This window comes from Eptesicus fuscus, chromosome 10 (assembly GCF_027574615.1).
Source record: "Eptesicus fuscus isolate TK198812 chromosome 10, DD_ASM_mEF_20220401, whole genome shotgun sequence".
Taxonomy (NCBI): Eukaryota; Metazoa; Chordata; class Mammalia; order Chiroptera; family Vespertilionidae; genus Eptesicus; species Eptesicus fuscus.
Window position 1 is genome coordinate 48,353,047 of NC_072482.1, and position 288,358 is coordinate 48,641,404.

At 37.4% G+C, this 288,358-nt stretch overlaps 1 pseudogene; it reads left to right on the forward strand.

The window, feature by feature from the left end:
- The first annotated feature begins 72,612 nt into the window (after positions 1 to 72,612).
- LOC103284531 (phospholipid scramblase 3-like) lies at positions 72,613 to 73,519 on the forward strand (annotated as a pseudogene).
- Positions 73,520 to 288,358: the final 214,839 nt, after the last annotated feature.

The window sequence follows — 288,358 nt, forward strand, 5'->3', positions numbered from 1 at the left end:
GCATTATCCCACTCTAAAATCATTAATGAATGTAATTTACTAGCAGTACCTCTGTTCTAATGATCTAATTGATTATTTGTAATTGAGGCTTAACTTAAAACCACTGCTTCTGCTTTAGCCTGAAAAGCACACACACTCGTTCACACTTGCACATGGAGATGGCACATAACAAGTTGTTCTACTCCAGTGACCTCAGGTCCTTATCTTTGCTCTTGCACCAGGCTACATCATCTTGTCATTACATACAAAGCACATGACTGCTAACAGAGGCAGACTATAACTCAGAATTCTGCCAAAATCAAAACAAAACAAAACAAAACACTACCTTGAGACTGTGTGCATGTGATGCTTCCTTGTTGCATACTAGTACAAAATTAAAACTCATTAATAAGCTGAACATATTTTACAAATTCCCAAATCTGGAAATATTGAAGGCCAGTTGACCTTGTTAGACACCTTATTGCAATAGAAAATTACCTAGAATAGAATATAAAAGTGGTAAAAAAAATTTGCAAGTCTCAATTACTTTATATAGCCCTTTCAGTCTATCAAGTTTTTACTTATATAGCATGATGACAATAAAATAACCTACATCATAGCCATATTAAAGTGCTTGGTGTTATAGTTACTGTTAGTAACAAACCCAAATTCCTTATTTACTAATGTCTAAACTAGGATGTTTTCATAGTGCCCATATTAATAGTAGCAGATAGAATATAAAATACTCTGGAACTACTAAGATTATAAACAGCTAACTAAGCAAAAATAAATCAATGTATTGCATGTGAATACATAACTATATACATATATATATATATACACACACACACACACAGACACACACACGTATACTTACTTTTATGGCTATATGCATATGTAGAAACTACATTCTTTTCTTATTAAGTGTGGCCATGCTGCCGTATCTCCACTGTGTATTTCAGAAAGATTTCCCCCAGGCTTATGAAAGCAGATGCTATTTACCTATTCCGCCTGTGTTTACAACTTAGTCTCAGAGGGCACATCAGAGACGAAATTTACCATGGTCATGATATTTTCTTTCTATTTAAATGTCCACTTTCTTCACAGTTGATTAGATTGGTTGTGGAAGCAATCTAAAGACTTCCTTAAGGTGTCAGCAACACCTTTATTTTTTTAAGTTGGTATTTAGATTTGATGTTTTTTGAACATATAAAACCAAAGGCTACATATTTGGTTCACTTTTCTTTAAAGGAGTTGCATTTTTATGAATATTAATAGGGTGAATTTTGGCTCTTTATTTCAGATTGCCAAAATTTACAACATATTTAAAATTTTGCATTTGTGTGATTTAAACATATTCACATTTCTTAGATTAGATTATGGATATTCCTAGAATTTAATATTTTCTTGGTCTTCCCCCATGCCTCTCTTTTTTTGCCTGCTTTGACACATGGATACAATAATTCCCCCTCCCCCCGCCATTTTATTTTATATTTTTTTAAACAGTGGTAAACAAAACTACTATAGCACTGGGATCTTAACATATTGGTTTGGCATAATATGTCTTCAGTAAATATTTGTTGATTAAATAGTGATATTATCAATCTATAATCTTAAATATCTTACCTACTCATTATCAACGTCCTAGGTAAATTTCATGATTGATTTCAAGATATTTAATTGGGCTTATTTTCTGTTCATACTTCTCCACACTCCCATTCCTAGATTGTACTTCTTCTTTCAAAAATCTCAACTTTGCTTCTGAACATGTGAAAAGTATGAAGCTGAAAGGGAGAATATTTCATACACATTTTATGAACTCAGGATTTATAAACCCAGAGATAAGAAATTCTTATCTAACCAGAAATCTAACCAGTTCCCTTTACATAACAATGATTTCATGTGATATGGGATTGGAATTAGTCCATGTAAATTGAAAGGGAAAAATCAAACTAAAAACTTAAGAGATAGAAAGGTAGAAATATATATTCTGCTTGTCACATAAAAAACATTTCTAAGAATTAGATCTTTTAAAAATTTAATCGGTAGATAATGTTTCCTTCATATTCTAAGTTGGTAAGAATATTTTATACAAAATAAAATATTAACTATTGATTGAACTTAAAGAAAATTTATGAAAGTCCCTTACAAAACTATTTGTAAATTCTCATAAACTTAATCATGTTTCTCCCCCCCAAACAATAATTAATGTATCTGCCCTTTAAAACGTTACTATTCCTTTTCTTTAATGGCATTACTTCAGTTCACCTTTAAGTGTATGCTCTTATTCTATCATTTTCAAAGGTAAATTAATATAATTTATTCCACCAACTAGATCAGCTTTTACAGTTTCTCTTGCCATTCAAGAATTTCTCAAAGTTAATTTGCAAGCTATGTCAGCAAGAATTTACTAACTTGTACCCTAAAACTCCAAGACAAGCACAGTCCTCTCTTAGTTTTCTGCTGCCTGCCTAGGCTAGCCTTTACCAGCAGTCCACAGTAATATATTACCAACTCTCTGGCTAACATTATAGGTATCTGAATAACAATTATGAGGGAATCAGTTCATACCATGACAGGAATTAGCAAAATAGTAGTGTTTCCCTTATTTTTTCCATTTTTACCTTTTAGTTTATGAGTTAAAGTTATTTTTAAGTTGTTGTAGTTATGGAGATATTATTGATATTTTATTAAAGAGTTCATTTGTATAAAATAGTGGAAAGAAATAAACTCAGGACTTAGTATACCTTATTTTTAGTCCCACATTTTGCTATGTGAAATCCTATCTAATAAAACAGTAATATGCAAATTAACCATCACTCTGCTATGCCCACAAGCCACGCCCACAAGCCAATCAGGAGCGAGTATGCAAATGAACCCAACCAAGATGGCTGCAGCCACAGAGAGAGCAGGAAGGAGGCTTTGGTTTCCCTGGTGATGGAGGAAGCCAAGCTTTCCGCACACCCTGGCCGGCCCAGGCCTCTGCTTAAGGCTACAAAGTTTCAATTATAGAAGATAAATAAATCCCAACAAAAATGGGGGCAGCCACAGAGCTGGAGAGAGCAGGAAGCTAGGGTTGCCCCCGGCGATGGAGGAAGCCAAGCTTCTGCAGCCCTGGCCTGCTTTGGCCTCTGCTTGAGGCTAAAAAGTTTCAATTGTAGATGATAAATAAATCCCAGATACCAGGGCCTCTGCTTGGGTCACCAGGGGGCATGGCTGGCCTGCAAACTACCACAGGCCCCTTGCCCAGGCTGCCCCATGCCCCAAGGGAAACCCCCACCCTGATCCAGGACACACTTCAGGGCAAACCACCTGGCCCCCACCCATGCACCAGGCCTCTATATATCTAATAAAAGAGTAATATGCAGATTGACCATTACTCCAACACACAAGATGGCTGCCCCCATGTGGACACAAGATGGCCACCACAAGATGGCCAGTAGGGGAGGGCAGTTGGGAGGGACCAGGCCTGCAAGGGAGGGCAGTTGGGGGCAATCAAGCCTGCAGGGGAGGGCAGTTAGGAGTGACCAGGCTGGCAGAGGAGGGAAGTTGGGTGCAAACAGGCTGTCAGGGGAGCAGTTAGGCATCAATCAGGCTGGCAGGAGAGTGGTTAGGGGGTGATCAAGCTGGCAGGCAGAAGCGGTTAGGGGCAATCAGGAAGGCAGGCAGGTGAGCAATTGGGAGCAGCAGTCCTGGATTGTGAGAGGGATGTCTGACTGACCATTTAGGCCCAATCCCACCAGGATCAGGTCTAAATGGGCAGTCGGACATCCCTCGAGGGGTCCCAGATGGGAGAGGGTGCAGGCTGGGCTGAGGGACACCCCCTCATGCACAAATTTCGTGCACCGGGCCTCTGGTTGAATAAATAAAATTTCATGGAAGGTCAATTTTCATAATGAAGAAAATAGGATACAATTGTACGTTGTGTATTTTTCTCCTAAGTTAATATTGCATTTATACTAGAGAATGCTAAAAAAGTGCTGTTTCATTATTAGTTGCTATTATTATTGATGTTAGCTATGCCAACAGATCATAAATGCTGTTTTCTTATGGTAGTCTCTGATCCTGGGCATTTATATTATTATTTATTTTATGTGGATCTAATCAAACCTTTTTTATTAACCTCTTCACATTAGAAGCTAACAACAGTTCCAGGTATCAGAACCTATACCTATAACTATTTTAAGGGCAGAGAGAAAAGATGATAGCCCCTTTACATACCTGAGGAATTCACTGTGGGAAGAGGAGGTTTGCATCAACATTTGTAAAAATGTGTCGGCATATTTAAAATAACATTGAGGAGATAGCCAAATATTGGTAACATAGAGAATTGAACTAGGAAATGAGATATTAATTTTAAATTATTTCAAGTAAAGTCTACTGATTTTTTTTAGAAAACTTACAAAAATAAAATATTGACAATATTTTACTACTAAAATAGAAATATATTCCCCTATATACTTCTTTGCAAAGCTATAAAGTTTTTAATATATATTCAATTTCATTTCTAAAATGAGTGTATTATAATAAGTCTTAAAGAGGGATTTTTATGGTTTTTGCTACCATCTAAACTAGAGTGAGTTAGTAACAGGACTATTGTGTACCAGATGGTTCTTAGAAATATTTCTCTGCCAATAGTTAATTTATACCAATCCCATGACAGAGTTTTGTTGTTCTTCATGAAATAGACAAACTTTCAAAGGTGAGGAAGTTTACCACTGATTTTAATAAATAGCCAATATATTCATAAATATGAAATTTTGCCTTTATATGTATTCCTAATTCATATAATATTGGAGGCAGGCTTTATGCAGAAATCACTTGAAAGAAGATAGAGTAGAAATTCTTAGCAATAAATAATGCCTTGTTAACACAAAAATAGGGTGATTAAATCATATTTCAAGTTTTTTTTGTATAGAAATAGTAAGTTAGAATCGCAAAACACCAATTTGAAAGAATATATGCACCCCTTTGTTCACAGCATCATTATTTACAATAGCCAAGTTCTGGAAACAGCCCAAGTGCCCATGAATAGATGAGTGGATAAAAGGCTGTGGTACATTTACACAATGGAATACTATGTTGCTGTAAAAAGGAAGGCAATTTACCTTTTGCAGTAGCATGGACAGACCTGGAGATAATTATGATAAGTGAAATAGGCCAATCTGAGAAAGATAAATACCACATGATTTCTCTTATATGAGGAATCTAATGAACAAAATAAACTAATGGACAAAATAGAAACAGAGGTGAGGATACACAGGACAGGCTGATAGCTGTCAGAGGAGGGTGGGAATATTGGGGACTGGATGAAATTAGGAGAAGGGATTAGCCAAAGAACACATATGCATAACCCTTGGACACAGACAATAGTGTAGTGGTGGTCAGAGGGAAATTGGGGGGCTGATTGGAGCAGGACAAAAATGGGACATCTGTAATAACATCAACAATAAAAAAAGAGAAAAGAATAGTAAGTTAAACAGTGAGAGGCAGGCCTATATGACAAAGAGTAAGAAGTGTGCCCTGAAACTATGATCATATATGAAAACACCAACTTCAACTTGCATGTTTATTTTGAAGGGATGTTGAATATTAGTGATATCTCAGCATTTCTAACTAAGCCTGGTTATTTTTGTAACAGTCTCTGTTACCAATATTAATCTTTATTTTTAAAGGATGATTTTATAGCTATAGAAAGAGTTATATACTTTCGAGTTGGAGAAGTCACATAAATCTTTGAATGTTTAAGGACTAGACCTATTACTGATTTTCTAGAATTATTGGAAGTTTAAGAATGTTTATCTATATATATATATAAAAAGCCTAAGTGACCATTATGACTGAACAACCAGAACGACTGGTCGACCAGTCACTATGATGCGCACTGACCACCAGGGGCAGATGCTCAATGCAGGAGCTGCCCCCAGTGGTCAGTGCGCTCCCACAGTCAACCTTCTGCAGCCCCTCCCCGCCAGCCGGCCAACTTCCCACAGCCCCTCCTGGCCCCCGCCCAACTGGCCCCCCAATTGGCCCTGATTGGGGGGCCAGCTGGCCAACCTTCTGTGGTCCGCCCCCTGTCGACCAGCCCCCCTAATAGGCCCCAATTGGGGGGCCCACCAGCCAACCTCCTGGGGTTCCTGCCCCTGGTGGGGCAACCCCCCCACTAGGCCAAGCCAAGTCATCCCACCCGTGCATGAATTCTTTCACTGAGCCTCTAGTTTCATTATAATAGAAAAGTTTATGTGATAACAAACCTCCCATCAAAAAATCCAGATAAAACCCTCCAATCTAAACAATCTAGATAACATACAAAATACAAAAACAATAACAAAAATTTTTTTGAAGTCATTAGCATTAGAAAGCTTTTGAGGCAGCCAGGACTTTTGGAAGCAAGATCCTCCCACAGAAGAAAACTCATTGAGAAGAACCCAGATTTCTATATGTTGTGTTTTCCTTTTCACTGTTTACCAGTATTGATTCTGGAAAATGACAGAGAGATCAGGCAAAGGACAAGTGTTAGCAGGCAGAAAAGCCAGCCAGCAGACTTTGTGGACATCTGTGGGAAGAGTGAGATAAAAATGGAGTTCAGGACTCTCTAGAGAGCATGGAAATAAGAGCCAAATAATATTTGAAATTCCTCATGAAAAAAATTCTGCTTTTTAAGATACAGATGCTAGTAGTAGTTTAAAAGTAGAGTTTTCTATAGGCTTGCCATGTTGAGGATACAAAAATTGGAGTTCAAGACCTGCAGAAGAAGGAAACCAGATCCTAGTAATCTGATATCCTCATTTGGGAACCTTAGCTACATTTTAGGAATAGGGCTAATTTGATGGTAACTCAAATTTACATAGACTGTAATCCAGCCTTCAGTCATTTAAATCCCAAATTGAATTGAAGTTAACTGCCTCCTGGGAACTGCCAGTTTAGATTGTGTATGCCTTTTCTGTAGGGAGATAACACCATCCACAAATGCTACATTTTTTTCTAGCAATATATTGGGTGTCCAATGAAAAATATACCAGATGCAGCAAGAAAAGAATGAAGAAAAGTGCATAAAACTGAAACATACCCATAAGTGACTGAGCTATTGGAATCATCACAAGAAAACTAACATAACTGTAATTTATAAAATTAGGAAAAAAGTAATAACAAAAAGAATTTCATCAGAAAACTTGCATTTCTTTTTTTTATTTTTTATTTTTTTATTGTTTAAAGTATTACATATAGTAGTACATATATCTCCTTTTTTTCCCCCCATAGACCTTCCCCCAGCCTCCCCTACCCGCTGTCACTTGCCCTAAAAATAATTAAAATGGAAAATCTGGGAATAAGAATACAATAATGAAAAAAATAGAAGTATGTGAATTTAAAAGCAAATTGAACACAGAAGAGAGAAGATTCTTATAGTGAATGAAAATATCCTGAAAAAAAAAAAAAGCATAGAAAGAGGATACAAACTGAAACAGAGAGGGAGAATATTTAAAGGCCTAACTTGTGTAATTGTAGACTCTCAGTGTAAGGAGAGGAAGAAGGGAACAGAATAAAATGTGAAGATAATGGCTGAAAAATTTTAGTACTACTGAAATATATCATTCAACAGATTCTATATGCCCAAATGAAAACTAACATAAAAACACAACTAGATATACTGAAAATTAGAGAGAGAGAGAGAGAGAGAGAGAGAGAGAGAGAGAGAGAGAGAGAGAAAGATCTTAGATATTTGAAGAAGAAGAAGAAGAAAAAACACACATTATTCCCAAAGAACAATATAATACCTCAGGTTGATGTTTCCATAAAAAACAATGGAAGCTAGAAAAGAATGGAATGGCATCTTTAAAATATTAAAGAGAAAAATATCTAAATGCTGAATTCAAACTCAGTGAAAATATTTTTCAGTATTGATGGTGAAATGGAAACATTTCCAAATCACCAAACTAATAGAATTTGTCATCAGCAAACCTAAATTAAAGTAAATATTAAAGAGAGCTTGGCATGTAGAAAGAACATGATATAGGAAATGAAAAACAAAACAAAACAAACAGGCAAATGGAAGAAGACAATAAGAGCAACAGAATTTGGAATTATGTGGGTAAATACATATTAATATTGATTACACAAAATAATGCGATAATTTCTTATGCAGGATTAAAATACCTGAAAATAATAATACAAAAGGCAAGAGGTAGTAAATAATGCTGGCTTTTTTGCAAAGGTCCTAGCACTGCCTAATAGTAGGCAGTAATTTATAATACAAATTCCTTATTTAGTTTATATTCTATTTAATCAAAGATTCATGTTTTAAAATCTAAGGTGAGTGCTAAAACATAATAAAAACATTTATAACTAACTTTAAATGGAGGAGATAAAAGTATAATAATAAAATTAAAGTGACAATGAGGTATCACCTCACACCTGTCAGAATGGCTGTCGTCAACAAATGACATGTACTGGCCATGATGTGGAGAAAGGGAACCCTCGTGCACTGCTGGTGGGAATGCAGACTGCTGCAGCCATTATGGAAAACAGTATGGAGTTTTCCTCAAAAAATTAAATATGGAACTGCCATTTGACCCAGTGATCCCACTTCTAGGAAAATATCCTAAGAAACCAGAAACGCCAGTCAGAATGTATGCACTCCTATGTTCATAGCAGCGCAGTTCACAATATCTAAGATCTGTAAACAGCCCAAGTGCTCCCCGTCAGTAGATGAGTGGGAAAAAAGCTGTGGTGCATTTACACCATGGGATACTATGCAGCAGTAAAATAGAAGTATCTCTTACCCTTTGAGGCAGCATGGAGGGACCTGGAGAGTATTATGCTAAACAAAACAAGCCTGTCAGAGAAAGATAAATATCACACGACTTTGCTCATATATGGAAGCTAATGAACAAAATAAATCCAGAGACATAGAATCATGGAACAGACTATCAAATCTCAGAGGGAAGGCAGGAGTGGGTGGGTGGGTGGGAAGAGATCAACCAAAAAACTCATATGCATATATGCATAACCCATGGACACAGACAATAGGGTGGTGAAGGCCTGGGGTGAGGGCGGCCTAGAAAGCGTCAATGGCGGGGAGAAACATATGTAATACTTTCAACAATAAAGACTTTTTTAAAAAGGGAAAAAGTATAATAAAAAGATTGATTAATACAGAGGAATCCAAGGAAAGGGAATTAAAGAAACAGAAAAGGTAGGATAAATGGAAGCAAATACTTAAATAGCAGATAAAAATCCATATATATTGCTTATTCTATTAAATAAAAAGGAACCAAGTGTTCAAAGAAAAATCTCAGATTGTCATACAGGAGAAACAAAGAAACCAAAAGTCTATATGTTGCTTAAAGGAGACACACTTTTAATATAAAGCCACAGGAATATTGAAAGTAAATGAAGGAAATCACTTTCCATGTAAATAATTGCCACACAAAAAAACTAGCATACATGTCCTTAATCTGAAAATATGCACTTAATAAGTATTGCTAGAGACAACTATAAAAAGATTAACCCATTATAAAGATACAATTATCATAGGAATACAATACAGAAATGAGATGAGTGAACTCACACACACACCTACAAAATTATAAATGTATTTAAAATCAAAATATATAATTTTCTGACTTAAACAAGAAAACTTCTTTGTATTTATAAAGCCTATATATGAAAGATATATTTTATCCAGAATTAGTCATGGTTTATTAATACAAGGTATATACAAAATGACTAACAAAAATAAAGATTCTAAAAATTTAATTTTTAGGAGTCCAATAAAAATATTAGACGTCTCAATGAATGTGAAGGACACAATAATTAATGGCAACATATTGGATAAATAATTTTCTTATCAAGTTTTTTACATTTAAGTTTCTGAATATTTATATAAGGAAAGTAGATATACATATATCCAGCAAAATAATAAAAAGATTGTTACTATTACATTTTCTTCTAGTGTCACATTATAATTTTATTATTAACAGTACAGATGCATTTTCTTTTAAATATAAAATCCACAGGTTTCTTGCCACAAATTGAAAATACACATTGTCAATTATTTACTTTTCTTTATTAAGTAAACCATTTCTTTGCAAATGCAGCCCTAAATAGCTAATTAGGTTTCCTAATAGCACTGCAAACCATCATGGGGATAATGTTCAAGAATTGTTTCATCAGCAAAATTAAAAGGGAAAACCACCTAATACTTTCTTTGTTTGTTTTGCCTTGCGATTTAAGCTTCAATAGCTTTTTTTCCCCATATTTTTTAATATGGCCAAACATTGCTCTCTCCTGAGCTTACATTAATGGGCCAAGGACCAAATTACAAGAGTAGGCTAATTTGCACCCTTAGCATTTCATATTAATGAAATAGATTTTTCAGATATCAAGGAATGAATACCCTTCCCAAGTTATTCTTTCTCAGTTCCTAACATAACGGGAAGTTCTGTTGACTGAACTGTTTCCTCGAAACTTCTCACTAGGTATAAGGAAATCATGAACATTCTCATGGGAGAAATGGTGTCAGTGGCTGCTATGAATATTTGTGGAGAGGTTCTGGACAATAGAGAGTAAAAAAAAAAAAGAAGGTACTGTAAATACGAGATAGGAAGAGAAATTACAAGGCTTACCTAAAGAATGTCTTTGCAACATTTTCATATGAAAGTGAAGAAAACTTTGTCATGTGCAAATTGTTTAATTTTATTTAAAAGCAGAAATATGTTTTCATGTAATGCTTGACAAATCATATAAACCATGTTGTACATCTCTGTTTTCTTCATTATCAGCCACCAGAATGGCTTTGTTCATATATACAAGCTGCTTAATGAGAAGCAGGCAAAGGTGGGGGGAGGGGTGTTGGAAAAAATAGAAAAGATGGATGAGCCTGCTAGGAAATTCCCTGACACTGTACACAGAATATCCTCCCTATAGCATATTAAGACAAAAATGTTTCCCTTATAGTGTGGATACTCACTAATTTTCCTAAATAATTTTAAAGTGTGTAGATCAGAAAGATCCTAACAATGTTTGGCCCCATACTTAATTGAACTACGAAATGAGCATATTTCTCCCTACTATTGATGAATGTTGTCGTTCAAGGGCAGTATAACATTACATATTATAATTTTGCTTATAAATACTTTGTAGCTCCTCATAATTTGTAAGCTTATTGAATGAAGCAATGGACTGAACATCAGGAAACATGGTTTTGAGTGTCTCTTATGGCACTCTTCTTTCCATAGAAAGAGATGATGATTAATGCAAAAGTAATAAGATAATTATAAAATTGTGCAAAATGTGCAATATTAATATAAATTGCAAATTTATACACAGACTCAGAGATTTAGTGTAAGGTACCTATAACATAAATTGCAATTTATTTTTTTATAACTGAAACCAGCTGACTTTGAAAATTCTTTTAACTTAACTTCTGAGCTATTTAAAATTATAAATCTCATCAATTGCCATACACACACACACACACACACACACACACACGTACATCTTTTAAGTTTAAGTTCAAGAATGGTATTGCATATAGTTGGTATACCTGCTTCTTGTCTTTCATGATAGATTTTTGCACCCTCTTTTTTTTTTTTTTTTTTGCAGGGACCAAATGGAATTTCTTCCTTGTAAATTTCTCTTTCCCTGTCTTCTTTATCTCTTTCTGTCTCTCTATCCCTCCCTTCTCCCTTCCACTTTATTAATCACTTAGCTATCAATGATATTTATTCATATGAGCAATTATGCTAAAAGAGGACATATATTAAGTGGTATTCCCCAAATCCATACTAACCCTAAATAAGATTTTATTGCTTCAATAAGATTTTTGCCACCATCAACCAGGAAATGGAGTGTGGGGAGAAGGTTGAAACAATGATCCTAAGAATATAACCTCTGAATTCTTCCTTGTCCTATTCATTAACCATCTCACTTTTGACCAAGAAATATTAATTCCATACACGATGCAGGTGGGCCACTCACTGTGATTCCAGAAAAAAATGAGTGCTGAGGAGTGCAAACTATGTAAGGATGAAGTACTTGACCACATGGCTTAGATTTGAAACATGTAGTGAACCTGTTTTTATGTACTTTTCTAGCACACAAATCCTACTCTTATGACCTAATTTTGCTTGTTTTTATGTCATATAAACCAATTCAGACAAAGTTTTATGGCCTTTACATTGTGTCTTTGACTGAGTCCATATCTTATTCTGACATTCTGAAGTCTATTTCCCTCTGAACCCTATTTTTATGCATTTATTCTTTCTTGCTCTTATTTCTATTTTTTTAAAAATATATTTTATTGATTTTTTATAAAGAGGAAGAGAGAGGGATAGTTAGAAACATCGATGAGAGAGAAACATTGATCAGCTGCCTCTTGCACACCCCCTACTGGGGATGTGCCCGCAACCAAGGTTGCCCTTGACCGGAATCGAACCTGGGACCCTTGAGTCCGCAGGCCGACGCTTATCCACTGAGCCAAACCGGTTTCGGCCTTGCTCTTATTTCTTAAAATGTTTACTACTAGGGTGATACTGTTCCAAGCTGAATGATGTCACCCTACAATCTCTTCAACTGCGCTTTTAGTTGGACTAATCCAAAAAAACCTTCACATGTTTTCCGGCTGGTATGGCTCAGTGGTGAGCATCAACCTATCAACCAGAAGGTCATGGTTGAATTCCCCGTCAAGGTACATGCCCAGATTGTGGGCTCAGTCCCCAGGAGGGGGCATGCAGGAGGCAGCTGGTTAATGATTTGCTCTCATCATTGATGTTTCTATCTCTTCCCCTCCCTTCTTCTGAAATAATTAAAAACATAAAAATGTGATCTTCACATGTTGGGCTGTGTGACATAGTCATCATAATCTCCAGAAAGTAGTATTATCTGTATCTGCAAACAAAAGCCTATCATATTACTTATTTGAAGCAGAAATACAGCTGACAAGTAAAGAAAGACAGCTTCAAATTCCTGGAAAGAATAGGAAAGGATTTGATCCCCTTTCCCAAATGGATTGATATTCATGTCATAACTTTTATTTAACTGTAGGAAGAACAAATTGCATCCCAGTAAGGAAATAAAGATAGGGCAGGTCCAAAGTTACTGTGCTATGTAAAAAAGTATAATGCAAAGTCTGTATATGTCATTAAATATAGTTCCATGGGCCTATCAATACATAGGATACCAAGAAGCTCAATGATGTCATGTTCTAAGAAAGAAAGCTAAGTGGAAAAAAAATTGATAAGCAGCAATAATTACTGACTAACTCCACTCTTCTGGTTACAAAATATCCCATTATCTTCATTATCACATAAATTACTCAGCCATCCCTAAGGGAGATATCCAAAGTTCCCAGGGTCATGATAAAAATTCAGAATCTTTGGGCGATGCATGAGGGTTTCTGTATCAAACTCAAATGTGATTCATTTTAATATGGAACTTTATAAACTAAAAGGGTTAGTTTTGGTTTGAAAATCTATGAAATAAAAATGCAATGTATAATGAAACAGGGTCAGGATAACCATATTTTTTGTTGTTGAAAAGGAAGAGTCATTGTACCGTAACAATTCTGAAATTCAGCTCTGCAGATGAATGAGGGTACACTATCTTGCAGGTAGGGAGTTAGGCTTCTTTATGTTCTCTGGGAAGGCCTTCCATCCATGGTTCTCCTTTGCCTTCAGTTCTTCCCTCTGAAAGACACTTTCATTTTCATGAACTTCTATGGCTCCTGTGAAGTGGGCATTGGAGAACGTGTTCCCTGGAAGGACTGAGCAGCTTTCTCAGCATGCTTCCAGTAAATCAATCTCTTTTCTCTGAGCTATTTTTCCAACTGAAAAGATTTACTGGGTGCTACATTAATTCATTCAGAGGTTTAATAGTGGGTGTGACAGCCATACTCTTTATTTGATCTTTGCCATGCGGTGAGTTCTAATAGGTTTTTGTTACTCAATGACCATTTCCATTGCATTTTTACTGGGTTGGTATGAGAAGTAATTGCTTTAAAAAAAAAACTATAAAATTGGAATTTCTGAACGCTGTTTTCTTTCTTGCTTGCTTGCTGACCAGGTGATTTTTTTTTATGACCTCTCATCATTCTTACAACACTTTGTCAGTGCCACCAACATTAACCAACACATACCACTTGCCTTCTGTTTTCCCATCTCTTCTCCTATAATGTATCATTATATTTGTGTGTGTGTACAGTGTGTGATCATATTTATCATGAGATGAATTACCTGCCTTGCAAGTTAATATAGGCAACAGTTTTACCAAATGTTTTACCACTGCATAATACAATAACATGATTATTCATTATTCAGCCATTCAATAGTAGTTTCTCTACCACCTATAGCCTGGCTGTAAGCCAATGACATATATCTTAGGTTTTTGTATAGTCACACCTAATTTCCAGGTACCAATTTATGTATAGATCAAAATAGGATAGCTAATGTTGTAATAGTAAACAGCCTCTAACTGTTAGTGTTTTAAGATAATACTCTGCATGTTTATGCTGCATGTCTTTCCCAGGCTATTAAGACTAACTCTTCTACATAGCCCTATAGGTATTCAGACTAACCACCTCCTATGTAACCATTTCCTTTGTTCCCAGCCTCTGTGTCATAGTAAAAATACAGTTTGGAGATCTTCTACAAGGAATTGAATGCTCTAGTCTGGAGGTGATAGTAGAAACTCATTGCCCAGAACTGGTTACATGGCCTCACCCAACTACAAGAGGTCTAGAAAGTGCCAACCTATCTAATATCCATAAGTGGGGGAAACTTGGAATACTTACCAAAGATCTCAGCTTCCTAGAGTTTAAACAACATTAAATTCTGTTTATTTAGCTACACGTTAATTTTTTCCATATCCATGTTTACAAATAAACTCCTTCATTAGCCTAAGAATTATGTCCTCCCTAATAAATATTCAACCTTATAATTTCATGTTTTTAGTTGCAAGTTGGGTATTACAATCTCCTCTCTTATTTCAATCCAAATCCAATTCAACAGAACCTCAAATTTAAAGATATTTAACATCAAATATGCCATTATTTGAAGATTAAGAGGGTAGGATGACTATACAATTAAATTTGTAGAGTGTTGGGACACTCAGACCTTTAAAACACAACTGCATAATATGGTTTTTAATTGGATTTATCTCATATCTAGAGCACAAAATAAATGTTTCATTACTGATAGCTCAAGGAACTACTTAATGACTAGAAATAAAAGGTACATTCTTTTTAACTAAGACCGTGGTCGGCAAACTGCAGCTCATGAGCCACATGCGGCTCTTTGGCCCCTTGAGTGTGGCTCTTCCACAAAATACCATGACCTGGGCGAGTCTATTTTGAAGAAGTGGCGTTAGAAGTAGTTTAAGTTTAAAAAATTTGGCTCTCAAAAGAAATTTCAATCATTGTACTGTTGATATTTGGCTCTGTTGACTAATGAGTTTGCCGACCACTGAACTAAGAGAATCATCATATTTTATAGACTAATATTATTCCTGATATACCAGCCAATCTTGTTTTAGATATAGTCCTGGCTCTACATGATCTAAGGTTATAATGTAATGTAGTTCAACATCCTCCCATACTGAAGCCTAACATTAACTCTCCAGTTGCTAATGCATACAGCATGGCAAAATCAAATATAGTTTCTAAAATCATCATAATAGTAAATCATCAATTAAATTAAAATTTAAGTAATCAGAGTAAAAAGAGATGAGAGATAGTGTGTGAGTCATTGGATTTAAAAACTATTTCAAATTGAACTCAAAGATTACACTGAGATTTTATATTGAGTCTCTGGAAAATTGCTTTGATCAAATAAGTTAGTTAAAATATCATTGATAAATAGACACAAAGAGATGACTTCTATAAGTTGGAAGAAGAAAATAGGGGATATTTAACATGTTGAAAATTAATTACTAGAACTTTTATGCATAACCAAACAATGGTACAATTTAAACTACATAATTTTTTTTCTTTGTTAGTCACTGGTGCTGCCTTTAGGGAGCTACCTTTTGATTGAGAATGAAAGGGAAGAATAGCATCAGTTTTTATTCTAAAATGTGTTGCCTTAATAAGAGCAGTTTACAGTAATGCTTTCTTTGTTTCAGTTAAACATACTGGAACAATCACAGAAGGCATTTGAGTCATTCTTATTAAATACAATATTTTCCCAAAGAATAAATTTGTACCAGTTATAATGCTGAGAGGAAGGGGGAACACACATGTGGTGTTTAAAATATCAGACACTCTTTCCTTCAGAGTTGAAAAAGGCAACATTTTTTTTAGTGGAAAACAATTTCTTTTCAGTGAGGCACTTTGGAAAATTCTGGATCTCATCTCAACTTTCAATCAGATGGTGAGAATTGTAAGGCTTGAACTGAAAAACACGAAAGTTGAAACTGAACATGAAATTTAGGGCCAGCAAGTTCTTGTCTATTTACAGGTTGTGTGACCAGACAAAGGAATCTGTTTGAATCTCAGTTTCTTTCATTTTAAAGTAAAGATGATAATAATTCAAGTAGTTTTATAAGGAGTGTTACTTGAGACTACATGCAAAAATATTGGGTATACTGCATATGAGATTTTATGAACATCAATGTTATTTTACCCTCTTCTCTTTCATGCTTTCACTATAGTGAAATGTTCTATAAAATTCTTTCATGCCGAAACTGGTTTGGCTCAGTGGATAGAGCGTCAGTGTGTGGACTGAAAGGTCCCAGGTTCGATTCTGGTCAAGGGCATGTACATTGGTTGCAGGCACATCCCTGGTGGGGGGTGTGCAGGAGGCAGCTGGTCGATGTTTCTCTCTCATCATTGATGTTTCTAGCTCTCTATCCCTCTCCCTTCCAATCTATAAAAAATCAATAAAATATATTTTAAAAAATTCTTTCAGTATAAAAGATAATATCACATGTTGGAAAGGGCAATAGAATCTGTTTGCATTATAAGTTATTTTATTAAGTAACCCACTTTCTATAACCTTTTAATTTTTATTTAATAGATTCTAATAGTATTCAGGAACACAAAGTTTAGAAATGTAGCTTAATTTAGATTAAAATAAATTGCCAAAAAAGTTACAACATACTTACAAATGGTTATAAGTATGTATGTGCATATATTAAATGTGTGTTTAAACAAGCACATAAAGAAGTTACATGTATGGATATGCATGTACACATATATGCACAGATGAATACACAGCAACATAACATAGAAGCATATTAAAATTAGCCACTCTGGAGTAAACTGGCTGGGTTTGCATGTCTGCTCTTTAGTAGTTGTCTCACCTCAGGAAATCATTTAACTTGTCCATTCTTTAGTGTGTTTATTGATACAATAGGAAAGACAATAGTACCTACTACACATGTGTATTAGGAAGATTTAAGATTGAATGAGTTATTACTTCTAAAGTGTTTAGCATATGGTAGGAGTATATTAAATGAAAAAAAAAAATCCTCTAGCCCTAGCCAGTTTGTCTCAGTGGATAGAGGGTCGACCTGTGGACTGAAGAGTCCTGGGTTTGATTTCCATCAAGGCCACATGCCTGGGTTGTGGGCTTGATCCCTGGTAGGGGGCATGTGAGAGGCAGTCAATCTAACTGGTGATTCTCTCTCATCATTGATGTTTCTATCTCTCCCTCTCCCTTCCTCTCTGAAATCAATAAAAATGTATTTTAAAAATTAAAACATCTAAAAAGAAAGTCATGTATTAAGTGTTTTACATAATATATCATAACATGAAAATCTCCTTACTTTGTTCCACATTATTCTGATAGTCCAATATTTGATTGGACTAGGGAGTACCTGGCAATACTTTCTAGACAGATATACATGCTTTAAAAATTGTTATTTAGATAATGGGATCCATGTAACTTATTTTGTCATTGTTTTATTAAGATAAATTTCCAGAATTTCTGAATCAAAAAGTATACACATTTACATTTTTGTACATGTATTGCCAAATTTCCCTTTCTAAAGTTAGTACCAATTTGCTCTCCAGCAACTATATGAGAATATTTTTTTCATAGAGATATTGCACTCTAAATTTAGAGTTTAAGTACTGTGTTAAATAAAACAACAACAAAAAAGGGCTTGGAGGTTATGTTCCTTGTAAATATATATATAGAAAACTACTAAAAGAATAGATGCTGAAATTTTAGCAGTTGTTATCCTTGGATAATGTGATGAAAATAAATATCTAGTATTTGTTTTTCCTCTGTTATCTACTTTTTAAAGTGGCACCATTTTGTTACAAAAGCGCAGGGTCATATTTTGTTTAGTTTCTGTAATGCAGCAATTCAGTGATGCATGCAAGTAGTAGTTGATGGTATTATCTATGCTATCATTTTGATGAGTTCCTAAATACCTAAGGCTGCATCATAAAAAAAAAAGAGCAACATTCAGATGTTTTAATTATCCCAATTTATGCATTTTAAAATTACACTGCTTATGTTGTTCATTTTTTAAAAAAAAATTTTGGCTGTACATTTGTTCCTCTGTTTCTTTATACATTTGTTTAAAATGCCTAATTCTTGAATATCTTTTCAAATTAATTAGACAGGCATCTTTCTGTTACTAGAGTAGATGACATGAATTCCATTAGCTAATAAAAACGTGTTTAGTTGTTAATAAATACAGCCCAGCATGTCATGTACTGCGTTTTGACTTCCTGTGTTGACTTCATCCTTCTTTAGGCAGTTCTGAAATCTCCAGTTACTGAGTCCCTCATGCCTTGTAAAATCTGAGCACTTTCCTGGTAAAAAGGAACTCCAGAAAACCCTTCTGATCTCAGCACATTTTCCTGGCCCATGGTAGGCACAGGGTAGCCTAGAATTGCTCACGTTGCAGCAGGAGAGTGACAACAGAAGCTGCAGGGCTCTCAGAGACCTAAGCTCAGAACTCACACAGCATCCTTTCTGCCACACTTCATCAGACAAGCAAGCCACAAGGACAGCCCAGGTTCAAGGGGCAGGGAAACAGGTTCTCCCTGTTGCTGGGAGACACATAAAGAATTGGGGCCATTTTTGCAATCGACACTCTGCCATGTTTTTCATTCAGGGGTCTACACTTATCTATTTTTTAATATAATAAAACAATTTTTGAGGTCTTATAATGCCAGGAATTTTGTTTTTTTAATCTACCTCCCTCTGTCTTTAGTCTTCCTTCATTAAAATAATCTTTAAGTCTGAAGTCTTTTTAAATTACCTGATTTCCTTTTTATAATGAAAATTTATGTGTCTTTTTTATATCAATAATTATGTCTTTCAGTTAAGCTGATAAGTAGCAATTCATTTCTCATTAATAGCCGGTGATCTTATTTACTTATCTAAGTATCTGAAAGACCTCATAATAATCAGCGAAAACAAATACTAGATTGTATAGTTCTTCTTCAACAGAGCACTTCTCGGGTATCTGAAGCCTGCACATAAAATCGTGAGCTATAAATTAACTTTCTGAGACCACAAATTCTGAGAAATCCTCTTGAGTTTGTATAGTTAATAATTGTATGCTGGCTTGATCTATTGTTTTTTGGGGAATAATTACTATAAAAGAGAATTTAATTGCTGGTTTGACTTGTTATTCTGAATGTAATACTGTAATGATGGTAAAAAAGATTACTATATAGCTATATCTCTATATCTATATCTATTTCTTATTATTGCTCCTGTTGTTATAGTTGTAAATTGTAGAATTATCTATTATGAGATGAGGGATACTATACAATGTCATAGTGTTTATTTCTGCTAATTCTCATGTAGTATATTAATGTTTATGTATTTAATTGGTTTTAGGAGTAACATATATTAAAAACATAATTCTGTGTTGCAACCTTTAATGCTCTAGATTCTAGAGTCTAGAATTTTGAGCCTCTGTAGCTTAGAGATGACATAGTAGACCTGGTGGTTCTGTAACAATTCCTATTAATATGCATTGCTACAAGAAGTTTTTCTCTCTATATGTTGGTTCTTGTAGGCATTATAATTGTTTTTGTTTCATTGTTGCCGCTCATGCTGCTTTTGTCCTGTACATAATGCACCTCATTGGAATTTCATGGAGTTGTTTGCATCTCTCTCTCTCTTTCTGTGTGTATGTGTGTGTGTGTGTGTGTGTGTGTGTGTGTGTGCGCGCGTCTGTGTGTTTGTGTATCTGTATTTACACAAGATCCTGACTCAACTCCAGTACCTGACCACCATGTATTCATTTAATTAAAGTAAAACTTCTTCCCATCTAGATCATACAGGCCAAATATGAGGTAGTTTGACAATTCATCAACATATAACATATACCTACATATGTGTTAGGCATTTGGATGTGTTCTCTAAACTATGGTTTCATCAGAAATGCTTTCTTGGACCAGAAATTAAAAAGCCCACCAATTTACAATTTTCCTTTGCATTAAAATGTCATTTGACAACTCTGTTACTCTCCTTGGGGTTAACTTTGGTGGAATTAAGTGTCAGCAGAAAAATATTTTGTTGTGTGTTTTTTTTTTATTTCCCAAAGTACATATTAAGTTTATTTTTAAGAGACTACATCATGATATTATTCTAATTCATCGGTAAAACAAATGACTCTCAAACATTCCATCAGCTCAAGTAAAAAGCAGTATCTGTTTCTGTTTTCCCCTAGCATCATTGGGCATCTACCACATAGACAGAAGAGTGATGGTTTTTACTTACAAAATGCTAAAAGCTCTTCTGAAGTAATTGTCATTTATGGATTTAATTTTTTAGGAGGTATGGCTTGTGCATCTAAATCAATGTACACGTGTCTAGCTGTGGTTAAGAAAGAAAAATGACCAGCCAGTATGGCTCAATGGCTGAGTGTCGACCTATGAACCAGGAAGTCATGGTTTGATTCTAGGTCAGGTACATGCCCAGGTTGCAGGCTCAATCTCCAGTGTGGGGCATGCAGGAGGCAGCCAATCAGTGATTCTCTCTCATCAGTAATGTATCTATCTCTCTCTCCCTCTCCCTTCCTCTCTAAAAGCAATATAAATATACTATTTTTTAAAATAAAACTTAGAGGTAAAACCCAGTAAGGTAACAAGTGCTTGTTGTGAATGAGCACCGTAACATCGTATAGGATCATTTGGGCTCCAACCTTATCACTTGATATGAATTATCAACATACAGGAGAGCTTAGATATCAAAATTAATATATTTGACACTTCTATTTATTTGTCTCTACTGCCCAAAACTTTGTGTCAGTTATCCTGACTGTCACATTTGTGGACCATTCCCTTAGATATCTCAGGTAAGTAATTTAATTTTAGTACATTGGCAAGGTACACATATGATATTAACATTAGGTAAAATTTTATGAGACAGCATGGCTAGTTAAAAACTAATATATCATTTTGAGTCAGTCAAACACCCACTATTTTTACTTTTCATATGTTAAGCTGTCTAAGCTTGAGTTAGTCTAAGCTGTCTAAGAAATTGAGTTATTAATACCTAAAATATAGGAATATTAGGAAATGTAATGGGATCCATGTATGTAAAATGTTTTATGCTTAGAAACCACTAAATTCTATTAGTTTCCATTTTATCTTTTCTTACCTCAGCTATCAAAATAATGTATATGCTAATAGTTATTAGAGCATATTGGTACAGAGATTTGGTTTTCATAATGTGTAAAAGTGAGGTATGTAGAAATTGTCATGACTTTTTCTTCTATAATACACAGTTCTCTAAAATAATATTAAAAGAATTTAAGCCAAAAATCTTGTCAAAGAGAAATCAATAAATCATATGTTGAATTTTCACATAGATAGCTAGATTTCATGTACAAAATATTTATTTTTTAACAGAAAAATGAACTTGGAACTAAATGGTATTTGAAAATGTCTTTAATCATATATTTTTTTGCTCCAATTTTATTATTAAATAGTGACATTGTGCTGCTAGGCACTAATCTGCATATTGATGTGTAAACTGAAAAGTATGCCACTTATGCCCAAAGACACATTTGAGTGTATTTTCTTCACCTGCCAATACATATATGATAGCTGTATATAATATTACTACCAAAAAAATGTGGTTCTTTTTTAAAAGTATATAGAATATGCAAATAGAAGCCTAACCACATGGACATTTTTATTATAACAGGTAACATAGCTGGAAACCAATTTGTCTCTCTAGACCTTTTTCTCTGTGGTGACTTATTCAATAAAGCTGGCTTAAAATAGTCACTAGTTCTGATTTGCTAACTTAATACATTCATATACAATACTGGCATTTAAAAATTTTCTACATGTGCTTCAGCTTTCTATTTCAGACTTTTCTTTCAGGACTTTCCTATTATATGATTCTTTCCAATAATTTGAGCTTTGTGCTATTGGATCTGCCCAGCACTTTCCTTCATCTATTATTTTATTCATGCATACCTTTTTCTAGGTTATCCTACTTCATATTATTTTTAACATGATCAACTGCACCTCCTTTTTAGGCATAGCTCCAAATTTTATATGAAATCTCTAAACCCCCTAGTTAATATGAAAGTAACTAATATAATGTTGTATCTACTAAATATTTGAATCTATAAATTAATTCAGTTAACCCTTAAAATAGTTCTATGAAATACAGGTATTCTCACTTTATTGACACACTAATCTCAGAAATTTAAGAAAAATGACTTAAATAACAGAGGTATAGAGTGGTAAAAGTTGATTGTGATCAAATTTCATGTGACCCAATTCTTTATTTTCTCTTATTTTTCATTTTTTATAGGAAATACAAACTATCTTAATGTCTCTATTAGCGCTTTGTACTATTTTAGTGTACCACTTATAATGCCCATTTATCACCCCACTAAGCTGTATATTTTTAAAAGGCACAAATTGTATATTCCCCATCCAATAGGAGCTAAATAAAATACATCGAAAGAACAAAGAAACCTAAAAATTATCAGATTTTGAGACAACACCAGGCCAAAAAAGAAGATACTAGGCCATGTTTTTGTCCAATTTCTGCAAGCACTGGAAAACAACTAATAATCAAGAATTACTGACAAATAAAAAAAAAAGAAGAAATATTCTAAAAATAGAATAATGGAATAAAGTTTAAAAATGTCATCATCATTTCAACAAATAAGTCTGTAAATATGTATCTACATGCTAAATATATCAAAGAAAAACAACTGAAAAAAGATCAGCTAACTACAATGCTGAAAGTATAAGGCAGAGCAAAGAAAGAAAGCAATTTTATTCCACAGACTTTCTTTCTTTCTTTCTTTCTCTTTCCCTCCCTCCCTCCCTCCCTCCCTCCCTCACTCCCTCCCTCCCTTCCTTCTTTCCTTCTTTCCTTTCTTCTTCTTTCTTTCTTCTTCTCCTCCTCCTCCTCCTCCTCCTTTTTATTGCTTAATTTGTTGTTGGTCCTAATTTTTTTTAAATATATCTGTGCTTCTTTGGTGCTATATGGGAAGTGCTCTGTGAGCAGATCTTATGCGTGACTTTTTTCTCTATTTTTTTGCCAAAATGTTTGTCCTGTTTCTCTGATGGTTCTGATTTTATTCTTTATATATGCTCATTTTAATTATTTTGATGAATTCCATTAAAGGCTGGAAAATCTTTTTAATGACTCATTTGAAGAAAGGATATTTAAGTTGAATAAATGCATATTTTGAAGAAAAAAATATCAAGGCATTAGGGGTGAGTTAATTAATTGTTTGACCAAATACAGCAGGCTAATTTTTAAGTTGATAATTTTGCATGGCCCTCAAATGATTCTAAACCATTGGATATAAGGCAACAATGGGCAGTAATGCATGAGAGATAAGAAATAAAAGAGGTGAGTCTGATGATTAGGGCAGCTTATTTTCTTAAGAAAGTTTTTAAGCTTTAGCATAGAGGAGAAGCTAACCAGAGCCCCACAGACTTTCTGAATTAAGGAGGTTAAGATGAGAGTCTGGTGAGACTGAAGTGTGTGGAATACCCAGGACGGAAGTGGAGGGAGAACTTTACAGAAAGAGAACACTGTTTATGTAACACTTAGGCATTCGGTCAAGTGCTGATTGCATCATGAATGTGAAGCAACTATCACGAATGTGAAGCTGTAAAAAGAACCACCCAAGAGTACCTTGTGCGTATGCAGGGTCAGGAATAGTGCTTGGTCTTACCAGCCAGACTGATAAATTCTCATAATTCACACAGAGTGGAGTACTCAGAGGGATCTTGCCTCAGAAGAGGGAAAACACTAGATTAACACTGCTGTGGTTCACCTAACAAATCTTAAAAATGGGATCTGAAAGAATCAAGTGGTTAATTTAACCGTGACCCAGAATATAGCTTATGAATGTTTATAGGAAAATAAAAATATCACCCAACAATGCAAAATTCACAATGTCTGGCATCCAGTAAAAAAAAAAAAGGCAAAGAAATGGCAAACACAAAAAGACACAGGAAAACATTATCCATAATGAAGTAATAAATCAATCATTTGATGCAAACTCAGAACTGACATAAATGTAAAATTATCAGACAAAAACATTGAAAAAGTTATCATAAAGGTTTTAACATATATTAAATGTATGCATATATTCCTTATTTTCAAAGAGATGTTAACTATATAAAGAAAGACCCAAATTAAACTCTTAGAAATATAATGTCTGAATTGAAGAAAATACACTGAATTATATCATAACATGCATTTTAGAAGAAAAGATCAGCGAACTTGAAATAAAGATAAGAGAACTGTCAATCTAGAATTCTATATTCTGCAAAAATATCTTCAAAAAACAAGGGTAAAATTAACTTTTTCAAATATACCAAAGTTGAAAGAATTCTTCACAAGCACTAAAAAAAATGTAAAAAGTAGCCTTTCAGGCAGAAGAAAAACCATACTAGATGTAAAATACAGGTCTACACAAAAGAATGAAGATCAATAGGAACTGAGGCTACATGGAAATATATTTTTCATATTATATAGTCATCAAGGTAGACTGTGATAAAATAAAGATACATAACAAATCCTAAAGGAAAAAGTTTTTTAAAAGATACAATAAAAACCAACATAGATTCATAAAAATATTTCATTTAAATTAATATTGAAACACCCAGTAGCAAATTTACATACTGGTAAATTTATAATTTGATAATAATTACATAGGCACATAACCATGAAGTACAGTAACTTCCCTGAGGTCACACAGCTAATAAATTAGAGCCTAGGAATCTGACTTCAGAACTAAAGCTGTCAGCCATTATGTTGACAGAAAATGTACTTTAGTACAAGATGGTATACATCTTCCTACTAGAGAAATAAAATCATTCCAAGCATCTCTGTCTCATACTGCCTCTGAATTTGGGATTAATACTTAAAAGAGACATATTCCTTTGTTATGAAAATTGTTCTCAAATCTTTAAAAATGTCAGGTGCCCTCTCTGGGGCACCCATTGGGTTTGCTGCAACATTCATTGTCTTTGAGCTATTCTAGAATTTTGTATTTTGTAGAAGTCAGATGATAATGCAAGTGACTTGTCCATAGATATGCAAGATGAGTTGTGGCTGGTAGAATGCAATTGACTTTTGGCCTGTGGATACTGAGGAGTACTTTATCTATTTGTAAATTCATTTCTGTATTTCTGATGACCTATGTGTGTCTGAAACTTTGAACCTGTTGTAACATCTCGCTAATTCTCTTTTTAATTAATTAAATAAAATCAGTGACACATGTTAACTATATTTTTATGAAAATTATGAGATTCTACCTTTTAAAAAACATGCTATTATACTTTAGCACTGTATACCTACTAGATAGTAAAATTGAAATAAACAAGAAAGTTGACTATTGGATGGGATTTAAAGCAGGACAGATAAGGAATAGTATATTCCCCAGAGGATACTGGCTTTTATTTATTTTTACTCTTTAAAATATATTTTTAATGATTTCAGAGAGGAAGGGAGAGGAAGAGAGAGAGAGAGAAACATCAATGATGAGAGAGAATCACTGATCAGCTGCCTCCTGCATGTGCCCCACTGGGGATCTAGCCCACAACCTGGGCATGTGCCTTGACTGGGAACCTAACCATGACCTCCTCATTCATAGGTCGATGCTCAACCACTGAGCCAAGCAGGCTGGGCAGGATACTGGCTTTTAAATAAAACTGACATTTGACTCATTTGGTGATTATGGTAATTAAAAGTTTGTTTTATGTAGGGTTTTTAAATCAATGTGGTATCTGGTGATTAAGACTTTCAGGTTTTGTCATTTACAAAATTCAGCTTCATTCATAATGGGACACCTGTTTGCCAAGCTCTTATTGGCTGCTGTCTCAACACCAGCTCCTGTCCCACTCACTAGATATCTACATGTAGTTAAGGCCTGCACAAGCTTTACAAATATTCTAGTTCAGCCAGAATGACCTTCTTCAGGAACTAACTCCCCATAGCATAGCCACTGGCAGAGGATGCAAGGTTACCACCAACTTTGTATAAAAATGGCAGTGAGATCTGCGGGAAGCCACCCACTGCCAATACTAACATGAGAGTGCACCAAGGAACGCAACGCGGAAGGCCGATGAACCTTGGGTGTTGGCAGGGCTAACGCTAAGCACCATTGTTCGTGTTGAGATAGCAGTGGCTCAAAGCAATTTCCTGACTTAAAAGCCTCAAAGTAAATGTTTACTGGACCTTACTGATCTTTACTGATCTTTATTGACCTTAGAGACGGTCTGTCTGCTACCTGTTTGCCGTGCTTTACTGAGGGCAAGATGTGTATCTAAAACTGAATTAAAAGCGGATAAGGCCAGGTTTCGGTGTGCCTTTCCAAGAGAGAGGTCTCCACCTGGCCCCCATGCCTTCTAAATTCATGTTTCTTGTATAGTATTTTCATTTGTGCGTCAGCCCCTCCTTCAGATCCTGAACCCTAGCCATGAAGGTCACAGCAGAGATCCAAGCACTCAACAAATACATATCCAATGTTTCTGTGTGATTGGCATCACACTGGGCATTGTTTATATATGTACTTCTCAAAATATACCAGAGGCTTATGTTTAAATTTCCACAGCTTTGGAGAATAGAATTAGATGCACCAATGGCTTATCTTTGCATTTTATAAGGCTTCTTTCTCTTGTAAAGTGAGTCACTGAAATTTCATCCAATGGTAAGTTCTCCAGTGTATTAATAGTTTTTGAAATAAATTATTTGATGATGGGTTAAGAAAAGATTTTTAATCTCATGTGTGTGGAGGTAGTATTTAACTGAGGGTCAATGCAAATGAAATGAAATCACTTGGGAAATTATAATGTAAATCTGTAAAGCAATGGAAAATTATTCAATTTGAAATGTTATTCCCCCCCTCCAAAAAAAAAAAAAAAAAAGAAAAAGGAAGGAGGTGGAAGTTTGATATGAACTGTGAGCTTTATAAGAGTTTTATAACAGTAAGAAATTGCAAGATCCTAAACTTAGAAAAGTCCTGTTTATTAAGCTTTTGTCATGTCCCCAGGTGTGTTATAGATTTCAGATACTTTCCTTGTCTCCCTTGTAAATTTAAACTCATGTTAAACCCAATGTTCCTATGAAATCACATTCTAAGTTCCAAACAAGTAGTTCACTAAATGAATGTTTAAATTTATTTAAACCGATTTCATACCTAAATTGATAAATGCCTTTGTTACTTTTATTGAAGGGGAAAGTTTACTAGTTGTTCATCTTCCTTCATCTTAATTATCACAAACAGGCTTCTTACTTTTCATAACATCAATCAAAATTTAACATATTTGAGTATGATTTATTTATAAGATATTCTGTTACTTTTTATAAATATAAATATTCCCAGGTTTTAGCTGTCTGATTTTTTATAACATGGCAATATGGTAGTAAAAGCTCCTGTGGTCTTAAACTACAGTCATTTATTGTGACAAATATGTCCTTATTTGATGATAAATTTTAACAAGGTAAGTCTTTATAGCCAAGTTCAGGTATAAGTAGACCTTGCCTGTGAAGGTGCAGGACCCATACTGTTAAGCGATCTGTCCGTTTGGAGATTTTGTTATGCTGAATATTGTAACCAATAGTTAGTAAACACAAACATCAAGAAGAGCAGTTGGTTGGCAGGCAGATTATTGGGGGGAAAGGGTATTACAGAGGACCAAAGACGGCTGAGGCAGGCCAAGGCGCAGGTTGCATCTGATGCTAATTGTATTATACATATTGACACTATTGTGTTTTAGTCACCAGTTGCTAGCTGCCCTTTTTCCCTCCCCTCATAGATCCTGAGCGTCTGTGGGCAATTGCATCAATTTGCCTTTCCAAGAGGACAACTGGCACACATTTATAGTCCCACATAACCAAGAGAATGGACAGTTTCTAACTGATAAATGAATATATATCCTATGTAAAATCTATAAACTGAACCAACCATTGACATTATTAACTGAAACTGTGTAAAGAACTGACTAAAAGACAGACTTTAAAGTTTTTTTCCTCCTAATACTAGTTGAAAAGTGGCTGATTCAGTCAGTGGTTGTCGGGCTGTTTCATTAGGTGCAATTAAAAATCAGGACTGATATAACTGGCTGTTTTCACATTATGTAAACATTAGGGGAGGGGACATAATTCCAGTCACTCCCCTCTGTAATGTTCTATTTTAAATGCTTCTTCTTATGATAATGTATATTCCCACTAGGAAACATTACCTGAACCTCCTAACAGTAGTTGTTCTCTCTTAAGCTTTATTTTCCTCACTTTATACTCCTAAAAACTGTCCTATAAATGCTTTGTTGGACAATGAATTCTGAATAATGGCTCCTGAGTAACTGTAAAATAGCCATTTTCTATTTTAAATTAATTACTTTGTTAGCAAAATAACTTTTAAAGATGCTTTATAATTTTCTGCATAGAGTAAAATTATTAGGGTTTGAGTTCTTTCCCTTTTTGCTTCATTCTCTTGTCAGCAGCTTTACTGCAGTTCAGAGTACAACACAATTGAGAAGAAATGATACAACGCTCTGGTTGTTATGTGCTGAAATGTCATTAGAATTAGTCTAGTGACAGTGCCGCTACTTAATAGGCATCTTTAGTGCTTCTTTCCTCCTAAATCTCCTCATTCTGCAACATGTATTTCATTTATTATTTACTCCCTAGCACTTACAACATGGCCAGGTCCATCACAGGTGCTCAATAAATGAGCATTGAATAAATGAATGACACTCCAGATGGACACTTTTGAAGACTTATATGAGCTATGGTCTTGGGAAAATCTCAGGATATGAGGATAGCTCATGTTACAGAAAGTGGGTTCTTGACTGTCTTCATGTGCCTAGTTCGGGGAGATATTGGTGATACTGGCTCAGCAGCTCCATACAAAGACTCCATTTCCCTATGTTTACTTTCTAGCAAATGGGAAACATAAAAAGATTTATTAATTCCCTCAGATATTTCCTCTTGATTTAGACTTCTTAACTTATCTAAACACTTAACTTTCCCAGGCACAAATAAATCTTGGGGGGAAATATGGAAGCAGGCCTTGATTCATGGTCATTTTAGACATACCGTAAGAACAGGTAGGACCAGAACTTATGGAAAAACAGAATCAGTGTTCCCAGTTATCTGGATCGTCATTTCAGTAGTGGTCTCTATGAGAAGCATACTGAGTAAAGTATAACCTCACTTGATATCTATATCCAAGCATTCCCAATTACATGTAATAAATACAACGGCAATCTGACATAGCACATGGAGAGGTCTCACTGATGGTCATGAAGAAGTTATCAACATCTAAGAGAAGGTCAATAGTGCAAAATACCTTTTGCTCTCAAATTTTCCTTCCACTATTGCCCCATGAGAGACTCACACTGTTAAGGGTATCACTTTATTAGAAGTACCACACCTCCATCTACCTTTTCTAAAGTCCAAACATATTACCAAGATGCTTATCTGATTAAGTCAACAGTTGCAAAAGTAACACAAAGTTTACTATTTTAGTAACTATAGGTTGCAACTTATTAATGGGTTATAAAATCAATTTATTGAGACCCACCCAGCATTTTTAATGGAGTTAAGTTCTAGTTAACAGAAAATATTATCTTTCATTATACATAAGAAGAAAAGGTATTAGTTCAAGAAAATGTTCTCCCAGTTATGTGGAAGGGTGAGGGTGCACTGAATTGCAGGTAAATATACATCTCTTACTGTGGGTCATAGTTAATGTTTGAAGCACAGGATGCCACAGCTAGTCTCACTGCACTTGACAGGACAGTGTTAAGGTACTGGAATCTGAAGTAGGAAGGGAGGTATTAAAGAAAAAAGCAAGGAACTCACCAAACAGAATGTTGCTCAGTAGATTTTGCCTAGACCGGTTTTATTAAGAAAATGCAGTAGAAGTAAAAACCTGTAAGAAAAGAGATTGAGAGGGAATTATAATATATTTGGAAGTTAAATGATAAAATAATTTAGCAAAAGCACCCTATATAATAGATGACAAAAGTAAGTCTAAAATACTGTAACTTAAAAATTCAGTTTATATCTCTTCAACGAAAACAGAAAGGTTTCCGCAGAAAAGAGAAGCAGTTTTTTTGGAGGGGCAGGGAGTACAGCAAAACAGAAGAGCCTGGGGAATGGCAGAGGAAGAGATCACTGTAGGAGTAGAGAGGAAAGATGAAGCCTTCCAGCATCCAGGCTCTATTTATACACCTGGTGAGATGTTAGGACTAGTAGAATTCTAAAGTACTTGTGAAAGGAATTTAGAGACCGGACAGGCAGTTTTAGGGAAAAGGGGAGTTCATGGGAGAGGAATGCATTTGTGATGGGAAGGAGATAGCTCCAAGACACCAGAAGGCTTATCTTACTTTCAAGGTGGGTAGAGAAATGTTACAAGAGGAAGGCGTACGTTCACAGAGAATAGAAGAATATTGCAAAATGAGGGAAGAGAAAGAGGGGGGCACTACGTGGGCTTTGACCTTTGAAACTGATACTCTGCAGAAGAATGGCCAATTAGGAAAGCACAGAGGTCATAAATTAGGGAAGGGACCAATTAGAAAGGGTCATGAAAGGACAAAGAGTTGCAGCCTTTGTTAACACAGAAACAAAGAGACTCAAAAGATTTTTGGATTTTAGATTTTTTTTTTCCATTTTAGAGAGAGAGAGAGCAAGCTTTTCCCATTTGGGGACCTCCTTCCCAGGGGTTCCCCTTTGGGGACCCCTCTTCAGGGGGAGTTCGTATATGCTTCCAATCAACTTTCACATTTTTACTAAGGAAGCTTTTAGTCTGTGAGTTTATTCTTCAAACTTTATAGGGCAAGAACCCACAAGGCAAGTCCGCGCCCCGAACCCCACGTTTTACTTGCATCTTAGATTACCTTGAATTTCTCTGATTGGAAAATCTTCCTTACATTTGACTCAATGATCTTTTGGCATTTGATTTATATTTACTCTATTTCTCTTGTTGTGCCTCATAATTGATAAATTTAGGGAAAAGAGGAAGTTGATGGGCTCTTTGTGAATAATTATTAAGAGTATTTGACATCAAAATAGAATTAAAAAGTCTAGGAGAATTGGTATTATACTTCGCTACTCAAATATACAGACTTCCAAGTAAGTGGAGGAGAATCAATCAAAATTATTTTTTTCATAGTAGACCAGGCCACTTTTGTCAATTAGAGCTCACAGACAGGCAACCACCTTCAGATTTCTTTCTGTAATCATCTAAGACTTTGTCTCTGGTTCTTGAAACCCTGAACCAGTGCTTCATTTAAGCTTTCTTTTTACCCTTCAGGCATAAGGCAGCTGGGTCTCGGACAGGTAAAGTTCTCACTGAAGTCAATTGGAGTTTTGACTGCCTGAGGGCTGCAGCATCAGGCCCCAAGTCATCTATTATAAATATTTTTGACACATCAGATCCAAACACATTCAACTCTAGCTGAAAAGGTAAAAAGGTACAGACTCTTTCCAGTTATTTCATGCCTTGAAGGAAAACAACTCCACTTAAATGATATTCTTTTTTCACCTCAGATCCACTTGGGGGTTATGATGGTCACCAAAGACCTTGTCTACAAAGTGGAAAGAGAGGAAGTATTTCTCGGTAAAAGAAACTAGTTTTCTGCTTAGGCAGGCTGTAGTGTAGCAAACAAATTCTCCTTTACCATTTATTGTTCACAGTATAAGAATATTTTAGGTAATGAATAAAGACATATATTGTGTATTCTTTGGTATAATTTTGATAATACAACTATGAAAGCTTTTTGTGTTTCTTGATGGTTTACAGAAAAAGAAAAGAAAAGAAAAGAACAAAAGAAAAAAACAAAACCTGAAACTACACAAGAATTACTCTTGTGTGTTTTTTAATTGGGATTTTTAATGTCTGGAACTTTCCTTTCTCTTTTAAATTTATTTTGAAATGAGTTAATGCACAACTGATTTTTCAAACTATGTAATTTTTTTTATTTAAGCCCTTGACAGAAGAGAATCCCTTTGTGGTTTTGTCTATTTTGTATTACAATTTGTATTACAAAACATTAGGATTAGTTTGGGGACAAAAGAAATGACTACATATTGATTCTAGTGGTAAGGCTAACAGTAACTCCTAAATAAATATGAATTCATGGATTGTACCTGTTTGAATTCCCTTTAGTGACAACTTTTATTTTAGGTAATTGAGTTCTCTATAAATTGTTTTTCATGTATTTCTATTTATTCACTGATTGTTATTACCTATTTGTGTAATTCTGAATGACAAGAATATCACAGTGCCATGTTATGTAAATAAGTAAATGTATTTGCCTTTTAAAGATTTAAAAATATTTTTACTCGATAGATAGAAAGATATATAGTTAACTTTAGTGCAGTGAGCAAATTTCACTCTTTCCCATTTATAAAAATATAATAAAATTTTCGTTAATGAGTATAATTGTGTATGTGTTGCATATATATTTTCACACATATTATGTACATATATGTACCATGTGAAGACTATGCATCTATATACATATATATGTACTATGTATATTTATATCTGTAGTCTCACAAATGTAAATAGTAGTAAATTTTTGAAAATTCATATTTTCATGGATGGAGAATAATTAGATACAACAAAAAATGTTCTTGATGTCAAATTTTTCTGAAACCTAACTACATGGTCTTGTGAATGGCAGGAAACCAGAAATAATTTTGTTGCTACTTATAGTTAATGAGCCATGACAAATCTAAACAACCAAATCATTCAGTAGCATCAAATTTGACCATTCTAGGCTCTATCTACCTAAAGTCCAATTATTTGAGCAATTAAGTAAAAATGTGGCCAAACTAAATGCCTTGTGCTGTGTAAACAGACCATTGGAATGAATAATTACATTTTTAATTGAATTGGTCTATTTGTGGCAAGTTGACACAACTAACATCGTCAAACATCTGGTTATTTCCTTCACATGGTTTTAAGGAACAAGTCAAATTAAATACATTAATTAAAAATTTATTTAGTTTAATGAGTTTTCAAACTAAATATCTTAAGTAAATTTGTAGTATATATACATAACTTGATACTAAATTTGTGTGTGTGTATACTGTATGTAGACACAAATGTAAGTATGATGATAAAACAATAGTCAATATTTCAGGATCTCTTTAAGCCCATCGTATGTACTTTCTAATTCTCATAGTCACCCTAAGAAACTTGTTCCATTATTATATCCATTTTACATAGGAGAAAACTGACACAAGAGAAGAGAACACATTTATTTATGGAGGAGGCAGGATATAAGCTGAGGTTGTCTAACTCCAAGGTCCACGTTAACTAACTAGGCTGCCGCTTTCTGCATACAAGCAAATGTAGGAAAACAACCAGTGTATTTAATCAATAAACTGAAGGATATTTGTTGTACCAAATTGATCAGTCAATTCAATGAGAATAATCAATCTTGTAGTTGTGTTTCTACACAGCCAGAAATCTATTCTTTTTAACTCAACAGAATGACTCAACTTTGAATTTTTTTTTTTTATTCATCCTATAAGACATTACCAAAACCGCAGAACATGGCAAATCTCAAACAGTTCATCGTAATACAAAGGGGAGCAAGAAAAGTCTACCAATTTTTTAAAAATTCTTTATTGTTTAAAGCATCACATGTAGTATGACATATGTCTCCTTCTTCCCCCCATTGACCTCTCCCCGGCTACCCACACCCCCAGCACATGCCCTCACCCCCTTAGTGTCTGTGACCATTGGCTATGCTTATGTGCATGCATACAAGTCCTTTGGTTGATCTCTTACCTCCCCCTCCCTCCCCTGCCTTCTCTCTGAAGTTTCATGGTCTGTTCCATGCTTCTCTGTCTCTGGATCTATTTTTGTTAATCAGTTTATGTTGTTCATTATATTCCACAAATGAGTGAGATCATGTGATATTTCTTTTTCTCCACCTGGCTTATTTCACTTAGCATAATGCTCTCCAGGTTCATCCATGCTGTTGTGAATGGTCAGAGTTCTTTCTTCTTTTACAGCAGCATAGTATTCCATTGTAGTCTACCAATTTTTTTTAACTCCATAGAACTTTATCAAATAATATGAACTTTTATATATTTAAAAGGCAAATATATTTACTTATTTACATAACATGGCACTGTGATATTCTTGTCATTCAGAATTACACAAATAGGGTAATAACAATCAGTGACATATGACTGTGGCAGATATGTGAAATACAGCAATAAATCAATTACTTCACCTTTAACCATAAAACCCACACAAATTCCAAAAAGTATCCCCACCTTGCCAGTATTCAGCTCATATTTTTCTTACAAGAATATTAAGTATTTTATATCACATAGTAGTTTACAGCAATGTAAGTCAACTAAATATTCTCATGCTATCCTGCACTGTCCTCATGGTGTACTAGAACTTTAGATAATACATGAAAAAAAAAATGTCTTTACTAAGGAACTTCATCTGGCACCAAATTAAATTTCTAATTATTTATTCCTGGAAACGGACTCAGTATGTGAAAGGATATGAATATTTTGATGGTATATAAATCTATATTTCTTCTCAGAAAGGTTCAACTAATATATATTCTCCCCATCAATACAAGAGGTTCTTCTTAAAATATATAGATATGGCTGCCAGCTTAAATTTTTTTTTATAAATATGATACACTATTGAGCTATCTTTCTGTTATTAACAAGATAGCCCTTTGCTATTTCTGCTCCTTTCATTCTTATTGATCTTTTTTAATCAAGGGGCTATTATCACTGATTGTCTCAACTGAGTCCTATTCATGTTTTATTGTATCTCCAGAAGTTATCTCATCTTCACCTATTGCTTTAATCACCACCCTCATTTGGCATACCTGGTTAACTTACTCTGAAAGCCAGACTTAAGTACAACCAGGTCTTGCCCAACAACACCGTCTGAACAATTTCTCTACCACTATTAGGCTGCTTTGTCCAGTCACAATCACACCCTATCCAAAGTGGCCTAAGTCTTAGCCTTGTGGGGGGCTCTTCTAAGTTCTTAGTTCCTTCTCTTTTCATTCTCCCTCAGCCTGTAGGTAATAACTACTTCCTGCCCTTGCAATTTTTTAATCTTACATAATTTTGATGTACTTCTTAATTTTGATCTAATAATTTTAGGAGACTATTTATTCATTTATTTATTTTTAAAATATATTTTATTGATTTTTTTACAGAGAGGAAGGGAAAGGGATAGAGAGTTAGAAACATCGATGAGAGAGAAACATTGATGAGAGATAAACATCGATCAGCTGCCTTCTGCACACCTCCTACTGGGGATGTACCTGCAACCAAGGTACATGCCCTTGACCAGAATCAAACTTGGGACCTTTCAGTCCACAGGCCGATGCTCTATTCACTGAGCCAAACCGGTTAGGGCTAGGAGACTATTTAAATACTTCAGATAACAGGTAGCTTCCAAAATTGAACAATTTGTTATAGATTTGGAAAAGGCTATATTGTTTTCCATCTAAATAATTGTACTTGTTTTTTATTGAAATGTAACTCAAAAACATTAACTGAGTACAACAGTTGAGGTTGCAGATAAGGTCACATTAAGTGATGCTATCAAACCAAAGGCATCTTCTCTTTACCAGCTGCGTGCCCCTGAAAAATCTCCCAATACGGAATCCTCAATAGTCTGCAACGATAGAAAAACTTCCAGTTTCAAAAGGAAATTTTAGCAAACTAAAGTTTTTTTTTCAGTAATTAAATTGCTTCCTTGTGCCAGAAACTAGGGGTATTTTACAAATTGTTCCATCATTATGACTGTGTAAAATCTCGCATATAGGTATTGGGGTAATTATATTGGTTGTCAGGGATATAAATGTGTTTGAGATAAAGCCAATCTATGGATAGATTTCAGGGTCTGTCACATTTCAGTTGCCTTGTGTGATTCTTTGAAAACCTCAGCTTATTAGAAAAGAATGGCCCTTGCCATATGTGCAGCATTAAGGACATCTGGAAACACCATCAAAGCAAGAACTTTTTTTTTTACTTTCCATTGGCATGAAGAAGCCATTGGAAATTTCACAGATGTTTGAATCTCAGGATCCCTGGATAGTAGGAAATTGAAGCAGACTGCTGGCATTGACCAAGTGATTTCTCCTAGGAACTGTACTAATACTCCATGGGCAAAATGAGAAGTTGTTCCAAAGGGGAATCAGTTTCTTCCTAAATAAAATTATGAGTGAATAATGCAATTTATCCCTTGAATGTCATTGCAATGTATATGAGGCTAAAATTGTTAATGGACACACAGTGGCTATAATTGGAACCACATGAATGATGGGATATTAAGGAAACTCATGCATTTCTTGGGCTTAATGCAATTTGTCATTTATCTTGGTGATTTGGGGCTTTTCTATATTTTCCAGGGAGATAATCTCCAATTTGTCTCTCTTTCAAAATCAAAATTACCCACTCTATATTCATCCCAAATTTAGTAAATCCATTTTAAACTTGATTATATAATTATAGGTTTTCGTCTAGAATTTGAGGATTTGTGTATGACTCTTATGATTACCAAGTAATGGTTTTACCCTGGTGAAAATGCATCATATTAGAGTCATTTGGTCAGTTTTTATGGCTATTGTTCAAAACATACATCACGAGGTCCCCATCTCTGAGATAATTGATAAGTCCTCAGCTCTCTTTGGAGAGGTGAGGAATAAAGGTGAGATAGAATGATCTATGTGCTTTTATAAATAGTTCTTCAGATGATTCTGTCAATATCATTTCATTAGAACCACCTGCTATAAAGCCCTAGTACCCAAAGTGTGGTCCACAGAATAGGAGGGCCAGCCTCAACGGTAAATTTTTACAAATGCACGTTCTCAGGCCCTGACGTATAATCTGCATTTTAAAGAGGAGCTCCTGTGAGTTGTTTGCACATTAAAGTATGACTGTAAAAACAAGTGTCTTTCTGTGAAGCTAATTGTTTCTCATCTTATTTCTTTTCCCCCCACTGAAGACCTAAAGCCCTAGACTTATAAAAATAAGAGGAATATCTATCAGATCATTATAATTTGTCATATAAAGTTTATACTTACAGTTGCACAGAGTTTAGTTTAGTTGAAATGTTTTAGTTTAGCATTTGTGGGTTATTATTACTAAACATAGTCTTAGTGGGTGGGGCTGCAAATTTTACCTCACTCTACCAGTCAGAGAAATGTAGCTCCTTTATTTTGTGTATTTCTGATGTACTCTATAGTACAACTGCCATCTGCTGGGTTGAGGGAAAGAAAAAATGACTAAACGTGCAGTATGAGTTAAAGCAGTATTTGGTAAGTTAAACTGATTAAGAGGCTTTTTTATTTTTATTTCCCTTGGCTAAAAAATGTAACCTTTAATTAGGCCTCTCCCCTCCTCATGCTTTCCCCCTCAGGATGTTGCCATCCTTATTATGCACCCTTCTGGATCTTGGGAGGTGGTGAGGTCCTTGACTGCAAATCTTCTGCCTCCACAGGTCTCCAAAGTGATATACTTTACCTCCTGAAGTTGAGTGCCCACCTGGCTCTCATGGTTGAAGTTAAAAAAGTGAGTGTAACTCAGTTTCTTCTCAATTTTCTGAATCCAGTAGCTTTCTTGACTGCCCCAGATTCACCACAACTCTCCCTAGTTACAGTTTCCTGACTATGCAAACTATGTGCAAAAAATATTCTGTGTAAAAATTGTTTTAACACAGAGTTTAATCAAGCAAAACTTTAATATTGCTTTGAAAAAAATTGGAATCTATCAAATTCATTTTACAATGCTAGCAAAACCATGATGTTAAAATTTGACATTTATAGCTTAAAAATGTCTCAGCAGTGTATATTTACATATTTTTTAATTTTGTGAAGAATATTAGTAAAAATAGTTAAATATTACATTGGAAGTATTACCCACCATGACCAAGTAGGGTATAGCCCAAGATGGCAAAGACAATTGATATTAGCCCAATTACTAATATGAGAAATCAATTCCAAGACAATTGCTCAATTAAAAACATAGGCAAGGATTTGAATAGATATTTCTGCAGAGAAGATATATAAATGGCCAGTAAGTATATGAAAATAAATACAAATCCAAACCACAATCAGGTAAACCTCACATCTACTAATATAGTTATAAATATATAGTCAGATAATAACATATGTTGGCCAGTATGTAACAAAATCAGTAAACTCATACACTTTAATGAGAATGCAAAATGGTGCATCCACTTTGGAAAACAGCCTAAGAGTTTCTCAAAATGTTAAACATAAAGTTACCATATAACACAGAAATTCTATTCTTAGCTATTTATTCAAGAGAAATAAAAATGAGTCCACACAAAAATTCATACTCGAATGTTCACAGCAGCATGATTCATATTGGCCAAAAAGTGGAAATAACCCTAATGACCAACAACTGCTGAACAGAAGAATAAAATTATATATACATAAGATGCAAATTATTCATTAATAAAAATGAAGTATTATCCATTGCACAATATGGGTTAACCTTGAAAACATGCAGAGCTAAAGAAGCCAATCACAAAACACCGCGTATTGTATGATTCCATTTACATATGAAATGACCAGAATAGATTAATCTATAGAGACAGAAAGTAGATGAATAGTTACCTATAGCTGCCAGGGGGAAGGTTAATGGAGAGTGACTTTTAAAGGCTACAGTTTTATTTGGGGGTATATAAAAATATGCGATTTGCAAATATAGTTTCCCATTCCATAGGCTGCCTATTCATTTTTTGATTGTTTCCTTTCCTAAACAGAAGCTTTTTAGTTTGGTGTAATCCCACTGATTTCTTTATTTTTGTTGACTTTGCTTTTGGCGTCAAATAAAAAAAAAATGTCATTGACAAGATCAATGTCAAGGAACTCATCCTCTATATTTTCTTCTAGAGGTTTGATAGTCTTAGGTCTTATATTCAAGTCTTTAATACATTTTGAGTTGATTTCCATGTAGAGTGTAAAGTAGAGGTCTAATTTCATTCTTTCACCTGTGGATATCCCATTTTCCCAGCACCATTTATTGAAGAAACTGTCCTTTCCCCATTGTGTAGTCTTGGTGCCTTTGTTAAAAGTTAATTGACCCTATCTGTGTAGTTTTATTTCTGAGTTCTCTATCCTGTCACTAATCATGAACATTAATTGTGCTTGAGACACCAATAAATTACTATAATTGTGTTTGTGTCTGCAATAATCTATACCAGTTTATTTTTAACAGTAATTAAATAAGAGGAGAGAATCTTAGAGCATCAATTAACATAATTTGTTTCAATAGAGGCAAAATTTTTAAAAACTTTTACTGGATCAATATTCAGACAATCCTACCTAATAAAATGGTAATATGTAAATTACCATCACTCTGCTACACCCACTATTGGGCCAGCGGGAGGCACAGGGGGCGGGACTCGGGGTGGCCAGGGTAGCTGATTGGGCCAGCAGGACGCTGAGCTCGTGTCGGCAGTGGCGGCGCGAGCTCAGCGTCTGCACCATGGCTGTGCTGCGGCACAGAAGGGGCCTCTGGGGCAGCGAGCTCACGTCCCGCCGCGGACCATCAAAAGCGGGGGAGCTGGGTGCCTGTCTGCTCCAGCACCAGGCCTTTCAGAAGCCTCTGCCAAGCCAGAGGCTTCCTTCCGAAAGGCCTGGTGCACCAGCGGACAGGCACCCAGCTCCCCCACGATCGAAAGCGAAAGCATGTAGGGGACCCTACACGTGCATGATTCAATCATGCACTGGGCCTCTAGTTTATTTATAATACTTTTTTTTTTTCAGTTAAAGATATATTGTTTTGTAGCTAAAATCCACCATTGGATCATAAGCCAGTTTCTTTGGGAAAGTGGCAATCATATAATTATTCAATAAACATTTTTTATGTCTTTAAAAGTGTATCTTAAGTGAATGACTGTTAGTTATGGAATTGTTTGGCTCACTACTAATGACATAATATTTGGTGATTCTAGTTATCACAATTCAGAGCAGATATTCTTCATTAAGGCTAATTACTAAGTTGTCTGATTTCAAAATCTATAGAATTGATGCATGATTTTCTATATTTTTCTTTTAATGTCTTTTTATTTAGCATCTAAATTATCATATAATGTGATATTATGGATGAAGATATTATGCATGTATGAAATAATTTAATTTCCTCTAGCTAACAGCAAGAATTGAAACTAACCTGTTTTCTGTATGTGAGAAATGACACACTGAGAAGTGTTGTTAGATCTTGTACCTGTGTGTTCTCTTGCCACAGTTGGTTTTGTGACCCCTCTTACTCCCTTAGTGTACTTTGTTTCAAGAATATTCTAGTCTCCCATTTTATACCAGAGACAAAATGAACTTTATAACTGAGTATATTACATAGGAAATCTTAAATCATATCTTTAAAGTTTATAAATGCATTTTAGCAGTATATTAAAATGCTGTATGCTACAAAGAAATAAATGACACATTTTTTATACAACTACAAAATTAAAGATCACATTCAAGTTGAATTTTACATAAATAATATTAAGCATTATGTAGTATTTTGCCATCGCCTATTTCTCTCCATATTTAGATTTCAACCTAGAAATAATTCTCATTTATTACCCCTAAATCCTAGTTCAACCTATTAATCATCAGCGTGCATTATTTTGTAAATGTATGAGATGTATAAATTTAAATTTCAAAAATTATTCTTCATTTTGTTGTTGTTTTCCAATCTTTGATGGGGATATTGAGGAACACAATTTTCTATTGACTAAAATTATTAATGGATAAGGAAATCACTATTAAAGTTAACTTTATCAATGAAATTTCTAAGTCCATATGACAAACATCCCAAGAAAGGTAAAGAGAATAGTATGTATGTAGGTTAGGTGAGGTTACAAAAGATGAAGTTTTCTTCATACTACCATTCTCATTGTCGGATATGATGATAAATATGAAATAGAATCATAATGACACCTTTCAACTTGCTTGTGTTCAAGTTTTGTCAGGTATACACTTACATCCTACTTACTTGCATATTACACATAATATTAATCTCTACTAGTATTCATTATGTTAGTATGCTAAATAATTGTGATAAGTCTTTTATTAGATGATTGGTAGTTGATTTACACCCATAGATATAGTTGATGATAGGTCATGAATAACTGAAATAGCCAGTAATATTCATTTAAAATTAAATCACATTTTAAACTTTTGAATACTTTCCTGTACTAGAAACTGTGCTAAGAACTTAAGAGTTAATGTACACATAATAGCCATTAATGCCAGTGGTCTTGATCCGGCATCTAGAATGGTTTAGGAACCTGGAGAAGGCGCTATGCATAAATTAAATAAGAGTCCAGAGATGAAACATAATTTTGAAAGGCATTTGGGGAATCAAAGGAGTTTAGCTAAAGAAACTAAGTTCTCCTCGTCTCAGGACCCCTTGCTATTTATTAACACAATTTGTCCTAAGGCAAAGTGGAGATATACACATCAAAGGGGAGGGTCTATACACACAAGCATTGTCAGATTGGAAGAGTTCCGGCTGTTCAGGTGTTTGGCCAGGAAGAGGCAATAACATGTAGATTAAGATGCCCTGAGCTGTCTGGCAGCAAGCAATCATTTTATGTATCCTTTTCAGGTATGGGGAAATGCCTTTAGCCATTCCCAGATGATTCAGCCCTGCTGACCTGCTGGAATTGGCTTCCGGCAAGCCATGAGAAGATAAAAACAAATTGATAAATATATCAAGAAATTAGAGACTTGTGTAACCTTTTATACAATTAGTAAACTTGCTGCTAGCCAACTTGAAATTATTTAGGAAAACAGGTAGAAGCACTTAGAAAATAAAATTCAAGGATAATCCCACAACTAATTTGTTATGATTCATTTAGATCTCTTTAAAATTTTTCCAATAAATAAAAAATAGCATTTTATTGATGGTTTTGTGGTTGTTATTTTTTTAATCATCTCAGCCCTTCTTTTATGAACTTGGAGTCAGAAGACTTTTGTTCCAGTTTTGACATTAGACTTCTTAGCTGGGAGACTTTGGCCTTTATTATTAGGGTACTCAGTGTCTTAATCTATAAAGCAGAGTTAATATCTCTCTACCTGCTTTGCAGAACTTTCATAGAGATTAAATGTAGCAACAAAAAAAACACGCATTTCTTTAATTATAAAATATCATGCAATTGTAATTTGTGTTATCAAGTGGAAATGTAATAAAATATAACATGATAGAAGATGAAAAGGCAAGATCCAAATATTCTTTGAATAATTAGTAACTAGTTATCCAAAACTTATCTGCAAACTTCCTTGTAAATTGACTTACTAAAAGTGGAGCCTAAAATTTTTAGGTTTTAGAAATTAGGCTTTCATTTTAGTACCAGAGTAAATTCAACTATTAAATTAATAGAACTTTGTTCTCTTTGTAGATTCCTATTATGCTGGTTCCTAGAGATACATTCAATCATCTAATACTTTTTTTAGTTTTATCTATAATAATCTATTCCTGCATATTAATTTTAAAGTGACTGACTAAAAGAAGCAAATATTTACCATTGCAGAACTTTAGTTAATTCTTCAAAATAATGATTGGAATAATGAAAGAAGTATTTCCTTTTATGTTACAAACAAATAGAATGCTTTTACATTTTTCTTACATTTACATTTTAGGAAGAAAACGCACATTGCATACTTATCACTGTCATCTTCCCATTGAGCTCTCATTAATATTAAAGGGAGTTCAGTTCAATACATTAACATCTCAGTGAGAATCTGTCCCATTATAATTATCATTGACCTTGTCAATTTTAAATTTTAGCTTGGGTCGAAATTAAATCTAAGCTATTAAGAACAAAGTAAAAGCAAAGTGAAAGGCAGAGCATTCCTAACTAAGAAACTGATAAATAAATATATAGAACTTGAATATAAACATTGAATGCATGAGTATGTGGATGCATATATACATACACTTTTAATGTTTAAATGTATGCCCTTCAAGGATCTCATACTTAAATTGCTCTTAACCTTATGAATCATAAAACCTGCAAAAGCTTTAAAAATTTGAGATATAAAGGTAATTCCTAGAGAGTTAGTTTCAGTGGGTACAGACGAATCTCATGTCTGTGTGCTTTTGAAAAGTTTCACAGGTAATTTTGATACACGCCACCCCCCACACACACAGGGTTGAGAACCTCTGTTCTATGTCATAGACAATTTCAGTACATCCAGTTTCATATATGAATTTGAACCCTAAATTCAATTGCAGTTCCAATAAGCCTCTCTAATTGAGCTCAGAATTGTCATTTTGGCAAGACTTTAGGGACACATATTTTCTATAACACACAAATCTTGCATTGACCTCAATGACATTTAATAAAGCTACAATCTTCAACCATTGTTCCCAGACCAGATAAATAAATAACTTCTCACAGATAAGTTACTGCCAAGCTACTGTTGTGTGGACAGTTTAAAGGAATTCCAGGTATTAGAGATAAGTACTTGTAGAAGTCAGTAATAAATATTTTCTGCATTTCCCCTACATGATAAATGTTTACTGAATTAATATTTATACTTCTGTGTAATTATTTGTTTTGACTTTAGGGAGCTTTATGATGGAGTGAAATAATGTGGAAAGGAGGAGCAGGGAAGGGAAAAATTGGGGTGATTAAAGGGGGAAGGAAGAAGGAGAGAGGTAGGAGAGCAGAAAGGCACAATTTGGTTGAGTGCGTTGCTTTTTTTCTATTTTCTCGATTGTTTTCAATCTGAACCTTGCCAAGTACTTCGAATAGAAGTCAGATAAAAAGGGAGCTACTGAAGTCTGTGTGTGTGTGTGTGTGTGTGTGTGTGTGTGTGTGTGTGTGTGTGAGGAAGGTGGGGGAGATTTTGGGTGGATTGGAAATGGGGTGCAGAGAGCCATCCCATAAGTTCACATTATGTAACTCTAAGGACCTACAGAAAATAATTTGTAAAAAGACCCTTGTCTTCATAATAAAGGGACTTGTTTGAAAACCTTGGATTCACAATTTAATACTTGTATAATTTAGGTCAATTTTCTTAACCTTTTGCACTCAGATGTCGAATGTGACTCGACACGGTTAGCATTAGAATAAAGGAATTGAGAAAAAAGCAAGCAAGTGCAAAGGGTTAAAACTTGCTTTGACTCAGTTTCCTTTTTTATAAAAGAATTTTATTAAAATGCTTTTAGCATTTTTGTGAATAAACCTAGTGTATACAAAGTTTCTAGCACATGATAGATTTTTAATAAATAGTATGTATTATTATCACTAATAGGATAAGACATATACTATTATTTAGAAAAAGACTTCTATGAATAGTTTTAGCTATCAGTGTTTGAGAATTAAGTCATCTATTTTGTCCAGTCAAACATTAGTTGTGTATTTACTTTATCTTAGTATTATGCTTACAGGAGGGTATTTTTATAAACAACACTTGAAAAGTACAGTTTCTCCTCATCAATCAGAAACTCAGCTAAATTTCACCTATATAGAAGAGTTGACTCACTTCCCAAAGTTTCTGTACACGCAAGGTTTCACAATGGATATGTGTCTGTAGTTACTTGCATTTGTATGTCTATATATATTTTGTAAAACATATAATGTATAAACAATAAAAAATAAGAATAAATAAATAAATAAGTTTATTTTTTAGATCAATTACTTGATATTCCTGAGGGGTATCAATTCAAGTAGAGGCTGATATTTGCTATGAGGTTTCAATATAATATATTATTTTAAAATTTTATTTATTGATTCCTGAGAGAGAAAGAGGAAAGAGAGAGAGAAGAGAGAGAGAGAGAGAGAGAGAGAGAGAGAGAGAGAGAGAGAGAGAGACATCTCCTGTTGTTCCACTTATTTATGCATTCATTAGTTGCTTCCTGTATGCCCTGACTGGAGATCTACCCCATAACCTTGGCATATTGGGACAATGCTCTAACCAATTAAGCTACCTGGCCAGGGCTTCAAAATAATATTTATTGTTCCCTTCTGGTTATAACACATAGCATTTAGAAAAAAAATTAAATATATATCTCATCCTGGCAGGGTGGCTCAGTTGGTTGGAGTGTTGTCCTGTACACCAAAAGGTTGCAGGTTTGATTCTCAGTCAGGGCACATATATAGTTTGCAGGCTTAATCCCCAGTCAGGGTGCATATGGGAAGCAACTAATCAATGTTTCTATCTATCATCTATCTATCTATCTATCTATCTATCTATCTATCTATCTATCTATCTATCTAAAATCAATAAAAAGTATATCCTTAGATAATAGGTGATAGAAAGACCTTCAAATTGAATATTTAAAGATGTTTAAAAACTATAATGTTTCAGATAAAAAATATACTATATAGGTGAAACAGCCAACTAGATAGTGCAGAAGAAAAGAATAATGAACTGGAAGTTATCTATAACAATAAAGGGGTAATATGCTAATTAGACTGGACATCCTTCCAGACAAAGTGGGGGCTGGAGGGAAGCCCGGGTCCCGGATGCCAGAGGGAAGCCAATGCCGGAAGCCGGGGTAAGGAAGGCCTACTCTTGCACAAATTTTGTGCATCAGGCCTCTAGTAATAATATAAGCATCTAAAAATGTAACCCAAAGAGAAAAATATTAATTTCTTAAAAGAGAATAGGTTGTCAATAAATTATGGCATTTAATGTCCTAGTATGTGTGTTACTGTAATAACTGAAAGGAGAACAGAGAGAACAGAAAAATAATTGAAGAAACATGGTATGAAAATATTTAAATTTAATGAAAACTACAAGAAAGAGATAAAACACCAAAAAGTCATGTCAAAATTAAATTGCTTAAAAAATTATAAGGAAAAAATACTATTAGAAACAGCCAGAAGGAAAAAAAGACATGGTATATATAGGAGCACAGAGAAAGAGTTAACAAAATATTTCTTATAGAAAAATCATGTAATTAAGAAAAAATGTAGAGTCATATTTAAAGTCCCCCAAAAAACAACAACAAAAAACACACACACAAAAACTCTCTCCCTAGAATTCCATACCCATTGAAAATATCTTTCAAAAATGAAGGTGAAATAAGGACCTTTCCTGACATAAAACATGCTGATCTTTCATCACCAGTAGACTTACACTATAAAAAATGTTTGAGGTAGTTCTTCAGGCAGAAACATAATATAACTTCAGAAACACGGTTCTATACAAACAAATCTCAAGAACTAGAAATTATAGTTACACGGCTAAATACCTAAGATAATTTTCTTCCTTATGATTTGTATATCTTTAAAAGTAAATTGGTAATTTAATAAAGGTAATAACAATGTAGTACAGGCAGTCCTTGGGTCACGTCAGAGATCCGTTTCTAAGGCGCAAGGTAACGTGATTTTCGCTGTAAGTCGGAACCCACCTCCATAAGCACCTACGTCACTCACATGTAGCACATACACAGCAGTAATGAAGTGAAACAGTAACAAAAATTTAAAAGAAAGATAACAACTCCTGACCTTTACTTATGGTGAATAAATAATAAAAAACATAAAGCACATATGTACATACGTCGAAATGACGGAACTTTTTTTTTTTTTTTTTTATAAATAAGTTGGGAGATGGAGATGTAACCACAAAATGATGCACATTGAGCCTGACATAACCCGAGGACTGCCTGTATAAAGTTTATACCATGTAAAAGTAAAAGGTTTAATAACACTTTTTGGCCCTGACCGGTTTGGCTCAGTAGATAGAGCGTCGGCCTGCTGACTGAAGGGTCCCAGGTTCGATTCCAATCAAGGGCATGTACCTTGGTTGCGGGCACATCCCCAGTAGGAGGTGTGCAGGAGGCAGCTGATCGATGTTTCTCTCTCATCGATGTTTCTAACTCTCTACTGCTCTCCCTTCCTCTCTGTAAAAATATCAATAAAATATATATATTTTTAAAAAATAACACTTTTTGGTGGAGAAATGGAAGTATAGTATTAGAAGTTTATTTTAGTGTAGGTAAAGTAAAATATAATAGCTTTTGAAGGTATATTACATTAAATATGTATACTTACCTATTCATCGCTTAAAAGTTTTTCCATCATTTGAAAACAAGAGGACCCCAACTGATTCAGACAGTAAGAAATAGGGTGCTAAATAGACCATTCTAGCATGGTGATGTGGATTACCTGGAATCAGGTAAAAGACAAAAAGGAATTCTCTAGCCTGGACTGAATATTGCTAGTTGATTTTATAGTGTAGAAAAACAATTACTAGTAAACAAATGCCTCTAGTTTTTGAGGAATCAGATTTTGGGCATTTCACTGCTCCAGCATTAGGTGATTATGTAGGATACATTCAAGATGTTGAAATGTGTTGAGTACCTATAAAGATCTTCAGGAGCATTACATGAGAGAAAAAAAAAAAAATGGCCAAGACAGAAACTATCTCACTTCAAGTTAGAGAGGAAAGATAATTCGACTTTAGTAAGATAACTCCCTTCTGTCTCTTTTGTAATCCAAATCCATTAATTTGTACTGGGAGAGAATTCTCTATCTTAAGCTAAAATTATTGTTAGCAGAGGTTGGGGGTGGGGAGTGAGATCCATAACAGGAAGGAAGATCAGGTCCTGCTAGAAGCTTCATTCACTACCCAGGATATGGCCAACCACAATCTACATATTAGATTTTGTCCTAGGCCTCTTTGTGTACCACCCACAGCTAATGGTGGCTTTTGCATCTTTAAAGTGTAAAATAAAACTAAGAAGAAGAAGGAATGTAGAACTATGAGGCCAGAAAAACGTAACATATTTACTATCTGGGTGTTTATTTGGAAATTGTGATGATACTGGCAGATCTTTCTCAGAAACTTCTTGTTTGGTTCTCTCTGCCAGATAAAAGGACAGTTGCCCTTGTTGATGAGATTAAGTTGGAATGCACCCAATAAGGAAAGGAACCATATATATATATTTTTTTTTTCCTCCAGACTGTCCTAAGGCCAAGGCTAAGATTGACAGCATGTAAATGAGGGCTTCGGGATGAACAGAGCACTGAGGCCAAGGCTGCCTTCTGGGAACTACTGGGAACTAAGCATTTCTAGGAAGTTTCCATATTTAAAGCCTCAACAAAGCCTTTGATTTTCCTTGATGACCTCTGACGTTCAAAATATGAGAATTAATTGAAACCATACTAGTTTTTAAAGAAAATGTTGTATAAGAAAAACTTCATGTTTTGACAATAATGATGTAGTGAAATATCTGACTTCGCAAATCCATGATGAGATGAAAGGGGGTTCTAAGTCTAAGGTAATACAGGTGCCAGAGAAGACATTCTGCTGACTGCCCATCTCCAATGGGGCTGCGGAACTTGACAGACAGGGTAGATTCTCTCAGAAATTATAACCAGGACTTGTGAGACTGGCTGGTCAAGAAACTAAGTCCACTGCCAGGAGAGTATTCCTTTTCACTGTCTCCTTTTATCATGTTTAAAATATTTTCTTTCTACAATGTATACTATGTGTGTTGGGTGCCTCCATTGATGACAGGACATGTTGAAAGTTTTGGCATTTGGAGTTGTACACAAGAATGGAATGAGACTCCCAGTTGTCTAGATTAGGGAGCTAGCAAATGCTTTTTGGAGATGTGAGCATTTTCAGGTGTATTCATGGAACATGTAGGTATATTCTGTAGATACTAGAGGCCCGGTGCACAAAATTCATGCACGGGGGGGGGGGGGGGGGAGGTGTCCCTCAGCCTGACCTGAACCCTCTCCAATCCAGGAGCCCTCAGGGGATGACAGCTTAGGCCCGCTCTCCATGGCTCTCTGCTTCTGTGGGGCCGCAGACTGCCAAGCAGGCCATGATGGGTACTGCCTTTTCTCAGACTGCCAAGCAGGCCGTTCTGGGTGCTGCCTGCAGGCCGCACTTGCCTGCTCCCAGGTCTCCACAGCAACAGCCAAGCAGGCGATGCTGGGTGCTGCCTGTGGGCTGCACTTCACTGCTTCCGGGTCTCTGAGGCCATGCTGGGTGCTGCCTGCAGTCACGCTTGCCTACTCCCTGGTCGCTTTGGCGACGGCCAACCAGGCCTCTTTGCACCCTGCTGTCAGTCTCCATGGAAGCGATGAGGTTTATTTGCATACTCACTTTTGATTGGCCGGTGGGCATCACGAAGGTACGGTCAATTTTCAGCTTTCTCTTTTATTAGTGTAGATGTACATATGAATGTGTGTGTGTGTGTGTGTGTGTGTGTGTGTGTGTGTGTGTATAGTAAAAATAATGGACTCTATGGACAATTTCTGTTTGTGTTGCACACTATCCAGTTTTATCTTTCTGGTTACTTTAGTAAGTTTCTTTAAGGGTCAATTACATCCCCATTCTTTTTTTAAAATATATTTTATTGATATTTTACAGAGAGGAAGGGAGAAGGATAGAGAGTTAGAAACCTTGATGAGAGAGAAACATCAATCAGCTGCCTCCTGCACACCTCTTACTGGGGATGTGCCCGCAACCAAGGTACATGCCCTTGATTGGAATCGAACCTGGGACCTTTCAGTCCACAGGCCGACGCTCTATCCACTGAGCCAAACTGGTTAGGGCACATCCCCATTCTTATCCCATATGTTCCTGATTGAGTTGAACTTAACCCTGGTTACTTAGGCCTAAACAATCAGAATATTTCATATATTGATTTGATGGGATAGGCATATTTCTTTTTTCTCTCTCTCTTTATTGATTAAGGTATTACATATGTATCCTTATCCTCCCATTTCCCCCTCACCCCCCCCCCATTCATGTCCTCACACCCCTGGTGTCTGTGTATAATTGGTTAGGCTTATATGCATGCATACAAGTCCTTTAGTTGATCTCTACCCCTTACCTCCCCCCCTCCCCCCCACACCTTCCCTCTGAGGTTTGATGGTCTGACCGATGCTTCTCTGTCTCTGGATCTGTTTTTGTTCATCAGCTTATGTTGTTCATTATATTCCACAAATGAGTGAGATCATGAGACATATATTTCTCTGTCTGGCTTATTTCACTTAGCATAATGCTCTCCAGCTCCATCCATGCTGTTACAAATGGTAGGAGATGCTTACTTTTTACAGCAGTATAGTATTCCATTGTGTAGATGTAACACAGTTTTTTAATCCACTCATCTGCTGATAGGCACTTAGGCTGTTTCCAAATCTTAGCTATGGTAAATTATGCTGCTATGAACATAGCGGTGCATATATCCTTTCTGATTGGTGTTTCTAGTTTCTTTGGATATATTCCTAGAAGTGGGATCACTGGGTCAAATGGGAGTTCCATTTTTAGTTTTTTGAGGAAACTCCATACTGTTTGGTACAGTGGCTGCACCAGTCTGCATTCCCACCAGCAGTGCACGAGGGTTCCTTTTTCTCCGCATCCTCTCCAGCACTTGTCATTTGTTGATTTGTTGATGACAACCATTCTGACAGGTGTGAGATGGTACCGCATTGTCGTGTGCTTCTTTACTAATGAAATTAAAGGGGGGTCTGGAAAAGAGAGCCTCACTACTTCGTCACTAAATTTCAACCTAATAGAACATAGCAACAGGAGCTACAGAATTCATCTTGTAATTGCCTGACACCTAAGAAGAGTACTCAAACTGAGTAAGTGGAAGAGAGGGACAGAGAATGAGAGACAGACAGATAGATAGATGCACTAGTTCCCAGTGACATTAATTAAGCCCTGGCTCAAGTCAGCTGAAGCCAATATATTGGGTTCTTCAGTCATTTGAGCCAGTAAATCCATTTCAATCTTAATCTAGTTTCACTTGCAGTTTTGTCATATGCAGCATATTCACTCCCTGATGAATACAAAAATGATTTTTCTGATCAGAGCATATAAAAGCAAATACATACAAAATAAGTACATACATAAATAAATATAAGCAATCAATCAGCACGCCCCTCTCCCACAAACTCTAATATAATTTGTACTTCACATAATTAAGACACTCAAAATCTTATTTTTCCACTGTTCTAAACTCTGTGAGTTACTTCCAATTTTCCAATTGACCTGCTTACATCAGTTACATTCATTATTAGAATGTGTCACCCACAGTAAGTACTGAGGAGCTCTTAACATCTAAAAAGATGTTAAAGTCTGGTCTCAAGACAAGAGAGCTAGTACAAAGAAGTTTTCTTAATTTTTGCCAACTTGTCTTTAAAAGAGATGTTCAGAGCAGTCAATAATAATGCAAAATTTTCCCACTGAGTGATTGTTTAAAACTATCATGCAATTAAAGGCTTGTGAAAGCAAATGAAACCTTGTGATTATCTGGCCTTTCCAAAACACCCAGAAATTGGATATGAGCTTGATTTACCATGACAATGGATGGCATACTTTTCATATTAAAATGGTTCCTCTAACCCAGCCAGTGTGGCTAAGTGCTTGAGCATCTACCTATAAACCAGGAGTTCATGCTTCAATTCCCGGTACGGGCACATACCTAGGTTGTGGGCTCAATCCTCAGTGTGGGGTGTGCAGGAGATAGTTGATCAATGATTTTCTCTCATCATTGCTGTTTTATCCCTCCGTCCCTCTTCCTTCCTCACTGAAATCAATAAAAAAATATCTTAAAAAAGCAATCTCTACCTTATATGAAACATTGAGAAAAACAAAAATAAAAGACTTAAAGTATATGCAAATGTATTCTACCTTATATAAAGTACATGTAAAGTATCCTCTTGCTTTTAAGGGACAAAGTGTAAAAGTATATTCTGAATTCTTTTTTCAGCTCTAAAAGAATGGGAACATTTTAATTTTTCTTTAAGTATCTAGTGATTATTTTCCCAATTGAGGGAAAAATAAAAATTGTCTATTATTTTAAACTAGAGGCTTGGTGCATGAATTCATGCATGGGTGGGGTCCCTCTGGGTGGCCTTCAGGGATCAGGCTGAAACACGCAGTCCAACACTGCCTGCAGCTCCTACCTACCATTCCTGCTCATCCCGGCCCCACTGTGCCTGCCATGGGCTCGTGCCAAGTCAGTTCTGATTGGGAGAGGCTTACACTGCCGCAGCAGTGCTCATCAGCCATGAGCTGTGTCTGTGGCCATCCCAAGGGAAGTGGCCTGTTGGATCAGGCTGAAACCAGCTCTGCAACATCCCCCGAGGGGTCCCGGATTGCAAGAGGGCACAGGCCAAGCTGAGGGACCCCACCAGTACACGATCGAGCCAGGAAGGGACCGCGGGAGGGCTCCAGGGAGTGTCTGGCCCATCTTGCTCAGTTCTGATCAGCTGGACCCCACCAGCAAGCTAACCTACCAGTCGGAGCATCTGCCCCCTGGTGCTCAGTGCACATCAGAGTGACTGGTAGACTGGTCGACTGTCTGCACCCTGGTGGTCAGTGCACGTCATAGCAGCAGTTGAGCAGCCTTAGCATATCATTAGCATATTATGCTTTGATTGGTTGTTCGATTGTTCTGCCATTCGGTCTATTTGTGTATTACCCTTTTATTATATAGGTTATGGTATCCTAATATATAAAAAACCAGGGTCTTTAACGTCCAAAATGCCTGAAAGCTTGACCGAACACTGGAAGTCAGTCCTGCACTGACTGCCGAGGGGGCTGCGGATCAGGCCTGGAGAGAGGCCCAGAGAGAGAGGCAGGGTCTGATCCATAGCCTCCATGGCAGCTGTTGATCAGCCGTTGCCTCTCTCTTTCTCTCCAGGCTTTGCCAGCAGCTGTGCCTCTGTTTCTCTCCAGGCCTCCGCTGGGGCTGCTGATCAGCCCCACCTCTCTGATCAGGCCCAGACACAGGCCTGCAAATGCTGACTGGCATGGAAACAGACCAATCAGAACCAAATCTGGATGAACTGTGAGGAGCCAATGGCCGCCTAGGAGGTGGAGCTTTTGATGCTGATTGGCATAGAAAATGACCAATCAGAACCAAATGGACCAGCAGGGGAGGACAGTTGGGGGCAAGATTAAGAAGGCAGGGGAGGGCAGTTGGGGCAACCAGGCTGGCAGGGGAGGGCAGTTGGGGGTGATCAGGCCAGCAGGGGAGGGCAGTTAGGGGTGATCAGGCAGGCAGGCAGAGGCAGTTAGGGGCAATCAGGCAGGCAGGCAGGCAGGTGAGCTGTTAGGAGCCAGCGGTCCCAAATTGCGAGAGGGATGTCTGACTGCCCAAGGGGTCCCCAATTGGAGAGGGTGCAGGCTAGGCTGAGGGAACCCCCCCGCTCTGTGCACAAATGTCATGTACCGGGCCACTAGTATATAAAATTAGCACCTGTGTTCAATATCATTCTCATTTAATTTTTGCAAATGAACTCAAAGATTGCCCCATCAGTTCATATTTGCAACTATTAAAAAGAAATATAAAGTAAATAATAAACATCACTTTTTATTGCTTTCCACCTCTGTTTCATTTGTTTCTCAGATCCATGCCCTATAGGCTCTCAAGAAATCTTTCTGAAAGGTACAAATTACATAAGCACAATAAAGAAGGCATATTGGGAAAATATTTTGTAGTTTTTTAGATGAGTGCATCTGATTTAAAAATGTATTTATTCATATAAATGTTAAAATATTACAATGCAAGCTTTGATAATGTTCAAATGAAATTGAATTAGTGAAAATGAAAACTAGAAGTAGTCATTCATAAAAATGATAAATACAAAGAGAACAGAAATTTATTTGAACTTTAAAAAATAAGTGAATCCATACCAACTATGATGTTTGAAAATCCTAACTATGACTTAAAAAGTAATAAGCCAATATTTTATGGCTATTCACTCTATGCCTGTTGGCCACCTTTCTTAATTACTGGGCAAGTACCATTTCCAAATAATTTCTATATTTAAGTGTTTAAATTCATATTGCAAACAAGTAGGAAGAAATTGTGTGGAAAAAAATTTTTGTATAGATTGCACAATCTAGAGTTCAAAGTAATTGTTTAAATTCCACAGACTTTTTTAGGTTAATATACTTGATCTAATTTGAGGGGCATTTAAAACAGTTGTCAGTCAAAACATATGAGCATGATTACTAATTATTCGTGGGGGGGGGGGGCTTAGAAATAAATCAACTCCACAAAAAAAAATGTTAAGCCTATTTAAATAAAATTTAATCTAAAAATACATACAATTTTAAAGGACAGTATTAATACTTAATTGATTTCTTCATATTTGTTAAGTATATTGTTAAGTATATTCAGACTTTCTATGTATTTATATCACTCTATTTCTATACCCCAGTTATTATTTTTTAAAGACACCCTTTGAAACTGAAATTATTAGGAAAGTCCAATAGAAAAGGCAGGATTGATCAGATGAGTCCAGAAATATTCCCTTCAACATCTACCACCAAAAAAAAACCACAAGCGAATCTCACCTCCTCACACCCAGGGATTTTGCAGAACCTTAAGGATTGCTTACAGCATATTTATTTTGATTTATTCTATCTTCTTTAACAAGTCATTGATATCAACATTGACATGTCTCTGGTCCATTTATATAATTTTATAATATGAGGAATCAGTTACAAAAAATCTGGAGGGTAGGTACATCATACCAAATTTTATATACATTTCTTTTTTTGTAAGCATTTTATAAACATTTTGCTACTACACAATATAAAATTATTGGTATAATAGAACATAATTAAATGTAGTCTTCGTAATTGCTAAAATATGAGAATTGCAGAAAAATTAATTACATTTTCTTTAGTAAAGTTTAAGGTAAATATTTTGCATCTCCCTCTCTCTCTCTCTCTCTCATATATGGTGATACTATGGTGTCCCCCCAAAAATGTATATGCACACTTTGAATAATTATAAAGGCAGTGTTTATTAAAATGAATGGTGGAGCCTTTGAGCATCAAAGTTTTGAAAAAAATAGGAACTAGACAATGAGACAGCTGAGTAGCCAAAGGTATAGTACTAAACCAAAAGAAACAATGATATCCTGAAGTCAATAGAATAACATTTATCAGGGAGTAGGGAATGATAAACATATCAATGCTGCTGAGAGTTAAGTAATTTGTGTAATGACAAATTACCATTGGGTTTAGCTTCATGGAGGTATCAGTTGACCTTAACAAGAGCAGTTTTGATAGAGTAGTGGAAATATTTTAAGAAAAAATTAAGGGGGAATGAGTAAGGTGCAACAAATATAAATGCCATTTTCTATCAGTTTTGTTATAATGTGAGGCCAAAAAACCCTGTATTTCCTGAAAACAAAAAATAATTTTTAGAGCCTGTGCAGTCTATAGAGCTATTTAGAAATTAAACACATTATTAAAGGAGAGATGCTTTTCAGAGTTGCAAGGCTGTCCTTGATTTAAAAAAAAAATGTTTACATTATTATATAGAGCAGTTTATCTCCTCGAAGCCATAGCCACAAAATTCATTCCATTTGAAGATAATATTATTGCATCACATTTTTATAAATAAAGGCCTATTTGGTTGGTAGTGGTTATGGTATAAGAAGGTTAGTTTATCTTAAAGGCAAACTCAAATTTCTGCTTTTAGAATACTAAAAACTGCTTGAAACTTTTAAATTATGGATTTTTAAAGCCAGTTTGTTCTCATAAAAAATGCAAGATTTTTGCCAGAATCTTGTCATTACATGGAAAATTTTATTGGATATTGTGTCATTTCCTGGTCACCCAGTCTACCTTTTCTTATCCTCTTGTGCCTAATTTCTAGAAATAGTGCCTGTATGCAGACAGCTGATTCCCACAGGTTCAAAGCTTAAGTTGCTTGGGTTTGATGGGAAATACCTAAGGAAGCAAAGCCAGATGGGTAAACAGGTTGAGCTACAGGCCAAATGCAAACAGAATGAGGGTGATTTAGAAATTCTACAACTGAGGAGACTAGAAGCTAATATCAAAGCTACCATGTACATTAGGACCCCAAGATAAAGAGTTGAAAGGACATCATGTGATTGACTGAAGTCAGAAGAGAAAGGGAAGGAGGCTGATGCAAAAAATTCTCCCCAGCTTACATTCATGTGCCAGCAAGGACGTTCATGTGGGTGGATTGTGCTAGAATTCATTTTAGATCTTTATTTCAAACAACATTTTTAAACCATATTGTAAGCTTTGTGCTAAGCACTGGATACAGTTATGAAAAAGGTACACCAAGTTATTCAATAAATGTTTACTGAGTACCTATTATGTGCCAGAGATAAATGATGAATAAAGCCTAGCCTAGGACTTTGAGAAGTTTATACCTCATTTGAGAAGACAGAGTAGTAAGCATCTTATTTCAATACAAAAACAAGCAAGCACACAAATGGAAACAACACAGAACAAAAACAAATGTTTACCAACAGCAACACTTTTTAGGCACTTAAACCACTGGCCTGAGTAATCATTTTATTTCAACACGACCATGAGATAAAACAGTACAACAGCCCAATACAAGTATGTTCCTTGGTAGGAACATGTTACACAAAAGGAAATGGGTAACTAGTCATTGTTAGAGTGAATATGAAAACTGAAAGTAAAGATTTTTAGAACCCTTCATGCTAGTTCTCTATGTAATTGGTTAGTGGGGACCTAACTTCTAAACATAAGGCTGCCCAAGGTAGCCCACTGACTATCAAAATAAAGGACTCCAAATCACTGCTCACAGTGACAAGCAGACATACAGAAGACTGCTGAAGCAATTATACAATTAGCTAGAGATAATTGCAAAAACAGACACAAATACATACACAAGCAAAACTCTGTAGGCAAAACACAAAATAACTGTCTGCAGCCAAAACATCTCTAAATATAATTACACAACCATCCAGACTTTCTAAGGACTAGGTTATTTCTCTGTAACAATATAACCCCAGCCATGGGACTCTTCAAAATAATCATGCAATTTCTCAAATATAAAACATTGGCCAACTCTAATTAGTCATGTGATTCCTCAAAGATCCAGGAATCCTTCAGACATAAAACACTGACAAGAAACCTATTATACAGCACCTGGCTCCCCTGCTGGAGACTCACCCAATATGAAATCCCTTCTGTAGACTTTCACTCTGAGGAGTGGTTATATACGAACCAAAACCATATATCCATATTCTTAATGTGGGTTGGTCTCAAATTCAATAGGACAAACATCCCTAAAAACAGTCACAAAACTTTTGATTAACAAGAGGCTCTGAAAATGAATCAAGTTTACTGCGTGTCAGCAAAACCTCATTGGTTGATCTCAGCATCAGAAAAATTGGAGACACAAAGAATCTCTGTCAATTTTGTTATGACTTTTTTTTCCTCCAGGCATGGCCCTGGCTTTACTTGAGTGGGTCCTCAAGAAGCAAGCAGAATTTATGGGATTGCCACAATTCTTTAAAAAATGTTTTTGACAAATTAATTATTTTTCATGTCAAAGTTTATTTCCTGCTTGCTGCAAGGGGAGACCCCTATGCTGTTTCAAAATTCTGTCTTAGAAAATATATTTTATATGAAAAGAGGATATTTGATAATGATAGTTAGGTTGGAGATAAGAAAAAATAATGTAAAAGATCACTGTCATTTGAGAGTCAGCCGGATGGGTGAGTCATTAACTTAGTAGGTCATAATATTGTGTAGCTCCATCACACTATCAAATATTATATCAGAAATGTTAATCTTACAAGGAAAAACAAGGTTTGGAAAGTAGATACTGTTAAAAAAGTTATATGAAAAACAAAGCTTCAGATCATTTTTCCTTCACAGTGGTAAGTGTGCAAGACTTTCATTTATTTCCTATTTATTGAATCTATACTTTGTGCTAGGAAATGGGGATGCGAGAGAAAGCCAGACAGAAAAATTAATGGGGGTGCAAGTTGGGGAGGGAGGTATCACGTAAAACATCTGAGTGAAAGGAATTCTAGGGACAAAACAGGCAGGCTTAGGGAATAAAGAGGGTCCATGGGGGAGGAATGCATATGTGAAGGACAGAGGTATCTCTGGCCTGAGAATTAAAACAATTATAAGGTAGATCAAAAATAGCCCTGACCTGAGCAGCTTGGATAGCCATAAGGGGTAATAAAACATCTCTGGCCAGGACAACTGAGAGAGAGCCATAAAGGAGATAAAAAGAAATCCCAACCTGAACAGATAAGATGGACATGTGAAGGATAGGAAAATGCCACAGGATAAGGGGAAAGGAAGGCATACATTCACAGAGGATAAAGAAAAGTCACAGAGTACAGGGAAGAAGGAAACATACTTTCACAGGGGATACAGAAATGTCGACAGATGCCAGAAAGAGGGAAACGTATTTTCACAGGAGATAGAGGAATGTTGCAAGTAAGGGGGAGAAAAGGAAGGGGCTTTGGACTTTGAAACAAAAGAGTGACCAATTAGGAGAGCACAGGGTCATAAAATGGGGAAGGGGTCCAATTAGAAAGGGTCACTTTCAAAGAACTACAACGTATATAAACTGGAGACAAAGGGACATGAGACAGATTACAGATTCTTATATTTTTAGATTTTAGATTTCTTGGATTTAGATTTTTTTTCCCACTAGAGAGAGAGAGAGAGTGCAGCCTTTTTCCATTTGGGGGCCCTAACCCAAGGGGTCCCCTTTGGGGACATTCATACCCAGATGGAGTTTATATATGCTTCCAATACACTTCTACGTTTTTCTTAAATAAATCTGTTAGTCCATGAATTTATTCTTCATCTTCGTCTGACAAAAACCCATGAGAAGAAATCTGCACCCCAAACCCCACATTTCATAAGAAGGTCACATTTAAGCTAAATCCAGGAGAAGCAAGGAGTCAGGGAAGGACAATCCAGTCAGTGAAATAGTGACAAAAACCCCTGAGATGGAGAAGAATGTGGTGGGATCTGGGAATCAGAAGGGGATTCTGGCCCAAGGACAGAGAGCATAGGCTGGAGATACACTCTGCCTGGATCCAGATGACCCAGTGCTGCTGGGCTGGCCAGGACAATGACTTTTTCTAAAGATAATAGAAAGATATGGAGAGCAGTAGAGTTTTGAGCCAGATCATGGAATAATCTGATTTTAGTTTTTAATTGACCTATTGATCATAAAACTTTATTTTTTCTTTGATCTCTTACTCTGGTAACTTCTTTTTTTTTTTTTTTTCCTGTTCTTTGAAAAACCAAGCCAAACCAAATAAAAAAAATCTTATGTAAAGTACTCACTTTCAAATAGTCAAAGCCTAGGTCACTTTAAATCTTTGTTCTCAAACTTTTTTTTTTTAACTTGCCTCTCCTCCCTTGGCTTAAGAGTGAGCTGGAGTTGGCTCCTTGAATGCAAAGTGCATTGGGGATGCGGGGAGGTGGTTCTGTGGTTCTGAGACAACTCCAGCCTTTACTTGTCATAGTCCATCTCACTTCACTCATCAGCAGTTTTTACTGATTCATTGGCCAACACCAGCTGGCCACCGATGCCTTCTCCAAGGCAGGACTTCAAATACTAGCTTTTTCAGAGGTGGTGTAAATTCTTCAAAGGCCCTGCAGAGCCTCTACACTGCAATAGCCAGACCCATGAGGAAGCCACTTCCTGCTCGAATCTTTCATCCTACTTCTCAGACACCCAAACTCTCATTCTCACTTGTATTCCCTAAAGCACCTTAAAGGGGCCAAGCATCTTGGGTGGGACACTAGCCAGCTTGGCTCTGTGAGGCTGGGAACATATTCCTCCTTTTTTTTTTAATGCCAGAGAAAAGTCATTGCAACCCCTGTTAGGTCAACAACTTTGACTTGAAAGACTTGGCAAAGGAAGGCTGGTGAAGAATTTGATTTTCGTAAGACCAGTTCTGACAGTACTTCCTAAGCCCCTGGCTAAACAGACTCAATTGTTGGGTCTTCTTTTTGGATTTTAACCCCTGTGTTTTGTTTGGTTGTTGTTAGTTTGTAGGGTGTGGCTCTGGGCCATTATGCTTTCCCTAAGGCAACAGTAAATGTCCCTGTTAAATATTCTGTTAACTTTTAAAAATGTAGTTTGTTTGCTGCCTGGAGAATGGCTTTGAAGAACATAAGAAAATGAATACATAGTTGTCGTTGCAAAAATATAGGCGAGGATTCTGGCAACTTTGACCTGAATAGATAGTCAGTCAATAGTTGTTAATGAACATATATTGTATGTCAGGTTTTTTTGTTTGCTTTATTTTTTTTAAGCATTTACAATTTGAAAATAAACAGAAACCTTGAATAGAAGCCTTGCTCTTTCAGAATTTGGCCTCTAGTTGGGAGAAACGGACAGTATAGTAAAATAATAATAACAACATTTCTCATAAAGAAAACTGCTATGAAGAATACAAAATATGGTTGAGGATTAGAAAAAAAAAAGTGGATAGATTTGAGCTCTGGCATGAAGACCAAATTTTTGGATTTTGATGTTGCATTAGCGTGGATGGTGATGATCAAAGATTTAACCTAGATTTGGGACCGGATCATTCCTATGGTGTGGATGGTCATGCCATTTACTGAGAATGGAAAGACAGTAGTAAAAATAAGCTATAAGAGAAACTAAGAGTTCAGTTTGGGATATATTAAGTGTGAGATCTGTGAGACATTGAAATGAAGATCTCAACGAGGAATTTAGAATAAAAATTGCATAACTCAGAGGAGTGTCCTCATCCTACAGATGTTGCTTAATGCTCTGTAAGTAGATGTGCCCATACAGAGACTGGAGAGAAAAAAGAGAATTGCAATGTTAAGGGGACAGCAGAGGGTGTCCTGGAAGTCTGTCCATAGACAACATGGACGGAGATATCAATCATTCCCTTTTCCTTAGAGATAATGTTTGACTTCTGTTCTTTCTTCAAGTTTATTTTGGACACATTTCCTTCAGAAAGCTTATTCCCAATACTTACCTTGGGAAAGCAAGATGAAGAAAACAGCTCTGGTTGGGATTCTAGAAACTGAGCTGGGGAAGAGAAAGAGGTGGGGGTAGCCTGTGGCAATGGAATTTCGATCAGAGTGGGAACTTAAATGAGTCAGTGGTGAGACCAGCTTAGAAACCACTGAGATGAGCTAAACTTTAAATCTGCTGGAATAGGAAAAATGTAAATATATTAAGTTAATACTGACTGGATTTACACACAAGGACAAAAACAAATAAAACAAACAAAAAACACACACAGAAAAGGAAAGTAGTACTAAGAAGGCCAATAAAAGGTGGAGCTGAAAAAAATGTCCTGAGACACAGATATAAAGGTAACCCCACCCCTATTATGAGGTGCCATAGTGAAAGGTCTATGTGTGGGGAGCTCCATGTTGAGAGGATTGAATCAATTAGGCAAACAGAAGTAAGAGCATGATCAAAGGCATGGGTTTGAAATTAGATGTTGTTTTCAGTCCCTTTTATCTCATACACATTCTTCTAGTTGGGTTGTTTCTGAATATATCTCCACCATAGTTACACCTATTTATAGCTATAATCCAAATTTACATTTGGTTCTTTTGCATGGAGAACCAAGGGCCTAACAAGAAGTGGGATAAAAAGAAACGATAAGATGTGGGGGACATCAAATGAAGGACCTAAACCCACAAAATGCCACTATGCAAAAGGATGAGGGGAGGATTCCAAGAACCCCTAGGTTTGAAGCATTTGTTATTAGGATGCCTTTGACAGCAAGAAGGAAATCCAAATGGGTCACTATTTGAGAGTGAGGAGTATAAAACTGTTAGCTGCTTTGAGACCAAAAAGAAAATACTCCAAAATCTGACCAAAACTTTAAATCTCTTTTATTTAAAGATGTGCCTTGAGGAGAGTAATATTATGCAGAACACTCATTTTTCATGGCTACAGAAATGCATTGCTTCGTACAGTTGAGCTGTGCCTAACCAGACATTGTCTAAGGCTGGAAAGAGAGAAAATGTGCCCTGATATGATTGACTGCTTGTTGCGTGTCTGTTCCATTGTATTGGATGGATGAATTGAATCAATTATTTTCATTTCATTACAATATACACTGTGCATGTCTTAACCTGTGCAATTGGGACAACTGGTCTATCGGTTAGGCACACAAGTTGGTTAAAGTAAGAGATTTTAAAAAAGAAAGATGATGCAGTCTTAAACATTTTTTTAGTTTTCTCATCCACATTTAATTTAATATCTTTTTTTTAATGACTTGGTTTTAAGCGTTTTCCAAATTATTCAAATTAATTGAAATGGCCTCTCTTTTCATACTTATAATTTGTTAATATATTTATATATAGTTTACTTATTTATTTGCCTAATTACAATAGTAAGTACATATGGAATAAGCAGTGTCTTTTTCGACTGCAACTTAATGGCCAGGATAAATGTGTAGCTACACTAATGAGCTGCCTGCTAACTGCATTGTTGGCATTAGGTAGTATGCTTTAAATTAGGAAATGAGAATGAGAACATTGATTAATTTGGCAGGTTGTTTAAATGGAATTTAGATAAGGGACAGTCTACTGTGGTATTTACATATTCTAGGACGTGTTCAAATACATAGTAATACTTTTAAATAACATAATTGTAGCTCCTAAGTATCCTTTTCCATTATTCCAAACCCACATCAACACCAGCACTAGTCACCCAGGGACCACAAGGGCTAGGCAATACCATGAGGGAATTAGAAAAAGGAAGGTTATTGAAAAGGCAAAAAATCTCATAGAACAAAAATATTGGTTTGGGGAAATTCAAAGGATAAAGTGCATTCAAGATGAGGGGGGGTCTAGCCTGTTGTTTGGCTGAGTGGATAGAGAGTCAACCTGCAGACTGAAAGGTCCCAGGTTCTATTCCGGTCAAGGGCATGTACCTGGGTGGCAGGCTCGCTCTCCAGTGGGGGGCGTGCAGGAGGCAAACGATCAATGAATCTCTCTCATCATTGATGTTTCTCTCTCTCTCTCTCTCTCTCTCTCTCTCGCTCTCTCTCTCTCTCTCTCCCCCTCTCTGAAATCAATAAAAATGTATTTTTAAAAAAAACGAATGGGAAGAAATAGAGTAGCCAGTTTCTGGATCTACCTACTTCCAGAATTCTCAAATTTGATCTGCCTTTATCCTGTACCTCTTCCTAGTACTGAACTTCAAGGTTCTCAGTGTTACAACATTGACTAATAAATGAAATATTCTTATTTATTTTTCTGGTGCTCAGATTCTTAGAACTATAGCTATACTCGTGATAGGAATATTCTCATCAGTACAACTTTTCAAATCCTATAAACATTTATTCTCTACCTCATATCTATTAGACAATATAATAATCACAATAAAATGAGGACAAAAAGAAAAATATTAGAAAAATGAAGTCTTAAAGAAAGATGGCTGCTTCTCCTTTACTGCTACAACTGAAGTAGAATTGTCACCTATGGTATCTCAGATATTTGTTTCTCTATGAACCTGCTCTCAGTGAAATGCTGATCGATTATATATACACTTGAACTATTTGGATTTTCAAGCTGGTAAGTTACTCTGTAAAAATGTGACAGCATGGGAATTTTTATAAAGCCACATTTAATGTAGAGTTAAATAATGGTTTGGTAAAACATGCTTGGAAGAGGTCCATATTAGCTTTAAATATAAACATAGTCTTACTCTCTTTTTCTCAGATATTCTTCTCTTCCTCTATCATAGCCTGAACTCTCGAGGTTTGTTTTAGCCTCCTCTGCTCAATATAGGTCCAGGCTCAGAACTGATTATGTATATATGTGTGCATTTATTCCTATATTTTTACCCTGAGTGAACCAAAAGACCTTACAAAACATGTCTGATTCAAAACAATAATTGTTAAAAGAATCAAAGTGAAGGAGAAATAAAGGCTAGAAAAAATAATAAGTCAGCACATAGAAATAGATATTATGTGTTTCTTAAACTTGTTAAAAGTTATTTTGAAATTTATCTTTAAGCATCCCTCTACTAAAATCAGTGAACACACAGCTTTAAGATTGGTAGTTCCTCTAATGCATAACAAAAATGAATAAGTAATTTTGACAAAACCTACCTTCCCTCCTCCACAAGGAAATGTTCCTCAAAGCCAAGTATATTGGAAAGAACTCAAGTTAAAAATGTAAGGTCAGACTCAGATCCATCCCAGGTACAAAGGGAAAGATAAGTGGGGGGAAGGCATGCACTCTTATTGAGCACATTGAGAGATTAGTGATATTATCCCCGTTTTTAAAGCGATGAAACAAAGGTTGAAACTCTTCTGAATTCATGGGTGTGTTAAGTTTGAGTAGCACAAAATGGCAGATTTCAAAGTCCGTGCTTTCCTCAATATAACATGTTTCCTCTTCATGGAAGGAGATAATTAAAAAAAGGCAAGGACACCAATTTTCAAAGTTATCTTATTTAATGAATTATTTATTACTCTTCTTTTTCTAATGTGATAGAGCTCTCTTTCCTCTAATGCTTTCACTGTGACATCTTTTGCTTAAGAAATTGGTTTTGTAATTAAAAATTAAAATAAGCAGAAAGACATGAAAAATCATTATGTTGAAGGCTATTTTCTCAGTAAATTGAAATTTACTGCCCTTTGGATGCTGTTCTATGTTTTAATGCTCTGAATTTGAAACCAAAGTTCAGTCTGGTAGTTGGGATTTATAAACTGCCAAATACTTCTAAGGGGAAAAATGCATTTCAAAGCCTAGGGGGAAAAAGGGACTCACTTTGCTTTCTTTACATCAAACAGGCCTTGTAAAACAACACATTGATCAGTTAAATACAAATGAACTTGAATCATATGGATATAATTCTCTTAAATTAAATTTCCTTTAAAATTGGGATGGAATTAAACATTAAAAAGGAGAGGTTCACAGAGTCAAGCTTTTCTTTTTTTCCTTTGACATCTGTCTGCATAGCCTTAAACCCTAAAAAAATAAATCTAAGCAATATTAAATATGTGACATGCTGTCTTAGTTAATAGAGAGCTGATATATTATTGTTCATTATATTGACCATGAGGGGATTTTATTTGAAAAACATCTTAAAGTAGCTATAATTTTCCTCCTCATTTTGTTAGGCAATTCAATTTTTGGTTTTCTTATTTTTCAAGGATTGAGAGGAAATAGTGGTAAGTCTAGTAGGAGGGAATACGAATCCCTTTCTCAAGTTTTTAGTTCGAAAAAAGTCAATGAAACAAGGACTACAGGCTTGGTGGTTATCACCAGAGCCTGGAGGGCAGCTCTTTGGGTATCAGGAGAAGGAGGATGGATGCTGTCAGCTGGGAGGCAGCTAAGCCACAGAAATCTTAGTGGAGACCACAGATGCCAAAAGGAGCTCCTTGGAATTGACCCCACTAAGTGTGGTACTTACTCATCTAGATAGTGATTTTAAAAAGGGGGTGGGCAGCAACTTCATAGTCATTCATGTGGGATCTTTTAAATAAGGCAGTTAAAAGGTAGAATAGTAGTCAAGTTTTCAGAGTAATTTAAATTGGCTAATTGAAATAAGCAAATATTCTAGAAAAATTGATTGTACTGTACAAAAAGCTGTTCCTAAAGTGTTAACATAATTTTTTTATTGGCAGTTCATCTCATGGTAAAATTGCATAACATGTAATGAACCTAAAGCAGTCATATTTTAGCGCAAAAAAATTAAAATGTAAAAGCTATCAAGACTACATTATAAAATTTCCAAAAGCTTCCTAATATTTAAATAAAAAAGGGGGTGATAGTAGAAGAATATCATGTAAGGAAAAATATCCTGTAAGTAAATTACATCTAGAAAATTTGTACTTTAGAAAATTAACTTTCATTTGTAATGCTAACAGCAAGACACCCATGAAAAACACACATGGTGTCAAAACAAGCCAGAGGAAAATCATTTGGGCAAAAAATGAAAAAGGATCCCAAGTCAAATTTATAGAAAATATCCCTTTATTAACTTTTGGACGAGAATATGTTTGAATATTTTCAGAAAACAACTCCAAGATCATGTGGATTCTTGCAACAGAGAGGAGTTGACAGGACTGCTCCAGCCGTGAAGACAGAAGAGAAACAGTCCAGAGATGGAAGATGCTGACAACTCCTTGCCATACTAGCAGACAGCAGCTGTGTGTCACTGAAGGATGCCCAGGACCAAACCAGAGACAGTTGGACCTGCATCACCACCATTTGTCCACCAACCAGAACTGAAATATCATTGCTGACATGTACACATAAGGAACTGTTTGACATTGAAATTGGGACTCAAAAGAATTGTTGGCCCAGAAAGAAACTCACTACAGACTGATTCATTTGCCTCTCAGCATAACCATTATGGCTTGTCTCATTTTCGGTTCTTATAAGTGTATTTCTTGTATCACATGATCTCACGCATCTAGGGGAAATAATGAACAACATAAACTGATGAACAAAAACAGACCCGGAGACAGGGAAGCATAGATCAGACTGTCAAACCTCAGAGGGAAGGTAGGGGAGGGTGGTGGAAAGGGGGAGAGATCAACCAAAGGACTTGTATGCATGCATATAAGCCTAACCAGTGGTCATGGACAACAGGGGGGTGGGGGCATACGTGGGGAGGGGTTTGGGATGGGAATGGGGGGATGAGGACAATTATGTGATACCACAATCAATAAAGAAATTAAAAAAATAAATAAAAGGTATGACTAATTAAAAAACAGCTTACTTGCCAAAGACAATAACACAAGAAAACATCTTTGGACAGACACAGGCTAAAAACAAGAGACAGTGTTTGGAGAAGAACAAAAGCCTTCTCTCTACTTCTCTTTATAAGTCTAGCATACTCTGGAGGTATAAATTAAGTTTTAAAATGGACTTACTGTGACTCACAATTATGGGATTTTATCATTAATGTAGTAGTCCACTGTTTAGCAAGATAAGAGGTTTTAACCCAGCAAAGATGTTGAAAAGAAAATGCCTCCTTGCTTATCAACAGCACAATATACATATACCTTTATTCTACTTTAACAAAAGATATACCTTAGTCTTATAATGTTGTTCTGTAATATAGTTAACTAGAAACATTAGACCTAGAAAATGCATTTCTTTTTGTTTACCTGATTGTTTTCACTACCTACCCTGTGTTTGATTTTTGCATTTGAGATAGAAACAACACACACACACACACACACACACACACACACACACACACACACAACCCCACAAACAATCAAACAAAAAAAAACCCACCCCTTCTGGAACATAAAACTGAAATGCAGGTGATTGGCATGTAAACAAATGTATCAGAGGTCAAAAATGTATTATCTCAACAATTGTTACCAGAATTTCTCTTAGAAGGAAAGAATGTTTGCTACAGAATTTAGATAAAGAGCTTAGGATAGGATATGAGACAGCGATGAATTAGGGGTATGCAGAAATACTTTATTTATGGGGGAATACTTCCATGCAGGCAAATTTGGGAGTCTTGTTAGCAGTAAACAGGCTTAGAGCAGCAATAAGCCAAGTGAAGGAAGCGTTAGGAATATCCAAAGATGAGTTATATTTGGAGATAAGATTTTATGAGGCCAGCATTATCCTGATACCAAATCCAGATAAGGACTCTAAAAGAAAAAAAAAAGTTACAGTCCAAGATACCTGTTGAATATAGATTCAGAAGTTGTCAATAAAATATTAGCTAACCGAATTCAATAGTACATTAAATGCATCATGCAGTATGATTAAGTGGAATTTGTCATCTGGATGCCAGATGGTCAACGTATGCACATCAATAAATGTGACAAACCATATTATAAAATGAAAAATAAAAAAATCATATGATTATCTCAATAGATACAGAAAAGGCATTTGACAAAATACAACATCTTTTCATGATAAAAATGCTCAACAAATTGAGTATAGAAGGAATATTCTCAACACAATACAAGCTATGTATGAGGTTGAAAGCTTTTCCTCTAAGATCAAGAACAAAACAAGGGTGACCACTCTCCCTACTCCTATTTAGCATAATACTGGAAGTTCTAGTCAGAACAATCAGTTAAGTCAAACAAATAAAAGGCATCCAAATCGAAAAAGAAGACAGAAAACTGTCTTCTCTTCCAGATGACATGATCTTATATACAGAACATCCTAGAGACTTGTGGATGAAAAAAAAAAAAGGGTGTGTCTCTGAAAAGTAACCTCACAGGGTGATCTGATCATCAATTTCTGACTGGGCAGGTGATGGTGGTAGTCGTGACCAGGCATATGTTTTTCGTGAAAGACTTATCTTTGCCTTAAGCAAACCCTGTCCCTTGTTTCCATGTGTGTAGGTTAACCCACCCTTGAAATAAAGCATACCCACCCTCATGAAAGCACAGAATCCTAACTATCCTGTATTGTCCACCTTGCTTTTTCCCCACCTCCTTGTGATCTTTCTTACACCCCTCTTTAATTTCAAGTGCATAAATGAAGCTGAAAAACTGTTATTCTCTGGAGAATTTGAAATCTTGCTCTCAGCATATGCCATCAGTTTGGCTCAAATAAACCCATAAAAATTCTCTACAGGTTTGGACATTTTTTACATCAACAGACTTTACCATAAAACTGTTAGAACTAATCAAAAAGTTTCAGGATACAAAATCAACATACAGAAACCACTTGCATTTCTAAATATTAATAATAAAACATCTTAAAAATAAAGACAATTTTATTCACAATAACATCAAAAGCAGTAAAATACTGAGGAATAAATTTAACAAAGGGTGTGAAAGATCTGTACAATGAGAACTACAAGAATGTAATGAAACAAATTTAAAAAGTCACAAATAAATGGAAAAATAAGCCATGATCTTGGATCTGCAGAAAGAATATTGTTAAAATGTACATTCTCCCCTAAGCCATGTACAGATTTAAAGCAATCCTTATCAAAATTCCTATGGCTTTTTCACAAAAGTTGAAATATTACGTTTAAAATTTGTATGGAGCCACAAAGATATCCTGAATATCTGAAGAAATCCTGAGAAAGAAGAACAAAGCTGGAGACATCACACTTCTTGATTTCAAGCTATATTGCAAATCTATAGTCATCAAAAAAATTAACACATAGAACAATGGGCCAGAAGAGATACTGAGAAATAAATCTATTAACTTATATCAAAGAATATAAAATGGGGAAAGGATCACCTCTTCAATAAATGGTGTTGGGAAAACTGGATAACCACATGCATTACACACATACAATTTAAAGGCTTTCTTACACAGTTAGTAGAAGTCAAAGAAGAATGGAAGTAGAGCAATCAGAATATGTGTATACTTAAAGGCTGAATAGCACAAGACATGACCAAGTGAAAGGAAGTTGGTTTAAATGCTAGCAAGGAGGACAATAATGCACGATTCATATAAAATTAGGTTCATGGTATGGAAGGCTTTGGATGCCACATTGATGCATTGATTTATTTTATTTGCAGTGGAAAGTCACTATAGATAGAATTTTTTATGTTTATATTTGAAGCCCAAATTAAAGTTCAGTAATTGTCATTTTATTAATGCCAGTTTTAGGACTAATTTATACTTAGCTCTAGTTGATTCTTTCATTCAGTCTACCAGTGTTTATTGAACATAGGTATTTTGTCACAGTCCATCCTGGGGAAGGGGGGTATACAGAAAAAATAAATTTACAGCTATCCTATCTAATAAAAGAGTAATATGCAAATTGACTGTCACTCCAACACACAAGGTGGCTGCCCCCATGTGGTCAAAGATGGCTGCCCCCATGTGGACACAAGATGGCTGCCACAAGATGGCCAGCAGGGGAGGGCAATTGGGAGGGACCAGGCCTGCAAGGGAGGGCAGTTGGGGGCAATCAAGCCTGCAGGGGAGGGCAGTTAGGGGTGACCAGGCCGGTAAGGAGGGAAGTTGGGGGCGACTGGGCCTGCAGGGAAGGGCAGTTGGGGGGGACCCAGGCCTGCAGGGGAGAGCAGTTGGGGGTGACCAAGCATGCAGGGGAGGGCAGTTTGGGGGGACCCAGGCCTGCAGGGGAAGGCAGTTGGGGGGGAGACCAGACCAGCAGGGGAGAGCAGTTAGGGGCGATGAGGATGGCAGGGGAGGGCAGTTAGGGGTGACCAGGTCGGCAGGGGAGGGCAGTTGGGGGTGAACCAGGCCTGCAAGGGAGGGCAGTTGGGGGCAATCAAGCCTGCAGGGGAGGGCAGTTAGGGGTGACCAGGCTGGTAAGGAGGGAAGTTGGGGGCGACTGGGCCTGCAGGGAAGGGCAATTGGGGGGGACCCAGGCCTGCAGGGGAGAGCAGTTGGGGGTGACCAGGCATGCAGGGAAGGGCAGTTTGGGGGGACCCAGGCCTGCAGGGGAAGGCAGTTGTGGGGGAGACCAGACCAGCAGGGGAGAGCAGTTAGGGGCGACCAGGCTCGCAGGGGAGGGCAGTTGAGGGGGGACCAGGCCTGCAGGGGAGGACAGTTGGGGGTGACCAGGCAGGCAGGGGAGGGCAGTTAGGGGTGACCAGGCTGTCAGGGGAGGGCAGTTAGGGGTGACCAGGCTGGCAGTGGAGGGCAGTTAGGGGCAATTGGCTGGCAGGGGAGCAGTTAGGCATCAATCAGGCTGGCAGGGGAGTGTTTAGGGGATGATCAGGCTGGCAGGCAGAGTGGTTAGGGGCAATCAGGAAGGCAGGCAGGCAAGCAGTTGGGAGCCAGCAGTCCTGGATTGTGAGAGGGATGTCGGACTGCCCGGGATCGGGCCTAAATGGGCAGTCAGACATCCCTCGAGAGGTCCCATATTGGAGAGGGTGCAGGATGGGCTGAGGGACACACATCCCTGTGCACGAATTTCATGTACTGGGCCTCTAGTACATTAATATTTTCCCAAGGAATTACTTCTTTACTACTTAGGCTGTCTATGATTTTCCTCTATGCATATTTAAAAATTATTTTTCTTAATATTAACTTTCATTCCTAGTGTTAGTTCCTTCATTTAATTTAAAATCCATTTTAAAATGTCAAGTAATTTATTCATTTTAGTGCATGTTACAGCGAATATAGACTTAGGTTGAAATAAAGATTAATGAATTAAGATATAACATGACAAATTTCCTTTCTCGTCACTCTTTGTATTTCCTTACATACACTATGTCCATCAATTTTTTTTTTTTTTTTGTCAAATCTTGGTAATATTTGGGCCAATCACCAAAGATTTGTGATGAGAGCTTTGAGCCATGTTTTGGCAGGAAAAGAACAAAGGATATTGCCTGTGGAAGAAATAGCATGTGCAAGTGACAAGAAAGAACACAAATACTTTAATCCACCCTGTTAAAGAGTTTAGTTGGTATTAAAGTTTTTAATAGATATGGGAAAAAAGTATTTGGGTCAGTTTGATGATAGAAACACTAGAGAAAAAACACAAATAATTTATGAATATCTGCCAGTGAGAGGACAGTTTATTAAGCATTAAACCAGAAACAGCACAGTATGTCACCACACAATCCTAATATATATAAAAACCCAGGTGCCGTCACGACCGGAGGGATGACCGAACACCAGGCTAGGGAGCTGAGGGAGCAGAAGCTGATCAGTTGGTGGCAGTGGTGACTGGTGAGCGGTGACTGGTGAGCTGCTGGAAGGCAGACCTCTTGGTCCCTCCTACTGGCCCTCAGACGCCAATCAATCGGTGGTGGAGGTGGGGCAGAACTGGGGACTGGCTCCCTTAGGAGTCCTGCTGGTTCAATCTCAAGAGGACAGGCCAGGCACCAACAGACCAGTACTGCCAGCATGATCCGACAGTGCTGCTGGCCTCCTGAAACTCGGCCTTGGGCACTGAGGCCACTTCCCCTCCCTAGACGCTCCACAGGGAAGAAAGGATATCACCAACGGCACCAGCGGCGAACAGTGGCGACTGCTCTCCCCATGCTTCCTCCAGGTCACTCGAGCACGCCCCACTCCTGATGAAGTATGATCACTGCACACGGAAGGAATGTAGTAACAAAACAAAAATGAATGACCAACGTCCCGCCTCCACGAGCTCTTGGGAGCCTCCCAGCGCTGGGCACCCCGACTATTTTAGGGGCTTCAGTGAGTGGGGGACACAGAGGGTCAGGAAACCTCCCTGGAGGTCAGGCCATCAGTCTGATTGCGGATTCATCTGTCCTGCCATCTGCTAGCAGCCGCCTCCACGGAGAATAGGAGAATAAAGGGAGGGGGTGGTTCTGGAAAACCCAGAAGGACTCCAGGGTCCCAAGTACTCTGCCCAGCCCGCTGACACTTTTGGTTTCTCCCCGAGTCAGAGGCGCCGCCCGAGAGACCCTTATGGGTGGGTGCCTGGTGCAGCCGCCTCTCCATGTTTGCCTGTTCGTCTTTGTGTCTCTTTCTGTGTTTGTCCGGCTGTCCCCAAGCTTGCCTCCACTTCTAGAACTAAGCTTCTGGTATAGCGACAACCCGAGAACCCTCATCCCTTTCCTATGGCAGGATACTTGCCCCCACAGGCTACACCCCTTCGCCCCCTCCTCCCTACCCTGTGACCTTTGGGTAACCGGAGCAGGTGTAGCATCCTGGGCCCGGACCAGCACCAGTGCCCACCCACATGCCTGCCCCTGCTCCCGACTTCACTCTCTTCCCCTCGCCTGCCCCCAGTGCCCTGGGGCCTGCTGCTGGGCCTGCTGCCTCCCTCTTGCCACTGCCCAGGGTGCCTTCTGGCCTCGAATTCTTGGTGCCAACTGATCAGCAGATCCTGATTCACCAGAGGGCTGCGTGAGTGGAAACGCTCCTAGGCTGGGAGACAAGTAACCGGTATGAACTGTGCTCAGGAGCTGGACAGCCCCTGGGTCAGGCAGCTGAAGAGAGCAACTGCTGTGCACGTCTGTGCTGTGGGCCCGCAGGCCCCTTCGCGTCCATCTGATGGACCCCGGGGACCGAGAGATGGAAGTACAGTCCCCACCAGGCACCACCATTGGCCATGTGCTGCAGACCTGGCATCCCTTCCTCCCCAAGTTCTCCATTCAAGATGCCGATTGCCATAGGATCCTGCGAGTGGTGGGGCCCTGCTGGACCTGTGGTTGTGGCACAGGCACCAACTTTGAGGTGAAGACTCTGGATGAGTCCCACAGTGTGGGCCGCATCAGCAAGCAGTGGTGTGGGGGAGGGCTGCTCAAAGAAGCCCTCATGGATGCAGATGACTTTGGCTTGCAGTTTCTGCTGGATCTGGACATGAGAGTGAAGGCTGTACTTGCTGGGAGCCATAGTCCTCATTGACTACATGTTCTTCGAGAAGCGAGGAGGCACTGGGCCCTCTGCCATCACCAGTTAGACGGCATCTCAGGGTGAGGACCATCCCCTCAGCCAGAACTCAAGATGGTCACCTGGCCTGGCCTGGCCCCTCCTTAGTGGTAGCCCTTTCCTCCATGTACATTGCAGAGGACAGAGAGGGATGCCTAAGAGGCTAGGGCCATGGTGCCCCATCCCTACTCTGCTCCACTGGCCTCCTTCACCTGTGGCCCCTACAGAAAAGTATGTATGAGATGCCTTCCCCTGCTACCTCTCACCTCTGTCTCTGCCATCCCTCAGCACACAGGCATATCGACTTTCAAACTTGCCCTACCCATTTCCTCTCACCCCCTTCCAGGGCCTCTGCTCTGGATGGGGCCTTTGGAATCCAGGGCTCTGGGGTTTTACAACAGAGCTGGGGTGGGAAAGGGTAAACAGCACCAAAGATGGCTGATATGGCCACCCACCTCTGCCTCAGCTTGACCAATTAGTTCAGCCTCAGAACATGACACTCAGAGGGGATCCCTACTTCCCCAGCAATGGCTCTAGGGCCTCAGCCCCAGTACCAACCTCCTCTCCCCCGTGGCCCTCCACACAGCTGGTGCTTGCTGCAGCTCTGTGTGCCTTACTTAACCACCCCTTCCTTCCCAGTTCCTACAAAGGAGGCTGCATCTTTGTATGTTATATTCATATAAACTTTGTAACATTTTGGGGAAAAGAAAATGATGACCAAGAGAATGCCGCAGTCAACGTCCGGAGTCCGGCTCAGGAGAATGGAGAGAAGGGAGAATTCCATAAGTTGGTCGACACCAAGATATTTCTGAGTGACTGCCTGGCATGTGACAGTTGTGTGACCACAGAGGAAGGAGTTTAAGTTTCTCAGCAGTGGTAAGGAGCAGCAAGCAGGCAGGCAGTAAGGAGCGAGGGGTTCCAGACTGCGAGAGGGATTTCCAACTGTTGTCTTAGGCCCATTCCTTGGCAGGCAGACATTCCCTGAGGGGTCCCGGACTGGGAGAGGGTGCAGGCCGGGCTGAGGGACCCCCCTCCCCCGCCCCCAGTGCATGAATTTTGTGCACTGGGCCTCTAGTCCTATATAATAAAAGTGTAATATGCAAATAGACCCAATGGCAGAACAACCGGACAACCAATCAAAGCATAATATGCTAATGATATGTTAAGGATGCTCAACCACTAGCTATGACATGCACTGACCACCAGGGGGCATAAAGTCAACTGGTCAACCAGTTGCTATGACGTGCTCTGACAACCAGGGACAGATGCTCCTGCCAGGTAGGTTAGCGTGCTCCTGGGTTCCAGGCCCATCGGGACTGAGTGGATGGACTGGACACACCCTAGAGCCCTCCTGCAGTCCCTCTCCAGCCTAATCATGCACCAGTGGGGTCCCTCAGCCTGGCCTGCATCCTCTCACAATCCGGGACCCCTCGGAGGATGTCTGAGAGCTGATTTTAGCCCGATCCCGCAGACCACTCCCCTTGGGAGGGCGCCAGACACAGGCCTCATGGCAGGCCACTGCTGTGGCAGCACAAGCCTCTCCCGATTGGGACTGATTGGGCGCGAACCCGCAGCAGGCACAGTGGGGCCGGGATGAGCGGGAGCAGCAGATAGGAGCTGCAGGCAGCGTTGGACTGTGGATTTTGGCCCGATCCCTGCAGGCCACCAAGAGGGACCCCACCCGTGCATGGATTCATGAACCGGGCCTCTAGTGTAGACATGAAACAAAGAGATACACAAAGATCTTGGTGATATCTTAAGAAAATAAAACAGCATTTATTCCTGGACCCCAAACAAGAAGTTAGTGTCCCCACTAATATGTTAGTATTCCTCTTTCTTTTGCTGTAACAAGGTAGAAAAAAAAAAGATGAATAATTTAACCAATAATAATCACTTCCCACTTTCTCATGGTTGATTGTTCCAACATGACTGTCCCTACATTGTGTCTTTAAGCCCATATATGACCTATAATCCTCCAGGAATGTCTAATGAGACTCTGTGTATCTATTCCTAATACTCAGGAATAAAAACAAAGTAATCAATTAAGAAGTTGCCACAGTTATTCAGATGAAAAGATGATCAGACTCAAACTAAGGTGATGGTTCATGGAAATGACTGGCAAGAGATAGACTCAAAAATTACATAGAAGAGTGATTTTGAAATCCAGATTGTTTACACTTGTTACTAATATTTTTAAGTAAATCTATCAGTTAGAATTCAATCAAATAAGCAAAATTACCATGAGTGATACAAGGGATTTATTATAGAGATTAATTTTTATGAGATCCTGAAATCTGATTGGGCGATCTATGGAAGTCTTGCTGCCCCTGTCTCTGGATGTGAAATGAGGAGAGTACAGGTAAAAAGGAACCTGCAAGGATGAGCTGGAACTAAAGAGGATGAATTGAAGCCCATATTCATCTTTCACAGCTTCTAAGCCTTCATCTTGGATAAAGCATATGCCTGGTGCATTCATGACAGAGCTCCACCTGCCACTGGCCCAGGATCCAGTGAGGCTGGAGGAGATAATTTGGTGGAATTGCTGGAGACATTTGCTGCTAGTCAAGCATCTGGACCCAGCTTAGCTAAACTAACACAACACAAAGACAGCAGCTACTATGTATGTTCTGTGCGTTTGTGTTTTCATTGCATTAAAATAAATGTGAAAAATAAAAGCCAATATAAATAGGAGTCTATTTCCGAATCCCTAGGTCATATTAAAATGACTTAGAAATCATTTATTTAGGTTTAGTCATTTAGAGAAGTAGTGCAATCACAAAGTGTCTATCAATTTGTTTTAAGAGGAATTTGATTAGATGAGTCATGAACTGTTGACTTTGAGGTGAATGCAAGATGTTCAGTTGGAGTAGTTCAATGCTATATTAAATATATGAATGTGGTGCATAAGAGTGCAGTGTCAATCGGAAGATAGTTTGAAATAAGATAGAGGTGGTGGTCATTATAGCCATGTATGTTTGTGAGAATATGTAAAGTGAAAAGTTATTACAAAATGTTACAATAATGAAGATTGGGCCTCAGTTTAAAATAAACATATTCAGTATTTGTTTTAAATTATTTTTTAAAAGTAAGTTTATGTGTACATGTCAGCACTGACATTACAGTTCTGGATGGTGGACAAATGGTGGTCAGTGCTGACATGTACACATAAGGAACTGTTGGACATTGTAATTGGGTCTCAAAAGAACTGTTGGCCCAGAAAGAAACTCACTACAGACTGATTCATTTCCTGTCACCATAACCATTATTGCTTGTCTCATTTTCGGTTCTTATAAGTGTATTTCTAATAGCACATGATCTCACTCATCTAGTGGAAATAATGAACAACATAAACTGATGAATAAGAACAGACCCAGAAACAAGGAGGCACGGATCAGATTGTCGGGCCTCAAAGGGACGGTAGGGGAGCGTGGGGGTAAAGGGGAGAGATCAACCAAAGGACTTGTGTGCAAGCATATGCGCCTAACCAGCGGTGGGGACAACAGGGGGGTGGGGACATGTGTGGGGAGGGGTGTGGGATGGGAATGGGGGAATGAGGACAAATATGTGATACCTTAATCAATAAAGAAATTAAAAAATCCTACCTAATAATAGACAAATATGCAAATTGACCGTACCTTCGCTATGCCCACAATTGGCCAGGAGGCACGGGGGGGCGGGACTTGGGGTGGCCGGGGTGGCTGATTGGGCCGGTGGGACAAGCTCAGTGTCTGTACCATGGCTGTGCTGCGGCACAGAAGAGGCCTCTGGGGCAGCGAGCTCACGTCCCACCACGGACCATCAAAAGCGGGGGAGCTGGGTGCCTATCTGCTCCGGCACCAGGCCTTTCGGAAGCCTCTGCCCCGCCGGAGGCTTCTGAAAGGCCTGGTGCACCAGCGGACAGGCACCCAGCTCCTTCGCAATCGAAAGCGGGGAGCTGTGTGTCCGCTCCAGCACCAGCAGACCCCCTGCCATCAAAAGCGGGGAGCAGGCTGCTAGCAGTGTCTGCAGAGCGTGCTAGGCTTTGCGGGGCAGTGGATATGGCCTGGATGGCAGGTTAGGCCTAGGGGACCCTACACATGCATGATTTAATCATGCACTGGGCCTCTAGTATATATATAAAAAAACAAAAAAAAACTATTGTATATATTGAAAGAATAAAACATGGTGATTTGGTATATTATGAAAAAAAAGTAAGTTTAAGAAAATTGAGAGTTATTATTAAAATATACCATATTTTATTTAAAATTTTAACACTTAAAAACTCAAGAGATTTCACAGACTTAAGATTTCATAATGAATTTGACATGCGTGTACTTTTGAAACAAAAATTTAAAAAATATGTAAAGTTCGAACAGCAGCACTATATTTGCTTCAGAAATATTTTTATAGAAAATGTTGAGTTTTTAAAATGTGACAATTTCTTAGAAGAGTATTTTTAAATGCAATTATATATTTCTTTCTGCTCTCATCAACTTTTGTGTTAAAGTTTTATTGTGACTTTTGATGCTATCTTTCTATTTAAAGTTAGTCTTTGTGTTGGTTTTATTTTTCTGCTTATGCAAAGTTGTATTTTTTGGAAAGATCATTTTCATTATCAAGAAAGGTTTTAGGAAGATCAATATTTGTTTTGGCTTGCCCTGTTTATATAAATATATAACTTAATCAAAACAAATATATTATCTTCATTTTTCACTTGGAAAATTTGCAGAACTTTGAAGACCTGCTATAGGAAAAACATTTAGCTCTCAGTACATGCTGAGAATAACAATCAATAGGAATTTCAACATGTACAATGTATATACAGCTGTCTGGATTATAACTGTAGTAAATCCCTATGAAGGCCAGATTTATTGACTTTGATAATTTATATATATTTGTAAATATATATAAACAGATATAGGTAGATGCAAATATAAATACACATTAATATGTACACTATAATTTTTACATAATTTTTCTTAATGTCAATTTAAAAAGTATGAAACTGGATTTTATTGTGAATATAAACCATGATATCTTGCTGACGGACACATACAATCAATCTTAATACAACCAGGAACATATGGGGATTTTCAAGGTTATAGAACAATCGGGTCACATGAAAATATGTCATGCTGATAATATTTTCAGTGGAATAAGATGATAAAAATTACTATTTCTCTCTATATAAATTTTGTACTGACCTTCACTTTAACAACAGCTTTAATAAAGAAATACAGAATAAGTTCCAAGAGAAGCTATTCAAGAGTAAAAAGGTTTAATGCTGACCCAAAATAATATTTTTACTTCCAAGTTTAAAAACAGAGATGGAAGGCCCTCAGTGATTGCCTTTCTCAGGAAAGGTCATGGTGGTGACAACTGTTACCATTATTCAGCACTTTGGGACTGTAATTATTAGAGGATTGCATTTATACCAGTGCATTCATTTGTTATGTGTGTGTGTATTAAAGAATAACCATATTCTTAGGCGAGGTTATTTTGAGGCTGAATAAGCTCCTCAAGCATAAAGGTGACTGCAGAACATATTTTACTTTATCCATATTTACATTTGAATTAGTTGAAACCCTGAAATTATATAATAATGTTGGAATTTTATGGAGAATATTAGTGGCTGAATATGTAATTTCTTAGAAATATTGGAAGTTTTTGAGGAACAGAAAAATGCTGCTTTTCTATAATTCATTGTTTTCTAAGTTTTGATTTGTGTAGCAGATTTCAAAAATAAAGAAAAACATTTTACAGGAATGATGCTGCATTGTTATATTTAGGATGTAAAATCTCAACTGTGTTCTTTCTAATTAATAATATAATTTCTAAATAATAGCTTAAACAGATAAAATATTTCTCTAATATTCTTGTATTGGATAAGTTAGAAATATGCTATTTTTCAGAAATGATTCAATAATAACTACACTATAATTATAATTACATTCTGAATCATTTAAATAAATTTTTAAATAAATTCTTACTGATGAAATTATGTATTAAAGAGTGCTTTTTGAAAGTATGACAGTAGTTAACCTATTGAGAAAATTGACTGATTCTTAGATTTTAAAGTATCTTAATAAATTCACAAGCTATTTTGAATATTTGTGAATATTTCCAATTTGCAGGATCATTGATGACTTATTATTTCATTAACTGGATTTTGACATCAATCATTGCACTCTTCTCCCCACCATAAAAATTGTATGTATTGGTAATTGAATTTAAAGATCTATATTTTTTCAATTATTATTATGGCAGAACTAAAGGAAAATTCTTTTAAAATATGTGTTTTCTATGAATAAGAACATGATAAGGCTGTACATTTTTATGCTCATAAAGATCACTTTCAAAGGAGAATACCATGCCTCATGAGGCAGTTAAAGGCCAATTGATTGTTGTTGTAATAGAGGAATTGGGAAGAAATTATTTAAAGTACATTGAGTTTTTCTAATGTTTTCCTTTTTGCCAAGCCTGCTCAGTACCATGCTATATATCAAATGATTCTATATGTATATGTATGTGTATGTGTGTGTGTGTGTGTGTGTGTGTATATATATATATATGTGTATATATATATATATATATATATATATATACACATATATATATGTGTGTGTGTGTGTGTTATATATATATATATATATATACATACACAGATATATATACGCTGCCACCCTCCTGTAGCTTCCCCCGCTCCCCCTCATAGCTTGCTGTCCTGTCCCCTCCTTGTAGCCAGTAGCTCGCTGTCCCGCTGCCCGCTTGTAGCCAGTAGCTCGCTGCCAACCTCCGGTAGCTCTCTGCCCACTGCCCCGCCCTCCTGTAGCTCGCCCCCACCCCCCTCCCATAGCTTGCTGTCCTGCCCCCTCCTGTAGCTCTCTACCACCAGCTTGTAGCTCGCTGCCCCACCCTCCTGCAGATCCGTGATTCGGTCATTACTGGGTCGTCAGTTACACTTCATGGCATAACAGATAATTAGCATAATCTTCTCTTATTATATAGGATTGAGGTAACATTGGTTTATAAGATTATATGAGTTTCAGGTGTGCAACATTATAGATCAACACCTGTATGCATTTTATCACACTCGCCATCAAAAGTCACTATAGTGTTCATCCATCACCATACAATTGACCCCTTTATTTGTTTTGTCCTTCCTACACCCTTGCTCCCCTCTAGTAACCACCAATTTGTTGGTGGTAAGCGAAACAAAAGCAAAAGCACAAAAAATAGGACTACATCGACTAAAAGGCTTATGCACCATAAAGAAAATTATCAACAAAATGTAAAGACAACCTGCTGAATGAGAAAAGATATTTATAAATCATGCATTCAATAAGAGTTTAATATCCAAAATATAAAACAAATTCATATAGTTCAACAACAACAAAAAACAAAACAACAAAAAAAACACAACAACATCTGAGTTAAAAATGGGCAGAGGATCTGAATCAATATTTTCCCAAAGAAGACATATAGATGGCCAAAAGGCACATGAAAAGATGTTCAACATCACTAATTATTGGAAAAATGCAAATCAAAACAACAATCAGATATCAAGTCATACCTGTCAGAATGGCTGTTATAAAAAAGACAAGAAACAAGTGTTGGAAAAGATGCAGAAAAAGAAAACCCTCACACACTGCTTGCATAAATGTAAATTAGTACAGCCACTATGGAAAACAGTATGAAAACAATATTAAGAGTAGAAACATCATATCACTTAGCTATTCCACTTCTGGGTATTTATCCAAAGAATGTGAAAACACTAATTCCAAACAATATAAGCACTCCTGTGTGCATTGCAGCTTTATTCACAATAGCCAAGGAATGGAAACAATCTAAGTGTCCCTCGATGGATGAATGGATAAAGATGTGGAATATAGCCTGACCTGCGTGACTCAGTGGTTGAGCATCAACCTATCAACCAGGAGGTCATGGTTCGATTCCTGGTCAGGGCACATGCCTGGGCTGCAGGCTTGATCCCCAGTGTAGGGCATGCAGGAGGCAGCCGATTAATGATTCTCTCTCATCATTGATGTTTCTCTCTCTCTCTCCCTCTCACTTCCTCTCTGAAATCAATAAAAATACATTAAAAAAGAGATATGGAATATATGTGCAATAGCCATATATGTATGTAGTAGTCATACCAAAAAAAAGCAAAATCTTGCCATTTGGGTAAACATGGATGGGCCTAGAGGGTATTGTGCTAAGTGAAATAAGCCAGGCAGAGAAAAACAAATGCCGTTTGATTTCACTCAGATGTAGAATATAAAAATAAAAACTAAACAACTGAATAAACAAAACAAATAATAATAAGCTTACAGATCCAGAATTTTTCAATTATTTTAAGGTAAATTTTCATTTGAAAGTGTATTAAATTCATGTATTTAGAGTAATTATATTAATAATGATGACCTTCATTAAACAGTGCACACAGTTTCTTAGATTTAATTCTCATAGAATTGTTACATATGTGACAAGTGGAGAAGTGAGTCTTATATACTCTCTTGGTAAAGATCACTCAATTACCCCAGGACTGGGGCAGGATATGAACCAAGGTTGACTCAGGAACTCACTATTTTGAACCCTCAGCTTTGTAGCCATAATAAAAGTTATTTACATGTTTCTTGCTTATGCAGTCCTCAGTAGCTCAACTTAATGCCAAACAATCTCCTGTAACTCTATCTGTTTTTTCAAGTTTTCAGACTTTGAAGGTTGGGAAATGTTCTTCCTATGATGATATTATTAGTTTCTTCTTAGTTATCTCTTTGATCCTTTCAAGGTATATTTTTAGTGGTTTGTGTCAAAAAGCAAAGTATTTCTTTTTTTAAAAAGTCAAAATGTGGCATAACAACCCCTCCTCATCGTCAAAGACCTGTTGCTAAGGAAACATTTAATACCATGTTCTGATTTAATGCCATGATCAATGAATGGCAGCCTTATTTATAAGAAAAGGCTGTAGATTCAAAGAAAACTTTTCATCTTAAATTAAGATTTAGGATAAATTACAAAGAAACACTCTAATTAAGTCTAGATAAAACCAAAATCAATTTGGGCTTTGGCTAATAACAGTTAAAATGGAAAAAAAAAAAAAAGCTGTATACCCAGGGATATAATCTTTCCATATTGTTTTGTGGTTTTACATGTGAAAAGTTATGTTGAGTTGTTGAAGCAAATAAATATCGGGGTAGAAATGCAGACTGACCTTCCTGTCAATGAAAAATGCTGCTTTAAGACGCAGGCATGAGAGGAACAGGGTTTTTCCTCTTCTGTTAAGGCCCTTACAGGGTAAAAGGAAGCCAAAAACCTGCAGGGAACAAGTTGCCCTTTGTACATGGAGCTGATCATGGAAGTCACATTTGCAAATATAGGAATTATATCATTCCCCCTTTTTCATCTATCATTTCAAATTGCATAATGTAGTGCACAAAACAATCTCATTGTAAAAAAAGAAACTAAAAGTAAGACCCAACAAACAATAAAGTGAGGATTCCCCTTTATTATTTTCCTCTTATTTTATATTCATTTCTCTCCTCACCATAGAAAACCACTAACAATTTTGCTAATATATAAACATACCTATTTTTTAAAACTTCTATACACTAGAGAGATAAACTGTAATTTATTTGACTGCTACCTAAAAGACATTTTTAGTTGTTTCTGTTTTTTTATTGTTGTTTTTGCTACTAAGATAACTCTACAATAAACATCATTTGATAAGATTCTCTCTGCAAGCCTGGCTGGAAGGGTACAATGGTACAAGGGTACAAGCCTGGCTGGAAGGGTACAATGGTACAAGGGTACAAGCCTGGCTGGAAGGGTACAATGGTACAAGGGTACAAGCCTGGCTGGAAGGGCACAATGTCCTGTGCACCAAAGGGCTTCCATTTCAATTCCAGGTTGTGGGTCCATTCCCTGGTCCTGCCACATATGGAAGCAACTGATCAATGTTTCTCTCTCACATTGATGTTTCTCCCTTTTTCCCTCCCACTCTCTAACCATGTCCTCAGGTGAGGGTTAAAAAAAAAAAAAGAATCACTCTGCAAATTGGTAAGGAATTCTTTAACATATACTACTAGAACTACATTATCTATGTCAAGTATTATATATATTTCACAAAGCCTGATATATTGCCAAGTTCTTCTGTTTTACTAATTTATATCCCTACAGTATTACAACACTATATTTTAAATAATGTTGGCCTACTGGATAAAAATGATTATTACTTAATTGTAATTTGCAAGTTACTGGTTACTAGCAAAATAGAAATAATTTTTGTGTTTTTATTGGTCATGTGTATCTATTTTACTAAATAATGACTGCTCATATTATACACCAATTTTTCTCTTTCCTGTTTATATTTAAGAATAAATATGTTGATTAAATATATTGATATTGACCCCTTTTTGCCTTAAGTCATTATTCTCTCTTTACTCATTTTTTATTGCTATCTGTTAGTCATCCTATATAATAAAAGCCTAATATGCTAAGTGTCTGGTCGTCTGGTCATCCAGCCGGCCATTAAACCAATCAAAGCGTAATATGCTAATGATATGCTAAGGCCGTTCAACTGCTTGCTATAACATGCACTGACTACCAGGGGCAGACGCTCCAACTGTTAGGTTAGCTTGCTGCTGGGGTCCGACTGATCGGGACTGAGCAAGATGGGCTGGACATGCCCTGGAGCCCTCCTGCAGTCCCTCCCCAAATGGACAACCTTCTGTGTCCCTTTCTGGCCCCAACTGTGCACCAGTGGGGTCCCTCAGCCTGGCCTGTGCCCTCTCACAATACAGGACCCCTTGCGGGATGTTGGAGAGCCAGTGTCAGCCTGATCCTGCAGGCCAGGCCGAGGGAACCCCACTGGAGCATGAATTTGTGCACCGAGCCTCTAGTATCCTTAATAATAGCATTATAGCATTACTGCTTAATAGACTGGGAATTTTAAGAGGTCAGAAACAGTGTCTTTTTAAACTGCTTAACACAAATAGACAAGAGTGTGTGTGTGTGTGTGTGTGTGTGTGTGTGTGTGTGAGAGAGAGAGAGAGAGAGAGAGAGAGAGAGAAAGAGAAGAGAGAGAAAAAATGATGATGAATCCCTAAATTATGCATTAATAAGATAAATATAATTCACAGGAAGTAAGACATATAGCTAGATTATGTGACTAATGTAGAATTAAATGTGACTGACAGTGTGTGGGGTCTACAGTGTGCATTTTCGACTACATCATTCCAGCTGGGTCACTTGGTTGTTGGAAGCCACCCATTGACTTCACTAGCAGATAGGTGTGGACAAGGAACCTGGAAGGCTGGTCAACCTTGAAGCTCTGAAAGGTCAGAGCCAACCACCCACTGTTTAGTTGAGACAATGGTAGCTAAAGCAACTTCCACCTTTTAGTTTTATGTAAATTCTTGCTGATTGGCTATTATTGGAATTGCCTGCCTAAAGACTATGGGTGTATCCCATAGTCTTAATAAAAGGGATAGCAAGGCCAGAGCGGGGTGGAGTCTTTCCCCTTGAGTTGGGCTCCTGCCTGGTCCCCAATATTTCCAAATTAATATTTTCTAGTCTCTTTCATTTGCGTGTGGCCTCCTCCAGAGCCAGAACCCTGAACCCGAACCCTGAACCACACGGGGCATGCAGAGGAGGGGGGGGAGCACTCACAACTGGCACCCAATATGGGGCAGTCACACTAGCCACTGGTGCCCAACCCGGGGTACTCACACTTGGTCATGTTCCTTTCTGCCGTACACAATGTGGATTCATGTGTTAATCAGCACAGTGTGATTTATATTTATACCTATGATTAAGCTCATAATAGACTGGTCAGAATGGAGCACAAAGTTGAGAAGAGAGTTGGAAATACTAAATAAAAGTGGAGAAAGTGGGGTTATGGCTCTCAAACTTGAACAATTCTGTTCATCAAAATTAGTCTCCTCAATTAGTGGTTCAGTAGTTCATTTCTCATTAACTTATTTAAATATTTGCAATTACATAAATTCAGCCATGTTTTTAAGCTTGTTCCCAGAAGAAAAAAAAAATGTTTCTTTAGTTTCCATTGCCCTAGGAGCTGTATCGGTAAAGATATTGCTTCGGCATATATCTGAGATTTTGCTGCCTGTGGATTCCTCAAATATTTTTATGGTTTCTGTCTTACTAGTATGTTTAAGTCCTTTATCCATTTTGAGTTTATTTTTGTGTATGGTGTAAGTTGGTGGTCTAGTTTCATTTTTTTTTTTTTTTGCATGCATCTGTCCAATTTTCCCAACACCATTTATTGAAGAGACTATGTTGACTCCATTGTATGTTCTTGCCTTCTTTGTCAAATATTAATTGAGCATAGTAGTTTGGGTTGATTTCTGGGTTCTCTGTTCTATTCCATTGATCTATATGTCTGTTCTTGTGCTAGTACCAGACAGTTTTATGAAGAGTGGCTTTGTAATACAGCTTGATATCTGTAGATCCCGCCTACTTTGTTCTTCTTTCTCAGGATTGCTGCAGCTATTTGGGTCTTGTTTAAAATTCCACATGATTTACTGGAGAGTTCGTTCTAGGTCTGTGAAATATGCCGTTGGTATTTTAATGGGGGGGTGCATTGAATCTATAGATTGCTTTGGGTAGTATGGACATTTTAATGATGTTGATTCTACCAATTCATGAACACGATATGTTCTTCCATCTCTTTATGTCTTCCTCTATCTCTTTTTTCAGTGTCCTGTAGTTTTCCACATATAGGTCTTTTACCTCCTCAGTTAAATTTATTCCTAGGTATCTTGATTTTTTTGGTGTGATGGTAAATGGGATTGTTTTTTAATCTCTCTTTCTGTAAGTTCACTATTGGTGTATAAAAATGCCATAGATTTCTTAGCATTAATTTTGTATCCTTCTACATTGCTGAATTTATTTATTAAGTCTAATAATATTTTTGATGGAGTATTTAGGGTTTTCTAAAGACTCCTTCATGTCATCTGCGAATAATGACAGTTTTACGTATCATGGCATCTGCGAATAATGACAGTTTTATGTCTTCTTTTCCAATTTGAATACTATTTATTTATTTATTTATTTATTTATTTATTTATTTATTGTCTAATTGCTATGGCTAGCGCTTCCAGTACTATGTCAAACAGGAGTGGTGAAAGTGTGCATCCCTGTCTCATTCCTGTTCTTAGGTGAAATGGTTTTAGTTTTTGCCCATTGATGTTAGCCATAGGTTTGTCATATAAAGCTTTTACACAAATGGGACTACATCAAAATAAAAAGCTTCTGTACAGCAAAAAAAAAAAACAAAAACAAAAACAAAAAAAACCCTCAATAAAACAATAAGAAAGCCCACTGCATGGGAGAACATATTTGCCAATGTTATCACCAATAAGGGTTTAATCTCCAACATTTACAGGGTACTCATATAACTTAACAAAAGGAAGATAAACAACCCAATCAAAAAATGGGCAATGGACCTAAATGCAAGTAGATACTTTTCGTAAAAGGACATAGGAAGTCCAAGATACATATGAAAATATGCTCAAAGTCACTAATCATCCGAGAGATGCAAATCAAAACGACAATGCGGTACCCTCTTACACCTGTCAGAATGGCTATCATCAACAAATCAACAAATGACAAGTGCTGGTGAGAGTGTAGAGAAAAAGGAACCCTCATCCACTGCTGGTGGGAATGCAGACTGGTACAGCCACTGTGGAGAACAGTATGGAGATTCCTCAAAAAGTTAAAAATGGAACTCCTATTTGACCCAGTAATCCCACTTCTAGGAATATATCCCAAGAAACTAGAAACACCAATCAGAAAGGATATATACACCCCTATGTTCATAGCACAATTTACAATAGCTAAGATTTGGAAACAGCCTAAGTGCCCATCAGCAGATGAGTGGATTAAAAAACTGTAGTTCATCTACACCAGTGGTTCTCAACCTTTTTAATGCCACAACCCTTTAATACAGTTCCTCATGTTGTGGTGACCCCAACCATAAAATTATTTTGTTGCTACTTCATAACTGAAATTTTGCTACTGTTAATGAATCGTAATGTAAATATCTGTGTTTTCCGATGGTCTTAGGCTCTACAGCAGCGGTTCTCAACCTATGGTTCTCAACCTGTTGCGACCCACAGGTTGAGAATCACTGCTGTAGAGCCTAAGACCATCGCAAAACACAGATATTTACATTACGATTCATTAACAGTAGCAAAATTACAGTTATGAAGTAGCAACAAAATAATTTTATGATTGGAGGTCACCACAACATGAGGAACTGTATTAAAGGGTTGTGGCATTGAAAAGGTTGAGAACCACTGATCTACACAATGGAATACTACGTTGTGGTAAAAAAGAAGAAATTCTTACCATTTGCAACATCATGGATAGAACTGGAGAGGATTATGCTAAGCGAAATAAGCCAGTCAGAGAAAGATAAATATCACATGATCTCACTCATTTGTGGAATATAACGAACAACATAAACTGATGAACAGGGACAGATCCAGAGACAGAGAAGCATCAATCAGACATCAAACCTCAGGGGGAAGGTAGGGCAGGGTGGGGGTAAGGGGGAGAGATCAACCAAAGGACTTGTATGCATGCATATAAGCCTAACCAATGGACACAGAAGCCAGGGGGGTGAGGGCATGAGTGAGGAGGTGGGGGAGGATAAGGACACATATGTAATACCTTAATCAATAAAGAAAAAAAAATATTTCATATATGAATTGGGAGAGATATTTCTCAAATTTAGCATGATTTAAGTCATAAAACTATATGAGTCATGCTAGCTTTTTAAATGGATTTTAAGATAATTATATCTAGTTGCCTTTAACACTGTAACATACTTTGAAGCATAGTGGAGGAGACTATAGATATAAACATCATATGAAATAAAGCTGTTGATCATTCTGAAGGGTAAAGAACAACTGACAAAATATTTTTTTCACTTAGGAAAAAAATAAGTGTTATAAACATCAAGCATATAGAAGAAAGACAATGTTGGCTAACTGTGATCATGGCTTTATGACTATTACGGAAATATATAAATGAAAATTTATTTTGAAAAATGCTGAAGTTATAAGACTGCATCTGTGGCCACATCCAGGACTGAGTGTTACTCCACCCCATCGCTCTAGAGCAGCTTGAAGACTCACATCAAATTAGAAGGACTGCTTCTCTCAGATGTGTTCGATTCAACTCAGCTTGTAAAAGAAAGCATTCCATTAGGAAGCAGTTAAAGGACCATGACTCAAATTAGAATCTGTAGTATGTATGAACTTACTACAGGTAAAATGGACCATTAAATAGATGGAAATTTTATTAATAAGTAATATTAATCATTTAATGTTTACAGAGGGCAAATATCTAAGAAATGTCAATCATGAAAAAATAATTTTTACATCTCAAGTGTGAGGGAAACAAATTGAAACCAAGTTTTGGGCCAGATAATTCTTTGTTGTCTCTACCCACTAGATGCCAATATGACACATCCTCCCCACCCCTGCTATGACAACCAAAAAATGTTTCCAGATATTTGCCAATTTGCCTGGGGGAGAGGGGAAAATATTATTTGGTTGTGAATTACTTATATATTCCATAGTGTTACTATTGTAGAGAAAACTTCTTTATGGAAAGGGTTTATCTATAAGTATGGCCGTTTTGCTCTACTAGTAAGTTTGCTTAAAAATGATCTACTTGATTGCATGTGTAGATATAATTTGAGAGTGTTTCCTGCTTGGACTGAACTTTTATATTAGTACTAGATGCCCTGTGCACGAAATTCATGCAAGGGGGGGGGGGGGGTGTTCCTCAGCCCAGCCTGCACCCTCTTGCAATCTGAGACCCCTCAGGAGATGTCCGACTGCTGGTTTAGGCCCGATCCCACAGGGATCTAAACCGACTGTCAGATATCTCTCTCACAATCTGGGACCGCTGGCTCCTAACCACTCACCTGCCTGCCTGCCTGATTGCCCCTAACCACTTTGCCTGTATGCCTCATTGCCCCTAACCACTTGCCTGCCTGCCTGATCGCCCCTAACCACCTCTTCCTCAGCCCCTGCCACTGTGGCTTCGTCCTGAAGGACGTCTGGAATGATGTCTGGAAGGTAATTCGGCTGTTTGGTCCAATTAGCATAGTATGCTTTTATTATTATAGATATTGAATTGACTGAGTAATACTACTGAGTAATTAACCACTTACAATTATATCATATGAAATTGTCTTAATTTCAGGCTTTTGAAACATCACATGTGGAGGAAGTCAACTTGAGTTTGAAACTTGTACTTCTAAAAAGTTTACTTGTCCCCTAGAAGAAATAGATATTTTTGACAACTGCAATAACTGGACATTACTAGAACAATGTTAACACAGGGGGTTAACAGCTTGCACTTGTACAAAATACTTGAAGTCAGTCAGAAAGCCATTATTATGACCTTGTGCTGACCACATTCTATGAAGTGTTACATGATCAGGGACAGGGAAGTTGGTTAATGGAAGTTATATAGTAGCTAGATGTATCCTTGTCACACTTCATCTAAACTGATACATTGCAATGGTCCACACTGCTCAGACCTGGCAATTACTGCCCAATTCCAATCTATTCCACAGTGCCACTATAATGAAAAATAATTAGGAGCCTGAAAATGAGTTTTCACATGAAATGGTTTCAGTGCTTGGACACAATCGCCTTTGGCAGATGGCTTTGGGTTTGCTTTAATATAATAAAGACAGTTAATCATCTCTAAAGAGTGCACTGAATGAATAAACTTTTAACACTACTTTCTACAATGAAACTCTTATATTGATCAAATGTTTAATGTTCAGGGGCGGAGGTTTCTTTGGTGGAATTGTTTAGAATGAGCACATAAGTCACTGAAAAATAAATGTGTTAGAAAAGAATAAAATTGGTTAAAATTGATTATTATTGGTGGAGGAAAATAAAAAAAGCTGTACACTGAAATCAACTCCTCTTGCTGAAAACTGTTGCTATGATATATAAAGATATTTTTAGATGTCTATATGAACATCCTTAATTTGGTAAGACAGAAACAAAACACTTTATAGCAATATATATATATATGCTGGTTCACCAACTCCTCTTTATACTCAGATTTCTGATGGTATGTGTAATTTGCTCTTTTTATATAGCTGTGATCTTCACCGCACAGTTGCAGCAATTGCTCACTTGAATGGATAACTTACCAGAATCAAAGAATGACATGTACAAGTAATAGGAAAAGAAGATAAGCTTTGAAATCAGGTGGGCATGCATGCAAATCTAGGATGCACTATTTAGTACCTGTGTTCCCATGAAAAATATATTAAAAAAAGACAGAAAAATATATAAGAAAAGACAGTACTCAATGGGTTTCCTAAAGGGTGTAATGCAAATATTAAGTTAGGTTCAACCCACTTTGTATACATACAAATGATAAAGTGAAAAATTGGAATATGAGAGGGCTATGCTGAGAAAACATTCTAGAGGAAAAAGAATTACTAAATTTGCGTTTTTAAGAATAAACTGAACTAACAAAACTAATATGCTCTATTATACAAATTCAGTTGTTGATTACAATTAATTTAAAACAAAAATTGAAATATATTATGAATAAAATATAAAAAATACAAAGAAGGTAATTATTTAAATTTCAGTGTTTACTTTTTGATAAACTTTATTTTTTAGTCTTTTTCCAGGTTGAGAAAACTTGTGGAATTTAGGCTTAGAATTTTGTCAACTCGGAAATAATGAATTTCTGTTAGATAAGGATAAATTCTAGATAAGAACAAAATAAATTAATCTGTTTTATATTAGTTTTTTCTGTCTTATTCAACACACATGAAATCCACAGAAAAATAATTTAATTCAACTATAAAAAAATATGAAAGAATACTCTATTAGTAAAATGATTGTTATTAAGTAATTTAATTATTAAATCAACTACACTCTAATTTAATGAAAATATGTATTAAATACTGACAATTTTTACATAATGCATAAAATATATACATTTTGTACATGTATAAAATAAAATGTAATGTATTTTAACAATTAGTAACTTAAACTATAATTTATCTAAATTATGTCAGCAAAATTAAGAATGAAGAAATGTGGGGAATTTATCTACCTATATGTTACCTATACATTTTTTAATTTGCTTTTAATTTGAGTGCTTTTGTGGTCTGAAGTATGAGGATAAAGTTTTTTGTTTGTTTGTTTGTTTTCAGTTTTTCTGGAGCTGACATCTAATATATTTAATTTCTACTAATGCTTTAAATAGGTTGCATAGAGAACTTACTGACAAGGAGAGTCATAACATTAAACTCTTATACAAGCTCCATTCCTTTAACATTTTTGTCATAATTGTTATTTTATTTTTTTAATATATTATATTGATTGTTTACAGAGAGGAAGGGAGAGGGATAGAGAGTTAGAAACATTGATGAGAGAGAAGCATCGATCAGCTGTGTCCTGCACACCCCCTACTGGGGATGTGCCTGCAACCAAGGTACATGCCCTTGACCGGAATCGAACCCGGGACCTTTCAGTCTGCAGGCCGATGCTCTATCCACTGAGCCAAACTGGTTTCGGCCATAATTGTTATTTTTTAAACAAATATATGTTTTTTCTAAGAATACATTTTAAAGACATCTTTATTCTAATTTGTAGCAACCAAACTGTGAAATTTGATATTTGCTTATCAATACATCTATCCACTTTGAACATCATTAAGCTGCCCTAAATTTGTTTAAGAACTCTGTAAATCTGATGACATGAAGTTCATTGTCTGTGTCCATTGGTTATGGTTATATGCATGGATACAAGTCCTTTGGTTGATCTCTTACCACCACCCCCGTCCTGCCTCCTCTCTGAATTTTGATAGTTTGTTTGATGCGTCTGTGTATCAGGATCTATTTTTGTTCATCAGTTTATGTTATTCACTAGAGGCCCAGTGCACGAAATTCGTGCACGGAGGTGTGTGTCCCTCAGCCCAGCCTGTACCCTCTCCAATCTGGGACTCCTTGAGGGATGTCCGACTGCCCGTTTAGGCCTGATAAACAGGCAGTCAGACATCACTCTCACAATCCAGGACTGCTGGCTCCCAACTGCTCGCCTGCCTGCCTTCCTGATTGCCCCTAACCTCTTCTGCCTGCCAGCCTGATCACACCCTAACCACTCCCCTGCCAGCCTGATTGATGCCTAACTGCTCCCCTGCCAGCCTGTTTGCCCCTAACTGCCCTCCCCTGCAGGCCTGGTCCCCCCTAACTGCTCTCCCCTGCAGGCCTGGTCGTCCCCAACTTCCCTCCTCTGCCAGCCTTGTCACCCCTAACTGCCCTCCCCTGCAGGCTTGATCACTCCCAACTGCCCTCCCTTGCAGGCCTGGTCCCTCCCAACTGCCCTCCCCTGCTGGCCATCTTGTGGCAGCCATCTCGTGTCCACTTGGGGGCAGCCATCTTGTGTGTCATAGTGACAGTCAATTTGCATATTACTCTTTTATTAGATAGGATAGAGGCCTGGTGCATGGGTGGGGGCTGGCTGGTTTGCCCTGAAGGGTGTCCTGGATCAGGTTGGGGGTTCCCTTGGGACATTGGGGTGACCTGAGCGAGGGGCCTGTGGTGGTTTGCAGGCTGGCCACACCCCCCAGTGACCCAAGCAGAGGCCCTGGTATCTGGGATTTATTTATCTTCTATAATTAAAACTTTGTAGCCTTGAGTGGAGGCCAGGGCAGGCCACAGCCTTTTTTGTAGGGATTTATTTATCTTCTAAAATTGAAACTTTGTAGCCTTGAGCAGAGGCCAAGGCAGGCCAGGAAACTTGGCTTCCTCCATCGCCGGGGGCAACCCAAGGCTCCTGCTCTCTCTAGCTCTCTGGCTGCCGCCGTTTTTGTTGGGATTTATTGATCTTCTATAATTGAAACTTTGTAGCCTTGAGTGGAGTCCAGGGCTGGCCAGGGTGTGCAGGAAACTTGGCTTCCTCCATCTTGGTTTGGTTAATTTGCATACTTGCTCCTGATTGGCTGGTGGGCATGGCTTGTGGGTGTAGGGGAAGTATGGTTAATTTGCATATTACTCTTTTATTAAATAGGATTATATTCCACAATTGAGTGAGATCATGTGATACTTATCTTTCTCTGACTGACTTATTTCACTTAGCATAATGCTCTCCAGGTCCATCCATGCTGTTGCAAATGGTAAGAATTCTTTTTTTTTACAGCAGCATAGTATTCCATTGTGTCGATACACCACCAGTTTTTAATCCACTCATCTGCTGATGGGCACTTAGGCTGTTTCCAAATCTTAGCTATGGTAAACAGATCTTAGCTATTGTGCTGCTATGAACATAGGGGTGCAAATATTCTTTCTCATTAGTGTTTCTGATTTCTTGGGGTATATTCCTAGAAGTAGGATTACTGGGTCAAATGGGAGTTCCATTTTTAATTTTTTGAGGAAAACTCCATACTGTTCTCCACAGTGGCTGCACCAGTCTGCATTCCCACCAGCAGTGCAAGAGGGTTCCTTTTTCTCTACATCCTTGCCAGCACTTGTTGTTTATTGATTTGTTGGTGATAGCCATTCAGATAGGTGTGAGGTGATATCTCATTGTTGTCTTGATTTGTATCTCTTTGAAGATTAGTGACTTTATGCATGTTTTTATATGCCTCTTGACCTTCTGTATGTCCACTTTCTTTTTTTTTAAATTTCTTTACTGATTAAGGTGTCACATATTTGTCCTCATCCCCCCATTCCCATCCCACACCCCTCCCCATGGATGCCCCCACCCCCCTGTTGTCCTTAACCATTGGTTAGGCTCATATGCATGCACACAAGTCCTTTGGTTGATCTCTCCCCCCTACCCCCACCTTCCCCTACCCTCTCTCTGAGGCCCAACAGTCCGATCGATGCCTCCTTGTTTCTGGGTCTGTTCTTGTTCATCAGTCTATGTTGTTCATCATTTCTCCTAGATGAGTGAGATCATGTGTTACTAGAAATACACTTATAAGAACCGAATGTGAGACGAGCAATAATAGTTATGCTGACAGGCAAATGAATCAGTCTGTAGTGAGTTTCTTTCTGGACCAACAGTTCTTATGAGACCCAATTTCAATGTCCACCAGTTCCTTGTGTGTACATGTCGGCATTGACTTTTCAGTTCTGGATGGTGGACAAATGGTGGTAATGCAGGTCTGACTCCCTCTGGTTTGGTCTCGCCCGGACCCAGGGGCACAGCCTCTCCCGGACTCAGGGGCGTGCGGCTTCACCCGGATCCGGGACCCAGCCTCACCCGGACCCAGGGGCGCGCAGCCTCACCCGGACCCAGGATCCAGCCTCACCCGAACCCAGGGGCGCATGGCCTCACCCAGACCCAGGGGCGCGCGGCCTCACCCGGGCCCGGGACCCAGCCTCACCCGGGCCCGGGACCCAGCCTGACCCGGACCCAGGGGAGCGGCCTCACCCAGACCTCGGACCCAGCCTCACCCGGACCCAGGCGCGCGGCCTCACCCGGGCCCGGGACCCAGCCGCACCTGGACCCAGGAGCTCAGCCTCACCCAGACCCGGGGGTGTGCGGCATCACCCGGACCCGGGATCCAGCCTCACCTGGACCCAGGGGCGCGGCCTCACCCGGACCCGGGACCCAGTCTCACCCAGACCCAGGGGCGTGAGGCCTCACCCAGACCCAGGGGCGTGTGGCCTTGCTCGGACCCAGGGGCGCGCAGCCTCACCCGGACCCGGGACTCAGCCTCACCCTGACCCGGGTCCCAGCCTCGCCCAGACCCAGGGGTGCGCAGCCTTACCTGGACCCGGGACCCAGCGGGGCTTCATCTTCTTGATCCCAATTCCTGTTGGTCAATTCCCTCTCAGCAATTCCTTCGGCCATTTTCTCAAAGCTCCAGGGTGGCTGCCACGGAATTCGTTGGGCGGCGGGCTCAGTGAAGCTCCGGTGCGAGGCGGTGGCCTGGTCCGGGGTCGCTGCGATGGCGCTTGGGTCTGCAACAGTGGCCGGTCACCGGGCATACGCACCTGGCCACTTCTGGGGCGCTGAGATTCTCAAAGGACTCGGAGGTCAGCAAACGCAGAGTCTCCCACCCCATGTCTCCCAAGGGTTCGTCTGTCCGTGCTCGGCAGCGAGCAGAGCCGTCCCCTCAGCCAGAGACCGCCGGGGGAACTGCGCCGAGCACGTTCCAGGCCGCCATTGTGTCGCCAGAGCCATAGTTCTTAAAGTGTGATCTTTGGCTCACCGGCATCAGCATCATCCTGCGTACCCCTCTCTTTTATTCTAGTTGTAGAGCATCTGCTCAGCCAGCCCTCCAGTGGTTCTGGATGGTGTCTGCTCTGTTTTCCCATTGTAGTTTCAAAATTGTTGTGGTAGGCAACAATCAGGCGTCCGCACTATGCCTCCATCTTGGTCCTCCTTTGTGTAGTTAAGTCTTGATTGTTGTTGGTGTCACTGGGAGGAATTGTCCTCCAGGCCAATAGGCTGTGAGGACCCGCTGTATCCATAAAGGAAGAATTGCTGTGCAAGAGACACGTTTATGGGCCGGGACTTGTTCCAGTAGGGCTTTGGCGCTCACTGAGTCTGCCTCTTGAATGTGTCCCTTATGCAAGTGGTTGAAATCTGGTGTCGTCTCACATCGACCACTAGATGCCCTCGTTTCTGGGTCTCCAATGGGGTGCAGGTCAGCTACTGTCTGAGGCCACTCAGCAGGAGTTACAGCAAAAACTGCAGTTTTCTCCTCTTGCTTGAGTGGTTTTGGAGCAGTCTGACTGGAGCTGCAGTTTATTTGGTTAAGCTGCCACAGGGCAGGCCATTTATATGCCAAAGCTGCTGTTTGGAGCCTGGGCGGGTTTGTAGAATGTGCGGGGCGGATCTCAGGGCAGGGCGGGTCTCAGGGCATCACTAGGCTGGGGCGTGGCAAACAGCAATGGCTGCAAGTCTGCCTTTTCTGCCTTTCCACGTTTCCAAGTCCCCGTGTCCCGTGTTCCAGTGCAGTAAACACTGATTGCTGGGCGCACCTCTGCAAGAAAGTCACTCTCACTTTCTGACACGATGGCCGAGAGTCCAGCTTCTTCCCGTAGGTGTCTGGGTCTCCCGTGCATCCCCAGAAACTGGATTTCAGAGTGATGGGGAGCTTATCTCCCTTCGGATTGGAAAAAAAGCCCTTCACCCGCCACCAGCCCAATTCACGCACCTCCGTACCTCAGCCCCTCCGCGCCTGCTCTTTCTTTTTTCTTCTTAGTCGCAAATCTGCCATTCAGCCAGCTCTCCTGTGGTTCTGGGTGGCAGATGCCCTGTCTTTTAGTTGTATTTTTGAAATTGTTGTGCGTGGCACAGTTTATTTGTTCAACTTTGCCGCCATCTTGGTTCTCTCCTCCACTTTCAAAAAGTAACTATTTAGGTTTTTTGCCCATTTTTTATTAGATTGTTATCTTCCTTTGTTGTATGAGTTCCCTATAAATTTTGGAGATTAAACCCTTATTGGGAGTAACATTGGCAAATGTGTTCTCTCATATAGTGGGCTTTCTTGTTGTTTTGTTGCTGGAACAAAACTTTTTTTTTTAAATATATTTTTATTGATTTTAGAGAGGAAGGGAGAGGGAGTGAGAGGTAGAAACATTAATGATGAGAGAGAATCATTGATTGGCTTCCTCCTGCACACCCTCCACTGGGGAGGAATTGAGCCCGCAACCCCAGCATGTCCCCCTGGCCAGAATCGAACCTGGGACCCTTTAGTCCACAGGCTGACGCTCTATCCACTGAGCCAAACCAGCTATGGCACAAAACTCTTTTTATCCCTCTGGAATTTCTTCTGAATTTCAGCTGCCAGATAATAATTTAAGTACATAAACAAACAAACAAACAAACAGACCATTAACACATTGGATTTGTTGCACTATGAGGAAACAAGAAAGTTTGAAATTACATGTTTAATAATAACCTTCAAAGTTGTTGAAAGATAGTTATGTGAAGGGAGCTGCTAAAAATGTTTGGACAGTTAGGAGAGTCCATCTTGAGAATGGCCTTGTCTTATATCCTAAGGCACTTAAACTTGAACCTTTAGGAAATACAATATGAAATGGAATAAAAGATCAGTCCTGTAATCTAGAAAGTTTACATTGTCAGCAGAGCAAGGGATAGATTTAAGAGGAGCAGAAGTGAAGCAGATATATTAAATAAGTTGCTATTTTAATAATCCAGGTAAGAGATAATGAATATATATAGTACATTGATTTTGTCTTTTTCCCCCCAAATATTTGTTGAATGCCTATTATATTCTAAGGACCACCTTATGCATTGAGGATATAATAGGAAACAGGATCATCATGACCTGTTTTGCTTTTAGGAAATATACAATCCTGCCTGGATGAGTCATTTAATGGGGAAAATTGTGTTTCTAGATAACAAAAATCATATTATTTCAATTTACTTAGAAGTCTGAGCCTGTTGCTTCTTGAGAAATCCTTACATATTTGTCTGGGTCAATATTTTATTTGAGGAGCAAGCAAAATTAAGCCATAATACCTCTTATCTGACAATCCCCATGCTTTCTAAGACCGTTTGTAGATAGCCTTAAGGGCATCATGAAATATTTGGAAAGCTTGGTAAGCTTTCTGAGAACTTCAACACTGGGGTATGGAATTGGTTATGAGCATTAGCTCAATTCTAACCTGTGTCTCTTGATGGTTATAAAAGAACTGGGGCTTTAAATACCAGTATAAAGGTCAAGACTAGTAGGAATCATCACATAACACTGTCACAGGAATACTTTCAAATTTTCTAGTTTTTTTTTTTTCAACTCTTGCCATGTTAAAATTTTACTTAAAAATGACAACAATAGCCAAAACTGGTTTGGCTCAGTGGATAGAGCGTCGGCCTGTGGACTCAGGGGTCCCGGATTCGGTCCTGGTCAGGGGCATGTACCTTGTTTGTGGGCACATCCCCAGTGGGGGGTGTGCAGGAGGCAGCTGATCGATGTTTCTCTCTCATTGATGTTTCTGACTCTCTAATTCTCTCAACTTCCTCTCTGTAAAAAATCAATAAAATATATTTAATAATAATAATAATAATGACAACAATAAAAACTACGTTTCTGGGACCAGTCAGGGCATGGGAGACCAGGTTTCATACTGCTCTTGAACTTGGAGCTTTCCATCCTGACTTTAAACACAAAAGGATAAAACTCTTCTTTGTGCTGAGGATATGGCTTTATTATCGGATACAAACAGAATCCCCAAACACATTCTAACTACAGTCAGACCTAAAACATTAAAGAGCTAAAGATTGTTTTATTAAGGGAAAGGAAGGTTCCTCATTTAATTGCTTTCATGGAATTGAATTTTTTCATATTGAATTCAGCCAACTAATCTTAATCTAAAATTATGTTTAGTGGAAGCTATTCACCTGATCCAATCATGCAGTATCCTAGGAGAACAATCTTATAGGGTTTAACAAAAGCCACATTGATTACATGAAAAATACTATGGGAGCTAAATTGATAATTTTCTATGGCTATAGTTAACATAATTTCATGATTTTCAGGCTATAATTATTATAGATTTTCTAATGATTTATAAACTTAAAACTTTTCTCGACTCTAGTTGGTGTGTTATTGTGGATGTAGGACAGATTTCCTAGAAGTTTTCTTCTTATATGTATGTACTAACTTGTTCTGCCTCTTTGTACAAGTGGAGTGGCCACACTATTAGGTGCAGTGTTTGGTTAAGTATAGTGCTTTTTAAAAAGAGTTTTAACCTTGCTCTGTACTTAGCTATTTTAACAGCAAACTTATAGGACTAGCACAGGAGATACATTAAGAGAATGTAGTTGTATGTAGGACAAGTAAAAAAAAAAAAAAACATAGTGAAAGGATGGAACCTACTTACTGTATTATAAAAATGCTACAAACAATATTGAAATTTACTTTTTCTTTAAAAAAAATTCAAATGCTGACATTTCCCAGAAATTTTAACATTTTTATTTATAATTTTTATAAAGTTGAAGTGCTAAAACTTGTTCACTGACATATTGACATTTTAATTCTTTACATCCCTCCATTATATTAAAAATTCACACATAAACTAAATGGAGAAATACTAACAAAATTTTATTTTCCCCCTATTTTTTTTTATTTGCATTAATATACTTAGGTACCTTTTGATCCCTATGGAAAAAATATCTAACATTCAGAACAACCAATGAAAGGAAGAAGGGGATTATTTTTTTGAGAATGAAATATGTCCCATCATAATAGATCCTTTTGTTAATTAAATTTACTGTATTGATATTGGTTAACATTATATACATTTCAGGTGTGCAATTCCATATGGTTTCACTGACTTATTTCACTTAGCATGATACTCTCATGATACATCCATGTTGTTGCAAATGGCAGTATTTCATCTTTTCTTATGGCTGAGTAATAATCCTATCTAATACAGAGGCAATATGCAAATTAACCATCACTCCAACACACAAGATAGCCACCCCCATGTGGACACAAGATGGCCACCACAAGATGGCTGGCAGGGGCGGGCAGCTGTGGGCAATCAGACCAGCAGGGGAGGGCAGTTGGGAGGGACCAGGCCTGCAAGGGAGGGCAGTTAGGAGGGACCAGGCCAGCAAAGGAGGGCAATTGGGGGCAATCAGGCCTGCAGGGGAGGGCACTTGGGGAGACCAGGTCTGCAGGGGAGGACAGTTAGGGGTGACAGGGCCGGCAGGAGAGGGCAGTTGGGAGGGACCAGGCCAGTAGGGGAGGGCAGTTGGGGGATGACCTGGCTGGCAAGGGAGGGCAGTTAGGGGCAATTGGAGCGGCAGGGGAGTGGATAGGGGGTGATCAGGCTGTCAGGCAGAAGCAGTTAGAAGCAACCAGGCAGGCAGGTGATCGGTTGGGAGCCAGCAGTCCTGGATTGTGAGAGGGATGTCCAACTGCCCATTTAGGCCTGATCCCAGTGGGGTCCCAGATTGGAGAGGGTGTAGGCTGGGCTGAGGGACACACACACACACACACACACACACACACGTGCACGAATTTTGTGCACCGGGCCTCTAGTTCATATATATGTACCACAACTTTATCTGCTGATTGAGTCTTCAACCCAGGAATGTGCCCTGACTGGGTATCAAACCAGCAACCTCTTGGTTCTAGGGTAGATGCTCTACTGCTGAGCCACACCAAACAGGTGGTAGCTCTATTTTTAATTCTTAAGGAACCTCCATAGTGTTTTATATAGAGGCTGCAGCAATTTACATTCCCATCAGCAGTGTATTAGGTTTCCCTTTTCTCCATATTCTCTCCAACATTATTTTTTTTTAAGAAGTAGAACATCCTTAAACAGTACTTTATTATTTAAATTTATCTTTATTGTTGAAGGTATTATAGATGTCCCCTTTTCTCCTTCCATTGACCCTCTCCTTCCCACTCCTGCCTCCTTCCCAGGCCTTCCTGACACTTGGGTTGTTCATATATGCATGTAAAATATTTGGTTAATCTCTTCCCATTCCCCCCTTCCCTCTGAGAATCATTAGTCCATTGTCAGCATATAATAGCCATTTTAACAGGTGTGGGTAGTATCTCAGTATCTCATTGTGGTTTTAATTTGTTGTTCCATTATAGCTAGTGAAGTTGAGCATCTTTTCATATATCTGTTGGTCATCTGTATGTCTTCTTGGTAAAAGCGTCTGTTCAAGTCCTAGTTTTTAATAGTATTGTTTTTATGTTGTTGAATTGTATGAATTTTTAATGTGTTTTGGATAGTAGCCCCTTATCAATGGTATCATTTGCAAATATCTCTCCCATTTGGTGGACTTCCTTTTTGTTTTGTTGATGATTTGTTTTTCTTTGAAGATGCTTTTTAGTTTGATGAAGTCCCATTCATTTGTTTTTCCTTTTACTTCCCTTTCCTTTAGAGTCAAGTTTACAAAATCCTCTTTGAGGCTAAAGTCCATAAGTTTGGTACCTATGTTTTCTTCTATGTATTTTATTGTTTCAGGTCTTATATTGAAGTCTTTAATTCATTTTGCATTAATTGTTGTGTGTGATGTCAAACAGCGGTCTAGTTTTATCTTTTGCATATGGTATTCCAATTTTCCCAACACCATTTATTGAACAGGTTTTCTTTTCTCCATTATATGTTTCTGGGTCCTTGTTGAAATGTAATTGACCATATACATGTGGGTTTATTTCTGTGCTCTCAATTTTATTAGATGGTCTGTGTGTCTAATTTTTTTTTGCCAGTACCATACTGTTCAAATTATTGTAGTTTTGCAGTATGGTTTTATGTCAGGAAGTATAATACCTTTGACTTTGTTCTTTTTTTCTCAGGATTGCTTTTAATATTTGAGGTCATTATGTACTAATTTTGTTATAAATTTTAAAAGTACAATTCATTTTCTTCACAAAAAAAGTGGAAGGGAGTGCTTAAGATATATAATAAATGAAATCAGAGAAGTATATAAAACTTAATGCTTTCTATGAAGAAAAATAGATTGGAAATGGCTGATAGGCTATGGTGTGGGGGCAGGAGGGTTGGGTGGAAAAACAGGGAAATATAGAAGATTAAGAATTCTAATGATACGTCTGTAAATTAGGATAAAAATAGATAGATGAAAGAATAAAAATTAAATTTTGGACTTGGCAGTTGAAGGTGACATTAATACAACCATGTACAGTGATCCTCTGGGCAGTTATCCTATATAATAAAAGCCCAGTGACCCTTATGGCGGAATGACCAAAACAACCCATCACTATGATGTGCACTGACCACCAGGGGGTCAACCAGAAGCTGGTCTGGTGAGCACAGCGGTGGTGGCAGGAGCCTCTCCCGCCTGGGGGAGTGCTAAGGAGCTGCAAGCCAAGTGGTAAGGAGCAAGCAGGCAGGCAGTTAGGAGCTAGCAGGTGAGTGGTCCTGGAGTGAGGGATCCCGGATTGCGAGAGGGATGTCTGACTGCAGGTGTAGGCCCAATCTAAACTGGCAGTTGGACATCCCCTGAGGGGTCCCAGATTATGAGAGGGTGCAGGCCGGGCTGAGGAACGCGCTTCTCCCCCCTCATGAATTTTGTCTATCAGGACTCTAGTATATTAATAAGATCTAAAATGTGGGAGCTTTTTCAAATATTTGGTGGATATTTGGGCAAAATTTAAAGGTTCCAGTCCTTTGTATTAGAAATAAACCTTTGAGTTGCAAAATTGGATGTAATATTGTTATGAAAAACATGTGCTATATTTTATGGCACTGTATCAGGAAACAGATCATAGCATAAGATTTTTAAATTAGGAATATAATTAAAATATTTGTATTATAATCATGTACACTCATGTGCTTTAACCTGAAGATAGTTCAGGGTTCACATGGTTTCCCTAAGAATATTCATTGGAAGTTAATGCCATCCCCATAACTAGTTTTGCTCAATTTTCCAGGGTCTCTAGCAAAAAGAATAATGTTTTCTTTTCTCGGTTGAGTTGTACTTTCTCTTTAGAAACCTACCTATTCAATTTACATCAAACCCTTACTTCTTCATTATTCATGAATGCCTATTACCAAACATAAGAAAAATTTAAAGGAATTAAAAAGCATTTCATTCTCAAGAAAATAAGTCAGTGGCTCCTGAATTAGAAAATAATAAAGTGGTTTACCTGGGAAGTTTTTTCTTTGCTTTCTTTATCCTGACAATAATTATGTATATACTAGAGGCCCGGTGCATGAAATTCATGAACTCATGTGGGGCGGGGGTGGAGCTCAGACCAGCCTGTGCCCTCTTGCAGCCTGGGAGCTCTTGAGTGATGTCCAACTGACAGCTTAGGCCTGCTCCCGGCTTCTGGTTGAGCGGCACTCCCCCTGTGGGAGCACACTGACCACCAGAGGGCAGCTCCTGCATTGAGCATCTGTCCCCTGGTGGTCAGTGCGCATCATAGCGATTGGTTGATTTGCATATTAGCCTTTTATTATATAGGATTTATATATGTTTATATATCTGTGTGTGTATATATATAGACATATATATATCATTTATAACTCATATAAAGTTTAAAAACACCATAATTGTGGATACGTTAAAAAATTTCAAGCTCATTTAGGAAGAATAGAAGTTGGGTATTAACTTTTTTCAGTGGTTACTTGAATGCAGATTGAAAATACTGTTTTCCTTTCAATCAGTGTGTCGCATTTTATAGGACATAATAACATGCAGTGGAGTCATGTTTCTTTGCTTGTCACTTCACATATAGAATCCCAACATAACACCACCCAGCAAGTAATGCTATGTTTGTATAGGGGGCAATCTGATATTTTTCCTTAAGTTTAAAGGCCACATAATTTTACATTTCATACATTCAATTTCAATTCAAAAATATGTTTTGAGTGGGAAAAGGTTGAATATCAGATCTTGATTATTTTTTGTCACTGGGCCAAAGCTCAGAAACCATCTCAAGTGGACCTTTCTTTTCACCTGCAGCCCCGAAGCATAATTGAATTGCTTGCTCAGGATGTCGTGCAGCACTCAATAAGGGAGCAGAAGAAACAATTGACTTCAGAATTTGCCAGGTGTGCACAACTTCCCTGTGCATATAGTTAATTAATGTATAAATAACTGCTAAAAGTCAGACATTAGGTCAGGGTTCTATGTAGATGATTGCTATATACAAGGAAAAGCAATGTCCTTTTATAAATTGTTTAATTCCAATGAATGAGGCATATTGAATAATTGTTATTGTGGTTCTAGAGAAAAAAAAGCTTTAAATTAACATTTGCATTAGATCATCTTTATTTATGAGTGCCTCTTTTATATTCTTTGTTTAATTAAAAATAGCTATGAAAAGACACTTGTTATATCGTTAATTTTTAAATGCACACAAATATTTTTTGTATAAAGTTAACATGCCTAGAACATTTTGTTTTAATATGCAACAAGAGAAGAAGTACCCTAAATAAACATACTTTAATAATACTATATCTAATGCATAGTAATCAGTAATTATTTTATGATAATAAATTAGGAGAATGTTTTTCAAGGGAGAGATAAATTAAATTTAAAAACCACATATATTTTGTCACATTGTTGTGGAAAAGCATTGCCTGATTTCCATTGTGTAGTAAAAAGTACACTTTCTATCCTGCCTATTTACCACCTTTTATAAGCTAGGTAGCTCACAAATATTTCAAGACAAAATTGGTTGATTATTCACTTAGTTTAACAGGTCTAAATCCAAACTGGTGGAATAAGAAAAGAACCTTGTGCATGGTTAAGGACCCTCAGTGGCAGCATTGCATAATTATGAATCTTTAGACAAATGAAATGCATTCTTGGAGAGTTTTTTTTGTGGTGAACCCGACTAGTGTGAAGCAGGATGTGGTTTTATTGTTGATTCCTTTGCCTTGGATCTTTATCTGCCATCAAACAAGTATAACAGGCTGTAGTAAGCCAGTTATTTGGTTTATTATAATTTTTACAGTGGACCTATCATCCCCATTCTTAGAAGGTATACACGTTCTCTATTTGAAAATAAACTTTCAAAGTTTTCAGTTAAAAATAAAACTGTTACAAACTTAAAGGGCTCATGGAACAATGAAGCAGGGATGCACAGCTTTGACATAAGGACAGAAATGGTTATAGTACATAAATGCTGCCCCTCCTGTTTCAGTTCTTATGGCAACAGACTCTGTGTTCTGAATTGTATAGGTAACTTATAAGTGCTTGTGTCAGTAGCACTCTGGTGTCTGGAAACTATTCCTAAGATATTTGAAGTTCTTAGCAAACATGCTAAAAAAAACCTAGTAACTTTGGGGGAACACACAGGAACTGAGGAAAAAGTAGATCTGCTTTTCGAATTACTTATGAGAGCTGCTTCAGCTTAAAGAGGTATTAACAGTGTAATTATATGAATTGCTCCAGGACACTTGGTATAAGAAATGTTTTGTTTTGTTGTTTATAAAATTCAAATTAAATCTGGTTCTGAGGTTCCACTTGGGAGAGTTAGTACAACCTCTTATGTCAGTCCTGATATTTCCCTTTTCCCACTCATCCTGTCCCAAATGCCCCCTCCCCCACCTTGGTTGCCCCCAATGGCCCATGTGGCTCCCATTTCTCCTTCTAAACAGAAAAGCATCCCCTGTTGGTCCTTCACTGTGCCCCCTACAGTGCTGCTCCATCTCCCATCCTGGGCAACCATCTCTTCTGCTGCCCTGCCCTCTCTCCAGTTCACCTGGAAGTGGTTCCTGGCCTCCACCACCTGTCGATCCCTCAACTCCACGCACAAGTCCTCTCCACAGAGGGCCAGGGGTTTGACAGCTCAACAATAAGCCCTAACTGTTTTTCCTGTGGGTTTCAGGGAAAAAGGTCTTTTCATCACTATTTGTTGATTCTGTAGCAGCAAAAAAAGATGAGACACCAATTAATTCATCATCAACACCTTTCAGAATAAAAGGCAAATGACTCTGCTACTTGCACCTTCCCTTTGTTCCTCTTGTGTCCTCTGCGGAGCTGGGGCTGCTTATGTGAGGAAGACGGCTCCTCTTTCCCACTCCGCTTCTTGGACAGTTTTCACATTTCTTCTGCATGTTGTGATGGTTCCTTAATTCGCTATGAATTAAATAAACTGCTTCCCAATTCAAGTAAAAAGGCTTAGATTAAAATGTATGCTTCTTTGTCCTAGTATTACTTTAAGAAGGAAAAGTAACTACATTGAGTTTCAAACTGGCTTCTTCCTCCTCTTCACCTTCAGGCTCTTAAAGCCAGTGTCATATCAAAGTTTAGTTCTGAATTCTTACTACTTTTTCTACCACTACTTTTCCAAACTTTAGGTTACAATATAGGGAAGAAAGACCAATGAAAATTGAATAGACAAGTAAAGGTAAAGATTTTTTTTTACACAATTACATATTGCTAATGTTCTTGGTAAAGGCAGCAGACTTATAATGGAGACTCAGTTGGAAATGATTTGTTCATTTACAACAAGATGTAATATTTTTTAAAAACTTCTCAGTATTTCCATTTAACATGAATATAGTGGAAGATATTCAGTTGTTGATTATTTATTGCTAAGAGTTACCGTAAAGACAAGCTTCTGTTAGGAGGCACATGCAGTTCATTTCAAAATGGTTTACCAACTATTGAGAATCAAAGGTAATAATTATGTGATGTTAGCTTGCTTATCAAGAACACACATTAAAGTTTAGCTTTGAACGTGGAAATGGAAATGAATGGATATAACCTAGTGGGCTAAGTTATTAGATTCCATATACATTCTAAACACATATACAACAGTAAAACAAAAATTGCATTTCTTGGTCTAAACATAATGCTGAACAACCTTCACTTTAAGAAAAAGACACCCATTTTAGTATTAAATCCAACAAAACTTGGGTGGGAACTTGAAATGCTATCTGATAGCTCTCAAATGGTGCCTTACTGTACGTAACATTCTGTTCACCTAAGATTAATTCCATTTTTTTCACTAAATCTTAAATCAAAAAAACTTTGTCAAGACTTGACTATGATAACAGATAAAATAGAAAAATATTCATATCTTTAATTCAATGATTTGGATACAGTTCTGTTGGAAAAGTAAATGATGCAATTTTCTCTTAGAACTCCTCCGTCTCTGATGCAATTAGAAAAGTAGCATTCCAGCTGGTCTGCAACTATAGCCAAATGTGGCAAAGAAGCCTGGAGTAGCATGGCATTCCTGCATTTAGGGCGATTATTAATGGTGTGTATATGGATTGAGTCACAGAGACTTCAAGTGTTGGTAATAAATGATAGCTTCCTAAGAAGGACTGAGTATGAATTGATGATGTTTTAATGAATAAAGAAAATACTGCCGCTTTTCCTCCAGACTAAGGTTTGTTTAGTTTTGTCTCTGCATAATACCCAAGTGAAAAAAAAATTTTTCTTTTGACTAAGTCTCAGGTATGAAGTCAATTGATTTATAGCCAGATCAGAAGCCAAGAGATTAGTGCCAAAATAGTGAGATAATAAAATGCTGAACTTGGACAGAACCCAGATTGCTCAAATATGAGTTGAAAGGAAACTGCTGATCAGCTAAGATAGACCACAAAGGCTGGTCTCTGGTTCCACTATTAGCAAGAATGATGAGGATTCAGACCCATTTTTTGGTTGGTTTTATTCAACTTTTCTATTTGCTTGTTCAAATGGTGTGCCCCAAATTGAAGATACACACATAATCTCCATGCTCGGTGTCCCCTTATTTCTTACAAAATATGTTTTAGGTTCAGTCGCCAATCCACATCTCTGAGGAGCAGAGAACTATTAGACTTACTGCCACTTGGCTAGAGATGGCAGCTCCAACACAAAGGACAGGCCTTGTTTCCACCTGGGAAACTCTGGCTCACCTCAAACTGTGTATTTCCAGGTTCTACTTCTACAGCCTTATTGAGTACACAGAAAGTCTGACTATGGGTTCCTACAGCTGTTTCTCATTAAAAACACACAATTCAAGTAATTTCATTTAAAAGATACATTCACCTCCCAGAAGGAGTGTCTGAACTGTGGAATGCCAACTCTCATCCCATGGGTTTCCACTTCTTTTGACACCTTTGGATGATCAATTCCATCTCACCATTGTTGGTTTCACTTCAACATTTCCTGACCTAAGCATAGGATTGTGGCTTTCCCCCTTATTTCCTATTACATTGTTTAAATAAAGCTGGGATACTTAAACCATATATATTCCTAATATAAAAAAACCCTGGGTTATAACGAGCAGTAACCACCGGAGGCTGACCAACCGAAGTCAGTGCTGGCCCTGCCCCCCAAGCAAGCAGATAGGGGCAATCAGGCAGGCAGGCAGAGGGGTTAGGGGTGATCAGGTAGGCAGACCAGTGGTTAGGGGTTATCAGGTAGGCAGGCAGAGTGATTAGGGGAGATCAGGTAGGCAGTCAGCCCCTTGCTGGGCTGGCCCCACCCCCAAGCAATAGTTAGGGGCAATCAGGTAGGCAGGCTGAGTGATAAGGGGTGATAAGGTAGGCAGACCAGCGGTTAGGGGTGATCAGGTAGGCAGACCAGCAGTTAGGGGTGATCAGGTAGGCAGACGGCCCCTCACAGGGGTGGCCCCGCCCCCCAGCAAAGAAAGAGGGGGGCCCAGGCCAGCCAAGCCATTGCACCGCAGCCTGTTGCCTGCGGAGGGAGGCCACCTGTGGCAGGGGAGGGGGGGCAGCACTGCACAGATGGCAAGCAGTGGCAGTGGCAGAGGTGGGGCCAGCTGCCTGCAGCCCGGGGAATGAAAGCCCCGATAGGCCCTGATCTCAGGCCAGGCCTAAGGACCCTACCCAAGGGGTCCCAGATTGTGAGAGGGTGTAGGCCGGGCTGAGGGACCCCCCTGAGTGCACGAATTTTCATGCACTGGGCCTCTAGTGAAATAAATAAAAATGGAACATGCAGCTTGGTAATGTGCTTTACAGAATACTGGTTACTGTCTCCTTCTGGGGCACTCGTCAACCCCAGTCTTCTCCATGTGGCAATGGCCATCTTTGCCCACTGCTGAGATTTCCTTCAAGCACATATCAACTGTTCAAAATCCAGACTTCAAAGGGAAGCTTAGATAAATTACAGTTTTGTTTGAAAAATCCTTTAATCCCTCTGTGTTTCTATTCTGCTGCCTCCCTTATAAAAGGCATGGAATTAAATAAACACATTCCTTAGAAAAAATGAACATTTAATGGCTAAATAAAGGTTTTGCGTGGTATGAACAGAATGTCTAAAATTAGGGTCTTGCCAGATTTCTGCCTTAAAATAATGTTAATAATTATTTTAATGTGCATTTGCATTCAAACTATATATGCTCATTGTGAAAATTCTAGGTTTAATTTGGAAAGAGTAAATAAATGTAATCTCATAAATGCATAAAAGTCTTTCAAATCAACACGACTTGCTCATCAGCTGGTATGTTCACAGGCAGAGATGCTGAGTGACAACTGGCAGCTTCAGCATCCAATAGCTGGTGTGTTCAGGTGACGACGATCTTGCCCAACTGAACTTTGGGGAAAATACTGAAAACATTTGATACGTAGAAGATAGAAGGTAAGGTGGTTGGTCAGTCAGTCTAAGATTGTCACAGTGTACAAACTCTGGTGTTGGGTGGTGGGAATGGTCAACATATCTTTGAATCTCTGGTGATAGATGAAGCTCTGCTTCTCTGACTGGGAGACTCTATTTGGGATAGACCTGGGAGGGAGGGCCATAGGCTTTCTGCCTTCTGCTGGGTCATAGGCTTCCATCATCTTAGCCATGTTTCTCTGGCCCCCTTACTCGAGCACTAACGTGGTATGTTCGTAACCCCTAGGGGTATAAATTGATTCCGTCTACTCCCTTCCCTCCATCTCAAATATTCTTCAAAATTCAGAATGTGGCTCTTGTCTGGGCAGCACTGTGTTCCCACATCTACCTGCTTGCTCCTCAGATGCTACTCAAGAAGCCTTGGCCGAGTAGACCAGTTAGTTCTGAGCAAATAAATCTAGTATGTGGGTTGTGCTCCCATTTGCCACTTTACTAACTATGATACCTAGAGCATCATTTGATCTCTCTGACCCCATAATCTGTAAAACAGAAATAATAGTAGTAACACCTAATAGTGTTGTGGAGATGAAATGATGACATAGATATAAAATGTTTAATATTGTGTCTAGCAGAAAGTTCTTAATAATTATAGCTAGCACCTTACAAAATTAAAAGCTCTACCTCAGTGGTTCTCCTCTTATTATATTCCACCTTTGATTTTCTCCTTCTGTGCAATGATTCAGGTACATAATGATTTTCTGTTCTGAGCTATAATGAGTTGGGTGACAATGACGACACATTGTTTAGCCTCAGAATAGATACAGTGGGGGTTGTTTTGAAAAATATTGTTAGTTGTTATACATTTTTTCCCAATGTACATTTTATTTTCTATTTCCTTTTCTTTTTTTCACAAAAGGAAAACATAAGCTAGAACCAGAGCTTGCCTGGCATTTTTTTGAAATGCATAACCCATGTGTTTACTATTGTGTAGAACAGCTGTAATTTGACTGTAGTTGACTAATTCTGATTATGTTTGGTTTATTTCTTTCAAGAGCAGTCACAAATAATTTACTTATTTGCTTTTTACATAATTTTAGAAATTGTCCTCAGAAAGCCATTATGTGTGGAAACTTTTTCTTCCTTTTTTCTTCATTATTGTTTAAAAAGCAATTGCATCATTCAAAGTGGTTATTGAGTCTATAATATAATACATTCATTATAATGTCTCAGAATATGTTGAAATTCAGAAGTAAATGAACTGCTTTGAATCATCTTTTCATAGAGATTTTAGTGTATGCACGTATAAAGATCTACTAATGTGTCTGATACTGTAAATACGTAATGTGACAAATAATATTATTTCAACATTAAGAGAAAGGAAAAGGAAAGGACTTATTAAATCAGAGTGAGTCACTGAAGACTGCTGAGAAAAGAATATATGCAGGCATCATTTTAGGATATTTTTTTTTGTCTCTAACATCTTCATTCTTTTCCTTGATTGCATTTAAAAAAATAATTATTATTGATTTAAGAGAGGAAAGGAGAGGGAGAGAGAGTTAGAAACATCAATGATGAGAGAGAATCGTTGATCAGCTGCCTCCTTCACACCTCCTATGGGGATCAAGCCCTCAACCTGGGTGTGTGCCCTGGCCAGGAATGGAATCGTAACCTCCTGGCTCATAGGCTGATGCTCAACCACTGAGCCACACTGACTGGGCAGTTTGTATTCTTTTACTCCTGCATCTTATTTCATTCTTTTTTAAATCCTCATAGCTCAGAAATTTAAAAAAAGTTAAGCCGAAACCGGTTTGGCTCAGTGGATAGAGCGTCGGCCTGCGGACTGAAAGGTCCCGGGTTCGATTCCGGTCAAGGGCATGTACCTTGGTTGCAGGCACATCCCCGGTGGGGAGCGTGCAGGAGGCAGCTGATCGATGTTTCTAACTCTCTATCTCTCTCCCTTCCTCTCTGTAAAAAATCAATAAAATATAAAAAAAAAAAAAAAAAAAAAGTTAAATTGCCATTTTAAAAGGAAATTTAGAACAATTAAAAATAAATATAACACTATTATTTTAATGACTTAGGTATATTTAATTTGTGATATAGAGAAATCAAATTTCTTATAAAGAATGCTTTGTGTTGATCTGGCTACTGATTCTGGTGGGATCCTTGTGAAGAAAGCAGCAATGAAAAAAAGAAGATGGAATATGGGGTATTTACCACATTTTAGGGTAATTATGAAGAGTCAATTATGAAGGAACAAAAGATGCTGCCGCAGTGCTGATCATAAAAGTAAGACTCTTGGGCAGCTTTCAAATTAATATCCCAGTTCAGATTTTTTTAAATATATATTTAATAGATTTCAGAGAGGAAGGGAGAGGGAGAGTTAAAAACATCAATGATGAGAGAGAATCATTGATTGGCTGCCTCCTGCATGGCCTCTACTGGGGATTGAGCCCACAACCAGGGCATGTGCCCTTGACCAAAACTTTTTTGGCATAATAGAAACATCTTTCATTTGTCAGAAAAAGGGTTTGATATAAGTAAATAAGTGAAAGCACAGACTTGTTGATAAGGTGACCTCTATCATAATGTTGTAGATTAATTGTCTAAAGTACTTTCAGAGCAGGCAAAAGTTGAATTGGAATACAGTATGTGAGTCATAGGGCTACCTGACTGTATACTTCAGATGTTTATGTTTTAATGAAATAGCTATTTCCAATTACAAATAAAACAAAGCCCACTTAAATGAGATGCTTATGTCATCACTTAATGCCTTTTTCCCCTACCAAGATTATTCTTTGGCTAAATCAATCCTTATGCTCACAAATACTTTTTCCCCCTAAGAATTTAAAGCATTTGGAAAAACAGTTATTAAAACGGCTTCTTTCCTCACAGAAAGCATTCTTTCTGTATCCTTGTAACCTTACTTTTTAAAATGAAAACTCCCTTCTAAACAGTATGCTGTTTTATTTTGCAAATGACACATAAACATGAAATTGGAATGCATTAACTTGTATGTTTTGGTTGGATTTCGAGTATTACATTGAGCATTTGGTGCCATTTTCAGAGTGGGATATTTTCAAAATAGACTATGTCCTGGGGACATTGTATTCACTGTCCTTTCAAAAGGCAGGAAATGGTCCTAGAAAACAGCTCCAAAAGTTATATGTTGAAAATTCCCTACTGGCCTCTTCTAGATTTGATCCTGTGAATGATAGAGTGAAATATTTGGCATTGACCTCATCCTATAACTCTTTTTGGAGAACTGCTTCTACAATTCTTTTTTTTCACACTAAGCCTTCTACCTAGTATATTTTTCTCCCCCAACTCTTCCCTCATTATTTCTCTCCCCTTCTAAATGCTTTCATTCCTTAAAGCCAATTTCCAGTGCCATCTCTCATAAAAACTTCCCTGAACCTGCTACAGTCATACATGTTTGTGTCTTCTAATTATTCATAGGAATTTACCCATATCCCCTCTTAGAGCACCTATTACTCCCTAGGAAGCTTTTGGTGCTTTACAAGATTAAACCCTCTCACTGGAGTGTGAAGTTCAGGAGTGGGTAATGCTCTGGTACCTTGCATATGGTAGGTATGCTATAAATACATGTTCTAAAAATGTTGTTTGAATACAGCATTATCATAATATGCAATAATAAATTGATAACAAAAGTAATTGCACGGATGCACATACATAAACAGTGTTACAAAACACGTTTACATTGATGACAGAATCAGCTGGGGAGTATTTAACTTGGTCATTGAAACTGATCAGTTTACTAATTGTCATTACTTGGTCACTATAAGAAATTCAAGTTTGCTTAAGAAGGGCAAACAAATGGTTGCTCATCAAGCACATCTTATTTTTGGTCTTATGTTTAGTATGCTATTTGGCCTGACCCCAAACCCCCAAAGTTTTCACATAAGTAGAAATGAAACAAACAAACAAACAGAAAACATGCCTGTGAAGTACCAGAATTATTTTTTTTAATTAATACTACTATGCCCCATACTTACTGGAAGTTATGGATCTCTAGTAAAACATAATCCTCATTAAAGTTACATAAAAGTGTGGAAATTTTAATTCTTCAGGAATTACATAGAAAATGGAATACTGAGATTCCTGTTTTGGATATGCCTTTTGTTGATTCAGCAATAGTTCAATCATATATATTCACAGGATAGAATTTTTTTGAATAAATCTTTATTGTTCAGATTATTACAGTTGTTCCTCTTTTTCCCCCCATAGCTCCCCTCCACCCGGTTCCCACCCCACCCCATTCCTTTACCCCGCCATCCCCATTGTCCTCGTCCATAGGTGTAAGATTTTTGTCCACACAGGATAGAATTTTATTTCTATGAACACATGCCTATTTTCTTAATCCATTTTCCAGTCCTTTCAAGTATGCAAAGACAGGACCAGAACCATAATGAGAAAATGTTAATGACAGAACATCATTCAAGAACACAGGCTGTTCATGACTACAGGATTCTCATAGTTATCTGAAGGCACAGGGTGGTGGAAATTCTGTAACCCACAGAAGCTGCAATATCACTGAGAATGTTTCGTGTTACCAATAGAAAATAAGAAAATGGAAACCAGCATCCATATTTCCTCTATATCATCTGCACTCAATAAATACTGAGTCAAATTCTTGTTTTATTTGTTCCTTATGACAAATAAACTTAAGTAATTGGATGTTTCCATTTTATGGAACTGGGAATTTTACTCATATTGAAATTCACAATCGTGGCTTTTCATATGGAAATTTCTAATCCTTGAGTAAACCAGGATAAAAGTCTAGTTTTATTACTGAAAACTGTGTAAAGAGAGGCCAAATCTTGCTGTTACATAATGTATAATGCATCGTTTACAAGCATTCTGGATTATAAAGAAAATTTATTTACCGCAAATATTATGCTAGTTCCTTTGAAAACAGCACATTATTTTACAATTGAATCATAATGGATCTAAATATTTGTAAAGGATATCTTAAGTAATATTTTAGCTGCCTATAGAATATACTGCATATTTTTATACTCTATGGATTTGGTGACTTCTTACTAATATTTTTAATTTACATCCTGATGCATAAGCAAACATTAGGCTAAAACTCCTTTATCTTGAATAGTACATTTGCCACACTGTCTCAAAACTATTATTTTTATTATGTTATGCTATTTAAATAAGAAGTTATTAAAAATAAATGGAGGGGAATGATAGGCCAAACTTTTTAATTGTTTCTTAACTTTATATTTTTATATTTTATATTGAATCATAGACATTTAAAATCATATCACAGAATTATTGAGATGAAAGTGCATTTAAATGTCATCTAGGCTAGCCAGTTACGACTTTATTATACCACCATAACTTTTCCCCAAATAATATGAAATATGCAACCCCAAATACAAAACAGATGAAAAGTGTAGCAACTTTGGCTTAGGAGGAAGAAGTAAGCTTGTTCTCATCTCCTGCCACAGAACTCTGAACTTCCCCAAAGCACAGTTTGATGACCATCGATGTGGCTGCTTTGTCCAATTGGCTAAAACACTTCTAAAACACTTTATAACAGATAATCACACTGTTTCTCCTGTAATACTTCCAGGGACAGGGCCTTGGTACCTTACTAGAGAGCCATTTCTTTTTTTAGCAATGTATCATACTTAATATAAGAAAGTATTCCCTATATTAAACCTTCAAGTAACATTTTCCCATCATATTATTCTTGTTCTTTTGGGTGATTATCTATATACTAGCGGCCCGGTGCACAAGATTCGTGCACTCATGGGGTGGGGAGTCCCTCAGCCCAGCAGTTGGACATCCTTAGCACTGCCACGGAGGTGGAAGAGGCTCCCACCACTGCCGCTGCACTAGCCAGCCGTGAGCCCAGCTTCTGGCTGAGCAGTGCTCCCCCTGTGGGAGCAATTTCCTTTCAATGTGCACAAATCTGTGCACCAGGTCACTAGTTTTATATAATAGCCTTTCAGATATTTGAAGATAGCATGGCCTTATAGCCTGTATTACTCTGGGCAGAAATAAACTTGGCTAAAAGTGTTTATGTTTCCCGTCTAGAGGGGTGAAGTACATTCTGGATTCTGCCTTGATCTCCCTGGGTGAGGCTATGTTCAGGAGATGGAGTGACTCTGTCCTTTGGTTGTAGCCATGAGCAAAAAGAATCAGAGCAAAATCTAGATGAAGCTAGAGTTCTGATTAAAGCAGTCCCAGGAAGATATAGAGTCTAATATTTCTAAGCCCTTGGGATGAGACAGATATAAAAAAGCAAACACAAAGCAAGGGAAGCTAAAATGATAAATAGACAAGAAAAATGAAAATAATTTGGGAGGTAGAAAATAGATTCACAGTTAAAACCTTATATAAAATGGGAAGAATATTTTATGGAGAACTTTATCCCATATACAGAGAATTCACTAATCCTATATAATAAAGAGGTAATATGCAAATTGACTGTCACACCCTCACAAGATGGCTACCGACAAACAGGCTGGCAGGGGGGTTAGTAAGGGATGAACAAACAACTGAACAAGCAGGCTGCCTGGGGCAACCAGGCCAGCATGGGGTTAGTGAGGGACAACCAAACAACTGAACAGCAGGCTGCGTGGGGTGGCCAGGCTGGTGGAGGGGGGCAGTTGAGGGTGACCAGGCCAGTAGGGGGGTGCAGTTGGGGGTGACCAGGCCAGCAGGGGGTTAGTTGGGGGTGATTAGGCTGGCGGGGGGGGCAGTGAGGGGCGACTAGGCTGGTGGGGGGGGCAGTTGGGGGCAACCAGGCCAGCAGTGGGGGCAATCAGGCAGGCAGGCAGGTGAGTGATTATGAGCCAGCGGTCCAGGATTGTGAGAGGGCCTAAACCGGCAGTCAGACATCCCCCAAGGGGTCCTGGATTGGAGAGGGTGCAGGCTGAGCTAAGGGGACTGCTCCCCCACACCCATACACAAATTTTGTGCACCAGGCCTCTAGTTAAATATAATAGTAGGTGTAGCTTGGCCAGCGTGGCTCAGTGGTTGAGCATTGACCTATGAACCAGGAGGTCACAGTTTGATTCCTGGTCAGGGCACATGCCCAAGTTGCAGGCTCTATCCCTAATAGGGCATGTGCAGGAAGCAGCCAATCAATGATTCTCTCTCATCATTGACATGTCTAGCTTTCTCTCCTTCATCCTTCCTCTCTGAAATCAATAAAAATATATTTCAAATAAAAATTATTAAAAAAATAATAATATGTATATATGTTCCAGCTACTCTGAATATAAGTCTAAAGGAATCTTCCAGGTCAATAGAGCTATCAGTAGCCACATCTGTCACCCATTTGTTTGGGGTAGGAAATCTAACATTGGAGTTCTCTACCCAGGATTGTTTTGTTCAATCTGCAGTAGTAACATTGCTGCAAGTAGAATACTTTTCATCTATCCCCTCCTAGCCCTCACATCTTACAAGGTTTCAGTCAGTTTTGTGGGATCAAGTTCTGTTCTGTTTACTTTCCATTATGCCATTATTGCTTTCTCAGGAAACCAGGTCACCCCAGTTTGGGAAATATATAAAAAATGGTTAGATTTTCGATGTTTAAAATAGGTAGACAGATACAAATAATAAAACTAAAAATAAATAAAATAAATAGACCAAAAATTAACAACGGAAAATCAAGGAGCAGTGTAGGGCTTCTGAGAGACATTGGGGCGCAGGAATACAAAGCACAGAGGAGGGTGTGCAAGGACATTGCTAATATTATGGAGCACAGCACCACCTGTTTGATTATGACACTTACTTTAATTATTAGTACTGTCTTTACTTTACATATGAGTAAGTCCAGAGTAATTAAGTGAGGATTCCAGTATTACACCACCAGTCATTGATAAAGTCTAGATTAAAAACAAACAGTATGATTTCCAGAACTCAAACTTTTAAAAAGAGTTTTATTGAGGTATTAGGGATTTATAGAAAATTTCACAGATTTCTTATGTACAGTTTGATGAGTTTGGATCCATAAAAACACCAGTGATACCATCACCAAAATCAAGGAAATATAAATTTCCAACACCACCAAGAGTTTCCTGTTGCTTATTTTTTATGTGTGGTAAGAACACTTGATATGAGATTTACCCTATAAACAAATTTTGAAGTGCACAATACCATATTGTTAACTGTTAAGATGGCTACTATTAAAAAAACTCAAAAGTAAGCTGCTGGTAAGGCTGTGGAAAATTTTTACACTTGTACACTATTAGTGGACATGTACAATGAAGCAACAGGTATGGAAAAGCACATAGAACTTACTCAAAAAATTAAAAATAGAACCACCATATGATCTCACTTCTTGGACATATACCCAAAATAATTGAAATCAAGATCTTGAAGAGATATCTATCTTCCTATGTTCATTGCAGCACTCCTCACAGTAGCCAAGCTCTGGAAACAACCCAAGTGTCTATGGACAAATTAATGGATAAAAAAGTGGTGTATGCATACAATGGAATATTATTCAGTGTTTAAAAGGAAGGAAATCCTGCCATTTGTGACAACATTAGTGAACCCGAAGGACATCATGCCAAGTGAAATAAGCCAGGCACAGAAAGACAAATACTGTATGATTCCACTCATATGAGGTATCTAAAGTAGTCAAATTCATAGAAGCAGAAAACACAGTAGTGGTTGCCAGGGACTACAAGGGGCTAAGGAAAATGGGATGTTGTTATTCAATGGCTGTAAAGTTTCTGGAGTCAAACTTTTAATTATAATATTTTAATTGGAAAACTGAATTAATATATAGAACAGAAGAAATTGAATACAACTTATTTTCTTGTCTGAAAAGAAGCAAAAAAAGAAATATAAATAAGGAATCAAAGATTTGAGAAGAAAACAAACAAAAAATAAGAGCTAGAGAAGGAGTAGGCCAAAAAATGGAGTAAATATAAGTATAGAACATAAAAACAAAACAAAATAAAAAAGCTTAATTGCTGAATTAGTAAATGTTAGGGATTGTTAAATCAGACATGGCATGAATAAGCTTAAGTACATGATGAGGAGAGCTGGGAAGGTGTTCTAGGATTTAAGAGATGGGGGGAAAATATTAGAAAAAAATTAGAGATGGAGAAGAGAGAAAACAGAGATCAGTCCACATTAGCATAATTGCTGTACCTGACAAGAACAAACAGAAGTGATAATCAAGAATATTATATAAGGAATCCCTTCTGAAATGAAAGGAATTGAGTGGTCATATACAAATTCTTCACTATATATCATTGAAGGAAATTACATGAGATAGGAATTTAGTCACGCCAGACTGGAATATTGTAATCAACTCACCAAAAGTGTAAAATAATCAGATTGACTTTTTTTTTCCAATTGAATTAAAAAGTTTTTAGATCCAAGAGTTATAAAGCAAACATTAATTTTCATGCATGTAGGAAAGCCAAGAAAGATAATGATAGCTGTATGGGAGCTGAGAAAGTAAACTTGAAACATATAGGTTTCCTGAAACAAAAATGTTGTTTAGTCAGAGACAATTGAAGTCAGGGTAGGTGAGTCATGATATAGGATCAGCAATGACTATTTAAAATATTAATGTTGGATTGAAACTAGTTTATTTTTATAAATATAGTTTAAAAACTAGATGTCATTTGTCAAATACAATTGTATTTATTGGATAAATCTATAATAATAAAAGCGTAATATGTTAATTAGACCAGACAGCTGAACAACCTTCCAGATATCCTTCCGGACGAAGCCGGGACTGTGAGAGCCGAGCCCCTTGCATGAATTTCATGCATTGGGCCTCTAGTATATTGATATAATGAGAATTAGGATACTCTTCTAGATTTTGGCTACAAACATATGGAATTCAGAAAATCTGGTAAATCCAAAGGAGAGCTATATTCTTATATGTGCTGGAAGGAAAAAATAAGTATTTGTCTTTTGAGATTGATATTAAGAAAATTATGTATGTATGATTTGTTTTTAAAATTTAAGGAAGTCATTAGTTGAATTAAATAAGTAAGGATGTGTTCCTCTCCAAATTATAAAAAAAAGAAAATGTAAGAAGGAAAGAAGATTGAGAACTAATGCCATTAAGAAATTATTAATAGATAAAGAAAAATCAAAATATATAAATGAAAATGGAATCCCATAAACTCTATCCAAGTTATAAAAGCAGAGTCTCAAATTTGGTTGAAAAGGTAAACTGAAAAAAATAAAGGATTGGCAGTAAGAAGATGAGTGATAACAAGCAAAACAAATACTTTGTTTTAAATGTTAATGTCCAGGATTAACCAGGTGTTACAAAATGAACATTGTCATGTGAATCAGTTAGCATTTTCTTGTATATGCTGTGGTAACAACACCAAATTTTCAGTGGCTTGCACAATTTATATAAACTGTGAACTCAATTTCTGCTCTTCTCCATGTGGCTTCTTCATTCTGGGATACAGGGTGAAATAACAGACATTTTTCTGGGACATGCTCATGTCCTAGAGGGAAAGAATGGCAGAGGAACCATTCAATGTCTCTTAAAAACTTTTGCTAAGTACTTAATATTCACAGTTAATTGGCTAAAGCAAGTTGCATGTCTAAGTCTGAAGTCAGTGTGTTGGAAAGTATACACTTCCTACTGGAAGAAGAATAAAAATCTAAGGATCAATTTAAAAAACTATCTATTCATTGATAAACACCAAAATCATGGTAACACCAAACACACACATAATAAATGGAGGTTATGGCACATTTCACTGAATAAATCATGGCAATGAGAGGGGGTATAGAATCATCTTACCTGAGAGACTGCATAATTTTCTACAGTAATGAAATCTCCCACACTAGGAAGAATGTAAAGAAAGACAAACTTCATGGAAGGTCGTTTGTCAATAGGAACCAAAGTCCTTCTCTTTATAGTAATTCATTTCCTAGAAATTTATTCTAAAAAATATATATTTGCACAAATATTTTATGTATGAAATTTTAGCATAATTTAGGGGTATATTCATAATAATAGGGCCTTGGTTAAATAAGTTACATCTTCATGTTACTATATAGCCTTTAAATATCCTATATAATAAAGAGGTAATATACAAATTGACCATCATGCCCTCACACAAGATGGCCACCCCCATGTGGTCACAAGATGGCTGCCCTCATGTGGTCACAAGATGGCCACCACAAGATTGCCTGCAGGGAGGGCAGTCAGGGGGCTACCAGGCCTGCAGGGGAGGGCAGTTGGGGGGACCAGGTCTACAGGGGAGGGCAGTCAGGGTGAACCAGGCCTGCAGGGGAGGGCAGTTGGGAGTGACCAGGCCTGCAGGAGAGGGCAGTTGGGGGGGACCAGGCCCGCAGGGGAGGACAGTTGGGGGTGACCAGGCCAGCAGGGGAGGGCAGTTGGGGGTGACTGGGCCAGCAGGGGAGCAGTTAGGCATCGATCAGGCTGGCAGGGGAGTGGTTAGGTAGTGATCAGGCTGGCAGGCAGAAGCAGTTAGGGGCAATCAGGCAGGCAAGCAGGCGAGTGGTTGAGAGCCAGCAGTCCTGGATTGTGAGAGGGATGCCCGACTGCCAGTTTAGGGATCAGGCCAAAATAGGCAGTCGGACATCCCCAAGGGGTCCCAGATTGGAGAGGGTGCAGGTTGGACTGAAGGACACCCCCACCCCAGTGCACAAATTTCATGCATCAGGCCTCTTGTCTGTATATATTAAAGCTGAAGCGACTGTTACAACCGGACGACTGGTCGGTAGCTATGATGTGCACTGACAACCAGGGGGCAGATGCTCAATGCAGGAGCTGCCCCCTCGTGTTCAGTATGTTCCCACAGTCAACCTCCTGGGGCCGGCCAACCTCCTGTTGTCCCTCCCCGCCGCTGCTGGTCCTAATCAGGACTGGGAGAGATGGCACCGATCAGCCCCAATTGTCAGCAAAGCCAAGGGACCCCACCCGTGCATGAATTCATGCACCGGGCCTCTAGTATTTAATGATGTAAAATACTTATATTATCATATGTGAGAAAACCCTAAAATATGCTATGGTTGTCATTATTAAAATTGTGTGTGTGTGTGTGTGTGTGTGTGTGTGTGTGTGTGTGTGTGTGTCTGTGTGTGTTTGGATATCACCATCATTTCAGTGTTTACTTACCAATGGATGGTTGAATTTTCAGGGATTCTTATTCTCTCATATGTGAACTTCCTAAAGAAAAATTATTTGCTTTGCAACTTAGAATTAGCAAATAAGGGGCTCATTGAAGTTATTCAGTAAATACTTGAATGAATAAAGGTGTGAATAAATGGGTAATGAATACTATATAATAAAAGCATAATATGCTAAGTGTCCAACCAATTGGTAGACCCTTTGGTCGACCACTTGACCAGTCGCTATGATGCACACTGACCACTAGGGGGCAGATGCTTGACCAGTAGGTTAGCTTGCTGCTGGGGTCTGGCTTATTGGGAGTGAGCAAGATGGGCAGGACACACCCTGGAGCCCTCCCACCAGGCTGACCAAACTCCTGTAGTCCCTCCCTGGCTGGCTTCCATCTGCCCCGATTGGGACTGGGCTAGAAGGCCACAATTGGCCCTGATTACTGGCCAGGCCGAGGGACCCCACCTGTGCACAAATTTGTGCACTGGGCCTCTAGTTGTGTTATATTTAAGAATCATCTGAGTTGCATATTTAAGATGCAAAAAAGTTCTTTTCACCACAGAATATCATGAAGCAGAATGTGATTCATATGTCAATGTCAAGGGGCTACATTGGGATATACTGGACTATAGCTTCAGACAGGGTAACATAATAATGGTCACGGATATTTACTAAGTGCTTTCCATTTGCCAGGCATTGTGTTAGGATTATTACAGTAGCTCATTTAAGTGAACTCCTAACTAATCTTATATGTTAGGAGTTCATTTATAACTCTCATTCTAATGGATGAGCAAACTGAGGAAGCAGAGAGAGACAATAATAATTTCCCAATAACAGTTTCACATATGGTGAGTGAAAAAGCAAGGATTTGAGGCCGGGCAGTCTGATTCCAAAGAGTCATTGTTAACCCTACCTTACAATTACTCATATTCTCTTAAGGGAAGAGTCCCAGATCCCTGTATTTTGGTATTACTTAACATTCTACAAATACATGTTCTTTGGTAGCTTCTTATAAGTGAATAATCACATTAAATACTTTCAATGTTATACTTCAAAACTATTTTAAAAATTTAAAAGTACTTTGATGTCCAACATGTGCATATGGCCCACAGATTAATTCATCCATTTTCTCCTTTCACACTCTTTTGTGACACTGCTTTAAATTAAAGAACCTCTTCAACCATGTTTATAAATCAAAATATTAGTGGAAAGATTAAAGAGAAGAAAAGTATCCTTAAATTGTACTTCCAGGTTTCTGTTGCATTTTTCTCCATAAGCTTCTGTGTCTAAGTCTCTGTTGGTCAATACACAACAGAAGAATTAGGAATGAGTTCACTAAGTCTCTATCTCAGGAAAACTTATGCATGGTTTAACAAAAATCATTATTTCTGGGGAGCTTCGCTGGCTGTAGGAACAAACCACAATGCCTTCTTTTTTAATTTAGTTATGCCAGGGGGTGTTGAAATATTTTCATTATGGCATCCATCGATTTTCTTTTAAGCTTTTCTTATACAGTGGAAATGAAAGCAACGAGTTGAGTCAACCAATTAGACAGGTAGTTGGGGTTCATACAGATAAAACAACTAGTTAATTGACTATATCATTCATTTTTATTCAATTGTTTTGGCGTTAAAAAGTCACAGCCTCTGCTTTTCCAAAGCAGCATAAATATGCCTTTGTATGTTATGAGAAAACTTTTATCTTTCAAATTAGAAACTACAACAACAAAGACAAAACACATTTCTTTGTGGTGTACTCCATGTGGGTGAGTGATACTATCTCAGCAAGAGCTGAGCAACCTATAATAGGTAATTTCTTTTTGTAAAAATTATTTTCATCTTGGGGAAAAGCAGTATTTGGCAATGCATCAATTCTTCTGCTTTTGTTCGTCATTTGTTTGAACAAAAGTAATTATGTTTACAACAAATTAAGCATCAGAATTTTTTTTTTGTTTCTTGTAAGGTATTTTATATTCAACTACCAGTTAGAGTATTAAACCTGTCTGGTTTTCATTACTGTCATCATAAAATCAACATTCATTAAAAATGTTAGCTATAATATGTCCATAGTTTTGGTTTATTAATGAAAAATAATAATCATTGTATTTTAAAAGTCTATAAAAATGTCTTAAAACCAAATACTCCTGAATATTGATTTTGAGGTTAATTTTAAATGAGTAAACTTTTAATAAATATTGAGTACATCTTATTTATTATATTAAATGTGTTCAAAATATTGCATTGTCACCATACTTTACCATCAATTGAACCTAACATGTTGCATATAATAGATCCCATCTATGAAAATCTTATAATCCTTGAAATATTTGTGTTTCTCAGTCACACACTGTGAACAAAACATGTGATTCAACATGCTTAGTTTTTAATATTCATACTTTGTTAATAAATGTTTACTTATTTTTTATTGTCACTTTAATATAAATTTTATTTTAAAGTAACAAATGCAACTAAAAGTTAAGGGTTAAGTTAATATGATTTTCTAAACTTTTACTAAGATGAAAAAAGTTTTATTTGTCACAATATTATAGGCCTTTCAGAGAAAAAGACTGCCTGGCTGGTGTGGCTCAGTGGTTGAATGTCAACCCATGAACCGGGAAGTCATGGTTTAATTCCCTGCCAGGGTACATTTCCAGGTTGTGGGGCTTGATCCCCAGTAGGGAGTGTGCAGGAGGAGTTGACTGATGATTCTCATCATTGATGTTTCTATCTCTCTCCCTCTCCCTTCCTCTCTCCAAATTAATAAAAACATATTTTAAAAAGAGAGAGAAAAAAGTGATTTTTCCATGTTCAATTGTTCTATTGGGCATCTAAAGGATGATACATCATGTATCCATTGTTAAAGTTCATCACATGATTTAGTTACTATGTCTGAGTTTTTTTAAAAGACAGTATAAAAGGTAGCACCTCCCTTTAAGATATGAAAAGATAGAAAATAATTTTAATGGCAAATTAAGTCTATAAAGTCAAATAGATATTCTAGCACTGAAAAAATGATATATCTGAAATTAATAATTAATTGGTTGCCCTTAACAACAACCTAACATGGTAAAGGAGAGGATTAGTGAACAGGAAATAAATTTAAATGGGAATATCAAAACTAAGGACAGAGAGAAAAGAGAATGCCAATAACAAAAGAAACATGTAGAACACAGTTAATAGTTCTGATATAATAAAACTCAAGTCCCATGGAAAGAATGGGAAGAAGTAATATGTGAAGGGGTAATAATAACTGAGAATGTCCCTACATTTATGAGATACATTAACCCACTGGTTTAAGAAACTGTGAACTCTAAGCAAGAAATATACTAAGATAACTATATCTTACCATCTCAGGTTAAACTTCTGGAAAACAATAAGACAGTGAAGATAATTCAGATGCTTTAAAAATTTACATTACCTTCAAGAGAATAAAAATAAATTGATCAATGACCTTTCCATGAAATGAATAAAAGTAAAAGGCAAGGAATGGCATCTTTATTTTTTGTTTGCTTGTTTTGTTTTCAATTTTTTTTTTATTGTTTAAAGTATCCTATATAATAAAAGGCTAATATGCAAATCGACCGAATGGCTGAACGACCGGTTGCTATGATGCTCACTGACCACCAGTGGCCAGACACTCAATGCAGAAGCTGCCTTCTGGTGGTCAGTGTGCTCCCACAGGGGGTGTGCTGCTCAGCCAGAAGCTGGGCTCATGGCTGGCGAGTGCAGCAGTGGTGGCGGGAACCTCTCCCGTCTCCATGGCAGTGCTGACATCCCCTGAGGGCTCCCAAACTGCAAGAGGGTGCAGGCCGGGCTGAGGGACCCCCTTCCCCGAGTGCATGAATTTTGTGCACCAGGCCTCTAGTTACATATAGTATTACATATGTCTCCTTTCCCTCCCATTGACCTCCCCACATCCACTTCCACCCCCCTTAGTGTCTGTATCAATTGGTTATACTTATATGCATGCATACAAGTCCTTTGGTTGATCTCTTACCCTGCCCCACCCCATGCCTTCCCACTGAAGTAGGAATGGCATCTTTAAAATGTTTAAGTAAAAGAGAGCTCTTCTTTTCATCTACTATCCCATACCTAGAAAAAATCCTTCCAAAGCCTATTTGGATATACACAATCTGCAATAATTCATTGCCAATAGATAACACAATAAAAATAACGTCAAAGCTAGTTCTTAAAGATGACGGAAACTAAGAGTCACTGGAAAGAATTAAGAGCACTAAAAGAGTAATGATTCAGCTAAGTCAAATAAAATTAATGTTTAAAACAACAATAATAATATCTGAGAAGTTTATAATATATGTGAAATAAAATACACGATAAGAAAAAGATGGAAAAGGTAAAATGTACTTAAATTTTTCTAAGATGCTTGCATTTTGTGGAAGTAGTTAATGAACTAATTTAAGGTACACTGTAATAAGTCAAGGATGCATATTATAATCTCCAGGGTAACTATTAAAAGAATAATAAAAATTATACTGAAAAGGCTGATAGAGTAGAAAAATGGAATAATTATTCATACTTGATAGTTTTTCAATTTAAATAGATGAACAATGGAAATACTTCATTGATTTATTTAGTAATGTATAAAATTTAGTATGATCTTTTCTCTAAATACAGGAATATTAAAATTTAGTAAGATTTTATAGAAAATTTTAACTGAAGCTATTTAAACCTTTTAAACAAATTATTTAAAAATACTTTATTTTGTGTTAAAGGAGCTTACCCTAATATTTGCACTGCTCTTATAATTAAATTGTACATTAAATTTACATATTATAAGTATCTTTATTCCTAAAAGATACCAAATACAACTGAAAGATCTGACATCCTCATTGTTTATAACCAAACAATGGGTTACAAAAGTGAACTACAACATCACATTTCTGTGTGTGTGTGAGTGTGGACTAAAGATGTACCTGGATGTACCTGGATAAATAGAAGGCAGATGGTGGAAGAAAGAATGAATCTATTAAATATAAATGAAAAATTTAATCCCAATACTTAGTACTGATATGAAATCATTATCAATCAAGTTTGGAATAACTAAGAAAAACAAAATATTAAGATAAATCTAAATTTAAAATAAATAAATAAATGAGAAATAGCATAATTTTGTGAAAAGTAAAAGCAAACTTAACAACAAGATTTATTTTAATGAATTGTGCTCATTAATTTAATACTTCACAGCTTATTGTTTCAATACCAAAGTTTACCAATCACTACAGTTTAAAAATTAACCAGAATGCATTTTTCTGAAGTAAGTGTTTCCACCCAAAGCTAACAGTAGGGGAAAAAAAAATCTTATTTTCCCTGTCTAAACATGAGTTAGGACTGAGATTTTGACTCTAAACAACTCTTCTAACTTAAATATATATTTGTAAAGGTTCTACAAATAGTCTGTCCAATATTAAAAGCAGTATAAATTTTAAGTTCTGAACACAATAGAGAATTACAGCTAATTAATCAAGCAGCATACAGTCCATTTAAAAGTAGTCAAGTGAATCCCTTTTTGGGATTGGGATGAATAGAGAAATAAGCAGGGAATTAAATTCATATCATTAAAATGAATATTAATAAGTTATAAATGATAAAAGCAGGTCAGAGGATGTTCAAATGCCTGCTTATCATTTTAAAAAGTCAGGCATGCAATGTATAGTTGAGATAAACTACAGGGAGAGGTTTAAGGCACATCCCAGGAATGGCACTTAGCCCATTTCATAATCCTCACATTATCTGCTGTAATTATTTATACTACCCTATTTTCTAAATGGGGAAGTTGAGCCTTAAAAAACAATTATTTGTTCCAGTTTCCACAGCAAATAAAAGCACATCTGGGAACCTCCCCGCCTCCTGAAGTCTTTCCACTCTGCAAGCATACCTGATATGGGCAAGCTTCATATGTCAGAAGCCATCTAATATTTTTTCAAAAAGTTTTAAGCCCCATGCAGTAAGTGAAGTGAGAAGAAAATTACTAAATAGCTGTATTCTTGCAATTGTGAAAATATCACCTACATCCCTGGCTGGTGTGGTTCAGTTGGTTGAGCGTGCCCCATGCACTGAAAGGTCCCTGGTTTGATAAGGTCCCTGGTTTGATTCCCGGTAAGGGCACATACCAGGTTGTGGGTTTGATCCCAGTTGTGGAACCTACGGGATGCAACTGATCCGGTCTATGTTTTGTTTCTCTCTCACATCAATGTTTCTCTCTCTCTCTCTCTCTCTCTCTCTCTCTCTCTCTCTCTCTCTCTCCTCCCTTCCTCCCTCCCTCTTCCTCTTCCTCTCCCTCACCATCTCCTTTCCTCTCTCTTTAAAGCAATCAATAAAAAAATATATATATGAACATATATATATGAAATACGTATCACCTACATTCCTGGCTCCCCCAATTCTGCTTCATGCCTGTGAGCAATGTATTCAGTCTTTATATTCAACACCAAGTGATTTGTTTCCTTGCCTGTTTACTGAGCAAGTGGTGACTGCCTTGGCTTCTGTACCCGGGCTTTCAGCAGTGGCCATTGAGGGCAGTAATTGAGAGAGAATGAAGGCAGGCCTACTTCACATTTCTTATTGTATTGCCTGCCTTCTTTTCCCACAGTTAATTGGGCAGAATCATTTACTTTTTCCTAGTAATAAAGACTTTGGGGTACTTGCTTTGATGTTCATTGGACAGTGTTTTGAATTTTTCAGAAGCAATGCCTTTCACACACCAGGAAGTAGTAGAGTATCGGAATTAAAAGCATTCATTTTCTGTTTGATTGTTTTCCCATCCTCTGAAGATTTCTGATAAACCTGTGGGCTGACATTCTTGTAGCGCCACACTATTTCTGAGACCCTCTTTCCCACTATGTCAGTGTAATTTATAAGCCCAGCCTAGTTCCAGTATCTTTTCAGGATAATGAATGTTTTAAGAAAAGCATGGTAATTCTAGGATAGTGTATAATTCTGTATAAATATTCTCTCATGAACTACTGTGTCATTTACAATGGTCATATTTGGCAACCTTTATCTCATAGGCAAGCAAATGAGATTGCTACTAATGTAAATAAAAATATAACTATGATTCACAATTACATCATATATAAAGAGGTATACTTTCTATGTAATTTATTTGTTTTTAACTTATTTTCTGATGCTGTCACCTTGCTAGTTTCTATTTATTCACATTGGCAATGTAGCAAATGCTAGAATGGAAGATGCCAATTTCCCTGGCCTCTGACTCAGAGTGTCATTATATATATTGGGAGGTACTATAAGCCAAAGTGTGAACCAACTTTGGGTTTAGTCAATTGCAAGAGCAAAAGTTATCAAGACACTTATTTTTAATGCAGTATAATAGAAAATATTTGATTAGTAATTTGATAGTAACAAATTTATTATTAAGTTATTTCTAAAGATTATAATAAAGAGTTACAAATATGAACAAACATTTGGGTTTAGTAAATTGTAAGAGCAACATTATCAAGGCACTTACTTTTAGTGCATTATAATAGAAAATATTTGATTATATAGTAATTAGTGATAGATTTGTTACTAATTTATAAAGTTATAGTAAAAGAATAAATAATATTTAACAATATATTTGTTATTTTTTATTTTATTGAAAACAATCGACTCAAAAGTTCATGTCATTTAAAATTTCAAGATGATGACTAAACATATAATAAAATGTCTGCCTTCCCATAGGAGCTAGAGAGCTATTAGAAAATATATATTAGAGTTAATAAATACATAGCCATGTCAAAAACTTCAGATGAGATTTAAGTAGCATGCCTAAGATTACAGGTAGAAGCCAGAAGGCAAAAATTAACTAAGGAAAGTTCAGGGGAATCATTTCATAGAAGATAAATACACCATCCAAAATATTTAAGAAAAAAAATATTTAAAATAGTGGTTTCAAAATCTACAAAAGGAAAGTTTGACCTACCATTAAAAAAAAAAAAAACACTAGAAAATTAGTCATTATAAATATCATTAGAGAGATAAAGGATGACACATGTTAATGAATCAAAAAATAGTCATGAAAATAAATCTATTAGAGATTTTGAGAAAGACACTATTGAATAAACACTCAAATAGATGTCACAAAGGGCTAAACAGAAACTCTTAAAGAACTAATTACCAGGTTTTGACACTGAACTGAGGAATTTTTTATGAGAAGGCTGCACCAATAAACAAAGAATAAGAGAAATGTAGGAGAGACACAAGATTGATGAATCCATCTAAGAAGAGATATAAAAGGTGAAGATATAAAAAACAAACAAAGAAGAAATAAGATTTGAAAAAAATAATCAACTAGAGTTTCCTAGAATTTACCACTCAAATCATACATTTAAAGATTTTAGGTGTAGAATTATAACAAGAGTGAAACTTAAATATAAAGGGACAAAAAATACCCATCAAATAATAACCAAAATAAAGTTGATGTAATAAAACTAATATTAGAAAAAATAGAATTTAAAGTGAAAAATCATTAAAAGCAATAACAAGGATTTCACATGTTGATCAAAGAAACATTTCAGAAGATTATACAGCAATTAATTAGATGGTGAATTATCAATATGACTTTAAAACTTATAAGAAAATAGTCGATAGTATTACAAGAAGAAATTAGTAAATCCACCCTTATAATGGAAAGTTTTACACACTTCTCTTGGAAACCAAGACAAGTAATACAAGTCCTCCTTACATTAGGACATAGAAGACTTTAATAACCAAACAATTCTGCACTGAACAAAATAGAGTACATACTATTTTTAAACTTATATAGAGCATACACGAAACTAACCATATGTTTATCTTAATAGCAATCTCAAAAGATACAAAAAAACAAAACCAACAATTAAAGGGTAAATTCTCTGGCCATAATGAAAGACACTTGGAAATTGACAACAAATTACCTAAGAAACTAAACAAATGATGCTTTTGTAATTTGGTAATTTCAAAGAAGAAATCACAATAAATATTATTTAAAATGTATAACAGAAAAATAAAGACAAAAATATGAAAATCCTGTCTATTCTAACTCAAACAGCTCCAAGGGGGAAATGCATAGTCTTCCTTTACTTTCTCAACATATCCATTTGCTATAGGCCATTATCTATCCAAGCCTCAAAGAGTTTATCACAAAGTTGTGTAAGGGCTGCCTCCAAGTGCACTTGCCCAGATGTTAAAACCTTGGTCGGGGGAAAGTGTGGTTTGGGTAGACTGTGTACCAGTATCTAAACAATGCTGCCTTCCCAGGAGACTGTCAGTTGTGCTAGTATGTATGTGTCATGAGGCCTCCTTCATCAGCCCTTCTGGAGCTTCAGAGAAGAGAGACTGTGGTGACCACATCACCTTGTATTCGTTTCCTTGGGCTGCTTGTAGCAAATGACCACAAACTGGGGGCCTTAAACAGAAATGTGTTCTCCCGTCATTGTGGATGCCAGAAGTCTGAAATCAAGGTATCAGCAGGGCTGGTTTCACTGTGGAGACTCTAGGGGGAAAATCCTTCTTTACCCTTCCTGCTTCTGGCCTCTCCAGAGGTCCCATGGCTTGAGGCTGCATCACTCCAATCTGCCTTCGTCTTCACAAGGCCTTCTCTTCTCTGTTTCTCACCTCTGTGTGTCTTTTATAAGGAATTTGTCATTGGATTTAGGGACCACCGGGATAGTCCAGGATGATCTCAAGATACTTAGTTACATCTGCAAGACCTTTTTCCAAGTAGGATGTTTGTAGGTTCCAGGGGTTAGGACATGGATATATTATTTTAAAGGTCACCATTCAACCCACTACACACCCCTATATGACTCTCATTATCAACATTGCCTCTCATTCTTTCATTATTGAGGTCTATCCATAATCATTTGATGATTGAAAAAAAAAACACAAACAACACTAAAAAAAACTCCAACATACAAAATTAAATTGAGAAAATAGTCCCTTCTCACATCCAGCCAACTGCCCTAATAGAGTACCAGTCTGGTTCCCAGTCACACAAGGCACAGGCCCCTAGTTATTGTAATCTCTGGCCTATCTGATTCAAAACTAATATCAATCTTTCTCTCTCTCTTTCTAATTTTCTGCAAAAGAACTAAAGTGGTAAGTTTAGCCCGTGAACTGTGAGCCAAAGCAGAGCTGCTATTTAGTCGAGTCATTAGAAGGTGCTGCATCATCTCTTTTTACCAGATTAGCTAAGTAGAATTTTCAGGGAACACTTGAAAATTAGCTTCAACCTAATTCTCATTTTCAAAAGAAAAATTTTTCTAGTCATTTCTCCCAGCACTGCCTGTCATTCATGCAGAAATCAGAGTTGATTAGCTAAGAATGTTATTTGGTTCCTGTAAGATGCCATTGAAAAAACAATATTTGTATTAAATATTACTTGTCTTTAGCCCTCGCCAGTTTGGCTCAGTGGGTAGATTGTCAGCCTGCAGACTGAAGGGTCCCAGGTTTGATTCCAGTCAAGGACATGTACCTTGGTTGCAGGCTTGTGCGGGAAGCAGCCAATCAATGTGTTTCTCTCACATTGATGTTTCTCTCTCTTTGTCTCTACCACTCCCTTCCACTCTCTCAAAAAATCAGTAGGAAAAAAATATCCTCAGATGATAATTAAAAATAAAATAAAATATTAATATATATACATATGTGTGTACGTGTGTGTGTTTGTGTGTGTGTGTGTGTGTGTGTGTGTGTGAAAAACTTGTCTTTATAGCAGGAGTTTGGGAGACTTTTTTCTTCTAAATATCCATTTACCTTCAATAACAAATTTGCTCTCCCTCAATAGTATCCGATTATTTGCATAAAATAAATTAATAACTTCTCTTTTATAACTATTTAGTGTAAGTTAACAGAAATTCAAACATATTATCACATTTCAAGATTCTCCTTTATTATTAACTGCAAAGCATAAACATAACAGAATAATGCATTATCAGGGTACAGAAATTAGCTCCATCATCTAATACCATTCTTCAGTCAAGCTCAACAGACCTTATTACCCAGATTTGGCTGTTTACCCTCAGGCTTATTATAAACCACATGAGCAGATGATTGAATGGGAAAAAATATATCTCCATTATGAGAAAAAATGAGATTTTGAATATGACTCCCTGTCCATTAGTGACATAAAGTGCTGACAAGTAGAACAAACAGTGAGCAATGCAATGTCAAGGCCTCTGGTAATATGAAGTTTCATAACTTCACTATGGTTGATGGATGGGTGATAATGACATCTTCAAGTGCAGGAATATACTCTATTAGGAACATCATAGAATTGTTCTACACAAGGTAGTTTTACAGCTTGGTTACTCATAAAAGATGACTATATTTCAGGGAAAAGAGGGGGTGAGGTGAGCAGAATTATATTAACCAAAGAACTTATATGCATATATACATAACCCATGGACAGACAGTAGTGCAGTGAAGGCCTGGGGAAGGGGCAGGAGCTGGGTGGAAGGGGACAATGGGGGAAAAAAGGGGACAACTGTAATAATTTCAACAATAAAGATTAATTTTAAAAAAAGAAAGAGAAAATATGGCTATTGCATAGATTTTCAACCTTTTTCATCTCCTAGCACACATAAACTAATTACTAAAATTCTGCTGCACTGCCCAGCAGGTGAGGGTCATGGTTCAATTCCTGGTCAGGACACATGACCAAGTTGAGGGCTCCATCCCCAGTATTGTCCATGCAGGAGGCAGGTAATCGATGATTCTCTCTCATCATAGATGTTTCTGTCTGTCTCTCGCTCTCCCTTCCTCCTCAAAATCAATTTAAAAATGATAATAATAATAAAAATCCTACATAATAGAAGGGTAATATGCAAATTGACCGCACCTTCGCTACACCTAAGCCATGCCCACCAGCCAATCAGGGAGAGTATGCAAATAAACCCAACCAAGATGGCTACAGCCACAGAGAGCAAGGTTTCCCAGGCAACAGAGGAAGCCAAGTTTTCTGCCTGCCCTTGCTAGGCCTAAGCCTCCACTCAAGCTACAAAGTTTCAATTATAGAAGGTAAACAAATCTTAACAGAAATGGTGGCAGCCACAGAACTGGAGAGAGCAGGCCAGGGTTGCCCCCGGCAACAGGGAAAACAAAGCTTTCCACACACCCTGGCCAGGCCCAGGCCTCCGCTTAAGGCTAGAAAGTTTCAATTATAGAAGGTGAATTAACCCCAACAGAAATGGCTGCCGGCCACGGAGCGAGCAGGAGGCTTGGCTCCGCTCCAGGCTACAAAGTTTCAATTGTAGAAGGTAAATAAATTCCAGATACCAGGGCCTCCTCTTGGGTCGCCAGGGGGCGTGGCTGGCCTGCAAACCACCACAGGCCCCTTGCTCAGGCCGCCCCACGCCCCAAGGGAACCCCCATCCTGATCCGGGACACCCTTCAGGGCTAACCAGCTGGCCCCCACCCCTGCACCAGGCCTCTATCCTATCTAATAAAAGAGTAGTATGCAGATTGACCATCACTCCAACACACAATATGGATGCCCCATGGGGTCAAAGATTCTGCCCCCATGTGGACACCAAGATGACCACCACAAGATGGCCAGCAGGGGAGGGCAGTTGGGAGGCACCAGGCCTGCAAGGGAGGGCAGTTGAGAGGGACCCAGGCCTGCAAGGGAGGGCAGTTGGAGGTGATCAACCCTGCAGGAGAGAGCAGTTAGGGGTGACCAGGCCGCCAGAGGAGGGAAGTTGGGGGCAAACAGGCTGGCAGGGGAGCAGTTAGGCATCAATCAGGCTGGCAGCAGAGTGGTTAGGGGGTGATCAGGCTGGCAGGCAGAAGCAGTTAGGGGCAATCAGGAAGGCAGGCAGGCGAGCAGTTGGGAGCTAGCAGTCCTGGATTGTGAGAGGGATGTCCGACTGATCCCAGTGGGATCGGGCCTAAACGGGCAGTCGGACATCCCTCGAGGGGTCCCAGATTGGAGAGGGTGCAGTCTGGGCTGAGGGACACCCCCCATCTCTGTGCACGAATTTCGTGCAACGGGCCTCTAGTAAGAAATAAGAAAAGAAAATAAAAGTCAGCTGCACACCAAGTAATATGTTTTTGCTGATCTGAAAAAAAAAGGTATAAATTTTATTTATTCACACTGGATGGCTATTGTTGTGCTGGCTGTTGTCATATATCTATTTTTTTTTAATTTTAGAATCAAAAGGAAAGGAGATCAGTGGTCCTTACTGAAGAGTGAGGTATTGCACGTTTTAAAAATTATTGCAGCACACCAGTTTGCCATGGAACACCAGTTGAAAATCATTGCTGTATGTAGTAAGAAAGCAGTGATGTGCTTATAAATGTTTAATCAGGTTAATATTCTGTTGCTCTTTCCCATGCCAGAAAACGTCACTGAGTTTTAGTGTAACAGCTCAGAGTAGAATTCTCTTAGCCAGTGAAACGATGGTGGAGAATTCTACATCAAATACTGAAATATTTGGCATTAACAATGTTGTAAATCTGACATGAACAATTTATCAATTTACAGGGAAACTTTGCAAAAATGCATTACAGAGGGTATTATCTGAAGAGTAAATAATCTTTTAAGTCTTTGCAAAATGCAACTTACATATTCTTTATAGATTGAATCATAAATGCAGCTATCATTTTTCAACCAGTCAATTGCAAAGGAACTATATGTCACTAAATTATGTCTTATCCTAAAAAAAAAAAAAAAATGGGTTCTGTAACCTGAGGAATAAAACTGGGTTATTTCTGTAGCTACATGTTCACATTTATATCATTTAATCTTCAAAAATAAACCAGGAAATATTTTTTTTCTAAAAAAGAAGTCTTGCTAGCATCAAAACTTACATAAGGGTATGAAGATCATAATTTTAAAAACTTATTTCTGAAAAGTATAGAATGCCTATGTTTGAATATTATTTAGCTTTTCAGAACCTCCTAGAATTTCAACCACATATGAGTGATTAACAAAAATCATTTAAAATGAAATTGTCATTACAGTTCTAAATTTTAAAAGTTAAGTGATTATTTTACTGTAAAATTTTCAGCAGATAATTTAATTCAAATTATCATATATTATAGAACATAATTAATCTGGAATAATTTTATTGCCACAATGTAACATTTTCTAGTATATGAGCTTTATTTTTTAAATTATTTAACTTTGAAATAAAATAATATTGTTTTAGGTGTTTTCCTCAAGTGAGATTGATCAACCAATTTACTTAGTTCTTTTTTTTTTTTTCTAAATATATTTTATTGATTTTTTACAGAGAGGAAGGGAGAGGGATAGAGAGTTAGAAATATTGATGAGAGAGAAACATCGATCAGCTGCCTCCTGCACACCCCCCTAATGGGGATGTGCCCACAACCAAGGTACATGCCCCTGACCGGAATCAAACCTGGGACCTTTCAGTCGCAGGCCGACGCTCTATCCACTGAGCCAAACCGGTTTCGGCTACTTAGTTCTTAAGCTAAAGGATAAGTAAAGATCATTCAAAAACTTTATTTTTTCATCTCTTTTCCTTCCTTTGTGACTGCCTGCCTTTCTTCATCTATCCATTCCTTCCTCCTGCCTGTCCTTCCTCCCAGCCTCATACCCTCTATTTTTTTCCTTCCATCATTACTTTTATCTTTCATTCTCCCTTTTTACTATGGGTAAAAAGTTCATTGGGTAATGCCCCTAATGACCTCACTACATTTGTAATGAAGGGAGGAAATCTGTCAATGGTACCTTTGGGTTTTACTTACCTTTTTCTGTTTTGTGTTTATGAAAGACAGCTTTATATTGGAGCCTCACATTAAAGTTTCAGATTGCCCGCAATTTAAATGTATATTACATATTGATCAAATGAGTCTATATGACTCTGGTATCTATTTTTCTATATTACCAAACATGCCGAAAATGCAGCGTTTCTCAGCATGAACTGTATTCTCAAGAGAAATTCAAGGCTGGAATTGCCTGGAGTATTGCAGGCAAAGCATTTGAGAGGGAAATGGAGCAAAAACAGTTCTATTGCCTAAATAAATTAATTGATTTAGTATATGAGAAGAAGAAAAGGAAATTTTGTTTACTTCCCACTATTTAACTCTATCTTGAAAAGTAGGTTTAGGGGGCAAGTGTCTGAGTTCCCATAATAGGTGTCCTTGTTATTACCTCTACTCAGAACAATTAGTGTTAACTTCTCTGAGGTACATAGCTGCTTTCTCCCTGCTCAGGCAACCATATATTTTACAACATCTATTGCTGAAACTTCAAACTCTATTTCCTGAGCAGGATCCCTGGACTAACTTCTCAGAGATAGTTATGGAAGTACATATAATAGAAAGCAATTTGGATCCAGAGTTACTTTTTGATGTGACATGAAAATCACAAGGTATACTTTGGGGAAATCTACCTTCTAAAAATCTACTGGTATTGACCACATCTGTTGATGTCTTTTACACCAGCAGATGCTTTTATATGTCAACAATGAAATACTTTCATGTGTGGAAGCACAGGAAAACAGGTTGGAAAGTTTGTAAGGAGGAGATTCCAACCTAGGGGAGTTGGCTGAAGGCGACCACCCCTAATTGTTTCTTGACCTTTCCAAACAAGACTGTGCACATGCAGATTCTTGGGTGTTTTCTGGAATCTTTATGCTTAATCTTTAGATGCCCTTGCTTAAAGGACACTGCAGACGCATGTGTCCTCCCAAGACTGCTTACCCTACTGATTGTATCTAAAAGTTAAACTTTATCTCAAACTGCTGTTACAATAAAAGCTTAAAGAGGCAGGTGAATAAGGCTGTCTGGTTCCTATAGCCAGGCAGTCCCTTAGCCCTCTCTTTCACAGCAATCTTGTGTCAGCGTAATCATTCATCTGTCACTCAGGGGCTGCTTGCTGGTCAGACCCAGCACCTTCACACAGGTCAGGCTAGTGAGAGCAAGTATTGCATGGTACTTGGGAAATTGCAGGGAATTGCATGGTTCTTGGGAAAATTTCTCCCTTTTGAAAACTGGGTGCCAAATACAATGTTCTACAATTATTTTATAGATGTCTGTATACATGTGTGCATAATAATTCAACACTTTCCATTCAAACACTTAACTCACTAGGAGACTAAATTGTAATCTTGGTAATCACTTTTTCTACATGTAAACAGGATACATGAAAATGAGAGATACAGATACAATTCAAACTTTATCAAAATAAACCCGCATAGACTAAGCTCTAAGATGCATTCAAAGTTACTCAGTATTACAAATAAAAATAACAGCTCAGATCATTTTCAAAAGCCCAGGGGTGGATAGATATCTGGCTTCAAGCTTTGCTGGCTCAAGGTGTTCATTTGTTATCTTTCTCCCATTCCCTCTCCTTTTAGAATTTTCCTCAAGATTCACAGTTTTATTTACTCAATGTTTTAGAGTCCATTGTAATTTTTTATTATCACAGCTGCTAAGACTTCCATGTTTTCTCATGTGAAACATTCCTCTATTTCAAAAATAGATAGTATATAAAATTTGCTCAGATAACTCCCACTTGTATCACTGTATTCTTTATCCAATTTCAATGGGCCCTCCCTTTTTATCACCATGTTAGTGTTACCCACTTCCTGTAGGTTTTAAAATTTGTTTGCATAGAACTGTATAAAGTTCACTTTTGTGATTTTTAGTTGCTCTATTGTAAACATCATCTCCTTTAATTTCTTACTTTTTCTGTATTCGGTCATCTATTTTAATGATCAGTTTAACTAGTAGATTGTCTTATCTTGCAATTTTTCAAAGAATCAGCTTTGGAATTTATGTATCAGTTGTGTTGTTTCTGTTTTCAAACTCATTGATTTCAGATTTTTAAAACCTAACATCTTACTTTTTTTTCTAAATTTTTGAATTGTATTTAATTTCTTTATTTTTAGTCTCTCATCTTGTTAATATAATTATTACCTAAACCTATACATTTTCCTATGACCATTATTTTAGCCGTCCAATGAATTTTTATATATAAAGAGTTCATGATAATTATTTTCTAGAAATAATTGTAAGTTTCATTTGTATTTGCCCTTGACTAAAGAAATATTTAGTAGACATTCATTTTTTTCATTGTCAGGTAAAAGTATCTTTTTATTTTGTTTTGTTCTTAATTTCTAGTTTTAATTTCATTACCATCAGGATGTTGTTTGTATGATTTTTGTATCACAGTCCTTATTGAAGCTGTGTTTTTTAAAATATATTTTTATTGATTTCAGAGAGGAAGGGAATGGTAGAGAGAGATAGAAACATCAATGATGAGAGAGAATCACTGATTGGCTGTCTCCTGCATGCCCCACATGGGATCCAGTCCACAATCCAGTCATGTGCCCTGACCAGGAATCAAACCGTGACTGCCTGGTTCATAGGTTGACACTCAACCACTGAGCCAAGCCTGTAGGGTTATTGAAGTTCTTTTGTGTGCCATGATATAGACATAGGTACATAAGAAGTTAAATAAATTGATTTTCACAAGTATTCTGTAGGAAGCAGTTCTAGGGTTAAGCCTCGGACTGACCTGCTGGCAAAGTCACAAACAAGTCCCAAGCTTGGAAGGGCATAGTCCTCTAAGCATAATTAAGCTTGATCTTGTAACTGCTCCCTAGATCTTTCCTGGGTAGCTAGTGGGCTGTGGGAGGGGCAGCAAGTGCTGCCAAAACAAGTGAAACTTACAAGAACATTGTCAATTGCCTTGTTTGTCCCTGATTATAAATAAAGCCTCAGCTTTGCAGTCTGGATCTGTTCTGTGGCCTCAGCCACGCACAGAAAGATCCACCCAGGCTCCCAGCTTCATGAATCTATTTCTGCATCTTGTTTTCTTTATTTCTATTATTTTCTCAAACCCTGGCTGCCTCCATTTAGAACTGGTTCGTTCATCTCTCTTTCCGCACGGGACGCGGAAATGGGAGATCCCCGCCATGTCTGGCACCCGCCGCATCAGGCCCCCGCAGTATTCCATACACACTTCAGAGAAGGTATATTCATTCATAAATGTGTATATATATACAAATATATCTTCATATATATATGAATTCTTGAAATAATATATACATATATACATATACACACACATATATATATACACACACATATATGAGCACTTGAAAGAAGTATATTCATAGATAATTTTTCCTCATGAATAGTAGTATATGTGTGTTCATTAAAAAATCTTTCTTTTTGATTATGCTATTTATTTCTTCTATATTCTCAATTTCTTTAATAAACTTGTTACTCTTAGATTAAGAGAGGTAAATCAAGGCTCTATACTATTTAGTTTCTTTCTGCTTTTCCTTGCATCCCCTTTGGTTTCAATATTATTAAGGTAGCTATGAGGTTATTTGGTGCACAGATTTATAAATTTTTATATCTTAATTATGAAATGTAGTCCTTTTTACATTATAATAAATTCTTTATCTTTTTTTTAATACTTTTTGTGCTTAATTCTGCCACATCAGACATCAAGATCACAAGCACTGGGGGCGAAACCAAGATGGCAGCATAGGTAAACACCTGTATGTGCTGCCTCTCACAATCACACAAAAACTACAACTAAAAGACAAAACGACTATCACCCAGAACCACGGGAAAGCTGGCTGAGTAGAAGTTCTACAACTAGAAGGAAACAAAAAAGTGCATTGAGACTGGGTAGGATGTGCAGAGGCACGGAAAAGCAGAAGTACAGAGGCGCGCGAATCGGGCTGGCGAATGGGTGTGCTGTTTTTTTCAATCAGGAGGGAGTTACAAGCTCCCAACTACTCTGAACTCCAGTTTCCAGTGAGACTCTGGGGACCCAGAATCCTATGGGGAAAAACTGGACTGTCTGGCATCAGGTTGGAAAGTGAGGGTGGCTTTCTCATAGAGGTGCTTGCAGGAATCATTGTTTACTGCATTGGGGTGTGGGACATAGGGACGCGGAGAAGCAGAGATACAGATTGGCAGCCATTGCTGTTTGCTACACCCTGGTGACTCCCTGAGACTCTGCCCCACCCAATTTACAAACCCACCAAGACTGTGAGCAGTGGCTTTTGCATATGAATGGCCTGCCCTTTCACAGCTTAACCTAACAAACTGCAGCTGGGTCAAACAGCTCCAAAACTTCCAAACCCCAAACAAAGAGGAGAAATCTGCAGATGTCTCTATAGCTCCTGCTGGGTGGCCTCAGGCAGTAGCTGACTTGCACCTCCTTGGAGATCCAGGAGCCAGTGTGCCTAGTGGTCAGTGTGAGATGATACCACATTTCAACTCCTCACATCCATCAGTGACACACTCAAGAGGCAGACTCAGTGAGCACCAAAGCCCCACTGAAGCAAGTCCTGCCTCATAAGGGTGTCTCCAGCACAGCAGTTCTTCCATTATAGACACAGCGGGTCCTCACAGTCAATTGGCCTGGAGGTCAATTCCTCCCAGTGTACCAACAGCAATCAAGGCTTAACTACAACAAGACTGTGCACACAGCCCACAAAGGGGTACACCAAGAGTGTCCACCTCAGGTGATTGGGGAGGCTGAGCAACTGGGCCCTATAGGTCACCTACCACACAAAGCCACTCTATCAACACAGGGAAGCAGCCAAAATGTGGAGACAAAGAAACATGTCACGAATGAAAGAAATGGAGGAAAGCAAACTACTGGATATAGAGTTCAAAATCACAGTTATAAGGTTACTCAAGAATCTTCTAGAAACCTCTGAGAAACTTAGTGAGACCTCCGAGGAACTTACTGAGACCTTCAAGGATCTTAATGAGAATGCCAAAAAAATGGAAAAGGACCAGTCAGAAATTAAGAAAACACTGTCTGAAATAAAGAATAATATACAGAAATTCAACAGTAGACTAGAGAACCCCAAAAATCAAACCAAAGATTTGAAATATGAAGAAGCAAAAAACACCCAACCAGAAAAACAAAAAGAATCCAAAAATATGAAGATAGTGTAAGGAGCCTCTGGGGCAACTTCAAGCGTACCAACATCCGAATTATGGGGGTGCCAGAAGAAGAGAGAGAGCAAAATATTGAAAACCTATTAGAAAAAATAATGACAGAAAACTTTCCCTACCTGGTGAAGAAAATAGACTTGCAAGTCCAGGAAGTGCAGAGAACCCCAAACAAGAGGAATCCAAAGAGGACCACACCAAGACACAGCATAATTAAAATGCCAAGGGCAAAAGACAAAGAGAGAATCTTGAAAGCAGCAAGAGAAAAACAGTTAGTTACCTACAAGGGAGTACCCATACAACTGTCAGCTGATTTCTCAACAGAAACTATGCAGGACAGAAGGGAGTGGCAAGAAATATTCAAAGTGATGAATAGCAAGAACCTACCACCAAGATTACTCTACCCAGCAAAGCTATCATTTAGAATTGAATGTCAGATAAAGAGCTTCACAGACAAGAAAAAGCTAAAGGGAGTTCATCACCACCAAACCAGGATTATATAAAACTAGAGGCCTGGTGCCATGAAAATTCATGCACTCAGGGGGTCCTCAGCCCGGCCTGCACCCTCTTTCAGTCTGGGAGCCCTCGGGGGATGTCCACCTGCTGGCTTAGATGTTAGTCAGACATCCTTAGCTGTGCCGTGGAGGTGGGAGAGGCTCCCGCCATCGCTGTTGCACTGGCCAGCCATGAGCCGGTTTCTGGCTGAGCGGTGCTCCCCCTGTGGAAGTGCACTGACCATCAGGGGGCAGCTCCTGTGTTGAGCATCTGCCCCCTGGTGAACAGTACATATCATAGCGACCAGTCATTCCAGGTAGTTTGCATATTACCCTTTTATTATATAGGATGCTGAAGGTATTCTTTAAGAAGAGGAAGAAGAAGAAAGAGGTAAAGATAAAAATTATGAATAACCAAGTGACAACAAATACATATCTATCAACAAGTGAATCTAAAAATCATGTAAATAAAAACATCTGATGGACAGAATAAACTGGTGAATATAATAGAATCAGGGGCATAGAAAGGGAGTGGACTGACAATTCTCTGGGGGAAGGGAGTGTGAGGGGTGTGGGAAGAGATTGGTTAAAAATCTTATACCTATGGATGAGGACAGTGGCGGAGGGTAAGGGCATGTGGTGGTGGTGGGGGGAATAGGATGGAGGGGAGCTATGGGGGGGGGGGAAAAGAGGGACATCTGTAATAATCTGAACAATAAAGATTTATTTTAAAAAAAGAAGATCACAAGCACTGGTTATATTTTGTTTGTCAGGTGACCCTGGCATTTTTTTGTTGTTGTTGTTAGGCTTTTGAAATCACTTTTAGATATATTTATTGAATAGTGCATACAGCTGGGTTTTGCTTTTTGTGTCAATCTGAAATCCTTCTTCTATTAGGTGTGACTCCAATTATAGTTATTTATATAATGCATTTATGCTTGACCTCAGTTTTTCTGGCTTTTTTAAATGGCATGTGTACACTGGGTCTGTCACAAAATGGGTCATTTCTGTTTTTTTTGTGTGTTTTTTTTTCCCCTTTATAAATGTGTTTGGTTTGGTTTGAACTTCTTCTGGTATTTAAGAAGCTTAACATTTTTTTCTAGTGGTTACCTTATGTTAATGTCTTTACACAGTGTTTATACACATATTTTCCTTACTTTGGTGTCATCTGGTTTTCTGTTTTGTTTTATTTCCAATGTATTTCCATTACTTCCATCTTTTATCTCAGAGACAATCAAATAGATATGATTCTGCTTTCCCTTCTTTCTCTTCTCCCATTTTCTTTTGCTACAATATTTCTACAATACTTGTTGAACTATACAACAAGGACACATTACTCTCCTTACTACCCATTTATTTAGTCTTAGATCCTCAATTGTACATTAGTTCGTGCTTACCACCTGCTCTTTTGCTGAAGTTCCTCCACCCTCTCTTGGACAGATGAAGCTCATCCTCTATTGTCCTGCTAGCTCTGCGTACTTTGACATGTTGTTTAGAATCTGCATGTGTGTGGATGGCGGGGTGGGGGGGTAGGGGGTGGCTGTTTTGTTATATTTTATTTTATTTGTTTTTACTTTCCCCTACCCACTGCTCTGTTCCACTGGTTCTCAAATCTATTCCTATTTGCCACTCAGAATCCAGTATTTCCTTCCAGGGTAAACCCAAATGTATATTTTGTGTGTATGTTCTACCATCACTCAGATTCTGCTGCAGGCTCCCGTACTCTGGGCAATCCCTATGGAGGAAGTTTATTTTATTTTAAAGATTATTTTTTATTCTCTTAAGTTTCAGGCTGCTCTAACCAATAAAACTCCCAACTTCAATATGAAAGCAATCTATTACAAAGACCTTCTTTTAAAATAAAAATTTTGACAATAATTTTAATTAAATACAAGAAGAAAATGGAAAGCACTAAAACTGTGATCATTTAAATTCAAATGGTATAAATATGCTTATTTGACAATATAAAATTTCATACTTTCAACAATAATTCATATCCAAAGTATTCTCGGTGTTTCTGCCACCATCTGTTTACCTCAGGGAAGAAAAGTCCACATTTTCTTGTGTTTAGATGAATAATAAATTGATTTAAAATGTGTGTCCCAAAGACTACACTGTAACATCCCAATTTATATTTACAGATGCTTTACCCCCAAGGGTTTCTCAAATAAATGTGAAAGAAGAAAATCTGAAACTTAACAAAAATAATCTCAGTGCTTCTTAACATAGATATGAGTCAAAAGTATTTAAGCTCCTTAGGTTTTAGTTTAAATTTCTATGACACTCATTATTGCCATTAGATACTTAAAAATTCTCATATCAACTAGGGAATCTCCATATGAAAAAGGAAACAGCAGAAATATCCCTGAATATAATGACAAATGATGAAATGAACTGTGATTCCTTTGACATAAAGAAAACTCTTTTTTTTTTTTTAATCAATGAAGGCAGCTAGAAACCACTTTTTCCCCTTTACAATGTACATTTCATCTTCTCACACATATATTAAGGAGAGATTAACTGCAAAGTGTGTTTCCCTTTTGTTGGAAGCATCAGATTAGGTGAAAACAATCTTCTATGACCTGGTGATGGACATCAAATTGCCTAAGATTAGTGTGGAGTTGGAAAAGGAAAATGAATAAAAGTATGTACTTTGTAGTTAAGTGCAAAAATATTTGTATATAGCCCTAGCTGGTTTGGCTCAGTGGATAGAGCATTGGCCTTGGGACGGTAAGGTCCTGTGTTCGATTCTGGTCAAGGCATGGTAAAGGGCATACCTGGGTTGAAGGCTTGATCCTTGGCCCTTGTCAGGGTGCGTGTGGGAGGCAACCAATTGCTGTGTCTCTCTCAGATAGATGTTTCTCTCTCTCTCTCTGTCTCTCCCCCTCCTTCCACTCTCTCTAAAAATATCCTTTGGTGAAGATTAACAGCAACAACAAATATATATATATATATATATATATATATATATATATATATCACTAGAAGAAAAATGTTTTCAGGAGAAAATCTTTATATTCTTTTTAAAAACTAGTATTATGATAAATTAATTACATTGAACTTTTCTTCAGTATACTTTTTCCTAAAATTGTAGCTATTTTTGGAAAATAGAAGTTTTTTAAGAACTAGCACAGATATTAGGATAAATTATACCAAGGGACCATAAAATAAGATTGCTTTAGCTGTATCAAATGAAAATGGCTATTACTTTAAATATGTCCCTTTCATTTTATATGGCAGGAATGATTTTACAGGATCAGAAAACAACATAAGCAAAATATTTGCAAAGATATTTTTAATGTCATTTTCTTTCTTGATATTCTGCTCTAAACCTAATAAATAACACAAAATATAAAAACTGTTAAAATGGTATATTAACTTTGTAAAGGTAACTGTCAAGAGATTGAATGCTGATAATCAAATTAGTGACCCAGGATAGAACAGGTAATGTTATTTAACAGCAACAAACAATTTAGGCTGAAATAAAGAATAAAAAGTTTTTATCTGAACAAAGGAGAGATTGCAATCTAGGCCAGAGATTCAGGTAACAATCTAAATTGTTCTCCACAGGGAACAAAAACAACAAAAAACCCACAAGGATTATAAAGGGCACAACCAGAAGAGTTATTCCCATTAAGGTCTTCCATTTAAACAAAGAATATCAGGTAAATAAGCTGGGATTGGTTAGGCCATTACGTAAATGGAGAATTCTGGCTGTCGAAATGGATTGGTTCCTTTCAAGGTGAAGGATGCACATGGTCTGGTCACTATAATGAGGAGGAAATAAAGTCCATGCATGTCCATGTAGTAATCATTGTTCCTGGGAGAGGCATGTTGGCCTCTTAGGGGAGAATAAATGATTTTTTAGGAAAGGTGAATGGGCTCTAAGCAGAATAGATAGGGAGTATGACAGTTTGTGATAACGTTTCTGGGTGTGGTGTTGCCTTCTAGTCTCCACTCCTGTAATGAGCCAGTCTTCCTGGTTGATGAAACTCCTGGGAAGGAATTTATGACAACTGAATTTCTTTTGGAGGATGTGTCTTAATGAAGATAAGGAGAGCTCAGAAAAAACCTCTCTCTGCCTTTACTTTTTTCCAAGTGACTAAAGCCCAAAATAGTCAATGTGCCAAAGTGACATATTTTAGGTTGCCATATTTTGCTGCCCCTCACACTCTAAGAACACATTCCACGTTGAAGCATGACTCATAAGCCCAGATCAGCCCTTGCCAGGATATCAACACCTCTTATGTCCGTTTCATCATCTCTGTTTTTATGATAATAAGTCCCTTGCATGCTCTGCATGTCATGGTACAATTCAAATGGAATGGCAGTTCTGAAAGCAATTTGACAATTCAAAAGCCCCACACAGATGCTCAATCACATTTGTGAAATCCTGGGTTTTCTTCTGCAGTAGGAACTAATGGATAACACTATCCAGCCCCAGGACGTCTGTCTGTATTTTGTTCCCTCAGTTTGTGTACACAGAAAGATGCTTGGAATAATGTTCACGTGCAGTGAAAGGTGCTTGTCTCTGCATGGTGGGATTGTGGATGTTTTTGTTTTTTCCCCTTACATTTTCTTGTATAGTTGAGTAGTTTTGCTAGTCTATGACACATAAATTCTTTTTACAAATAAATGTTTTTTAAGCCAAACGTAAGCACAATAAAACACAAATAGAAAATTTCCAACATATTATTATACCTATGACAACTTTCAATCACCATAATATATTCCACAAAATTAAATGTCCCAATAGACAATTTATACAAAGAATAAAAGTTATACAACGCAAATCTAAATAAAATTATGTTTGTCATTGTAAACTGTTGAAAAACAGTCAAAATGAAGATCTCCAGACTGTGGAGGGTTAGGGGGAGGGCACACTGACTGCAAATTAGTAACAATAGGAGTAACAGCTGGCTTCTCATGATAAAAAATGAAAACCATAAATTATAAGCTGATTCTAAAATTCATATGAAAATGCAAAGAAGAAACAATTACCAAGGCAATCTTAAAAAAGAAAAAGAAGAAAAAAACCTTAAAGATCTATGCTCTCAGGTATTAAGAGTAATTTCAAAGGTATATTAATGAAGACAATGCAGCACCAGAGCAAAGAGGAAAATAGGCGAGGAAACAGAACAGAAATAATGTCATGTATATAATCACCTGAGTTTCTTTGTTGTGTTTTTGTTTTGTTTTGTTTTGTTTTTTACTACGTGCATCTGTAATGCAGTAGGGAAAGGATGGAACTTTCTATAAATGATGCTGGAACAAATTTAAAATTTTAATCACCATAATATCCTCCTATACATCAAAAAAAGAATCTTAATCTACCCCACACAGCACACAAAAATAAATCCCATATGGGCTAAATCTAATGTGAATAGTATAACAATAAAGATTTTAGGGGAAAAAACATAAATAAAATCTTCATGTATCAGAAGTATCTGTAGTTAGCAAGGGAAAAGGAACTTTTTTATGTCACTTAATGTAATAGAACTTTATGTATATTTTCTGGAAGCAATTGGATGATATCCAGCAAAAGCTTAAAAAAATAGATACCTTTCTATCAAATACCAAAATTTCCAAGAGTCGCTCCTACAGAAATGATCAGAAATATAAAAATAGGCTTATGTCAAATAATATTTAATCCAAGTTATTTCTATATGTAGAAACTTAAAACTAATTATTTAGATAAATAAATAAATATTTAAATAACTATATCATAGTATGGATATTGATAGAATGTTCAAAGCCATTTAAATTCATGCACTTAAATGGCATTTTTCTGTCTACTACTATGTTACTTTAAAATATTAAATGAAAAGATGGTTATAAAGAAGTATGTAATTTAGTTATACTTCATATAAAATTGTATTATATAGGAGGGTGAACTGATGTTGTTTTTTTCTGAATAAGGAACTTATTTCCTGTATTATTTTTTGTATATTCTTCTTTGTTCTAAAACATATAGTGCTTTTTATAATAGAGTAATGAGCATATTTCAAAAGAACCATTATAATAACATAAAAATATTAAGCAGGCAATTAAAAACATACCATTTAAACACATCAGTTTTTGCATTGCTTCTTATTTCCACTTTAATTGAATATATTCCTTTCACTTTTTAATCCACTTCCATATTGCTATATAATAAATTGCTATATTTTTCTTTATGTTGTTTGCTATGGAAATTATTTCTAATTTATTCTGTAATTTCATATAATACTACAATAAACATCTTCCAAATATAGCTTTTGCTACTGATAAATCAGTCCCTTACTATAAATTCCCATAAGTGAGAATCTCAGGTCAAAAAATATAAATGAAATATCCAGCAAAATTTTACTTATTGAACAATATTTATTTACTACTTAGTAAGTATGCTCTTAAGCACACAGGGGATATGAATATCTGGGTGCTGTAATAGATAAGAGTGAAATTAAAAATAAAGCAAACATTAAGTATATAGCATCAGATTAAACCACAACCACTTCACTCATTTAGATCAAGCCCTAAATAACTATTCCTCTGCCTCTATGGATTCCACACACTTATCAAATATTTGTCTCTGGCTATTGGCTGAGACTTAATTCAGGCCAACACTCTTGATGGTGTGTAAAGAAAGCTATTATCTTTAAACTAGAGGCCCGATGCATGAAAATTCGTGCAAGAGTAGGCCTTCCTTCCCCCAGCTGCCGGCATCAGCTTCCCTCCAACAACTGGGACCTGGACTGGCTTCCCTTTGGCCGCCCATAGGCATCCAAGACTGGGCTGGCTTCCCTCCAGCTCCGCCTTCCTCAGGAAGGACATCCGGAAGACATCCAGTCTAATTAGCATATTACCCTTTTATTATTATAGATCTTGGTATGATATGCTGCCTTTGTAGCACAAAATTCCACTTCCTTTATTGTCACCATGTATCAAGTTTATATCAAATTGGATATCTACTATTTTCACTGCCCCATCGAGATCATCATGTATCTCTCAACTCCAAAATACCAGTTTAACTCTTTGCTTTAGATTAGTGTTCTCCAAGTGTATTACCTTGTGTTTTCTAGGCTGTGTCTAATTTGGTTATGTTCTTTTATATCTCACACTAGCTGATCACTCAATTAAGTGTAACATAACTGTTTGAAATCTGCTGCTACAGTTTGTTTTGGAATAGTTCCCTGGACTCTAAATACCTGAGCATGAAAATAATTAAGATGAAGTATTGAGTACAATTGATTTTCCTGTACAAAATATTCAATATGCTCTTTAGATTTAGGGCATATTGGCTTCCTCTGGATGGCATTAAAACCCATTTTGTTGCTTATGTACATTCTGTAAATCCTCTTGCTTACACATTTATTTTCATTGATAATAGCATAAATTTATTCTATTCACATTATCCAGAATTCTTTTAAGTTAGAATTAAGTTGGAATTGTCTTTAAAAGTGAGTTTTGTTAAACACAGTCATAAGGAGCAATATTTAACCAGTTTATATCACTGTAGATGAAATCAGAGTTTTCAGGGTCCGGCCAGGTAGCTTTGTCCAGGAGACAAATGTAATTCCACCAACTCAATGGACTTATGATTCTGAACCAATTGAGCTGTATTACAAAGAAATGAGCAAGTTAATTGTTTATATTAACGAGACAGGTAACTTATGTCTATCCATTCCAAAACAATAACAAAACATTTTACATCAACTTATGATATGTACAAATATCATATTTCTTATAACATAAAATTATATCCAGTACTAATACAGTATCCATTCCTTAGATCTATATTCTTGGTTTAAGACTAATGAGGATAAATTGGGACATTGCAATAATGGTAATGAACATTGATGAGATGCCCTGTCAACCCTCTCCTTACAGAAATGTTCATGTCATCTATACCCAGGATATATAGGACCAACAGCTGCCTCACATTTCCCCCACCAAGGAAACCTCTGATAACAGAAAAATGAAAAGGCAATTGTTAGGCAGGGAGATCCTTGACCATAAAGAGAATTCTGGTGGAGAACTTGACCCTCTGCTCAAATTAGGTTTCTATATCTGTATATTCAACTTCAAGGGACAAATGAGAATGGGAACTGAGCAAGTCCAATTCTTTCCTTTCCCTTTGTTCTTATATACAGACTAGAGGCCTGGTGCACGAAAATCCGTGCACTCTGAGGGTGGGGAGAGGGGGGCTCCCTCAGCCCAGCCTGCACCCTCTCGCAGTCCAGGAGCCCTTGCCTCTTATTGCCCACCTGCTTGCTGCTCCTTACTGTTCAGCTTGCTGCTCCTTAGCGCTGCCTCAGAGGTGGGAGAGGCTCCTGCCACCACTGCTGCACTCCGTGGCTTCTGGTTGAGCGGCGCTCACCCTGTGGGAGTGCACTGACCACCAGGGAGCAGCTGCTGCATTGAGCATCTGCCCCCCTGGTGGTCAGTGCACATCATAGCAACCAGTCCTTCTGCTGTTCAGTCAATTTGCATATTACCCTTTTATATTAGAGGTAAAAAAAATTCTTAAATGAAAATGTTTCTGTGGTCTTTATTTCCATAACATTATGAAACTTGCTACAAAATCAATGCTTGCATACAAAGGGATTTAATTACTGAAATGGAAAGAAAAATATATGAAATGGTTTCACTCAGAGTGCTGTTCCATAGCAAAGAAAATAAAAAAAAATCATCATTCACTTTCAACAGAATGAATTTTAAAAAGCATTGCTATAATCTTTTGAGTTAAAAAATCAAATCATCATCAAATTCAAAGTAACTGGTTTTTCTTTTTGAGTATTTGATGCCACAATAAATAACTGGCATATTTAACCAAGAAGTCCTTCTGCTGAGGGAGACAGTATATTCACAGTTACTGCCTCATTTTTCACACATGCATAAAAAACTTGAAATTGAAAATGGACAAAATTAATTTGGAAGACATTATTTGATCTAAATAAAAAGTCATGCTTCACGGAGTAAAATATATCACACTTTCTGCAATCACATTTTTTATTGTTATTTGGGGGCACAGCTTTGAAATGACTACTAACTTTTAGCTTTTAAGGTACTGTTATTGCTACTTTATCAGATTTTTGTTTTCTTAGTATTATTTGTGCAGTGATATCAATATGCCTCTGCTGGAAGTCTTGCTCAGCCTCTACTTCACACGTAGAAGGATCGCTCAGCCTCTACTTCACCTCCAACCAATGATTTACTACTGGCCCTGCTTGCAAGCTTCTTATATCTCCCAGCATGGCATGGGTCATGGCACTATTGGTTGGTATACTAAGTGGCTGTCAGGGACAGCAATGTCTAATACTTCTCCCATTATCACCTGAGATCAAAATTGACTCTTCTTAGCCACTTGTGTTCAAAGGCCTTTCATTTTATTAGTGAACACCTCACAATGTTGTCCTTGAAGGGACAAGTTAGATAAATCGCATCTGGAAAGAATTGGAGAGAGACAGGTTAATGCCGGTTGTTTTTCAGATTTAATCATGTGTTAAAGTAAGTACTTTGTTCTTTGCTCATGTGTCGCACATACAAATAGAAGAGACCATAGCAAAAACTGGAAATATAAAATATCAGGGCAAGTGTGATATCCCTCTATAAAACTATTAATAAACTTTTTTAAATTAAAAAAAAAAAACTAGACAGATGCTAAAAAGGATGGGAAACATTGACAATAAGTATAAATTAGAACTGCCCTTGCAAAACGAGACCTATATAGACCTCATCTAATGCCCATGGTGCTTCTAGTTTCAGGAATTACTGATCTTCCTCTAAGACATGTTACAGCTCATCCCATTTTGCGTTTCATCCTGCTTTCCCAGTCATCATTATCACTGGTCCCTGAACCCTTTTTTCCATATTGTATTTGCATGTATATCCTTGACCATCATTCAATCTCCCATAATTCTCTGTTCTTCAACACGATTACCCTGTGCCCTTTAAAATTTAGTCAGTCCTTAAGCTATTTATTTCAAGTTTCTCCCATGACACAAACCTATCTGTCTCCCACTAAGACTGTCATTACCTTTGAAGGCTCCTGGAGTAATGACATTTCACCCTTCAGTTCCCATGTAGAGAATCTCAGGTCCTGCACTGGGACCTAGGTGTCCTTTGTTTCTTTCAAACCATTTTCCCCCCCAGCTGCTTTCTTCCAAAACTCCAGATTTTCAAAGTTCCTTACATCAGACTATATCACTTATTTTTATTTCTTGTGGTCCTGGATGTGCCTCTCACTGATGACTTGGTATTGTGTCAACACAACTCTAATAGCCCTGAAGGGAGCATGTGCATTCTTGTAAAGAATAACTTGATCCAAGCATCCTGAACCACTTGGATTAAAAATAAAAAACTTGGATAAAGATCTTGAGGCTTTAATATCATTGAACTTTAATTCATAAGCACAAGAGTATTATGATTTCAGACTTTAATGCTTCTGACTTTAATGTTTTTGCATTTTAACTCAAAAGAGAATTTAATTTTCAATTTTATTTTCTTCCTGGAACTCATTCGAGAACATTATATTTGAATTTGAGGCAAAATACATTGTTGGCATTTTATTATTGGAAAATATGCATTTGAAGTATGTTAATGTTGTCATTTAATTTCATTTTAGTATCACTGAGAGACTCTATTGGATAACATGACTGGCTACAATTTGTGATGAAACATGTAATAGAGAATGGATTTTCAGCTTTGGGTAGTTTAATTAACAGTATATTTTTGACCCACATTGGAGCTTCCTAAGGCCAAAATTTATTTAAATTAAATATTATTGAACAAGAAATAGTTGGTATTAGGGAGGTCCTTCATGAAGGTAGGAGGACTCTTTCCACACTTTATTGATTTTCTGATTCAGAAGAAAGAGATGTACCTGTCATTTCCTCAGACTTGATGAAGTCCAAGTTGATGTAGAATACAAAGCTGGGACTGACAAAGTACCCTTATTCCTTTCTCCTCATGCTTTCTTCAATGGACAAGGATATCTATGGTCACAGCACCACTAGCTTCTCTCTACTCTTTCACTTCCCTATATTCAGTGAGTACTATGTTCCAGGGACTGTCCTAAATGCTTTCTGTGAATTTACCCATATTTATCTTATGAAGTACATTGGATGGTGACAATGTATTGTGTCAATAGCATGGAATGTTATTACTTTTCATACTATACTAATAAGATACAGAGAGGAAAACTAATTTGTCCAAGACTGCCAGTGACAGTTATGTTGCCAAATCAAATATCCAGTTCTCAGTCTCTATTATATACAACTAGAGGCACAGTGCACAAAATTCATGCATGGAGCAGGGGGTAACCCTCAGCCAGGCCTGCACCCTCTCCAATCTGGGATCCCTTGAGGGATGTCCGACTGCCCTTTCAGTCATGCAGTCGGACATCCCTCTCACAATCCAGAACTGCTGGCTCCCAACTGCTCGCCTGCCTGCCTTCCTGATTTCCCCTAACTGCTTCTGCCTGCCAGCCTGATCACCCCCTAACCACTCCGCTGCCAGCCTGATTGATGCCTAACTGCTCCCCTGCCAGCCTGTTTACCCCCAACCTCCCTCCTCTGCCAGCCTGGTAACCCCTAACTGCCCTGGTAACCCCTAACTGCCCCTAACTGCCCTGAAAGGTTGATCGCCTCCAACTGACCTCCCTTGCAGGCCTGGTCCCTGCCAACTGCCTTCCCCTGCTGGCCATCTTGTGGTGGCCATCTTGTGTCCAAATGGGGGCAGGATCTTTGACCACATGGGGGCATCCATATTGTGCGTTGGAGTGATGGTCAATCTGCATATTACTCTTTATTACATAGGATAGAGGCCTGGTGCATGGGTGGGGGCCAGCTGGTTTTCCCTGAAGGGTGTCCCTGATCAGGGTGGGGTTCCCTTGGGGCGTGGGGCAGCCTGAGCGAGGAATCTGTGGTGGTTTGCAGGCTGGCCATGCCCCATGGCGACCCATGTGGAGGCCTTGGTATCTGGGATATATTTACCTTCTACAATTGAAACTTTGTAGCCTTAAGCGGAGGCCTGGACTGGCCAGGGCTGAGAAGCTTAGCTTCCTCCATTGCTGGGGGCAACCCTTGCCTCCAGCTCTTTCCAGCTCAGTGGCTGCCACCATTTCTGTTTGGATTTATTTATCTTCTATAATTGAAAGTTTGTAGCCTTGAGTGGAGGCCTAGGCTGGCAAGGGCAGGCGGAAAGCTTGTCTTCCTCTGTTGCCAGGGAAACCCAAGCCTCCCTCCTGCTCTCTGTGGCTACAGCCATCTTAGTTGGGGTTAATTTGAATATTTGCTCCTGATTGGCTGGTGGGTGTGGCTGGTGGATGTGACTTATGGGTGTACCGAAGGTACAGTCAATTTCCATATTACTCTTTTATTAAGTAGGATAAGAGCTTCCACAAATAGTTGAACACTTTCTTGAAACATGTTTGTTGTTGTTTTTTTGTTTCTTTGTTTGTTTTTGGTTTCGGTTATCCCACCAACTTATTTATTTATTTATTTACTTACTTACTTACTTATTTTTAGAGAGAGAGAGGAAGGGGGAGAGAGGGGGCTTTATTTGTTGTTCCTCTTCTTTATTCATTCATTGGTTGATTCTTGTATGTGCCCTGACTGGGAATTGAACCTGCAATTTTGACATATGAAGACAATGTTCTAAGCAACTGATCTACCAGCCAGGGTTTCACACCAACTTCTGATTGCCCCATTTTATCAGTGACCAGTTCCTCTTAATCCTCTTTGGTGGGTTCTATCACACTGCTTGATCTGTTAATATTGGAATTCAATTGGTCCTTGTGTATTTCTGCATTCAGTTTCTGAGTAATCTCATCTGAGAACATGTCCTTATATGTTATCCAAATGCTAATGACATACATATTTATGTCACTGGCCCTCATTTTTACCTTGAAAGCCAGAAGTATATATCCAAATACTTCATTGCAATTTCAATATTGATTTCTAAATAGCTTTCAAACATATGTTCAAATAGAGCTATTGAATACCTACCACACAATTCCATCCTGCTCTTATCAAAACAATCTGAGTCATCTGTGATTCCACCCTTTCCATCATGTAAATGCATGTAAAAGCACAGAAATGGTACATACTAAAGTAACAAATGTTATTGACTCTAAGATGTGTGCTCATGGGAGAAGAAGGGTAGGTTACATGTGTATATGTATATTTGTTTGTGTTTTGCATCTATAAGAAAGTGGTAAAATAGGGCTTTTACATTTTTCTCAATATGCTTCTTTAGTACTTGAATTTTTTAAAAATGAAGATGTATTCATCCATTTATTTATAATTAAAAAATATTTAAAAATCCAAGAACCGATTTCTGTGTCCACTATGAGATTGCTAGCTTCCATTTTTCTATAACCCTTCTGTTTCACCCAAATGAGACCAGACAGTCTCAGTACTGTATGACTTCATTAAAACATTATAGACTTAATGTTTATATGGTTTAGTCAGTAGCTTTAGCTTTTTGGTTTTATCTACCAAAAAGCTAAATGATATTTTAAATAATGGATTGAAATCATTTTATTTTTTCATCAACTTTTAATTTAGACATCAAAACTGACCTCAAAATTTAAATAGGCTAACAGAATGAATTACTCATCTCAAGTAAAATAATTTAAAAAAGAGAATTTATTATTTAACTACTAGGGGCCCAGTGCACAAATTCATGCACCTTGAAAGGAATTGTGGGCCACAAGGCTGTGGTAGGCACAGGGGCATGTCTCTGCCCATCCTCTGCGACCCCGTCCGGCCCCTCCCATTGTGGCCCCTTGGCCCCTGGTCCCCTGTTTGCCAGTAGGCTCACTCCCACCACTGCCGCTCTCATGTGCTGACAGTGCCAGCCCCGCTCACTCCTACTGATGGTGCAGAGCGATTGGGGCCAGCACCAGCAGCGGTTGCAAGCAGGGCCAGTACCATCGGTGGGTGCAAGTGGCGGCTGCTGCCCTGATCACCCCTCAGGAGCAGGGGGAGGTGGAGAAGCCCTCAGGGGCGATCAGGGCCAGCAGCCACTGCTCGCACCTGCTGGTGGTACTAAGTGATCGGACCAGCACCAGGCACTGGCAGTGCGTGCAAGCGGCGGCTCTGACACCAGCTGCAGGTGTCAGCAGGGCCAGCGCTGACAATGGATGCGAGTGGTGGATTCAGCGCCGGCAGTGGGTGTGAGCGCTAGGCGGGACCACGGTGCACAAGAGCAAAGAATTTTCAGTAACCACCAGAGGCTCGCCCCGATGACAGCAACCTGTACCCTGCCTTGGTCTGGCACCCGTACTCACCTGCTCCACCATCCTGCCGCAGCCAACACCCGCCATGTCCCGCACACACACCCTGGTGGTCAGCGCACATCATAGTGACCGGTTGTTCGGTTATTTGGTTGTACCAGTTGTTCTGCCTTTTGATCTATTTGCAAATTAGCCTTTTATTCTATAGGATCTTTGAAAATAACCTCTAATAGTAAAAAAAAAAATAATAATTCATTTATTGTGCTTATTTTAGGGACTATCATCACATTGTAAGGAATGTAATTTAAAAGAGGCAATAAATTAACAAAACTTATTCTGGAAAAGAAAATTGTATATTAGCCATTAAATTCAATGAGACTTCTATTTTACATCAAATTATTAGATTAAGCTTTGAACTGAATTTTACAGTAATAAAAAATTCCATCTGCTAATTTTGTGTAAAAGAGGTGATAAAAAGAAAATTAAGTGTACCTAAACATGATTTAATGTTTTTTTCTGGTAAGGTCTATCTTATATTATAGTGTTTATATGATCTTAATTTTCTGCTTTGTGGAAGGTTTGAAAAAGATAGTTGGATTTGAATAATTACAGATAAGTTGACTATCCTAATAAGAAACTGGGTAAACTTTTATAATTTGGTGCTCTCATTTAGGCCTTGTGTTACAACAGAAAGAAAAAGCAAATGTTAACTGTTTAAAGAAACACTGAGGCAAATATTACTTCACACTTTTTTTTTTAACTTCAGAGTAATTTGGAAACAGTTTGCTAAAACAATTATAGTATCAAGAAAACCCTAAGCAATATATTGCTATCCTATATAATAAAAGGGTAATATGCAAATAGACTGAATGGCAGAACAACCAAACAACCAATCAAAGCATAATATGCTAATGATATGCTAAGGCTGCTCAACCGCTTGCTATAATGTGCACTGACCACTGGGGGCAGATGCTCTGACCAGTAGGTTAGCTTGCTGCTGGGGTCCGGCTGATCAGGACTGAGTGAGATGGGCCAGACATGCCCTGGAGCCCTCCCACGGTCCCTCCCTGGCTTGATTGTGCACCGGTGGGGTCCCTCAGCCTGGTCTGCACCCTCTAGCAATATGGGACCCCTCAGGGGATGTCGGAGAGCTGTTTTCAGCCTGATCCTGCAAGCCACTCCCCTTGGGAGGGCGCCAGACGCAGGGCTCATGGCTGGCGAGGGCTGCTGTGGCAGCGCGAGCCTCTCCTGATTGAGACTGATTGGGCGCGAGCCCACGGCAGGCACAGTGGGGCTGGGATGAGCAGGAGCAGCATGTAGGAGCTGCAGGCAACGTTGGACTGCGGGTTTTGGCAGATCCCTGCAGGCCACCCAGAGGGACCCCACCCATTTTCGAATTCATGCACCTGGCCTCTGGTCTATAATAATCTATAATAATAAAAGTATAATATGCTAATTAGATCGGACTTTCTTTCGGATGTGAAGCCAGGGCTGCAGCCGCGGGATGGAAGCAGCCACTGCGGCTATGAGGGACGGATCCAGGCAGCTGCCATGGCTGTGAAGGCCTACTCTTGCACAAATTCCCTGCATCGGTCCTCTAGTTTAAGATAATTGTTAAGCAAAGCATCAGTATTTTTAATTACACATATAATATGCCTTATTATAATTTAAAATGCTGCTAAATATATATTCTACCTCTCCTATTTTGCAAAGTTCCAAGAAATTAAATCTCAGAAATACCTTTTTTTTTTTTTAATTTTTTACAACTTATATATAGTTACTCCTTTTCTTTCATTGCAAAAGTTTTCTATTGAATGATCTATACCTATTAAACCTAAATTCTCTTCTGGTTTGAATTTCAGAAATCACTGTTCTGATCAAATAGTTATAGTGCATGTTATCAGTCATCTTGCTCTTAAATCTGGGTATGAATTATGACCTCACCATCCCTGCCTTATGAACACTCTTGTTCCATTGATTTGTGATTCTGTCATCCTTAGCCCCTTCTCATACTTTTCTTTCCATTCCTTCTTTACCTGTTTTATATACCACCTCTCTTGGAGTTATTCTCCAAAGTTACTTCCTTGGTTTTTATGTTAGCCACTCTATACTATAGAATATGAAAAGCATGCAATATATTTAGAAAGTGTTTAAGGAAATGTCAGTGCAAGATGTCAGATTGAGCACCTGTGTTTATTCCTTCTCCCCACAGCACATTATCAAAATATGATAAAGAAGAAACCTCTCACAGGAAAGGTCACAGGCAATGACAATGAAAGAATCCAATAGATATTTTGAAGATGCAGTGTAGATGAAAGGGTGATGACAGATGACAGAGAACAGAGGAAATGGAAATTGAAGATATGCACTCTAGTGGAGGCAGGATATCTTTCTGGAAATAATCCTGGAATGACCCAGACTCAGAAGCAGCAAGTGAGAATGGTAGCAGAGAAGATCGTGGAACACAGGCAGCCAGGCCCCATTGTCCTGCCTTACCCAGACATGAAGTGAGATCAATCTCCAAGCATTTCAACCCTGGAAAAAACCCTAAGGGATCTTCTCTAAAATACTATTCAAACTGGCGAGAGAAAAATAGAGCTTTCAGGAGACTGTTATTCATTCAACAAATATTTACAGCTTACGTACTCTGTGCCAGTCCCTGATCTGGTTGCTAAATACACTGTTTAACAACACAAATTTCAAAGTTTCTTTCTTTATGAAGCTCATGTTCTAGTAGGAATGACCAAAACAAAAGAAAAATAAAAAACTACAAGCTAATACCAGCTAATTAGAAATACTATGAAGAAAAATTAAGCAGATAAAGATTGTATGTGTGTGTGTGTGAGTGAGAGGGAGAGAGAGAGAGAGAGAGAGAGAGAGAGAGAGAGAGAGAGAGAGAGAGAGAGAGAGAGAGAGAGATTTAGGTTGTATAATCAGGGTAAGCATAAAAGAGAAAGGTGAACTTAAACAGAAATTTCCCACAGAGATAAAATAGATAATTAAGGGCACAAAAGTTGTAAAATAAGAGTGGGACACTAGTTAAAAAGAAACACAGAACAGAAATCCTCTTAAAATTAAATTAAAAGATTTAAAAGATAAGGCAGAACAATGTACAAGAATATAGAGCCAATATGTAAGGACTCAGACAATATGAGATATGGAGGCTCGGATCAAGGTAGAATTGCAGCTCCAGGTAATTCCAGAGCCCAAGGTCTTTGCATCTGTTATATACTAATCCAAAATAAACATTTGCTTGTCCTTAAAATGGGTATGCTGATAAAACATCCACTGTTCTCTGAAGTTGAGAGATAATGCACATAGAGGACAATACAGATAAAAGATAGTAATTGGCTGGCCTGAGTGGCTCAGTGGTTGAGCATCGACCTAAGAACCAGGAAGTCAAGGTTTGATTTCTGGTCAGGCCATATGCCCTGGTTGCTGGCTCAATCCTCAGTGTGTGGCATGCAGGAGGCAACCAATCAATGATTCTGTTTCATCATTGATGTTTCTATCTCTCTCTCCCTCTCCCTTCCTCTCTGAAATCAATAAAAATATATTTTTAAAAAGATAGTAACTGACACAGAACAGTTGTTTAATCAGTGCTAGTTTTTATTTTTTGTTTAGACATTTTATTTTTAAATATCACATTATGATAATAAAAGTGAAATACAAAATAATATAGATCTTTTGAATTTGCCTAAAAAATAGAATTTTTTTCCAAATCTCTTTTTAAAATTTATCTTCATTGTTGAAAGTATTACAGATATCCCTTTTTTCACCCCCATTGACACACTCTACCTCACACTCACCACTCCTGGGCTTTCACCACACTATTGTCTGTGTCCATGGACTATGCATATATGCATAGAAGTTCCCTCCCTGCCACCCACCCCTGTCTTCCCTCTGAGATTTGTCAGTCTGTCCCATGCTTCCATGTCTCTGGATCTATTTTGTTTATCAGTTTATTTTTTCATTTAGTTCCACAGATGAATGAGATCATGTGATACTTGTCTTTATTAATATATAGCTATGCTCATTCTTTTCGAGTTACCATTAATTTAATGTCTAGTTTTACCTACTATGTGTCATCACAAAATCTTTATTTTCATCCCTAATGTCTCCTAAGTTCTGGTTTAATATTTCCATCTATCACCTTCATTGTTCCTATTTATTTATTTATTTATTTATTTATTTATTTATTGCTTTTAACCTACTCTCATCATTAAGAAATGTTGTAGGGTAATAAAATTTACCTTAAAATCAAAATTTTAAAAAAGACTGTTAAAATCTACTTTAGCCTAAGTTGTGTGCCCCTGGCATGCTATTCTGTTTCTTCCCTTTTTGTTATCTAAAAGAAAGTTAAAGATTTTAACTCAATGAAGTAAAAAGTGATTTCTAATCTAATTCTGCAACCAGATTACAGATGTATGAGTCACCTATGCCCCTTCCCAGTCCCTTTATCTTCAGGCCCCCAAAAATGGCAATTTAGCTTTGATTCTTTTCTTATTAATTTCCTTCTGCTTTTACCTAATAGAATCTAACCTTTGTCTGTTTTTGCTTAGTATCTGAGCTATTGCTGTATCGTCCCAACTGGCCTCTCTTTTTAAATCCTCCATCCCTTCTATTTAACAGTGCATGATGCTACCATTTTGGTTGTCCTAAAACTTCACTTTGATTATTTTATTCCCCCTCCTGAAAAACTTTTGTGTCACTATGACTTTCATGAATAGAGCTCTTGTATTTGTCATTCAAGGACAAAAAATGCCAGGTCTAATTTTTAGCCTTTTCTTCTCACGGTTCACCACTCCAAACAAGTTTTATGTCAACCTCAAACAGGGCTTGTGTTTGTTTTATTTTTATTTTTTCCTTTTCCTCCATGATTTCCTCACACTTGTTTTTTTCAATTTGTTTTAAATTTCACTCCCTACACAATACTCTGAATGCCACTCATCTTTCAAAATCCAGCCAAAGTGCCTCTCCCTGTCTGCAGCCTTCACAGATTGTTTTCTTTGAGCTGCTTCAGAATGTTTTTCAGTACAACTAATGTATCATTGTTAACATATTATTCTGCTTTATAATTATGCGCATGTGTATCTTAAGACCTCTATTTGATTTCAAGGTTTTGGATGGAAAAATCATCCCCACAGCACTTAGCACCAATGCCTGGCATTCTGAATGTCCTATAAATATACACACCATGAATTAATGCATTTTCCTTGGATAAAGCAAATAGGGTTTCCTTTCTTTCACTTTAAATGTTATCAAAAAGTGTATGATGATACTATTGACATTTTGCAGCATTGACTTACCATTAAAATATATTTTGGTGAAAAGCAGCAATAATGTTAGGATGTGTTCACATTTATAAATCTCAATGTTCATAATAGAAAAATGCTGTTCAAAGATGTTTCATCAAAGAAATAAAAACTAAACAAGAAAGTATTAGGCAACTATTTCTGATGATAAATATTTTGAAAACTCCCAGCAATTAAATAATTATGTAAACCTTGCATTTGTCTGCAATTTTGAATTGCATAAGGTAACACAACTGCATGTCCCTCAGTATTACGTCAGATAATAAAATTTCTACAGCACAATGTAGCAAATCCTCTGGAATAATCACATTTGGATAAGCCTTTTGCCTGGAATTCTAGCACTGCATAGAAGCTACTATGATTTATAAAATGATATATAAATATGGTAGCCTTCATCTATAAACATAAAATTACTCATCTACTACTAGTAAAATATATGGCTGGTGTTTATACATATTCTGCTAGTGAATATTGATAGTCAATGATGAAATGTTTGTTTGGCTTCAGATGACACACATTAGTCAAACAAAAAATTTTATAGAGAGATCTGGGCACTGAGAAGTACTATTGCCATTTAAATATGCATACCTTTTATTCACCAAGGTTGAAATAAAAGAAAAATATTTAATTACACTTATTTGTTAAGTGACTCACCTTGAGCTTGATAATTGCTGTCTTTTTTGTGGTGCTATCTTTTCTTAGTCAAAATTTCTCCACACATTCATGAAAATTGCTGGTTAATATATTCTTATGTCTTGAAATTCCCAGGCTATTATAGCACAATTGTTACTTACTAATGGAACTGGTTCCCTTAAGGATGACCATCCCAGAAATATTTAAAAGGGCGATTGAGAAATAAATGATATGAAATAAAAAATATTAGGGCTAAAAGCATTTTAAAACATTGTTAAGATGTATTGGAAGATTATATGTGTGATATGTACACCAAGATAATATAAAATTGAGAACACTTCATATACATATAAACAGTCAAGAAAGGAGATGACATCGGCTCCTACTTAAATTTAAAAAATGTGATATTTCAAATTCTTAGACATTGCTGTAATGTTCTTGGCAGGCAGGGCCACAAACAATGAACATTTTCTTGACAAAGAGTTTACTGAAGATACAAAAGTGATTTATCCTATTGAACAAGATGATCTTGTTTTATGTCTCCCAATCCAGTAAACATGATGATCTACATATATAATTCTCAAAATTATACATTTTATATTCTCGTAAATTTCAGAAACCAACAAAAGCATACTTTAAAATGTAGATAATGATATAGTTCTAATGGAAAATACACTTAGAAGATATTTATTACTTTCATATTAATGTCAATTTTTCACACACTGGCTGGCTATATAGAGCTTTAAACTCAGAACCAAAACCTTCAGAAAATTGCATATATATAGCCTGATGTCATGGTTACTTAAGAGAATGTTTCTTATATTTATTTTATTCAGAATTTATTCTTACCTAACCCCACAGGCTAAAATAGCATCATTTTAGACATGATTGTGTTCTAAAGATTAAATCACACTACAAAAGAGCAAGAGAATACTTGAGATTAATTTGTCATTTTTGTCTAGAAAATTGTAAGTATTGTATCCCTGAGATTTTGCAGGCTTCCTCCCACCCTCCACAGTGACATGCTCTAAGGTGACAATTCCTATGTGATGGAGAAGAGAGTAAATCTTCTCCAGACATAGGCCCATCAGCTGAAATAAGGATGCATAAGAAAGCAGACCTGCTCCCTCTCTCACATAGTACCACCCAGTGGTGTGCCCGGCCAGAGGTAAGGGACAGATATGCTCATACATTAGGCAGAGGAGAGGACCCCACTACAACATGCCTACTAACAACAGAAGTGTATGCATTTCTCATGTGCAAATTCCAATAAATCCTAAAACTGCACACTGTTGAATAAGTGAGCCACAGGTAAATGTGAATTTCTTCAAAGTGCCATAGTATTTGACTAAAATAACAATCAGATTAAAGTTATTTTGATCACTGACAGTTTAAAATTATTATTATATGTGGAATAGGTTAAAGAAAAATTTGTGACCCAATTAACTTTTTAAAAGCTAAAGAATGTATAAAAATATGCTCGAATTATAAGAGCCATGACTTTCAGTTTATCTAGCCATAATTAACATCCATCTACTAGTATGTATTTATCTAACCTCTATTCATCCATCCATCTATCCATCCATTCATCTATCCATTAAAGAGATTACACAAAGCCAGCATTATTGAGGTACATGTGACATTCAGAATTCCATCACTGACTGCGCCTGTAGTCCTGAAGAAACCATGTTCTTGCAGTGAGTAAAAATGGTGATTAGAATTATGCTCAGTTAGATTTTCTTTGACATTCAGCTCCAAGCTTTCTATCTACATCTCCCATCTGTATTGATATTAATATAATAACCTTACCTGACCCAGAGCTGCAGGCATTCTATCTGAATCTGCATTTTCTTTGCACAATACTACTAATGTTAGAGATGTGACATTAACAGCAGTTGCAGGGAAAGGGAGATCTGTCATTCCTCATACCACTCTCTGAGCTCTTCTCACTGGAACAAGGAAAGAGGTCAGGAGAATGGGGTAATCTTGGGTCCTTTTTAAGAACTAAGTCTGGGTATAAAAGGAAAAGAAAGCTCTGACCAGGTGGCTCAGTTGGTTGGATCATGTTCCATAGGACAAAAGGTTGTGGGTTCGATTCCTAGTCAGGGCACATACTTAGGTTGCGGTTTCAATCTCTGGTCAGGGCAAGCAAGCATGCAATGCAACCAATCGATATTTCTCTCTCACCTCTCTCTCTCTCTCTCTCTCTCTCTCTCTCTCTCTCTCTCTCTCAAAAATCAATAAAACATATCCTCAAGTGAGAATTTTTTTAAAAAAGGAAAGAACTAAGGCAATTCACAACAGGTAAGCTATGATACCACGAGATAGATGTAATGTTAAGCAAGGAGTTACATATACTAAACATTGCACATTGATGTTCAATTTTTAAATATTTAATTTGGAGAGAATATGGTTATCTACAAAGAACCAAAAATATTGGCTGGGAAATTATTAGTCATATATACATATGACACGATCAGGGCCTGGGAAAGACGCGAGAGATTGGCTAGCTGGGGAGGGACTGTGGGAGTGCTCCAGGGTGTCTGCCTGTCTCGCTCAGTCCCGATCGATCGGCTGGACCCCAGGAGCAAGGTAACCTACCAGTCGGAGCGTCTGCCCCCTAGTGGTCAGTGCACATCATAGTGACTGGTCGACTGCCCCCTGGTGGTCAGTGTACGTGATAGCAAACAGTTGAGCTGCCTTAGCATATCATTAGCATATTATGCTTTGATTGGTTGAACAGCCGACTGGTCGACCAGACACTTAGCATATTAGGCTTTTATTATATAGGATAATGTCTCTGTGTCTCTGGGTCCACTGCATTTCTTTTCCAAATTTTTTCCTCATTCTTCTAGGTTTCTAAACACCAAGAAAAGATATGTGCAAAACACTAACATATATTCATTTATTCTGTAGAAACTTTCAAGAACAAGCACTTTTCTGTTGGTGAGTACAGATGTCATAAACCCCATGGGAGTCACTCTTCCTTACATTGTAGAAATAACTTCTCTGCTAGCTACACTCAAATAAGGTTGTATGAAGAGTAAACATATTAAAATCTATCTTACTCCCGGGAGACTCATAACAATTTTAAATCCAAGAAAATCAGAGGAAAGGTATAAGCAATCACATAAACATACAAAACTTTAAAAAGAAAAAGAAATACTTTTCATAAACATAGCCTGGAGCTATAAAGCTAACCTAAATAACTGAACAAAAAATTGTAAGAAGTATACAAGTATTCATATTTTTGAGATTGTTAAAATGTGGATATTTTGGAAATACATTTCCAGTCCTAGTTTCCTCTATGTATACAGGATAAAACCCTCAACACTGTAAGAATTTTTTAAATGGAAGAGAAGAAAGAATCTCTGTCCTCATAGTCAACATATTTTCCCCATTATGTCACATAATGTGATCCTGACTTTTCTGCCAACCCTTCAGTAGTCAACCACAGACAAAATTTTCTCTCATTGGGTTCCACTCAGTGGAGCATTGGGATTGCCAACTTTTTGGCTGAAGATCTGTAGTTTGTCCTTTTTGTTTTGAACCATATATAACCTACCTTGTGTGTTTCATTTCTAAAAGCTTCCAGAGATTTCTTTACAATAGACTCAAATATGCAGGCATAATTTCTAATTGTTTGTCAAGTAAGGGAGGAAATAGACATACTAGATAGAATTTTTTCTAAAGGAGGAAGCAAAGACTCCTGAGGAAAATAAATAGCTACTAGAGGCCCGGTGCACAAATTCGTGCATAGGTGGGGTCCGGCTGGCCTGCCCTGATGGGGGCCAATCAGCTGGGCTGGTGGGGGAGAAGGGCCACAGGCGGTTTGCTGGCCGGCCCTGCCCCCGATCAGGGTGTTGGGGGCCGATTGGGGCTGGATCAGGCTGGTTGGCTGCACAGTGTGCATCATAGCCACCGGTCATTCTGGTCGTTCTGCCATTCTGGTTGCTGGGCTTTTATGTATATAGATAGCTTACATTTAATAATTAAAAAACAAAACTAATATGATTTTCTTCAATCCAGGATTTTATGCTTCAACTGTGATTTTTTTTTCACCTGATCTTCCCAAAATATCAAAACATCTTATTGCATTCCATGAAATCCAGAAGAAATTCTCCATTTTCATATGTCAGATATAGAGGATACATAGCCTTTAGCAGAATTTCAACTATATTTTATATATTTGGGGAAAATACCATATTTAATTTGTACACTTATGCTATTATTTGCCCTTTGATACAATTGTTAGGCTGAATAAGTAGAGGATAATCACCACGTAATTTACTATATAGTTCTTCTATTGAGAATATAAACTCCACCCCTCAAAATTCTATTTTAACTTGACTGAGATTTTATTAGTACCTAGGATTGATCTGATGTAGTTTTATCATAAACCAATAAACTAGAAAGTACATTCATAATAGGACTAAAAATAAAACAAACACACCAACAAAAACTATGAAACTAAATATCCCTTGGGGGAGGAGAAAAAATAAATATCCATAAATTTAATCTCTCATGAGTTGCTACGTATATGCTGCTCCCTGACTCACCAATACTCCACACATGAGGGTTTTCTATTTAGTTATTGCCATAGGCAAAATAATGGCTCCCTAATATGGCCATGTTTTAATCCTCTGGACCTGTATATAGGTTACATGGCAATGGGGAATTAGGGCTACAGGTGGTATTAAGGTTGCTAATCAGCTGATGTAAAAAATAGACAAATTACCCAAGGATATTCATATGGGCCCAATATAATCAAAAGGGTCCTGAGAAGTGGAGGACTGAAGCAGAAGAGGGTCACAGAAAGAGATGTGATGATAGAAACTAGTCAGAGACAGTCATGGTTCTTGGTTTTGAAGACGGAGGAAGGACTCTATGAGTCAAGGAACATGGACAGTCTCTGAAAGGTGGGAAAGGTGGAAAAGAAAACTGGTTTATTCCCAGAGTTTCCAGAAAGGAAGGCACACCTACAGACACATGATTTTAGCCTACTAAGATTTTACCCTAGTAAGTGTTGGATTTATAACCTTCAAAACTATAAAATAGCACAGTTGTGTTCCATTAAACCACAAAATTGTGGTAGTTTGTTAAAGCAACATTAGAAACTAATATAACTATTTATCAAATATTTTTAAAATGTGCTTGCTGACATTGAACTAACAGTATAGCCCTAGCCAGTTTTGCTCAGTGGATAGAGCATTGGCCTGTGGACTGAAGGGTCCCAGGTTCAATTCTGGTCAAGGGCGCATGCCTGGGTTGCAGGCTTGATTCCCAGTGTGGGGTGTGCAGGGGGCAGCTGATCAATGATTCTCTCTCATCACTGATGTTTCTCTCTCTCTCTCTCCTCTCTGAAATCAATAAAAATATATTAAATAAAATAACAGTGTAATATAATTGTGGTAAACAATTTAGGACTACTAGTCATAAATCAGAGATTAATATATTTGTGCCAGTTGGTAATCTAATCAGTAGGTCAATTTCACATAAAAGATCGTCGGCATCTTCATATATGTGGAATACTTAATAAACACAATATTTTTGAATTATAAATGAATCACGTGATATTCATTACTTTAGTATTTACTTTTTAAAAAATAGAGACATAAAAACTGAAGCAAATGGCATGTGAATCACAATGTAGAATGCCACATGATACAGATTAATGTACTAAGCTTGCCAGTTAAGTGAAAAAAGATCTACATACTAGTTTTGCTAAAACTAAGAAGAGATATCATTTTCTACCTATATTGGAAACATTAAGAACTCAGCAGGGAGCAGAATGATTTATGATAGTAGAGGTAGCATAATGTTCTGGAAAAGAAATTAAGATAAAATTAGACTGGATATCAGAAACTGTCTCCACACAATGCAGTAATCTCCAAAATAAATTGGTGGGATTTTTACCACCTGAGAACTTTACTAATGACTTTTAAAATAAAATACCCTTTAAAATACTCTTTAAAAGAACATTGCTTAGGTTCATGAAACCATATGTATTTTATGTTTAGAATAAAGGTCCCCCTAGTATTTATACCAGAATATACAAGCACTTAAAATATAGATATAATACATTTTAAAAACAATTTATCTTTAAAATACTAAAATTGCAGCTTCTAAAAATCACAAATTTAGACATTCCACTGTGCATATATCCCTGTATATCTAGTCTGCTCTACTACTATAAATTCACTTCAAAGAAAGAAAATGTACCCTTATATTGATTTTGTAAATCAATATTTTTCACTACAGAATAATATCCAAGTTATTATAGAAAATGAATGTCCAACTATCACCACAAAAGTTTCCAAAATTGCACAGTTCAATAAGTACAGGAAATCGTGCCTGCTCCTAGCACTGATCATTGGGTAGAGTGCTGTAAAGGGTCTTGCTTCAGTAATGGGGAATATTTAGATTAGATATGGCTTTGGTTCTATTATTAAGAACAAGGCCCAAAATGATCAAATTATTTCCAAATAACTACATTCAAGAAAATGCTCAAGAATATTTATAGAAACTCAAAAATACTTATCACCCAATAAAGTAAAATCCACAGTGTCTAGCATCTAATGAAAATTACCAGTCATTCAAAGGAACAGGAATATATAACCCATAATGAATAGAAAAAAAAAAAAAAAAAAAACCTGATCAATTAAAGCTTAACTAAACTGATACATATATTGAAAATAACAAAGGCAATGAACTATTATTATAAGTATATGTCATGTTCAATGCTTAATAAAGACCTGAAAGACATTTTACAAAGACCCAAATCAACCTTCGAGTGATGAATGCCACAATGTGTGAGTTGAAAAATGTATTGGTTGGGAACATAGCAGATTTGTCATTGCAGAAGAAAATATTAGTGAACTTGAAGACATAGCTATATAAATTACCAAAAATAAAATTCAGAAAAAATAATTAAACAATAAAGATGAATTCCACTTCTGGAAATATGGAATCTATATATATAAAAGCCTAAGCAACCATTAAGCCTGGACAACTGGCCAGTCCTAGAACATGCACTGACCATTAGGGGGCAGACATACAACACAGGAGCTGCCCCCTGGTGGTCAGTGTGCTCCCACAGCCAACCTCCCACAGTCCCTTCCCTGGGCCAGCCAGCCCCCATCAGCTCTGATTGGGACTGGGCGAGATGGCCCCGAGAGCCAGCCAGGCCCAGGGACCCCACCCATGCACAATTTCATGCACCAGGCCTCTAGTAGATATAGATTTCCCTATTTTTATGTCTCTATTTATCTGAAAAACCTAGACTTTACATATATAACAAACAAGAAGTATCTGAAAGGGAGAGAAGAAGGAAGATTGGCTAGGTTACTTCGGACCAAAGGCAAAACATAGTGATGCATTTTCTTTTTGCCTCATGTATGCCATGTTGGGTACTGGAAACGCTAGAAATATTGCAATGCCAATAGTAACCCATAAACAAGCTCCAAGAAAATTCTCCTCCCTCCAGCTAATTGAAGTTTTTTGGGAAAAGCAGCCTAACAAGACTTTTAGCTAAAAACATTCTACATCAGTCAAACACCACAGAGGAAACAGTGACCCTTCCCCCACAAAAGGGTGACATCTAACTTACCAAGCTATAACCAGGTATCAAAACCCTTCTTCCAAGGTCGTATCAGAAAATATTGAATAGGGGATGAGTGCATTTATCTCCACTTAATTATCCTATCTAATAAAGAGGGAACATGCTAATTAACTCTCACACCATCGCAAAGATGGCGGCACCCACATCCAATAAGGAGGGAATATGCTAATTGACTGTCCCGCTCTCAAAGATGGCGACACCCACATCCAATAAGGAGGGAATATGCTAATTGACTGTCCCGCTCTCAAAGATGGTGGCACCCACAGCCAATAAGAAGGGAATATGCTAATTGACTGCCATGCCCTCAAAGATGGCTGTGCCCACAGCCAATAAGGAAGGAATATGCTAATTGACTGTCACACCCTCAAAAATGGTGGCACCCACAGCCACAAGATGGCGGTGCCCAGTCCCCTCAGCCCTGCCAGGGCGGCAGGCATGCGGCAAGGCCTGGGGGTGGGCCCGGCTGCTCCATGCACCTGCCTCTGGAGTCACCCAATCCCTTTAGCCCCCAGCTGCCCAGGGCCAGCCCGAGGCGCAAGCAATCCTCAGATGCCAGCTGTCCAGCCGCACAGGGCTGCTCAAGGCTCAGGTAACCAGGGCCGACCAAGGCTTGCACTGCTGGCAGTGGCAGCAGCAGAGGCAGCAACTTCCCCTAATCACCAGGTTGCCTCCTGCCCCTGAGGGCTCCCAGACTGTGAGAGGGGGCAGGCCGGACTGAGGGACACCCCCCTCCAGTGCATAAATTTTCATGCACTGGGCCTCTAGTTTATAGTAAGGCTCCTTCCTCATTTTATGATGCCATTGGAGACCATGTAAGAAAACTGGATTTTAAGTCCCAACTGGTGATAAATAGGCACCTTTCCTCCTCCCTGCTGGAGTGGTGTCAGAGGAAACCCAGTAGAAATCAGGACATGCATCATGGTTGAGAAGTAACAAAGACACTCCCAATCTGTCAGTGGAGGTCATTTGAGAACAGTAGCATGGCAAGCCTTCCAGACAGGATTGTATCCACATAGTTCTAGTGGGGGAAAGGGACTTTAGACCCCACCCTATAGTGATGAGGAAGACATCAATAACAAGTATCAGGAATAAAATAGAAGACATCTCTATGAACTCTGTAGATATCAAAAATGATAATAAGAGAATACAATGAATAAGTCTACACACACAGATTTGACAACATAGTTGAAAAGATGGAATCTTTTCAAAGTACTAGTAAATACTACACACCTCACCAACACGAAATAGATGATATGAATAGACATAGGGACTAAAGGTTATTTTTGTAGAGTTTTTTGAAAGTGAATTCAATTTTTCATAGCCAGATTGTTTCACTGATGAATTCTACCAAATATTTAAATAATGAACATGTTTTACACTTTTACAATATTTTCAGAAAATACATATATAATACTTATTATGAAGCCAGTGTTACCTTGATATCAAAACCAGATAGAGCTAAAATAAAACATAGTAGTAATACTAAAGACTGGCAAGGATGTGGAGAAATTGGACCTCTTATACATTGTTAATGGGAATGTGAAATGGTACAGTGACTCTGAAATGTATTTTGACAATTTCTTAGAAAAAGAAAACATACACTTTTCATAGGATCCAGCAATTGCACTTCTGGACATTCATCCCAGGGAAATAAGAACTTACATCCACACAAAAATATGTGCATGATGGTTCATAGTACCAATAATTGTAATAGAAATTTAAATGGCTCTTAATTGAATTGAGAAAAAAGAAACCATGATATATCTATACCATAGAACACTACTCAACAATAAACTTAAACTATCATTATACTCAACAACTTAGATGATTCACAAAGGCACTGTGCTAAGTCAAAGAGCAAGGCTTAAAATGTCACACACTACATAATTCTCTTGCTATATAATTTTATTTTAATGGATTATTTAATTTATTTTTTTATAAAATACATTCTTGTTTACTACAGGACCAATGTTGCACAGCATATTTCTAGAGTTTATTCATCTTGCTTAACTGAAACTGTATGCCATTGATTAGTAATGCCTCATCTATTTCTTCTTCAGTTCCTGGAAACCACTATCCCACATTTTTGTTCTATGAATTTGACCCTTCTAGATAAATTACATGAATGGGCTCATGCAGTATTTTTCTTTCTGTGACTGGTTTATTTATTAGTAAAATGTCCTCAAGTTTCAATCATGATGCTGCATATTGCGAAATGTTCCTATTTTTTAAAGCTGAGTAAGTATTCAATTGTATGCATATAGCACATTTTCTTTATCCATTTATCTGTCAATGGAAAGGGGTTTTGTGGGTGTGTTGTTGTTTTTTTTTAATTTACATCTTGGCTACTGTAAATCGTGCTTCAATGAACATAGGAGTGCTAATATCTCTTTGAGATCTTTATTTCAATTCCTTTGGATAAATATCCCTAAATGAGATTACTGGATCATATGGTAGTTCAGTTTTTAATCTTTTGAGGACCTACATACTATTTTCCATAGGGGATACACCATTTTGTATCCCCACCAAAGACTGTGAAATGTTTCCAAGTTTACACATCCTTACCAACACTGGTTGCCTATAAATATAGGTGTTAGGTAATATCTCATTATGACCTTGTTTTCCATTTCCCTGATGAATAGTGACATTGAGAATTTTTCATATACCTGTTGGCCATTTGTATGTCTTCTTTGGAAAAATGTTTATCCAGGCCCTTTGCCCAATTTTAAATTAGGTTATTAGGTTTTATGCTATTAAGATGTATGAGTTACTTCTACATTTTGGGAATCAATACATTATCAAATGGCTTGCAAATATTTTCTCCCATTATGTAAGGTGACTTTTCACTTTATTGATTGTTTCCTTTGCTATGCAGTGGCTTTTTTAGTTTGATATAGTCCACTTGTTTATTTTTGTTTTTGTTGCCTGTGCTTATGATGTCATATCCTTAAAATTATTGCCAAGACCAATGTCAAGATGCTTTTTCTTATATATTTGTTTTAGAAGTTTTATAGTTTCTGATCATCTAAGTCTATAAACCATTTTCAATAGATTTGTATGGTGTAAGATGAGGGTTCAATTTCATTCTTTTTGCATATGGATATCCAGTTTTCCCAACAACACATGTTGAAGCGATCATCCTGTCCCCAATGTTCTCGGCATCTTTGTCAAAGATTATTTGACTGGATATGTATGAATTTGTTTCTGTACTTCTATTCTCTCCTATTAGTCAGTATGTCTGTCTTTATACCAGTACTGTAATGTTTTTATTACTGTGGCTTTGTAATATATTTTGCCATCAGGAAGTGTTATACCTTCAGCTTTGTTTTTATTTCTCAATATTGATTTGGCTATTTGTGGCCTTTTGTGCTTCCATATAAATTTTCAGGTTTTTTTTCCCTATCCTTGTAAAATATGCCATTGAGATTTCTATGCAGATGTCATTGAATCTACTTATAGATTACTTTGTTAGTATGGACATGTTAGCAATATTATCTTTTAATACATACACATGGGGTGTCCTTTTATTATTTTTGTTTTCTTTGTTTAATTTCTTTAATCAATATTTTATGGTTTTCAGTATATAAGTCTTTCATTTTCTCATTTAAGTTTACTCCTAAGTATTTTATTATTTTTGGTGCTATTGTAAATGAAATTGTATTCTTAATTTACTTCTCAGAGAGTTTGTTGTTCATGTACAAAACATGTAATTTTTGTACATTGATTGTGTAGCCTAAAACTTTACTGAATTTGTTTAGTAGTTGTTATAGTTTTTTTATTTAAACTACTAAGTTACATCATCCTATATAATAAAAGAGAAACATGTAAATTGACCATACCTCTGCGACGCCCCACCAGCCAATCAGGAGTGAGTATGCAAATTAACCCAACAAAGATGGTGGGTTAATTTGCATACACAGGCACTGGGCGGAGAGCAGAGTGGGAGAGCCGGTGGCTTGGTGGGACGTGGCTCCCTCGGTCGCTCCCCCCAAGCCACCAGGCAGAGACAGGGTGGGAGAGCTGGCAGAGAGTGGGGCGGCTTGGGGAACTTGGCTCCCCAAGCCACCAGACAAAGAGCAGAGAGGGAGAACTGGTGGCTTGGAGGACTTGGCAGAGCGGGAGGCTATGGGATAGAGACAGAGCAGGAAGGGAAAACCAAGAGCATGGGAAGCACCAGGAATGCTGGGAATCATAGTTCTGGTGGCAGACAGATCTCCTAGACACTAGAACAAAGTGAGCCTGGAGCAAGTTACGGTTGCGGTGGGGGATGGAGGTGAGAGACATAAGTAAAATCAAAGTGTCTAGGAAAAATTAAAGGGAAGATATCCTAAAACTTCCAGGAAATCTCCACCAATGAAGCAAAGAAAAAAAAAAAGAGCCTCCATTATTCTGTGAGCAACAAACCAAACTGGGTTGGGGTCTCAAACAATTTGCTCATATGATTGCAAAGACACAGAAATTCCCAGATTGGAGAGGGCTCCCCTGAGGGCTCCCAGATTGGAGAGGGTACAGGTTGGGCTGAGGGACCCATCCCCCATGCACGAATCTTCGTGCACCGGGCCCCTAGTTAATACAATAAAACACAATATAATACAATACTTTTTTAATGATTGAAAATGTTCTATAAATTTTTAAAAAATTAAGATTCTGAATGAAAAAGGTGATGTAACCAAGTTTAGAAAGTAATTATAGGAAAAATTAGTATATCTGACTAATGTTTCTAGCTGTTTCTTTTCATTAAAAATTTTCCCCAAAGATTAAGAAATTATAAACCAAGCTCAATATAAAAATGGACAAAAAAGTGAACAGAAGTAAATACTAATCTTTCCTAATAATAGAGAAACATGTTAATTGACCGTACCTCTACTACACCCACAGCCAATCAGAGTGAGTATGCAAATTAACCCAATAAAGATGGTGGTTAATTTGCATACATACCTGGGTCCTGGGAACCTCCTCAGCACCCAGGTCACTCCCAGCCGGCCATCTGGTGGAGGCTTTAGGCTTGGGGGATGGGGGTGCCCACTTCCCAAGCCTACAGCCTGGAGTGGAGGCTGTAGGCTTGGGAAGGGGCCAAGCCTGCCATCGGAGTGGCGGGGGGTGCCCGATTCCCAAGCCTACAGCCTGGGGCAGAGGCTTTAGTCTTGGGCAGGGGCTGAGCCTGGGATTGGAGGGAAGGGGAAAAAAATCAATGGAAACATATCCTCAGGTGAGGATAAAAGGAAAAATAAAAAATGTCATATCCTATGAAAGGCGCATCTTGAAAATGCCTAAAAGTTGTCATTTTTTCATGGTGAAGGGACTGGAGTCCGTGTTGATGAAAATAAATTGATGGCTGTGATGACTGCAAGTGGCTGCAGCAGTGGGGTGATGGGGCGGGTGCCTTCCCCTGATCAGCCTGGTTGCTTCCCACAAAGGGAGGCCAGACTGCAGCTTAGGTCTGCTCCCAACAGGGAGCAGGCCTAAGCCATCAGTAGGACATCCCCTGAGGGCTCCCAGTATGTGTGAGGGGGCAGGCTGGGCTGAGGGACCCCTCCCCCAGTGCACAAATTTTGTGCACCGAGCCCCTAGTGTATAATAAATGTGTAAAGATTCTTATTCTTACCTAAAACTAAGAGATCTATAACTGAATTGAGTTATCACTTCCTTTTTGTCTTTTTATTTTTCAACTACAGTTGACATTCAATATTATTTTATATTTGTTTCAAGCATATAGCATAGTGGTTAGACATTTATATAATTTATGAAGTGATCCCCTTGATAAGTTTAATACCCACCTGGCATCATGCATAGTTATAATATTATGCTGTATTTTACATTCCTGTGACTATTTATAACTACTAATTTGTAGTTCTTAATGCCCTCACCTTTTTCACCCAGCCCCTCAATGCACCTCCTAACTGAAACCATTGAACAAAATAAACAAACAAAAAAGAAAAGGAAAGAAAAGAAGAGAAAAGGAAAGGAAAGTAAAGAAGAGAAAACAAAACCTTACTAGAAAGATACAGAATATTTCACTTCTTATAATTCTGGAGGCTGAAGTCTGAGATGCTGGTGTCAGCACGACCAGGTTCTGGTGAGAGTTCTCTTCTGGATGCAGGTGGCTGGCTTTTTGTTGGATCCTCACAGATGGAAAGAGAGAGAAGAAGCATCTCATGACTCTTAGAAGGGCACTAACCCTATTCATGAGGGCTCTATCCTCATGGCCTCCTCTGGTCTTGACTGTGTGTAATATCATCATATTGAGGTGGAGTTTCAACAAATGAATTTTGAGTGGAGAGCATAAATATTCAGTTCTTTTAACTTTTCATCCATCAAATTGGGCAATCATAAAAATTGATAATGTTAATATTGATAAAAATAATATCTATATGTCAAGCATTGAATATATACTTTTTGTTGTTGTTAATTTGTTTTTACTTTTTTAATCATTTAAAGTATTACAAATAGTAATACATATGTCTAATTTCTCCCCCATAGACCTCCCCCCGGCCTCCCCTATCCCCTGGCACATGCCCTCACCCCCCCCACCCCCAGTGTCTGTGTCCATTGGTTATCCTTATATGAATGGATACAATCTTTCACATTGCTCTCTACAGTTACTGTTGCAATTTACATTTCCAAGAGCCACTCTTTTCAAATAATCATCAAAAGTTGGTATGATCATTTATATATTTTTTTACATTTTACAAGTCCCGTGAGTGAAAGCACAGCTTTAATTTAATTTACATTTCCTTTATAACCTTTGGGGTTGAACAACTTTTCATATGGTGTCTCCTGTAAAATCCTGAACTTTTAAACACTACTTCATTGTAACCTAATTTGTTAACCAGAGAAGCATGAATTTTATACTGAGTAATCCAAATTGATATTTTCCAGCCAATGAAATTATTAACAATGGAACAGTTATTAACCTGAACATTAGCACCAAAGCATATATCAGTTATTAAGTGAATGCATATAGATGCAATGACTTCTCACTCATTTATTAAGGTGACTTCATCATAGCGCTTAAAAAATATTTGAAAATCACGTTCAACTTATATTAGTTGAAAATTTTAATATGATATTATAATATTTTCAGGTGAAGAATAAAACACTTCTTTTAGTTTACAATGAATATTTAAACTCATTACATTTTAAGAAATATAGCTTCAGCTAGTAGTATAGATTAGGCAGACACCTATCAAAAGGTGCAGTTACCTCAGGACCTCTTATTGGGAAGATTGCTATTACCTCAAGTTTATAAGTCACCATCAGTCTAACACTCAGGAACAAAAAGTAATTTATACAACATATTCGTGAAAGTACAAATATACTTTTTAAAAACCAAAGCACCTCATAAATAATATTTATGAAACCTTGTTTTATGCAGTAGGTTTTTATGTTAGAAGTACACAATAGACACCAAGTTGGCCATTTAATATTGCTTACTTTCATTTTACACTTTCTTGTGTGACTAATGGGAAGAGAAAGGATTTGAGCAGAACAATTTTAAGGCAGGTTATATTACTTTCCAATTTTCTTTTCTACAGTTGTGCAGGCCACTGGTATTCAGTGTGATTAATATACTAGTGTTTGTATTAAAAATTCCCCAGGGTACAGAATTCCCTTGTTTATCTCTAAGACTTGATGATCCCTTTGGTTAATTCCAAATTCAATTTACAGAAAGCTTTAGAGATGCAAAGGTATGGTTTCAATTTTTGCCAGAAGATCTTATTTGTGGAAAACTTTGCAAATCTTTGTTAAATACCTAGTCTCACCTTTGATCGGTAATTCATGATCAAGGTCAAAGAGAGAGCAAGTGTTCCCTGAGGGATCACCCACCTCAGACTGCATAGAGTAACAAACATTGAAAAGTTATTTGAATTATGCAAGCAGCAGCTTACAGGCATGACACTGTCATTTGGTTGATTCTTAAAAAAAAAAAAAAAAAGAGTTGGTGCACAGTAAATACAACTGATTTTTATGTATCTTGGAAGATGACAATTTATTATAAAGTATGTCACAGTCATCTTCTCACTGTTAAGACATCTAAATTCGTGTTGGTTTACAACCTTCCCTCCTGATTACAATTCTGAAGGGCGTTTAGTGACAAGTGTGCAGTGTTTTGTCAAGCTCTTCAGTTTATACAGATGGAATGCTGTTCCGCTCACCAAATCCATTACAAGTGCAAATATGTAGCTAAATGGACCAGCGTTTGTTTTAGACATGAGTGCAGCCAGTACCAGAGTGTTTTAAAGTGCATCTCCTATAACTTTATTGAACACAACTCAACATTCCACATTTTTTTCCAAAGATCATCTGCTTCTATTAACCCCCTCGTAGTTATATTATTTCCAGTTAGTTCCTACAACTCTCCTAGGTTGTATCTACTGAAGTCTAGAATGCATCTAGCATTTTAGTATAGGGCTAGCCTTGGTTTTTTCCCTCTGATTTCAAATGCTACTAAAAAGATTATCAAAGACCTAGTTTATAAGTGAAGAATAGAAGACATGTTCTTAAAACTAGGGAATCAAGATTGTTTTATTCCTTTCAAGTGAAAATATTGTGTTTTCGCAGACATGAGTCATGAAGGAAGAATGGCAATCACATCAGCTGTTTAAAATCCTGTTTTCATTAGGCTGCCAACTAAATCAAGGAGCAGAGAGTAATGCAAAAGGGAAAACAAACAGTTTGTCCCTTAATACAGAAAACGCACAGCAAGCACCACGCTGGCGGGCTCTGGTGTCATTAATCTTTTCCTCCAGTGCCACTGTCATCATCAGGACTCCTGCTACATGCACGCTCCCAGGTCTGCATTAAGGATGAAGACCCACTTTGCAATGTTTTGAAATCTGTCTAGTTTCATGGGTAGACTGCCTTTTCTCTATTAGATAAAAATCAAAACAAATCCATGATAATGGATAATGGATTTGAATAGAAAAATATTTCTTGATTCAAAGTGATGTAGCCCAATTTATGTCTTTCTGAGGTAGGGCTAAGATCCCTCTGTCTTAAAGGAAACTTACATTAAAGCTTGGCAGGGTCTCAAGGAATGATACTCAAGGAAACTAGAAAACGATCTTGCAGATGTTTTATCTTTAGACCATGTAAATGGATAAACTCTATCTTCTAAATCCATGCATGGCCTGGTTAATTTTTCTTTAAATAATGATAGTGCCAAAGATTTCCCAAAATGCTAAAAGCATTTTTCAACTGAGACCACATTTAAAAGATCTTTCTATTAGTAAAATATTCTTAATTGAATGATAATATGAAAGTCTAATAATCATAAGGTTTGTTTTTTGTTTTGTTTTGTTTTGTTTTACAGAACTTATTCTGATTTGTCTTTTTGTTTTCTAGTTATCTGTTTCTTTCTCCATTTCAACATTCTATATCATCAGAAAACAATCAGGGTGATGGCAACCAGAGTAATGAATCACAAAGCCTCAGAAACCCCTGCCAAAGGATATGCCATTTCTCACAGGATGACGAGCAAGTGCAGTCATAGCCAAAATGGCCAGTCTTGCTCCAAAGAACAATTGCATAAATCCACCACATTTATTTGTCCAGGAAGTTAACTGTGGAAAAATAATGTGACAGTAAACTGGCAAGAAAGCAGAACAGTTGTGGAAAGAAATTGAATTGAAAAATGATGAGCATAACAAAGCATTTATTATAATGTAATAACAATATTAAACCCTTTGGGGCTATTAGCCTCAGGGGAAGATCTGAAACTCAAGCCCTGGATTTCTTTAGAAGGCAAGCATGGGATTCAAATGATTTTCAGGCTTTCAGGTCTGTAGCTCGAAGATGGCTTAGAATTGGTTCACTGAGGGGAAAACTAAGTGTGCCCTAAACAAGTGTCCAAAGCTCAGTTAATTGAATTAGATTAAATTACCCAAAAGATGTCTACCTAGTATTCTAAATATAAACCAACCATCAAACCCAAGAAGAATATTTTCTCTTTTCACCATGTCTTAGCTAGGATAAAATTTCCCTAGATTTGAATGCTTGGGCAATTTAAGTTAAGAGCATAACAAATGAAAAAAAAAAAGATGAAAGATGATAGAGGATAGATAGATAAATAGATAGATAGATAGATATCTGGATTTCCACAGATTTTACTCTCCAAGAAAAGTAAGAAAATACAATAAGCTTGATCTTCAAAAAAAGTAAGGTAATAAGATAAAGATCTAGGTATGTAGGAAAAAGAAGCAAGTAATAGAAGAGCAGAAGAAAACCGATGCCTGTATTTTATCTTACGGTTTGGTTTAAATAGCTTGCAAGGTGCTTTCACACTGCCTGGCAGAATTACTGTCAGATGTAATACAGGGAAAGGGCAAAGAAAATATGGCCTTTAATGCAGTTCAGTTGGGTTCCAACCCTTAGAATTGTGAGTTCAAAGGGAATAAAAATGAAAGTATCAGGTACACAGGAGAGATGTTCTGGTTACAAGAAGGAAGAGTCATTAAGAGAAACATACTTTAACAGACTCAAGACAGAAAGGACTTCACAGTAATAAGAAAGGGCAAACAAAGTACATTTACTTAACTGAGTTTCTGGATTTGAAAACAGTCAGGTAGAGAATAAAGGCAGCACATGGTATCAGCAAGCTCAGAATATCAACAAAACCATTCTCTGGACCTGAATTAATAAGTCTAAGAAGGAAGGATAGAAAAAATGTTACTTTCCCCAAATCCAAATGAGTTCCATGTTGTTAGTAAATGTGAGCAGTTGCCCTACAGCACCTGCACCACAAAAATTCATTTTATATTAGGAAAACCACACATAATGCACTCCCAGCTCTGTATCTAGCAATTATAGGTGGGGTATCTATTTCTGACAAAACTGGTGCAACATGGATTACCCAGGAGTGCAAAATCCTCCTTTGTTTCTCCCTTTTCTGTTGCAATTTCCTTCCTAAGCAGCTCTTTCTGGGCCCCTCTATTCTAAACAGTCTTTCTCAACAAGATGCAGAACTGCACTACACCAGAAAATGGACTTTGCCAAGTTTTAAGGACATTCAAAATGCATAGAAATTTCTTCCTGAACCCAGCAATCACAGCTGACCTAACCCTCTGGTCCCTGCCATACTCTGAAGCATGCTGACTTTGTTTACTTCAATTATCCCCTAATCCTGCCCACAGTTGACAAATTTTACTATTAACATATGCCTTTTCCTTCTTACTAATGCATAATTTAGCATCTTTCATCTTTGTATATCTCTTTGGCAAATGCTGCCTTCCGCTTTCTAAGTTTTGAACAGTAACTCATTTATCTGTAGATTGGCATAGGAATAAGAAAGATGATATGTGTGGCATTAAACCAAATCCTCTCAATGAAGTCCAAAATTTTAGGAATCTCTATCATAAACATTTCAGTTTTCCCCCAAATGTCCTGCCAAAGCAGAGACAAAAAATGATTTTTAAAAGAATGATGTTTTTAAATATATACACATTAACACACATAACTTAAAGAGTGTGAGTTGACAGGATTAGAAATATTTTAAGCTTATTGTTTATATAAAACCCAGTAGGTAGTGTTTCTTGAATTCTAATAAAGCCACGTTAAACTATAGTAATTACATATAGGGGTATTTCACTGTTTAGGCTCAACACCAAAACTGTTTCCTAATTTAACCACCTTCCTGAGCATCTGCCTTCTAATTGCAAACACTTGTGGATATCTCTAACAGGATTTCCTGCCAGAATCTCAATTTTGACATAAAAAAGGAAAAGCAGACATCATCTTCAGAAGCTAAACCTACTCATCCTCCTTTAATCTCTGCCTTTATTATCAGCAGAGTCACTGTCCTTTTACACAGGACTAAACGAGGGCAATCTCTGTCTCTTCTTTTTCAGGCAATCATTGCTGAACCTTCTAGGTATTATCCGGCACCTTCTCTGAAATCTCTCTCATTTTAATTCACAGGGTTATTTTCTATCCTAAATAGATAGAACACTTCTTCAATGGGCAAATGTCTAAAACCCCTTTCAACTCTAGGTCATCATCCATTAAATACAATGGTCATTAAATATTCAAATATTCTCTGAAACCCCTATTATGTGATGCCAATGAACTAAATGTTGAATCACACAGAGATGCTGCCTGACTATGAATATCAACATCTAGTGGGAGAGAGAAATCAATGAAGCACTCAATCAGCTAATTAATCAATAAGGAAGTGCTTGGCTACTTATAATGCTAACAAATGGTGGTAAGTGCCATGAAAGTGGTCAGGGTCGGCCTTTCTAAGGGGGTAAATATTAAGCTGGACAATAAGAATCAAACAAAACTAGAGACGACAAAACAAAGAACATGGGGTAGAGTACTACGAAGAAAGAAAGAAAGTACACAAAGCACTTAAATTTGAGGAAATGAAAGAGGGTCAGTATGGTTAGAGTACAGAGAAAGGGGAGAGAGGTAAATAAGAAGTTACAAAGGGCTGAAACATGGAGGGCCTTACTGTCTAGAGAAAGGAGTTGGTTATTCTATTACAAGTGTAAGAGCAAACCATTGAATATACACTTCTATAGGGAAAGAAGTATAATCTCATTTTTGTCTGCTGCGAGAGGATACGAATAAGTCTAAAAGTCAAAATACCAGGGAGACCCATCAAGCCATTCAATATTTCAGACCATACTGTGCTCTTCATTGTACTTGCGTAAAACAATCCACATTTCCATCTGTGCCTGCTGAAATTAAATCCAGTTCTTATAAGCCAATCCATAAAAATCACCTGACCACTAACTGTAATCAACATTTACATTTTTGTTTATATTTTGATTTTAGCCTCTATTGCCTTCTACCTAAATATTGCAGTTTATATCTTGAACTCCATACAAGTTTATCTCACTATCCCTTCTCTATCCCCCCTCCTTCCACCCACCCTTCCTACCTCTCCTCTACTTCTTTCCCTCCCTTCATTCCACACCTCCCCTTTATCCATTCCTCCCTCAATTATGTATTGAGCTTTGCTGTGCTCTGGTCACTGTTCAGGTGAAAGATCATTTTGTAATCTTAATAATAACCCTTTTATCACCTAGCACAGTGGCTTGTATATTGTAGGTAAAAGTGACATTTTTAATAGCCTAGTAAAATTATTAACCTGATTTGCTTATAGGTGCTATTTATAAAGTTAAACTGTATTTTCCATGAGAAAATATTAAAGGCAATCTAAGTTATGCTATAAAATTAAAATTTTAAAGTCAATTTTTCCACATAATTCTCTTTTAAAACTACATTTAACTTCCTGATAAATGATCCTTGTTAATGGTTGGAAAAGGAGACAAGTGAGGAGTATTTTTTTTTAAAGAAATTCAAATTCTGTAATAAATAATTACATTATTTTATTTTGGCTTTACACAAACAATATGGATATATATATATATATATATTTATATATATATATATGGTTTTGTCAAAATTGAGAATATAAGGATACAGTTTTTATTGTTGTTTTATTAACATTTTACCTTGACACTTTTTCTAGAAATAATTATAATAGCTATATAATTTTCATCAACATATGAATCATAATTTACTTCTTATCCTTCTTTTGTTGAGTTTTTAGTCTATTTCCAGATTTATTATTAGAAATAATTTCACAAGGAAAAATTCCTGATACATAAATCTTACTGTATCTATAATTTTCTCTGAAAATTCAGAAGTATGATAGAGGTAGAACATGTTTTCATATTGCTTACCAGGAAGATTGATTTAAAATATATTTTCACTAGTTTAAGAATGCTCTTGTCCCTGCATTTTTGGTAACATTAAAGATCATTATTTTAATTTTTGCTAATTTTGAAGTGAAAATTTTAGATTATTACTGCTTTAATTTACATATCTTTCATTACCAAGGGTCATACTGCCTCTGCTTGAATCCCAGCTCCACTGTTTAATAACTGCTGACCTTGGGCAAGTTACTTGATGCTTCTTTGTCTCCTCAGTTTTCCCATCTGTAAAATGAGGATAATAGCAGTGCTTTGCTCATAATGTTGTTGTAAAAATTAAGTGAGCTATAGCTATAAAATTTTTAAAGCAATGTTTTGCACATAGTAAGCTATATGTGAATGTTTGCTGTTTTTATTTACATATTTTTTAATTTTCATAATATCAAATATATCTATCATTTTCACTGTGAATTATTTTATGGCTTATATACTTAAAAATTACTTTAATATTAGTTTATACTGTTATAACTTCTTCCTCCTGCTATTAAGAATTTTAAGGCTCTGTGTTTCTTTATTTAATTTTTATTTATATATTTCTCATTATTGACTCTTAAAAGGAAAGTTATCTATATGTGCAGGTTAGGCATTTGCTAGGAAGTTCAAAATATAGAACATTCAGTTTGCATCTAATATGTACTCAAAATTGTGATGGAAGGAATAAGTTGAAAATCTTATCCTTCATTAGCCTTCACTAATTTTTTTTCCATTTTCTTGTCTCAAGGGAAGAAGAACATTATTAGCATGTATCTCCATCCACCACGATATTTTTAATTGTCAAAGAAATGAAGTCTTGCCGCCTGATAAACCTTCACAAAGCTCAGCAGCATCTTTCCCTTTCTTTCGAAAGCAAGGGAACCTGACCTTTTTTATTAAAACAAAAGAGAATTTAGATTTAGACAGTTAATTTCATACATAATAATTTTTTGACACATGAGTGCTCTTTCTGCTCTGTAATATATCCACTCTTAATAACGGAGAGGTGGATTAGGCTAAACTAATTGCAACATGAGTAATAAAGACAATTACAAAGGAAAGCAGTTACCATATGTTGTACTCTAAAATGGAATTGAAGGGTAGTTTTCTATTCTTCAATTAAATTAATTTTGACAGAAGACAAACTATATTTAATTTTTCTAGGAAAATATCCTCTCAGCATTTCTTCATATTCTGATAGAAAAACTCATTTTCCTGGTTATGTGTTGGACTAAGTCATTTACTTGCAGTCACTTACAAGAATGTGCTCATACAAATAACCACTCCTGCTCTGTCCTGCCCTCCGACTGCTCAGGCCTTGCTGTCACTCCATTAGAGTAACAGTGAAACTAACAAACAATCGAAATCCTGAGCGAATTTGTTTACAGGGAAATGGGAAAGGAAGAGACACATCCCTGTAAACCAAAAAAGTCAGGCATAACTTAGACAGATTTGCCCCCAAACAAAAAACGAAAACAAATGGAACTAATTTGTCTGCATAGTAACAACTGCACTCCAAAATACCTGCTGGCACTCGACTTGAATTACCTGCATGGCTTTGATATACTGCTACCTTTTTAAAGCTTGGGGTTTCATTTGATGTAACAACTCTCTCTGCTGAAAATAAAATACATATATATATGTCTGGGAGGAGTATAGATTTTTTTTTTTCCCAGCCATTCACACATATATTTGAATTTATCCAATCAGGTTGCACTCTTTCACATACTTAGCTGAGATACTCAGTAAAAAAATTGGAGGATTTAACATAGAGAAGAAGAGCAGGTACATTTAGATATTAGGTACATTGAATCAGAGGAGGATAGTATGACACAAACTCAGTTTCACAGAACATGGCTTAGGGCAACTATGAGACAGAGGGTACCGAAATCAGGTATAAAAGGAAGCCAGACTAATTAAACAAGGAGGCCATTAGACTGAGGTGACCCTAATGCCATGGTGCCTACATAAGCAAACCTAAATCTAAGCCTGCAAATACACCAACCACAAACTGCCAACTAGTTTTTAAGCTTTAGCCAATCAATAATTTTCTTATTTTGCTTTTGTCTTTTCTCTACCAAACTTTTCCCCCAACTCCCATCAACACAGTGCCTCTGACCACTCCGGATCGGCACTGTCCAATTTGAATCAATTTTTGCTCAAATACATTCTTAAAATGTTAACATGATTCAGTTTATCTTTTAACAAAGTGGTAGTGGAATACAGAAAAAGAAACAGTGGTACACCAATGATAAAGTACTTTTTGTCGCAATTTCAAGTTTGTCCTATGCCAGTGATGGGCAACCTTTTGAGCTTGGTGTGTCAAACTTCGCCAAAAAACTGAGCATAACTCAGGTAGTGTGTCACTTTGAGGAAAAAACATTATTTTGCAAATGTTTCATCCTCAGGAGCAGCAAATGTTTCATCCTCGGCATGCGGCCGCGTGTCATCAGAAATGGCTACGCGTGTCAGTGCTGACACGCGTGTCATAGGTTCGCCATCACTGTCCTATGCCCAGGAAAAGGGAGGCATCCTTTCCTTGTGACTTGGGCACTGTAGCCTTTGTCTCTACTATTAGGAACTTAGGTTATTAATATAATTTGTTCAAGCTACAGGTTATATCATTTTTCAGTTGGCATGGGATCCATTCACAGATTATGTTCTTAAATTGTAAGTGAAAAATATGCCAATGTTCCAGACAATTTATTGATTATGTGACTCATTATTTTTATGAAGAAGTGTTATAGTGAAATTATCAGTAACCTGTTATTTTGTGGTATTTTAACTGAAATATATACATTTCTTACTTTTTATTTATTTTAATGTATTCATTAAGAACTTGTAAGGGCAAGTTCTTTAAAATTAGTGGCTTACTTCTCTCTGTTAAAAATAAAAGAGGCCATTTCCCTCCCCTCCTTTTCTTAGAACATTTAGTTTACAAAATTCATAACTACTTTCTCATCTCTTTGAAAGCTATGCACCTTTTGAAGATTAGCTAGGTCATTTGTCATCTTTATGACCCAACAATGTCTTTCTCAAGGACCTGGGAGCCATCTCTTTGATATATAAACATTGAGGATACAGTGCCTCTGTCTCCCAGTTTCTGTGGGACAGAAGGAGTCTAACTTCCCTGGGTGTCTTGCTCCAAGTTGCAAAACCACCTCCTGTCATAAACACATGAGAAGCTTGTTTTTCTCTGGACAAAACCAATTAGCTAATACAGATGTCACTCCAGTTACCAGGTAAAGTCAGGAAGAACCATGAGTGACAAATGATGCTGTCAAGTTCTCTTACAGGGACTAGTTATGGTTTATCTAGAAAACATGTATATAATGGTTTAGATTTGCTTGGTTATACAGAGTGGCTTTACAATCTTACTGTTTTAATCTTTTATCGGGCTGCCCGTGACACACATCAGATTCTGCTTTAATGCTCATTAAAAAAATAAGTGTGTTGTTGTTCTCTTTACTAACTTTGTAGAGATAAATTCTGAATTGAAAGAAGATATTGTTTTTAATTATAATTCCCCAACAAACTCAAATTTGTGGTAATATATGATGGCACCATATTAATTTATTTATAATTAGTCTATTTATACAGTATTTAAGTTTCTCATAAGTATAAAATATTTTAAAGTATTAACATTAACAAATAAAAGATGCATTTATAATCTGAGATATTTTTGTAATGCATAAATGTTTTTACAAGGCCTAAAAATTAAGTAAGTTTGACTTTTTAAGGGCAAAGAATAAGAAAAACATGATCACTTTTAAGATTTCAAAGTGTCCGTGAGACAACAACAAACCAACAAAAGTGAAGATTTTCCTGGCAGAGGGTTCTGAAACACATTTCGCATGAATATTCATAAATGGCGTATTGAGTGATCTTGTGGAAAATTACCTGCACATCCTGTCTATGATACAAAAAAATAATTTCATGCAATTGTTTTTATAGTTTACATCAATGTAATTGAGGAGCATGATATCAACATCAAATGTAGTAAAAGCTGAAACACTGAGTTTTACATTGGTACTCCCTGATGGTCTGACTTGAACTGTAGTTAAATTTTTGAATTTTGAGCACATAGAATTACTTTGCATGCATTCATCCTTGAATGTTGTTTCTTCCAACCTGCCAAAAAATATCTCAAGGTTATATTTTACTAGAGGCCCAGTGCACAAATTGGTGGACCCTCAGCCTAGTCTGCAGGATCAGGTCAAAACTGGCTCTCCAACATCCCCCAAGAGGTCCCAGATTGCGAGAGGGCACAAGCCAGGCCAAGGGACCCCACCAGTGCAAGACCAGTGCCAGGAAAGGATGCAGGAGGTTGGCCAGCCAGGGAGGGACCACGGGAGGGCTCCAGGATATGTCCGGCCCGTCTCACTTAGTCCCGATAGGCCAGACCCCAGCAGCAAGCTAAACTACTGGTCAGAACGTCTGCCCTCTGGTGGCCAGTGCACGTCATAGCTAGCTGTTGAGTGGCCTTATCATATCATTAGCATATTATGCTTTGATTGGTTGAACGGACAACTGGACAACCAGACACTTAGCATATTAGGCTTTTATTATATAGGATTGAATTAACCTGGATTCCTAGCATTCTCTGCTGATGCTCAAAGCCAAATCCATATACTTTACCATTTATTTATAGTAAATAAATATATTAGAGGTTAGGTTCTTATGGAAATGATGTGATCAAATCAGTAGTCCTTATAGTCAAATGGATGGCTGAAGAAATAGTAGCCAAAAGGTTGTATACTCTGGCAGTATAGCAAAAAGGTAACCTATACATCTTTGAGATATACAAAAATAAAAGAAAACAAAAATAAAATAAAGAAAAAATCTAAAAAAGCTGGACAAAATATAACAAACATCTTTAAATGTATAGATGAGCTTTCAGGAAGCAAAGTCCCAGTGGCTCCAAAGTAGAAGGAACCACAAAACAGAGAGCAAGGGCTGCCTTTCTCAGAATCATGGAGGCTTTAGTTTAAATGCCATGTGGAAACAGGAGATGAGGCAGGGAGCTGTACTAATATCATCATACTAGAGGCCTGGTGCACAAAATTTGTGCACTCGGGGGAAGGGTCCCTCAGCCTGACCTGCACCCTCTCACAGTCCGGGAGCCCTCAGGGGAGCAGGCCTAAGCCAGCAGTTGGACATCCCTAGCGCTGCCGCAGAGGGAGAGGTTCCCACCACTGCCGCTGCGCTCACTAGCCGTGAGCCCAGCTTCTAGCTGAGCAGCGCTCCCCCCTTGGGAATGCATTGACCACCCGGGGACAACTCCTGCATTGAGCGTCTGCCCCCTGGTGGCCAGTGTGCATCACTGCAACCAGTCATTCCATTGTTTGGTTGATTTGCATATTAACCTTTTATTATATAGGATAAATCCGAGACTTGACGTGTTTTCCCAGCAGTGATAGAAAGGACTGGGCAAGTTGTCTGGTTTACAATGTTTCTCTTTAAAAAAAAAGTTTTAAATATATTTTCATTGATATCAGAGAAGAAGGGAGAAGGAAAGAGAGAGAGAGAAATATCAATGATGAGAAAGAATCATTGATCGGATACTTCTCTCACCCCCAAAGGGGATCAACCCCGAAAACCGAGTATGTGCCCTGACCAGGAATCAAATCATGACCTCCTGGTCAATGCTCAACCACTGAGCCACACCACCCAGGCTACAATGTTTCTCTTCAAGCCCTACCCATATCCACTGGATAACTCCCCAAATGAAAATCAAAGTAAGGTTGAAAAAAATCATGCATTGAATGACTTTGAAGCAACTACCCTACTGGTAGATAGATAAGTATTTTCTAATCTCTTCTTCTGACAAGCATCTGGAATTGCCTCCTACCTCTCATTAGTATCATTACTCTTCCTGCCATATGTACAAACACATATACACTATACATATAGTAAAGATGATAACCTATAATTTCAATTTTCTAAGGACTATTGAAGTTTTTAAAATCATTGCTATTTTTAACTAATAAAACAAACTTCAAACACTTCTAATTGACTGTAAAGTATGCTAAATAAGAAACATGAAAGGGGAAGAGATGTTCATTTATATAATTAATTGAGCACAGAATTCCCATTAGTACATAATGTCAGAGATCTTACCTGAAAACTTACATTTCCTTCCTATAAAGGAAAAATAATAAAACCAATTTTATCTTGCAATTTTTCTATTTCTGAATGTCTCTAAGTTCATTTCTTTAAATAGTTCAATGTTTCTTAATATGGGGTCTACATAGAGGTAGCTCCATTGGACATTTTTATAGTTCTAGCCCAAATCCTACATCCAGAACTTACACCTGAATTTAAGAATCAAAAATTGATAGCATTAGAGTTATTCTATCATAGGGGAAAATGCGAGATTGACACTCAGGGTAAAGAGTTGATTTTTCAAAAGACATTGTGGAACAAGTACAAAGGAACCTATGAAATTGGAGTGTTCAAGTGTGTTATCACTATTGAAATTTAGGAAATTATCAATTTACTCTTTTCTAATTGTTTGAAAAAGCCATCTATACCTTATATTTTTCAAACTTCATGAGAGTTGGTAATCAAATTCCTAGACTTTTTCAGAATAAGCACTCAATATATAATTTCTTGATTATGTTTGAGAATTTTTATAAAAAAATAAAAGGAAACATGTTGAATACAAAACTAGTATCAGACCAATTATCAGAGGTCAAGAATGTCTCAGTGACTATTTGGGGAGAAAAAAGCCAAACCCTTGCACAAAAAAATAGTACTAAAAGCAAGTTTATGCGATTCTATATTTACTCTATGTTTATGGAAGGCCTTTATAAAGTATAATGTTAAAATTCTACAAATTTTATTAAAATGCACTCTAAAATTTATTCTTAAATTATAAATAAAATATGTATATTAGGACTTGAAAATATACATTAGGCAAACATTCTTAATTCTTATTTACCTAATACCATATACTTTAATACATTGATTACAATGCAAATGAACAAAACCACAAATACACCAATCATGGATGAAGACATGCAAATAGCTAGTAAACATGAAACATACTCAACCTCCACCAATAGACATCAGGAAAACGTTTTTCATTTTGATTTTTATTATGTGGTGTGTGTGGGGGGTGTTGCCCTTTAGATGGAAGTAAATAAACAGAACAAAACAAACTAGATAAATAATCATTACAAGAGTTCAGTGTGATAAGCTCTCACATATTATTGGTAAGGTGAAGGTAAGAACTTTTTGTAAAGTATTTTGGCAAAGCAGGCATTGTCTGTTTAATGTTAGACTTCACAATGTGAATTTGTAAACTTATTTTTGTTTCTGAAGCATTTTCCTTAGAAAGCATAGAGGAAGATAAATAGCTAGACATAATTGTAGATAGGTGAAGATATATCTCTTAGCATAATATTATTGTATACTTAGTTTCATGCTCAGGGTGCTACCTTATGCTCTGAGCCAGTGAGAGTATATAGCAGACAGCATTATATACTTTGTCCAATGAGTATTAGAACATCTCAAACAGTATTTCCCTCAAGTACTCTGCCTTAACCTATCCTGAGCTTCACATGATCTAAAATTTAGGATGTTTACTTCCCTGTGGCCTTTCATTCTGATATTTACTTTGTTGTTTTTTTTCCATATTGACTGATAAAACTGTAAAAGTGGGTAGTGCAAATGAACAAAAAGTGTATAAATCTATAAATCTTCATGTTAATTAAGCTAACGACTGACTCTGACATCTTCCAGCAAATGGGAGAGGAAACAAAAAATATGGATTAGCAAGTAATTAGTGTCGGTGAGGATTCTTTGACATTTTGAAGTACAGCCTGGGGGGATTGACCAGCAATTATATAAATAGAAAATGGGAGACTATGACCTGGAGCATGACGAATGGAAAATGAGTTGCTAACATAGAATACTAAGAAGGGTCTCTTATGTATCTATGCTATATGGACCAGTGGAACTCTGATTCAGTTAAATATCCAAGAATATATACCCATTTGGAGCATTAAGGTATATTTCAAAGACCTTAAAATATATTCAGCTCATGCTTAGCTAGTTTGGCTCAGTGGATAGAGCGTCAAGGTTCAATTCTGGTCAAGGGCATGTCCCTCGGTTGCAGGCTCCTCCATGGCCCGGGCCCTGGTTGGGGCACATGCAGGAAGCAACCAATCGATGTGTTCAGCTCAGTATATTGACAGCTATTTTCACTCATAGAAATCTGTAAGAAAATAATCAAGAGCTATATATAAGAATGCTTATCAAACATTATTCATAATAGCAATTATATTTACTTATAAAATAAATATCAATGTAGGTAGATTTAAATAAAATAATATTGTGCATACGATCAATTATTATATAGTGCCAGTGGTCTTGATCCAGCATCTAGAAGGGTTCAGGAACCTGGAGAAGGCATTGTATATAAATTAATCAAGAGTCCAGAGTGAAACATAATTTTGAAAGGCATCATGGGGAGTCAGAGAAGACTTAGCTAAAGGAACTAAGCTCTCCTCATCTCAGGACCCTTTGCTTTTTATTAACACTATTTGTCCTAAGGTGAGGTAGATATACACATCAAAGGATAGGGTTTCGTATACACAATCCATTGTCAGATTGGAAGAATTGCCTTCAGCTGTTCAGGTGTTTGGCCAGAAGGAGGCAATAACATGTAGATTAAGATACCCTTAGCTGTCTGGCAGCAAGCAATCAATTTATGCATCCCTTTCAGGTTTGGGGAAATGCCCTCAGCCATCTCCAGATGATTAATTGGCTTCCGCTTCCGGCATTTATAACTTGTACTATGGTATTTCAGGACTGTACATATATTTTTATGTAAAAAGCAAAGCAAAGTTTATAGGCTCTATAATATTAATTCAAATTTGTCAATATTTTATATATTTGTAAAATTATACTTTCTATGACATATTGGAATAAAACCATAAAAATATTAAGTAACCATTGGCAATAGATGAAATTATTAATAATTCTTTAATTTTATATTATTTAATTTTTTTTTTGAAATTTCACATACTTCATGATTACCTATTACTTCTCTATTTGAAATAAAACAAATAAACTCATTCAAAACTGTTGGTCAATTATCCAAGTGGTGAACTTAATAATAGACTTCCTTTCAATTAATATGAGATTCATTCTAATCAAGTGTAATAATATGCTAGAATATGTGCATTCAATATATTTAAAGACATCTGTCAATTCAGTGGGTGCTCAGTATCCAGTCTTCGGTTTCTTCCTTACTGCATCTAACAATTTATTTCTAAATGTATTTTTGTGCATACTTTATGTGCTGTATACTGAACCACCACTGGCAAATCTACTGTCTTTTTTGAAAGGGTGAAATGTTAAATTTACAGAAGAATCGCAAGAAAAACAAATATAATGCCAAACTTCACGGTACTGTTTATTTTGGAAGAAAGAATGGACTTTGAGAAGCGTGCCAGTTTTTAAATAACTACTAACAAGTTCCAGTATTTTTCACCTTCCAATTCAATAGAATATAATTCCTACTACCCTACAGTTTTGAGTATCATTCAAAAGTTTGAAAGTATTTGTGAGCAACAATTTCTTCCCTTTGTCTCAGATACATTCTGAAAATATCTGACGATTTCCCCTAAAACAGCAATCTCTGCTAGTCGAAATTCTCATAAGAGAAGTGGCGTAACGTTGAGCTTCCTTCTTATTGTCCCATAAATTTAACATTTCATCTTTTCATAAAATAGTAAACAGTGGTGGTGGTGATGGCTCTATGTTTATTACAACCTTTTAAAATAAATAAAGGAATTAAAACTTTTTTAAACTTCAACATTTTAAAGTAGGAACTTATACTTAATGATTTTCTCTTAAATGTGTACACTTAGAAAACAACTTATCCTGTCACATTTAACTATTACTAAACAATCAATATCTCATCTATACCTTTCCACCCAGATAAACATTACTATCAACCAACTTTGTTTTACTACCTCAGTCGAGTTAAGTTTTCTGCCAATCAATTTGCTTCCTCTTACTATTCAGGGAAACTTTTCTCCCTCCTGTCTTTACCTACCTCCCACCATCCCTCCCTCAAGACAGCAAATAACATCTGAACAAATTTATGTCATTTTGTATGGCAGTGCCTGTTCCTTAAATTACTCTAAGCAACAAAAACAATAATAATAACCACCCCCCTAAATAATTGCAAATTACATACAAGCTATAATAAGTGCAATTAAATACAATTCACTATGACCATGAGGCCACTTTCTTTTCAGTCAGTAACATTAAGGGCAGAGGGATGACTGGAATTTTTTTAACATAATCAAGGAGGGGTAACATAAATCACACTTAGAAAATGCACTGGAGCAGAGCCTCAAATGGGGTTAGACAGGGCAAATGCCCTTACACTGACTGCTTGCACAGAGAGAAAGGACTCAAAATGCTTTCGCTGGGAGTTTGGCAAAGACGGAGGCTCCCGCTGTGTGTTTTCCATTATTCCCGAATAACTCACTACCAAACATTGCTAGTTGGCAGTATCACAGATACGCATTAGAATAAAATTTTTTTCTCCTTGTAGGTCATAAATGGGATCCATTTAGTCAGTAACTTCTGCAAAAGGGAACTGGCACTTTTAAAACAGTGTGCTATTCACTAAGTTTAGTGAAATGTAGTCAGAAGTAAATTAGCTGCATGTCTTCCAAAGCCAGGTACTTAAAAAGGTATCAGAACTTTTATCTGCAAAGAGTAACTAATGTTTATTATGCTTGTTATGTGTTCAGTACTACTTAAAGTATGTCAGATATATTAATTCATGTACTGCTCCCAAAGAGTTAAGTGCTATTATTATTGTTTTTTTATAGATTTAAAAAACTGAAACAGAAAAATTAAAACAATCCAGGGTCACACAGCTTGAAAATAGCATAAGAGGAGTTTTAGTGTAAAAATTGTCAGAGAAAACAACAAATCCAGGAGAGAATAAACAATTGTAAAATGTGGTAGAGAAAATGCATTTATTTTCTTACTTTTTTGTCAAGAAGGATATTTTAATAAAAATATATTTGACTTGCAAGACACCCATGAAAAACACACATGGTGTCAAAACAAGCCAGAGGAAAATCATTTGGGCAAAAAATGAAAAAGGATCCCAAGTCAAGGTTATGGAAAATATTCCTTTATTAACTTTTGGTTGAGAATATGTTTGTATATTTTCAGAGAACAACTCCAGGGCCATGTGGATTCCTGCAACAGAGAGGAATTGACAGGACTGCTCCAGCCATGAAGACACAGGAGAGACAGTCCAGAGATGGAAGACGCTGACGACGCCTTGCCGTGCTATCAGACAGCAGCTGTGCATCGCTGAAGGATGCCCAGGACCAAACCAGAGACGGTCGGACCTGCATCAGCACCATTTGTCCACCATCCAGAACTGAAATATCAATGCTGACATCTACACATAAGGAGCTGTTTGACACTGAAATTGGGACTCAAGGGAACTGTTGGCCCAGAGGGAAACTCACTATAGACTGATTCATTTTCCTCTCAGCATAACCATTATGGCTGGTCTCATTTCCGGTTCTTACAAGTGTATTTTTGTATCGCATGATCTCACGCATCTAGGGGAAATAATGAGCAACATAAACAGATGAACAAAAATAGACCTGGAGACAGGGAAGCATCGATCAGACTCTTAAACCTCAGAAGGAAGGTAGGGGAGGGGGAATGGGGGAGAGATAAACCAAAGGACTTGTATGCATGCATATAAGCCTAACCAGGGGTCACGGACAACAGGGGGGTGGGGGCATACATGGGGAGGGGTTAGGGGTGGGAATGGGGGATGAGGACAATTATGTGATACCATAATAAAAAATAAATAAATAAAACAAAACAAAAAGTATATATATAAAAAATATATATATATATTTGACTTATAACACTGTATAATTTGGCATGTATAACGTGTTAATTTGATACATTTATATATTGTAATAGCTGTTGTAGTGATAATTAGCACCTCTAGCACATTATATAATTATCCTTTTTTTTTTTTTTTTTTTTTTTTAGTGCTTGGAATCACTAAATTCTAGTCTCTTAGCAAGTTTGGTGATTTTAATTAAATATTGTTGTCTATATTCACTATACTGTACATTACATCTCTAGGGTTTATTTACAACATGCTGGAAGTTTGTACCCTTTAACAACATCTGTCCTATCCCCTTATTCCCCATCCCCTGGTAAACACCATTTTACTCCCTGTTTTTACAAATTTGGCTTTTTTACTTATTTATTTCTTATTTACTTATTTATTTTATCATCACCATTTATAAAGAACATTTAGAAGGAAGAAATGGTGGTCCCCAGAACTGGAAGTGGGACCTAAATCGCATGTGACATTTCCTGTCTGTATTAGTCAGCGTGGGCACCCATAACAAAATGCCATGTTGGGCTTCTACAACAGAAATTGATTTTCTAACAGTTCTGGAGGCTTGAAGTCCCAGATCGAGGTGACAGCCAGTTCGATTCCTGCTGAAACCTCTTTTGCTGGCTTATGAACAGTTGCCTTCTTTCTGTCTTAACATGGCCTTTCTGTGTGCTCGTGGAGAGAGGATAAAGGGGGAGATGGGGGAGAGAGAGCGAGATCTGGTATCTCTTCTTGTAAGGACACCAGCCTTTCTGGATTTGCCTCCCCTGCTTCATTATGATCTCATTTAACTTTACATCCCTAAAGGTCCAATCTCCAGATACAGTCACATTGGGAGTTAGGGCTTCTAATATATGAATGGGGTTGCGGGGGAGTGTGTGTGATTCGGTCCATAGCACTCTCCAATAACCTAAGTTATAAGGGTAATGAGAGATGTGTGTGATCCTTGTCTGGCAAAGAAAACTTGCAAGCTTCTCTGAAAAAAAAAAAAAAAAAAGGCTATTTTCATAGGCATTTAGGGATATGTCATGCATAAGTTCACAGAGTAACACAACAGACTATTTATTTGACTATAGATTTGTTGAAGATACAAAAATATTCCTCACAGCGTCATTTCTTATTCTGTCCATCAGAAGTTACAAATTTAGGAAGCTAAGCAATTATGATTCAGATATGGAAAGATCTATGACTTCTCTACCATATCTTGAGAGTTATAAGAAACACTTTTTTCCCCTCCTTATACAAATAGGGTGTGATGTAGCTAAATTTCATTAAGGACATTTATGGATAAAAGAATATATTATGTTTTAACACTAGAGGAAAACTAGGAACATTCATTGAAGCCCTGGCTGGCATGCTCAGTGGTTAGAGTGTTGGCCCACCCAACCAAGGGTTGCAGGTTCGATTCCTGGTCGAAGGCACGTACTTGGCTTTCAGGTTCCATCCCTGGCCTCAGTCAGGGCGCTTGCAGGAGGCAACCAATCGATGTGTCTGTCTCTCACATTCATGTTTCTCTTTCCTCTGCCTCTCTCCCTCTCCCTCCCTCTTTTGCACTCGCTGAAAAGCAATGGAAAAAATATCCCTGGGTGAGGATTAACAAAAGAAAAAGAACATGCATTGAAAATATTAATGCTATGTATTCCATTAGCTCTATTTTTAAAGTATTTTAATTTCCTTTTCTCTTTAAAACTCATACATTTGAGAAAACCAAAATCTGAAGGCTGAAGTTAATAATGCAAAAGTAATTATTCCCTGATGGATAATTATTTTTATCTGTTAATTTTTAAAAAATAGTACCTGTTATATGTCAAACACTGCCTGGGATATTGATTTAGACTTTGTCTAACTGATTCAAAAAATGTTAACCAACTGTTGTATAGTAAGTAGGCTTATGCACTCACACACATATTGTCTCCTGTAATGTACTTGGCTTTTGTTGAATAGTGATGTTTTGGGTTTCCCATATTTGTATCCTGGTAAAAAACTTTAAAAAATTATCACATTTATTAAGCATGTATTTTGTGAAAGGTACCAGGGTTTTTTAATATATAGTATCTCAATTAAGCTTATGAAATAAAGTTCTATGAAGTTAGTTATGGCCCTGGCTGAGTAACACAGTTGGTTAGAGCATCATTGCAATATGCCAAGGTTGCAGGTTTGATCCCTAGTTAGGGCACACACAGGAATCAACCATTGGCTGAATAAATAAGTGGAACAACAAATCAGTCTCTCTCTCTCTCTCTCTCTCTCTCTCTCTCTCTCTCTCTCTCTCTCTCTCTCTCTCGTGTTTTCTCTCTCTTTCCCATCCTTTCTCTCTCTCAAATTAATTTTAGCAGGTAGTTATATTATTTTATAGATACAAAAACTGTGCCTTACAGAAATTAAATAACTTTCCTTGAAAACACCATTAGTAAGGGTTTACATAAGAATATTTTTATTCAGGAGTCCAAGTTCTTTACCACTATGCATCACAATTCCTGAAGTTTTAAAAATTGTAGTGAGTTGAGCCATATTCATAGTTTCTTTCTTATGAGCTGTTATTCTCATTTAGGTTATATCTTTTCGTTAGGAATAAACCTTTAGTTCAACTGTTACTGCCATCAGAAAAATAAGATAAAAATACAAAGGTGTGGTTTTTTTTTTCCTCCTTGCACAAATAACCATTATAATCATATATGTAAGCAGATCACTTTTATGGAATTACAGAAAAAAAGTAAATAAATATAGTGGGGAAAATTTATACAGTCTTATGAGTTTAATTTTTATTTGTTTATATATTGTTTATATGGAGTTTGGACCAACCATTATCTATAAGCTATATATTGGGTAGCCAGAAGACCACTTAATTTACATATATATCTGAAAATATTGCCACAATGCCTTCCTCACAATAAGCATTTCATCAGTGCTCAGTGGTGTCAGAGTTGGTGATAATGAAGATGGTCTCTGCTATATTCTATTTAGAGGAAAAAAACATTAAATATGTAACAATCTCAAATAGAGATAAATGCTCAGAACCAGACAAAACTGGTTGTGATTGAGAGATGGACTATAAGGAGGACCTTTTTTTACAGGTGATCACACGTTGCATGTTCAAAGTAAGGACATTTGAGATGAGGCCTAAATAAAATTGGACATGGAAATATAAGGTGCACATTCCAGACAGGAAAAAGCCCTGAAATGGAGCTGGTCATAGTGTGTTTGAGAATAGATCAAACCCAGAGTGGCTGGAACAAAGAGGAGAAGAGTGCATGTATGAGATGAGTTTAAAGACATAAACAATGGCTAGAATTAATTTCAGAGAGGAAGGGAGAGGGAGAGAGAGATAGAAACATCAATGATCAGAGAGAATCATTGATTGGCTGCCTCCTGCATGCCCCCCACTGGGGATTGAGCCCACAACCCAGGCTTGTGCCCTTGACCGGAATCCAACCCGGGACCTTTCAGTCTGCACGCCGGTGCTCTATCCACTGAGCCAAACTGGCTAGGGCACAATGGCTAGAATTAAATGTACTGTGAAGCCATTACAGCATTTAAATTATTTGTGTAATTTAATCTGCAACTAAAACGTTTTCACTACTGTGATAAAGAAACAATGGACTTGTGAAGATTCATCAGTGCAAACAGTGGGATTTAGGCCTGCTCTGTCCAATACACATAAGGCTATTTAAGTACATTAAAATTAAATAAAATTTAAAATTCAGAATCTCTGTCACACTGACCACATTTCAAGTGCTCAGTGAGCACATGCAGCTACTGGCCAGTGGGACAACAATGATATAGAACATTTCCATCACCGTTGCTCTTCTATCTATGTAACAGATAAAAATGCTAATATTGAAGTAAAAATTGAGAGAATGTATTTGACACATGGCTTAAAGGTAGAGTTCAAATATATCTGTGTATACAGTCAATGTTAAAGCAGATGTAGAAAAATCCTCATCTTACATAGTAGTATTTAGTTATGTCCAGTAGTTATTGATGTAAAATAAAAAAATATACTTGTACCCAGGAGTCAGAATAAATGCTATTCAAGTTATCAGGACTACAAAAATGTCAATGTGAAGTGACAAATAATTTTATGTCTAAAGAGACCTTGTAGTTTGTTTAGCCCAGTCTTCTGGAAATAGAGGCAAGTAGACTTTGAGTGACTTGCCCTAGTATTAAATTGTCAAGCACTGAAATTGAGAGTAGAAAATAGTGAGCTCCCCTAAATCCCATTCAATGCTATTACAGTAATATGGTTCCAGCTCTTTCCATTATGTGATCTGGCTACTTCTCACCAGGCTTTCCTCCTTAGAGACATAGACAACTCAGACCTGTATCCCAAGCATCTATCACAATACTTGGCAGCTAATAAATGCCAACAAAACTTTGTTTATGAATATCTGAATTACAATGATGGAAGAAAGAAAGAAGGATGAAACAATTTAAATACTTAATTTTTTTAAATTGTGTGGAATGTGTAATATATGGTACTATTGATTAAATATTTGTTTTCTCCAAATTCCTGTGTTGACAACCGAGTGCCCATGCCTGAGGTTAAGCATTAGGAGGTGGGACCTTTGAGAAATGATTAGGTCCTGAGGGCAGATGCCTCATGAATGGGATTAGTGCCTATATAAAAGAGACCAAGAGAACTCGTGTTGTTTCCACCACTTGAGGATACAAAGGAAAGTGTGCCACCCCCAAAAGGTCCCTCACCTAACCATACTGACACCCTTATTTTGGACTTCCAGCCCCCAGAATTGTGAGAAATAGATTTCTGTTGTTTATAAGCCACTCAGTGTAATATTTTTTATGGAATGGACTAAGACAGATGGTAAGAAATTGTATGATTAAAATAAAGTCAGCTTACATATCTAAATCTTAGGTATTCATTTATTGGTACATCTTTCAGGAAAAAATATGGGTTTATAACACATGTATAAGTAAAATATATGACAATCATATATGATATCACAAGGTCAGAAAGAGAAAAAAGGAAAGTATACTATTTTAAGGTTCTTATACTACATGTGAAGTGATATAATATCTTCTTTTATAGAATAGATTTCTTGAGGTATAATTCACATATCATGCAAATCACCTTTTTAAAATGTCCAATTCACTGTTTTTTAGTATACTTATAGAATTGTACAAATATCACCATAAAAAGAAACTTCATACTTATTACTGTTGATTCTTCATTCCCATCCCCTTTCTCTGGAAAATACTAATCATTTACCTGGTATTATACTTTGTATATACCTTTAACAAATATGTATCGAGCTCTTATTCTATCTCAGGTATTCCATTATGTATGTATGGATTTGCCTTTTGTGGACATTTCACATAAATGGAATCATATAATAGCTGGTCTCTTGTGACTGGTTTCTTTCACATTAGCAAATTGTTTTTCAAGGTCTTTTCATGGTGTGCCTTGTATCAGTATTGCATTTCTTTTTGTTGATAAATAATAGTCCATTATATGAAAATACTATATCGTATTTATATATTCAGCAGTTGATGGAAATTTGGATTGTCTCTATTTTGGGACATTATAAATTATAAATTATGTTGCTATGTTTGTGTACAAGTTTTTGTGGATGTATGTCCATATTTCTCTTGGGTATGTACATACCTATGGTTAGAATTGCTGAATCATATGACAACTCTGTTTAACCTTTTGAGAAAGTGCCAGACGGTTTCCCAAAGCAGTTGCACCATTTTACAATAACCAGCAGTGTATGTGGGTTTCAAATTTCTGCACATCCTTGTCTTTTTATTATTATAGTGATCTAGTGAGGGTAGGAAGTTTGATTTCTTGATGGCCAATGATGCTGAGCACTCTTCCATGTATTGATGACCCTATTTTGCTCCCAGATTAATTGAAATTCATTCCCTTGGTTACAAAGTAAGGGAAAGAAGAAAACAGATGTTGAGAGCACTGCTTGATGTGACCAGAAACAGGACTACATTCCTGACAATGATATATGTTGTATCTTTCTTGACTGTGAGTGGTCAGGAAAGTGTTCTAAAAGTAACAGTGAAAGACAATACACAAAATTATCTCTTGTTAGTTTTATACTGAGCCACTCTTGTTGCTAATAATATTGTCCACCTGAAAGCTATCTCTTTGAGCCTAAAACACAGAAGCAAGTGCTGAGATGCACATTAGCCTGATCATGATGCCACATACCTACACTCGGCAGATGTTAGCTATTCTGGAAAATGTAATCTTAAGAAAGACTTATTATTATTATTCACTGAACAAGAAACTAGACTAAAAAGTATAGGTAGTGTATCCAAAGAAGGAAGTGCAACCCCTGAGGTGAGTGATTCCATGATGACATGGTGCTGAGATTGTGAAGGGGACCACATGCTTTAAACCTTACCGAGGTCTCGCAGGTGAAGTGCTGACTTCAGTCACAGCAAAGCAAGCAGGGAGCACAAGGAAAAACTCAGCACTAACGTGTGTAGCATGGGAACATACAGAAGCCCTGGGAAGGCAGAGTAAGGACCGTAATTAAAACATAACAATCAAGCCTGGTGCTTTTTTTGTGGTTAGGATAGCAATCAGACACGAAGAATGCAGAAGGAGCCCAGGCATATCAGTGGTAAACCAGGAAGGCTCATAGTATATTCCAGGAAACAGATAACTTAAGGCTACGACACAGAAGACAATACAGATTTAAAAAATAAATCAAGAAGGATGTTTTGTCTCTAATTATCGTTAGTTAAAACATTTGCTAATAAGAGAAGATGATTAAAGAAGGCCACAACTATGATACACAAATTCTAATTGTTTGTTAAATAAACCCATCTACTCCCTACTCAGCGCTGGCTTTTTAATAGCATTTAAAAATAAAATTTAAGATCTTTACATTGGTTATACCTAAACGCATTGCCATCTTGGAGCCTAGAATGTAGCCAACCTTCAAAACAGTGTCTAGAAGTGAATCACAGACATGTTTAGCCAAAATATTTTCACCAGTGGTTAAACATTCAGAGTAACTACTCTGAATCTGAATGCCAAGCAGCAAGGTCCATGAGTTCAGGACCACATCCATTTTGGTAACTATAATTTCTCCCATGCCTAGCTGAGAACCTGACCTGGCATTCAAAAATTTATATATTAAACTAGAGGCCCGGTGCACGAAATTTGTGCACGGGGGTCCCTCAGTCCAACCTGCACCCTCTACAATCCAGGAGCTCTCAGAGGATATCCTACTGATGGCTTAGGCCCACTCCCCATGGTTCTCTACTCTCTGCGGGGCCTGGAGGTTTCCCTGCAGCCATGGAGATGAAGCCCCCATGCCCTGCTGTTGCTCTCTGCTTGCTGCCGCCATGTGCCATGTGAAGGAAGCCCCAATGCCCTGCAGTGTGCTCTGTCTGCTGGGCCTGGGAGCTTCCCAGACACAGGCACACTAAGGAAGCCCCCAAGCCCTACTGTCTGGGCTCTGTCTGCCATGTCTGGGGACTTCCCTGCCACTGCCCCACTAAGGAAACCGCCATGCCCGGCTTTGCAGGGCCTGGCTGCTTCCCGGCTGCCGAGATCAGGAAGCTGCCATGCCCTGCTCTGCTGGCACTGCAGTCTTCCCCATCACCTTGGCGACCATCGGGAAGACTCCAGGCCCTGCTCCTCCGCCGGCTCCATGTGCGCAGGGCCTGGTGGCTTCCCGCTGCCGCAGCACTAAGGAAGCAACCATGCCCTGCTCTCAGTGCTCTGTTTGCTGGTGGGACAGGCCAGACACTCCAGCAGCGGGGCTGAGGGGACTGGGCACCGCCATCTTGTGGGTATGGGGGCCGCCATTTTGTTGCGGAGTGACGCCTAATTTGCATATTACTCTATTATTAGATAGGATGACCAGGACTGATAAAATGGCAACTACATGCCCTGTGTGAATGATTTAGGCATTACACATTCATAAATACGCATGCATTTTAACCATAAATCCACAGTAATAAAACATAAAGGTAAAGATGAACACTGCTATAGACATTGAAAGAACAATGTTCAATAATTATTTAGACCTTCTGAATAGATCAACCATGTCACCAGGTTTAGAAGCTAATCTAAAACGTATGAATTGTGATGGTTTGTTTTATGCTTCAACTTGACTGAGCTATGGTGTCCAGCTGTTTGGTCAAACACAGAAAAATATATTTTTTCTAGAAAATCTAGATGTTTAGGTATAGGTATTTTTTGATGTAATTAACATTTACATCAATAGATTTTCATTAGATTACTTTCCATAATATGAATGTACCTCATCCAATCAATTGAAGGCACATTCTCTAAAGAGCAAAAACTGAGGTTTCCCAAAGAAGAAACAATTCTGAAGATTGCAACATAGAATCCTCACCTGAAATCCCGGCCTGCTGCAATGCAGAACACAGATTCAAGACTGCAACATCAACTCTTACCTAAATTTCCAGCCTGCCAGCAAGCCCCACAGATTTTGCATTTGCTAGCTCCCACAATCACGTGAGCCAATTCCTTAAAATAAGTATCTATCTATCTCCAATTGGTTGTGTTTCTCTGGAGAATTCTGACAAATACATGTTTTACATTCTCAGTTACCTATCATCACTAAAACACCTCAATTTCAATCCTGGACCTATCTATGTAAAGTTAGTCATTTTGTTTCTGTATACAAATCAGTAATAATTAGTACTATATTTTCCAATCAGTAGAGATAATAAAAATTAGTGCCCTGACATCAATAAGATGTTATAACGATAATTGGAAAATATTAGGAATTTGTTCTGCAGTCTCCAGGGCAAATTGATTATATATAAATAGAAAGTATCCTCACCTTATTCAAATACATGTAAATGATCTATCACTTCATATCAAATTAAGTATTCCCATAGGATTAGTACATTATAAATTACATTAGTTTTAAAAAAAAAGCAAGTTTAGAACTAAAATATCCTGAATTTTTCATTTGTAATATTTAGATGATTTGATAAAGGAATGTGACTTAGGATCTTTATGTGTTTATATGTCTTAAAAAGAACCTTAAAAATAGTATAAATTAAAAAAGGGAAAGTGATGGCTATAAATGTTCATTAAGGCACTCTAGAATTGAGATGTTACTAACTTAATAATTATTAGCAATAATTATTCCCCATGTAATTTGAAGATATAATTCTACTCTATTGATTAACTCACATCAATGTCAGGACACTTTTTACTCTGAAAATGAGTGCTTGTTACCCAATACATTATGTTCTCATCCATCTGGACTTCTTCTATTGAGGGAATGGAACTGAACCACTCAAAATCCTTCAAATTTATGAACCTATAATAGCATGCAGCTGCATATAAATACCACACAAACTCTTAAACACATCTAACTTAATGAATGTATATAGGAGACTTCCAATGTAGAAACAAGTGCATTGTCATAAGAAAAAAATAAAATGTTCCCACTTTTTTTCTGACAATTGTAGGATACACAAAATGGTAAAAAGACATCAATCAATTAGAAAGTTGAAATGGCAAATATGTAATAATATAATGTCTACAAACAAAATATTTTCACTAGTTCAAAAGGTAGGAAAAAGAACAGACAAATTTAAAGTACATAATTGCAAAAATATCCATAGTATCAGAAACGACCAGAGTTCTTTTTTTTTTTTTCCAAAGCAAAGGTATTGAGAAAGGTTTCTGTTAGAATGCACAATGAGAATTATTGATAGATCAGGGTTGGAAGCCATAAAAAACCAACAATTATTTTGGACTGAAATGTCAATCGGATAGATATGTTATTTTGGAATATTAAATAGTTGGTGCTAAAGAAATAAACTTGCATGAAACTACAAGGGTAAATAAAATGTCGAAAACTATGGGAGTGTGTTGAGTACTGGGTAATGCCCTATGTGCAAATAACACTCAGTAAATATGAGTTGATAGTAATGCTGAAAATAGTCTGTCCCTTTCATGATAGAGTCATTTTAGAGACAGGCTAAGTGAAGCCAAGAGTATTAAACAAGGAAAAAACATTTACACCAAACCTATCTTCAATGTTGTCAATACAGATACTAAAATCGCCTAAGATTAATGGGCTATGTGGTTCCAGAGAGAGTTGAGAAAGAAAAATCTATAAATTCATTAAGAAAACTTGTGGTTTCTCAAAGAGGTCTGTAAATTAAAAGTGTCGCTAAAGTTGCATGCTAACAGCAGATAGATACACACAGACAAAACTGTGATGTTTTGATTTTGTAGGAGAATACATTTTTAAAAGGTTGAACTCTAACCTTTGCAGCCTAAAACAAATTTTCAGTTAGGGATATAACATGACTTATAAATCCCAAAGCAAAGTTTTAATTGCATAGGAGCTTTATTATCTAAGTTAATCCAAGCCATTTTAGGAATGTGGAAATTACTGCTGACTCGGGAGCTTTGTAGCAATTATTCAATAGTTATAATATGTTACTATACTATATTACAAAGAAAACCTACAAAATACAATTCAATATACAAAAATTTTTGGAATTTATGGGTTTATGTATTTTGGTTTGTACTCTAATGTACAAATACATGTAATTATCAAATATAAGTAATTATGTGTTTTAGGAAATGGCTTATCTTTCTTCTTTGTTAATACATTTTTAAATGTCATCTCCATATCTCCAATTTTCTTCAGCTAATGTATTGAAACATTCTCTAGAGGAAGAGAAAGTAGCGGTAGAGGTAGAGGTAAGGCCTCACACCAAACATATATTTACACATATGTAGAGGTCAATTTTTATATTCAGTCCAGCCCATCTAATATGGGTCCATTGATTTTGTAGAACTAGCCACACTACAGTTCCTTGTGAGTTCAAAGAGTATAAGTTTAGTCACAAAGAGAATCAGTACCGACTCAGGAAAACTCATCACCTCTACTGGAGTGCCAATGCCAAGAACAGGTGGGGGTCAAGAATCCTGGCTGCATCTAGAAACAAAATGACAATACAGATATAACATAGAGTGCTGACATTACATTAAAGATACTGGAAACAGTTCCAGGAGGAAAGACATTGTGGTGGGAAGGACTCCTGTTAGGGTTTTGGCGTTCTGGTCCTGGCTCTGTTCCAGCTCTGTCCCTCCCAGGAATATAAAGTGAGCCCATCAGCTTACCCTCCTCAACAGTAGCCGCCTCGTTTCCCAATGAGAGAGGTAATGTGATGCTCTCTAGCATTTAGGGTTCTGGGAGATGTTTATGGAAAAAGAAAACAAATAACTCTGAGTTGGTGTTTAATCTACAAGTATGTACGTATGGTAAAAGAGGCCACAAAAACAACTCTGAATAAAATCTCCATTAACAACTCATGATAATAAAAAAGATGAAAGTAAACATTGCTACATTTGAAATAGAAAATTTGGCTAGTCCATGAACACACATACATACACACACACATACACGTACACACAACGAAACAAAAAAACAAAATATCCCGTGGACACAGATAGAAATTCTAAAACAATTTTAGAAACAAAATCACATTTTCTACACCTCTGTCTATATTTTTACTGAGGATTATATTTACTTTACATACAGTCAGGTCCACTATGGAACTGAAAGAAGCGGCCAATGATATGACTCTCACCAAATACATTTTTTAAAACATGCAATGAACTTTTTCCACATGCCCTCTAGGGAAGCATCTTCTTTAGGCTCATGCTTCCAAATTTCATTAAAGTAAACAATTATGCCACAACTACAATGATTCTTATCTACTCTAAGCTCAATATGGCAACGTGTAAAGAAAATGTTACTGTTTATTCTAGACTCAGAATTTAATGAAAACATTTACAATTTTTAAATATCTCAATGGAGTTTAAGCTTAAAAAATTTAAAGATCATAAATTAAACAAAAAAATTACTGCATTCTAGTCTATGTGAGAGATTTTGCCAGACTTCAGTTCTGGTTCTAAATAATTTTTCTGGTGTATCACATTTTTATTTCAATACAAACACTGCTTGCCCTGCAGGTTTGGCTCCGTGGATTGAGCATCAGCCTGCGGACTGAAGGGTCCTGGGTTTGATTCCAGTCAAGGGCAAGTGCCCAGGTTGCAGGCTCAGTCCCCAGTTGGGGGCATGCAGGAGGCAGCCAATTGATAATTCTCATCATTGATGTTTCTGTCTCTCTCCCCCTCCCTTTCTCTCTCTGAAATCAATAAAATATATATTTAAAAAAAAAAACACCACTTAAGTAGCATACAATCATAACTTCTTAGCCACTTTATAAATAGAACTTGTATATAAATATTTTTTATTAAATATTGGATTTTGTTACCTAAATCACAAAGTTCACAAACTTACAAAGGTAACTAATAAATATAACCACTCAAATGCATTATGGCAGCTATTAAACATATTTATTTTTTTTCTTTACTAAAATAAAAGTTTCTTAAAATCAAACTATGAATAAAATAAATTAAATTTGTATTCTTTCTAAAATATTACAATTAATCACTGTTTCAACACAGAGTACAGTTTTGGGAACATATCAGCTATTCAGATAGCAAGTAGAACTTGTGGGCTTATAGCTATTAAGGATGACTTATGCTATATATGTTTTGAGAATGCAAAGATTCATTACAAACATAGCCTCTCAGAGTTTGTGCAGCCACTCTGAGGCCTGACTAACCTATAAGAAAGCAAGAATATTTATTTTAGCTCAATAACTAGGCATTTGTCTAGTAAACATTAAGAAAATGAGAAAATACATACTATCATATATACTATCTTTTTGTTCATCAAAGTATCACCAAAGTATCATTTATTCTATAACATATAATTGGTATATGTACAAACTAAAAATGAGAGAAGAAGAAAACCAAGGTTGGAACACTGGAACTTCAAGAGAACAAACACATAAGAAAATTATAAACATAATTTAAGATATTATTTGTGTATATGAAAAACTTTAAATTGAAGATTTGGGAATCAAGAAGCTCCTTCTCTGGTTACGATTTCATGGGGTTCCAACATCTGGGAAGAGAAGAGGATAACTAACTAGCATCCCATAACCTAAAGTCCTAATTATATTTAGTTAATACACACATAAAATATGTAAACATTAGGGTTTTGGCATTCCTTAAGTTTTAAATTATATATTTTAAGAACTTTAAATAGTGAATCCCTTCGAGCAATAGTAAATATTTTTTAACCTCAATAAAATATTTCAGACCTCAGCATCTGGTAAGACGTAATGATACACATTTGTTTATTATTCATCTAAAAATAAATTTTCTGGTTTCATTTGATTTTCTTCCAGAAGGATTATACCACTACGCATGTTTAGGTAGGTTGCTTATATCCTTACATTTAGTAATAAGCTGTGTTTTCCTTTTCTTTGAAACATCAAAGGCATAAATGAATCTGCGACTATTCCAATAGCATCCCCATTACTAATAAGAGTTACTAAATGGGTGTTGGAGTCATAGTTTAATATTTACTTAAAAAAACAAAAACAAAGTTGAGCTTGAGGGACATGGAGGATTATAGGAAGATTTTGTCATCTGATTTGGAAAATAAACAAAAATTTCTCCACTAGTTTCAAAACAGAAAGATTTTACACATTAACAATTGAAGCATGGTTCCTCAATAATCATCTAGACTTAGAGAAACATCAGCAGAACTGATGCTATTAGAGAAAATGACTCAATTTGGAGAATGCTGAATGGATAACACTCTAAGACCTTCTTGATAGATGTGAATTAGATGAGAGTAAAATGTGAAATAGCGTGTCATTCACTGTCCTCAACTTCTCTCGTCCACTTCTGATAATCACAGCTAATGGGAATTCATTGCACTTGTCAAAACACCTCAGCATTAAGATGACACGCGATGGAAGTGAAAACAGAGACAAATGATAGCTGTGATGAATGCACTGAGAGGAGCTGAGTGGGCTTGAATATCTCATAAGAGAGGGATCAAGAGGGCCAAACAGAGAAAGCTGATAGACATCTAAGCAGTAATTTCCTGTTACTTTTACATAACAGACAAATTGCAAGGAGTGGAAGTGGCAGGCCACTGTTCTCCTAGAGAACCAGTGAGTAGAGCAAATGTAAAGGATTTACACAGATTTCTTGAGAGGGGCCATGAAGAGTTAACGAGGCAACAGAAGAGAGGGACATCACTACTGTGTATCACTCCAAGTCATGGCTGGGATGAATTTCAAAGTCTGAGGTCCGTACTCCAATTATCTCCTCCAAATCATCCTCCAACTGTTGTGTCTTTGAGGACTTACTGCCCTTAGACACAGAGGAGAAAGTGTCTTTCATTCAGAAATAATGTTTTGGTTTTTGTTCTCAGGGTAATAACTGTAATATCAGTTATTTGTCCATTAAGAGATAAAGGAAAAAGAAGAACTGGACTAGAGAGAACTTCAGCCCATCATTTCAAAGTCATTTGCATGAACCTTCAGTTCATGCCCTTTTCCATTTCTCTAGGACTATCAATAGTGTTTAGAGTAGTGATTATTCTTAAATTCATATCTGATCATTTTGATGAACAAAATATAATAGTAAACTTCTTACCTGGAACTCTCTTACAAAAGGAAAAGCACAGAAGAAAGAAAATGTAATTAGCTAGATGGAAATTTTCTACTTAAAAACCAAAGCACACTGTAACCACATCTTCGGGTATATCTGCATTAGTCTTATTTAGATTTGCCTATCAGTCATATAGTGCTATTTCCTCAATTCTAAGAGGTTTGTTTTTTTTCAATTCACTATGGGTGCCACTACTTCTAAATTAGGTGCTGATGTAGAGGGTAGTTCAAGAGTACTTGGCTTAACTTTAGGTTATGTTCTTTTAAGTTTAAATTTAAATTCAGATCAAGCTAATAGACATGTCATCGATGGGAGGAAGCTTGGAAAGTACCTACCTATTGGGGCATTTACATGATATACAGTATACGGAAGCTCTTGATAGTCTTGTTTTTTCCCCATTTTCATGCACAATAACAATATCTGACAAGATTTAGACTGGCACAAGTATGTGTCTGTCTAAGGTGCTTTAAGATTTATTTGGCTCTTAGTCGACTCACATTATTACAAGCTCTTTGATACCCAGAGCACAAAGCAGCTTAACATTGTTGCTATTAGTGTTCAAGCCACACTGAAAACACTTCATTAAACAGCCTACTGCAGTGTAATTGTTTAATAATATTTTGATTAGGTTGTTTAGTAGACAATCCATGCTGTAAAACATTCTCTTGCTGTCAAGTGAATCACTGGTAAAAAGGCTACAGCAAAATACTTAAGTGAGTCTCTTAGAAAAGAAATCAAAGTGCAAAACAAACAAACAAACCCCCAAAAAGACAAAACCTAAGTCACACTGCTCCTGTATTACTTTCCTATAGCTCCTGTAACAAATTACCATGAACTCAGTGGCTTAACACTAAATGAATTTATTATCTTACAGCGCTGGAGGTCAGATCCACTTCCTTGTTTTCTCCAGCTTCTAAAGGCTTCTAGCATCCTTTGGCTCATGGCTCCCTTCCTTCATCCTTAAAGCCAGCAATGGTCCATTAAGTATTTCTCACATCCTATCACTCAGACACTGGCTGACTCTTCTATCTCTCTCTTTCACTTGTAAGGCCACTGGGTCCACTCAAATAAACAAGGATATTTTCTTTATTTTAAGGCCATCTATTTGCCAATAACCTTAATTCCCCCTTGCCATGTAACATGCATAATCCCAGGTTCCAGGAATTGGGATATGAAAATATTTTTTGGGAGGGGATAGGGGTATGCCTACCACACCCATCACGTTCCCCCATGAAAGTTATACAAAACTCATATTTCACACAGAAACACACTTCTTTGCATGAGTGGAGTGGGAATTTTAAAAGGAATGTTATATATATATATATATATATATATATATATATATATATATATACACACACACACACACACAGAAATGAGCAAGAGTAGGTTTAGAGTTGTGAGTAAGCAAAACACACAGTTTATTCTTGTGTTATTATTAACTACTAGAGGCCCGGTGCATGAAAATTCATGCACTGGAGGGGGGTCCCTCAGCCCGGCCTGCCCCCTCTCACAGTCAGGGAGCCCCAAGGGGTGGGAGGCAACCTGGCAAATCAGGGGAAGGCGATGCCCCATCACACCTCTGCTGCTGCCACTGCCAGCAGCGCAAGCCTCAGCCAGCCCTGGTTACCTGAGCCTCAGGCGGCCCTGGGTGGCTGGGCAGCTGACATCTGAGGCTTGCCTGCACCTCGGGCATTGGCTGGGCAGCCACCATCCAAGGCTTGTCTATGCCTTGGGCCGGCCCTGGGGGACTGAGGGGAATGGGGGACTCCGGAGGCAGGCACGACAGCGGGGCTGAGGGGACTGGGCGCCGCCATCTTGTGACTGTGGGTGCCACCATCTTTGAGGGCATGGGAGTCAATTAGCATATTCTCTCCCTATTGGCTGTGGGCACTGCCATCTTTGAGGGCAGGGCAGTCAATTAGCATATCCCCTTCTTATTGGCTGTGGGTGCTACCATATTTGCGACAGTGTGAGGATCAATTAGCATATTCCCTCTTTATTAGATAGGATTGCATTATTTATTTGTACTACAAGTGTAAACCTACTTTTGCCCACCTCTGTACATATTTATTTCTTGGTCTTATTCATTTTTGCACAGAATCTAATTTCAAGGGTATACATATCCTGTACTCTTGTATTTAAAAAACATACTAATTATGTCCTCAACATGTGGGAGATACGATTCTATGAGCCTTTGTTATGGTGGTGAGAAGGACTTCCAGTCCTCAGGAGAAAATGTTGGCTCTGATGGGTGACCCCATTCATTCTCCCTACTGGATGCAAATAAGCTGTAGCTTAAAGAATGAGGACATGGCCATTTTCATCATTTTACTTTCTGGAAATGATAATATTTGGATCTTTTCTGATTAGGGATTTTGCTACCTCAACATGCTGACTTCAAAGAGTAGTCATCTTCAGTGTCATACATATTAGACATTAGTTTTTCAAACATTTCTTAATGGCAATGCATGTTTACTGGAAAAGTCTGAACAATTCTGCTGAATTAGTAACTTTTTATGTCATTTTGTTCAATACACAATGAAAGTTTCTTTATTTTTTAGACAGTATGCAAAAATATATAAATTTTGATATCTAATAAAATGTTTTCATTATCCTATCTAATAAAAGAGAAACATGCAAATTGATCATACCTCCCCTATGCCAACCAGCCACGCCCACCAGCCAATCAGGAGCGAGTATGCAAATTGACCCAACAAATATGGCAGTGGCCACAGAGTTGGAGCAAGCAGGAGGCTTGGGTGGCCCCCAGCAATGAAGGAAGCCAAGCCTCCCCCCGCCCTGGCTGGCCCTGGCCTCTACTCAAGGCTACAAAGTTCCAATTATAGAAGATAAATAAATCCCAGATACCAGGGCCTCCGCTTGGGTCGCCGGGGGGCATGGCCAGCCTGCAAACCATCACAGGCCCCTTTCCCAGGCCACCCCATGCCCCAAGGGAACCCCCACCCTGATCCAGGGCACCTTTCAGGGCAAACCAGCTGGCTCCAACCCGGGCACCAGGCCTCTATTCTATCTAATGAAAGAGTGATATGCAAATTGACCATCACTCCAACACACAAGATGGCTGTCCCCATGTGGTCAAAGATATCTGCCCCCATGTGGACACAAGATGGCCGGCACAAGATGGCCAGCAGGGGAGGGCAGTTGGGAGGGACCAGGCCTGCAAGGGAGGGCAGTTGGGGGAAATCAAGCCTGCAGGGGAGGGAAGTTAGAGATGACCAGGTCGGCAGAGGAGGGAAGTTGGGGTCGACTGGGCCTGCAGGGAAGGGCAGTTGTGGGGGGGGACCCAGGCCTGCAGGGGAGAGCAGTTAGGGGCAAACAGGCTGTCAGGGGAGCAGTTAGGCATCAATCAGGGGAGCAGTTTAGGCATCAATCAGGCTGGCAGGCAGAAGTGGTTAGGGGTAATCAGGAAGGCAGGCAGGTGAGCAGTTGGGAGCCAGCAGTCCTGGATTGTGAGAGGTATGTCCGACTGCCCGACTAAACAGGCAGTAGGACATCCCTTGAGGGCTCCTAGATTGTAGAGGGTGCAGGCTGGGGTGAGGGACACAACCCCCGATGCATGAATTTTGTGTGCCAGGCCTCTAGTAGTACCATAAATTTTATAGTAATAAAATGTTTTCAATATTATGTACAATAATTTTTTAACCTCACCAGTTTGTATCCCAATCTCTGGTTTTGAATATTTTCCAAGGTGGAAGAACCCAATATTTATGAAAGCTTGTTCTATCTTCATTAAGTTCTGAATAGTGAAAATATATTTTTTAAATCAAGACCAGCTCTTCCGGTTTGCACGGTATTTTAAATCGGTTTGGTAAAGTCCAGCTTCTTGATAGTTAGGTAGAACAATTGTAATTTCTGTCTTTGTCTCACCCCTACAAATATTTTAAAAGCCTGCAATCTCTGTCATGTGATAGAATAAACATCTCCAACCCCTGTTACATCTTGGTCCAGATCCCTTCATTGCCTGGTCATGCACATTTCAATAGAGTCCAGTTTATATTAGTAATTTCCTTAAAGGCTTGTTCCTGGAAGTAAATAGCATGCTCTGGGTGTGATTTGGTTAGATTTTCCCCAACTCCCTACTTAGATACTAAATTTCCATTGATGTAGACAAAGGTCTGTGTGTGGTATAAACCGTCACAATTCACTTTTTACTTTTACAGTATGTTTTAGTTAAAACAGCTGATATTTTCATTTTGTTTTTTACCTCATTTAGTTTGTTTTAGTAGTGCTGTTGTCTTTTTTTATTCTCTATTGGTACTCTGAGTTTCTCTAACTAATCGATTTTTTAATCTTCTATTTTTAATATGAAAATAAGAACTTTAAATATGGCTTCATTTCGCTTCGCTTTGTTTGATGTAGTCGAGGCTGACTGAGAACTGCTGAGATATTGATTCTCTAACCCAAACCTATGCAGTTGGTGAAATACCCTGGGTATCTTCACAAAAGTCATGGATAAGAGTTGAATGAGATTCCTCCAAGGCAGGACGCAACACACTTCAGGCATAGACTTTCTCACTCACCTGACAGGAACATCGGCTATTGCAGTAATTTCTAAACATCAATTTTTAATTTTTTTTTTTTTTTTTACTGAAGATCCTTAGCACTTTTCATATAAAACTGAATGCACAATACTGGTGTGTGTAACAAATAAAGGTGGCACTTCTCTGTCGGAAGGTGGGCTAGCATTCCAGAGCTCATTGCCCAGTTTCTGCTTTACTAAGGAATCCCTCTGTTGGCCTAGAGGCCCCCGGGCCTGAAGTCTGGCAGTTTCAAGTTGTCAGTCTTTTAAAACAACAACAGAAACCTTAGTCCAACCTCCTTTAAATGAATGCTGTGAATCAGTAAATTTCACAATCAGGTCTACTCTTTTTTTTTTTTTTTTTTTAGTTAGTTTCCATTTGTTCTTTGGAAATGTCAACTGTAACTAGTATCTATTTAATTGTTTCTGTTAAAGTTCATTCTGGGGTCTGAAACTATGACATTATCATTGTTATTAAGCAAAATCTCTATTCTTTAGTCTAGTTGAACACTACAACCAGAAAACACAAAATTTAGAATTAGACAGCTATTTCAGCCAGAAGAGATTTTAGAAATTGTTGGAGTGATTTTACGGGCCTCATTTTACAGATGAGAAAACTATAGCCCAGGGAAATTAGAGAACATTGTTAATGACAAACAGCTAGAAGTTAACAGAGCAAACCCCGCATTTTGAATTCGTTGATCTTTCTTACGTTTTCAGACTAACATTGTTTTTTTGTTTTTTGTTTTTTAAGACATGTATTAGATACGTGAAAAAGGTAAAACCTAAGTACATTTGAGTGCAGCCAGATCTTCCTGTTGTCTTACAAATCATATATGAATGTTAGTCTTCAAACTTTCGGGAAATTATAAATTTCGACAATGAATTTGATAAATGCTTGTAAGAATTTGTCACTGTTTTAACTAATGCTGCATTATCCCTATATAGTTTGAATTTTGATGTAAAATGTTTCTGAGGAAAGGAAGGGCATACGAAAGGAAAAATTGCTGTCAGTTTATACGAAAATTTACCAGTCTCTTAGGAGCTACCAAGATTTCACCTGTCATTGAGATATGCCATGGCAGAATATTTTTAAAAGAGTTAAACTACAAAATCACTTCCTGGCTTTCATATAAAGACATTCATTTACGTATGCAAATAGTAACATCTTAATGTGACAAAGGGACAAAAGGCCATTTAAAGGCACTGTTTAGTTCGTAATCTTGAGGCCAAATAACATTTTGTGCCAACACGCTTTGTACCTATTGAACAAAAATTATTAGAGCTCTTAAACGTACCTGTTGGAATATGTAATCATCCGTTACTAGAATGAAAAAAAGAGATTATCTGCTAAAGTAATATTTTCAATCTTGGGCAACAATAGTTTTATGACCAAAGTAATTCCAACATTTTTTCTATCCATTAATGTTTCTACCTTGTGTCAAACTGCTGGACTCTCCTATCTAAAGAGGGTCTGCATTGTGTTTCTTGCTTTACCAGCATCTGCAGTACGTTAAACGCACTCTGAAGAGGAAAGGTATGTGGGTTAAATGAGGCGTCTTGTTGCTGAAAACAGCTTGAGATTTGGAATTTAGAAAGTTAAGAGAGTCTGCTTTGCTTATGAGAAAGGTTTAAACGCAACATTTTTTTCCTGGAAATTTAGGATAGCTGCTTAAGGTATAAAAATATCAGTGCTCTTGGAGTCATACTAATTACACCCCTTCTCACTAAAGCTTAATTTTTTTAATATCCTAATTGATTTATAAATATTGTTAGACATATTTGTGTAAAAGAAGTCTACTAGTTATACATTATTTTTGGAAGATTAACTAATTAATGAACTTGATTTTATATACACACATCCATATACATAGCATACAATTCTAAGGGATTTAAATTATTTTTTATTAATTTTTCTGCTTTTTTCTGACATGATTATCACCAAGTATCATGTTCTACAAGTAATCAAAATCCAATCTAATTCTTCCGTTATCATTTGATAAATGTTTTGCATAAAAATCTGAATTAAACTATTACTCAAGTCATTGCCTGAATAAAAAAGAAATGTGATGAATGATATGGAAAAATCATTAAACTAACACAGTTCCAACAACACAAATTAGCCCAAGATATGCAGTCATTCTTACATCCTCATGACTGTAATGACTCCCAATTGGACGTCTTTAAGTAATTGTGACTCTTATTTACAATAAAATCAAAATGATATTTTTGTTGTTGTTTTATCTTAAACTAGTATGACAAAATACACGGAAGTGCTTAGCTTGGTTTGTTTGTTTGTTTACTCTTCAGTTAGCAGTTAATCATAATTAAAAATCATTACGTCTTAGAGTGCTTCAAAGAATATTTTCAGTCAAAATCTAAATCCAATTATAATAGTGCATCTAACCAAAATAGAATGGGAAAAGGTCATTGAGTTAGTATCACTACAGTGGTAAACACATGCATGACTAATGTGTATTTTAATTAACAACTCTGAACATTATCTGCTACATATAACAAATCACACATAACTCTTAAGATGGGATAAGCTTAATCAAGCTTTGAAAACTTCACAGAAGATCATTACTATAGGCAATTTGGCATATTCTCATTGGAGAGAAGAAAGAGCTTTGATTTTTAATGAAATTATTAGAAGCCAGTTTGTCCCTTAGTTCATTAAATTTGAATTCTCAACTGAAAATCATATAATACAATACTAAAGGGAAAAAAAAACAAACTAATTGCTTTTATCATTACTTTGCTTTCAGTAGAACTTATTTCAAAACATATATTTTAAAAATTCTTAAGGAACAAATTAAAAATTAGCATAGTCTAAAGTGCCAGTGTGGCTAGAATTTAAAAACTGGACTAAGGTGTATTAATGAATTTGTAATATTTTCCAGGAAACATATTTTAAATCATAAAGTTCCAGGTTCTTCCCTGCAACCTAAGTAAATAGAAAGGACAATGTAAATTCCTTTTTTTATGCCAACCTTCCATTATCACCACCCACGTCTTGCTGGAAGGTGGTAGTGATGCAAAGCTAGCAACCAGCTTAAAAATTGACTATTTCTTGTGATACATTTTATACGTATCTCAAAATTAAGGTTTTTTTGTTTGTTTATTTGTTTTTTGTTTTTACCTAAAACATGTGCTCTCAATCCTTCTCCATAACCATCCTCACAATAATATGTGATGATATTAAGCAAAGATATGCCTACAGGGGCTAATTTCAGATTCAACCTATTGAAGGTGAAATTTAATCGTGATTCACCTGCACAACCAGGGAGTTAAAAAAGAGGGGGGAGAAAGTATTTAAACAGCAGAATTTTAAGTATGTCAGTATCTGTATCTAAACTTAAAATGCTTTTTTTTTTTTAATTAGGTGCACAATGGTTCCAGATCAAATGCTCTTCAAGGGTGAATAATTTGAGCTTATGGGAAATGGAAGAAGTAGTTAAAGGACAGGTTGCCCACAGAAAAGGTCTTCCACTTGCCCTCGGTCCCGAAAGGAAAAGAGTTTCAATTCATTCTACGTACTACAGGCCCTCCTTCATGGCCCAGCTCGGAATTTAATTTAGTTACTTATTTTTCAGTTGGGTTAAATTAAAACAAACAAACAAAAACACAGACAGATAGATGTGTCTTCAGTGTTTATGTGATACATTTACCTGATCTAAGGGAAAATTCAAAATTGATTTTTCACTATGCTTTTGAAGTCAGATACATTTTCCACATTCTAGAATTCATAAGGAGGTGAAGTCATTGATTCCTGTTAAAATTAAACAGGTGAGTAGCCTGTTTGAGAGATTAAAACAAATAGAATTTTCTTTCTAACCATGACCCAACTGTGTTTTATATCTATCCAGTCTATTGGTTTGAGATCATTTGAGGATTTCTCTGTAATTTTAAACTTACTGACCTCCATCATCTATTTATCATGGATGCCTAAAAGGAAAGAGAAATCAAGATCACTTTGAAAGTACCGGTAAATATGTTCCTATGCTCCAATAATTGATTTAATCCATATTTTATTATCAACATTTTTAAAAATATACATATTCTTAGTTCGTATACAGTAGTCCCCCCTTATCCACAGGGGATAATTTCCAGGAACCCAAAGAGATACCTGAACTATCAGATAGTACCAAACCCTATGCATACTGTTTTTGTGTGTTTTTTACTACACATACATTCTTATGATAAAGCTTAACTTATAAATTAGGCACAGTAAGAGATTATTATGGCTTCTTTTTGGCCTATTGAATTGCTAGCATCACTACTCTTGCACTTTGGAGCCATTATTAAGTAAAATAAGGGTTATTTGAACATCGGCACTGTGATACATCAAAAGTCTATATGATAACTAAGTGACAAATGGGAGGATAGCTTATAAGTCTCATGGATAGGCTGGACAAATGGATGCTTCACATACCAGATAGGAGGGAGCAGGATGGCAAGAGATTTCATTATGCTACTCGCACCTTGCTGGATTTAAAATTTATGAGTCGTTTATTTCTAGAATTTTTCATTTAATAATTTTTGACCCTGGTTAATCATAGGAAACCATGGAGAGTGAAACCATGGATATGGGAGGGACTATTGTATTGTCATTTTAATATTTTAAATTATTCTTTCTATAGATTGAGTTACTTTCGGAAGTATAATTAGCTCATCTAGACACTTAGAGCATTACTGATTATGTTAAAATGCTCGAATCCACTGCCATGTTCTCTACCATTTCATTGTCCCAAGGTGCCATGATGCTTCTTTTTGTCAGAAGCAATTTATGCATGAGAGGTAAAAGTCATGGATCAATGAAATGAGCTTTTAAGAAAAGAATTATTTAAAAAATATACGTATTTTTGTTTTTTCTTTTAAAAAGTATAATTACTAAATGCTTAGTTGATAAAAAGTATTTAAATACGTGTGTCTGTGCGCAAATGCCATAAAAAACCCATCCCTCAGTTTAAGAAAAAAACACATATTACTATTACCGTGTTTATTTTTAGTTTGTTTATTTATTTATTTATTTGTTTATTTTTTATTGATTAAGGTATTACATATGTGTCCTTATCCTCCCATTGCCCCCCTCCCCACCTCCTCACCCATGCCCTCACTCCCCTGGTGTCTGTGTCCATTGGTTAGTCTTATATGCATACATACAAGTCCTTTGGTTGATCTCTCCCCCTTACCCTCACCCTGCCCTACCTTCCCTCTGAGTTTTGATGATCTGATGGATGCTTCTCTGTCTCTGGATCTGTTTTTGTTCATCAGTTTATGTTGTTCATTATATTCCACAAATGAGTGAGATCATGTGATATTTATCTTTCTCTGACTGGCTTATTTCACTTAGCATAATGCTCTCCAGTTCTATCCATGCTGTTGCGAATGGTAAGAATTCCTTCTTTTTTACTGCAGCATAGTATTCCATTGAGTAGATGTACCACAGATTTTAATCCACTCATCTGCTGATGGGCATTTAGGCTGTTTCCAAATCTTAGCTATGGTGAATTGTACTGCTATGAACATAGGGGTGCATATATCCTTTCTGATTGGTGTTTCTAGTTTCTTGGGTTATATTCCTACTATTACCTTTTAAATGGATTTTGTGTCCCTCCCTAAACTTATATCCATATCTCTGTCCTCTAAGTATGAATGTCCTCCAGTTTGTGTAAATCATTTATGTGCTTTTTCTTTATAATTGTACCATCTGTAATTTGTATTCTTTAATATATATTTCTTACTTGTGCAGTTCTTACTTCATATGAATGGAATCATACTGCTTATAGTATTCAGTGACTGGCTTTTTACATTCAACTGTATGATCTAAGGTTTCATCTGTGCTCTTTCTTATAGTTAAAAATTAATTCTTTTTATATTGAATAGTAAACCACTCCATGAATATGCCAGGATCATTTCTCATTTTATTATTGATGACCACTCGAGTTTTCATTTTTGATTTGTTTTGTTTTATATTATTAAAACTTTTGGGATAGCCCAGCTGGTGTGGCTCAATGGTTGAGCATCAATCCATGAATCAGGAAGTCATGGTTCTATTCCCAGTCAGGGCACATGCCCAAGTTTCAGACTTGATTTCTGGTGGGGATGTGTGCAGGAGGCAGCTGGTCAATGATTCTCTCTCATTGATGTTTCTCTCTCTTCCTCTTCCTCTTGCTGAAATCAATAAAAATACATTTAACAAAAAACAAAAAAACTTTTGCTATAAACATTCTTACTCATATCTTCTGATTCACTTTTGAAAGAGTATCTTTAGGTCAGTGGGAGTGGAATTGGGAGTGGATTTGCTCAGTTTAGGGTTAGCCCATCTTTATATTTACTAAATAATGTCCATTTCCTTTCCAAAGTGTTTGTACTAATATACACTCCATGAGTATTATATGATAGTTAGTTATCTACACTAATAAAAGAGAAACATCCAAATTAACCATCACTCTGCTACACCCACAAGCCTCGCCCACCAGCCAATCAGGAGTGAGTATGCAAATTAACCCAACCAAGATGGTGGCCGGCCATGGAGCGAGCAGGAGGCTTAGGTTTCCCTGGCAATGTTGGAAGTCAAGCTTTCCACCCGCTCTGGCTGGCCCTGGGCTCTGCTCAAGGCTACAAAGTTTCAATTATAGAAGATAAATAAATTCCAACAAAGATGGTTATGGCCAGGGAGCGAGCAGGAGGCTTGGGTTTCCCTGGCAATGGTGGAAGCCAAATTTCCTAGCCTGACCTGGCCTCTTCTCAAGGCTACAAAGTTTTAATTATAGAAGAAAAATAAATCCCAGATACCAGGGCCTCCGCTTGGGTCACCGGGGGGGGGGGCGTGGCTGGCCTGCAAATCACCACAGGCCCCTCGCCCAGGCCACCCCACGCCCCAAGGGAACCCCCACCTTTATCCGGGACACCCTTCAGGGCAAACCAGCTGGCCCCCACCCGGGCACCAGGCCTCTATCCTATCTAATGAAAGAGTAATATGCAAATTGATCATCACTCCAACACACAAGATGGCTGCCGCTATGTGGTCAAAGATCCTGCCCCTATGTGGACAAAGATGGTTGCCACAAGATGGCTAGCAGGGGAGGACAGTTGGGAGGGACCAGGCCTGCAAGGGAGAGCAGTTGTGGGTGATCAAGCCTGGAGGGGAGGGCAGTTAGGGGTGACCAGGCTGGCAGAGGAGGGAAGTTGGGGGCAACCGGGCCTGCAGAGAAAGTCAGTTTGGGGGGACCCAGGCCTGCAGGGGAGAGCAGTTAGGGGGGGACCAAGCCTGCAGGGGAGGGCAGTTAGGGGTGACAAGGCCTGCAGGGGAGGGCAGTTAGGGGCAATCAGGCTGGCAGGGGAGCAGTTAGGCATCAATCAGGCTGGCAGGGGAGTGGTTAGGGGGTAATCAGGCTGGCAGGCAGAAGTGGTTAGGGACAATCAGGAGGGCAACAGGCAAGCAGTTGGGAGCCAGCAGTCCTGAATTGTGAGAGGGATGTCTGACTGCCCAAATAGGCCTGATCCTACTGGGATTGGGCCTAAATGGGCAGTCAGACATTCCTCAAGGGGTCCCAGATTGGAGAGGGTGCAGGCTGGGCTGAGGGACACACACTCCTGTGCACGAATTTTGTGCACCGGGCCTCTAGTTACTGTGTATTTTCCTAAACATTAGATATTTTTAGTGTATAATATTTCTGTAAATCTAGTGGGAATGAAATTATATCTCATTGTAGGCTTATTTTACATATCCCTAAGTACTAATTAAGCATCTTTTTATAGGCTTATGTGCCTTTGAGTTTCATCTTGTGTGAAATGACTATTCAAGACTTTTCCTACTGGGTAGTATGTTTTAATTAAAAGCTCAGGTTCACCTGTTTAGATTCTCACACAAGACCCAGATTCAGTATCATCTTATTACTTAGGATACTAGATTTATTATTTATTTTTTGGCTTCTCAATGATACTACTGATAAAAGGTTAACATCCAAAATTTATCCAAAAAAATGTATACAACCTTACACCACAACAACCAACAATCCAATTTTAAGATATGGGCAAAGGGCCTAAATAGACAGTTCTCCAAAAAGAATATACAGATGGCCAATAAACAGATTTTTTAAAATACTCATATTCACTAATTATCAGAGAAATGCATATTAAAACCATAATGAGATATCACCTCACACCTGTCAGAGTGGCTGTCACTAATAAATCAACAAACAACATATATTGGCAAGGATGTGTGGAGAAAAGGAACTCTCATGCATTGTTGGTGGAAATGCAGATTGGTGCAGCCTCTTTGGAAAGCAGTATAGAGTCACCTCAAAAAATTAAAAATGGAACTGGCTTATGACCTAATGCAGTGGTTGGCAAACTGCGGCTCACAAGCCACATGCGGCTCGTGAGCCACAGTTTGCCGCTCTGTTGACTAATGAGTTTGCCGACCACTGACCGAGTGATTCCACTTCTGGGGATATAACCAAAGAACCCTGAAACACTAATTCAAAAGAATATATGCACCCCTATGTTCATTGCACTGTTATTTACAATAGCCAATATTTAGAAGTAGCCCCAGTGTCCATCAGTAGATAAGTGGATAAAAAAGTTGTGGCACATTTACAGATGGAATACTATTCAGCCTTAAGAAAGAAGGAACTCTTATCTTTTGTAACAGCAATGGATGAACCTGGAGAGTTTTACGCTAAGTTAAATAAGCCAGTAAGAGAAAGACAAGTGCCATATGATTTCACTTATATGTGGAATCTAATGAACAAAATAAATTAACTAACAAAATAAAAACAGACATATAGATTCATAGAACAGACTAACAGCTGTCAGAGGAGAGGGAATTTGGGAGGTTGGGTGAAAAGGTAAAGAGATTAAGATAGAAAGAAAAAAAACTAATAGACTGACAATATGGTGATTACCAAAGGGAAAGGGGGGGGGGGGGGGTAGAAGAAGAAAAAAGGAAGATAAATGGAAATGGAAGGAGACTTGACTTGGGATGGTGAACACACAATATACAGATGTATTATAGAATTGTTCACCTGAAACCTATATAATATTAACCGTGTTGTCACCACAATAAATTTAATACAAATAAATATATAAATAAATGATTTTTTTCACCTTCTTAATATTCTTTGATTTCTGGTCAGCTCATTGATGCACCTAAAAATAATTAAAATTTAATCAGTACTTCTAGGTATTTTGAAGAACATATTTTAGAAATGATATCTAATCTCTCAAACTAGGAAAAAATTAATATACAATTCTTTTTTGTTTTGTTAATCCTCAACGGGGATATTTTTTTCAGTTGATTTTTAAAGAGAGTAAAAGGGAGGAAGGGAGAGAAGGAGTAGGGGGGGAGGAAGAGAAACATTGATGTGAGAGAGACACATCAATAGATTGCTTCCTGCACATACCCCACCTGGGGCTGAGGAACAAACCTGCAACCCAGGTACATGCCCTTGATCAGGAATCGAACCCGCCACCCTTAGGTGTGCCAACCAATGCTCGACCACTGAGCAACACCAGCCAGGGCTGATTTGCAACTTTTTATGACCTGCTAAAAATAATGAAAATAAATAATATTGAAATTATGACAATAAAGTTTAATTTATTTGTTTTTATTTTATTTATTTACTTCTGTAGTCCAATTTATTCATTGTTTCTTGTGTTTCTCTTGCCCAAGAAAATATATCAGAAAAAAATATTGCAAAGAGAAATATCTGAGATTGTACTGCTTATGTTTTCTTCTGGGATTTTTATGGTATTGAATCTAATATTTAAGTCTTTAAAACCCTTTTAGTTGAGTCTTGTGAATGGTGCCAGAGGTGGTCTAATTTAATCTTTTGCACTTATCTGTCCAATTTTCCCAACACCATTTTCTTTTTCTTTTTTTTTTTTTTTTAATATATTTTATTGATTTTTTACAGAGAGGAAGGGAGAGGGATAGAGAGCTAGAAACATTGATGAGAGAGAAATATCGACCAGCTGCCCGCAACCAATGTACATGCCTTTGATTGGAATCGAACCTGGGACCTTTCAGTCCGTAGGCCGACGCTCTATCCACTGAGCCAACTGGTTTCGGCACCATTTTCTAATAGATTACCTTATTGTATGTTCTTGCCTCCTTGGTCAAATATTAATTAACTAGAGGCCCAGTGCACAGATTCATGCACCAGTGGGATCCCTCAGCCTGGCCTGGGCCCTCTCGCAATCTGGGACCCCTCGGGGGATGTTGGACTGCCAGATTAGGCCTGATCCCCACAGGCCAGGCCGAGGGACCCCACCGGTGCATGAATCTGTGCATAGGACCTCTGGTATGCATATAAGATCTTTGGTTAATCTCTTCCCCTCTCTTGCCTCCCCACTTCCCTCTAAGATTCATCAGTCTGTTCCATGTTTCCATGCCTGTGCATTGAGCATCTGCCCCCTGGTGGTCAGTGCGCGTCATAGTGACTGGTAGAATGATTGAATGGTGAACGGTTGCTTAGGTTAAAAGCCTAAGCAACCATTATGGCGGAACGACCAGTTACTATGATGCACATTGACCACCAGGAGGCAGACACTCAACTCAGAAGCTGCCCCCTGGTGGTCAGTGCACTCCCACAGGGGGAGCGCTGTTCAGCCAGAAGCTGGACTCATGGCTGGCGAGTGCAGCTGCCATGGCGTCGGGAGGCTCTCCCGACGCTGTGGCAACACTACCAAGTGGCAGCAGCAGGTGTAGCAGGCCGGGATGAGCATGAGCGGTGTGGCACCCGGCCCCAATTTGGGTTCCTCCCTGGCCACCTGCCACGTGGAGCACTGCTACATCCCCCGAGTGGTCCTGGACTGCAAGAGGGATGTCCGACTGCTGGCTTAGGCCTGATTCCGGTGCTGTTCTCTATAGAAGGCAGTCAGTCTGAACAACTCAGTGACTCAGGGAAGCTCAAGGAACTCAGGGTGAGTCTGCCTCCCTGCTTGACTCATCCACTCGATGGTGTTCACAGGACAGACCGTGGTGGCCCAGCCTATGCATGTGCAGCAGCTGCTGAAGCTCAAGCAGCAGACTGTGCAGCAGCAGAAGGCCATCCAGCCACAAGCCGGCAGTTGGACATCCCCCGAGGGGTCCTGGACTGTGAGAGAGGGTGCAGGCCAGGCTGAAGGACCCTCCCCACCACCGCAGTGCACGAATTTCATGCACCAGACCTCTAGTATAGATGATAACATGTTGTTTATTTCTAGGCTCTCTATTCTGTTCCTTTGATTTATATGTCTGGTTTTATGCCAGTGCCATGCTGTTTTGATTACTATGGCCTTGTAGTGTAGTTTGATCAGGTGGCATGAATCTTCCAGTTTTGTTCTTCTTTCTCAAGATTGTTTTGGCTATTCTTTTAATATAAATTAATTTATTGAATATATTTTATATACATGGCCTATAGTGGGCCTTTTATGTATACCATCTCAATTAATTACATCACCAACATTAGAACACAAGTATTTATGAAGATTCTCAGCTCAGTAAAATATATAATGAGATGCTGAATATCACACGGTCTGTAAATAAAGTCTGCTTTTAATAGAAACTTCAAAAAATTGAATTGTAATTAAAGATTTTTTAAATAACTTATTCTTTCACGAATACTATTATATATATTCTAGGAAATATAAATGTATTTATAGGCATCAAGAAAGTACATAAGCCAGTTTTAGATGGACAATGAGTGCATTTCACTTTGATGCTGCTGTCCAATTGTTGTCCAAATTACTGCTAAGCAATTTCTGACCCCAGAATCCAATCACATATCACTTTGCTTCAGTCAACATGACAAGTCTATTATACCCGGGCAAGTCACTCATTCATCAGTGATAGCAATCTATCATATAATTCGAGGAAAAGTAATCACCAAGTGATGTTGCAAAAAGCAAAGTGGATAACAAATAAAAATAAAACTTATAATCAGTTGTTAAAGTGTTTTTTCAAATACTAAAGCAAAATTCTATGTACTTTGTAATAGTTAATATTATCATTTATAAAGGTAAATTACCTGACATATAAATAATTTAATTTGTATTCATTACCTATCTGAAATACAGTGTCAACAAAAAAGAGGAATTTAACAAAACAATAGCCCCTTGATAAAAAAGCTTTTGAGGTACAATTATCTATTTTATAAAAACTTATATGTCCTTAATGCAGAAGTTAAACACTTATTCTATTAACATTTTCTCTGGTTTCTTAGGTTATAATTAAGTAAAACTTGAAAATACCTACTAAAAGAGCCTAAAGTAATGACATATTTTGAAGAACAATAAGCAAGTAATGTTTAAAAATCATATACAAAAAGCAGCAAATTTTTAAGGAGCGAAACACTTTAATATCCCTTGAATATATCAATAAAATAATAAATGTTTATGATCACATTTTAAATCACTAAGAATACTTTTTAAATTAAGATTTATAAATGGTTAACTTCAATTTCAATAAAAATTACACAAAGAATCTTTTTATTGACCTTGGTAAATTGAAATAATATTATTCATGACACTGTTGATCTTGATTAATTATAGTATACGTGAATTAAGACTAAGCTTCTTTTGCCGAAACCGGTTTGGCTCAGTGGATAGAGCGTCGGCCTGCGGACTGAAAGGTCCCAGGTTTGATTCCGGTCAAGGGCATGTACCTCGGTTGCGGGCAGCTGGTTGATGTTTCTCTATCATCGATGTTTCTAGCTCTCTATCCCTCTCCCTTCCGCTCTGTAAAAAATCAATAAAATATATATAAAAAAAAAAAAAAGACTAAGCTTCTTTGGCTCACTGGGAATTCAGAGAACAGGGGGCTTTGGAGACAGATTCAGGGGGTTATCCCTGGATGAGCTGTTGCTGGTCATTGTTCCCCTGGTTGCAAGTTTCATGGGGTCTCTTAGAGGTTAGGGAATATGTGATGGGGGAGGAGAGGAGAGGAGAGGGGAAGTTCACACTGTGACCTTCAGTTCAGGGGTTTTAAAGCCGGGCATTTAGGGGAGGTCTTGGGGGCTGATCAATAGAATATTCATCAGCTTTGTGCTGATATAGCAAAACGAGATTTATTCTCTTAATTTGTCTGTTCTTGGTGTGTTTGGCAAATGGCACTTAACTGGATTTCTGTTACCTATCTCCCTGAGTAGGGTGATTTAAATTATTTATCCTCTTGTTGGGGAGGAGAAGTACAAACATTTATTCTTAAGTGTCCTTGGTTTAGGGAAGATAGGAATTACTAGGTGGATTTACTGCTGTTTAACTATCTGTTTTCATTTCCCTAGTTTCTTTCCTGGAATTTTCCTAGCTTCTTACCATTCTATAACAGAAATAAGATGTAAAATTTGGGCACTTTCAATGGCCATGTTTTCTATCATATTAAGGAAGCCAATTGTTGGTGAGAGAGGAAAATTTAATAGTATAAGGTCAGTAAATCTTTGATAAATGATGAGCTATAAATTTCCTCCTCTTTATGTTTTTTGTTGTTGTTGTTAGTGTTTATTTTACATTCTGTAAACTCTTTATTGTGGTATAAAAATGCTCTATAATGGCTTTTTCATGTGTTTTTTTTAAGCCATATCCTATAAAGTAATAATGTCTTATAAAAGCAAAATAACCTCTTGAAGACTGCTGGAAGCAATGCCAGCAAGAAAAAGAAAGCAGTAAAAATCAATATCATGAGACTCTCTATTAAGCATGTTGAATTGTCCACATGCTGTAAGGCCTTACTATAAACAGAATTTTTTTAAAAGTTACAAATAGCTACAAACAAAGAGAAAGAGGGAGAAGATATTGGTAGACAACAGAATTTCACTATCTTTGAAAAATAGCTAATGATTAAGTTAATTAATCAGCAGAGACTATTTCTTATAACATAAGGGCAAACAAGTTTCCAGACTGAAAGATCTCATTAAATGCTGAGTACTATGAATGAAACACACACTCAAAACCTCTCTCTCTCTCTCTCTCTCTCTCTCTCTCTCTCTCACTCACACACACACAAACCAACATTTGTTTTACGATATTTGAAAGCATTAGAATAAAGAGAATACCCTAAAATATAAAAGAAATATCCAAAAATATTCAAAGAAAAAGGAAAATGGATAAGAAGGCAACAGTGCAATATATCTTTCAAAATCCAAAAGAACATAATTTTTCATCATAAAATCCTATACCAAGCCAACATTCCATCAAATCTGACCATTGCTCTCTACTGCTTCCAATTCCTTAACATTCTTTGTCATTCACACTGCTACAAATGCTTCCTAATTTGTCTCCCTGCACCCTTTTTTAGTTCCTGTCCAGTTTGTCTTCATGATGAAACCAGAATAATTTTTTTCAGAGTGATATTTTTAACGTACAAATTCAAACATGTCTCCTCCCTGCTGAACATACTTTGATGGCTTCTTACTATTCCATACATGCCCTCAACTCTCTACAATGGTTTGGCCCCCAACTTATCTCTCATTGTATCTCAATCTCTACTTTCCTCTTTGCCACAGGTTTGCCGCCCTCATACCATGCTCCTTCTTTCTGTAAGACTTGTACATATTATTCAGGAACAAATCTTCAGTTCTTTCTTTACATAGTAAATTCTTATTTATCATTCAGCCTCACCTTGACAATCACTTTTTAAAAAAATCTTTCTTGATCTCACCTACCAGGCAAACCTGCCCCATTTTACAACCTAATGGTATCAAGTACTCATATGTGAGAATTTTTTCTCAGCTGCAATTTTATAATTTTCTTTGTAGCTAATTGAATAAAATTTCTTTTGGATATAACAAATTCCATGAAAACAGAGGCTTGTCAATTGTCACATTTTCAAACATAACAGTGTGCCTGAGTCTCAGTCAGCCCTCAATTACTATTTGAAAGAGAGATTATTGGTGGATAGAGGGATAAAAAAATGTATAAATAAATAAATGAACAGATTCTCCAAACAGTTTGCACTTGGTAATTATTTAGGAACTCAATCAGTAAGCTGACTAAACCAGCTTTCACCTGCCTTTATAAATAAAGTTTTGTTGGAACATAGTTGTGCCCACCTATTGCCTATGAATGCAGTAAGTGCCACAATGAATGCATTGAGTGGCTGAGACTGAGACTTTATGGCCCACCAAGTCTAAAATATTTAGTAGCTGTTTCTTTACACAGAAAGCTTGCAAACACCTGAACTAGAGGATAAAGATAAATTTAGAATTAAAATGGTGATAGAATATACTCAATTTTTCTTGATTTTAATGGGAAAGCATCTAGAATTTCCTGAGTGAGACAGATTATTTTTGGATATAGATTCTAGGTTATTATGTATAAATTTCAGTATTTTTAACACATTTTTCCAGTCTTCTATTGGCTTATGTTTCTGATAACAAGGCTTTTATGAATCTAGTTTTCATTTGCCTTCAAGAAATTTGTTTTTTTATCTAGTAGTTTTTATGTGTGTGTTTTTTTAATTTGTCTTTTTTCTTTCTGGTATATAGATTTACTCTTCTTATCCCTTGAAATATAGCAGGGCTATTTCAACCTAAGTTCAATATCTTTTATATTCTGAGTGATTAGCTCTTTGATCATAGCACCTCCCTTATTTTTCTTATTTTTCTAACTACAGAGAAAATTGTTTCTCATTTGGGTCTCTACATTTTTAATTTCTATTTTCTTCCTTCATTTTACCTCTCTACACTGTATTTTCACCTGTTTTTTTCCTTCCTTTTCTCTCTCAATTTATTCACTTTCCATCTAAAACAATAGTAATATTTTCTCCATCTTGAATTTTTTATTTCAGTTATTATATTTTTCAATTCTGAATTAAGAATTGGTCCATTTTCATTTATGGCTTCATCCTGTTCATGATCTTCTGAATTTGCTTCCTAAATATTAATAGGCTTTGATTTCTTGGAGGATTTAAAATACACATTTATTTTATTTATATTGTTTTATGTTATTTATTTTCTTGAGCCTCACAACCCTTTCTGAGTCATTGGATGCTTTTTAATGTTACTGAAGAGACATTTCAAAGTTTTTTTGCATGTTTTATAATTGGTGTTTAGGAACTTCTCTTTAGTAGGGGTTTTCTTCCTTGGATGCCCACACTTCCTAATTTTAAACTTTATTACAAAGTTATAGAAATTTAAAAAGTATGGTATTGTCATAGAAACAGATATATAGATCAATGGAGCAGAATAAAGACCCCAGAAATAATTCCATGTAAACATGGCCAATTAATTTACAACAAAGGAGTCAAAAATATACAATGGGAAAGAATAATCTCTTCATAATTGGTGTTTGAGAAACTGAATAGCCACATGCAAAAAAATGAAACTGAATTCCTATCTTACATCATACACAAAATCAACTCAAAGCAGATTAAAACTTGAATGTAAGGCCTGGAACTGTAATACTCCTAGAAAAAAAAACATAAGGGTAAGCTCTTTGATATTGGAGTTGGAAATTATTTTTTGGATTTTGACACCAAAAGCAAAATTAATAAAAGCAAAATTAAACAAATGGGACTTCATCAAATTAAAAATAATAAATGTTTTACCAAAATACTCATATATGTTAATTTTTAAGTTACATATCTATTTGTTTAAGCAGAGGACAAGCTATTTCTATTTTATTCTTTATTTAAAGCATCACTTGAAAAACTGGCCATAAAGTTCTGACTTTTTCCAACAGTCTTTTAGCTTCCTCATTGAGTGATTACTTAACAACTGCGGCTTTGAAGTAATAAAGAATCTTAATATAAAGTCAGTATACTGATATTTTCTATAAACAAGGTATATTATTTAAGATAGGCTAAATACTATAACAAAGAATACCGTAAAGGTTTGTTTCTTACTCATATCTCAGTCCAAATATAGTGTCTGGTAACAAGCTGACAATATGGTGATTCAGAGGCAGTTTCCTTCCATAAGGTGGGTCTGCTATCCAATAGGGTCTCCTAATCTCCCTGTGAATTTTGCAGTTATGAGATGTAGGTGTTACCCTGAAGGGCAAGCCAGAATTCTTATTCCAGGTTCTTGTCCTACGAAGTTTGAAGAATAAACATTGTGGACTAAAAGATTTTAAGCAAAAGTGTGGAAATTTATTGCAAGCGTATACAAACTCCTTCCTGGGGAGGGGTCCCAAAATGGGTAACCAGTGAGTTTCTTTGTCTAAGGGTTTATAAATGCTGGCGGCTTCTTTGCCTGTAGATGCTACTTTCTAATTGGAACCTTCCTCTTTTGATGTCCCCTCGTGTATTTTCCCAATTGGCCGATTTCCCCCTTCCCTATCTGGTATCAGTTTCAAAGTTTCAAAGCACCCTGGGCTCCCCCTCCTTTACCCACTTCTCTTGTAACATTCTGCTGCCCTCTGTGCTTGTAAGGTAAGTGTTTTGGAGCTGGCTCCGCCCATCCATAGGCATTCCTTTCCCATGGACCCCGACTGCCTTTCTTTTCTCTAAATCCTCTCAGTTGTATCAAACATTTTGAAAGTAGATAAATCACAAATTATAAAATGATTTGGTAAAATAATGATTTTCAGGGTTTGGGGGCTACTATATACTATGTCCAGTTATTTTTAGCAGAAATTAATATGCTGGGAGCCGTTTCTTATAATTGTGTATAAACCAGACCAAGCAAAATGAATATTTTTTATGCAGAAATTTTTATTTGAAGATTTCATACATGTACAATGTATTTATTCTAATTGTATATATTTGAAGATTTAAATACATCTTCAAATTTTTATTTGAAGATTTCATACATGTACAATGTATTTATTCTAATTGTATATATATATATTTTTTTCTTCTAGAATTTAACATAAGCTTCCAAGAGGCCTAAAATATTATTGTATTTATTTCATTATTTCAACTCTCAACTTCCATTGTGTATACAATTACAGACTCACTGGAAAATCAAACTCTGAAGAATTACATCAGCAATACCCACAGAATAATTTATGACATTACCATTCCTTCTGGGCCTGGTGTATAACCAGTAAAATGATCTTCCTAGTCCTTTTTCCTCTAGGCTGTTTCCTAAGGTGGCGGAATGGCTCTATTATTGTTTTACTGTAGCTATTTAAAAAAAAAAAATCTAGGCCCTTAGGATCTCATTCAAACTTTTGTTTCCAAGTACTTTAGAAGAAATCAAATATGAAATATTTACAGTTTGTACTCAAGCTATGAAAGAACACTTTGGGAGCAGAATAGGGAAATGAAGACTGAAGGAAAGAGAGCATAGAATTGAAACCACCATTCTAAAAAGTTTAGGCTCTGCTTGGTAGATACTGTCTGCATAGCCTAGTTTCTGGTTAATGTCATCCTTTTTTTGCAGGACCTGATTGCCAATGGCTGAGTGGAAAATTCCTGGTGCCCGTAGGCATTTCTGCTGTTGTTTCTGTTTGGAGGACAATTTAGGAAAAGGGAGTTGATAACAAACAGAACAAGGCCTCTTGACTTGGAGCTGATACTTGTTATGTTTGTGGTTCATTTCCTAAACGCTGATTTCAAAATAATCTATGTAGAGGAAGAAAAGAGAATAGTTTATTTGTTTTGTTCTCATTGAATACTGAACTCACTACTGTGTTTCAGAATCTAATAGAGTACAAAATGAAATTATTGCAACCAATTTATTGCAACAAACTATTGCAACATCTTTAATTATGAGGTGTGCAAGGTCATGTTTACATGTATTCAAGAGATTTGGGCACATAATGTTTCCTCAAAAGAGCTCTGTTAGAGGTTTAAAATCTAGAGTGCTTAACATTTTATGGGTGATCAAGCTAAGTTTCCATCCAGTTCCCAAGCTAAGATTCTGTGAAAGTTTTATTTCGATACATTATTAATCAGGATTATACAACAGAAATATAATATGAGCTACAAATCCAAACCACACATATAAGTTAAAAATTTTAGTAGCCACATTAAAGAAAGTAAAAATAATTTTAATAATATATATTCTTAACCTAAAAGATCCAAAGAATCATTTAAACATATAGTGAATATTTTATAGTATAGTGAGACATATTATAGTCCTTCTTTTAGCACCAACTCTTGAAAACTGTATTTTATACTGAGAGCACATCTCAATTCACCTAGTCATATTTAAAAAGGTCAGTAACCACATGTGGCTGTTCACTGCTATATTGGCACAGTTATAAACCATATTGATATGTATAGCTTTGAAAGAAATGAAAATAGTTTATTACATCATTTTATAGCCATATGAATGAATCAGGAACATCAAATCTGGCAATTCCATTCACACACATTTCAATACTCTCACAATTTCATCAGTAACATTTTAATATGTTTTAGGAATACATATTATATGTATATCATAACTGATCATTCCTGTTTCTTATATTATGAATATTTTCTTTAATACCCTGGGTTTTTATAGGTGTGCATTATTACCTCCAAACAGTGTTACTTTTTTTCTCTTAGAAATACCATCACTTCCAACATGAAAACTTTGGTGCATTCACATTTCAACTAGCTTATCTCATAAGCTATGAATATTGATGGAAAATAACATAAAAATATGTTCTAATAAAACCAATAAAATTATCTCCATAGAAGAAAAACAGTATTATTTTTCTTTACAACTGATATTTACCAAGAATACGAGGAGGAAGAAGAGAGAAAAAGATGAAAAGAAAAAAATGAAGAGAAGGAAGAGGAGGAGGGGAAGATGTGGAAGAAGATGAAGGAAAAGAAGAACAATAATAACAACATTCAACATCAACAAAAAGGAGGAGAAGAGGTAGAGAGGAACACGAGTAGGAGAAGCAGGAGGAGACAGAAAATTATCAATTTACCTTATGTTAGTAATGAGTTTGACAGAAAGTTGTTTCTGAAGGCATTCCATTTCTTTAATTCAAACAACAGTTACTGCACTTTTAACATCCTGAAGAAGATATGGCTCTTGCTGTGAGCAATTGCCGACAAAAGAATGGGTAGCGAGAGCTGAAAAAAGACTTTACATACTGTACGCACTGAAAAAAGAATCATACACATCGAGAAATTCCCTCTGCTGCATCCTGACAGATGTTACCTGCTTAAATACTTCCAATAAACAAGAATTGACTACCTCTGAGGCAGCACATTTTATTTGTATACCCTTGCATTCACTCTCAAGTTCCCTTGTGAGGCCACAGTTGATCATTCATATGCTCATTGTGCTCTTCTGGCCTCAGGAGACAGCATAAATCTGTCTGTCTACTCTATAAGAGAATCCTTAAAATACTTGAAAACATTTTTCTTATCAGCCTCTTTTTATTTATTTCTTCTTTCTCATAAAATATCATTTTAGCCACTTTGCCATACTGATTTTTGTACTTTAAATGTGTATTTGGTGAATTCTATTTTTAAATATTTTGCTCAAACTAAATGTTCTAGAAATAGTCAATGGTAAATTTATTGGATCATAACTTTTCATGATCTGTGCATTATAAATCTATTAAAGTGGCTTAGGATTGTGCTTACCTTTTTATTAGCCCTTTCATAAATTCAGTTCATTCATTACAGATATTTATTGAGAATCTATCATGTACTAGACTAAAGTGCTTTAGTTACAAAACAAAATAGCTTGTGGTCCAGTGGGACATACAGCAGCTACTCTAAAAACCTGTCAGGTTGCTGTAAGAATAAAGGAGGAAGGTACAGCCAAGTCTGGAATAATATTGATTACCTATTAATTGATCAACTAAAATCATCATACTTTTTCACCTGCAATGCCATCAGGATGGACTCCTCCCAATTTATAATTTGTGCAAAGTATTTACTGAATTTACATGAAGAAATTTACATTTATTCTAGTTAAAGCCAATTATTTTTTCATTTATTTCCAAGTTTGTTTGGAATGTGAATTTAGTCAGACATTGTTGGAAACTACCCATTGTCTTCACTATCAGAAAAGTGTAAACAAGGATCCCAGAATGCTGGTGAACCTTGAACTCTGGCAAGGGCCAGAGCTATGCACTGATTGTTTAGTCGAGACAATGGTGGCTCAAGCAATTTCCTGACCAAATAGTCTCAAAGTAAATCTTTACTAATATTTACTGACCTTTAAGATAGTTTGTCTGTTACCTGAATTGCTTGCCTGACTAAGGGCAATATGTGTATCCAAAATTGAATAAAAGGTTGTCAGGGCCTGGGCACCAGTGAAGTCCTTCCCCTTGCGTTGGACTCTCCGCCTGGCCCCCAATTTCCAAATTATTATTTCTTGTCTTATCCTGTCATTTGCCCGCGGCCCTTCTCCAGATCCAGAACCCTAAGCCACACGGGATGAGGCCTCACACAAGACATCTTTTCTAACTTTCTTTCTGTGGAAAGTTGGTATTATGTGTTCCCTCCAAGTCATTGACACAACTTGTGAAAAGGAGTGGGAAATGCAATACTGCTAGCATCCTATCTTTAGACAGAAATCAAATCATCAATTAGCACATATTAAACTGGCTGTTCTCACTTCTGTAAATCCACATCATAGGTCTCGCATCCAGGTCACCTTTGCTATCTTATTCACATGGATGGTATAGAATCCTGTCTCCAAATATTCCCTAAAATAACACAATACTCATGCCGTTCCTCTGTGCACCATGCAACCATATGTAAAACAGGATTGGACTTGGTTTGACATGATTATTTTCAAGTGAATCTATGCTGCATTCTTATGAATGACTGGCAGGAATGATGTTGCCTTGCTATGAAGCCTTGAAGATTAACTGCTTCTTGTTATCTTTTTAATATAAATTTAAAAGCAGAAAGAATTAAGGCATTAATTTAATATATAGTAGACCTAAAATAAAGCACAGTATATAATTTAATATGTAATCTATCTAAAATACAATAATATAATACAATAATTTACTTCAGTCTTCAAATAGTGACTTTCAGCTATGGGAACTATATGCATGCTCAAAACAAAATATATATATATACTAGAGGCCTGGTGCACGAAATTCGTGCAAATGGGGAGGGTGTCCCTCAGCCCAGCTTGCACCCTCTCCAATATGGGACCCCTTGGGGGATGTCCAACTTCAGGTTTAGGCCTGATCCCTGTGGAATTGGGCCTAAACCTGCAGTTGGACATCCCTCTCACAATCCGGGACCGCTGGCTCCTAACCACTCACCTACCTGCCTGATTGCCCCCTAACTGCTCCCTTGCTGGCCTGATTGACACCTAACTGCTCCTCTGCGGGCCTGATTGCCCCCAAATAACCTCCCCTGCTGGCCTCATCACCCCCAAGGCTTTTATTAGTATAGATATGACCCTGCACAGGAAATTTTACTAACCCTGCTTTACAATAAGGGCTTGACGATTGAATCATTAGGACCAGACACCAAGATTTCCTTTCTTTGAATAGTGGAGGGAATACTTATCTTGTCTTTAAGTTGCCCGAAAATTAAAATGAGATAATGACTTAGAAAAGTATAAAAGCACCATATAAAGACAACTGTCTTTTTAATGAAGTGATAAAATGAAAAACACTATTTTTATTCTCCCCTTCCTTCCTTTACAGCTTTTATTTAAACTTTGAAATTTATAAAAACTTCACTCCAATTTTCATTTCTTTACATTCAACATTATTTTGTATTGGTTTCAGGTTTTATATTAGTTACAGAATAGTGGTTAGACAATCATATACTTTACAAAGTGTTCCTTGATATTTCTAGTACCCTCCTGGTATCATACCATCATTACAACACTATATTCCCTATTTAAGTGACAATGGGTTTACAGGTTCCTTTCAGTCTTTCTTTTGTGTTGCTCATCCTTCCTTTTCTTTATCACTTCTTCCCTCATTTTCTTTATATAGTATCTCAATTGGCCATCAAAGCTCAGTGAAGGCACTGGGACACGCTTAATCCATTTTACAGACCAGGAAACTGAGGCCAATTCCAGTTGGCTGTGGAACTTGACTCAGCACACAGGAAGCCCTCAGAGCCATGCCCTTTGCGCTTCCTAAGGGGCAGCGGCCCAGCAAACAACAAACCTTCCAGTCAGGCTTCCCAGCCTCTTTCTCGAGCACCTCTTCATTGCAGATGCTCCACATTCTTTCCTCTCCCCGTCCCCTGCCTCCCATTCTTTACTGCCCCTGCTTCTCCGGAGCAGGTGGAAGGCTTTGTACTCACTGCCTAGGCATGCTCTGCTATGGGGCAGGGTGTCCCGGCCTTGCTTTTGGGTCAAGGCAGGAGCAGGAGTCACTGTCTCTGAAGTGTGAAGGCCACCTGAGCAAGGCCCGTTAGCACTGGGAGCTTCTCTGAATCACATCAGTCAGTCCAGTACCCTGCAGTGCAGCACCCCTCCACTGAGGTGGCACCACCCCTCAATCCCCGCCTCAGGGGTGAGGGTCCTTGCCCCTCTGCCAGGAGTCCTTTCATGCCCCTTGATCCCTGGCTGGGCCCACCCGCGTCTTGGGGCCACTGCAGAACCTCTGTCTCTCTGCAGATGAGGCAGATCCCCTCGATCTCTGTGAAGCTATGAATCTGTGGCCAGAGGCTAGGTCTGGGTCTCAGCAACCCCATGTGTGCAATGTTCCCTGGGACCCCCGGAAGTGGCTAGGCGGGTCCGGCCTCACCTCCCTGGGGTGGCGATGTTCCCTGGGACCCCCGGGAGTGGCTAGGCGGGTCCGGCCTCACCTCCCCAGGGAGGCAATGTTCCCAGGGACCCCCAGAATGGCTAGGCAGGTCACGATGAACCCAGACCCCTCCTGTGCCGTCTGGCGCTGCCCACCCCACCACCTCCCTGGCCGATGAACTGGTACCTTGTGGGCGGTGTCTGGCGCTGCTTGCAGGGCCTCCTCTGCCCCCGATGGACCCATACCCCCAGAAGCAGGCCATGGTGCTGCCCGCCCTGCCTTCATATGCAAATTAACCACCATCTTTGGTGGGTTAATTTGCATACTCACTCACTCTGATTGGCTGTGGGCATAGCAAAGGTACGGTCAATTTACATATTTGTCTATTATTAGGTAAGACTAGTATGTTTCCATGTCTAAAGGAGGGAATTAGGAGTCATTTTCCTATCAAAAATTGTTATATAATGATCAGATATATTCAGCATGGTTCAGCTAACACAATATTTTAAGAATAGGAAAGGTTAAAAGATTTTTCAGAGCTGGTCAGGGAGTTTCACTGCAATTTATAGCATTATTTCAAAGAGAAAATGGGTTCCAAGATCCCAATAATGGATTTTTTAAAATAACTCTTTTAAACACAATCCAATTACAGGTTTAAATTGCCTTTCACAGTTTCATAAAAATCTAAATGTATGTGTAGGTGTGTATTATGAATACTTGTTTGCTTTATATAAATTTCTATAGAACATAGAAATCAGTGACCCTTGTACACTGATAAATGTAAAATAAAAAATTTAATGTTTTAACTAAAATGTACATATTTTATTTTAATCTTATCCATAAAATGAAATATTAACATCCATATGCAACCTTAAAAATAATACTTGTGCTTCTTCCTATAATTATTAATAACATCATTTATTTAATATTTCCATATGCCTGACATGGTATAAAGCTGTACATACTTTAGGTTAAGTATGATTATTCCCATTTTACAGCTGAGAAACTGTGTCTTGGAGAAATAAGACAACATTTTTCAAAGATTGCCTAACTAGAAGGAATAGAGTGAGGATTTGATTCTTTCTGATTTCGACGCGTTTGCACTTAATCACAATGATATGTTACCTTTTAAAAATAAAAGTTGATGAGACAGGAAGAATTTGTTATAGTGGTTATGATAACTATTTGATTGTTTCTATGACATGAAGCTACTTTATTAGAAAGAGTGTTTGTACTTCTTTAGCACTAGGCACTTAGCATTTGATTGCTGGGGTCAAGAGGCATTTCACAGATAGAAGTTATAATCACTTAATGATGGCATCCATAGAGGACAATTATTTTGATCACTTCCCTTAGCTCAGTTCTCTTGCTTAGTTCTTTCTATTTTTCTAACCCCTCTGACAGGCACTTGCCCGTCACTAATTCCCAGTAGGAGCACTAGTGGCATTGCAGTTTTTCAAGACTTTTCAAGTCTCCTGGATTCTAGGCATGACATATGGTTGCAGTAGGGAACTACTGATTGCATGGTGAAGCCTGTTATTTCTTCCACTTCTCACTGCCTAGCTCACAGCTTGCTGGCAGCTGAGCTGCGAATAGGATTTTAAGGTTCAGCATGAGATCCAGGAGCCCTGAAACAACAATAATAAAAGTGGGCTCTGGTTTTGTGCTGGAGGCAAGTTCTGCTTTCTGTATTCAGAACTTTTTGAAGGGGGGCACTGGAAGTCAAAGAGACAGGAAATGAAAATGCTACCCAGACCCCTGCTTACCACAAGGAAAACTCTCGCTCCTTTGAAATTTCAATTTTTTCTAGGTACTGCTGTAAGCAAACTACAATACAGCTTTATTTCCTTTTCTGTGATGTGAAATGCCACCATCCCAGCCAAAGTTTTAAGAAATGCCACGACACACATAAAAACACTCAATTATGTTGCTGAAATAATCCAGGCACATTTTTTTCTCTCCAAAAACACTCTGCTATATTTTACATGAAAAATTACTACAAATACATGTGTCAAAAGTCCTCCCCAGTGCGAACCCTGGGTCTTGTGACACCGATGGATTAACACTTGTAACCTTCAGTTCTAATTGGAATAAAGTCCATGTCTGCTTTTAAAAAAATGATTTCAAGAAAATCAATGTGCTTTTAACAGCAAAGGCCAAATTCTTTATTGTTACACGGACATGAGAAGGTTTATTTAGGTCTCTGTTTTTGTTGGCTCTATGAAATGATCTTACTCATTTGTTCAAGGTACAACACTGGCACTTAGAAACTAGCCAAAACAATCAAAAGCAGTAAATTCTTGATGACTGGGACTATAGCTAATGTAGAAACAATGTCTGACTCCTAAATGTGTTCCATGTAATTGAAAAGAAGCCTAGGGCTGGGCTACTAGCATCTTCATTAGCAATGAGCAGTAAGGACCTAGGTGACAGCAAGATCAAGTGAAAGGAGACCTGCAGTCACAGGACATGAGGTCACATTATGACTTTGCTACTTATACTTATAACTTCTTTGCTATGAGACATGTTTCTTACATTTTCTAAAATATAGTTTCTTCATCCATAAAATAGGGCTTAAAATTGTGCATCTCATTTTGGGAATTTATTCTCATGGGTCTCCCATATTTCTGCACATCTTAGGGCAGAAGCACAGGCAGCTTTTGCTATGGATTACCTTTTCATGAATGTTTGTACACTGTACAGCCAACAGCCCTGAATGTTAAAAGATAATGCTTTTCTGCCCTAGCCGGTTTGGCTCAGTGCATAGAGCATCTGCCAGTGACTGAAGGGTTCCTGGGTTCGATTCAGGTCAAGGGTATGTATCTTGGTTGCAGGCTAGATCCCTGGCCCTGGTTGGGACACATATGAGAGGCAACCATTGGATGTGTCTCTCACAACCATTGTTCTCTCTCTCTGTCTCCCCACTCTCCCAAAAAATCAATGGGAAAAATATCCTTCGGTGAGGATTACCAAAACAGAGAGAGAGAGAGAGAGAAGAGAGAGAGAGAGAGAGAGAACTTTTCTGTGGGCAAGAGGGAAGGTTTGTTTGCTCTCCAGAGTAATAAAGACAATGTTTCCCTCTGTGGCAAAGTTTGGACAGTTTTGCTAGTGGCTTCTTTATAAAAGTTTGTTGTTTCTGAAAATTGGTGTTTTTTTTTTTTTTGTAATGCAACCCAATGAGTGTGAAGATGTCACCTAGCCCTTGTTGCATTGCTTGTAAACTATTGGGCTCAAGCACCTGGCACATTGATGTTACTTTGGTAACTGCTATTGCTTTGACTAATACACTGTCCTTTGTCTCTGAGTTGAGAATGTTGTATTTACAGCCAGTATCCATTCAATGATGGAAGGCTAACTTGGTAACTTGTAAGTAGAGCAAAATTTCAGACCCTTCATAGTTCTTGACATTCATAAAGTTTATGTGAAAATTAAAAATAAAATTGTTTGGAAAGACTTAAAGAAGTATCTTACAAAATAGAAAGTATTTTATAAATCTTGGTTATCATTATCGCTATCAATATGATGATACTAGTGATTTCTATTTTTACTAGCTTGTTATCATGGGAAACAAAGGAAATAACATGCATGAACAATTAATCACTTTCAAAATATTTTTGAAAAATAGGTTGAGTTGGATTTTTTAAATCAGGAAACATTTTTTAAACATCTGTGATGTAAATTGCTGTATAAAGGCCATATAAGCAATTGACAACCTACAGAATGGGAGAAAATAACTGCAAACCATTTTTCTGATAAGTAGTTAATATCCAAAATATACAAGAAAGTTACACAGCACACTAGTAAAAATTAGTCTGATTTAAAAGTAAATAGAGGACTTGGATAGACATTTCAATAAAATGCACTAGACATACATATGGCCATGCATATGGAAAGATGCTTAACATAGCTAATCATAAGGGGAACGCAAGTCAAAACCACAATGATATATCATCTCAGATCTGAAAGGACGGGTATTATCAGTTAGACAAGAGACTACAACTGTTGATGAGCCTGTGGAGAAAAGGGAACACTTGTGCACTGTTAGTTGGAATGTAAAATTGTACAGCCACTATGGAAAACAGTATGGAGGGTCCTTTTAAATTTTTTTTTTTTAAATAGAACCACCACATAATCCAGCAATTCCACTTCCAGGTATATATCTAAAGGAATAAAAATCACTATCTCAAACAGATTCCTGTACCTCCATGTTCATTTCAGCATTCTTCACAATAGTAAGACATGGAAACAACCTAAGTATCCATCATCATATTAATGAAGAAAGAAAATGTGGTATATGTATAAAAGGAAATATTATCCTACCTAATAAAAGAGTAATATGCAAATGAACCATCACTCTGCTACACCAACAAGACACGCCCACCAGGAAACCATCCACTGGAGGCTTTCCCGGCCTTCGGCACCAGCGGGGAGCTTGTGATGGATCGCAGGCAATTGGGGGTCCGCTCCTGTGAGGGGGTCTGCTCCTGTGGTGGATTGCAGGGAGCTGGGGTCCCCTGCCCAATGGGTGGTGTCTGCGATCACAGGGAGCTGGAGGTCCTCTTCCCAGGCCTAAAGCTTTGGCCAGAGGCTTTAGGCCTGGGCAGGGCCCAGCCCTCCATTGGTGTGAACTATAGAGGAAACACCTTTTCTGACTGCACATTGGCTAAGCTTCCTGTATGCCACTGGTAATATTCTTAGTAACTTGGGTAATAAGAATTCAAAAAGGTGATCTAGGGTTTTTCCACCACACTTCTGGAGAAAAAAATGAAGGTTCGCTGCTGGAGGGCTAAGAAATGTCATATCCTGCCCTAGCCGGTTTGACTCAGTGGATAGAGCCTTGGCCTGCCCACAGCAGGGTCTGGGTTGATTCTGATCAAGGGCATGTACCTAGGTTGCAGGCTCCTCCCTGGCTGGGGCCCAGATCAGGGCTCATGCAGCAGGCAACCAATCAAAGTGTTCCTCTAACTTTGATGTTTCTCTCTGTCTTTCCCTTTCTCTTCCACATTCTCTAAAAGCCAATGGAAACATATCCTTAGGCGAGGATAAAAAATAAAGAAAGAAATCCATATCCTATGAAAGACACATCTTGAAAATGCCTAAAGAAAGTTGTCATTTTTTCTTGGTGAAGGGACTGGAGCCATGTTGATGAAAACACCTTGGTGGCTGTGGTGACTGGCAGTGGCTGCAACAGCTGGGTGATGGGGCTGGTGCCTTCCCCTGACCAGCCCGGTTGCCTCCCACAAAGGGAGGCCAGACTGCAGCTTAGGCCCGCTTCCCATGGGGATCGGGCCTAAGCCATCAGTAGGACATCCCCTGAGGGCTCCCAGTATATGAGAGGGGGCAGGTTGGGCTGAAGGACCCCCTACCCCCAGTGCATGAATTTTGTGCACCAGGCCCCTAGTTCAACCATAAAAAAAGAAGTGAATCCTGCCTTTTGTGATAAGATGAATGGATCTCAGGGGCATTACACTAACTGAAATAAGTCAGAGAAAGACAAACACTGTATGATCTCATTTATATGTGGAATATAAAAATGCTGAACATATAGAAATAGAGTAGAAATGGGGTTGGTTGTCAGGAGCTAAGAGATGGGGAAATGGGGAGATGTTGGTCAAAGGGTGTAAACTTCTAACTATAAGATAAATAAAGTTCTGGAATTTAATATACAGCATGTTGAGTAGAAAAATTTAATTAAAAAAGCATATATATAAAATTTTAAAATTCCCTGTCTTCAACGATATCATTTTCTTATTTAAGAGACAAGACCTAAACCTATGAAAAATAAAACAATAATAAAAATTTTATCTATAATGAAGGAAATAGTTGATATCATCAAACAATTTGTTATTCATTTGCCAAATAAGTCTGAATGCTTGCCATTCCCAACATCCCTTCTTATGGTAGATAGTTCCTTATTTCAGTCATTTCACTTTTTATCATAAATTCATTACCTTGACCATGGATATTTTAAGAACTATGTACTTGATTCAAAGTCTAACAGGGCTTAGGAAAGTACCCCTAATTACTTTGTTATTGATGGTGACTTATGAATCCAATCAAATCTCTCTCAAGGAGTTTTATTGTCATACTAGAGACCCGGTGCACAAATTTGTGCACAGGTGGAGTTCCTCAGCCTGGCTGGCGATCGGGGCCAATTGGGGCTGGCAGGCAGAGGGGAGGGACTGCGGGAGGTTGGCCAGCTTTGGGAGGTGACCACCGGGGGAATCTCCTGCATTGAGTGTCTGCCCACAGGTGGTCAGTGCACATCATAGCAACCGGTTGTTCGGTCATAACGGTCACTTAGGCATATATATATATATATATATATATATATATATATATATATAGAGAGAGAGAGAGAGAGAGAGAGAGAGAGAGAGAGAATCAAATTATAAAAGAATGATACAAAATAAAAAAGATACATAAAGGAAGAAATAAGCAGGATAGTGAGTCATAAAATCCAAAACTGAGAGGAATGTTGTTGAGAAAAAGAGGCAAGAGTCAAGAAGCAGCAGAGGCTGGATAAGATGAGGCATTAAATTAGAGCTACCTGATTCTCAGGAAACAGAACAATAAAGTTGCTGCATTGTTTTATGCGCTCCTTCCAGGCTAGGTGTTGCTGCTGTTATGTCTCTAAAGGTTCAGTTATCAATGAATTCTGGTTCTGAATCTGCTGGTATTTCTTCCTGTCTCCCTTACTCATCTATGCACTCTCTTAAAGTCCTTACTAATCAAAATAGTCTTAGTTACCAGCTGGTAGCAATCTGAAAAAGTCTAACACATGGGTACTGAGAATTGAAAAATCCTCAAAAAAAACTTCCCAGGCAGGACATTGACATAAACCCTAAATAAGCAAAGACATGCACAAAGGACAATGAAGAGACCCATTCCTCTGGAGCAGAGAGCTTCAGAAAGGGGAGAAGTAAGAGATTGAACTCTGTGCCAGATAATGGTGAACCTTAAGAGCAAATCTAAGGATTCTGAATATTATCCAATTTATAGTTGAGTAGGACATATGTTCTTTGTTATGTAGAAAAGACAAGATCAAAGATTGTTCATTGATAGGAATGATGTGGATGATGCGGGTATTAACTCTGTGTAGGTCCATGAGCAGAAGTGATGATACTCTTTCCAAGGGAAGAATTAACCAAAGAACTTATATGCACATATGCCTTGCTCATGAACACAGACAATAGGGTGGTGAAGGCCTGGGGCAGAGTGGGAACTGGGTGGTGGGGGCAACAGGGGGGAAAAGGGAGGAACATTTGTAATATTCTCAACAATAAAGATAAAAATAATAAATACATTTAAAAAATATTAAGTATAGTAAAATGCCATTTTGGTTAAAAAAAATCTTACTTATGTATTATTTGTATACTATGAAAAAGCCTAGGAAAATGTCTAAAAGCGTATGCACCTAAAATGCAAAGGATAAAAGTACAGTTGATTTTTATTTTCTTCTTTTTCTTTTTTTAATATTTTGATTTTTAGATAGAGAGGAAAGGAGTGATCTAAAGAGGTAGAAACATCAATGAGAGAGGAACATCATGGATCGGCTGCCTCCTGCACACCCTCTACTGGGCATGAAGCCCAAAACCCTGGCATGTGCCCTAACCAGGAATCAAACTGTGGTCTCTTAGTTCCTGGGTCCACGTTCAACCACTGAGCCACACTGGCTGGCTGCTTCTTTTTCTTGATGATTTCATTGTTCTATAATGAACACTCATCAAGGCATACATTAAAAAAAAAGTGATGATACTGGCAAGCTAGTCTGAAAGGCAGATGAGTGACCCCGATCCACTCCCAATTAAAAGTATTGTCATAGGACTTCTTTCCTTCTCCATTTTCCTTCTCCTAAATTTTATATCTGTTTGTGTCTCCCCTTCTCGGCATACTCACTCTCTCATACATGGTCCTCATCCACTCCCACCTTCAAATGTATGAATGAGGGTACTTCCAATTTAATTTCACTAGTAGTTACTTATATAATGTTGAACATTTTATATTTCTTTTAGATCGATTTAAATGGAATTACTTTTTAATTTTATGTGTCTTTTGATCAAAGCTCCTGCTCTGAAAGCTTCCCATTTTCCCCAGGCTTACCTGAGCGATCTTTAATTTGTAAAGGGACCTCCATACTTCCATCATTACTTTGCTTTAAGAATAATTTTCCCCATCTGTCTCATCTGCTAATCTATAAACTGTTTTAGGTAAAATTGGTTTTTAATCGTCTATATGTTTCCAGAGACTGGCGCAGTGCCTGCCATATGATATGTACTAAATAATTCTTGAATAAATGAACTGGATCTTTCTCCTTTAGCATAAAATTTAAGATATTCGCATGTAATAGTCCGTATAAGGCTATGTAATTTGCCAGAATCAATAATCATCATTTTTTGTTTCTGTTACATTAAATGAAATTACATTTTCTAGTGCAGATCCTTCTTGATTTATATCTTCCCACATGTCATTGTCTCATAGCAGCCAGAGAAGTACAAGAGATTTATGTCTTTTCCAAAGGCATAAAAATTAATCTGATTTTTAATTATTTTCCCAATAGCATATAAGCTTCAATTTAGTTTCTACTTAAGATCAGTATTGATCCAATTTACTCTAGTAGTTTCACCTTTAAAAAAAAAAAACATGTTAGAGTCAACCTCCTAAAATTATGGGCTACTGCTCATTAATATTAATCACAAGCATTAAATTTGGTTTTCTCTGTGGGGTTTGGGAAGGTATAGGAATAAGCAAAGAAAACAAGTCCTTCTTTTCTTCCCTGAATTAAATTGAGATCCCTACCTGTGGTCAGCATGGTCCACAGTCAATTGCTATGCACTTCCAATTCTATTTCTAACAAACAAGTTCCTTGGGTGCTCAGTCTTACTGTTTATCATGAAGTATATTCCGATGCCTTACATAAATGTTTGGAAGAGGTAGAATGGTTTCATCAGAGGAATAAGGACAACTTGCTATCTTTATATATAGAAAACCAGCCTGGCCCACACTGTCAACTGGGCATGTAGAAGATGTATAAGAATTATGTACCGTACGGTGAACAAGGCGATTCCTAGGAATATAGGTGGCAAACCTCTAGCACCCAGGCAACCATTCCTCTTTTCTCCATCTATAACCAAAAATGCTCTTCTTTCCTGAGTCTGGACTCAGCTCAGAACTCTGTGCAAACAATAACTCCACCCACTATGACTAGTCACCAACAATAAAACAAGTATGTAAACCTCTCTACATACCTTCCCTAGAGAATCACATGCAGAATCTCAATCAATGAAGGTTAAAACTCTCACTGTCACACCAGGGATAGATAACTTGTTGAGATATTTTATTATAAACATATTTTAAAATACAAAGTGTCAGATATTAACTTTTAAGAAAATAAGCTTTATTATAATTAGCCAGTCATATTTCAGTAGCACCATGATGAATAATAGTTGCTTTTGTCTCTAACAGACATTATAACTTAACAACTAAACCATAGTAGAAACTGATGTGCCACAATTCCATCAACATAAATTGAAATCAAGGATATATAGCTCATAGTTAACATGTAACAAAATAATAATATTATCTTCATCATAAAAAATAATCCTATATAATAAAGAGGTAATATGCAAATTGACCCTCATGCCCTCACAAGATGGCTGCCTACGACCAGGCTGGCAGGGGGGTTAGTGAGGGACGACCAAAAGACTGAACAGCAGACTGTGTGGGGTGACCAGGCTGGCAGAGGGGCTGTGAGGGGTAACCAGGCCAGCAGAGGGGGGCAGTTGGAGGTGACCAGGTTGGCAGGGGGGGTAGTAAGAGGCGACCAGGCTGGCAGAGGGAGGGGGACAGTAAAGGGTGACCAGGCAGGTAGGCAGGTGAGTGATTAGGAGCCAGTGGTCCAGGATTGTGAGAGTGATGTCCAACTGCCTGTTTTGGCCTGATCCCCGGGATCAGGCCTAAACCGGCAGTTGGACATCCCCCAAGAGGTCCCAGATTGGAGAGGGTGCAGGATGGCCTGAGGGGACCCCCCTCCTGTGCACTAATTTTATGCACTGAGCCTCTAGTCTAATAATAAAAAAGTATGTGACAAAAATGGAACATATGAAGAAGGTTCTATGAAATAACAGAGGTAGGCAACTTTGGAAAAATAAAAGTTGCTTCATTTTTATATTTGTCTAAGTCCTTGCTAGCAGGAGTGGTACCATCTTTACTATATAGGCTTTTCTGCTTTATCAATAGTTATATAAAAATATACATACACTGAGTGGCCAGATTATTATGATCTCTGAATGCATAATAATCTGGCCACTCAGTTTATATCCTATATAATAAAAGACTAATATGCAAATTGTCCCCTCGACCAGGAATTCGACCAGCAGGCAGGCTGGCCAACTGCCCATGTCCCCTCCCCCTGGCCAGGCTGGCCGGACCCCACCCATGCACGAATTCATGCACTGGGCCTCTAATACACACACACACACACACACACACACACACACACACACACACACACACTAAGTGGCCAGATTATTATGTGTTCAGAGATCATAATAATCTGGCCACTCAGTGTATATGCCACTTTTATGAATAAAATGTATATGTTCTCAGTAGTGTTCTAAATAAAGACTTTAAGCTAAATTTCTTGTTTACATAGTTATTGTTTTATTTGGAGTGATGGAAAAGTTAAGTTTATTCTTTCTCTCAGAGAAGCTTACAATCAAATCAAACCAGAATATATATAGAAATGGAGAAAGCCAGGTAGCTACAGTATATCCTCTTGTTATTAAGAATAAATAAGATAATGCATCTGAAAAAAATATAGCAAAGTGTACAGGGCACATTAGATATTATGTAAAATCTTCCTACATCAGAGCACCTAGAAAATTTAAATAAAGAACTACAAAATATTATTGCAAATGTATATTTATGCTCACAAAACAGAAATAAAAGTCCACAGGAATTAAAAATATAAACTTATCAGCAGAATAATAAACAGTCTGACAAGTCACAGTGACTAGGGGTGTGTGCCAATATCAGAAATTTAGAGCTTTGAGTTTCATGGCTGCGTGGGGTCAGGAGATAAGCCCTTGATCCCCATAATTTGGGGAGTTGTGACAGAGACTTCTCATAAATCCAGGATCATTTAAAAGGATACACATTTAGAAAAAGAGAATATTGTATAAATCATCATGCATAAGCAAAGGGAGATTTATTTTCTCTGTCTGAGAAAGCCTCCTCTGAAAATGTATTACCCCAGGCTTGGATGCTGTCTTCTAATATATTCTACCACAATATTGGTCTTAAATACCTGAAGAGAAGCATTAAATTAAATGAAATTGATCTTGGGTTGGTAGAGTTTTTGTATACCACACACAAAGAAATGCAAATTCTTCCTGAAGGGATATACCCTGAAAACAAGAGTTGGTATTCCCAAAAATGAACTTGAATTCACAATCCAAAATTACAAAATGCCTTAGCAAAGAAGTCACTAAAGAAGAATGTGGAAAAACAATTTAATAAAAGCAGACATCCATGCTCTATGACTGCACATATTAGAATTTCTGGATCTTAAATATAAAATCATGTGCTTAATATGTTTAACAAAAAATACATTTTAAATGAGCAAGAAAGCAGATACCACTAAAACAACAACAACAACAACAACAAAAACTAGGCACATTTTAAAAGAAACAAATATATATCCTATAAATTACAAAAATAAATATAGTAAAATTTAGTAGATCAGATAAATATTTAGACTAATGATAAAGATAATTTTTACTCTTGAAAAGAAATCAACTAGAATACAACATAGAAAGACTAAGAGGTAAAATTAAAAGGTATTAATAACTAATGGGATAAAAAGAGAAGTAACAAAAATCAAATAGAAATTAAAATAATTGACTAGAAAGAATAAAGGGTAATTAGAGGGACAGATTGCCCTCCATATCTATGGGATCTATATCCATGGATTCAACCAACCACAGATCAAAAATATATTTTTTTAAGTTACATTGTTGTTGATGTGTACTATGTAGTTAAGTGTTTGATGGTTACATTTTTACTAAATACATAGAGACTTTTTCTTACTATTTTTTCCTAAATAATACAACTCTTTACATAGCATTTACACTTTATTAGGTATTATAAGTAAACTAGAGATCATATAAAATACCCAGGAGGATGCACATGAGTTATGTTTAAATAGTATGCCATTTTAGGTAAAGGACTTGAGAATTTGTGGATTTTCTTATCTGTGGGGGTTTGAGGGGAATGGGGAGTGTTGGATCCTGGAACCAAGTCATCAACTATATACCCAATGTGATAATATGTCAGAGTCAGGACATATGACAAGTATGAAAATTAAATAGAATAGGGAAAAATAGAAACACAATGAGACCTGTCATAGTAATACTTACTATAGAACACCACAAAAAGAAGAGCTCAAAGTTTCCAATAAGAAAAAAAAAAAGTTTCTTTCAATGACAATGAAAATTATTTTCAAAGTTTTGAGAGAAAATGACCATCAATCAAGTATCTTTCATTAACTTAACCTTTTGCACTCGGATGTCGAGTGTGACTCGACACGGTTAGCATCAGTAGCAGTTCGTATGTCGAGCCACACTCGACACGTAGTTTCACCCCGGGGGGGGGGGCGGGGAGGGGGATTTTTGTCTATTTTCCCAGTATCTTTTCTTGTTTTCATTAGCATGAAAGGACAAGTAAAATGTAAATGCCCGTCTCAACTGATGCCACCACCTAAGCTTATCTTTTGCATAGGCAGCAATCTTAAGTAGGAGGGTCCAAGGCATGAGTCCTTGCATCATGCCCTTTTGAGCTTGCATCATCTTCCCTTGGTAAAGAACCTTCCTTATCTTTTCGTCTCCTAGGTTTGTTTAGGTTTCTATTAGCATATCACAGATGTTGTCACGACACAGGGTTTAGTTGGATGATTGGTTTGCCCCCTAGCAGTCGCACGTTCTGAGTGAATTTCCCCTCCTCAGGATGGATAAGTTTTCCAAAGACATAGAAAGCAGCGATGATGAATTTTACTTCGAAAACGAAGAAAAAAGTGAAAAATGTAATAGTGACGAAAGTAAGTTCTCCGAGGATGCGAGTGGAGATGATGAACAAATCGCTGGTCCTAGTGGAACTACAGAAAGGAAAAAGTCCCTTGCTTTGCCCAAAGATCTGGCTGAAAGTACTGACAGTGACAGTGACATTGAATTCATAAAGGCAAAACGAAGACGCACAATTGTTTATTCGAGTGAGAGTGATGGAGATATAGGTGATATCATTGAGAAATCGGGTGTAAGACCCAGTGAAAGTTATGTTTCTAGGGGAAAACAGGAAAAAGAAAAGTGGACATCTACCTCTGTGAATGACAAAGAGCCTAGCAGAATCCCTTTCTCCACTGGTCAGTTACATGTGGACCTCAAGTTCCTTCTGGATATGCCACACCAATAGACTTTTTTCAGTTGTTTTTTACTGAGATGTTGATAAAAAATATAACGGATGAGACAAATGAGTATGCTAGGCATAAAATTAGCCAGAAAAAACTATCCCAGCGATCCACTTGGAATAATTGGAAAGATGTGACGATAGAGGAAATGAAGGCTTTTCTTGGTATAATACTAAATATGGGTGTATTGATTCACCCCAACTTGCAGAGTTATTGGTCCATGGATTTTGAGTCTCATATACCATTTTTTCGATCTGTTTTCAAAAGAGAAAGGTTCTTGCAAATATTTTGGATGTTACACTTGAAAAACGACCAAAAGTCAAGTAAAGATTTGAGAACAAGAACCAAGAAGGTAAACTGCTTCTTGTCATACCTTGAAATGAAATTTAGGGAGAGATTCTGTCCTGGAAGAGAGATTGCTGTTGATTAGGCTGTTGTTGGTTTCAAGGGAAAGATACACTTCATTACATATAATCCTAAAAAGCCAACAAAATGGAGTATTCGTTTATATGTCCTCTCAGATTCAAAATGTGGTTACGTACATTCATTTGTCCCTTATTATGGAGGAATAACATCTGAAACGTTGGTGAGACCTGATCTCCCTTTTACTAGCAGAATAGTTTTAGAGCTTCATGAAAGATTGAAGAACTCAGTACCTGGTTCTCAAGGTTATCATTTCTTCACTGACAGGTATTACACTAGTGTCACTCTTGCAAAGGAATTGTTCAAGGAAAAAACACACTTGACAGGGACAATAATGCCCAATAGGAAAGATAACCCACCTGTTATCAAACATCCAAAGCTAATGAAAGGAGAGTTAGTGGCTTTCAGGGATGAAAATGTAATGCTTCTTGCATGGAAAGACAAGAGGATAGTCACAATGCTCAGTACATGGACACTTCAGAGACTGAGTCTGTGGAAAGGAGAGTGCCTGGTGGTGGGAAGGAAATAGTTCTCAAACCCAAGGTCGTGACCAACTATACAAAGTTTATGGGGGGTGTTGAAATAGCTGATCACTACACAGGCACATACTATTTTATGAGGAAGACTCTAAAATGGTGGCGTAAATTGTTTTTCTGGGGGCTTGAGGTCAGTGTTGTAAATTCCTATATATTGTACAAAGAATGCCAAAAAAGAAAAAATGAAAAACCGATAATGCATGTGAAATTTATTAGGAAACTAGTACATGATCTTGTTGGAGAATTCAGAGATGGTACACTAACTTCCAGGGGTAGATTATTATCCACTAACTTAGAGCAACGTTTAGATGGAAAGCGCCATATAATCACACCTCACCCTAACAAAAAACACAAAGATTGTGTTGTTTGTTCTAACAGAAAAATCAAAGGAGGAAGAAGAGAGACGATTTATATTTGTGAAACACATTAATGTAAACCAGGTCTTCAAAAAATATCACACCATGAAAAATTATAGAGATTAAAATTACTCTTTGAATGTATCAATAATTTGAAATATAAAAAAAATCCAAATAAATAAGTTTGTATGAAAAGAAACTCCAGTTTTTTTATTCTACTGCTGGGCTTTGTAAAATCTGGGGTATTTAAAAAATTAAATCCCGAGTAGAATAAAGTAATCGAGAAAAAAGCAAGCGAGTGCAAAGGGTTAAAGGATATAGGGCTAAGTATATAATTTCAAAGACAAGTGATATTTTTATCACCCTCATATGATTAATAAACACTGTATTTTAAAAAGGAAAATAATATTGGAAGGAATGTCTAAGAGTAGAGAGGCATGTTAAGCAAATAAATTAGAGTATCAAATTAACTATCAGCAATATGTATAATAATGATAATATGTACTTTTTGATGTTCAAACACAAATAAAACTGCTATACTGGATGACAATGTAAGATAAAGAATATACCTAGGCAGAGAGAAATCCTTCCATGTCTTTGGATCATTCAAGAGGAAGGGCATGTCATTGATTTACCTTAAGTACAATTAAAGTAAGATTTGTGTATTAATATTTTTCAGGTAATTACCCTAGAAAAATAGTGTGTATTATTATATACCAGTGTATGGGAAAGGCGATTAAAAGTTCAATTAATCTTAAAGAGGTAAAACAGCAGAAATATAATAGAAAAATTAGCATATATATAAAATATAAAACATTGTAAATAGAAATGAATTCACTCTTATCAATAGCTCAATTAAAAAAGAAGGGTTTAACTAAAAGAGACACACCCAAGACAAATGAATATGGTGTGGTAGAAAGTAAACAGAAAATAATTTTATAAGGCTAAAGAATTAAATTATACTGATAGTAAACTTGATTCATAAATATGTATGCAACCCCAAATCTACCAATTATCCCATTTTTAAGCACAAATGGAGCATTTTTAAAAAATGACCACATACCCTAGACCAGTGGTCGGCAAACTGTGGCTCGCAAGCCACATGCGGCTCTTTGGCCCCTTGAGTTTTTAGCAAAGGCCAGCTTAGGAGTACCCTAATTAAGTTAATAACAAAGTACCTACCTATATAGTTTAAGTTTAAAAAATTTGGCTCGCAAAAGAAATTTCAATTGTTGTACTGTTGATATTTGGCTCTGTTGATTAATGAGTTTGCCGACCACTGCCCTAGACCTATACTTTCCAATATGATTGCTACTAGCAATATGTGGCTATTTAAATTTAAATCTAAATTAATTAAAACTTTAAAAAATTAAAAATAATTAATTCAGTCACAATTAGTCACATTTCAAGTGCTCAATAACCACCTGTGGCTATTAACTCCTACAATGGGCAGCAAAGGTACAGAATATTGATATTATTGCAGACAATTTTCCTATACAACATTGCTCTAGGAAAAAGTATGAAGACATTTCTGCAATGCTAACCATAAAAGAAATTACTGCAAGTTTAAAGAAATGAGTCTCAATTTTGAAGGAGTGAATATCCCTATAAATCCAAGCCATTAAAAACAAAAAAAATCTCTTCAGTGTAGAAGTTATTTCATGGGTTTCAAATGAAACAGAAAAATAAATGAGTGAATTTGAGAAAGAACTGCATTGTACATAAAATTCAATAAACAAATGATCAAGTAAATCACACATGATTAGAAAGAAATTAAGAGTCATATCTACCAACTAGAGTTTCTTAAAGAAGAAAAGCATAATTGTAACCCTTTTGACAGAAATAGGAGGCCCGTTCTAAATTTTCTTGACAGAAGTATATAGATTAGATCAGTTTTCTAATTCTTATCACTATCATATGAAAATACCCAGAAATAAACCCATGCATATATGATCAACTGATCTTTGACAAAAATGCCAACAATATGCAATGAGGAAAAGATAGTGATAGTGTCTGCAACAAATTATGTTAGGAAAACTGGATATTCACAGGCAAAAGAATGAAATTGAACCCTTTATGCACAAAAACCAGAACAAATTAGAGACTTAAGTGTTACACTCGAAACTATAAAACTACTGGAAGAAAGCATAGGGGTAAAGTTTATGACATTGTTTTTGCCAATGATTTTATACATATAACAACAAAATGACAGGCAACCAAAGCACAAATAGATAAGTGGGACTACATCAAGTTAAAAAGCTTCTGCACAGAAAAACAATGACAACAAAAAACAAACACCACCACAACAAAAAATAATCAGTAGAAGAAAAGGCAACCTACAGAATGGGTGAAAATATTTGCAAAGCATATACCTGAAAAGGGATAAATTTCCAAAATGTATACGGAACATCTACAACTCAATAATAAAACAAACAAATAAACCAATAAAAAGCCCTAGCTGGCTTGGCTCTGTGGATAGATCATAGGTCTGTAAACTGAAGGGTCCCAGGGTCTGATTCTGGTCAAGAGAACATACCTGGATTGCAGGCTCAATCCCCGAAAAAGGGTGTGTAGGAGGCAACCAATCAATGATTTTCTGTCATCATTGATGTTTCTATCTCTCTCTCTCTTCCTCTTCCTCTCTGAAATCAATTTTAAAAAAGAAAAAAAAAAACACCTAATAACCCGATTAATGAATAAACAAAGCCCAGCTGGTGTTGCTCAGTAGTTGTGCCACAAACATGAACCAAGAGGTCATGGTTGGATCCCGGTAAGGGCACATGCCTAGGTTTCAGACTCAATCCCCAGTAGGGGGCGTACAAGAGGCAGCCAATCAAGATTCTTTCTCATCATTGATGTTTCTATCTCCCTCTCCCTTCCTCTCTCTGAAATTGTGTACATATCTATATATATAAAGAGCCAGGGGCTGTCACATCTGAAACTACTGAACGGACGACAGAACAGTCTGAATGAGGCAACAAGGCCAGCAGGAGGGTTAGTGAGGGACAACCAAACAACTGAGCAGCAGGTTGCGTGGGGCGACCAGGCCGGCAGAGGGGGACAGTGAGGGGCGACCAGGCCGGCAGAGGGGGACAGTGAGGGGCGACCAGGCCGGCAGAGGGGGACAGCTGGGGGTGACCAGGCCGGCAGAGGGGGGCAGTGAGGAGCGACCAGGCTGGTGGGGGGGGGCAGTAAGGGGCAACCAGGCCAGCAGAGGGGGCAGTGAGGGGTGATCAGGCTGGCAGGGAGGGCAGTTGGGGGCAATCAGGTCAGCAAGGGGGCAGTTAGGGGTGATCAGGTTGGCAGGCAAGCAGCTAGGAGCCAGCGGTCCTGGATTGTGAGAGGGATGTCTCTGATTGGAGAGGGTGCAGGCTAGGCTGAGGGGACCCTCCTCCATGCACTAATTTCATGCACCAGGCCTCCTCTAGTGAGTGTGTGTGTGTGTGTGTGTGTGTGTGTGTGTGTGTGTGTGTGTATTTACACGAACAAAAGCTTTAAACATTTCTCTAAAGAAGACACAAATAGCCAGCAGATATATGAATAGTTGTGCAAAGTCACTGAGTACCAGGGAAATATAAATCAAAATCACAATGAGATATCACCTCACAATTGTCACTGTTTAAAAAGAAAGTGATGGTGAGGATGTGGAGAAATTGAAACCCTTGCACACTAGGTAGAAATACAAAATGATGTAGCCACTATGAAAAAATTATGGAGGGCCAAAACCAGTTTGGCTCAGTGGATAGAGCGTCAGTCTGCGGACTGAAAGGTCCCGGGTTCGATTCCGGTCAGGGGCATGTACATTGGTTGCGGGCACATCCCAGGTGGCGGGTGTGCAGGAGGCAGCTGGTCGATGTTTCTCGCTCATCTATGTTTCTAGCTTTCTATCCCTCTCCTTTCTCTCTGTGGAAAATCAATAAAATATATTTTTTAAAAAAAGAAAAAAATTATGGAGGTTCCACAAAAACTTAAAAGTAGAACTAACATATTATCCTGCAATCCCACTCCTGGGTATTTATCCACAGGAATTAATATCAGAATCTTGAAGAGATATTAGAATTTCCATGTTCATAGCAACACCACTCACAATAGCCAAAATCTGGAAGTAACCTAGATATCTATCAACATATAAATGGATTTAAACACATGGTATATACATACAATGAAATATCATTCAGCCTTTAAAAAGAAGGAATTCCTTCATATGTGACAACAACAATGTGGATGAACCTTGAGGACGTTATGCTCAGTGAAATAAGCCAGTTATAGGAGGGCAAATATTAAATGATTCCACTTCTATGAGATTATCAAAATAGTCAAACTGATAGAAGCAAAGAATAAAATGATGGTTTCCATGGTCTTGGAGAAGTGGGAAATGGGTGTTGCTAATCAAGAGGTATAACGTTTCAGTTAGGTCAGATAAAGCTGTAGATATCTGCTATACAGCATTGTGCCTATAGATAAGAATACATTGTACACTTAAAAATATGTTAAAAGCATAGATCTCTTATTAAGTGTTTTACTACAATAAAAGAAAATAATAATTGCCAAAAAAACTACAGACAACTCAAATACTCAGTGAACCCAGTGGAGCTTAAACGAATGCAGATCCCAGCTCATCCAACTCTTCACCTTGCTAACTCCTGAACTCCTCTTTCAGGTCTCAGGGAAAAATACATCACTGCATCTCAAGTTTCCAGAACAGGGCCTGCCATACAATAGGGGCTAGGAGAATAATGGGTGGATGTAGGGAGGAATGGGTGAATGGGTAAACATTTTCTAAATCTAACATTCTATAATTCCATGTTCTATTTTCAGTATCAATGTGTAAGAGGTTATAGGAGTGGTGGGAGAAGGTGATTAAATTTCTGGAGAGAACCAACCTCGGGATTAACTCCTGTTAAACTGGAGAAACTTCAGTTACATACACAATGTAACTACAATGTTTTTCAACAGAAATCTGCATTCTAGTTTTAAACAAGAAAGATAGTTACCTATTGAAAATGTGCTTTGCCTATTCACAGATGAAATCCTCAGGGAAAATTTGCTTCATACCAAGATTAGTTGGGATTCTTTCAACCACAAGTAAGAGACATGTAAGAGACATATCAAAATGCATATATATTTATAGATATTCAGGTCTCACACATGAAGTAATGCATAAAAATGCAGTTGCAGAAATACAGTTGCTTAACAGGACCATCAGAGTTGCATTTCCTTTTGGGTATCTGCCTCACTCCCTCTCTGTCTTGGTTTCCATCATGTGATTACCAAGAGGAGTACCTGGCCAGCTTCAGTGATGTGCATTTGCCCAACTTTGGTGAATTGCCAATGCCTGCACCAATTAATTGTGGCTAAAAGTGTAGGGGTAATTTATAAGGAAAATAAGTTTCTCTACAACTATGTTGAATGGAAGGGTGATCAGCAAGACATATCATTCATTGCTCAGATAAAAAAAAATAATAGTACCAAACACACTGCTTTAATGGGCTAACTGGCTATTTTTCCAGGTTTATTAATATAGAAACCAACTGGGACTGAATAAAACAATCCATAAGCATCTTGCATTCTTTCTTCACATTGAAAACAAGCAAAATGAGACATTTTGCAACATGCATTAAAAAACATTTATTTTTGCAACTTATGATATTTGAATGTTCCACGTGTCCACAGTTTCTCTAACTGCTTTTACCTGCTTCAGCATCTTCACTTTGACGGCCATTCTATGCCACTGAATCACCTATGTATTTCTTTTATAATCCTCACCCGAGGACATTTTCCCATTGATTTTTAGAGAGAGTGGAAGAGAGAGGGAAAGACAGACAGAGATAAATATCTATGTGAGAGAAACACATCTATTAGTTGTCTCCTGCATGAGCCCTGAGCAGGGCCTGCGCCGGGTAGCCTGCAACGCAGGTACGTGCCCTTAACCGGAATCAAACCCGGGACCCTTTGGTCCGCAGGCCAACGCTCTCTCTATCCACTAGGGCTCACTGTGTATTTTTACTGGGTTCCTAAAATCCCTTTACCTAGTGTTACTATCATGAGCCTCAACCTTCAACATTGTCCCAAAACTTCTGCTTTAAAACTCCATAAAGTTATAAGGAAAGAAGATGAAACTGCATAACTGTAGTAATAAGAGAGTACTACTACAACTAAGTTCATATCAAGTATCCATACACATAAATAATAAAATAAATACAGATAATTTAAAAAAAAATAAATTCAATAAATAAAGTATCTGGGGGCAGAACAATACTGAGGACATTGTGAAGAATACTTTTAACATCATGGCTTTGGGATGCAAACAGAATCTGATTTGTCTAAAAAGTATTTTTTTTTCTGTTAGAATGAAGTAACACTCGGTAACTGCTTGTTTACTCACTCGATCTGTTTTGTGTGAACACAGTACAGCAGCATTTAAAGAGCATTGCTTTCTGGATCTGATGTGAAAAGAAAGGCTTGCATAAGAGCATGTCCCTAGTGACCTGGAGCCATTTATTTACTTCAAAAATACATTAACCACAGCAAGGACTAGGCTCCAAAGTATTCAATCAAAAGGAAATTATTCTCACTAAATATTTTTGATCAATATACACCCTTTGCTGATTTCTCATTACAATGCTGTCAATATTCAGGGAGAAAAAGATCAACACAAAACAAACTGCGGCACCTGAAGCTTCAGGAAGATAGTTGCCAAGTGAAGACACTGCATTGCTCACAGTAGATTGGTGTTTCCCTCTAGTGGTTAAAAGGCATTTAACTTCATCAACCAAGTCACCTTTGAGAAACAAAGCAGGAATTGAGAACAAGGCAGCATTGAGTGAGGCAAAAATGAACATCCGTCTTAAATTAAATGATTTGCAAGTAGGATCAAGCTGGTTATTATGGAGAAACGAATTCATACTTTAAATGCCTGATCAATTTCCCTGGGATGAACATGGATGAATATTCCCAGGGAATATTTTAAACTCTGGCTGATGAGGAAGGAAATGAAAATCAGAAGAGGAAACAATTAAATACTTACTAAAACCAATTCATTTTAATGTGGTCTGAGATTAGGAATAAAGTAAGAGTAGCGATTTTTAATACTATGTTGCATTAGTTATTCAAAAAATCCCTTCTTAGTAATTTAATTTTTGAAAAACTGGAATTCCTGTACTGACTTCACTCAGAGATGGCTGACTGCATTTCTCCTGTGACCCTGCGGCCTCGGGATGGGCCGTGTTATACCTCACAAGGAGGGAAAGCAGTGACGCTCTAATCACAGCAGTCATTTGCCGAAATACATCACCAGGTCCAAAATATTCCATTAGAGGGCATGAGGTAGTTTGTTTGTGACACTAGTTGTATTTAACTCTTTAAAATGAAAGGCAATTACATAAATGACTCTATCTCTCTCTTTCTAAATAATATGAGTGTGTTAGGATATTGACAATCAACTCAACGGCAAAATGCCATACCAGCTCCAAATATGCACACTGGGGTTTCTTGAGCAATCAAACTCACTGAAATTAAGGGTCAAAAGATCAGCACTGTAACTTTAGGCAACCCAGGGGAAAACAACAATCTTCCACCCTTGTTGTGTTCTGTGAACTGGCCATGATCACAGAAAGTGAAAAACAGCTATCAGATCGCAGGATCATTTCTGCGCCACAAAGCACCTGCAGTTATTATGTACAAAAGAAGCTCACACTGCCAGGCTTTCAGAAGCCCATAAAGCTGGCTGTCCTTCCAATTCCTCGAAGGGAAATGTGTGCATGATCTAGAGCAAAGAAAACGCCCACGATTCAGACACACACATACAAATCCTTCCTCAACCCAACTACTCAGTTTGGTCTACACTATGAATTATTGAAGGGGCATGAAAGAGAAGAGCTAAAAACAGAAGCTTGAAATTATCAGCTCATCACCCCATAATGAGGCTATAGATCCTCAAGGAGGAAGGCTGAACAAAAAGAAACAATTATTCTACAACTCCTCTTTGTGTTTAACAGGTTATAAATAATGTGGTCAATAAATTAATCTTGCCTTTCTAAGGCAAATAAACAAATGGAAACAGAACTGCATTCAATTATTGATCATTTACTACATATATTTATTCATTGTCCACAATAAACTGCAGTAAAAATACAAGTAGTTCTAGCTTTCTAGAAAATAGAATAAAAATGACAGGTATGCAAATATGCTATTGTAATTTATATTTTGTTTATATTTAATAGCAACTATACAAAACTACAAAAGATTAAGCCAAGGTTTTATTTTTTTATTATTTTTTATGAAAACTTAGAGAAGGTTATCAATTGTGAAATCCAAGCTATGAAAGTTCAAAATACATATTTTTCCATATTTTGGTCAACTAAAAGAAATTAGTCACAAAATATGTTAATTACTTAGTCATATCAGAAAGAGATAAAGGTGCTTATGAAACGGAATTTTTGGACTGGAACCTGGATTCTTTGTCTGCTGGAGTCAAAGAATGAATCCACAGACAGAGGGTAGTATAGCAAAGGTGGAGATTTATTGAAGAACAAGTACAGACTCCCACTTGGGGAGAGGGAAAGAGTCCCACAGAATGGACTCCCACGTGGGGAAAGGGTCCCAACCACCGACTTCCTGTATTCATGGTTTATAAAACCTGCAGTTCCTGTGTCCTGACATCCCCTCTGATTGGTCAATATTCCCTTTCAAATTGGTTACTATAGTGACTCCTGAGGCCCTCCTCCCTCATTGTCCTCCTATTCCTTCTGGGCTTTCTTCCTTCTTCTTTTTGGCTACTTCCAGTTCCCTTGTCTTATGGAAATATACCTGTTGCTGCTTCCTTGTCTTATGTAAATGCAACTGCACCTGGCTTCCTTGTGTTATGGAGATGTATCTGTTGCTGCTCCCTTGTCTTATGGAAATGTAACTGCACCTGGCTTCCTTGTGTTATGGAGATGTATCTTCTCCCCATCTGTAGCCCTATGTTTTTTACCATGGACCCCAATTCTAAAAATTCCCTAAGCCTGCCTATGTTCCCCTAAAATTCCTCTTTCACTTATAAGACCTTAATTAAATCTTCTGAAATAGGTGATGCTTAAAAGGTTCTAACCAGTAGAAAAGCACCTTAATAATCTGAAGTTACTTTGGTCTTATTTTGATTTTTTTTTCCTATTTTCCCCATAAAATTTAGGAAAATTTATAACATCTGAAACTTTTTTTTTTTTTTACCTCTTTGGCAAATATAGGTTACAGGATGGGGAGAATTTCATGTAATGTGTCTTAATATCTATTTAATAAGTTCTTTCAGTGATCATTTAGGCTTACTAGTTTAAATTACATTAAAAATAAAGCTTAAGTTTTTGCATGCAGGATGCCTAATTTAGTCATTGTTCTTGCATAGAATTTAATAGGTATATATAAAGAGAAGTTATCAAGTGTATGTCATAGTTATCCTGAGAGAAATCCTATGCTATGCTTGAAAAATAGATATTTTAATCTAGGGGTTCTGTCTTTTGATTGCAATATTGAGCCAAGCCAGATCTGGAGCTTAAGTTTCTTGACAGAATCCTATTCAAATGAAAAAATAAGGAGATCTTGGTAAAATGCTATCTCACTGGAAGACAGAAGATGGGTGATGAGAAAGGAGGAAGCTGTAGGACGGGAAATATACAGCTCAAAGAAATAAAAGACCAGCAAATGAGAAATGGAAAATGGATGGCAGACTGAAATTTTAGAATATCTTTCATGAAAAGAAAAGACCAATTGTCAAGAACACATATTAGAACTGTATCATGTTGTGTGTGTGTGTGTGTGTGTGTGTGTGTGTGTGTGTGTGTGTGTGTTTTCCCACAGTATACTAATTTCATTTTTAGAAGCATGTGAGAGGGCCCTTCTTTCTCTTCACCTCCTATAAATTATTCTACACTAAGTGCTGACTTATAGAAAAAGACACACAAAAATCAGTGACATTAGTATTTCCCAGGATGTACACAGGATGCCTAATAGAGGTAATGAACACCCTGGCCAGAGGCCAGGATGACAAGCTCCAGACACAAAGCAGTGAGTCAAGTTTAAGACAACCACACAGACAAATGCAGAGACCAAGCAATTATTTTTGCCTAAACAGAAATGTCTATGCCATGGTAGCTGGTTAGCTCATTGTCCCCTGTGTTAGGTGGCTATATTAGGGACCATTCTCTAAACAGGGGCATTGAAATGTGGTCTATTGTAAAATGTAAAAGTGGGATTTAAGGTTTTAAGTGCTTGGATATAAAACCAACAAGAGAAGGCACAAGAGCCAACCTTTCTAATTGTAGCGAAATGCTGCCTTTTGCCCCTGACTTTTTACATTGAGAGTTTAAGAGCTCTAAAGTGTCAGAAGGATTTTTCAGCATGCCAAATGTACTTCTAAATTTTTCCCCGGCACTTGGCACTGATTACTTCTTAACAAGTGCCAGTGAATAGCATGATGACTATGAAAGTGAGAAAGCATTTACTTAATTATCTCTTTGACTTCTAATGAGGCTAGTTGGTGGATGATTGTATTGTTTAATATTGTATCTATTTTAAAATATTATCCAATCTTCCCATCAGTATGTTTTTTCTTTCATAAGCTCACTCTCTCCTTCTCCCTCCCTCTCTCTCTCTTTCTCCATCTCCTCACTCACTCTTATAAAGCAGCACAGATAGGAAAACAAAGTGCCATATAGACTAAGTAGATAATACAGCAATGAACTTAACACCAGTGACAGTAGGTGGGCATGCTCATGCTTTACTTACACTTTCATCATCAAAACTGAAGAATTCAACAGACTGATTCATTTGCCTCCCAGCATAACCATTATTGCTTGTCTCATTTTCAGTTCTTATAAGTGTATTTCTTGTATCACATGATCTCACTCATCTAGGGGAAATAATGAACAACATAAACTGATGAACAAAAACAGACCCGGAGACAGGGAAGCATCGATAAGACTGTCAAACCTCAGAGGGAAGGTAGGGGAGGGTGGGGGAAAGGGGGAGAGATCAACCAAAGGACTTGTATGCATGCATATAAGCCTAACCAGTGGTCATGGACAACAGGGGGGTGGGGGCATACGTTGGGAGGGGTTTGGGATGGGAATGGGGCAATGAGGACAAATATATGATACCTTAATCAATAAAGAAATTTAAAAAACAAACAAAAAATACTGAAGAATTCAATAAATTGGAAACATTCTTTTGAAAGCTTATAAAGAAAATATAGTCCTTATATTTTACAGCATTTGCTTGCAATATCTACATTAGTAGATATTAATTATGTAGTTCATATTAATTATGTAGTTCTCCCAATTGGCAATACAAACCTCAACTTTCTAAATGTAATGTAGAGAAATTCATTTATACAGAGTTTCACTAGTGAATCCTGAAATCTTCCCATAAGTTTATTCTTACATAAGTTTTATGAGCACCATGGGTTTGCAACCTCAAACCCAATACAGTATAACCATATTTTACTACAAGTCTGAGAGAGCAGCATGAAGAGATAAAGAGCACTTGCTAGAAAATCTCACTGGGCCAGAGATCAATCTTCTGATGAAAAGATAAAAGGGCATAGAGAATGAATAAAAGTCAGATGGCTATTTTCAAGTACAAGGATTAATATTACATTCTACCTGCCCCCAACCACATCTTTCTAAACCACTGCAGAAGGTAAACATTCCTAAATGATTTTCCTGACCTGAGGACTCTCCTGGCTTGGGTACATAGCATGCAAGACAGGCTACATTTAGACCTTAGCGGGTTTTCCACGCTATGAGGAGATCAGACTGATGTCACCTGGGAGGCAGAACCAGCGTTATTAGTTGAGTATGTAAATAAAGGTGGTGTTTCAGTTCAAGAAAGACTAAAAGGGAAATCCCAACCTCTTCCAAGATTCTACATGGGCAGGTAACATTCCAGAAAGGTCAAGAGCACTGAACCTTAAAGTCTGCCGTATCCATGGAGGAAAAGGAACAAAGCATTTAGTGCCATAAGGGAAGCCAACCAGATACTAGGTAAGGCTGAGTATCGTCCCTGTGGAGTTCTCAGTGTCTCTGTGCAGCCTACATTCTTGGGGGTTATACACGTTGCATATTTTCTGTGAATGAAACTTCTTAGCATAACTTTCTAGCAGAACTATATGTCCTATAATTCACATATTCCCCAGAGTGCTGCAAAGTAGCAAGAGTTGAATCTGCCACCCAGCAATATTCCAGGAAACTAATTACCGGGAGAATTTATGAAAGATTGCATAGATTACTGTGCCTCAACAATAAAGTAATGAGACTGGTTTCCACAAGGCATACATAAAAATCACATCTATCTGGTGTGTATTGATTTATGCACACATTTTAGAAGATCTATGCAAATCTTACCTGGCTCAATTCTTTTCTCTTTACAAAGCCTTCCCTACCAATCGAGCTGAATATCATATTTCTCTCTTCTGGACTTATTTTGCAAACAATGCATTCAGAATCTAGTATTTATGCAGCTATTGGTAGTTATCTTGTTGTGTGTGTGTGTGTGTTGCCATTCAAAACTGCCTTTCCAATAATATGGAAATGCTATTATTTATCTATTGATACATAGCAAATGACCCCAAAATTTAGCAGCTTAACAAACTTTTTTTTTTTTTAATCTCACCCACTCTGATGATTGGGCTTCCAGCAGTGGCTTAGCTGGGTGGCTAACTCAGTGTGTCTTGTGGGGTTTCAGTCCAGCTGTCAGTCTGGGCTCTAGTCACCTGAAATTATTCCCTGAACTGTAGCATATTCTTGATTTAGTTCCTCTCTGGTCAGATACCTAAGTTCTTCAGCATGTTGGCCTCTAACAGGGCTGCTCGTGACTTGCTGGAAAATCTAGTTGGGCCAGAGAGCAATCTTCTGATGGAAAGATACAGGAACATAGAGAATAACTAAACACAAAGCGGCTATCTCCAAGTAAAGGGATTAATGCTCTATTTTACAGGTCCACCATCTTCTTTCTGAACCACTGCAGAAGGCAGAAATTCCTAGTGCTTTTCCTGGCTGTAGGACTCTCATGGTTTGAGTATAAAAGCATGGGAAACAGGCTACATTTAGAGCTGTTAGGTTTCCCAAGCTGTGAAGAGATCACAGACTGAGATGTTACCATCATTATTAACTTAGTGTGTAAAACAAGGTGACATTTCAATTTAAGAAAAAAAAAATGAAGGCCTCAGTTCTTCAATATGTGGCCCTCTGCATAGTGCTTTGCCCAGAACAAGCTGGAGAGAGAGACAGCGAGAGATACAGAGAAAGGAAGTGGGAGAGGGAGAGGGGCACACAACCAAAACAAGTGTCTTTTATAGCCTAATCTCAGAAATGACATCATCATTATTTTAACCATATTCTATTGTTCACACAGACCATGTGGGAAGGGGTTGCACAGTGGTGTGAATACAGGAGGCAGGACTATTGGGAAGCATGTCAGCAATCAGGTACCACAAAAGCACTACTTCATGTCTTTTCACCACTTCTCCTTTCAAAGATTCTAACATGATCTATTGTTTGGAATCAGCAAATATTTCTTAAATTTATTACTATCTCTAGATCCTTAAAATATATTATTTAATTACTCTTTTATTCATCACCAATTGTCACTGTATTTAAACATCTATATATATATATATAAATATATAAAAGCCTAAACAACTGGCCAACCAGCCAATCTTTCAGCCAGCCAACCAGTAGCTATGACACACACTGACCACCAGGGGGCAGACACTCAATGTAGGAGCAGAAACCACAGGTATGTAAACATAGAACAGAGTGATGAATCTCAGAGGGAAGGGGGGTGTGGGGAGGGCGGGAAGAGATTAACCAAATATCTTATATACATACTAGAGGCCCGGTGCATGGATTCATTTGGCCTGACCTTTGCCCTCTTGCAATCCAGGACCCCTCGGGGGTGTCAGAGAGCCGGTTTTGGCCCTATCCCTGCAGGCCTCTAGTATTGATAATATAACATAATAATGTTACTCTCAGTCAATTAGAAGAACAGACTAGAATTGAAATTATTAGGTGCATTTCTACCATGAACAAACGCATGTGACTTTTATTTAAATAATTCAGTCACATTTTGTCTTTATTTTTCAATATTAATTTACATAAGAAATATTTATAAACATTTACTACCTACTAGGCATGCAAAACTACCACACACTTTGATGACTATTATGGTAAGATGGTAAGTGAAATAAAGAATCATGTGTAATCATGAATCTGAGAATATTTTTCTCTATAACATTTAGCCAAAGTTAAAGATATGAAATGTAAGCTAGCAAACAGGTCCATAAATATACTAGCATATCAAAGAAAAATTAAATTATGTTTCTACAAGGTTGTGATAGTGCTGATTGTATCAAAAATAATAACATTTGGATGTGAAATTGGATCTTCTGGTAGAAACGTGATGATTTCCCATGGATACTATTATAAAAGAAGGGAACAAATGAGCATGCAGTGACATATAGAAGCTGTTGGCAGATACTGTTGCTAATATACTTATCCTCTAACTATTCATTTCATTTTCTCTCATAAGAGATCCAATAATGTTCAGATTTTTACATCTTCCTACACGATTCAGTGCCCCAAGGAGTATACTAAGTCTTATTTGAGTGATTCATTTAAATCATCATTATTTTTTCATTTATCCTGAAAATTTCATGGGTATAATGCCAAAGTTGGCTTTTAAAAAATAATGGAATTAAGTAAAGCGTGTGTTACCCTTACCCTCTGCAATGGGTTGAATGGTATATATCTCCAAGAGATATATTTCCGTCTGAATCTCTGGAACCTGTAAATGCGACATTATTTAGGAAAAGTTCATGCAGTTGTAATAATTAAGTTAAAGATATCAAGATGAGATCTTCCTAGATTATTGGGACCCAAAAACAATGACAAGTGAGCTTATAAGAGGAACAAAGAAGAGAACACAGAGAGAAAAGGAGAAGGCAGTGCGAAGAAGGAGGCAGAGACTGAAGGTAGGAAGCCATGGAAGTTAAGAAACTCATGGAACCACCAGAAGCTGGAAGAGGCAGGGATGGATTCTCTCTTAGAGCCTTCAGAGGAGTACACAGCTCTGCCAGTAACAAAACACAAATCTGCCAGCCTCAGGCGCCTAGCTTCCAGGAAGGTGGGAGAACAAATCTCTGTGTTTTAAGCCACACAGCCTGTGGTACTTGTCACAGCAGCCCTAGGAAATTAATACACCCTCGAAGCTAAATAGTATTGCAACTCTAATTCACATGTTCCCTTTTCCAGTAGGTTTAGCCTGTCCCAAAGCCAACACCAGTAAATGCCAACACCTGCACTAACTCTTCCAATGCCAACACCAGCTCTACTCAGGATTCTCCAATTGGGTGAACAGTCTAGCAACAAACTAATTCACACAGTTAGTTTATGGCTACAATAATTTATTTGCTACTATATTATCCTTTTCAGATGACATAATTATAAATGGGGCCTTTCCAATGGCTATTTTCATTATATTAACAGAATATTGGAGCAGGTCAATGTTTAATAAATTCAGCTCTCACTGCTTAATAACCTCCCATTTTATACAGAGGCTTAGTTCTGGTGTTGGATGAGGGGGAAATTGTAGAAGATAAGTGAAAGAAATATTTCGGTAATAAAAAATATTGCCTGTGAAAAGAGTAGAGAATGAGAAAAATAAGGTAGATAGTGATTGGAAGCATGCAAGGCAGTGTTCCACAGGTGGTTCAAAGAACAATAGTAGTTTCTAACTTTGCATTGTAGAAACCTGACAAACACTGCTTCAGCCTGGTGATCAAGGTCAACATCAACAGTAATAAGTTATGTTGATAATATGTACTATTGGTATGAAGTGAAAAGTACACTTTACCTCTCTGGTCTTCCTCCTAAAAACCCATAACCCCAATCTAATCATTAGAAAAAGATCAGACAAATTCCAGTCGAGGGAAAAATGCCTGACTAGTACTCCACAAAAGTATCAAGGTCATAATGATACGGGATTTTTGGACTGGAACATGCGGTGTTCCCCTGGGCAGGATGACTTCCCCGGATTCTTTGTCCCTTGGAGTCGAAGAATAGAACCACAGACTGAAGATGGTATAGCAAAGGTGGAGATTTATTGAAGAACAAGTATAGACTCCCACGTGGGGAGGGGAAAGAATCTCACAGCACAGACTCCCACGTGGGGAGGGGGAAAGAGTCCCACCGAGTTCCTTCCCACCCTCCCACCCCCCCCATTTATAAAGGCTGCAGTTTTTGCTCCTTGATATCCCCTCTGATTGGCCACTATTCCCCTTTGATTTGGTCACTTTGGTCACTATAGCAACTCCTGAACTCAAAGGTCAAACCTCACATGAGATGTGTGAGGCCCTCCTTCTTTATTTTGTAAATATAGATCTTTGGCTACTCCCAGTTCCCTTGTCTTATGGAAATGTAATTGCTGCCTCTCCCTTGTCTTATGGAAATGTAACCTTTGTAGCTCTGTAGCCCTGTGTTTCTGCCATGGACTGCCCCTTAATTTTATAAATTCCCTAAACCTGCCTTTTTTACCCCTAAAAATTCCTATTTCAATAAAAACCTAGATATTTCTGAAAAACTGTCTCTGTCAAAAAAAAAAAAATCTGAAAGAAACATGACAACTAAATGAACTGTAGTATCCTGGATAGTACCTGGAAACAGAAAGAAAGATCCTAGGTAAAAACTAAGGTACTCTGAATGAATATGGGCTTAAGTTAATAACAAGGTCAATATTGGTTCATTAGGTGTAACAAAGATACCATGCTAATGTATGATGTTAATAACAGGTAAAATTGGATGTAGTAGGTATGGAAATTCTTGGTACTATCTTTTCAATTTTTCTTTAAATCTAAACTCCTAAATATAGAGTTCATTTAAAAAAAAAAAAAGAAAAAAAAAAAAGCAACCACTCTTAATCAAGAGAAAAGACACTACAATTATTCTAACTCTAATAAAAAAAAATATGTGAAGCAAGAATTAGACCACTTCCTTTTTAGTTCATCTAATGGTTTTCTATTTGGGGTGATTCTGCCCCAAATAGTCCAATAATACAAGAGCTTTCTCAACTATTCCAGTCAAAAATAGTTACTTTCAAAAATGATGGGAAACAATCCATTGTCTGTCAACAGAACAAGAAAACACTACAGGTTACAAGTAAGATCTCCTTCCTTCACCTTCAATGTGTAAAAAATATTATACCTTTATTTTCTGTAGTGATCGTGCAGTATTTTTATTTAGGCATGTGTTAGCACTGCAAAGTAAGTAAAAGGTGACAGAAAGTAGAAAGTTTTATTTATACTACAAATAGGCTGTAGATATATTCATTAATAATAGGATGTTTGCATTTTAATCATCCATAAGTTACATTTTTTATTTTTGCATTGTAAGGATATTTTTAACAAAATACATGGAATAAGGTGTAAGAGTTAAAAAATAAAAGCAGTTTAAAATTTTTAACAAATAAAAAGAAAAATAATTTGACAGAAGGCTCCATGATTAACATTATTTATTTTATTTATTAATTACCAGTAACAGGCAAAGTAACAAGAAATATCTATTAAAAACATTTTGCATATTTAACTTTAGGTAAAAATAAAACATATTTTTAGCAATCCATTTATATTCTAATTATTCTAATAACATACAAGCTAAGAGACTAGACTCTTCAGTAGACTTAACTGCATAGATACTTAATTAAGTTATTTTTAAGAGAGGATGAGGTAAATTACTTTTGATCTCCCCTTACTCCTACTGCTGACTTTTCTGCCCACTCCCATTCAAAGTTCATTCATTGTTTAAGACCAAAATCTCCATCTACTTAATCCACAATTATTTGCCTGAAAGCTTTAGCATTAATTGAATTTCTACAACATTTATAGCTTGTAGCAGTCATCCTGGAAATTGCTATGCATTTTTTTTAATAAGTCGCAAATTTTCATTAGATTGGGACTTACACAGTTGTCCTCTCAAATTGTTAAAGGTTTCTAAACACTTATTCTCGATGTCTGTATATGTATCTCATCATAGGTCAGCTATAAACAGTTCATAATCCCCTGTCCTTGGATTTCACATTGTGTATCACTGCCTTACAACAGGAAATAGAGGTTCAGTTCCTTCACATCTTCACTTTCTATTGTCCTCTATTCTGAAGACTTCCACTAAGACCTGCAAATCTTCTATTGGGGGAAACTCTCATTTATCCTCCTCTTTTTTTACTCATCAGATCCCTTCACCAATTGGCTTTTCCAGACTCTCACAAATGTCTTAGTTAAGGCTAGAAATAAAAGACATTGGGATGAGTCATTGAAATAAAGGTAGTAGCTACCAGGTAAATTCTCTGGATGGTGGGAGGTGGACAGCAGCAGTCCTCATTTTTTCTGGGGAATGGCTAGAGTAGGACGCTGAATAGAAAAACAGTGAAAGAAAAATACATAAAAAATATTTCTAATTATCACAATACTGATTAATGACCAGGAAATATTAGCAGCATTTGGATATCAATGGGAGATAGAATTTCAAAAAAAGAGAGAGCTGTGGTTATGGAAAGCAAAGAAATCCAGAGGAGGAAAACTGAGAACACTTTTCTATCCATATAACTTAGCTTGAAAATGTTAAAGCTCACATCAAGAAATGAACTGGGGCCCCTGTTTTACAAAGCAGTCAGATGCATTTTCTCCTACTAAAACAAGTACACTATAGAAATGTGCACAAAGAAAGGGAAGAATGTTAATTACCTATCATGTATCTAAATAATTATTTATGAAACTACCATTTTTAAAGGCTTCTTTAATTTTTCCCTTAAAAAGGAGAGAAAGGTCATCTAGAAAACTGATTATGAAATCAGAATGTGAGCCTTGGGGCACAGTGGCAGAGAAAGCAGCTGATCGGGGCCTCATGGATGAGCACACACTGATTATGACTATTTTTTAAGTTTTATTGTTTAAAGTATTACATATACTATTACATATGTCTCCTTTTTCCCCCATTGACCTAACCCCGGCCAACACCCCCCCCCCCCTCCCGCAGCAGATGCTCTCCCCTACTAGTGTCTGTGTCCATTGGTTATGCTTATATGCATGCATACAAGTCCTTTGGTTGATCTCTTACTCCTATCCCCCGCCCCGCCCCTGCCTTCCCACTGAAGTTTGACAGTCTGTTGGATGCTTCTTTGTCTCTGTCTCTATTTTTGTTCATCAGTTTATAATGCTCATTATATTCCACAAATGAGTGAGATCATGTGATATTTATCTTTCTCTGACTGGCTCATTTTGCTTAGCATAATGCTCTCCAGTTCCATCCATGTATGTGTTTATGAAGTTGTTTGTTTTTGGCTTAACCCCTTCACCTTTTTCACCAATTTCTCTAATTCCTGCCCCCCCCCCCACTCTCCCCTACCCTACAGCCATCAGTCTGAGTCTATTTCTATGTTGTTTGTTAGTTTATTTTGTTCATTAGATTCATATGGTACTTATCTTTCTCTGACTGGATTACTTCACTTAGCATAATGCCCTCCAGGTCCATCCATGCTATTGCAAAAAGTAAGATTTCCCTTCTTCTTCTTCTTCTTCTTCACAGCCAAGTAGTATTTAATTGTGTAAATGTACCACAGCTTATTCATCCACTCATCTACTGATGGACACTTGGGCTGCTTCCAAATCTTGACTATCTATACTAATAAAAGGGTAATATGCTAATTAGACTAGACAAAGCCATGGTGGCAGGGGTTGAGGCAGAGGTGGTTAAGGCTGATCAAGCCAGCAGGGGGCAGTTAGGGGGCAATCAGGCCAGCAGGGGAGCAGTTAGGGCAATCAGGCTGGCAGGGGAGAGCAGTTAGGGGTGATCAGGCTGGCACTGGGGAGCAGTTAGGGGTGATCAGGCCAGCAGAGGGGAGCAGTAAGGGGTGATCAGGCTGGCAGGGGGAGCAGACCGGCAGGGGAGAGGCAGTTAGGGGTGATCAGGCAGGCAGGCAGAGGCAGTTAGGGATGATCAGGATGGCAGGGGAGAGCAGTTAGGGGAGATCAGGCCAGCAGGGGAGAGCAGTTAGGGATGATCAGGCAGGCAGGGGAGATGGTTAGGGGCAATCAGACAGGCAGGCAGAGGTGGTTAGGGGCAATCAGGCAGGCAGGCAGAGGCAGTTAGGGGCAATCAGGCAGGCAGGCAGGCAGTTAGGGGCAATCAGGCAGGCAGGCAGGTGAGCAGTTAGGAGCCAGCGCTCCCATATTGCAAGAGGGATGTCCGAATGCTGGGCAGATATCCCCCGAGGGGTCCCAAATTGGAGAAGGTGCAGGCCAGGCTGAGGGACCCCCCGCCCCCATGCACGAATTTCATGCACTGGGCCTCTTATTGTAAATAATTCTGCAATGAATGTAGGGGTACATAAGTCTTCTGAAATAATGTTTCAAGTTTCCAAAGTCTTTATTTTTTCATTGATTTCAGAGAAGAAGCGAGAGAATGAGAGAGATAGAAACATCAATGATGAGAGAGAATCATTGATCAGCTGCCTCCTGCATGCCCTCTATTGGGGATTGAGCCAGCAACCTGGGCATGTGCCCTAGACCAGAATTGAAACCAGAACCTTCCAGTCCACAGGCTGACGCTCTATCCACTGAGCCAAATCGGCTAGGGCTCCAAAGTCCTTACCACAGTTAACAGTGCCTACCAATGTCTATGCTAATGCCATAGCACCTGTTATTGAGAATGTAGATATCTGTGCTGTGGTCTCAGGTCACTGCAGAAGTTATTGTCATAAATTCTACTGACCTCTTGCACTTCAGTATTCTACAGAGGTCATTGTGAAACAGCCCTTATGATTTATTCACATTTTATTGCACTCTTAGACTCAGGCATGAATCCATGGGGGCTGGTCCAATAATCTGAGTCATAGAATGACAAAGAAATAATGCTATTTTCATAATCATTGATGTTTCTTTATCCTGGCCCATTGTCCTTAAGCCACACTTCTGTGTCATGACATTTACTTCCCTTGGATTAAAATATTTTCTAAAAGGTGCCAAGTCTTTGATGTAAAGATATCCTAGGATATGAATTCCACAAAGACCCTCAGACTTGTCCAGATAAGACTGAAAACAAGAGGCTCGCCATGCTGAGATTCTAATGAATTCAGACTAGAGACATACATTGTTTTGTGTGCGTTTTTAAATCAGTGTAAAATACCTTTTCTCTCCCCACCTTCATTTGCTAAGAGCTACACTTTTCCTTGTGGAAATTGCCCTTCCTTCTTTCCAATTAGTTGTGGTAGGACTGTCAATTATAGTACTTCACTCCACCCTGGCCCATAGGGATGGGAACACAACCCTGTTTTGGTCAATCATAGTAGGTATTTCATTACTCTAGGAAAAAGGGAGGTTCTAAAGCATAAGTACAGGCCAAGAAAGGGCAATCAGAATACTTCTCAGGAGCTTCTTTTTTTATTTTTTCAGGAAGAGATTCCTTCTTTCTTAAAGAATAGAATAAGAAGATTGCAATCTTGGGCTCCAAGTTGAAAATAGTTGGAGGAGATAATGAAGCCTAAAAGAATTAAGCAGATGAGTGATGGATGATGCAAAAGAGAGTGAGTACTGGTTGTGTCAAGTTTGAACTTTCTCTCCCGGAGATACTTGAAGTTACCTGCTGTCCACAGAAATTCCGTCAATTGTATAACAGGTCCCATTCTTCTTCCATTAATTCACATTTTCTACTTAGCTAGATTGAGTTGGATTTCTGTCCATCACAATTAAAATGCTGACTATTTCAAATACAAGCACAGCAAAATTACAAAAATATATGTTCTTGTTGTTAAGATACCTGAAAGTCATTTATATTCGTAATAGGAAAATGACTTAAAGTAAAAATAGCTGAAGTTGCAGTATATGTAAAGATTTATCTAATAAGAAATCAATGTTCTATATATAACTTGCAGTTACTGTGATCTAATGAGTTGAACAAATTGTTCAAAGGAAATACAATTTTTAAAGCTTTTTATAGTAGAAAAATTTATGAAATGTATGCTTTGTTGGGGTAAATTGACAAGTTTAAATGTTGTCTCAGCTTTATTAAATTTCTCTTGCAACTCAAATTCAAAATTTGAATTAAAAAATGAATATATCTATGATTTTGTCATCCACAAAAGAAATGATAATGATACAATATGAAGTAATAAAACTCTTGGAAGTTTGTTTACTGTTTAGCAATACTGTTCTCTGGATTTAATAGAGTTTTCTATTTGCTTTTAGAATGAACTATGAAGAAAAAAACAAAATAAATATATATTTTAATATAAAATATCTACATGAATCTACAATTACTTAAACAGTCCAAATTAAGTAGTATAATCTAATCTGAAAGAAGTTTAAAATGAGAAGAAAAATAACTATTTTTTTACTATTTACTGAGTTGTTCTTGCATATGCACTTTGAGAAGTAGGATCTGGAGAGAGAAGAATACTTATCCATAGCAGGAAAGAAGTTTATCAAGAGGACTAATTAAGGAAGGGGGTGAAATGCAGTGAAGGAAGAAGAGAGATAATATTGCTAGAAAGACGCTGGAAGTCATATGTGGTATCCTTACTCCAAATAGTCATAAATTCAAGTGAAATTTATAAAATATTTTGTATGACTAATTTCTTGTGAAAACTCCTAAGGGAGTTAACATGTCTTGAATGATTTTGAGTAGTATAAAGATGGCATACAGGTGTAAAAAATGAAGACAGGAATGAAGAGTAACCACACATATAAAGACACTTTTCCAAAAACATACGGCCTTTAGAATCAGCAGAAATCTTGAATCATAGGTGAGGTTGTAGGACTTCCACAAGCCATAGAATTAGAGATGGAGAATTGTTTGAGGCAATTTTGTCTAGATAGATCATATGGGGCAGAGAGACCCCAAATAACATCTTTTTATAAGGCTAACACAGGAAATAACTGGCATCTTCATGTTTAGGGCCTGTAGCCACCCATGCATATCTCAGTGTCACCAACTATAAGGGTATTAGACATGTAGCATTCAGAATTGGAGATATTTTCTTACTTTTATCCTAACAGTTGGACATGGTGAACTTTAGAATTGTATAAACTTCTCATGAGGAATCCCTAATCCTTTTTTCAGCAACCTCTTCAATTATGCCAACAGCCAACAAGATACCTAATTTTCCTATAGTCAACCTAAACATTCCAAAACTCTACTTTTTCTATATATGACTTAATACTCCTTTTCTTTCACCTCTTCAATGGCACCACTAAAAATATAATTTTAACTATGATATTAATGTTTTAATTTTTAAGATTGTCTTATAATTCTTATCTATAAATTAGACTTTTAAGTCCACAAATAATGAAGGCAGTAATAATATCAGTTAAATGAAAATTTTAACTGAGGCATTTGAGGGTCCATAGTTGAAGGCAAAATTAATATCCAATTAGAATATTCAATCTGTTTCAGGCCAACAAGGAGGTGTGTGTGTGTGTGTGTGTGTGTGTGTGTGTGTGTGCACGTGCATGTACACACATGTCTTTGAGGATACTCAAAGTGAACATACATGTCACTCTTCTCAATCAGGAAAATTCCAGCATTTATGGAACAGGGAAATACAAAAACATATTGACTCCTATTATTCATTCAGATATAGAAGTAACAAAAGCAGAGTTCCTCCCATGAGATCATGTAAACTTCCCTTTTTTTCTCCACTGTGAACCTTGCTCAAACATAATCAGATGAATTTGAGTACCCCACTCTTCCACCTGCAACATGTAGGATGGTACCTTGAGCAAGTCTGTCCAACACAGTTTTCCAAGTTTGAGCCACCCTCCTTCCTGAAGTTCTTCAGCATCCTTGGACTGCTACTTATAGATTTCAGTCATCCTGTGGACAGGGAGACCTAGACCCAATGCCTAATTGTCTTTGTCATCTAAAGAAGGTAAGTTCATGGTATAAGAGTGAAGAGGGACTGAGGGCCTGGAGGGAGACAGCAGCGCTGAACCAATAAGAAAGGCTTGGTCCTAGCTGGTTTGGCTCAGTGGATAGAGCATCAGCCTTTGGACCGAAGGGTCCCAGGTTCGATTCCAGTCAAGGGCACATGCCAGGGTTGTGGGCTCAATCCCCAGCGGGGGGGGCGGGGGGGCATGCAGGAGGCAGCCAATCAATGATTCTCTCTCATCATTAATGTTTCCTTCTCTCTCTCCCTCTCCTTTCCTCTTTGAAATCAATAAAAAAATATATTAAAAAAGAAGAAAGGCTTGATTTACTTCAGTTGCAAATAGCATAGCAGTGACTTCTGACTCAGCCAAACAAACCTGTTTTCAGCTCTTCCAACAGAAGTGGAGTGTAGTAAGGTCATTATTACTGACACCATCAATTTGGGGGACTCCTATTTTAGCAGTCACATTGCTTTCTGGCTAGGCCTATGGGGTTTGGCTGATTTAGGCTTGACTTGCATAGTGACAACCTTTCTTAAGGAGTCCATCTTATCTGTGGCACCTGCTATCATTACAAGGATAATACCGCTTAAGTTTTCACTCAGGAAGAGTGACTGTTGTTATATCTTTCTTAATATAAAAGTTCTTTTATCCCAAGGAAATCTAGCCTTGCAATATTCACATGATTTCTTTTGTTTTTCTTGTTCTATTTCAATATTGTTACCCACTAAACTTAAATTTGGGCTATCACTACTGTAGGAAGTTTTCCAGGATAGCAAAGCTGATTGAATTAGTTTATCTGTATTCCTTTGTGTGTGTTTTTGATCTTCTGGTGGGTTACCGAAGCATTATAAAACCAATCCCAGTAGTAAGAGCCAAAATACTAGCTAGTGCTTCATCTACATTTTTCCATGGGAGTTCTCTCTCTCCCTTAGAGTGCCAAAGGTTCCTTACAGCAGCCAGGATCCATTGGAAAAAATAAAATAAACCTGATATCAAAGAAATTAAAGGTTAGCATAATAGACTACAGGAGGTGTTGAGCTATAAGACTGTTCAGCAGTTACCATTCTTTTTAACAAACCTTATGTGCCCAACACTCTCACCTCCCAAGCAAACCAGCCAATCCTATATAATAAAAGGCTAATATGCAAATAGACCAAATGGCAGAACAACCAAACAACCGTTCACTATGACATGTGCTGACCACCAGGGGTGTCAGCAGGTGCGAGTGGGGCCTGGTGCCATCAGCGTGTGGAAGCGGCGGCGGTGGGAGTGGGGCTGCTGGCAGACAGGGAAGCGGGGGGCTGTGGCAGGAGGGGCTGGGCCGAGACCTGCCCACCGCAGCCTTGCAGCCCACAGTTCCTTTCAAGGTGCTCAAATTCGTGCACTGGGCCCCTAGTATTCTAATAATTTTCTGGGTTTCTGCAATAAAGGCCATGAATATCACTTGTTGCACCTGTGTGGTGTATGACTCTGTTTTCTTAAGAGGGTCAGAAATATTTGCCCTCCCTCAACCCTCAAACAAATCTTAGTATCAGTTGTTACAATGGGGGTACATGAGGCTGACTGCCAGATTGGTAAGGAAGTCCTCTCCTATCCCCAGCCTAGAGGGCAGTTTGCAAAACTCAGACAGTGTTTGGGGAGAACATATATTGCCTATAAAATTTTGTCAACATGTCACTACTGATTCCCATGCATTATGTTCAAATCCCATTAATTAGCTTATAAGGTCCTCATTTTTCCTCTTTGAGAAATTCATGTATCTAGTATAAGCATATCACCTATGTTGTCAAAAGCAATAAACAAAAATCTGAAAGGTCAGAGTTAGCCTGCCAAACTTCGTGGATGCTGTCAGATGTCACAAAACTCCAGGGGCAGAGTAAAGACTGGTTTGTTGCAATAGCACTGCCAAAATATCAGCATTTGTACCATTTTCCTGAGCCCCAATTCTTAGCAGGTGACATGAATTGGGCCAGATGGTCCCTGCCTTGTGTTACAGGAGAGGGATGCTGAGCTTAGGGAACCTGAATATTTTATACTGGACAGTGAGCATGCCTGCCAATCTTTCCTCCAGATGGGGACAACCATCTCTATCTGCAAGGGCAATAAGCAAACCTGTTACTTGCTTCAGAGGGAGCTATTAACTCTATTATCCAAGCCTATTCTCTATTGAAATATTCTTTGAAGTGTAGTCTGGAAAAAAGGCAGTCAGATGTATACAAACAAAAGAGACCCATAGAGAAGTGTCTCCCACCTTATCACAAGATAAAGAAGAGAATTTCAGGAATAAATTGATTTACCCAGTTAAGTTTCATCATCAGAGAACTATTGCAGCATACTCTTTTTGTTAGGGTTATTTGGTGTACACTAAATCACATGCACACACATATAACATGCATTGTGCAAATGCATTTTTCATATTTTTTTCAAAAACAACCTTAAAACTATGTTTAAAACTAATGGTTTTCAGAGGTGGATATATAGTATACTAGAGGCCCAATGCACGAAAATTCATGCCAGAGTAGGCTTTCCTTCCCCTGGCTACCAGCACCGGTTTCCCTCCTCCGCCCTCCAGCAGGCACCGGGGACCTGGGCTGGCTTCCCCCAGGCCACCCGCAGACACCCAGGTCCCAGGCTGGCTTCCCTCTGGCTCGGCTTCATTAGGAAGGACATCCAGAATGACGTCCGGTCTAATTAGCATATTACCCTTTTATTATTATAGATATTATCTAAATCAAGTATTAAAAAGGGAAAGGATAAAGGAAGTATAAGAATAGCATAATGAAATAACTGAAGGTAAAAATGTAAAATGATACAGAGACAAGAATGATGGAAGAAAAGGAACACTCAGTGATTAAATCAGTACAATAGAGTGAGAACCCGAAGTACATGGAGCAAGAATATGTTTTGGCTTTGCAGCTAAAGTAGATTTGAGCAGAATTAGATTTATTACTCTGAATCATTCCTGTCTTTTGAAAATAAATATTGAAGATGATTCTATTATGCTGAATTATATAAAAGAAATAAAAGAAAATTTGAAAAAGTAGATATAGTTCAATTTTAAGTTTAGGAGATAAGCAAGATGGTATTAAAACAGAACAAAAACAAAAGGATGCATGTGAATATTGTAAAGCTAGTCTTTTGGGGGCAAAATAAAACATATAAAAAGAAATTTGAAAACTAAACAACTTCCTGTGACTAAAATTAACAAAGACACTCATATATGTAAAATCTGTGTGAATTTAGATTAAGCTGGCAACTTCAAATTCAGAAAGGGTCATCATTCTGGTTACATTCTAATCTCCATATCTGAGTTCTGAGCAATGTGAATTGAGAAAATGACAGAGAAAAAAAGAGGCTGAGGATGAGGAAGGGGGAAATGAAGGGGGAGAAGGAAGGAAGAGAAAAAGAAGACTGTTAAAACAAAGAAATAAAAGTAGAACAAAAAGAAAGAGGAGTAAGAAGAGAGAGATGAAGAGAGAGAGAGGGAGAGAGAGCCCACTTAGTGCCTCAAAACATAACCTATAATGGTGTTTCAGTTAATTGAGTGGAACAAAATAATTTGTGTCTTTTCGGGGATATCTTTATGCTCTAAAACACTAATATATCATCCGTGTGGTTGCTTTTACTATTACAAAATCAAATCGGCCTGCAATTGTACCAGTAGCACAAAAACGAAGGCAGGTTAAAAGCCAGCTGTCATTACAGTAAATGTCCAAAGCCACTGACTCCCAGCTCTCTTCCATCCAACCTCCAGGCGCATTTCTCAGACAGCACAGCAGGTAGAGGGCTGTCAATACTAGTACTGAATCCTGTTTTCAGGCTTCTTCAAAGATAAGTGATTACAAAGTTGGGATCAAATGAATTACTGAATTACTATCAATGATTTCTATACTGAATTTTATATTTTCTAGAATTGTAGCAAATTTATTTAAATGCGTTTGTTTATTTTTTAATGACATATGGTTCAAAACTTAAAAAAAATTAAATTGTGTTATTGTTGCACTCTCTTTTTGAGAGAAAGATTATAAGATGGGTAGTGGATATTAATAATTTCCAAAAAATATTTTAGAAAATAGCTTTTTCATCATTGGTATTAGTACATTTGAAGTTTTATTATACAGGTTAACCTTATGTCAGTTTTTGTCTTCACTTTATCTATCTTATAAAAACAAACAATATACTCTGATAAAGTCTGGGTTAATATTAATATCAGAATCAGGCTGAAAGTTGGATTGTATTGCATTTGATGTTCCTTTGCCAACTACACCCTTGAACTCTGTAATGCTATACAAATGTTATACAATATCAACCGTTTGACATAAAATCCCTTTAATACCAGTAACTTGAGAGCCTATCAAAATTCAGACATTTTGTGTATTGCCTGCTATTCACAGGAAAATTGTTTGCATCATTTTGGTGTGTTGCTTTGTCTTTTTTGTTGTTTCCTGGAGACAGTCTACTATTCAACTGAAAGAGATAATCAACAGTCATTTTGCTCTGTTCTCAGTAAGAAGTTTTTAAATCTGACTTGAAATGGGAGAGTAAAGTAGAATCTGCCATGTCTTTCTTGGTCGGCCCCATGGACGTTTTTAATTGAAACTATCATCTGAGAAATTATAAGCAAAACCCCAAATACCTGGGAACTTCAAAGTTGCAGGGGCCTTCACTTTCTATTCTAAAATTAACGATTTTCATAAAATATTTCATGACCAACTCGACATAAACTTGAGTAATGTATTGCTCCTTATAAAATTTCCTTTCACAGGATTCAATATTGGGTAAATACTAGTACCCCTGAAAGAAAATGTTGGTACATTTAAACACATTTGTTTGATTCCATGTGCTGCTCTACAGTTGTTCTGAAAGTAGAACTGATTATTACACGTTCTTGTTTGGTTAAGGCCAAACCCTCGTCACTTGGCCACGCTTCATAGAAACACCGCCCTTTTTTTTTGTCTACCTTCCAAAAGCTGAATACTTTAAGCTTGCTACACGAAAGCAAAGGTGACCATTTTAAGATTGTTTCTTTTGTATCCCAGATGCTTCCAACATTTCTCTTTACTAATATTTACACAGCCTAATATGAAAACGGAAAGAAAGAAGACACAGAAATCTCCTTTCAAGGGTCATAAAGGCCTGTTACCTTTGAAATAGCCTGGTGGGCGATAGGCTTCTCTGTCCCTTCATCTTGCCGTCAATCTGGCAAGCAGCGTGGCCGCTGTCATTTACACACCAGGAGGACCCGCGTCCCCGCACTGCTGCTTGTTCAGTGTGTTATTTAGCACTCCCAGTGTCAGCGAAAGTGTTTTCATCCTTCAGTGTTTCCCCGTCCTGGCAGAAAAATGGATAATGGATGATGATGTGGATGACAAAGTGCATGGACTCTGAAACTGATGAAGAGGAGAGAGAATTTGATAAGAAAAGCACTTCTGGGCCACGGTGTTATGAAAAATCTCAAATACACACACAAGTGGAGCCTTCTGCTGCTCGATGCTTGCTTCTCTGACACTCATGCCCTCTTTCCTCTTTGCTTAGAGACAGCAGTAAAAAAATACAGACACAGAGTGTGTTAATAATAGGGATTATCGTCATTTCTCCAGTTTAAGGTAGATTTATGAATCCTGGCTTTTTAATTTCTAATTTTTTTCAATATTTTAGATCACTATGGGAAACTATCACTATTATTACCAATAATAATTCCTAATCTGTACATAAAAACCAAAGTTGGATAAGAAGTAACTTAAACGAACACATGCTAACATTCTGGTATGTTATCATGATAGAATGTATTACACATTCATCTATTAATGAGAACAGCATAAAATTTTTTAGGTGATGAATTGTGTAATATGATTTTAATTAAATCAATATTCAAGATAACCTTCTAATGCCTGGGTTTCTTGATTTTGAAAAATGAAGATATATGGGTGGTATGCTTATCTTCAACTCCAGTTTTTTAAAATATATTTTTATTGGTTTCAGAAAGGAAGGGAGGAGGAGAGATAGGTAGAAACATTGATGAGAGAGAAATATCATTGCTTGGCTGCCTCCTGCACACCCCCTATTGGGGATTGAGCCCCCAACATGGGCATGTGCCCTGATCGGGAATGGAACCATGACCTCCTGGTTCCTGGGTTGATGCTCAACCACTTAGCCACACTGGCCAGGCTTCAACTACAATTCTAAGTCCTTTTTCTTGGGGCCTCTTGATTTTTTATATTTGTCAAAGGAGGTTTCAGTAGTTGTCTATCATTTGCAACTTAAACATATTTTAAGCATTGTTAAGTACTTTAGTATAATATGTAGTTAGAAAGTGAGAAAATGTTATCAACTTTGCCAAAATTGTTTCTTAAATTATATTTTAAAAGAGCCTTTTACTTAATACAAGTACTTTAAAATCCTATTATAATAAAATGTAATATGCAAATGGTCGTTACGCTGTGAATCGTAATGACCGACCATGTAATAACCAGATCACAGATCAGCAGGAGGGTAGGGCAGTGAGCTACAAGCAGGCAGCAGAGAGCTACAGGAGCGGGCAGGGTAGCAAGCTATGGGGGGGGGGACTGGGGGAGCAGAGGGAGCTACAGGAGGGCAGCAACAAGCTACTGGCTACAAGCAGGTGATGGAGAGCTATAGGAGGGGGCAGGGCAGCAAGCTATGAGGGGGGACTGTGGAGAGGGAGCAGGGGGAGCTACAGGAGGGTGGGGCAGCGAGCGGAGAGCTACTGGAGGGTGGCAGTGAGCTACGGGCGAGCTACTGGCACATGGATTCGTGTGCAGGGCTACTAGTTTTGAAATAAATTTTGTTTTCTAAAAATGAAGTCAGCTGATAAATTCAATATTCTATATTTTATAAACTTATAATTCATTTCCCCCAAAATAAGATACCTGATAATTAAAAGTGTTTACCTCAAAAAACCTACCCCAAATCTTAATCACTTGGGGGGCGGTTGGTAAGCAGTCATTCAATAGTGATTTTTAAATAAATGTTTTATATTTTAGGAAGCATTACATTTCACAACTCTAACTCTTGTCATAATTTAGCACTTCAAATACATTTAAACCAATAAATAGAGGGTCACAGATTAAAGGAAATATAATAATGACAGAAGGTTGACATTCTTATATTTCTGTCCTTCCAAGATCCTTAATGAAAAAGGATATGGAAGGTCATTTACCTTTTCATACAAAATCAGGAATAAGCTTAGCTGTAGCAGCAGTACAAACCTTGTATGGAAATGCTACTTATGCATAACATTTGCATAGCCAACATTATTTCTATTAACAGAGACTAAGCAAAACCCTGTGATTGCCATAGAACTGAAATGTTAAAAAAGAAAAAAAAAAGTTAGGACATTGTTTCATTGTTGCTAGTGTTGGCAAAATGAAATGTTACTTCCACAGCAAAAAATTGACAGTGCTTTCCCTTCTAAAAGTGCAGTCTCATTAACATTTTGTGTACAAAATGTGAAAAATTTAGGAGTACTTTAAAATTTTATATCTATAGATTGGTAAGTAGAAACATGATTGCAAATTGCACAAATTGCATAATAGACAATACAGTTCTGGTAGCCTTTGTCATTTATTTCTATGCTATGACTACCTTAAAAGTGAGTGAAAGATTTCTACATATTTCCTTTCTCTAACTTTTCCATTTATCTCCCATGTTCTTATCTAGGATTATAATCTTCCCTATTCTGAATGACAGGTGCCATATTGTAAAATAATAATAATAATAATCTATAAATATAAAAGGCTAATATGCTAAGTGTCTGACTGTCCAACCGGTCACTATGACGCACACTGACCACCAAGGGGCAGACAACGCAGGAGCTGCTGTGACGCCATTTACAGAGAAATGGCACCTCAGACCTGGCGCCCACAAAGCAACACTCAGCTTCCCCCAGATGGGACACAGGCCCCGCCACTACCCCAGAGCAACACCCCACCAAATTGCAACCCACGCTGCTGAGACCCCATGGCACAAAATGTGGCCCACAGCCCAGCCCAGCCCGGAAACGGTTTCTTTGGGCACCAGGTAATGATGTCAAGTAGCAATGCTCAGCTTCCTCTCTCTAGCAACTAATTTCCTTGGAATTTCTTCAGCCCAGAAACACAACTTGCTTTATAGCCAGGTGGAAACATTTTACACTATAACTAAATGTCTGTGAAGCATTTTCCCATGCCTCATATCATTTGCTCCTCACAGAAGTCCTGGAGTAGGTAGATAGGAGACTTGGTGGAATCCTACTTTCTTTTCATTAGCCGGAAAAAGGAGATTAAGAAAGCTTAGAAACTTGACTCGACTGAAAAGAAGAAATGGTGGACCTTGAAAATGACTTCAGGTTTTCTCACTGCACAGAATATAGTCAAACACTGCTGCAATTTACCCTTTGTTCTTGCTACGTGATCTACAATAATAATATGCTTCGTGTTGATATTTACTGCTGTGTTGCTGACAATTACCTGAAAGAGAAGTTGGGGTGCTTCACTAGGCTGGAAAAAGTTTAGCTAAATCAGAAAGCAGGTCTAATTAAGCAAGTTTATTCTATATTGTATAAAGCTCTTCCTGGCGCCAATTGCACGCATGTGTTTCGATTTGTCATTGTCAATCATGAATTTGGTTGACATTTCTATTATAGAGAAAGGGCGAATAGTGATATTAAAATATTTCTAATTAATTTCCTTTAAATGTGCATGAATTTGTGCACTGGGCGACTAGTAATAATAATAATAAATTCAAGTGATTTCGTTTGCCTTTCTAATGGAAAAGTAGGATAAATTATAATTAATCCTGGGACCAGATTATAGATTTTAGTACAATTTTGAGATGTTTCTAGCAACTTATTTGGATCAAATGTTCAAGGGTCATTCTGGTTTTACCCAAAGCTGGTCTAGATTCTTCCAAAAAGGGAAATGTTGGTGTCACTCTAGATACATATCTTTTGTGCCTAAGGCATTCATTCATCCAGCCAGGGGTGGGAGGAATACTTTCAAATCATAGTCTCATGAAGACAGTCATTTTCTGAGGATTAAAAGGGAAATGAAAACTTAAAGCATTGGTATTTTCTTAGCGGATAGCATTTTTAAGAATATGTTTAACATAATAGTCCAATTTGAAGGGAAATGCTATCATTACAGATAGTAGTCTTTTAATCTTAACTACATACTAATCTCAAAGAATATAAAGCAAAGTATTTTCAACTGCTAAACCTTAATGTTAGAGTCTTTTCTTATTAAGCTTTCTTTTCTCTCCTTTGACCCTCTCCCAAGCTAAAAAGATCCCCTAAGGAGCTGAGAGTGTTTAGGATTATAACGGGCCATTAGAAACCATCCTAATACATATACTTTAGTACATAGATGGAATCACAAAATGCAACTGTCAACATTTATTTTAAATCTCTGAATAAATCATCTTTCTCATTGCAGCCAACAGTTAAGAAAAAGAAAAAAAAGTTCCAATTCTCCACCAACTTTTCTTTTCCACTACAAGGTCAATCGATGTAGGTGGGAAGCTATTTTGGTTTTTCAGTTTCCTGATTGCTCTGGATACATCAACTATTCACCTTCATGTTAGTGACTTCTTCGTTGAATTCTGATTTAGAAACTAATTTGAAAGGAGCCCGACCTTTGAAATACAAATGGTGACAAGAGGGCAAAGCAAAGAGGTGGGGAAGAGACTGCTGAGCAGATCTCAAATCACAGTCACGTTTGAAAGCTACCTTATGAGCCATTGACCACTCACAATTTAGCGTTTTTAATCCGAATTTCAACTTGAAAGTAGCCCCTGCTGACTCAGAAATGTTATAACGTGCAGTGGCCAGGTGGGGGAGAAGTGCAGCCCTGTCCCTTTGAAGCTTGGCTGCCCCGATCAATGGGAGCGCACAGGTGGCCACACTTCAAAGAGGAGGCATCAGGCCTCTGTTTCCTCCAGCCCCTGGAACCGTTATTCTCCCCCCAGTGGCTCGGAATTCGCTTTCATGTTACACTTTCACTAAAGAAAGTAAATGAAGAGCATTATAGGCAAGGCTTGATTAAAAGAAACTTTTTTAAGCCAGCATCTTGAGAGGACCGGCTACCTTTTAGAAGCACCTATTAATGCAATTGCTGGGTAGAAGAAAAGGGAAGCCTGCAGGAGAGATTTTTAAAAGCAACCCACTTAGAGGGTTGCATCTGACATTTTAGCAACGAAGCTACATCCTTTCATCGAGCTACCATGGTTGTAAGTAAATTTTTATTTAACATTTTGGAGCAGGGTGTCTGTTTCGTGGTGCTGTTAGGTTGAAAAATGCCCACGGCTGCCGAATCCGAGAGAAAAGAACTAAGTGATGTTAGTTGAAAAAATAGCAATGGCCAACTTTTAGCCATTAAATGCATTCCTGCACACCAACACACAAGAATGTCGCTCCTGAGAACATTTACACATGACATTTACTGAAACATATATTCGCCACTAATTTTATTCTTATATGTGACATATTTAAGTAGATCTTATATACTTCATTTTCTATAAGCAAGAATCTGATATAATGAATAATGTTTATCTTGTCAGGGACAAATCATGTGTATCACAATATATAGAAATTATATAAAAACTATAGGAATTCTTTAACATCCAGAAAAATAGTTCTGCAGCTTGGCCACCTGTTCAAATCATCTGACATGCTTTAAGGAGGGGAAAAAAGAGAGATGCCTGGACACCACTCGTGGATTTTTCATTTTTAATCAACCCAAAGTGGGTCTGGGCATAGGAATTTGAAAAGATCCCCAGGTGATCCTTATGTGCACTTAGAATGAAACACCTGACCTTGAACAGGGCCTCTCAAGTGCTAGCTTGCATATAACCACCTGGGCATCTTGTTAAACTGAATAGTATTCTGATTCAGTGTGTCCAGGGTGGGGTCTGTGATTCTGCAAGTGTAACTAGCTCCCAGGTGATGCCAAGCTGCTGATCCCTAACCCATTCATTGTGAAATAATAATTTAGTGTTTCACAGCTCAGGAAAAGGGCATCGGTTGGAATCATTAAGGTATTTGGGCTGAAACTACCTATCTATATTTATCATAGAGAAATATGCTAATTAACTGGGATGCCGCAACGCCGTAGTCGGCAAACTGCGGCTCGCAAGCCACATGCGGCTCTTTGGCCCCTTGAGTGTGGCTCTTCCACAAAATACCACGGCCTGGGCGAGTCTGTTTTGAAGAAGTGGCTTTAGAAGAAGTTTAAGTTTAAAAAATTTGGCTCTCAAAAGAAATTTCAATCGTTGTACTGTTGATATTTGGCTCTGTTGACTAATGCGTTTGCCAACCACTGTGTAACGGGTCAACCAGACAGAAGGAGGTTGTGCGCGCAGCATCGGGGGCGGGGCGGCAGGGTCCTCCCCATGCCTGCGCTGAGGGAGGGCCTGATCAGCAGCGACTGCGCAGCTTCAAGGGCCGGAGAGGGAGGCAGGGCTGGACCGGCCACTTGAGGGTGGGCAGCGCCGCACGATTTTGAATCACACACTGGGCTCCTAGTATTTTCATAACTTCCAATCTAACTAGATACCCACCTGCCCCCAATTACCCCAACTTCATCTACCACTACTTCTTCCCTTTCAGGGTAGACTTGTTGGTCATTAAATCTGGTTTCTGGAATAATTTTTGGAAGTCTGTGCTGGGG